Source organism: Pocillopora damicornis, chromosome 4, assembly GCF_964200805.1.
Source record: "Pocillopora damicornis chromosome 4, jaPocDami1.2, whole genome shotgun sequence".
In the NCBI taxonomy this organism is placed as follows: Eukaryota; Metazoa; Cnidaria; class Anthozoa; order Scleractinia; family Pocilloporidae; genus Pocillopora; species Pocillopora damicornis.
The window spans coordinates 419,317-693,324 of record NC_142673.1 but is presented as its reverse complement, the minus strand read 5'-3'; the positions used below and the strand labels follow the sequence as shown (position 1 = coordinate 693,324).

Genomic DNA, 274,008 nt, shown 5'->3' with positions numbered 1-274,008 from the left:
ACAGTTCCCAAATATTTCCAAGGTTTCTTCCTTCACATGGACTACCCATTCTGTGCTGTGTAAATCTTGCACTGAACAGATTGCTGCTTAAATTTATTTTAAAATAACCACATTCCTGCTGTGTTTCCAAGTTATTCTTCTTGCTCTAAGCGGATGAACAATGTGAATGTAGCGATCAAATGCAATTCCAGCAAGAAGAGCAAATGTAACTGCCAAAGTGGTGTATTTACCGAAGTCCATCAAGAAGGACTTTAGTTTATGACCTCTAGCCATACGCTTCATGAAAAAGGCCAAAGTTAAAAAAAGAGAGAATTCACGTGTATGAAAAATTATTTTAAAATGTTTACAATTTCTGATTATTTATTTTCGGATCCTGCTCTTCAAACTGACGCACAAAATGTCATCATACTGAAAGCGGTAATATTTTTGCGTTAATTTACCTGCTGATAATCAGAGAAATGAGATGATTTAGGGCTTGGAAAAGAAGCGTCAGGATAAATACTCGTAATTTTTGCAGAATAAAGTAAATTATATTTGTCATACGATTATTAGGGTATTTACCCGTGAGGATGCGGAAAACTGACGGAGCGAAAATGACTGCTCTAATGAAATACACCTGTCACGTACATCTTTTTTTTAATTCAAGGAAGAGATTATCCAATCGACGAGATTAATCATCTTATCTCTGTTTACAAAAAGCACATTAGGTATCTTTTGAAAAAGAAGAAGTTCAGTCTTGAAAGTTTGTGATATTAAAAGAGTATTAAAAAAGCAAAGTGGGAATATTTGATGAAATGCAGCACTCGTTTTATTTCCATTTGTGTCAAGTTCACATCGCCTGCAGTGTCCCGCAGTGATTTACACCTGTGTCATTTGACAAAACTATTACAAGTTGCTGTAAGAAAGCTTTTCCTCAAAATATGACTATTATTTAACGCTTACAGTGTCCACAAACAGAAACTTACGTATCACGACGGTTCATATCCACGCCTTACTTTTTTCTATTTTCGTCGCGTGTTTACCCAAAAAAAAAATCACCATATATTATAATCTATATGTCGTGACGTTTCCTTTTGTACTTAGTTAACAGAGAAAAGTTAATATGTAGCAGGTTCTATAATTGTGCACAGCGCAATACCAGCGAAATGCGGTTAACATTATCTATCTCGGCTTTTAAATTAGTAAATTGTCTTCTAACAGTTACGTGTGGTGGATATAAAACACGAGGTTCTGAAAAGTAAGACGCACAAGAGCAGAGGCAAGGATACAACGAAATAAAGATCAACAAAGAAATGGGGCGGAATTTCTCAGAGGGGCAAAATTTCAGCAACGAAAATGCACCTTTTTTGTCAGAGAACGATGAGAACTTTGGTGCCCTCTTTGTGATACGTTGGATTTTAGTGATTTGTGGATTAGTCGAGAATGCTATAGTCTGCTGTATTTTGATCCGTAAGAGGAAATGTTTCAAGAGCTTTTCGAATTTTCACTTACTGAATTTAGTAATTACAGATATTCTCTTTCGAGCTGTTTCCATCCCAGATTTGTTACCAATGGAACTCAGTGGCAGTAACTTTACATGTAAATTGATCGACTTTGGTAAATACACCACTTTGGCAGTTACATTTGCTCTTCTTGCTGGAATTGCGTTTGATCGCTACATTCACATTGTTCATCCGTTTAGAGCAAGAAGAATAACTTGGAAACACAGCAGAAATGTGGTTATTTTAAAATGGATTTACGCAGCAATCTGCTCAGCGCCAGTTTTACACAGCACAGAGTGGGTAGTCCATGTGAACGAAGAAACCTTGGAAACATCTGGGAACTGTGAAGATAAACATGGCCTGCCATTTCAGATTTCCGTAACTGTTTTCTTCGCATGTTCGTTTATAATTCCTCTGATTTTTATGGGAGTTGTTTACGGCAGAATAGTAAGTGTGTTGTGGAGTCGAGCGCGCAACAAAATTATCAACAAAAACATGGCAAAAGTAAAAATACGAGTTGTCAAAATGATGGTTTTGATTGTTATTACTTATTTCATAACATGGGGTCCAAGACTGATCCTAAAGACCATGGAAACCTTTCTTTCTACAAGCTATGTCTCTGAAGAAGATGAAAATGAAGGCTCCACAAGAAGTATGGAGTTGGACTCTGCAGTCGTCATTTTTTTGCTTCTTGAGCCCATATCTATAACATTTTCTTTAGCGAGTTCAATTTTGAATCCTCTAATATTTGCTTATTACAACAAGGCTTTTCGTGAAGATTTACAGGCTATTTTCTGTGGAAAATCGAAGATTGCCTGCTGTACAGAAAATAATTGCAAAGAAGCCCCTTCTTTAGTAATTATTAATGTTTCAGCTGGAGTTGATATGACCAATTTATCAGGGGAGTACGACACAAAGTTATAAACCTTTTCTTTTTAGGGAGAAAATTATACATTATACTAAAAACCTGTGTAAATTGAAAGGAACAATTAATTTTGTGATTTCAGAAAAGTTTTATTGGAGTGTAATCAGCAATAGCTCGCGTTATTCGCACTGTGTCGCTATTAAGTCTTGCTGGTCTCTTTACAAAGTTATGCAGCTTATGATGGTCATAAAATGGTTGCTTTCTTTTTTAGGAATCAGCCTCCACAAGAAGCCTTTACGAGATACAATGAATAATTTTAATAAAGATAAATGTCAATTTTGCAAGCACAGCTTTGAACTCGTGGACAACAATTAAAAGTTCTCGGAGTTAGCACGTAATCATAACATCATGTATGACATCAAATTTTGCTTTTTCCGCTTTTGTATAAATACCATTTTACCGAGTAAAATTGTCGACCTCTCCGTGAAATACTCAACTTAAATCACTTTTAGGAAATACTTTATTAATGTCAAGTAAGTGATAATTCTTATCTTAGATGCGGTCGTCAAAGCAATCATACAGTCATTTGTTATTGTTTATTTTACCCAGAGCTGACAGAAATTGTCATTATACTTGCATAATTAAAATGCATCGAATATATTGGACAAGACTGTTTTGTAGTAAGGTAATTCCCGTTTTTCCGTGAACTTTACATAGCTACTTTTCATTAAAGAACCGCTTCTTTTCATTAGTTGTGAATCCCATCCATCCTAATGACCTCCCCGTTTTGGCTCGGTCTAACCTGGACCCCATTGTAGACCATGACGCAATGTTGACGTCAAGTAGAGAGATTCGCCTTGCTCTTCCAATAATACAAAGCTTTGCGCAAACGGAAACTAGAGAGAGAGCCAAGTAACTAGGCTGTGCGCCATCTTTTTTTAGCCATATAATGCAATTACTGGACTTCCGCTAGCTTCACTAAGTTTCCAAGTTTACAATAATTTGATATCATAATAATGCTACCAATAAAACTGACTACTTCTAAGGAAAATAAGAGCCTCTTTAAATATATTTTACAGTTTTGTGTTATGCCACATTTTATGTGTTCACAAACTTTTGAAGTTTCATCTCCAAAAGGGTCAGTAAATCGGACTTTCTTCTGCATGCTTAACGAATAAGTTTTCCTCTCTAAAACTGGACAGTAGACGGTAGACATGCTTGCTGATTCATCGTCATCGTGATCACTTGAATTGTAGTCCGCAGATGTCCATTTCTCAAGGCTTTGATTTGACTCGTAATACTTTCAGAAAAGCCATTCGGAACTCTTTCGTCCGAATTGTATAGATCCACGGATTGAAAAACGAGCTAGTGAATGACAGAAATGCCGCCCAAAACCACAAGTAGTCAATGCACTGTCTTTCCAAAGGATCCGCGACCGAAATATGCCACAAGGACAGTGCGAGACTCGGGAGCCATAACAAAGCAAAAAGACCGATCACTATGCACAGCGTACAGGCAGCTTTCTTGTTTTTCAAAACTTCTTTGCAGAGACTGTTATCGGCCGCTATGCGTATGCATTGTGATCGGGCAGCCTTGAAGATGTAAACGTAACAATACGAAATGAAAAAAAAAGGAAGAAATACAGTCAATATTGTTGTGCAAATCCACAGTGATGGAAGATCCTCATCGCCGTGAAATAAAAACCTTTGAGAAGCATACAGAATGGAGAAAATCCATATCGATGCAATGCCATAAATACAGCGATTAAGTGTAACAATCTCGGTATAGCGGAAGCACTTTGTAACAGCGATATGGCGCTCAATGGATACAGCCGTTAGAGTAAAAGTTGACACTACAGTGGTTTGAAGCCACAACCAGTGCTCTGTGACTCTCAGTGGATGATTATTCTCCGTTGCATTTACGATAAAGATGGAGGCATAAACTGGATTCATTAGCACTCCAACTGATATATCAGCCACAGCAAGGGAAGCAATGAAAAAGTTCGACACTGTCCTCAAAGCAGAAAACTTGGAAATAGCCGTTAACTGACTAACAGATTACTGCTCACAGCTAAAACGCCAGAGATAATGTTTAACAAGGCCAGTATCGTCGATGAAATACTTTCAAATGACAAATCCATCTTCCAGCAAAGTCGAGATGAATTTTGCATTTTCAGTTTCAATTTTTCAGCGGAAAAAAAAGATTCTTCCCGTTTTCTAAAAATTTAGGCCCTAAACAGCCCCCAAAACTTGCAGATAAAGGCAATTACTGAACTCACCTTGACAAAACCGCGTTATTATATGTATTGTTTATTCTTGACTTGATTTTTTTCTTTCACTATCGACAGGCTGTCAAATTATACTTTAAGGGAAAGATCTCATTTTAAGCCTTGAAATGTATCCCTTTTGAGTTATTCGTTGTTTGTCTTAATTAGTTTTTCTCAGCTGCCCAAACATTTATTTTTCATAAACGCGATAAACTTCCAATAAGCTGGAACAAAAGTTTTTTTCGTCGCTGTTATGATTTGTTTACACAATATTTGGTTTATTTTCACAAACTTCCGATCGAAGGCAATGAAACAGCTTACTTCATTAGTTGATGTAATGTATATTTCTTACCTGCACGATATTGCGTGACTTTGTAATTTTGATTTTTGTTCTCGGTAATTTGTAATAATTCGTCTTGCCAGCTTATACTCTGTAACAGTTTTCTTTTTCTTTTTCATTCATACATGTTTCTTCTCACTTTTTTCTCGTGTTCTCGTATTCTCACTATTTTCTTCCAATTATCAGAGTTGTAAGCTTGATTGAGGTGTGAGATATTAGTATTTCTCGCCTTTGTTATTTCGAGCTCTTAACATTCTGTGGTAAATTAATACAGCAGCATGACGAAGGCGACAACGATCCCTCCAACCCATCACATAATGAACCGTCAAATGGCAACACGCAGAAATGATTGAAGACGTTTAGTCAAGAGAAAATCAAGCTATAATTAAAGCTTTATCTTTCTTTGGTTCATTGCAGTGCTTCAAATAGCCTTAAATTGTCAAACTGAGGTTCAAAATTGGATAGAAAAAGAAATAGGAAAAGAAGCTGTAGTTGGTAGTTTTTTTTTGCCCTTATTAGACGCAAAAAAAAAATGGCATAATTGGTTTAAGTTTAAAAGAATTTTAGATTAAATTTCAAGATTATCTCAGTGGTGATTAAATCGACACGAAAAATCCTCCTACTTTGTCGGGCAAAGAATGAGGGGGAGGGGGGGAAAGGTGTAAGTGTTCCCCCCTCTCTCTCTGGCCTAGGCGAGATTTTGAGAATCTGGATGGACCAAAATGTATTCTAGAAATTTCCCATTATGTAAAATCCTGTTCGAGCGTAAAATTTGGCGGTCTTGATGTTCATGTTTACCTTTTTGGATTGAATGACGAAAGAAATATATCTCAACAAGATTTGGCACAATAGCTTGTTGACCCCTTAGGGTACCAAACCTCTCACTTACGTCTGAAACGCAATCGAGTTTGACACAGGAAGTTGAACTGGTTCATAGCTTTTCCAGCTGATGGCAAACCCTTTCAAAACTATTTCTGACTCAAAGTTCTTAAATCTAGCAGATGCATATATAAATCAATGGCTTATCAATGTCTACAAACTCAAAACAATTTATCAGATACACAAGGTTGTTATTCAAATTAGGCAAAGGTCGTTTAACTTAGGGTCAAGCTTCCTCGGCTCTGTATGTTTCAAAGTCATCTGTACTTTCAGAATGGAAAATAAAGCGGAAACTTCATTCATAAAGGTTTACAAGATTATCGAATCTAAAAGTTTTCTAACTTAAGGAACTCTCTTCCTTTATAGTTTTACGAACTTATGCGTAACATGAGTTAATTATCCACCGTTGAAATGTGCTTGTCTACTGTCTATTGCCAGTGGCAGCTGTTTCTCGTTTCTAGCTTTTAAAGTCTTTTGTAAGACTACTGGAATTCAGGGACTGAAACACGTTATTTAAAAATTAGAATTAACTTCTCTCTTCCTGATCTTGTGATGTGTACGAAACAAAGTGTAAAACCATTGTAAGTAGTCCTTTGTTTACATCTCCCAACAAAAGGCGTCCCTCCGTTGTCGAATCCACTGATCACAATTCTTGATGTCTTTAACTTGATCATAAAACGCATGAGATGGAAGTCCATTTATTCCTTGATCGCCAAGTTGCATTCGCTTCCCACAGTGAGGGCAAATAACAGAATTTTCGACCAGGAATTTCTTGAGACATGCTTCACAAAATTCGTGTAGACAGCCAAGTAGTTTGACGTTGTTGTTCAGTTCTGCGCTGCGGCAAAGTTTACAAGTTGGATGATTGCTATTTTCCCTTGGAATGACAAAAGAGCTAATAGCAGAAGCCATTGCGGTGTAATTAACGTGATATCGAAACTAGCCCTTGGTGCGAATGCAAATTTTGAAGCTACTTGTAACCCGCAGTTGCGATCTTATCTCACTGGAATTTATTACTCATATTTCCGCTCGGCCGCGTAACAAAATCTTACCCTCTTTGTTATTGAACTGCAGAACTTGACACAAGTAAATATTACCAGTGACCCAGTGGTGCCTCTAAACCCTTCGTAATTTCGAGGATTAAGATAAGATAAAAAAGGATAGAGCTGGTAATCTGTCAGATTCATAGGAAAAAAAAACTGAATTATACTCTTTAAGTGTTTGACGTTTGGAATTTTGTAATTTATTATTCCGTCAATTGGGTTGTCACGGTCATGACCCAGATATTCCGCGCGAGAAACGATACGGTTAGGGGAGAAGTTGGTAACTAATGACAAATGGGTCTGGGGTGGATGGGAAAGGGGGAGAAATGAAAGGTTAAAGGATATAAGTATTATGAAAACTTCGGTTTTTGCTCAGACCGATGGAGAAGTAGAAATGACGTCTCTTTGGCCGGTAGATAAAACGGAAAAATAAGCTTACTCAGTTGATGAAAGAGGAACTTGATATTGACTGTGATATTAATTATTCGAGGACCCAAGTGGTTTGACATGAGTCGAGTCCCTCGGTACAAAATACGGGCTATTTTCATCTTCCCCTACCACATTGACGCCTAGTTCTCTCTTTTTTATTTCAAGTTTTTCCTAACACACGATATAAAGGACAAACAACAGATGAAGGATGTAGGAAAAACGAGGATACGATAAAATATGTTTAGCGATAATGATGATTCTACAAGGTCACAGATCAACAGTGCGTATTATTCTAATGCGGTAGTTGATCAGCGCAATATCGCGAGAAACCAAAAAAATTACAATCTACAATCCGATGGGGTCGCTACATTGAATCTGTTTCATAATTCATCTTTAAGGAGATCTCCGTAGCTAGTTACTCGACTTCCAGCAAAAATATCATAGTGCTTTATAAGTTCATCTTCTGTCAAGAAAGTATCCTGCAAAACAAACAAAACAAAACAGTTAAATGTTGTATTTTAATACAGGTCAGATTAAAGACAATAAAACATCATAGGTTGACAAAGTACTGTTTACACATTTTCTGTTTGTTTGTCTCCAAGTATGACACTTAAAGCTTTTAAAGACTGAAAAACTTATCCTAACAGCAGTGCACATGTCAGATCTGAACCTGCCAAGCTGTCGCCAAGCTGCTGACGTCACCTTCATTTCCTCAGATGGATTGAACAACGCTCCTAATTGAAGCAATATAATGTTAAGAGTGACAGGTCTCAATCAAATCATTACCTTGTCGTCATCGCCTGCCTTCATAAGATGTTTTGCCTCGACTAATATAGGATCCTCATGCGTGCCGGGAAAGATCCATTCTCGAATCTCGTTCTGCAGGTATACAAAGAAGAAAAGCGATAAATACCCTCCATCATGCCTTTCACCTAGGTGAACTACGTCGAGGCTAATATATCTTTAAAAAGTAAGCCTTATTTTTGTTATAGTTCGTCGTTTGCAATCCTAAACTATTCTTGTTACCAAATGATATTTTCTTGCTTTTTTGAGGTTGCATTTTTTTTATCTCAGCCAGCTCGAAAATGTGGCAAACGAGCCCCCTAGTCTCTATAAAATGATCTGATTCGTCTTCTATGAAAGAACAGAAAATACCCATTCGCACCTCCTATATTGAGAAAAGACGTACCCTGTCAAGAAATCCATCCTTGTTCAAGTCTAGTTCTTTATTAAAACTTTTTTTCAGCACATCCAGCATTGACTTAGAAAGCCTGTTCACTTCATCCCCTGTTGTGATAAATCAGTAAAAAAGAAGCAATCATTTTACTCTCCATGTTTAATCTTATCCCCTCCCTCTACTCCCCCTCTCGTTAAATTATCAGGCAAACACCTGAAATAGCTAAGCATAATGATCTTGATGTCAGCAGGCTAAAAAAAGAACAATTGATTCTGAGTTCGTTCCAAGGCTATGGCTCAAAACCAAGCAACACGAAAACTAATTGATTCCAAACATGTAGCCGTACATAACGCGCACAAATTGTATGTTCTATGCCTTATCTAATATGGGGAGAAACACATTCCTTTGCACGGGAAAAAATTAGATTCAGGAAGACCTTCCATCACATGGATATGCAGATGTCCTCAGAGAATAGCGAAATGAACACGTTAATTTACATACCAAGGTATTCGTCAACGGATATTTTTCCGTCCTTGTCTGTGTCAAAGATGTCCAAACTTTCCTGACATGGCGAAAAAAAAATAGAAAATGTTAAATTGTTTGAGTACGATGACGTATTCTACGACCTAATAGACAGTTTTCCTCAGCATTTGTACGAATCACGTGACACTTACCTCAATGAAGTACGAAGTCATCCTTTTGGACTCCTCGGGATGGAGGAGAAATGACAGTTCTTCACGAGACAGTACTTTATCGTTGTCTGTGTCAGCAAAATCAAATCGCTTCTTTTCACGTGAGACTAATATCTTGAATTCCCCAAGACCTTTCTCTTTGAGGCCTTCAATAGATACAACGAAGACTTGTTCAATTCCATGTGAGTGGAATTCGGGACCTCAGGAAGACGTCCGGTTTAGACGCAAATTGTTTATTTTTTCACCAGGAACTTCAAACCAATTAATGAACGATAAAGGGATTTCATGTTTCTTCCCAAAGGGACAGATATTTCCTCAAGGAAATAAAATTTTAAACTGGTTAGAATGTGAACGTATGGAACAGAATTTCTCACCTTTTTCTGTGGACGAAGGGTACTGGGTCTCCCTGTACTCTTCCCATGATACCTTGCCGTCCTTGTTCGAATCCATATCCTGCATTTTTAGATCAGCCTGGCGCAACACATGTTTTTTCATGTGCTGTTCAATCCATCCATACAGCTCAGGAATTGAGATTTTCTTGTCGCTATCGACATCTATTTTGGGGAACAGTTCCCTGTTATCGAGAGATGAAGAAAAACGTCTTTTACTTTAGAATACCGGAAAGCGTTGATGAAAATTTTATCAATGATTTTGAAAATAAATTGAAATGGAATGAAATGCAAATTTCCTAAGGATGAGGTTATGGCATTATCACATAGCTGGTTCCAAGAGTCACCACGATGAAGCGTTCGATCTAAATGTTCGCTTTGACCACTCAGACCGAAAAAAAGTCCTGTTAACCAGTTTAACCACTTTGTAACTTTTGATGCGAAAAATATTCTGTTACGAGAAGAATCCTTTGAGAGCAATGGAACACTTTTATGTCTTTAGCGCTGAAAGAAAACAACGAGTTTCGTAATTTCTTTTCAAATCCTTGGCACGATTAATTGCAATATTATAAATCCTTGAAAGACACACGCTTGCGTGGTCTCGAAGGCGGAAAATTTGCGTTTGTTCAGCATCTTTTCAAATGATCTTAATCGTTCAAGCTTGGCTTAGGTCCGAGACATATTGACTTGTTCAGTTGTCATGGTAACGTCTATGAAAAGCAATCTCACAGTAGGTCAGAAATGAACCACAAATAGTTATGACGTTAAGATCATTGATTTACGTCATTTTTAAACCGTGTCTCTGGCAATTTTGTGGTTTAACACACAAAGCTGTTGACATCAAACGACTGGAAAAAATTGATCTACATCGTGAGTAAGCATTACAGAAAGTTGAGGAGCAAAATGATAGAATATTATCCCTTCTCAAAAGTCTGCTAAAATTAGGTTCATAGCTAAACACAATCGCTGTATTTTGAGTGCCTTTCCCGGCAATATTAGCCATTTTTAAAAATGAAGGAGTTCTAGAAGTTATAAAAGTGACGATTCACTTGATTTTGTCCATCTAAATGTTCCATTAAAATGAAATGTAACCTCTTCTATGGGACAACAGTCAATCAAAAGAACTTGAACTTAAAATAATGTTTCCATAACCTTAATCTACAACGCACCATTGAAGGGACGTTTATTCTAAGAGCGAGAGCGCCCCCTCACAACGTGCTCTACAGTACCGAGAATTCTTTGTGTTCTCCTCATACTGGTGGTGTAATTTTGCGACAGTAGGAAAAACAAACTTATTAATTGAGTAAACGACGGAGTAACAGAGCAACAAAGCTACTTACGAAAGTTTTTCCATCACTTCGTCAGCAGGTAGTTTGCTCCATTCCGAAGATAGTGCTCGGCCGAGAAAAGCTTCATGGTCGTATTCAAGATTATGTTCCCCCTTTTTGTAATGGTCTTCATCCGATACTTTGGCTAATGGCGGGTAAAACAGTTTAGTGGCCGACACACTCAGGGCGCATACACAGAGCGAAACGAAACCCGCAATGCTGAGACCTCGGAGCATTTTCAATCGCACGAACGCAACAAAATTACACGAGCTGAACTGACAGACGGACCAACAAACGATAAATTTTTTCTGAGAGTTCTTGAATTTAAAGGCACCTGATATCGTTTCGTGTAAAGCCACGTTTCTTAGAATATTGGACGATGCGCATCCTTCCGTTATGTCGGCTGTCAGTCAAACATATTAGTGCCCCAGTACAAGCCGTATGACAAAAGTACTTCAAACAGTTTTAACTCCCTCATAATGCCCTTGAAACACGAAATAACTTTATCCAGAAATATTTATACCGCGAACTTAAAAATCAAATCTTACAATGCTCTTCGAGAATTACATCAGAATTGGATTTATAACTGCATGTTTTTCATCTCTCACAGTTTCTTATCGAGTTTAAAATCTAGTGGATATCTTAACATAAACGAAAAAAAAATGTTCACCGAGTCATCTAAGACCAAACAACCATTCTGATATCAATGTATTATACTCTGACACAAAGGGTCTTGAATTAGCGAGGCAGTCTAGCGTGTAATCTAAATTCAAGCTAAACTGATATTTGATTGTTTGTCTTTAGACCAAAGTACTTGAATGTGAGCTTAACCGGTGTCGGCGGCTAAGCATTGTCTCTGGCTGTTCAGACAAAGATCTTAAAATGCATGCCATAGCCGATCAAAAACTCGTAAAAAAAAGGAAACATCTTGTATGAAGAGAGTTTTTTAAAATCCAGTTTTCAAATACTGGATTTAAAAAAAACTTACTCTGTTTGTCTTCAATTTACATGTGTTTTTGCTCTCAGTGTATTGAATCATTTCTAATCATTCATTCAAGATGATTCACTTGTGAACTTTGGTTTAAAAGATTGCGCAAGGAAAATACTTAACAGGAATTACTCGCGAAGAGGAGACCGAGGGGGAGTGGGAAGGGGAAGAGGTAGAGGAATACTATCAGATTACTCGCGGACAGAAGGGATACAGAATTCTGTTTAATGTAACGCAAGTCTTAAAAAGCTGATTGTTTGACTGTGAAGTTTGATTGTGCAACAATTCTTCGCAGACTTTTTTAACACCTAATGCACTGTACATTTTGGTGTATTTGGAACATATATGAAACTGATGATTCTCTATTTATTTTTATCAACATTTTTCTTTAAAATGATAAATAAATTATTCAACGTGATCGAAGTGTAATCAGTTTTATAATTATTTTATTTTATTTTGTCTGAGGAACTTCATAGACATACACTTGTTTAGTATCAAAGAGAAAAAAGACTAACAAAAAATCTCGCTGTTTCTAAAGTTCAACCTTAGCCTTTTCAGTCTTTTCAGCCTCTTCGGCCTTTCTCTTCTCATTTTCCAGAACTGCTCTAACTGAAGTGAAAAGATCGATATTCTTGAGAATTTCGCTATCAGTGATAGCACCATCCTAGAAAAATAAAGAGATATTACATTATGAGAATGCAAAATACTCTATTTTCTCAGATAAGCGCCCACGCTCTAATAAACGCCCTCTTCCAAATTAGTGCCAACCCCCCTTGGCCAATATATCAAACAAGCACCCCCCTCGAGTAAGGGCCCCCCCCTCCTCCCCCTCTTAAATACTATTCTTAAATAGCAGGGACACAAGTGAAACCTGTTTCTTTTGCCACTTCATATATATTTTTTAGGCTTCAATTACAGTTGAATCGGTAAAAAAAAGAAAGTTTCTTTCCTATTCTAGTTATTTCTATCTCCATTTGCTTGAATAATTCCTTTCTCTGCGATATCTGTTCTTTTGATTTTTGTCCCACTGCTGCGCCATCTTAATAAGCGCCGCCCTCGATTAAGCGCCCTCCTTCGAATAAGCGCCCCTCCCTTCATTCAGCTACAGCTTTCCTTCAAGAGCCCTGACACGGAACTGGAGACAGAAAACGAGGGTGTGGCCTCGTGATAGCCACAACGGCTAACCTTATTATCGTCTGCCCTTTCAAGAACTTGCTTTGCTTGTCTCTTAGCCAAAGACGAAGTACCAATTGACCTTAACCACTCTTTTATTTCCTCCTGGAAGAAAGAACATCGATAAATAATCAAACTTTATTTCAACTGAAACCAAGGCTCAGCCACGAAGCCTCTCTTTGGTGCGATACTAGAGCACACCCGACCTCAGCGGATACTTTCCGAAGAATCCCGACGATTTGGCGAAAACCTATGGACATATGAATCAAAATTTACGATTCTTCGCTGATTACTTTGACAGTTACTCATAACACAAAAAGCCTTAATGAAGGGACCAGCCATTATTCATCATCATCGGTTGTCACGTGCACGATACAATTTATCTGATCCCCCCCGCCAAGATTCTGTAATATTCCTACGAACCTCCTCCCCTCCCCCCCTTTTATTGGCAGGTAAGTGCCATTCAATTTTCTATATTCTCTCTTTACACTCCGTTTACCCTGGAAGCCATGTTATCCCCAAAACCCTCCTCCCATCTTCCACCCCCATCCCCTCCCCCGAGCTATAAAATAATGACTAATCCCTTAAATCAATGCTCAGTTAAAAAGAAATGAAAAATAAATAACTTACCCTGTCGAAACTTCCATCTCCGTTTTTATCTTGTTCTCCGTAGAATTTATCAGCAGCTTCCAGATTTTCTTTAGTTCCTTTGAACATTTTTTCTGAAAGAAATTGTCTCGTTTGTAAGTAAAATCCAAATCACGTTCCTCGACTAATTCATTCAGCTCCTGAAGTAGTTAAAAAAAATACTAATTACCTTTGTACTCCTCTAGCGAAAGAAGTCCATCACCGTTTATGTCTCCTACTTCCATGTATTCCTATATGGTGGAATAAAGGTTATTTAGCAAACTTTTCGATTGACTATCGTGACACTAACACCAAAAAATTACGTTGGCCGATCAGAGAAAAGGAAACTTCACAAGGAGCCAACCAAAGAGAACTTGAAGTAAAAAACAAAAAAATCTACCAACGATTTCCGGCGGGAAATCGTAAGTGACCGAGTCGTGCTTGCCGAGTTTTTAATTTGCATCCCATTGGTTGAGAGGAGGCGCAAATCTTTTTGACCAACTGTTGTACATGCCGAGTCCTTGCAAGGCAAGGGCTGAAGCATAATCTGAAGGGAAAAAAAAGAATCTTACGTCAATAATCACTTCGAACATGTGAGGTCTCTCCTCTGGGTGAAACATGGAAGTGACTTCATCAGTGTTCAGGAGGCCATCTTTGTCGGCATCTGCAACATTGAATCTTTTTCGCTTTTGTTCTTCTGTAGCGACTGTAGCAAATAAGTATTGAATAATAATAAAAATAATAATAATAATTAATAGAAAAATAGACAAAGAATATACTTACAATAAAAAAACAAACAAAAAAAAACAAAAAGCAAAAACAAACAAACAAATTAAATAACGATTAAATAACAAGGGAAATATATAACCGATTTACGTACAAGCTTATCTTTAGATGCAGTTTTGGGTGACTCTGTTTAAAAGGAGCGTCAAAAAAAAAGCTTCTATATGGAAGATGAGAGTTTGTGTAGCAAACAGACTCACAATTAAATTGCAAACTTCAAGAGCTATGCAATTACCTCCAATGTCTTCATCGGTTTTGAGAAGTTCTTCGAAAGAAAGTTTGTCATCTTTGTCGGTATCCAATTCACTCATAATTTGCCCAGAATCCTCTTTGTAATTTTTCCTCAAAGTTTTCCTAAGCCAGGCAGTCATTTCCTCTTCATTTACTTTTCCATCTTTGTCCATATCCATGACTTCAAGAAGTAAACTGCAATTAACGCGGAAAGAGAAATAAATTAGAATATGTAAGTACAAGAATCCTATAGGGTGTGCTTTATTGCAGTTATATCGCTTTTCATTCAAAATATCACAGAATTCTCCTTCTGTTAATTTTTTTTTTCAAAGCTTCGAAGGAATTCAACAGACAGCGGTTTTGCTCATTATGCTAATTTTAACATCATGTCACGGTCATTGAACATTGATCAGTTAAGGGACAGAGGTCTAGTTTACGTTTGAAATGTTGCTTTTTTGGAGTCTGGTCCAAAAAGGAAAAATTCCAAATCAAAGAAGCGGCAAAAAAGTACAAACACTTGGCCTTTCGCTTCCTAATTGACTTGCATACAAACAAATGAACCAACAAACAAATTCCATCTCGTTCGGCTTTCAAATACCCCTAAACTGACGCCAATTTGAAATATTCTACAACAACAAACAACCCCAATTCCCAACATCTTCTTGAATACTACATAGCTACACGTGTGTTTTATTACTTACGTGACAGTATTGTTGACTTTCTTTTCGGTATCTTCTTTGGAAACTTTCTTTGTATCCTTTTGCGATGAGAAAGCGGACGCATACAAAATGCAACCACAACACAACACAAGACAATACGAACTCCAAACTCGAAACATTGTGAAACTAAGGTTCGTGTGCTTTACTTAAAGAGCGCTTTGTACTATCTTATGACAAGTTTAACTAAACCGGCATATATTGTATCGGTGATCCAAGATTTTGTCAAGTATAGTACACGTTGTATGCTTCGTGTGAAGCCACGTAGCTTATGGTATCGGCTGATGCGCAATCTACCGTGCCGAAAATAATGTCGTCAAACATCTAACAAAAGGGTCTCTATAAACTATGCCACTTAACGTAGAAAGTGAGCCGAGGGGGGAGAGTGTGGAGCAACACGGAATACAAGTCTTTTGTGTCAAATGTCCGGTGAATCATGAAACAGCCAAAAATCCTTTAAAGTGCACTACACTTTTCTTTGTAGTTACCAAAATTACAAGCATAGTCAGCATATCAATTTTTTCCGCATCCCACCTTTCGTCAGAGCCTCCCGCTGGCTACGTAATAGGAAATGGTAAATTCTAAATAAAAACCCAAGGAAACATCACAATATCAATTTCTAATGCATGCATGCAATACACAAGCCTTTTTAACGCGTATTCCTTACCACTTTACAAAAGCCAACTGTGATATTTCAGTTTTGTCTAATGTTACAAACTATGGTCCTCCTAGACAAGTATTTCGATTACTCTAGCGAACTGATAGGTCGCTTATCAAAACTATTGCACTGATTTCGCCTGCAGAGCTTTTTAGCTTCATTTTTTTCAAGGTTATTTATAAGGTATTGTGGTAAAAATTTCGGGGATTAATAGACAAACTTGTTGAACCAGAACAGCATGAAAATAAGCCATTAGTATCAATTTCATTCAAAAACATGTATAAATAAGATTTTAAACAAACAAATGACTTAGCACCATCGTGAAACATTGTGTTTTTTTCAACCAATGATAATGGTATTCCAAGTTTACCTACAATAGTATAATTTCACTCAATCACATCACAGATCTTGAGCCCAGGGCGATCTCGTCTTCTTGTCAGCGTGTGGTCGTTCTTGGAGACCATACCGCTGACAATAAGCCAAAATAATCGTGGGCTTGTGGTTGTCATATCACGCGATTCCCAAGTTTGGTTTCAATAAGCCACTGGTCTAAAAGAGTGCGTACTTATATGAGATCTTCGTGATCCCAAGTTTCTTACAAAAAAACACCAATCAATGTTCAAAACGTAGAGTGACCGTTGTATTTTCGTTTTAAGTTACTTCCCTTATTGTTATCTCGTCCTCTCTGTTTCCTTTTCTCTTCAATTCAGTGTTGGCATCTTTGGAAGATGAACAGAGGGACCAGAGAAGAGTATTTTATACTAAGTGTCTTCACAATTCGTCTTTAACTTTTTGCCTTGTTTGGAATCCTTCAGGCCCGGCGGTGAAAATCTCCATATGGTTCATGATTTCTTTTTCGCTTAAAACACCATCCTGTGTGTATTTACAGATGAAAAAATGATCTCCTGAAGACGATAAGCCTCTCTAAAAATAAGTCTGTGAATCTCCAAGGGATATGGGACATAGGCGCATGCGCAGTCCCTTCCTTTTGCGTTTCAGTGTGGAAATTATTAGAAACGCACTACATTACATATTCTCGTGATCTTTCGAAAAATCTTTTCATCGCGCTTGACAAAATAAATTGGAACAACTATCGACTTCTTTATTGCCACAAGTTGGTTCCAGTCACACTGGACACAGTTAAGATTACATAAAAGTTTTGCTTGTGCTAACGAACAAGTTGAAAGACATTCAAGGAAATTTTGATAGAAGCATGGGCTCGGCCTAATTTGCGGTGACGCCCCTTCTTTTTAACCCACTATTTAAAACGTTCCACCACCTCTTCCAGAAGTGGTACTATCCAAAAGACGAAGGTATGTAGAAAATAGACGGGAATTTGGGGCACACCCTCCGGTTACACTCAACTATCACGCATCTTTCATCATCTGAAAATAGATTACCTTGTTATCGTCGGCTAATTTAACTTGTCTTTGTGCTTGATTATTTGCTTGGGCCGAGGTGTTTACTGCTGCTAACCACAGCTTCATCTCCTCCTTAGGACAGGAAAGAAGGTAAAATCAGCTGAGATAGAAGCTACGATTAAATTGCTCCCAACGTTTCCTTACTTCCCAGTTCAGTTTTTTTTTTCAGATTAAGCCCAAGGCTCTGTTTTTGTTGCATGTTTTCAAACTCCTTCATCTGATCCTTTAGTAGAGCCCGCCTGAGAAATTTTTCAGCAATGAACTACATATCTTGACTAGCCCAAAAATTCTTAATTATGAATTGGTCGGTTTTCTGAACAATTCAAAGTTAAAATATCCCTTATATGCTATGCATACTTTGTTAAGTTTTCCATCACTGTCTTTATCCAGTCTCTTAAAGGATTCTTTCGCTGAGTGTTCATCCGCGTTTCCAGTATCTGCTGTTTTCCCTACATGGAAATAAACAGTGCGTGAACTAATCAGCATAATTTCAAACTTATCATCAGCATCTCAGAGGAATTCAAAAGTATTTGTAAACTCTTTCAGTAAACTTATAGGTAAGGTCAGACCTAACATGGAACACAAATTCAAATGAAAGAGGTTTACCTTTGTACTCTTTAAATGATAGAAAACCGTCATTGTCGCTATCAATGTATTCCATGAACTCCTAAAAACAATCACCTTCAGTTTTAGCTTTTGGCTCAGAATGGAATAAAGTTGACATAAAAGTTGATGATTTGTTTTAATCAATTGAGACGATAATGTTAATTAGCCACCGGAAAGGGTTTAAAAGCTGACGTTTCGAGCGTTAGCCCTTCAAACGCTCAAAACTTCAGCTTTTATTATTACGGTGGCCAGTTTACATTATCAACTCAGTTGATAAAATCCAGTTATCTTGCTGTACTCCCCCACCGACACAGAGCACCACAGTTTCTTTAGAAACTCACCCCTTTTAACATAAATTTTGCTTTCGGTTTGTAATTATGTAGAAAATAATGTCATGCGTATCAGCATATAGGTCAAAAAATAACTCATATCAGGACTTTTCAAGCACAGCTCCTTACCTCAACTATTACTCCAAACATATTTGCGCTTTCTTCGGGGTGGAATAAGGAAATCAGTTCATCGCGTGACAGCAAACTGTCTCTGTTTGCATCGGCGTGTTCAAATCTTCTCCTATCACGCCTTTTTTGCTTTTCTGTAAAACCTGCAAGTTGATATAAGTAGGAATAAAACCATCGTGCAGTTTCAAGTTGTCAAATAATGATCCATTAGAATGTCACACACTTTAAACGTAAAGTTTCAGCCGCAAAAGTGTTGAAGAATAATTCTCACTACCACAGCAGTCGCAAACAGGAGTCTAGTAATGGGCTCCTGTCGCAAACCGAGAATTAATTCGATAGATGGGAGGGTAGAAAGGAAGGGTCCTTAAAAAGAGTGAAAATTGGGAAATACTGTGAAATCAAAACATTGCGTCATCATTTTTGTAAGGGGACAGGGGGGCTTAGGGCGGGTAAGAGGTGTCACAATATTTACCGTTTTCGTTTTCAGCACCCTTGACATACTCTACCCAGGAAACCTTGCTGTCTTTGTTAGAGTCCAGTGAACTCAGTCTACCGTCGGCCTCTTGTCTGTAAAAAGTTCTCATGCTCTTTTGAGTCCAAGCAGAGAGTTCTTTGACTGAAATTTCACTGTCACCGTTTCGATCAATCAATAATAAAACTGACCTACAATGCAAGGAGAAAAAACAGTTTTGTTAAGCAACTTATGATTTCATGAACAGAAGAATTTGAAAGTGGTCCTCACCTTACCAGTTGCTACTTCAAAGTATACAAAACTGAATAATGCAACCTAGGCACGGCATCCGCCCTGGAACCCTAGAAAGTTCTCCTACAAAACTTGAGATGATAGCTTTTACCAAAATCTTAGTTTCTTTTTAGCCATCTGAAAGCTCCTTTGAAACATTGAGTGACGAGTGTAGAACAGTCAGTGTTTAATCGTCACGCAACACATTTGTAACGGTACAGATTTCCGTGAATTACGGAGAATTCTGTTCAATATTTTTCAACACACACGTATATAAAGAAACATTTCTTCTAGGGGAAAAATTAACAAATCTGTACTGTTTCAGAAATTCAATAATTCTCTTAAAGTAGACCCAAGCCTTTCATCGTCACACGTCATAATAATAAAAATATCTTAGTTTATGTATACTTTACGTTAACGAGAAGTTCAACGGCAGGCAGTTGAAGATAGAAACTTAACTTTTTTTTTTAACCAGGTATAGTCTAAAGAGAGCTTAGAGTATTCACGATAAATAGCAAACCTTAGTTTGGCCTTTTCTTTGTCATCGCTGCCGTCATCTTTGGGATTGCTTTGGGTGTCAGGTCCCTGAAACTCAGCTGATATTCTCGCAAATAACACGTAAGTGACAAGAATTAACAGCGACGAGGCCATGTTCACCAAGCCCACGATTGAAAACTAAAGATTATTAGAGAATCGTCCAAATGGTAAGCTTAAGCCACAAAACTACATTCCCTTATCTCGGAAGCTGACCGCATCACAAAGCTACGCGAGATATCCGGTGACAAACCAAAGACAAGGGACATTGAAAATTACTTCGCGTGACAAGTGCTTACGTGACATTGACACCAGGTCGCTATGATTGAAAGTCTCGCACAGTTAACCTCTTTATTTTTGACATCGTTTAAGTGAAATAATTTGGAATAGTCACATATCAGTGAAAAATTTCGCACCTACTCGCCAAATAATCATCCAAGTCACGATTTTGGAAAGTTACTTGAGTTACAGTGTCATCGCGTGATATTTCCCTCCCAGTGAATACTTTAAACAAATAGCCAGAGCAAAAAATTCAAAAGTTGTTTAATACTATTTAGCAACCTCGGGTGACTTCATCACCAGCAGGTGTTACTATCACCACATAAATATACATCTTCAATTAAAATACGTATATAACATTCCGAGTTGTTTAGCATGTCTGAATTAATTTCTAATGGATATCTATCTTTTAAAATACAAACCTTCTCATTCAATTTTAAAGAACCTTATTAAAAAAGACATCAGAGAAATTGATAAAACAGAAAAACAAGTCACCTCTAGAAACAAGCAATTGTCTTCTACAGTACTACAAACCGTAATACTTTACTTATTTCACGGAAACATCACAAGCATTGTTATTCGACGCTATCATCAAGTTTTCTCTCACTTGAGAGGGCATTTTTTTAATTCTAAGGGGCTCTGTATTTAAAGCTCTAAGTGAAAGGGAATTTGGCGAGTCGTGTTATTGGTGGATCAAACGTCACTAAACGGAACATTTTCAGTTCATCTTGATTTCAAAACAGTTGCACCTTTTTTTCACTTGCCTTTTAAACAAGCGTTTTCTCTTTGGAGAGTTTTTAAATTCTTCCTTAACATGAACGAGAATCTAACAATGAAAGACGAGTCAAAGTCAAATGCTGTATACGATTCAGCCATTTTTGGCAAATCCAAAAGTCGTTAAATGTCCATATTTCCTTCATCATAGACCAATCAGATGCTTGATATCTCGGACTCGAGCCCGCCTCCTCTCTTCCTGGCTCTGCCTCTGTACACCGAAGGCCTGGCTCATCAGCGTTCTCTTCTGTTCTTGCAATGTAAGCATGCGTTCTTCCACGGAATTCATCACAATGTACTGAAAGATAAGCTCACAGTCAACGACACTGCGCAACGCCGCCCAGTTAAGATTCAGAACTATCTTCAACACCAACCTTAGTAATAATTACTTCTTTCGTTTGACCCAGTCGATGGCTACGATCAAAACACTGTTCTTCAATGGCTGGATTCCAAGCCTAAAACATCAATTCACCACAGAGAAGTATAAGTATGTCTCGTTACAAGTCTGTCGCAGCATCGTTTTCCTTTAAATATGCGAGGAGTTTACGGAGTCCAGACCTTCTTCAAATGAATACTAGGTAGACCTGATGCTATTCATGCAATGTTTACAACGGAAAGTGTTGGAACATACCGGATCCATGAGAAAAACTCGTGTGGCAGCTGTCAGATTCAGGCCCACGCCACCAGCTGTCAGTGACAACAGAAACACTGTTGGTGAACTGGAACTAGTGTCGGCAAAGCTCTCTATAGCTCGGGCCCGGGCCTCTTGCATCATCCTCCCGTCCAACCTGACAAAAGTGAAGCCTTCTTTGTGAAGCGCCTCTTCGATGAGATCCAAAAATGACGTGAACTGAGAAACTACAAGGCTCTTTGTAGAGGGATCCTTATCTTGGATGGCACATAACGCTCCCATCAAGGCATTCAACTAAAAACACAGAGATCTCGATTAAATCTTGTAGGTGACAAAATCAATAAAATCAGGCGACTTCCATATGAGTATCGAACAAAAAATTCTAAAAATTATAAATTTGCTTCGCTCTGTGATTGAACTAGAAAACTCAAACCACCCTCTCGACCAATCACATGGCAAAATAAGACCAATGGCGGCTTGGTCGCTAGCGTTTTCCTGCGCTTTAGTCAGTTTGGTTTTCACAGCTACACAACGAAACGCTGCCTATAAGAACACTTTCAGACCTTAGAACTTTTCTCTTTTCCTTCCGGTTCCTCGCTAGTTTTCTCTGCAGGCGGTGATTTTTGTTTCTTCTTCTCGGGAACTTTAATCAGTTCGTTCTCATTAAGGGGCGCACGACACAGAGGGCAGTGCGGAGCAAGATTCTCTGATGTTATCACATCCATGATGCACTGCTGGCAGAAGGCATGCGCACAACGAGTGATGACTGGTTCGACCAGGGAGTCGAGGCATACCGAACATTCCTCGTCGCTTCCCGAATACAGAGTCGCGAGTAGATCTTTGATAAGTCGTTGGTTATTATAGTCCATATCGAGGTCATCATCATCAGAGTCTTCAAGTCCTGGAATTAAAAAAAGCGACCATTTGTAATAAAGAAAAGATTAGATATACTGTACATCTGACCTGGTCATTGCAATATGAACATCGCGACAAGTGAAAACAACCCACACCTGCGCCAAATGTTCGATATCTTTTATTTAAAGATCCAAAAATCTGTTATTTTTCTCACTCTCTTACCACACCGGACGCTTTCATCGTTTATGATCTTACCAGCATGCAGGACGCTTCTCACATATGAAGCTTATCCGGCCTAGCTAGATACCGATTTTCGGTGGCACAGTTTTAAGAGCAACCGATTCCGACCCGACCGCAAATGGTAACTGGCTCGGTTTGAAAACTGATTTGAGAATTTATTTTCTTTGTTATAGCAGCGTGACAAATGTTAAAAAATATTTCTTAACACCCCCTAAGGTAGCTTCACCATACAAAGCAGATATCATGTTTTCAAAAAATATCATTCCACATATAAGATCAATTATAGATACCTTGCAATAAATCCTGAGCACGCTGCAACGACTGACATTCCTCCTCACAGAGTTTTGGATGCAAACAAAGTTGGCGAAGACGCATGAGAATTGCAAAGCAGTGCGCATACTTGGCGAGGACTGTTCCATTCTGAATATATCTGTTACGGAATAAAAGTTTCGGATCAAGTTCTCTGGAGATAGCAACAGTCGTAATTTCAGGGCTAACAAACATTCCCTCGAAAATCAAGCGATTGTTAACAAATAGTGGAAAAACTCGTTCCATTTTTTCCCAAACTTTTTCCAGCTACGAAAAGTAGTTTGCAACTATCCAATTTTTAGTCTTATTCTCAGCCGTTCAATGATCTAGTCTGCAAGACGCTCCCCCACCCCTCCCCCACCCGTACTAGCAGCTTCTTCCGCTGGAGCCGTTACACGGCCAGATCAAAGAACGGCTTTGAAGGAGGCTATGCGGCAAAGCTAAAGGAATAAAGAGGCTAAGTTTCTAAAGAAACTGTGGTGCTGCGTCGGTGGGAGAGTATAACAGGATAATTTGGCTTTATCAACCGAGTTGTTGGCGTAAATTTGCCACCGTGAAAAGTTTCAAAGCTGACATTTCGAGCGTCAGCCCTTGGTAATTCGCACGAAGCTGACGCTCGAGAAGTCAGCTTTCAAACTCTTCATGGTGGCCAATAATTAGCTTCATCAACTCACTTGATAATACCAAATTACCCTGTTATCTGACTCTAAGCTTTACCAGGAGTTTTAGACTCTGTATGAACCCAAACCAGATAGATAACGGAACAGACAGTGCCTCAAAAAGTCTCACCCTGTGATGATCAGTTGTCCGTGTTTCTGCATGGAGTCATATAATGTTCGTTCTTCTTCCGACAGTTCCACTTCTTGAATGACCACAGTTCGGGGAGGCAATTTAACCAGTGGTCTTCCATCATCCTGATCTGTTTTCAGCCTTCTGATTGAGATGTGCTTGAGGAGTTTCTGTAAGCGACTGGAAGTTCAAGATGACGGGTCATGAGATAAGAAGTGTGCTCTTATAGAAAAAGCAAATCTTAAGTAAATGACAATTGCACTCAGCAACATCTGTCAATTTCCAAATAAACCTCAGAAAATTGACAAGCACATACAAAGCATGAAAAATTCAAAGAAATAACACTTCCATGCCAAATATTACAAAGCTTACTTGACTGCCTGTTCATCTCCTCTCCTCACGCTGGATGCCAAGGCAGCATTCCACCATTTTTTATCATTAAATGGCTCCAGACGCAAAAATTTGATTACAGACCACAGGTCATCCAACCTGTTCTGTATTGGGGTTCCTGTGAGAACCCATTGGCGCTTTGCCACCAAGTCAATCATTGCTTTGGTCAAAGAAGTCTGAGGATTCCGTATGGTGTGACCTTCATCTAAAATGACACGAAGCCACTTGATCCTATGAAGTGGAGAGTCAAGCTGAATGGCAAATAGAAATATTGAATTGCAATTTGTTTCAAATCTGTGTCTTTCAAAGGCTCTGTCTCACAATTATATAAAAAATTGGTGTGAAAACAAAAACACACCGATAAGCTCTTGGAAGTAATCCCTTAGAAAACAAATGCACTACACATGCCATGGGTGCATTGTTTATCTGTGTATGTGTAGCTCAACATGGTATATTAAAACTGTAACACTGTAACACATGTTGATGAATACATGTCTTAGATGATTATTCTTCCACTTTTGATTTATAATGACTGGAAAATTGTCACATAATATAAGCAGGGTTCATTTTACAGCCCAGCTTTAAGGGATTTCTGAAAGTAAAAAAAAAAAAAGCTGCATAGAATTTGCATCTTGCATCAAATAGGGCACAAAAAATTGTGCCCATGAATAAGCACTATTTTTTCGATATATACAGGCAAACATAATGAACAAAAACGTTGATATGACAGTGACTTTGTAAAACTCCCTTCATACTTTACAGTCTCTTAGAGCTGGCAATTTACTTGAGATCTAACCTAAACTGTGGTTTTATGCAAGCAGTGGGCGTCAGGTATTCTCTTTGAGAGGGTTGATTTAATGAAATAAAAGTTATTTTCAATGTTAGCTTTCGGCCCTGTTGACACCATTAACAAACATAAATTTTCAGGTTTTAGGTTCAGCTAATTTGAAGACAGTTTAGAGCATGGTTTTGTTGAACAGCAGCTAAACTTTGTTTAATTAATCAGCCCTTACAGTCTCAATTTCTTTGTTTTCTCAGTGTTTACACTAATACAAATAGGTTCAAACACCTTTATGGGTACCCCTATTTTGGGCTCCTTTAAAATCAAGGAAATGGGCCCACATGGCCCTTTTGGGCCAGTTTCTAGAACAACCCAGTATAAGGAAATATATTTGACCACATATGTACTTCTTACCCGCCTGTAATCATTTGTCAGTGTTGGATAAGTTGTTAACACAATGTCTTGCTGTCTGAGGAAATTCACATCTCTCAAACGCTCTGCACCATAATACATGTACACTTGCAAACTGACATCTGTATGGATGTGGCTGCATATCTGATCCTACATATCCGAAAAAAATTAGGAAGGAAAAGGAAAAGTCTTGTTTTCAATTACATGCTGGAGAGGCCACTGTGAAATTGTTTTGAGATGTTTATCATCTTTTGTAATGTCACAGCAAGAACTGAAAAAATTATATCTTAGGATCCCCTTGGCATGACTCACTGATTCAATTGGTAAAATGCTACAAAGTGAATGCCTGTGTTATTTAATAGAGGTGATTCATAACAATAATTAACAGTATATCAAGAGAATAACTAGGAAACCTAAAAATTTTAGAAGGGGTAAGAAAAGGATGTAAATTGGGAAGAGGAGGTTAAGAATTATAGGAAAGACTAAGAGGGAAATGATTACATTCTTCGTTTCAAGCTCCAAGGTTGTACAATAAGTTGTGCTAAGAAGAGATGAAAGGGTGTTTAAGTACTCACTGTCCAGTTACTGAGCACAGATAATGGACACACAATAAGCGTGGCACTGTGCTCATCATCTGGTAGGGGTTTGCCACTGCCACTGCCACTTCCACAAATACTGCCACTGCCTGTAGAATGCCATGACTCAGCTGCCACATCAGTGTTAAAATCACTGTCAATGCTGACTGGTTGCATCAGTTCCTTTGTTACTTTGTGTTTTTCCTTCTTTGGTGATTTGCTGTAGGCATAATTAATAACAAGAGACAGTTAAGATTACAAATGTTTATTACCTAGCTAGCTCAATGACAAGTTCTTCATAGCTCTATAGTTTGTAAGGTTTCTGACCACGAAATTCCAAAATCTCAGATTTGAATTGCCATGAACCTCAAGATATCTTTTTCTGTCCCATATTTGGGTCAAATTTTAAAATCATTTGTCAAATGTCATGATGCATAATGGCAAAGTGTCACATTGAAAGTCAAAAGTTGGGAGTCCAAAATGAAAAGTTGTTTCCAGTGATTGACATTACCGGTACCTGATATAACACTGTAACTAAAATACCACACATACTATTTCCAAAGGTAGTAAAAATGGGCTCACATGTCTGGGAAAAAAATCATCAAACAAAAAGAATGTCTGCACAAAAATACCTGGACAACTTGGAAAGATACATTTGCCTGAATTTAAAGCCAGGCTCTTTTAACATCTTACTGTCAGCCAACCTGAAATATCATGAAGCATGAGCATGTTAATTTAGAAAACATTGTAAAGATGTTAACTGAATTAAATAAACTCAAAAATACACTCACCTCTTCTTTTTAGTTGTAACATTCTTCCGCTTCTTTATGCTTATTTTTTTAACTTCCCCTTTCATATCCATAGGATCATCTTCATCAATTCTTTCCCTGTGTGCCATCTTCTCTTCTGGTTCATGTTTACATTCTCCATCTTGGCCTGAACTTGATGCCTTCCGCTATGACACAAATATTAAAAATCACAACTTGCTATGTAGTGTCGTCATTCAGACATAGAGAGGCTATTCCTTCTTCATTGCCAAAGGCTCACTGAACTTTATTGATAAACACGTTACACATATACAAGTATAAGAGTTTACTGACTTATAGTAATTTTACAGCATGCAGGTATTTCCAGTACAGTAGGATTACTGCGAGTAGTACATTTACTGAATTAAGTACAAAGTGCTCACCTTAGAACCCATACTAAGGTTGTTGTCAATAATTAAGATAGGTACATGTATAATCAATACACTACATGCTACATGAGCATCAAAAACATACCATCAAATTGGTCACTTATGCCCAAAATTAAAAGCCAAAAATTTTTTCAGTCAAAATGGCAACCAAAACATTCACATTCTGAAATGCTATAAAATTTGCTGAATCATAATTACCATTCTCACCCTAACACCAGTATACACATTGTCCATTCTGCTCTCTATACATTTCCAATGGTACTTACCAGGAGAATTAACAATCAAGAGCTTCTTGAGTTTGCGATCATTGCCTTTATTCTTACAACCTTCATGTTTGATTAAGGGGCGATACTGTTAGGAGAATTAAATGCTTATCACTCTTGGGAGTCAAAGGGTGAAGCCGCAAAGAAACAAACCTTGTTAGACGACCTTGCAAACATTGGCTTGCCATTAAGATGATTAGCCATAATCAGGCTGATAACAACAAGAGTTTTACCCAGACCCATATCATCTGCCAATATGCCACCCTTGGGAGAATGTGGCTTTCTGTCAGTGGACTTGTTGGTTCCCTTGTTAAACCATGTGCTGTTGTTAACTTTGTTCCAGAATGGTGCTAGATCAGTGTTGTTTTCTCTTGTTATCATCCAGTTTAGAGCTTGCAGCTGGTACGGGAAGAGTCTTGTGGTAATTGCCTTTTAGTAAAATAAAGACTGTATTTTGTTAAGAAGAAGCATAAAGTCAGCAATTTAGTGCAGTTACTACAACTCCACAGAACTACTAAGTGATGAATGATAACAGGATTTGAAGCACATGTAATTAATTAAATAAACATAGTTTAGGTGAAGGAGAGATCAATTTGTGAGCCTGTTTAAAACAGCCCCTCAGCTTATCTTAGTTTTGGTAACATAAGATTTCTGAGAATTTCTTCCCCTTTTTCTTCTCCCTTTGTCAAAGGTTACACTCCACCCTCTGTCCACCAGGATTTTGTCAGATTTCCCTAACATTTAACTGATACTTATTTAAAGCTCTGGGGATTGAGGTACTGTGAGCATCTTGCTCAAGAAAAAATAATACAGATGACCCAAGACACGAGACCAATTTTACACTTACAATACTGTACATATTTTTACCTCTGGCTGTTCAGCTTTGATAATCTTGTCATATTCAATCAAACCATCAAAGAGCTGATCCAAGCGATCCAAAGGCTGAGGATAAAATAAAACCTTGTTTCTTAAGCTGTATTTGGAGATTGATGTAAAATTAATGAGAATAAGAGTCTTAAGTATGAAATCAGTTTTACATGTCAAGTCATGGCAACAAGGAAATTAAGGAAAAAACTCTCATTATCAAACTGTGTGCTTGGGCAAGGCAGGGTCTAGTATTATAATACAATGTGCTACTAGTGTAACACTGTCCAGAAGATCTAAAAAACACAACAACAGCAATGATTTGTCCCCTTCTTTCAAATCTTACCATAATAGGAGTAGGAAATTCTTGAGGTTTCACATCTTTTTCAAATGGTTTCAAATCTTCTTTCTTATCCACTTCCATCTTTTCACAAGTACAAGGACCTTGACAGGAAGCTTGACATGTTGGAAGAACACTGCCATTATCCCCTTCAATACCGGATGGTCCAAGGCAGGAACAGACAAGAATGGAATTACATTTGATGCACGGTGTAAAGTTTGAAAAAATGGTTGGAATATCAGGAAGACTACTTGAACTGTTACAAACAGATGCTGGATCATTGTTTTCAGCACAAGAATTTGCACCTGTTTGGATGTTGTTTATAGTGGCTGTTCCATCATCCGGGATTGGAACTCCGGGAGCGAAATTTTTTGACACTTCTGAGGTCGTGGTGAACACCACAGAACTACTTGAATTTACCAGAGATGAAACGCTTGACCCAGTTAAGACTGTCGCTGATATTGAGTTGGACTGAGCTATTAAATTTGGATTTTCTGCAACAGCATTTGGATTACCTGGTGTTACAGCAGTGGTTGAAACACCTTCTGGCAAAGAAATAAGCGTTTGGGTTAAACTCTGAGGAATTACAGTTTGAGGTGGTGATGAATTTGTACCAGCACAGTCACGCTCTTGAATCAACATCTGGGCTGAAGATACAGGGGTAGGCATCATCCCTAAAACTACTGGTTCGGGAATAGTGGGCAAAACGTTAGTAGTGGGCGAGGTATCTTTTTCAGCTGGTGTAGAGATTGTTGTTGATCTTGTGAAATAAAGAGGTTTTGTGTCATTGTTGGCCACCGTTGAGGTGTTCGTGATTAAACCTGTACCATGTGGATCTGCAGTTGATGTATCTGGTAAAGTAATAGCTGGTGCTGTTTCCATCTGTTCTGCAAATCCCGATCTACCAGAACAGTGATAAACTGGAGTGAGACTTGAGGTATTTAACGAAATTTGAGTGTCACACCAGAGATTTTCACTCTGAAATGGTTCATTCGCACATGAGTTAGTATATTCTCCATTTCTCTGATCTGGTCCTCTGGGACATGCCGTCTTGTTGTTGAAATTTACATCACGTTTTTCACCCAAAACATCGTTATTCTCAACAGTCACTGAAATGTGCTCGCAAGGATCATTTCCAGTACGAAATTCGACGTTCTGCTCGTGGATCTGAGTTGTATTCTGCGTTACTTTATTTGTAGTAGTAAACATACCCACTTCCGCCATGATGTATATTCGAACGGTTGGAAGTATTCACAAGTTTTGACACTTTTTAACGGTAAAGAGCCATTCTCTGAGAGGAGAGAAAGTTTTATATTCTCCTTGTTTATGGATATGAAATTCGGGTGCCCTACACTGAAATCGGCCGCATGAGTTGTTCATGTGGGTCTCCTTGAAGATTAAAAACTTTCGTTCTTTGGCGCGCAGTATTCATAACTCTACTTTGCCTTGTCCTTGCAGTCCATATTTGGAAGACTCCCAAAGGAGCAAATATCCAGTACTCTGATTGGCTATTTCAACCAAGCTGAAAATGAGATGTAACCAAGGCACCCGAGAACAAGAGATCTTCACAGCTGACGTGAGTTGAAAAAGTTATTGTAAACATTGTTATTTGTGTTTGCGGAGGACTCACGGCAATTGAGCAGACATTTGCTGTAGCCTTTGGTTGGGGATAAACATACACTTCTTGCCAGAATTTATGACTGTTTCATGAGGAACGAACTTGTTTATGCTTGCAGAACAAGGTAAAGTGTCCCTTTTGCGGATGTTCAGAGTGAAAGATTTGTCATAACCCTGCGGGAGATAATAATCTTAGATTAGCCGAAAAACCTTACGAAAATCTAATGGAGAATTTAGACTCACTTTCGGAGGAGCAACTTGATGACTTACTTCGGGAGGCTGTCGAAATAAACCAAAGATTGAAGTCCTTTGAGAGAAAACAGACTTTGAGAGCTCATGGCGGGAGCAACTTGCACGTGGGTGATCACCGAGGGAAAATTTACGAACAATCTGGATGTCAACCGCAGAGACCTCACTTTTTACCTCCCATTCAACAGACAAAGACAACTCTAGTTTCTCAAGCCAGTGTAACGAAAGAAGTTCTGACTTAAGGAATCGATGGATAAATTAACTTAACTGTAGTCTGACTAAAAATGGGCAAATTGATATTCACTTGTTGTTTTTTTAAAACTAAGTACAAATGCGAAGTAAAACATATGTTTAATAACATTGATAAGGAATGATGAAACTAATTTTATTGGTAAATTCAGATCATTTTGCTGGGAAGTTTATTTTCTTCTTGCTTGTGCAATAAATGCCCTCCACAAGTATAATCCACCCTTTAAAGACTATCGATACCTGGAACCGCCAGCTTTTGTCTTGAATAACTCGTTGCTGAGTCAGTCAAATTGAAAAGCAAAACCCATATCTCTGCATAGCCTCTGCTTTTTTTTTTAAGGGAAAAAGTTTGACATTTACTGTTGAGAAATACAAACAAAAACTTGTACAATTTTTAGATTAGGTTAAATACAAGTTAGAAGCAAAAGTTCTATGACACACAACCCAAGTGTATTCACTTCTGTCTTTTATTGACACAAGAAATTAAGTTAAAATCATTGTCAGTAGGTTCCCTGAGCACAGTCTTAAGATGGTTAAGAATAAACGAAAAAATTTATTAGTTTTTCTTTCTACTAACAAAACTGAGAGATACAGCTGAAAACAATCATGTGCACACAATGTCCTCATTAAATTTGATACTTAGGTAACCAGTTAAAGTAAGGTCAAATAAATACTAAGGGATTGCTGTCTGCAAAATTATTTTATTGAAAGTTTTTCCAAAATAAAGTTCTGTAACAAGTTTGTGGTAAAGAACAGAGTTCTATACACAATATTACAACATTGTTAGTGTCTTCTGTCTGGAAGGATACTTGGCTCATTAATTTTTTTTCATTTTTGTTTTTCTTATAGAAAATTTTGTAACTTCACTGTTAATTTCCATTCATTCCCTGTATTAGATCTGTCTCTCTCCTACAAAATGTTGTACTTAAACAATCAATGAAAAATTACTGATAATTATTGTTAACCCTTTAGCTCCCAAGATCTCTTTAGTAATTCTCCTTACTGTCTGCCAAATGATTCTCATTATGTTAGTTTGGAGGATTTGGTATCAGATCAAGTAGTAATCCCATAATTGATACTTTTCTTTATTCTCATCACTTGCTTACATGATATTGTATCAGTGTTCTACCCTATTTTAAGCATGACAGGTAAAATAAATTTTCAAACTAGTAAAGCAATCCTTTTACCTGTTGAATTTTCAAGAATTCCAAGAAATTTTAAATGGTAATAAGAGGTACTACAGGCCATAAATGTTACTGGTTACTGCCTGAAAAGGAGAACACTATTGTATACTAAAATAAGGAGAATTTTTTTCTTAGTCACTCACAGGAGTAAAAGGGTTAAACTTCTAATTCATCTTTTACCTATGATTATCATGAGTAAGCTTTCTTTTATTCTACACAAAAGCTAAATAATAATTTCTCCTTGCACCATCAGCAAATTCTTTACCAGGCCGGTGCAATCAAACAATAAAAGATGAATAGGAATTAACATTCCTAAATTCCTGAGATCAGTCTAGTCTTTTTTTCTGCATTAAAGCTTGGTGACAATGGCCACACTGTCAGTAATTATTTTTATCATCAAATGAATATGTATTCTAGGATTTTACGTATTCTAAAATGTATAATGCAGTATACAAACTGCCAGCAGGATGAAGAATATAAATTGCCTTTCATCCCTCCAACTATACTCACTGCATAAACCAGTACCAGGTGTTTGACAGGCTTATCTTTACACAAAAAAATTAAAATGTATCTTTTGTCACAGATTAGGTATACCTTCCTCATCACTGATTGACAAGGATGTTAATGAAAAAAATATAGAAATTTACTATGAGTATACATCATGCTGAGAATGAAAACAGTGACATGAAACAACTGTACTGTGCTGGTGTAATGCTGATGTGAAAATGTCCTTTCACATAATTATTATTTACTAGCTAATGAGTTTTATCTCCTCTTGCTGCATTAAAAAAAACTTTTATCAAGTTATCTCAATCAGAATCTTCTTCTTCACCATAATCGTCTGCACTGGGGGCTTCTGAGACATAAAGGACACTTTCTAATTGGTATTGTTTAGTTTGATCATCATAAAATGCAAGTCAAGAGCAAAATGAAGCAGCATCTGTTATGCACTAACTTAAATTAAACTGTAACACTCATTGGACATTAATTTTAACTCTCTTAGTAAAGCAAAAAATATGCAATTTTTCATTGACCTCACAATTAGTAGAGAAAATAATCTTACTTACCAACAGCCCCTCGTAACAGTCTACCAACATCTGGATCTCTTGCTAGGTCAGCAGGAGTTTGTTTTTCATTGTTCTGTATGTCTGTTCTTGCCCCTATTTTTTCATTAAAAGTATCAGTTAATCAGAGTTTAACCCTTTCAATTTCCTTATCACTCCCTATCCTATACTTAAGATTGTAATGTTCAGTACCTCGCTCTAGCAGTAACTCCACAATGTCTGGATGACCCTTCCATGAAGCTGAATGCAAAGGGGTGTCTCCCAGCTTGTTCTGCAAGAAAATTAGTATCAAGTTCACCTTAATTAATAACTCCCATAAAAATGAAATCAAATTTGCAAGTTGCATCAAGTCAGCTTAATTTAACAAGCCAAATGAAAGAACATACCTGAACTGATATCTGAATTCTTGGCTGGGCAAGTAATATCTTTACACATTCTGTTTTGAATTATAAAAGTACATTACATTCATCAAAAAACTACTACCTGAGTCCCAATCAGTCATGAAGTAAAAACCATTAGTTGTCACACTATGCTCTATAAAATTAAAACCATTCTGTTCATATCAGCAACATGCAGACAAAGAAGTTGGAAATGTATCATTGAATATTCAGTTTATGTTACTGTCAATCATGCTTTGAACCTCACAAGAAATGTGTTATTTCAGAGATAAAAGGTCATAGTCTGAGTCATGATTAAAGGAATTTGCTAAATTTTGCCTAGAGTAACTGTAAACTATAGTGAGAGATGAAATCACGAGTTTGCCCCTTAGCCATAGAACTTCTATAACATTGAAAAGGATAGATATATACCTGTGTGTCCACCTTGTGCTGCCCAGTGAAGAGGGGTGGATCCCGCCTTGTCAAGGCCATTGACTGATACCTGTTGAGCAAACAAAAGTTAATTAAAAAAATAAATAAAAAAAATGACATCATAAGAAAATTATTCCTTTGCAGGGTTTTCAAAAGGATTTCTAGTTTAACCACACTGTGATACAAGACAAGTGGCACAATGTCACACCTCCATGCTGAAAACCTTACCTCAAGCATTCAGAATAGCTGGCACATTTTTCTGCATAGAGATTGTTAGCAATTGCAAGAGTTGATGGCTTATTTTGTAACCTTGTCAGTGCTTTGTTACTTAATATGAGCTCCTCTAAGAACTCATTTTCTAAACAGTTCTGGTCGTAAGTAAATCTAGTGAAAAAACAAATGCAATGATCTTACTTTGTTTTGAAGGCATTCCTGAAGAAAGCCGATGTTGCCTAGAAATAATTGAATAAGACCTAAATGTTCAGTAGTCCCAGCCTCTTTGCCTTTTAAACAGTGACCAGAACAGAATGATGCTTGTTATCATCTTGATTTTGTAAAATAGTTACTCATAAGATCTTGATATTTAGAATTCTTTCTTAATCTTTTGATCCCTAAAAATGACAAACATCTAATTTCTTCTTAACATATCATCACTGAATCGCAAATTAAGGACAGAATAGTAACAGAAATGATCACTTAAGAAGCTTTCGATTGTTATACAGATTCTCCTGGTCAACACTATAGGAAATGTATAGAGAACAGTATGGAGAATATGTATGCTGATGTTATGACCTAACGGGTTGTATGATTTGCTATTGAAAGAAAGCATCAGACTTAATCCTAGCAAGAAGCTAACTGCTGATGCATGATGCTTAACAGCATGGTGTAGTGCATGCTAAAACACTTCTGACTATCAGGCTGCTGATTATATACAAGAAGTAAACATACAATCCTAACAACTGAAAATGTCTAACTCCTTCTTCTTCCTGACTAACCTGACTAGAACTCAACTACAACACACTTCATGTGGATCAGACAAAATTACTGGCTGAGAAGATAGAAGTAAGGAGTATTTAGTTGGCTTTATAGCTGGAAATAAATGGATTCATTATCTAAAAACCTCATCTGTATTCATTCTTAATTCACAAATACTATAAATCAATTTAATACAGACATGTATTGGCAAGTAGGAATGGTTATACATACAAGCACTTGTCAATCTTTTTGTGTATCGAGCAATACACTTAAAATTCTTTAATATTCACTGCATATAAAAGTTATGGATACACAGATATTACTACCTCTTTTTGCTGCTTCATGTAGAGGATTTTCTACTGATTCAGTGTGCTCACCAACTGAAACATGATAATCCCAAAAGGATAAATTTATGCAAACAGGCTCCTAACATCATACAACATAAAAAAATACACCCCATTGTACTGAAAGTTGATAAGAAAGTTCTGAAAGGTAACTCTAATGATTAGAATGTAAACATGATTAATTCTTGTTATAATAAAAAAATACACCCCATTGTACTGAAAGTTGATAAGAAAGTTCTGAAAGGTAACTCTAATGATTAGAATGTAAACATGATTAATTCTTGTTATAATGTATCTGACTGAAAGTATGAGCCCTCACCATAATTAGATGGTATCAATCCTGTCTTGCCCCCAACTTTTGCTTTCCACCATGGACCAGTGCCCTATTTTGATGAAGGTGTCAGAATCAAGAGTTGACAAAGGGAATATATAAGATCTTTTAACATGAATAATCTTGTTACAGACATGTAATCAAGATTTCATGCCAAAATTAAATTAAGTGTAACAAAACAGACATTACCCCTAAGAGTGACCAGCATCTAATATCTCTTTCCAATATCACCCCTGAGTGAAGCATTAAGGTCACAAGAATAAATGAAATGATCACCAACTGAAGAAGCCATTGGTTGTTAAACAAGTTCTCCATATCAGCACCACAGGAAATGTTCAAAGGACTGTATGGGAAGTATGGATACCCATTTTTGGGTGCAAAGGATCAACTGCTACAAGGCTGTAGCGGATTAACTTCCTAAAGTCTCTTCCACAGAACCTTGTGCTGAAGCATATGGTTCCATGGTAAATCTTAAAACATCAAAATCTAGCAACTTAGAAAGTTCAGTTTTTGTTTGAAATTGTTGTACTTGAAGTGATATTAAGATCTGCACGGTCAATGGAATAATGTACATTCCTGTACACCACTAAGCTGCTCAGAAACGATACAGGTCGTTAACAAAGTTCTACTCAATTCCACGCTAATAAAAGCTAGCTGAAGGCATAGATTCGATTTCCAGCCGATTCAAAATCTAAAGTATAAAATAAAACCCCTAAAATCAAGGCTAAGTGGTAATGGAAATCTTGGGTGCGCCCTTCTTCAACAATATGAGACTTTGTAATACAAAACAGGCGATACATTTTAAATAAACATATGAATACCGGGAACTATGTCCATACCCTGTCGATTATGTACAAAATATCTCCTTCTTCGAAGCTGATTTCATCTGGCTACAAAAGAACACAAGACAGTATTAAAATAACAACTAATTTACGGATCATTTTCTAAAACTACATTATTCAAAGCGGTTGTTTACGGCAAACTTTCGAAAGCTTTCAAGTATTGAATTTTTTTTTACACGATCCTTACCTGTTGAGCTGTGTAATTGTACAAAGCTCTTACGACTTGAACGTGACCTGTAAATTAAACAGAAAAGCAACATGAATAATTCGCGAAATGAGCTAAAATCAGTGTATTTTAGCACATACCTGGTTTTGGTATGGGAGGAGGTGGTCTGCGCGGACCGGACATTTTGTACGCAAAATATTAAAGTGCTGTAACAGGAAGTATATACCGCGCATGTGTTCTTTCTTATGAGCCAGCAGTCGATCAGAAAGCGAGAAAGTGAAAGAGCGGTTGCCCTGTTTACAGCGTGTAAGGATAAATGATTGTGACAGTAATATGGTGGACGGTTGTGCGTGAGCTGTTGTTTCTCTTGAAATGATTTCCTTATAGGTAAATAGAAGGTTATGGATAAACTAGAAGGGCTATATTTTAAAGCTTTCACTTACAATTGCTTCAAGGAGATGTGTGCGAAAGAAATTTGGAGGTCACTTGTAAACTGGCTACAAATCTCTGAAATCTTCACGATAAATCATGCAATGGTGGATAATTTACTACTGGCTCTAACTGTAGTTCAGAAGCTTTATCAGAGGTTTGAAACTATTAATTGCCCATATTTGAAAGTCATAACAGATGATCTTGTTTCCAAATACGACTTACTAGACTGTCTCTTAAAACTTCTGGGCGATAGCAACCAACATGTTGTGTTCTCTGCAACTAAAGCAATTGTGTTGGTTTTTCAAGTGGTTTCTAAGCAAACTATAAGAGGCGAGTGGTTTCTGAAACTCTTTGACTTCGGGAAAGAAACTGAGCATCCTTGGAAAAAGCTTTATGTCATGGAAATGTTACAAAATATTCTCAAAAACGCACGAGAGACACCAAAGAGTCCTAGGAATTATCAGCAACGTATAGAAGGCACAGTCGGTCACACCTGCTCCTGCACTACTCCTGAAAATAATTTAACAGATACTAGTCTTTCAAGAAATGAATTAGTAGAGGTACTTTTGGGGAGTGTTAATTTAAGACATATTTTTTTTCTATATGTTCCTTTAATTGTGCGACCCAATGGAATGTATTCTTTTATGAAGAACTGTCAACATACAGGGCTAGCTGAAGACTTCATTGTACTTTGGGCTAGTCTGAAATTAGGAGATGCCATCCATGAACAAGAAAATGTGAAGAAAGAAGCCATTTTTGGGGCAAAAGAGAATAACCTACTTGCCTTCCTTCATTTTATGGAAGAAATTGCAAAATACATGAATTTCAACTTTGAAGCATGTCTAAATAAGGAAGTAACTGATTTGAAAAGCTGCATTGGAGAACAATATTCTTTCCTGGGACCCCAAGAATTTGGTTCAACCGATGGTAGCAGACACATAGCAGCCAAACTGTATGAATGGGACTCCAGTAGTATCTTTGCAACAAGAATGATAAGTACTGATACAATAGATGATACTGTCAATCAGTTTTGCATTGTTACAGCTATGTTGACCCAGTACCTTCACCACCCAAGACTTCCACCGCTGATTTTTAAAAAGATTTTGGAGATTTTGTACAATGTCTTATTTATTCCAAGCTCAGTATTGTTTACACATGAAAATAAAGACAGTAAATTACATAAAATCTTAAGGAGCCCTTCAGTCTCTTTCCTGAGTGTTGTTGAGTGTTGTCTCCTCGCCAGAATACCCAGGAACCCCTCAGGAATTGTGGGATTCAGTGGAACAGAAATAAAAAGTCATCCAGGACTTACTGGGCAGACAGAAAGGACTGACTTACTAGCTCTGAGGAAAGCTTCACTGATGGTTTTCAAATCTGCTTTCATTGTGCTAAAATCAGCTGTTCAGCAGGAGGGTATGTACAGGTTTGAGTGGCAAACTGCATTACTTTTAACCCTTTGACCTCTAAGAGTGACAAGAATCTAATTTCTCTCTACATTATCAACCCTGAATCACACATTAAGGTCATGAGAATAAAGGAAATGATCACCAACTACACAAATTCTCCATTTCAGCACCTTAGGAACTGCCTATGGAGCAAGGGAATATCCATAATGTTGTCAGGGTGTTGAGGGTAGAGATGATTAAGGCTCAGAGAAGCAAGACTATTGATGGTAATATTTATTTATTTCATGTGTCTTTTCAGGTTCATTTTTATTCCAGAAGCTGTCTTTATCTTGTGTGAACCTGTGTTGCAGGGATGTTCTTTCTCTTGCTTGTGGTAATCCTTTCAACAGCAAGTCATCTGCACAGAATTCCATTGAAACAGAACTCTCCACCAGTCTCATAGCACTGTTTGTTGACCAGGATGATGAACTTGTTGAGTTGATGTTAGCTCTCCTATTGCTTTTTCAAGAACTCCACAAGTGAGAGTTTTGAAATCTTGTTTAAAATGTGTATTTAATAAGTAAACCCCTTCGGGTATTGTTACAAAAATTGCAAGGGAAAATATCTGGCGGTCTTTTAGTGAGCCCTTGTTCCTAGGAGGATGTTATGTCTTTTAAAGTCAGCTGTGGTTTGCAGTTGTTGGCAACTTTCACTTCCTTGCGTATGGACGAGGGTTGGAGATTCAACAGTCCTTGGAGTGAAACTTACCCTAAGGGCAACGTTAAGGCTTTGCATCCCACTCTTCCAGTTGTTATATTGTAGAAAATCAGTGTCAATCAACTTAGCAGCTTGAAAAGTGTTGATTAGAGCTGCACTGTTCACAGCCTTATTGTTCAAGCGACAAATCCGGCAGGGGAAGCGAAGGTAACAATGACGTAAAACTGCAAGAGAAATACTTGGTATCATATAAATTATATAAATTTATTCAGTAAGTATACGTTTACTTCAAATTTTGTTTTAATGACTATGAATACATGGAAATCATATATGTGACCTGCAGATCAAGAAATGAATATGAAAGCGATCTTCGTAGTAATGAACACTACTTAAACAATAAAAGCTAACTTCTTCGTTTGTCTCAAGATGTAGTCACGTGTGATGTAGATCGCGACGTTTCGATTGCATACTACTAGTCTTCTTCAGGCGATGAGATCGACTGGTCATGCGTGATCTTATGAAGCATGATGCTCTGCTGTGCTTTTTTTACTACTTAAACAGTAGTGAAAAATAAGGCCTGAAAATATTTAGGCCTGTACAGGATCAATTTCATATACATTTCTTAATGCGCAGCTCACTTAAATATGATTTTCATATTCACAGTCATTGATTCACCACTTCACAGGTTTATTACGAACCAACGTAATGACCAGCTCAGTTGATAGAGCGCTGCACCAGTATCGCAGAGATCATGGGTTCAAATCCCGTACAGGCCTGAATATTTTCAGGCCTTATTTTCACTACTGTTTAAGTAGTGTTCATTACTGCGAAGATCGATTTCACATTCGAATTTTGTGTCCTTAAGGGATTATTTAAAGTGACTTTTTCTTTTCAACAGTCCACGGGTGGAAATAAAACATTATTCTCTTCCTCTGTTTCACCAGTCTATTTACTTTTTACTTCCAATTGTGTAAAACGTTGTATATTTTTCTTCTAACATTTTCTTTGCCAAATTTATTTTCAGGAATTTTCCAAGCGATGAAATTTCCATGAAAATTTTACAACAGCTGAACCCGCACTGGTTGTTTGCTGCTTTCACCGAATCAGTTGGGTTTGATCCCTCGTTACTTCTCGATCTTCTTATTTCATCAGAGACGCGATTTCTGGAGTATCTGACAAAATATTTACGCTTTGTTGTCAGTGATTGGAAAGAATTCACCCAATCGTTGGCGACTTACAGACAAATTGATGAAGAAGAGGACAAAGCGATACACGGCGATTTAGAAACGTGCAGTGAAAGGCGAAGAAAAAATGAATGCGGAAAGCTTGAACAGGATGTTGAGTCTTCGCAGGAAGGTTCTGGAGCGCAGATGTTAAAAACGTTTCCTCCTTCTCAAAAGGGCAAACAACCTTACAACCATATTTGCATTGACAGAATTTCAAAGAACAGTTCAGAAATTCGTTCTACGGATCATCGCTTGGGAAGAAATGACAGTGATTACCTTGGTGGCTTGAAAAGCATTCTTGAGTCGTACTATTCAAGCGACGAATCCGACATGGAAATCGAAAGTGAAAGTGAAAATTCAGAGACAACGATTGACTGTGTTTTTGAGGGCTCCCACAGCTGCGAACTACATTCGATGACCTTTGATAACAACAGCGTGGGAACATTTGACTCGTCTGTCGCAAACGCGAGTCATATTGTTTGTGTTGCAGACAAGTCATGCAAGGTTTTAGATAAAGTTATGACGATGCTAATTCGAGTGCGAATGTCAGTAAGGAGGCTGTTATCCGGGGGACATTTTCCGTATAATGCTGTACCTCTTATCGCACTTATGGAAAATGTCGAGAAGTTTTACGATGGTTGTTGACTCGTTGAAGTTATAGCTCTTTCAAGTGCATCAAAACATGCACAAAATATGGATTTCATGGAGAAACGTTGAATTCTATCCAAATAAGTCTAAAAGCCATTATTTTTAGTCATCCACTGCATTAATCCTTTTAACCGCCTGCAAAATGCCGGGTTTCCACGTTTTGTGGGCGTTTTCTTAAAGAGGCGCGTCCAGGGTACAGCTCACACAAAGCAAAATGACGAAAAATAACTAGCTAAAACGTGCTCTTTGTTTGAAATCAAACGTAAGAAAAGCAGCATCGTTTTTTCTTCATGCCTTGCCCTAAAATAGGCATCAACAAGGTTTCCGCGGAATTTCCTTTTGTTCTCTTCACACGACTCGCCTCGACTGGCCTAGGGTCTGAACTTCATTTGTAACTGTAAAAATAAAGAGGTTTCGTTTCAATAGAATAAAACAAGCCTGAATCCTAGTGTTGCAGGTGGGGAGGAAATGGCAACCCCAACCCCCCCTTCCATTTTCTTTAACCCCTCTTCCCCCCCCCCCCCTACATCGCCCCTTGTACATGTCTGTGTTGCTGATAATAGCTCTTGATCCGGTTTTAGCACTTGGTTTATGAAACGGTTTCGTTTGCTTCCTTTTGTGTCTTTAATTTCTTTAATTTAGAGTTGCTGAGTCAATATACATTCATTTTGGATTCGCTCCTTTAATTTCAAAGAACCAATGTAAACTAGAGCCCGAATTCAACTGTGTGCCATTTTCCACATTTCTGCAAACACAGCTCCATTTGACACTGAATTCTGAACCATAACAGCCGTCTGGGTATTGAATGAACAATTGCGTCCTCAGTTTGTTTGCTTGGAAACTGATAGAAAGCCTGCCATGGATACGGTCTTATTCTTGACGTGATGGTGACGTCAAAGAGGCATCTCGTCTCGCCCACGCTACCTTCACAACTTTTATCCTCTATATCCTGTCCAAGCTGTGCTTTCTTATTTTGTTCCCTCGCTGAGCCATCTTTACTAAACCTGCGTTGGAGAAGCTATTTTTGGCGTCGTTCTAAGGTATCTACAATTAAATTTTAATTTGTATGGTATAAAATTGATCTACACCATTGAGTTTGATGACGTCTTTTTAGATAAACCTAAATCAATGGCAATTTATCCACAATTCCGAATCTACCATAAGCGACAGCGGGACTCGATTTAAACTAGGGCATTTCCGTGGATGTAAAGTTAGGTTTGAGTGTATTTGGCAAAGTTTCATGGCTATTTAGAGCTAAATTTAGAATTTTTGTGTGTTACATATTTCAAAGAGCGTATTTCCATGTTGATTTAAAGAGATGGTCTGAAAAAACCTAATATTGACAACGGGTGGGATTTTTTCCTTTAGGTGAGGGGAGGTATTTAGTATTGTTCTTTGCTACTCATAGCTCTTAATAAACTTTGTTGCCGCTATTTTTGATTCAGTAGTTCTGCTGTGGTTGTTAATTTACAGTTGCTAGAAATCTTAAATGGCGCCGATAAAATACATCGGTTAGTTGAATAAATTGATCTTCATCCCACGCAAAAGAACTCAACAAATTCTGCATATCGTATGTTTGATGTAGTTGAACTTGGTCTTTTTTGATATGTCAGACGCTTTACAAGTAGATTACTACCTTAAATGGTTTGATTTTAGATCTATAATCAATCATAATTTTGTATGATCGCATGAACTGAGATCGATCATAAACTGTTCGAATAGAAAGAGGTCTTGAGTAGACGATGAGATAAATTTTGCGAATGTTCCTCTTCACTTGCGTATCTATAATTCAGTTTGTTTTTATCCTTATAATATTTATGTTCACTTTACCTTTCCAGAAATATTTTCGGTTTGTTTGTTTATCCGATAAGTATCATTGATCAAAGTACAGCTAAATACGACTTCAAACCTGGTTACTTCTAACTGAGTTATTTCCACTAACTTGAATCAATGTATATTGGTTCGGCTTCCAAAAGTTAATTTTTTTTCGACCGTCGAGATCTATTTTGACATTAATGTCGTCAGTAAGGGATTGAAACAGCGAAATCAAACTAGCGGCAGTTAAAAGCCCCTAATTCCTTGTTCTCAATTTTCTTCAAGCGACATTTTTTGTCAATGAATTCATTGGATATTTTTTGTCTTCCGGCTTCGTTTTCGTTTGATTTGCATGATCTTTGAATGAGTACTGATACTAAAAAGGCTTCACACGTCGCAAATGTCTTCCGTTCGTCTACTTCCGTATTTCCATCTGATAATATAAACCTAGTCTGGCTTCAAAACCATCTTTTGTGATAATATTAAAATGACTTTCGTCGAACCTGTTCGTGGAAAGGAAACTTGCTTTCCTCATCGCATCGAATTTCTGTGAACAGAGAAGCTACTACAATAGAAAGGTAAATGTAACTAACTAAATTGATCCGCGACAACCTGGAACACTTCCTATCGCAGAGAAAACTTCGCTTGCGCTTTAAGTCTATAAAGCGCTTTTCTTATTTATTAAACAAAGGATGGCGAAAAAAGTGTTATATGGAAATAGGGTTAATGCTTGTGTCTTTCTCTCTGTTTTTATTTATTTTTTTATTCATTTATTTTTGGGGCTTTTGATTGTACTCCAGAAACGGAAGTCTAAAGCGAATTCAAGGTTAGCATTACTTTGGTGCAAAAAAAAATTTAAAAAATGGAATTATCATTATTGTGTATGCTTTGTAGAGTGAAAGCTTGTCAGAAATATCCAGAGCTCTCTTAATATGAACGTGGTAAACCAGACTTATTCTTCTCCCTTTGTTTCCGAAACTACGCATAATGAATGTTTCCCTTTATATCTATTATTATTTGTGGACATCACTCGACATTTCTGAACAAACATCTGATAGTTTCAAGAAGTTTTAAAGAATTTTTTTAATGGAGATTCTTTGAGAATTGCCCGGCTGCTCGGCATACAGCCACACCGTAATGGTAGATACTGATAAATTCCTCTGTAGCATTTATTTGGCCACATGAAAGAAAAAAGCATCTCGTCAGGGATTTCTCCATTTGATGTGTGCGCAGGATGGGAGAGAGGAACGCGGCAGGGTTACTGAGTTCCTTTTAAAATGGCTCTGTTTATAAACGAATTTCTTTGCTAATTTGAGGACAAATTCCGGTACTCCTTAGAATCTCAGTTGACGTTAGTGGTAAATTTCTTTTAGCGCTATTCAATGAAGGTGATTAAAAAAACAACATGTTTTTGCAAGCACATGCTTCCTTTAAGTTAGAGGTTGCAAAACATCTCTAATCCCTTTTACTCCCACCCCCTAAAACCGCTGCGAAAATAGGCCCACGTATCCTAACTCTGCATAAGCTTAAGCCTGATACCGATAATATTTCCTCTGCTATGCTTTGAGACTCATACAGTTGTTATGTAAGGTGAGTGTATCGCCACCCATTGCTTTTCGCTGAGCCTTGTTGTAAACCTTGACTGCCAATGCCAAAGTCAGGCTTAAACTACTTTTAAACTACCTTGCTTCCGTTGCTGTGCTATATCTAAAACGGGGATTAACACTAGAGCTTATTTATTGACAGTGCTGTGACATTTGACGCCCCTTTTCTAAATTGGGCACTCTCAGTATTGGAAAACAAGTTCTCCTACTCGATATTGGAAAACACGTTCTCTCTTGTACTTGGTGGATCGAACCTTTAGATTTTTCTCAGCTGAGAAAAGTGAATGGATACAATAGTGCATGATATTCAGAAATATAGAGTGAAGAAACCGAAAGGAAACTGAAAATATATTGAAGTTCCCCAGAGCATTTCAGATTAAAAAATTGAAAATAAATCTTCAATCCTAAACGTATATAAAATGTCGTAGATCGCATGGGCTTCCCTTTAAGATTTGTATCTCAAAATAGTTCAGGCTAACATATTAGTTACGATACAATTTTTAGAGGAGTTAGGAGAAACGTTAGAGTTTTTTAAAGGGTATGGATCATCCAATTTCAGTTTTAACAGTTACAGATCAGAGTTGACTTACACCTCGTAATAGCCGGGTTAAAAACTGTCAGGCCTCAGCGAGGCATAACAAAAGTTAGGAGCGGTTGAATGGGAAAAGTTTAAGAACACAGCAGTGGATGGCGTTCATTTATTTGATTAAAGCATGCTGAAAATTAAGTCTGGTTATGTTCAGAATTAACCAAAATAAACCAAATTTCCGAAAATACCGTGACACTTTTCCTAAAAAGACCTCCGGTTATTGTATCTTTTCGTGGAGTGCTAAACGAGCGAATTGATAAAGCGATCTGATTAACTCTTGCGGAGTCAGTAAGAGCCGACGTTATCAACAAAACGTTGAAGAGGATATGTGATAGAGGCTGACCGAAAAATTTTAAGCTTTCCCTGATAGATGTACAGTCCACCTGACTTGCAGCTTTAATTCGCTTGACCAGGGTCCACTTTAATCCGGATTCGGATATACGTCACGCCCACAAAACGGATATAGTCTTTCTGTCCGCAACCAAGGTGTCCATATCTCTTTCATTTATACTTCCGTCAACAGCTCCAGTCCGCTGGATATTAGATTTCGAAACATAAATTAAATCAACGACACCCTTTTCGGTGCTTTGCAAAGGAGCATAATCACTTAATCACGAGAGTCCGATTGAAATCGTAGGGTAAGTTTCTTTTCGTCTTTCATTCTTAACTTTGAGCAATGTTTAGCGTGATACGCATGTTATACAGAGACGAGAAGACCACGCGTTTTAAACTGGAACTGACAAACCGATCATATATTCTTTTTTGAAAAGCAGCCACCGTCTCGAAGGTACAGAAGTGCTGGTCGAAAAGATTAACAGGAAATGAAACATATTTAAGTGTCTACACCTTGAGTAATACACCGTACACCTTGAGTAATACACCGTACCAACTTGTAATAGGATAAATGAATACAGGGGGTAAGTTTCGAAAGAAACTGTGGTGCTGGGTCGGTGGGAGAGTATAACTGGGTAATTAAGTATTATCAACTGAGTTGATAACGTAAATTGGGCACCGTAAAGAGTTTAAAATTAAAGCTAACCGGCGCTTCGAGCGTTTCGTCAGAGCGATTGTAAAAGGATACGGCCCTATGGACAAGTCTTTTACGATGTTGACTAGGAAATACTTTCACAATATCTTTAATCCAATTCTATTTTTTTTCCACTTGCTACGCCCCCTTTACGAATGACTTTACAATTTCAAAGGCCTTTTTATCACAAATATGTCAGTATTGGTATGCTAGATTAAATTACATTATATCAAAGCTTAGCACAAAGCCATGCACAATGCTGCAACGAGAAAGTCTCTTTCAGCTCAGCACAAAAAGGGGCTTGTTCTCGAAACAAAACATGTTCGGTTCTCATCAATAACGCTATTTTTTTCTCTTCTAATCGAAGTGAGAATGGTCTAAAAGTACAAAGATAATTTTATCCTTTTGTAATGTCCAAGAAATTCAATTTCTTGCTTTCGATGCTCGTGGAACCACGCCAGGGACGACATAATATTATATTGCTTGAGAATCATTTGCATGGAAATGTAACAGATTCCCACTCCATGCAGAAATCGAAAAAGGGGAAAAAAAGAGCAAAATAACAACGAAAAGACAGTTGTGAAGACCTATGAGGGCTGGCTCGACAAATTTGATACGTTAAATAATTTATGTCCTCTTGCTCTTCGGCCGGACTACATTCAGTTTGAGGATTTGTTTTTTTCCAAAATCGTTAAAGTCACTTAATCCGCGTCGCTTTCCTAATCACTGATTACTGCTCTGTTGCTGTACTACAATTACTGACTACTTCTGCGCATTCTTCAGTTAAATACTGCAAAAACTTTGAATTCAAATTAAAAGGGATGGGATTGGAACCAAATTTTTCATTGGCGACTGTTTTATCTTCTTCATCAGTAACCAACCTATACATGTAACAAAAATATCAGACATTGCAAGTTAGAACTGAAATGACTTGTGTTTTAGATCACCTCTTTAAACGCAGGGTAAAAGACAAAAAAATTTTCCACCTTCTTGGAGTGAACCTCGTTTAAACTGAAACTCAAACACCTAGAATAAACAACGAATCTTAGGCGAACCATCTCCTTTCAATCCCCGCTGAGAACTGCATCAAAACTAGATAGGTTCAGTAGCTTAAGTAACCTAACTCTTTCTCTGTGTCAATATTCTCTTTCCTAAACTTTCCTCATTCTCTCTTTGCCTATTATGGCCTTTTTGGTATCTTATGTCCGGCCCACCATCTTTGTTTTTTTGCGGTTCACTTCTGTCTGGCGAAATTATTTGTTTTTCTGCATGCAAAAGGAAGCGAAATATCACAACCTACGCTCTTTGAAACGATAACTTTTCGCCAGGCAAGCTTAAAGTAATAAAACGCTTACTGAAAATGTTGGATGATTTATTAGGACCCTAACAATTATCAGTTGGAATTAGATGACTATAATGGTACTTTAAATAAGTTTGATTCCTTTGATGAGCAAATTAGCTTGTAGAGTCTTCGTAAATAGTAATTTCATTGCTGGGAAAAAAGAGAAAAACTTCAGTGCATCTCGTTACCCACGCAGTGGGTTTCTCAGGCTATTTCTGTGTATCACACGTGCACGAGTCGGGCTAAAAATGAACCTTTCAAGTGTGAGTGGGTACGCCAACATAAACACGCACTCATCTACGAGCGTTTCTCTGGAAACAAATGAAATCTATTGCTTTTAATCGAGCCGCGGTATTATTAAATCAGTATTGACTGAGGCGGTCGCCATTGCTGTGATGACGTCAACTACCGAAATATTGTGAGGCTGTCTCAGTGACTTCTGGTACCTTGCACTGAATAAAAAGATTTGATATAGGACGGAATTTTGTTGGCTTTCATCAGTAATTCAGTGGGTTTACGTTTGAGGAAATATGAAATCTGGGGGAGGCTAAAAACGGGGTCTTTCCCTTGTATAATTTTTCTCTTGCCCCGAGGGTTTTGAACTTACAACAGGAATTTTTTTTCTTATATCGTGATTCGGATAGTTGCGTTTTCCTCGACAGTTATCATTCAAATTTTCTGATCCTTGTGGCAGCATGCAATTGACGTAATCACATTCCTCAAGATCGATATCTACATTGTTTTTCAATCGTTTCATAAAACGTGTCTTCCTGTGAGCTAACTAAACGTAGCCGATATCAGCATCTAGACCAACGAAATTAGGAGATAGTCTTTGTTATTTGGTCATGATAAAACTTCATTTTAGGATATCCACATTAGATTCATTGCTTCGGTTGACTAATTTTTTGGGTGCGCCTTTGGTAACTCTGTTCATGATTAGAATATCATATAAGTGTGCAATATCTCTTTCCTCCTATTTCGCAGCCCTGACGGATCTTTGTTGACGAAGGCATACTCGAGTATGTTCCATGCATTTGCTTGTGCGACGTCACTAACTCACGCCGCGTTTTTCTGTTGTGTATATGTGATTACAACGCACCAAACCTATAGCTTTTAATTTGGTCAACTTATAATTCCGTTCAATTTCGCTTCTCAAAATCTGTACAATTTTTATGACATACAGCTGTTTCTTTCGCTAATTGCTGCGGACATCTCATTGGCAGTTTTATCATTTAGCTCTTCTAGATTCTAGAAAGGCATCGCTCAATTGATCATTTATTCATAATGAATTTGTTCTTCCCAGCCACAAAGTTTTCTTGGGCCATAATGCACCACACAGCTTATTACGTCGTCGGTATAGCTCCTTCCATCATGGTTGGTGCGAGCGCTGCTGTAAACGTTTGCAAATACGAAGTCGGTTATTGTTATTTTTCAAATCTTTTATTTATTTTCATTGAATACATACGATCAATACCTCTGCAGCCTATAAATATCAGTGTCAACAACAACTTTTAAAATGTAAATAAGAAGAAGGTAGATTGTGGACTAGATTAAGATATCGTTCGTTTAGTCATAGTTGTACGACAAAGAAAAAACTGCCATGTTCCCACGAGGTTTGGAACTTCGGACTTTTTTGCACTGCGATGTCTTACAACGAACTTAATTAAACGGCAACTCTTCGATTAGCTAAGAAATTCGTTCTAGACACACAGAACAGGAAAATCAATCTATAAGTTTTTTCTCTATACTTTTTGCAACGGGTTACTGCAAATGACATCTGAATCATATGAAAATGAATTAACACTTTCACTACGGTATTCTAAGTTGACAAAAGATATATCACTGAACTGTGAAAGCAGGTAATATTTCTTATCACGTATATGCATCATTCAGTACATACCAAATATCAGGCATTTTGATGTATTTGGTTGAAATGAGGGGTAGCTTTGATCCCAGTGCGAGGAAACAGGGAACAGCGAAGAGGTCGTTAAAACTGACATCTTGACTTTAGTTAATTAAGTTGTCTTGAGACCGGCCCAAGGTTCACAAGAACCATTGTATATTTGACTGTCTTGGTGTGGAGAAATTACGGAAACCGCGCGTGTACTGAGTTTGTACAATGAACAAATTTTGAAAAAAATATGCCTTAATTAAAGGACCAATTTCTCCTGTAATATTGTGCCAGAGGACTAAGAGGAACATGTTCATGTTACTGTAAGATTTAATCTCCTAAGAGGGAGATCGTATACGAATCAGGATTAGATCTGAAGGATATTCCTTTCAGGGTTTATGCCTCTTTTGCTTTAAACGTCGATGAATTTAGCTGTAAAGTCCATCACTGGTAATCGGTTATGCAAGCAATACCTTACAAATTTCTCCGTGAATGTGAACGATATAAAAGCCTGCAGGGGAGGTTTTTTAAATTCATGATTGTGTTGTTAATGAATGTTTTAACCGTTCCTGATATTTTGCTGAATTTAACTTCGAAATTTATTGATACCCTAAGTAAATAGGACACAAAACCATTGATAAAGACCTAGGTATTTTTATCTCCCTCGCAGATTAGGGCATTTTTTTCTGATCTGATTACTTATTTACAGGAAGTGATGAATTAGCTTGAGTTCATCGGTCAGAAATGCGTCTCAAATGCGCATTAGTGGAATTATCTGATCTGGTGTTGACAAACAGAACTTTATGTCGATCGGGGCTACCTTAATTTGTCAGAAAAATTTACACCAATATCGTCAGTACTCGTTTGACCAAGTATGGCACTTACAGTATTGAATATAATTCGATGTTCATTCGAGCGAGTGACTTTTTAGGTAGTTTTTTGACCAAGAGGAATGTTTTAACAGACGAAACCATTTCCGTTGAATGTCGTGACGTTACTTCCCGTAGGCCACCAACTGACCGCAACCGCCAATCATTTAATTTCAACCAATGAGTCAGCGTCATTTGTAAATGACCAAATGTCTCGTGCAAATGCAAATATGGGCCCATCAAGTGCTGCCACTCAACCATTGTTTTGTTGACATAAGTGCGTTTATATAAAGTCAAGCGGCTTTTTAGTGACATCAGTGCTATACTGGTCGACATTAGTGTCCTTAGCACATTTTTATGCTCCGAATTTCCTCTTCATTGAAGCTCATCAAGTTGTCCTTTCACTTCAACGATCTGAGTCCGGATTACTTCACAGACACAGTGCTGCCTCTTCGAAATCTCGAAAGGATTATTTCTGATTAAACCGTAAGTCCTCAATTTTTTAATTTTGCGTTTATTTTTAAATAACGTCGGTCTACGTAAATTTATCTTAATCTTTGTATGCGGACGGAGTAAAAGTTTCGAATCTAAAATTAGCTCAAGTTTATTTTACAAATTGCGGGTGTATGTAAAGCGGTAAGAAGAGATTGAACAGGGCAAAAATAGAATTTCCTCTTCGCATTTAACAAAAACTATTATTTATTTTATCAAAAAAATTGCCGTAGAAATAAATTTTATAGTGAATCATAAAATGAGGTAGAAATTTCATCTTATCTGTTTTAACTGGTATGTGATCGCGGCATGTATATTCAGAACCAGAATAACAATTTTTACTGATTGGAAAACAGTTTTCTAACTGTTAATTGAAAACGGTTTTATCAGAAGATTAAGTCCTATTCCAAATTATCTTCTTGTCTTTACCCTGTCGCGTGACAAACGAGACTTGTAAAAGCACAGTCATGTTATATATAGGCCCATAAAAATATCTTAAGTACCAAAGGCTATTTTCAGAACGCGATTTTTTCCACTTACATTCCCGTTAATTTACTGCTCTTAATTAATAACAAGATTTGTCTCAAGCTCTTTCCACCTATAATCTGTAAAACATATCTCTGCTAGAGGATCAAATCGCCCTTCAGCTTGTGTCTAGTGTTACATCTAATGAGACTAGCCATATTAATTCAGCTTATCTTGTATAAATTATCCCCTGCACAAGCAATATACGGCCTCATTTAACCGTCACCGGAACTGGTCTTAATATTGTCCATGTGTGTGTTATTTGTATGTTTGACTTGAAGTTTTAGAGGAAAGAAAAAACGCGCGAAATTAAGACTCAACCGAGAAGTGTTGATGTAACTTTAAAACCCTATTCAGTCAGATTTACTGTAATCGCTGTTTCCCGTTTCCCTTGAGTTAAAGTCAAAAAATCAGGCCAGCCCTATCTAACATTTTTTGTTTTAAAGTGACAGTACTATTAAAAGGTTTCACTGATATCACAGGTAATTGAGAGAAGATAAGGCTAACGTTTTCTTAACAAATTTTCTGCCTTCAATAGACCAGTAATAAATCAAAGTCAAAAGCATTCCTGGAATTTTCACCAAGTGTTAAATGGTGGAACAAATCGTGTCCTTTACATCTCACGCGCTGGGAAATTTCCAGCTTTCATCTTCCAAGTCTTCAGTTCAAAAATTTACTTTAAATGGCTTCCAGCAATGAAAGCGACCAAATTTTTTGTTGGAAAAGTTCTTGAATACTGATTGATAAATCATGATAGATATACGCTGTACACTTCCACATGTCATGGAGATTGTTTTCCACTTTCCGCCAGTGGATGTTTAATAGTCCTCATCTATACACCTCTGTTGGTTTCAATGACCAGCAGGTCCCTAAACCTGTAATACCTAGCGTCAGTTTCAACCACTCTTGGCAATTTTTAGCGGTGGTAAAAATATAGGCTTCGATCTGTTACAGTAAAAACTATTGATTGCGGCAACCAATATAACTTTTTTCTGGTTCAAAAATTTTAGAATGCTTAGTAGGAAATGGAAGGAACAAAAGGAAGGTGTACAGCGCATTAATACCGTAATCTTCAATTCGAAGAAAACCAAACCATGTCCGGAGTAGAAGACAACTGTCGCCATTTAAATTGGCTAATTTCTGTCTAATCCCATCCACTCTTTAAGAGAGTGGAGATGACGCAAATCTAAGAACTGTCTAAACAATCTTTTCAAAGCGCAATTGTTCTATTTTTAGACCGATATTAGGACCGTATACCACAGATATTCTTACATGGACTTAAAGAAACTGCGTGATGAAATGCTATCAAATATATTTTGTCAATTAATGAACATTTTTTACCTTTCTCACGACAGTTAAAATGTTCGAAAAATTTATTTCGGCATCTTCTACTAAATAATATTACGTCCGTCTTTTAATGAAAAAATTCAGCGTATTTGTTTCGACTACAAATCTTTTGGTTTTTTTCTCTGATCCCCTTTTCATAATTCAGAATTGCAAAGCAGGTAACACCGTCTTTCAAAGCTCTGATCTCGGACCGCCCTGAAAAAAAAGTCTAAAAAGATTTGGATGAACGTTGGTATGTTACGATGAATTGTAAAATACATCAAAGTTAAAAATAGTCACTCAATCTTTGTGTGCTCTTAAAAATTGCCCAGTCACGGTTAGGCTCCCGTGACGGTTCAAGTGATAAATTAAGTTAATGTGCCTTTGGTATTCTGTAGTGTACCAAATCGACTTCGATTTTTCATGTCTCGTGAATCTTACTTATCTCCCAGAATTCCATATCATTCTCAGGTACAGCAGAGCTTCATTGCTAGAATTTGGAAGTTGTTGTAATGTAGCTCCTACGTAGCCCATCTCTCTGGCGTTCCAGGTTGTTGACTCAATCCATAAATTTGAGAAGTGATTTAACTTGAATTTTATCTGAGAGAACTTTCAGGTTATATATATAGTTTTATACCAGTTTGCGACGGAGTTTGCCGGTATATGGGACTTGAAAAAAGATATAAAATTATTTTTCTGGCATTCGCCCATGAAATCGCCAAAATTGACTGATTACACACCACAAATTTGTCTCAACGCCGTCATTAGTTTCGCATGATGATGAAATTTACTGACTGAAGGCGTGACGATTCACATGATTTTCAGGTGAGAGGAATTACTCTTGAATAGCTCACTGTGATGAATTTACGACTCACGGGTTATTTACTCCTATTACAACCTTGATGGCTGTGGCCTCCATAATATATCAAACTTCTGAAGTGTGATCATCCAAACATGGCAGCTCTTCGTAAACTCATTCAGGGTTTGAATTTGTGGTTTAATTCGTTAGCAGTAATTGATTTCAACACGAGCACCTAGACAATTTGCGGTTCTTGTGTCTGCGAAAGACGAAGCTCCCCCCTCTTAATCGCAGGAACTACTTGTCTGCTTGATAAGCAGTTGACGACATTTTCTGTTTCAGCTTTGTCAATGAAAATGTCGCGTTAGCTCTTTTTTAAATCTAATAAAAAAAAAGCCCATTGAAATAAAAGCTTTTAAAGGTTATACTTCAAGTTTTACTCGAAAGCTGTGAGTCAGAGCCTCTGAGTATATGCAGAGTATATTTCATCTTCTTCCAGTGGTGCATCTTCTGAAGCAAACAGCATTGTTACATTTTGAGTTGATCGTCATCTTGGGAACATGTCTTTTCCGAATACAAACTCTCATGGAATATTTTCGGTAGTAAATACAACCTTATCCGAAGTCTGTGATGAGAAATTCTCTCGCTCTGGTTTTCTTTCAGCCCAAAAACGATGGCAAAGGTATAAGACGAATCAGAGCGTCTTCGTTGTTTACCTTGCCCGACACTTATGTGAAATATAAATGCTTAGAAACACTTCATCTCGGGAGAAGTTTTCTTATTTAAGTTTCGAATCCCCCCGAACCTTTTTGTTGTGTTTTAAAAGTGATAATAAAATTTTGAGCACATCTTGGTTGAAATCTAAATTTAGCCCGTTGCTACCTGAAGTATATTTTAAGCTATTTTTGAAAGCGTATCGCAGATTAGTTTAATGTCAATCTACAGCTACCGAGAAAGCTCTTAGACTGTGCGTTCTTTGACCCGTATCAGGCTGATTCTCTTCCCATTTCTTTACACAGTTCATGGCCTTCTTAACTGACAGATAAAAGTTTTGAAAATAAATGTCGCTTGTTTATTTGCTGTGCTGGTTGACGTACTTGTGAACGAAATCAAGGGCACACCCTCTCGGCGAATATCAGCTGATGCGCGATTTCAAAACAGCCTCGCCCTATTTACATACCCTTGCAATGGGTAACCGTTTTCTTCTGAAGGAAGCAGAATCTTGCGTTTTGTGAATGCGCAACATTGCTTAACCGATTTCTGTAACAGTCAGGATGCATTGTAGTTTGGCATTATTCGGATTCATCTTCTTTTGTATCAGCTAGACTGTGGAGGGATTCCTGTGTTCCTCCTTGACCTTTAGCAAACCACGACAGCGACGGCAACGAGGACGTGGCAAAGCAAAAGATCTAATGAGCAGAACAATAGCTCAGCACGTGCATTTTAAAATTGTGTACATTTCTTAGCCGTCCTCTGCAAAATAAAAACGTGGAATCTTCAGCATTTGCGTGGTCCGAGAAAGGAAAGCCCGACGGCAGATTATTTAAGTTTCCATTGGGAACTCAACGCCGCTCTCATACGTTATGCTGAGGTTAACTTGCGGCGTCATAAGAGATGGTAAGCACATCCAGTCATTCGGGAAAATTCGAATTAACATATGTATTCAGTTTTTAAGTCGTCGTCTTCCTTGACTTTGCCTTCCTAACTACTAAAGGTCCCCTAGTAGTACTTTCGATCCAACGGCGAAGCTATTATTACATTTCTTACATTTTCCGTTGGTCATGGATTGTGTAGCCACAGATAATTAGAAACGTAATGTATTTGAACTGAGCCATCGGTCGAGCATCTTGCAGCCAACTTTATTGAATCTCGACTGTGCTGAAGAATGCAGTGTTCCTACTGATACGAAAAAGACAAGTAAAGATCTTTACCCAGGCTGTCAGCCTTGTAGTCGGATTAATGCAACCAGCATATTTCATAAAAAAGACACCTGTTGCGTCGAGGAGAAAAACGAAGGAGCATGATCTCAAAAGTTCATTCATCGTAAGCTTTCACTTGTCTCAGAGTTAGACAGTATTTAAATGATGAAATAGTTTACTCTTACCATTGATCCATTTTACTAAATCGACTCCCGACTGAGAGCGCTCAAGGTTCAAACTTAAGTTTCAGACGCAAGAAAAACACTAATCAGGCACACATGCTGTTCGACAGCTCGTACAACGACGCATTGAATTATTTAAAGCTTATTATTGGTCACAGGAATTCAGTCTGCTTGTAGGGCCTCTGAAACTGCGCTTTCAGAGGCGCTGATCAGAAGATTCCGGATGTCATACCAGATCATAATTCATAAGATCTTATACGTGCTGAAGATTACCGTAGTTTTAGCAGCGAAATGACAAATGAGACGCTATAGCTTGGATCGGCTTCCTTTTGCCTACATGCGTATGCAAAAATTGGTGTTTTTACAGTGTAATGATGGCAAATTTCACCCACAAATGTGATTCAAAATTTCCCAGTCGATACTAAATTAAATCTTCCACAAACTCCTCCGAGCGTAGATTACTGAGTTCTTGTCTCCCCTGAAATTGAATCAGCCGCCAATAAACATTAAAATACTAAATAGTAACATAATAAGATATAAACATTATGGAACAATTTGAAACAACCGACTGATATGATATTCCAAAGGCCGTTTTTCGATCCCTTCAGAGAAAAAATGATTACGGACATAGACGTGGAACATCTTTGAAATGAAGAGGTGATTTTTTTAAACCATGGAACCTAGTTTTGGCACCTCTAAGTAAAAAATGATTCCTCTCTAAATATTAGAGAATTGCCGTCAGCATGAAATGCTCTTTTTGATTGACAAAATCACGTGATCCAAAAGCTGCGTCAACAGCCAGACCCGAGTCAGGCAAATTACATTTAGAGATCGCAAGTCTGAGGAATATCGAAAATTTTCTTATTTTCTGATAGAAAACCACAAAATATTTTAAAATAGCACATCAGCTGAATAAACCTTTTCAAATCGAAAAATCCTCAGAAAATTATTTTGTTTGGTTGAAACAAACTTCAATTTGGGAACGTGACTGTTGCTGTCTGCTGACGATGTCGGCGGTTTGCGAAAGAAAATGAAATTTTATGTAAATGCCGGTGGTTTCATTTGAAATTCACGTTGAGGTTTTTTCCCCATTGCAACGGAAGATTTGACAAAAAATTTGGAAGGCAAATGCAAGAGGCGGAAAGAAAATCAATCACTGATCGCAGGAGAAACTGAAATGCTATTGACAGATCTGAACATAGATTTGACGGTTTTGCCTGCGTTTCGAAAAGGAGGAAAGGGGAAGAATTAAATGGCTTTGAGTTCGAAAGTTACAAGGAATGACAACCTTACTCGTGTTCTTCCGGTTACCAGAGCGAAATATTTCGATTTTGTTTTATTTTTTAATAACCTTTCTGGGAATTTTTCCTTTTACCGTGGCACTAACAAATTGGAACTTTAAAATGTACGGAAGCCGAGCCCATTAGCAAAGCATTCTTCTTCGATTTCTGGGGAAAAAAGTGATTTTTGTTCCGCATGTAAATTGGAAAGGGAAAGAAAACAGGAAGCTTTAGAATGACGTCAGCGACAACTATAGTAACCAAACATTAGAACTGGGAGAATTTTATCCTTGACCGCGCAGCTTGCTGTTAAGTTTTCTCTGACATTTCGAGGTGTCTGAAGCACTATTTTACAAAAATTCGTCACATTTTTTCAGGTAAGAAATTAGCTTGATGTTAACATTTGTCTGTTGTTTCCCAAATATTCTAATCGTGACCCGATAAACAATTAAGTGTCAGCTGTGTGCCCATTTGGGTAGGCGAGTCTACGGTTACATTTTGGCGCTCATGTTTCTTAACTGTAAATTTTTTCTGATAGTTTTTAAAAATAAGACTCTTTGTTCCGTTTTAACCCACGCATCGCTATTTCAATCTCTTAAGTCTTTGTTTATAAATTTTGAAAGAGAAATATCGTTGCAAGACTAGGCTTTGGGAAGCATTCTGCTGTTGGTTGATGCGTTAGATCACACGGCAAATTCTCTCTAAGGTGCAATGACATCACTGTGACATCATGTCCCTCCCAAAATGCAAATTCCCGAAGCACTTTTCTCACTCGAGGTTGTTCCACAAATAGATCAAATCGTATACACATTGTCAGAGCAGCTGTTGTGAAAAGGCGTATCTACTGGTGGGTAAAAATAGATCTTTGAATTTTTATTTCCGTCTACAGTGAGGTATAAACAGCCAAAGAAATAGCCTTACGATTCCGAAAGGTTATTCCATTCACCCTTAGTTTTTAATGGTCGTTTAGAGGGCATCAAATTCTTGTTTTGACTTATTGGAGGGCTGATAATTACGTAGCCTTTCGCTTGCAGTTGATGCAATCCTGTGCAGAGCAGTGACTGTTGCTAGTTACACTGTCGTTTGTTCGAAGTTTCAGTCCCTGGTCTGCCACAATCTATCAATGAATTAGGTAAAATTAATGGTATCTTGTCACTATTTGATGCATGGAAATCTACGACTTCGCTTACGCCATGTCTAATCGGTAACTGCGAATTTTCTATCGTCAGGAGATTTATAGTTTTCCCTGATGTTTTGCTACATCGATCTACTTGTAGCATCTTTCATTTTCTTCGATCGATGCTTGCTTGTAATTGTTGCTTAGTTTAACGGCAGAAATAAGAAGGTTGATGTTATCTTGCAAGCCCAACTGATTCGAATCGAATGTCGCTCGTGGTTTCAGGTCCCAACAGGCAAAGATATATATACCGAAAATTTTCCTCGCCATCTTCAGCTGCAGTCTTTGGTAGGTTATGTTGCGACTACATTCTAAAGAAGATAAAACGTTCGATACTGTTGGTGGAAAATTGGTGTCGTCCATTCCACTTAAACGAATTTTCAAATCATGTGCGCGCGGCGATAACAGTGCGTGGTTGTTTATTCCTCGAAGGTAGTTGTATCGTGTAAGTTTCGCGGGAACTGGACTCATCGAACACATACGGCTAAATTTATCTGTCGATTGAACTTAGTTGCTGTTATCTTTTGTTTAGTCGAGCCATTTTATCTCCAATCTTGCCAACCTAAATCCAGTGTAAAATATTTTTGGCGAAGTGAAGTAAGATGGCGTAGATGGTGCTGTAAGATCGTCTGCTTTACATAAACAAAGTCCAGTTTCAACGCGAGCGGACCTCGATCGTTGGACATAGTTCAAGATAACACAAATTGAGCAACGTTTCCGGCCTTAGTTTTCGAGTTCTGTGAAGAGAAGGACGTGGCTTTCGACGAGAACCTCACTGCTTTCGAATACAGTAGTCTGTTCCGTGTTCGCAGCGTGGAAGTATCGTGAGGAATGCTTCCTGAGTGAGATCATTCGCGCTAAGATCCCCGGCGAAAATCACTGATTGTAAACGGCATGACATCATTTCACGCAATGAAAGATCGCTTCGAAAGCGGAGGAAGAAGTGCCCTTTCTCTCTAAGATCATCTTGAAGTGCAATTTACGGACGAGAACGAAGATCGAACTCCGCCATCATTACGAACCGCAAATTGTACGAGTTAAAAATCTTGAGAAAACGTGGTTGATAACTTAGCAGACTTTGTCGACAGTGGCGAGACTTCTAGCTGGTACTTGTTAATCATTTAATGAACTCACTTTGTTGTTTCAATCTGTTCATTTCTACAGATCAACCGCGCTCGACGCCTCAAACGATCGGACTCACTGTAGTTCAACTCTGGCAAGGAGCCCCCCTTCAAAACTAGAAATTACCGACAGCCCGAAGAAAGCAAAACACAAGATGGGAAGAAAGAAGATCCAGATTTCAAGAATCGGTGACGAGAGAAATCGTCAGGTAACAAGCAAATATGGTACTTATTCACCCAAAGCGCACTTTTTTTTATTACTCCAGACACAAATAGCAAGTTTGTGGCTTTTTTAGTCCGCGCGGGCGGCTTAGAGATGCTAAATATTGCACTCCGAGGTCCAAAATAGAAAGAGCGGTTTGGGGTTAAAATTTCATTATGGGCCGATATTTTTAGCTTTCGTGGGTCAATTGGGTTAGTTTAAGGAAATGTCGTGTGGTGTTTTGTTAGTGGAAGATTAATGGCATCGAAGTCAAAGTTTTCGCAGTAATGAAGAGACTGCTGCGATAGGCAGTGATGTGCGAAGTCTTGAGCAAATAGTTTACGACAAAATTCCGGGTACCTGCAAAACGCAGATCTCGGCCAGTGGAACAAATAGAGATGGATATTTTTTTACTCACAATCAGCCTGAACGATGCTACACATTTTGATGAAAAAATCGATATGTCAGAGCAAGATCTTGATCGAATTTCGGTTTTTTCGTTGCTCGGGACTGTTATCATCAACCAAGGTTTGATATGGATGAATCTTAATTAGGTGTACAGTCAAAGCCAAGGGTTCGCGTGTTGTGAGATATTTTTGGCTCTTTGTTTGTCTTTCTAATTTCTTGGAGATCATTTTAAACACACTATTAGCATTTATCAGTAACGTTTACCTCCATGCGTTTTTGTTGACAAAAGTCGTACATTTTAGAGACGTTTGAATAAATCTATCGTGTGCAGTTGTACATTCGTTGAAACAATTGTTTTGGGCGCTTTTCACCGTTTCCTTTCTACATTGCTTATCCATTGGCCTCTGAACAAAATAACTGATATAAATTTTGACTTCCATCAACCGTGAAACACGGATAAAATTCCACAGCAGTCCAGACATCCAGCTACATGTGCCATCCTTGACCTAAAGATAATCTTTTCAGGGTTTCTCAATACATTTGATCCCTTGTCAACTCGTTTCGTACATATGCAATTTTCTCACGACTTCTGATCTGTTTTCCTTTTTTTTTTTTTGGTTTGTAAAGCGAGAACATAGATATCCGCGTAATTTTCGTTGCCTTCATTTAAATGAGTTGTTGTCAATGGATAGCTTTATCTTTCCTGAGGGCATTGTGTCTAGGGCTTTCTAGAAACATTCCTTAAATAGCCATGTCTCAACACCTGCTGAGAAAGAAAGGAAGAGGGTGCATTCTTTGAAAAAAACACAAGTTGAAGCAGTGTGACTTGTCTACCTATAGTATTGTTATGTAACCATCTGTCTCTTTTTTTTCTGCTTGTGGAAAATTGAAGTTTCAGTAAATTTTTTGGTCATAATGAGTAAGAGAGAAAGTTATCAGTTCCATCTGCAATTGCCTCAAATATAAAAGACATTTGAATTTCAAAGTCCTTGTATTTATGCCTTTTTGACATTTTCATCTGATTAATTGCTGCATTTGTCCTTGGGGCAATTTTATAATGTGATGTTGCTGCTTATATTGAAGAGTTAGTGTATATTTTTTGAGACAAAAGTGAGTCATTCAAGTGCACTGTGTATCACCCAGATAACTATGTTTGGAATCTTAAATTGGAAGAAATCTGCTTGTCATGGACAGAGGAATGTACAGGATTGGTTTTCATGAAGGTGTCTCTTTCAATACCCCTTAAAAATATTTAGCATTTTTTGTTAAACCCAGTTTCAATCATTAAAAAATTTGAATTCAACAGAAAAAAAAGAATGATAAATATTCACATCTGTTATAGGGGAAAAACTGGGTAACTCAATAAAAAAAAATAGAGAAAAAACTTGAACCATAATTTAACACCAGAAAGACATTTTAGCATGCATAGGAGCAATACTTGACCTAAAGACGAAGTAACCTGGATGCTTATGAAATGTCAGCTTGTGAATTCCACATGCCATGCTAGCTATTGCTGTCAGACATACATGAAGCTCTGAGCTAGGGTGTTGACAGGTCAAGGGATAAGATTTAATATATTGTGTTTCAATAGATGCCTAATAATAGCCTACAGAAGCAGTGGTCTACAATTATTCTGAAGAGCAGAAATAAAATAATTGCCTCATCTTACTTTGTGTGAAATCTGTGCTTTTGTTTTGGCTCCCTCTTATTAATAACTTTTTCTAATATTGTGGCTTCCCTTGCTTTTGATACAACTTCCTGTGTTGGAAGCAGTTCTTTAAACATCTTCAAGTTTTGCCTGGAAATTGCAAATTGTTCTTTTGTGTGAATTTTTTTCTGTCAATTTTGTTATTAGGAAATAATCTACATGTATTTAAGAGGCACATAAGGCAAAAATTAAAAGTAAATGTGCTAGTGATATAAGCTTGTCAAGGGGGAAAAAATCTAACTCTTATCTTTCCCACCTGGCTAGGTTACTTTCACAAAACGAAAGTTTGGTTTGATGAAGAAAGCTTATGAACTGAGCATTTTGTGTGACTGCGAGATTGCTCTCATCATCTTCAACTCTGGGAACAAATTGTTCCAGTACGCTAGCACAGACATGGACAAGATCCTCCTAAAATATACAGAATACAATGAACCACATGAGAGCAGGACAAACACAGATATTGTTGAGGTAAAGTAATGGATGTTGAGCAGGAATTTTTGTTCTTCATGTAGAGCTTACTTCCCCTGGCAAGTGAATACAACAAAAGAGCAACGGCAGGAATCAAAAAGGAATTAGTGGGAAAAGTCTACCAGGAGTGAAATTTTTCAATATCATTTTATCGGCCATGGATTAGTATTTTGCATTCTTGTTTGTTTTCTGATGGAATAAGTCAATAGAAATTTAAATTTCATTATATGAATTTAAATGTTAAAATTGTTGTGTTTTTTTTTCTTGTTCCATTCAAAGACAATTTCAAAGAAGGAGAATAAGGCTTTGCCATCCCCTGACGACACAGATAAGGTGGGTTAAGGTCTTTTAAAAAATATCAAGCAAATGTGTGCATCGAAGTTGCTTGCATGTTGAATACAGTAATGTGCAATTGTATTTTTGTCCTGTTTTTTGTGTATAGTTCATTTCCTTTCTTGATGCCTCACTAATGGAAGATGACCATTTAATTTAACACAAATTGTGCAAACAATGTGTCATTGAACACATCATATTGACCATTTCAGCTGCATTAGGCTCCCATGAAGAATTACCTCATTACATTTTTAAAAATATTGTATTTTGCAAATTAACTATTTTCTAATTTCTTAGTTTCTTGCCACAGAGGATGATTTTTTTTTGTAGTTCAATTGTATTGCCAATGGAAACTTATTAATTACAGTATGTGTATTTTATTAAACTGAATAGACAGACGGAAGGAATTCAGGTTGCAGTTTCTGTATTTTGGTATGACTTGAGATCCTTTGTCCTTTTTTGTTTTACAGCAATTTGTGTTGACCCCAAGAACAGAAGAAAAGTACAACAAAATTAATCAAGAATTTGATCAGATGATGAAAAAGAATCTTCTACAGCCAGTAAGTTTAACAAGAATTTTTATTTTTTTCTCCTTTTGTTGAGATGTCTTTATGAAAATTTTGATTAGCAAGTGAGGACTGACAATGATTGGGTGACATGTAACTAATGAAAATAATTGTCTGTACATGTTAACGTAAAGTTAGGTTATGAGAATTGTTATCAGAATGAGGCGTAATATTTTGAACATGATCAAATCACTGAAAAGGTTGAGTGGTAATACCACTAACTTTTTTTTAAATTTTTTTTTTTTTTAACCCAATTGGTCATGTTTTACCTTGTGGATGTTATTATACAACTGGATGTGCTGAATAGGCAAAGGTCTTGCTTTACATCATGCAGTTACCCTGTTAGTCATGACGGAGTTTAACCATTTTCCAACCATGTCTAGCCTGATCTTTCTCAGCCTGTAAGCATTTTACTACATGACTGATGCTCTTTCCCCCTCATCCTGTGATCTTTCTGCTTTCTTCTTGAAAGGCCTTATGCAGGGCTGTGTAGCATTTTTTGTCCCAGCTGTTACTATCTTTTACTTCTGTCATTAAGGGATTGACATAGGATGTTTTTGATGAAAATGTTGAGCAAGTTATTTGATAATATATGTTAATCATTGTTGATTAACAATCAATTGCTTCAATTTTTCAGCATCAGTCTGATGATGGTTATCATCAGTTGCCTGTCTCTATCCCAGTGTCCTCCAACAATGGCTCAGAAGATAGTTATGGCAGCAGGCCTAGTAGTGCTGATGCACCTGGAATGAGTTCTGGTCTTCCGGTGAGCTCTAGTGGCCGAATCAATCCTGAACACATGAATGGAAACTTCCCGCGGGGGAATGCTTCTGCTGCTGCTGCTATATCAGGTACTTAAGCTTTATGAAATAATTTTTTTTAATTCTTTATAGAACAAGGCTGGGTTGTTCAAAGCTGGTTTAAGATAATTCAGGATAAGTGTGAAATGTGATTTCAAAGTGAAAATGGGGTATTTTCCTTTTTGTCTGGAATTTGATTATTGGATGCTGTAAAAAATAATTGAGAAAATTACCTGGAAAAGGCTTTTGAACAAAGAAATAAGGAAAATTGGTGTAAAACTTAACCCTGGCTTAGTGCTAATCAGTCACTAGTCGACTACTTAAAATCATAAATGGTCACCAGCCATAAAATTTTAACCTCAAAAAAAAAAAAAAAGTGTATATATATATATATGTATATAAAGTCTGAATAATCGTATGTAATATCAAAGGACTTCAAATTCTAAGTACATGTAAGAACATAAAATAGCTTGGTACAAGACTGTTGAACACAGTTTGCAAATTTAGTGACCATTGCTGCAAATTTAGTTTCCAAGATTTTTCTTACATGAGAACAGTCACAACCTGCAGTACTGCAGAACAGAACTGAAATGTTACCTCTATTATATCTTCTTTATGATTGTATCTCAATAAGGGGTTTTTTTCCATTTGTAAACATATATAAACTGTAGCCAGAGCAATATGACCAGATTAATAAACCTGAAAAATTCAAAGCACACATGAAACACATGTATTTCTGGAATAAAATGTAAAGTGGAAAACTGAATATTTCTTTAGGAGATAGAAAATAGGAGAGCTGCCAGGTATGTCCTCAAAGATAAGCATTTGAAAAAGAAGAGTGCCAAGAGCTTGAGCTACCTTGCATTGTGTGAAAAATATGCATTTGATAGTGTGTGTAAAGTAAATCTGACATGGCAGTATTAGTGAAATAGGAAGTGCCTAAACTAAACAGTGATGATGGAGCAGTCTTTTTTCTTGAATATCAGTTATGAGCGATACATAGTACATCTTGTTAGCAATTAAATGGCTTCATCATCATCCTGAAGTCAGTTTGTGAATTTTAGTATCTTGAGCAGGTAGGCATGGATATTTTTTTTCAATTTTTTATAATTTCTGAAGCCCAGAGTCTAGACTTATTGAGAAATTTGTCATGTCCATAGTTGTTTCCCAAACTGAATTTATAAAGACAGAAATATATTTTTTTATATATTCAAAAGAAAACTGATTGCTACTGACTGTGAAGGTGTCAAATTTTTCTTATCTGAAGATCATCTCTTGCATTTGAAACTTATGTGAATATTTACAAAATGATTGAACTAATCAGAGTGTTCTTACATTTCAGACCAATTGTACCCATCAAACTCCCAAAGCTGATAAAAGGAAATGTGAACCCATTGCTGTTGCCCCCATCAAAATTTATCTCTTTGAAAAATTTTGTCACAGAATATACAGATCCATCACAAAATCCATAGTAATGTAGAGAATGCCTTAATTTTTTTCTTTCATGAAGTTGACACTACAGTTAAAAGGAATCAATTTGTTCAATCTGATTTCGGTGTGAATAGCAAGATAGTAACAGTATTCTGCATAAGCTTGAGAAATAAGTCAGTAAATGTATTTACCACAATGATATTTGATATTTTACTACAATTACTGTAAGTTTAAACAATTTTTTTTTTCAAATAGTGACATCTAAAACCCATTTTTTTTAATCAACCACAGTGAAGATTTTCAAATCATTCATTTTGTACTTTGAAAATATGTACTGGCAATTTTGTTTAATTTACTTATAGTTTTTTCAATTAAGGAACTGAAATAGGCAGTGAATCTTTCAAGTACATGTACTATTAGAAGTTTCAGAGAGACCAATATTGTACAAACCTGTCATTACTCTTAGCTTATCTAACTGACATATTGATATCAATTATGGAATCAGTTATAATTAATAGAGAATGTTAAGATACTAAACAAAATCTAAACAATCATTTTACATAATTATAAACTTTTATAATTGATGGTTAAATTTTTGTTTCTTTCTTACAATTTACATTAATAACCAATACTTAAACGTAAAGAAGTAATCCAATCCTTGATAAATATAAAAAAGGCAAATGAAATAAACAAGTAAGAAAAAGGAATAAAAAATTTGTAGAAAGTTCTTAAGATAAAAGTGCAATGTAGTTGATATATAAGTCAATTAGTGGCAAAGTTTCAATTCATGGTATATGGTAACTTCTATTTCAATTTTCCAAGTACTAATTTTAAAAGTTTCAATTTTGTAGCTTAAATTCATTCAGGAATGGTTAACATGTCTTACTCTATATTTTAATATACTCTCATGAGGTCTAATTTTTTGTTAACTGTGTAAAAATGTCAAAGAAAAAACTGTGTAATTTATTTGTTCTAAAATATCTCGTAATTATTTCAATGTATAATTTTAACGCACAATGTGTGAATGAATGGAAATCATAAGATATGTGACAATTTTAAAAGTGAGGTTTAAAATGGTATTATTATGGCATGCATGCATTTGAAATTAAATGTTAAAATTTATCATCATTGTATTTGCTGTAATCATTAAACTTGAATTAAATGATAACTGTTCCTTTTTATTTTTCATATTTAGCCATTTAGTAATATGATCATAACTTAGGGGCATCCCCATTTTTTTTTTCATCAGAACTCGCAATTTTGTGTCGCTCTCAAATTTTGAGCAGAAAGATAAATTGAAAAGAGATGAAAGTTTGCTGAAGACAATGTAATTTAAATATTCACTTTTCTTAGAATGTTGTTGATGCTAGAATCGTATAATTCAAGAAGTCAACATGACATTTTAACTAAGAGAGAAAATTAAAGTGCCAAGGTGGTTTAAACTTTTTTGCTAGCCTTTGACAACTCAGTGTCTGCGAAGGCAAAATTTTACAGGATAAGAAGAAAAATCCTAAAACACCTTGACAATTTGTTTTGAGAAGCATAAAAGCCCTTTTGAGCTGTTTGTAGGAATTTTTCAATTTCAATCAAATGTTTTGTGCCCAAACTAATAGTAATATAAAATCTGCTTCATGGAAATCAATTTAATTTGTTTTCTTCAGGAAATACACAGAACATGTCTGATTTGGTGGCTGCAGCAGAGTACAACAGAAGAAGTGTCACTCCAGGATCTGTTCAGGGCAATGATGGCTCATTTGTCACACCCTCCTCTGGAGTGACTGGTGGACGAAATTCTGTGTCGCCACATCCACAGGCTGTCACTCCTCCACCAAATCCCAGCAGGCCTTCGTTAAAGATTAGCATCCCTAATAGAAGCTCAGCTGCGGGACAGATGGTAAGTGATGTGACCTAAAAAATCAGTTGTGCAGGTGTGTTTGTGATTAAATTTTGTCATCAATATGAAGAAGGAAAGCTCAGTGTCTCATCACCAGTAGACTTTCAACTTTTTTAATTGGATTTTTTTACCAACTGAGCCACAGAGTGCTTATTGGTGAGTCAGACCATATTTTTTCTTCATAGACAATTGGCAATCTTCCCACAAACTGCTAGGATCTTCTTTGTTGAAAGCATCGTGTGTGTAGATCCCAGTGTTGATTGAAGATTAAATTAAAATTGTTACTTACATCACCAGTGAAGGATGAAAAAGAACAACCTTTAGTTTAGATAAAATGATTTATGAAGCTTACTCTTTATAGTAGTGCTATTGTGTGATTGTGAGCAGTGAGGTTTTCTTGTTTTGCTGATTGGTGTTGCCAATACTAGATTGTTATTGTAGATTATCAGTTTGAAGAAGTTAAGTTGTGTTGACCTTCATACTTATTGTAGTAGAGTCTTATTTGCATTTTTATTTGTTTTTACCTTAATTTTGTGTTTTCTGTATCAGCAGCATAACCGGCATGGCATTGTAGCTTCAGCTCAGGACCAACCCTTATCCACCCCAGTCATATCATTGAACAACTTACCAATGCAGACACCAGGTGACAATCACTCCCTTTCCACACCTATCTTTTCCATGGCCACACCTAACATAGCTGGGGCACCGCCGTCATTTTCTTCAGCTCTGCCCTCTGGGTTCCCAGCTGATTTCTCAATGGATAACAACACAGAATCCCTGGCTCACAAAATAGCACAGTACCAAGGTGTTCCCGCTGCTGCCCTGCCTCTGATACAGCAACAAGCCTTACTTCAGCAGCAGCTGCAGCTAAATAACATGATACAAGCAGGGTAAGGGGTTGTTTACAATTCTTATTTGATACAAAAAGGTCTCTCAACCAAACATCAATATGCATATTCTCATACATTTCCTGAGGTGCTGACAAAGAGAATAGGCCATTTTACAGTTGTGTACTCAATTGCCAAGCCTTTGATTTAGAGTGAGGCTGAAGGTGACCTTGTTGTGATAGAGACTAGCATCAAGTTAGCATGATAACAAAGTAAATTACATTTGAAAAGCAGCAAGGTTTGTATCATAACAAGGTCACCCTTATCCTCACTCCAGTTCAAAGGCTTGGCAACCAAGCATGCAACTGTAAAATGGACTATTTGTCGAACAAACAAGAGCTTTCCTAGTTACTGATCATTTCCTTTATTCTCGTGACCCTAATGTGTGATTCATGATTGATATTGCAAGGAGAAATTAGATGCTACAGTATTTACTCTGAGGGTCAAATAGTTAAATTAAATGGGAGAGTTGGGTGGGTTGATATCCTTAACCAAAAGGTTAGACAAGGCATTAAAGAGGACTTATATTGAGGTGGAGGCATAATTTGAAAGCATGGTCCCAAAAAGTCTAATCAGTTTGGAAGTTTATTTTATTGAACGAAAAGATCCAATACTAAATATAACTTTGTTTCCTAGGAATTTACTGGGAAATCGCTTAACTGTTCCTGGTCAAGGCATGTCCGCGGTGAACATCAAGGCTGAGCCCGCGGACAGGGATACAGCGTCACCAAACTCGCGCTCGTCAATATCCCCCACCTCACCCTACCAGGTACAGAGGAGGATAGCGGCCGGCAGAGATGACCGTGACATGGATAAAGACCCCGGGTCCAAGCGCCCACGCCTGGATCCAACTATCTCTGCTGCTGCGAACGGCTGGGGGCGTTGAGAAAGCAGGATGAAAATTTTATATACAGGAAATAGATGATTTTAGGTTTATTTGTGTTTTCTTGGCAAAAAAGAAGTAATATTAATAATGTGATGCAGGCATCATGTCTTTACCAAGGCTGTTATCAATATTATATTTTACTGGAAGCTTTTTTTTTTTCCAAGCTTCCTTTTTACTATTTTATAATCGATTTGGTAAAATAGGCAGGACCTGACCCTTAGAGAGCATAGAAAATTGTAATTATTTCCTGAGGGGGGGAAAAGTGAAGACGCGTGTGAAAATATTAGCTAGTGCAGAACAGCGTATGGCCCATGTTTGTCATTTCATGAGGTGTCGCCCCATGACCTCTGCCCAAAATATTGTTAAATTGCATTCTTGAAAGTGCAACCTCAGCTGTCATGAAGATAAGCGAAGTTGCCTGCGTACCGTAGGATCTAGGACTTAGGACTTTTTCAGCTCAACTTCAATACTGCACTAGTTACTGAGTAAGAGAAAAAAGTAAAATCAGGTGTATCGTCAAATAAGCTACGGAGTTTTTATTAGAGATGTAGTTGTACGAAGGCTTAAAACCCGACATCAAAATTGGTATTTATTGCAAGTACACCCTACAACTGATTAATTGATAACATTTGAGTATTTTGCTGTACTTTATGGTATTCATTTGGCTGTTTCGTTTCTGATAATTATCGAAAGGTATCAAAGCGATTTTATTATTTTGTCGACAATGTAGGAGTGTAAAATGAGGAACCTCTTTTTTCTTGTGAAAGTGTCTTTCTATAGCAGCCTTGGATTATATGTACATTTTTGTCATTTGGTATTACGATTTTTTTCGTGTAAATATTACTAAAAAAACATATATTCAATAGAGTTAATTCATACTCCCCCCCCCCTCAAACCCTTGAGAAAAATGTAATAATAGATACATGCAACTAGAACGGCGTGGCTTTACATAGCACGAAAAAGTTAATGTAACGTTAATTTTGACTACGATGTAGTTTTGTATTTTCATTTAAACAAGTTGTTTGCCAAAGGCAGTTTTATAATGTAGTAACTAAATTCGCTTTGCAGGGCCAAGGGCACTTTTGAAACTGATTTTGGTTAAGACAGTTTCCGGTTCTATTGGCTGGAAATCTAGATATTGTGGTATATTTTCACATGTTTAAAGTATGTGTGAGACATAACCTGGGATTTTTTTTAAGGATAGATTATAGCGCCCTATATATTAGCGATTGATATATTCTTAAGTGTGCAATTAAGTAAAGTTATATTAGAGATAAATGAAACTCTGTAAGAGTGAAGTTAATTGGTGGTGAATATTTACTTAATTTTTAATTCCTGAAACTGGCGAGAAAATTTAACTGGACTTGTCTTGCATCTTAACTGTAAGGAAGCACTCGAAGCCAGAAATTAAATGGGAACGTCTGATTGGTCAAGTTTTTTTTTTGGCAAGTTGTACTTAAGCGCCTGTTGTTTCTACATTTGTGTGCTGTTTTGTTTTCTACTATGACGCGACGGCAGACGTCAACATTGAGATCTTTTTACTGCTTTCAATCTAGAGATTTAATTGTAGGGAGGTCAGTTCCTTGAAATTGCGGCCTCACTTTTCCTTTTCAGTCAAATGCTAAGATAGAGTGCTATCGGATATGCAACTGTAGCTTTTAGATTGAGATGTAGTGAAGCTTCGCCCAAATTCCTGATAGATCGTAGGAAGGGAAAAAACGGGTTTTCTTTTAAGAAAAAGAAAAACTACATTTAGAATCGCACAGAATAGTTATATTTGAATTAGAGCACGAGTGATTCCAATCGGCTTTGTTAGATAAATCCAGTTTTTTACCCTCGTCAACCACCGATAGAAATCTGGAGGTCGTCCCTGGAACATGAAGGGGGGTGAGTCTCTCAGGTGCGCAAAGTCGGGCGGGACCCTGGCGTTAGATTTGTTTGCTTTTAGTTGCTTATCATTCACTCTAGGGATTTGCGACATTGCGCCGCAGCCAGTTTTAAAATCAATGTATTCCGAATTGTAATTAAAATGAAAAAAGGTCGATGCAGTTAGATGACCATTTAAAAGTAAGATATATAACGCTGAAGCGTGGTTGTGTTTCTTGAAAGAACAAAATACTTAAAATAATAGACTTGTCATGTACTTTATAGCAACGAATATTGGTAATGGAAATTTTGTTTTCATAAAGGTTATCGTTTTACTTCTGCATACATTTACGCTCCAGAAATAAACTAACATAAGAGTGACACTTTGATTGTCTTTTGGCAGCATGGTGGGGGGGGGGAGGAAGGGGGTAATGTAGTAATGAGATTTCGCTTCCGCTTTTCTTTAAAACGAGACACTTGTCACAATATTCTAGATTACAAGCAGTCCTTTCTTTTTTACCTGTGTGACGGATTTTTCCGAAAAGGAGGGATTGGTCGTAGTCAAATACTCAGAGTACAGCAATATAGCGTGTCAGTCTGGTAAATTACTTGTGGAAGTTCCCAGAGATATTTATTTAAGTTACGGTCACTCTCTGCAACTAATCACCGTGAATTAAGTTGGCTTTTAATTGCGAAAGATTCCTCTCTGTGGTACAAACAATGTATCAAGTTATAAAAAAGTGTTTAATCTGACCAATCTTCTTCATCATCGTCATCAAAGTCGTCGTCTTCATCGTCGTCATCATCTTCGTCTGTGGAAAACATGAAAAAATCCAAGAATATGTATACGGAAGTCCATGCAAATATCGTATTAACCGATTAGCGATCGAGTTAACAAGAAACTGATTCAATTACCAGCCGCTGTGCAAGAATAGAGCTCATACTCCTCTCCTTTCGTATCCGAGGATACGGAGGTTATCGAGCTCAACAAGACACTCGTAGATGGCCGTTTGCAGGCGATTATGCGCTTAAGACTACCTCGGTGGTTGTTCGTAACCTATTTTGTGAGTTTGGAGATTTCAGTTACTAAAAGGATTACTCGCCGGAAAGCTGTTCAGTTACCACCAGTATTTCGTCAATTTTCCCAGAGTGCAACGGCAAACACTTAAGGGAGGACATGTGAAAGTGTGGAACCCAGACCTCTGGATAGGTCGTTCAGCGCGCTAATATGATAATCAGGTTACCATTTCTCACACACAATACATGGTACTGATTGCAAGCATCTCAAGATATCGCCGCTGAAACCACGACACAAACGAAGGATTTGGAACGGATCCATTGTAGATTTGTAAGACTAAAAAGGAACAATGTCTAGTCACGTTACCTGAAGAATGCATCACTTTATGCCTTTCATCCAATGCACGAGCTAAGTTTCCCAACATACCCGTAAATTCTTCTTTAGATTTTGGTTGAGGGAGAGATGATGCATCAACCTGAAAGCGCCAGTAGAAAGATAAGCAAGTCTGTTGAATAACAAACAGGCACTGCAAAGTTAACAAAGGATAAGTGACTGATTGAAGGAATTTATAAACCAAGGAACGAACGAACAAACAAACGAGCGAAGGAAAGAGAAAGCAAAGGGGCGAAGGAAAGTATAAGGAAGGAAAAGGTAACGAAGAAGGAACGAGGAAGGAACAAGGAGGAACGAAGAAGGAACGAAGAAGGAACGAAGAAGGAACGAAGAAGGAACGAAGAAGGAACGAAGAAGGAACGAAGAAGGAACGAAGAAGGAACGAAGAAGGAACGAAGAAGGAACGAAGGAGAAACTAGGGAGGAACGAAGTAGGTACAAAGAGGAGCAAACAAGGAACGAAGAGGCAACGAAGGAACTTGATCGACCAAACGAACAAATGAACAAACGCGAACAGGAAAACGAATCGACGGACAAGTAGACATATACACGGAAGACAGATAAATTAATGAAATTGCAAAGCTTAGTTTAAACCCGCGAAAGCAATGGATGATTCCCTTACGGAGATTTGGTCAGCAAAATTTACGGGTCATATATGTGCAGTATATTTATCTTATTAGACGTTTTGGTGTGTAGTATCGCTGAATGTTTTTACGAGTTGTGCCGTGTTTTGACGAGCCCTATTGTAGTTTGTATTTTGACGAGCCTTACGGGCTCGTCAAAATACGGCACAACCCGTAAAAATACTCAGCCATACTACACACCAAAACGTCTAATAAGATATTTGTAATTTATACTTATAATATTAGTATTGAGATGGTAACGTTGTCTAATTTGTTACGTAAAGAAATTGAACCTTACCTGTATAATCTAATACTCAAAACCTGCCGTTTAACTGTAACCCTTGGCCGTGGAAGGTCTGGGTACAAGACTATTACCTGTATTCTAGAAAACGGAAACAAACACTCTACCGACCTTTTTAAGTTGTGGTCCTGCTAGTATGCTGTCTAAAAAAGAAGCTGGTTCATCACCTCCCGCTCCGACTGGTTTCTCCAAGTTTTGCATTGTATTAGACATTTGAAAATCCATCGAGGGAGGGGGTGGTGGCGGTGGCGGTGGCGGTGGCGGTGGCGGTGGCGGTGGTGGTGGTCGAGCAATTGATTCAACACCAGCCTCAGCTGGTGCTTCTGCTTGTGTCAAGGCAGGGGCTGGTGCTTCTGCTTGTGTCAAGGCAGGGGTCGGAGCTGTGACCCTTGGCGGGGCCTTTCCAGACGAATCAGGTGCGGGAGGTGGAGGGGGCGAAGCTGCAGGGGCAGGCGTGGCCGGTGGTGCTAATTGCTGCGAGGGGGCAGGCTCTGTAAAATACCAAACCAGAGTATATTATTAGTTGATTTAAATCCTCTCATTGGCCAAATTGTACTCACAGTCTACCATAACATCTACTTGGATGCTATATCAAAAGGGGCAGCCCAGCTCTTGATGAAAATCGGTTGTAAATACTTACTGCATGAGTCTCTCAACGCAACTCCCCTTTATTTCAGCATTATTTACTAGCTTAAACACTTACAGCACCTATGACTATAGCTCAGGATTTCGAATTTTAAACTTATTTTTCAGATAGTTTTAAAATACACTCATAGGAAAGAGAGAGAGCACAACGTTTGAAGAGCTTAACCATGTCTCAAGTCGCTCTTGTTTCCTTGTCGTCCAACAATGAATGACAACTGAGGTTTGCACATGTTAACTTCTATCATCCTACGATATGGAGTAGCATTAAAGTTTGCATCAATCGCAATTTTTAAGGTAGAGACAACATTTACCTTGTGACGGACCTCGGTCTTTTTTAGTATCTTTCTCATTTGGCTTTTCCTCAGAATCTTTCAAAGGTTTTTTGAAAAGGCCTCCAAAGAAACCTGTTATGATAGATATGCTTGTTTTGGATTGTTGCAGTAGGTATTTCGTAGAAAAAAACCATTTTTTAACCATGACTTGGTTTAATGGTGCAGTTTTATCTAATCTGTACCTTTCTTTTCTTTCTTGTCTTTCTTTGATTTCTTATCCATGTCTGTTTCGGTTGCAGTAACCTCCTGCTGAGTTCCAGTGGCATTGGCTTCGACTTCTGCAACGCAAAGAGAACAATTTAATCAGAGGAAGAAGAAGAAGAAGAAGTTTATTCAAAGAGGCCAGATTTGATAGCGCTAGTTAAATATCCCAAATTCTACATTTTGCCATCACCAACCACTTGCTTGGCGAGTTTTGGGCAAGTCCCCGTAAATCGGTTCTTCTCCGTGCTTCTGTATCGGCTTTGCTGATGCCGCTCTCTCAGGTCTTTGATTAACTGAATCTACCAAAAGAATTGAGATGTTGGGAACTCGATGTTACTTTTATTGCATAGACACATTATATGAGTCTTGGTATTTCGATGACTTGAAGCATGGAAGTAGATTCTCCCGGAAGCGAACAATCAAAATGGAGATCTTTGTAACTAAAGATCGTTTACTTTGTCAGTGTCGTTGTAGGCTGTTTCAAGTAGATGGTCAAGTTAATAGTATAGGTACGTTTGAAGTTTTACTATACCCTTAGGCGGAGCCTGGGACGGTGGTCTTCTTTGCATATTGTTTTCTACATTCCTTCTCGTTTGAGGCGCATTGGAATACATTGGCTGATTGGGAGGCTGGGGAGAGGTGGGTCTAGCTGGTCCCATTCCTCTTGGCACTCCCCGACGCATTTGCATTGGTGCCTGAGAAGGCTGTGGTCGTATAGGTACTGGTTGCCTAGAATGAGCTGCAGTTTTAGAGAACAATGCTTACCTTAAGTATCCCTTGAAAGAGAATTTAATTCAAAGCACCACTTAGAGATGCGACTGGGGGTCTGGGGCCGATCTAACGTAGTTAAAAGAGTCTCAGTTCATCCAGCAATGCAATCATGTTCGTCCTATACGTGTTAGAAGTGGAATTCATAGACAGGAAGACAGGAACAAAAAGTGTGCTGTGTAAAACCCACTTGCTTTTTAATCGTTGCATTGATCTGAGAGTAATTTTCTGTCTTGCAAGGACTCCAGGGAGCCCTTCGGAAATCCTGTTCTCGGAGTTTTGAAATTTCACAATGGCTAATTCTACAAAAAATCATTCCATAAGTCGACTGAACAACTAAGAAAAAAAATGGATGTCACTTGGGCAATAAATGGGGCGAGGGTCATCAATATGATAGAAATATGTGTCTTACGGGCCATCATCTGGGGTGCCTGTGGTCTCATCATAAGTCTTGGCTGAGCAAACGAGCTGTGAGGTTGAAGAGTCTGGTATCGAACCATTTGGACGCCTCGGCCCATTGGTCCTGCAACCATTGCTTGCATTTGTTGCATTTGCTGCATTTTCTGCATCTGTTGCAGCTGATGCATTTGCTGCATCTGTTGCATCTGTTGCATTTGTTGGAACTGCATTTGTTGTTGAGCCATAGCTTTCCTTTGGCGAGCCTCTAAGAAACAAGAATTCTGGTTGACGAATAAAAATTGCAATGTGATCACATGGGAACAGTCGAATCTGCATTTAGCGGTCATCGACGGGGAATGGTGGGGTTGCCGCCTAATACAAGTTTCATAGAAGCGGGTTATTAGAAAACCGATAAAAACACCATTTAATGCCATAATTGACCACCTGATGTACAAAAACTAGCTCAAAAATATGATTTATATTGATTTCGGGAGATGGCCATGAATTGAATCTTACTTGAGAGATTACTCTCAGTTTTAATTTACTTGAGTGGTTCCGCTTTAACCGACCATTCAATACAGGTGGGAGACAGTACAAATAGGCCGTTTGGACTCAGTAAAGTGTAGCCCCTGACCGCTTACTAAGGTGCCTGCTTAATAGGGGTAAAAATTACAGTGATTAACGGGAGCATTCAGGACTTTGGAAACCAACCGCTTAATACAGGGTGACTGCTGAATACGGTGCCACTTAATACAGGTTCGACTGTAATACCATGTACTTTCCAGCTCGTGCCTAATCAAATGTTGACTCCCACGAGCCATCAAACGGTCAATTCTCTCAAGAATTTTTACACACTGTCAAGCGGACAGATAATGAGAAAGAGGATAACGATCAGCCAGGAGATATTGCCCTCGCAGGTGTTGTTGATGAGAAATTCTATTGTTTTAAGATAATTAACTTGCGGAACTTGAGGGCGTAAAGATCAATCACAACAGTGGCATTTTTCGCAAAACAATAATAATAACAAAGACTTAAAAAGCAATGGCAGTGAGATATTAGTATCAGCCATCGTTATTTTAAGTTTTCCTGCTCACTCATAGTTACAATCATTGGTATCATAGATATTCGTTAAAAGGAAACGGCGAACGGTAAACTTTTTATTCGACACTTTGAAAAATGGATTTAACCTTGTCTTTTTCGTCTAAAATCTTTGATCCGTTCCTTGATCGCTGCCTTAAAGGCACCTGCCTCTAGCTCATCACAGAAATTCAATCCTGCTCGACAATCCTGCCAAAGTAAAATAAACCTCTTGAGATTGAAATGAAAAGTAACCTAACTACTGTCAAATGGATTCTACAAGATATATATGTATATAATGAAATTAAAGTTTTATCAGTCACATGAAAAAAAATTGGGAGTTTTTCTACCTAAATTTCCCGTAACCCGATAACCCTTAATAGGGCCTCAGTATTTATCAAATTCACTCGACTCACATGTGCGTTGAAGGTATGGAACTTTGCAGTAGCGGCTCTGTATTTGAACTGTTTATACAACTCTTGTTCCCATGGAATCTCTTTGCTCTGTGATTAGTGCGGAAAAAAAACTTAAAAAATGTATAAGAAGTAAACCGTTATTCAATTTTTTAAAAAAAATATTGAGATACAACATCACGAATTTCAATATACCATATAATATTTCCAGATGTCTATTGTTAAACAAAAAGTTTTAACGGAGGAGGGTTTTTAGGAAAGAAACCTCTTGTATTCTTTGAACGCCCTTTTTAACTACAAACAATTCAACGACCACAATATTATATATTTAAGCTATTTTTACTCGTTGAATAATCCCAGATAGTGGTGTCAAATCATGATATCCTCTAAAAGCCTTTCATTCGGGAGAAGAGTCTGGGGTTGAACGTTTACTTACAACAGTTTTCTCCTGAAGCAAATCTCTTTCGTTTTCAAATTTCAAGTAGCAATTCTTTTCTTCCTCACCCCGCTTTGTATTCTTTTTGTATTCACGCGCGGCGCGCGTGATTTCACAAATTAGCCAATCACGTCAAAGAACTCTAAACTTAAAATTGGAAAACTGACCTGGACACTTTTTGTTTTTTTTCGCGGATTTTTTCGTTAGTTGTCTTTGAGCTTTCGTTGGCGCAAATGTGTTTCCCCTTCGAATTTTAAGAAGTTTCGCAGTTTTTATTTTAGCCAATTTGTTCGTTTAACAAGGTTAATACATATTTTCTACGGAGTTCAGACTCTAATCTCTATTTTCGTAAATTGATTTTTACAGCCTCAATTTTCCCATTACTTCTATCGTTTAATTCGCATTTGGTCATGGTGCACTAGGAAAAGAATCGAAATTCTTTTTTTGAAACTTTCATTCAGATAATATGTGTTAACGGAGAGTACTCACCGTAAGGTCCAGAACTCTGATGTAATACACTTAGAAAAGAGTCGAAATCCTAGTTTTGAAACTTTACTTCGGATAATATGTGTCAATGGAGAGTACTCACCGTAATGTCCAGAACTCTGATGTAATACGATTTTAAGGTGCCATCTTTCACAAGGCATGCTACTCCTGTCACGATATGACTCCATCGTGTTCGATCCTTTGGAAGGGCGAGGTACAACTGCACAATGCCTGTTGCTAATGACTGAAAAGTGGATGAATGAATGAACAGCATATTATGAATTAGCGTACGAACGAACTCATAAACAAATGAATTAATGAATGCATAGGTGAGTTAAGAATTTGCAAAACGTGAACGGCCTTGGAGTACAAGAGAGCAAGGGAGTGCTTTTCAATTGAGGATCGTTAAAAAAAACCATAGAGAGTACAATGGCTTATTAGAGTACCATCAAAAGGAGCTTATTTTACGACTAGAAAACTTGAATGATCACGTTGTGAGGGTGGTGAGAGTTTTCTAACCAATCAGTTATGAAGGTTGAAACACATCAATCCACATTCTGGATTACTTTCGGCACTAAACGGAAAGTTGCTTCAATAGCCTCTGCTGGAGCTAATGAAAGGGGAAGTTCCTTCTTGTTTTAATTTCAAAATCCCTTTTTCCTCATATATGTCTATCTACATATTTAAACAGACACCGATATCTATAAACAACTTTCGCCGCGTAAAAGCTCATACAAACAATTTAAAAAGTACTTCAGTGTTGAGCACTCACATATTTCTTTTGTCCTAACATATCACGAATCGTTTCATTCTCTTCGTCGGTGAGTAAAACGGACGGAGCGTGTTTGTTTTTAGTGGGCATTTTAAACTATAGCCCTTGAACGACGAGGTAATGTTTTACATTCGTTGAGACGTATGTAAAGATGCTAGAATATTGCGTTTGTTGACGTCAATATAATTTCAAAGAACCTATAGCGCGTGCGCGGATGGCCTTCTTTTAGGATGCCTTCGAGTACTTTTGGCAACTTGGTTCTAGCTAGAAATTGCCTTCGGAAGAGAGGCAAGCTTTTCATTTTTCTGAAACTTGACTATATCGGTAATACTGGCCTTTTTGCCTAAGTCAAAACTGCGACAAGGAGCAAGCATGTGAATGCACGGCTTTAGTTTACCAGGGATAGTCCTGATTCATTTTGAGAGGGAAGTTTCGGTTAAGAAAAAGAAGCTTACATGGAAAGCAAAGAACGTGCATCACTTCTTTTTTTGTTTTCGCCGTGCAGCTGATTTATTTTTAATATTACCATAGGTTACGCCTTTTTTCGCCCTTCATGTCTCAACAAAGGTCTCATTGCAAACTTTGTAAAGATTTAATTACTCACCAACGGAAAGCGTTGGTTACTATTATTCATTTATATAAACTGCTTTGAGGCAATTCCTCGCAAGGAAAACACCTTTCTTGCCAGTATTGCATCTAAGATCATAATGAGAAAAGTGAACAAAGGACCGGTTATTGCAAAATGTCTAGATAATAATATCATCGAACAGGCGAAATTAAATTCCAGGCTGCCTTTTCAGTTTCAAGTGTCAGTTTCATTTCTATTGCTTGCTAAGTCGATGAGTTTTTTTGTTGCTGAAATCTTAACTAAAATCATCATTTGCAGCTGTCTCACTTTGCTGCGTTTAGAGTGTCCCACCTTGTCATGATGTAAGGAAAACACCAGTCTTCTCTGATCTTGTTAAAAAAAAAAATTAACTTTCAGTGCTATGGAAGAGCGAAAGTCAAACCAGGGAATCTAGTGTTCCACCTTTCCTGGGCTGGTTTTGAGTATATCACGAAAACCTGCACCAAGAAGGCCTGAAATTAACCGATACCTCAACGAAAATTTTTAATCTTGGAGCAAAATGTTTAACGATACAACTCCATTTGTGATAAACGCCGCTATCAACTTTCCATTCTGTGTTCTAGCCATTGTGGGTAATCTGTTGATTCTCGCGTCATTTGCACGTACTCCATCATTGGTATCGCCTTCAAATGTGTTACTGATCGGTCTCGCACTGACCGACCTCTGCGTTGGATTAATTGTACAGCCTGCGTACATCGCGTGGAAAATTCACCAACACTTTCAACAAGATCCAACACTTGTCGGATTCCTTGGAAGAGCAACCAGATTTGCTTCTAGTTTGTTATGTGGTGTATCATACATTATTGTGTCGTCTTTAAGTGTGGACCGATTCATGGCTGTTCATCTTCACTTAAGATATCACGAGATTGTCACCGTACGCAGAGTTGCCTTCTTCTGCGCTTTTGCATGGTTTCCTTGTTCAGCGGCTTCTTCTCTTGGCGCTTGGAAGTATGGATATTTTGAGCTTTTTTCGGCTCCATTCGTCGGCATTTGCCTTCTCCTGAATGCAGTTCTGTATTCCAAAATTTATCGAGTAGTTCGGCGCCATCAGCTTCAAGTTTGGAATCAGGTGACTGTCTTTCAATCCACAGCGCAAATTAAAATATCAACTGGACTCAAGAACTCTTTTATCAACATTTTCTACCTGTATATAATCTGTTTGATTTGTTATGTTCCATATATGACAACTGCATTTATTTCTATTCTTCATTTTCAACAACGTGGTGACATGCACACACCTGTATCGGTTACTCTTGCTTTTGAAGTCTCCTGGACGATTACATTCATCAACTCTTCATTCAACCCGCTACTATTTTCCTGGAGGTTGAAGAATATTCGAGCCGCAGTTAAAAGAACTCTGAAGGATCTTTTATGTTAGTTGTTTCAGCTATTCAAGAAGTCATATTTAATGCTGTTCACTGATTCTAATGTGACGGTTCCTCTGGGATTATCCACGGGCTAAAATGAAATATGTGCAGGTTTGACAAACGTTTCTAGATACGAGAGAACAAGAATACCCGCGTGATTTTCTTTCTTGCTCCTTTAATTTGCAATCAGTCTCGTCACCAGAGCCTTCGTTACCCTTACTTAGCGGAAGAAAACTTTGACTCTTAAATAGGTGGTACAACTTACATATCGTGTTCCTAGCAACCTTATTATATCAACCGTCGTGTTACCGAGGGCTTTAGATCTGGAAACGAAATCACTTTATGACTCATTTCTTCCAGTTCTAAGCCCTAAGTGAACCATCGTAGGATATGAAAGTGTTTGTATCTACCAAAGATCTCGTATCGTGAGTATTTTGAATGTGATTTGAAGAAAGTCGAAGTGATCAAATTTCCTCCTCCTACCTGTTGCGGTTCTCTATTCTTTTACTAGAAACCACGCTTAAAACATTTTATAAAACTGTCAGCCACGCGGTGATCGGTTTTCCATGTACGGGTTCAATAAAATACCTTTCAAAATTGGTCCTGAAATAAGCAGTTATGTTACTTTCCTAATATTTCAGTGTTTTGCGTCAGTGAAAGTTTAGCAATATAGATTCTATAGAGAATGATACAGTTATCTTTGATTCTATTGTTCATACATTGTGTAGTCAAAACACTTTACACAACCCGACCAAAATAATATCTTCACAGAATGGGGCAAACAAACATGCCACCTGACTCAAACACACATTAAATTTCAAAAGAAAATCACAACAAAGAATATTACAAGTCAGCTACACGTCTCACTTTAGACTTCACTTAACCAACCGCACGCGTGGCTGGGGTTTTACATATATTAGTCAATTTGAAATAACACACACAGAATTCATTTCCCTTTTTAACAGCTTATTGACATTAAACAACTATATAATTTTTTTGGCTTTCAACAGCTACTAAATAAAATCTTTATGATCGTTCAGATAAACAGAATCTTCACAGTTCACCAGATCCAATCACAGGGACCAAAACAAGACAAAATAATTTGAATGCAACCAGCGAAGAGAGGAAAATCACAAGTTGTAATAACTTAAATTTATGTCTTAGGTAGTATAAAGTTTCTAACATGACATATCAATCAAATCTCTTTTGAAAACAAGCCGCCCACAGAATCTAATTCAATTTACTTACAACCTCCCAAATTGCTTGAAGCGATTAAATATTCAAGTACCAGTATTTTACCTTCTATCTGCAGGGCCCAAAAAGAAAAAAAATTGTTTTCATGATTTTAGTAAATAGAAAAAAATAAAAAAGGTCTAAGAAATTCATAGAGGTTATAGGACCTCTTCAAAATTCCAGCCTTTTCCTCCAATAACAAATGATATTAGACATATTTTTTGGCACAATTTTTTGCAGGCAATTTTGTTGGCCTTTGGTCCGAAGCAGTTGACTTTTAGCACTTTACATATACCTAGTTTAGTACTAAAATAATTCCATCTTGACTTCGGGGTTGAATATGCTGAACAAAATTTGTACAGTTTAAGTAGAATTGTATTCATCGCTTATTTCAACCAGGTTTTGAAAACGCCTTTCTGTCACAATTCAGTTTGAAATAAAAGAAATTGTCTTGTACTGAGCTAAATCTTATCAAGTACTATTTTCAAATGTATTGATCACAAATCAAGCAGAGAAAAATATTACTTTTGGAATAGATTTATCCATTGCCTTGAAAAGTTTTCTGAAAGTTTCACTTTATTTTTATTTAATCTACATCTTTTTAGGCTACAGCTGATTTCAACCCCCGCAAACCAGAAGCTTTGTCAGTTTAACTGGTACCTTAATCAATATTACATAATAATGACACAGGCGACTAATTGGCTTTGTTCTTGTGTCGCTGATTTCTCTTCATGGTCAAACAATAGTTATTCATGTTTGTCTTAACAGAGTCACCAACCCCTCCAGTTGGCGACTTGTTTAACCTTCAGTTCAAGTTTATTATGAACTCTTTCAACGATGAAGCGACATCGAACATAAACGTGGACATAAACGCCCTCACAAGCTTGTCACAACCGCAAAGCTCGTGCGTAGAATTTTCAAACACGGAAGCCGATTCACCGGTTCTTCTTGAAAGTGCGTTTTATTCACCCGGAGATTTTTCAGAGACCGAAGAAGGCTCTAGAACACCAAAACCTTCCATCGAATGTGTTGTTTGCGGAGATAAATCCTCTGGGAAGCATTACGGTGTTTTTACTTGCGAAGGCTGTAAAAGTTTTTTTAAGAGAAGCATTCGACGGAATCTCTCGTACACGTGTAGAGGATACAAGAATTGTCCAGTAGATATTCAACACAGGAATCACTGCCAGTATTGCAGACTCAAGAAGTGTATGAAAGTTGGAATGAGGAAAGACGGTAAGTTTGACCTTTGAACCATATATTTTAAGGTGTTTCTTCCCTCTAAGAAAGTTCTTAAAACAAATGTCCCGTGGAAGACAGGAAACACCAACCATGTTTCCTTAGTTTCGTTCCGGTGCGCTGCTGCGCTAGTGATGAGGTGTGCAATAAATAAACTCATAGAGTTCAAGGTGATATTTGCCAGCAATATTTCCCTCGAGAAGTTATCATGGGAATGATTCTGTCAAATATAAGAAGATTTTTGTTCTTATACAGTGTTTCATGTGTTTCATGGTATAAGCTCCGAGGTGCTCCCAAAAAAATTTAGCCCAAATTGGGGGGGGGGGGGGGGGGGAGGAAAAGGGGCGGGGTAGTGCAGTTATTGGAATGAAGGCACTCAAACGAAGGGCGCATCTATCTGGTGATCTTGTAATTTTTTGTCGGCTAAATTTACCTATTATGCCATGAAAAGACAACATTATCAAACTAAGAAGATGGAGGTAGCAATTTAATTGATTTCCCATATGTACTGGTGCCAGCTCAATGACGATTCCATTTCTGTATTACACAATGGCTGAACATTGTCGGGTTTAAGATCGAGCTTTCTTTAGCTCTTCATTCCTTATGGGTCGGCTGATCGCAAAGAAATTGATAAATTTTATTTTGAAGCCTTCATGGCAAGCCAATTAATTTTTATGCAACTTGCACTGCTGTTTTGCCAGTGTTCGCTATTAAGCCTAAAAATTTATTTCCACTGGTCAACAGCTGTCCAGAAAGGTCGCATCTCAACAACCCAATCAGATGTAAGCTGTCTACAAATGGGCCTTGGTGACATGCGCAATCCTCAGTCCTTTTACTCAAATTACATCACTCTCTTACTTCGAGCCGACACCATCGCGCGCTACCAGCAATCCCTCGGGATCTCCACAAATATTGCAGGATTGGAAAGCGCGTCTGAGCTTGCCACGAGACTGCTGGTTTCCATAACCGAATGGGCAAAGAATATTCCCTTTTTCTCAGAGTTGACTCTTCCTGATCAATCCATCTTGCTACGGTCGTGCTGGAGTGAACTGTTCATATTAAACGCTGCCCAGCACTGCTCGCCGTTTCACATGGCGCAGCCGCTCACCATTAGCGCGTTGACCTCTTCATCGAACACGGAGATGTTAACAGCAGGCAGTAATGGACCACTCGCAACTTTCGATTCTGCAGAAAATCTTAGATTATTCGAAGAACAGGTTGAAAAGCTTAAGAATTTACACATAGATTCTGCTGAGTTTTGCTGTCTTAAAGCTATTATTCTTTTTAATCCAGGTAAGTGGAGTAAATGTCTTTTACTTATTTCAGAGTATAAAAGGTCTACGTTTCCAGACGTGGAATTTCTTTATTATACAGTTCAACTCGTCTTTGCCGTGGAAAAAAAGTTATAGTCTCTCAAGGTAAATTGCTCATGAGAACACTTTCAGCAGGGAAAACTTCTTTTCATCATTTTTTAAAGGATGGAATGTACTCTGAAATTATTCTCTGTTAGAAGTACTTGGACTGTCTCACAAACACCATCGAAGCCAATTTAGTTATTATATGAATTAAATGTAAAAAAGATGACTTTTTGACCAGTATTTGTCTCATGACGTTTCATTTCTTCCTGGACACTTTCAGATTCTCAAGGACTCTCTAACTGTACTCACGTGGAAGGCCTCCAAGAGCGTACCCAGTGTGCACTGGAAGATTACATTCGCACCCAGTACCCAAACCAACCAACGCGCTTCGGAAAACTTCTCCTGAGGCTACCCTCCCTACGCTTAATTCGTCCTGGTACAGTGGAGGCATTGTTCTTTCCTCCAATCAATTTGGCAAGTACAGTGGAAAGTGCTTTGAATGAGATGTTGGTTATTACCAGCGTCGTGACAAGTTCATCCAACAACTGGGCTAATGCTGGGTTTCCTAATGGAAACATGAATTCCATGAACACCAATGGTACTACTGTGATGTGATTGGTGGCCTGTGGCATATCAACACGAGAGATGTTTACAATGCGTCGGTACAAATACGGAAAATTACCACCTTGTGATGCAAGATTGATTTATGTAGAGGACGTGAGTATTGAGAACTGTGCTGTGAGATCCAAAAAGTTAGGGTTACATCGGAGGTTCGTATTTCACCGTGCAAGTGAAGAATGGTTATAGAGAAACCATCTCTTGTATTTTAAACTTAAGAATATCCAAGCTTAACAATGACTGAATAGCACTTTATCCGAAAACCGTCTTCGGAGTATGCAAATCTGACGACATTCATAGAAAATCCTAACATGTGAAACTGAACAACGAATATTCTTCCCCAAGTTTGCAATATTTTTTCCAGAAAAAACTACAAAATTTATCCATAAAAAGTATGACTGCATGGCAAATACTTGTCAAAAATAAGAAGTGTCTCTCTTTTATTTAAATTACTGGCACTTAGAATAGTTCTTCTCAAAATTACTTGTTAGGTTATCAATTTTATCTAGACTTTGATAAGTAGTAATTATATAATTTAGTGGATTGTTTTGAGTAGACTTGGAGAATTACTTTTATAACAATGGAATAATGCTTTAGGACTTTTAATACACTATAAGCGAGATTTTTTTATAACACTTAAGTATTCGAATAATGAAACTTCGTAGTCTAGTTTTAAAATAGGCATTTTGAATAGATCACTTTGGTTGGACATTTTGATTACCAAGGAAAGTAAATTTTAGATTTTGATATTCAGGTTTGTTTGGTCATAGCTCTCAATTACCACTTTCCCCCGTTTCAAACCCTTTAAAGGATTTTGCGTGAAAATAAGCATTGACCTAACAAAGAACAAAACATACTGGTTAAGTTCAGCTCTCACTGTCTCTTTGAAATTTTCTCTGAAAACGTTTACAAAAGCCAAGCGTACATATTAGCTCTAAACACAATGCTGAGTCTCCAGGACTTGTCAGCGGTTTTTTCTGCCCTTACGCATGCAACAAATGTGTTTCTGTTACTCTCTTAAGAGGTGACGTGATCATATCATTCCACTGTCGTACTTCAGTGCCAAACGATTCCAAATCCAGCGTTATATGACCGATCCTCTCTGTTTTCAACACTGTATCCCCTCTATGCACTTCACAACTAATACTGGAACGTCGTAAGTCTTCTTCTCGTACATCGAAGACGAACGCTTCATTGAAAACAGGTGAAGTAGATTTCTTAACCACCTTGGTCTTCTTGCGCTCTATAACTTTTCCCTGAACGCTGTGAAGGACTTTCACGTAGGTATCTGATAAAGAAATGGTATATCAAACTAAATTTAATCAAGATAGGGTCAATGTCACCGACAACAATTCTTTTTCGGACCATTCTCATCTGAACGATCACAGTATACTACACCACACCACAACACAACACACGCATTGCACCGCGCCGTACTGTACCTTACTACACTGCACTACATTGCACCGCACCGTGCCGTACCGCACTGCACCGCACCGTACCTTACCGTACTTCACCGCACCGCACCGCACTGTAACGTACCGCAATGCACCGTACTGTACCGGACTATACTGCACCGCACTGCGATGCACCGCACCACGCAGCACTGCACCGCGCGCACTGCTCCGCACCATACCGTACCGCACTGCGTTGCACCGCCCTGCACCGCGCCGCACTGCACCGTACCGTACTACAATGTGGACTGACGTTGTTGATGTTATTGTTGTTTGAGTAGCTGACTACCGATCGCAAAAATAAAGACGACCGTGGCACAAGTCACAAATACAAGAATTCATTAATAGCGTTACAGGAGAAGAATTAAGCGTGTTATATTGAAAACCATTTACCACATCCTTCAGGAGCATCTGACTTGGGAAGAGGAAGTCCACTTGCTTTCATAACGATCACATGTAAGTGATTAGCAGTAGGTTGGTGACACACTGACAGTGTTATAGTACCTCGGTCAGCGGACTGAAAATAATGACAACAACAATAGGAAAGATGAAGTACGTATTGCAAATGTAACAAAGCTGGCCTTGCGAGTGAATTGTGCGAACCTAGGATGGGATGTTTTTGTCCGCACATTGTACTTACCTCATTGATGGTCTTGTAGTTCAGGTGGAGTGACAACGTGGTGCCTTCAGTTAAATCCACCTCGAGAAGCGACAACATTACCTCAGCCACAAATTCACTCCGAGAAAACTTGTCATAATCAAGGACGACAAACTTAAGGGTAGAACTGTAAAGGCACAAAAAGTAACAGCAACAACCACATTTACTGAGAAAGCGAGTATGAGGACCATGCGGCAATAAAGGGTAGGCTAAATATTGGAGTGATTTAGTTTAATCAACTGAGTAAATAACTTAAATTGGCCACCGTAAGGGGTTGAAAAGCTGACGTTTCGAGCGTTGCCCTTCCTCTATTGCTCTGATGAGGAGCAAAAAGAGCAAAACGCTCAAAACATCAGCTTTTTAACTCTTTACGGTGGCCAATTTACGCTATCGACTCGGTCGATAATACTAAATTACCCTGTTATGCTCGGCTCTCCCACCGTCGCAACACCACAATTTCTTTAGAAACTTACCCCCTTTAAATATTGGAGTGATTCTAAGACATAATCCGACGAACAAACGTAAAAGAGGGTTAAGTTTTCTGGATGATATCGGTTAAAGGCAAGAAAAAATGTCACTAGTAAACATTTAAAAAAAACACTTTAAAATCAAAAGGCTTTGCCTTTCGCTCGACAAACTGTGAAATCACTGTGAAATTCATTGGAAAATCGATTTGCGAGGGTTTTGTTAAGAGAGGAGAAATTGTTCTCTTAAACTGGGAAGCTGATCCTAATCTGTTTAATTGAAAAATGTACCTGTGTGCTTCTTCTAACGTCATCTGATCAAACATGCATTTTCGGTTCGTTCCAAGATTCAAGAAGTTTGACCTGGTATCTTTGTGACGCTGCCCTGATAACAGATGCACGCGGACGTACGGGGTAGAGATCCCAGAAAGGCGCACGTGAGGCAAATCAAAGGCGCCATTTACCTGCAAAGATACCGCAAATAAAGAACGTTATTGTAAGGGTCCTAGGCTGGAGTTTCAGTAGAAAAAAAAGTCAGTGTCTGCTTTTTGTAGTTTGAAAAGCTCGAGGGAAGCAAATGTAAATCCTACTAGCATGTGATGGAAATCTAGGGGGGTTATGCATCGAGGCGCTGTGGGTGGGTACGGTGGGGACCCTAAACTTACATGGTGGGGGGGGGGGAGGAATTTAGGTTATTTTTAGTATCATTATCTATCACTTTTCCCCAATGTCAGGTGCTAGGTCATGTGATATGCGTTCGTCCGTCATGAGCATCTTTTCGACGAAAGGAGCAACCTTGTAAAACTCTCGAGTCTCTTTCTTGTAGGGAGGCGTCAATGAGCAAAATGAAGTTTTAGGAAGGTATAGACCGCTGTCGATTAATATCAAATTAAAGTTGTTTTAAAACAAAGAGCCATGAAGGAATCTCATAAAAATAACAATAAATAGACAAACAGATAAAGAAAAATAAACATTTGTGTGAGATTATTCGTCAGAAAGTGAAATTCACAAAATATGCCAGGAAAACCCCGCTTTGTAGCCCACCTGTAAACAATTATAACTACTTAACAGCTGGTACATAAGTATTAACAAATACCTGCACAGAGAGCACTTTTTTAGCCGTTAGAAAATGCACGGAAACTTCCAGTTTACCGTACGGAGCGATGGAAATTTTTTTCACGGGTTCTCTCTTGATTTGAGTTGAGTAAGGTGCGTACTGAGAAACAGCTCTTCTGTATTGGGGGCGGTACTCCGCCGTTGCTATTCCGACCGCAGAAGCTCCGGTTTCCTCATGTCCTTCTGTTGTTTCTTGTTTTGAATTCCCTGACTGATCTGATGGTGGTGGCATTGAAATAGCTCGTCTGAAGGCCGGAGGCGTAAACTTTCCACCTATTTCGTCCGTTCTCAAGTCTCCAAAGTCGCTCAAAGTTTCTCCATCGCTTTCATCCGCAATCAGGGTATAGGGCGGAATGACGAATTCAGGCGGTTCTTTTGTCGAAATGTAGGTTCCTAGCTTTTGCGATGCTTTCGAGCCATTTATTTGCGTCAGATATTTCCTGAAATAAACGATTCCCACGATAGAAAGAAGCAGGATGAAAACTAAGACCCCAAGTCCGACTGATGCGGCGATGAATTGCGAAGATTCCATTTTTCCCGCCTTGATGTAGGTTGACCGTTAAAAGAAAAAAAATCCGAACCGCGCGCTAATTTTCAGAGCACTGCTCCTTGTTCGAGGTAAAATTACCACAAAAGTAACCGTTAACAGAACAGTAGAGAAGATTCTTTGGTTTTTCGAACTCTACAGAAACGAGACTCCATCGCAGCTCTATTCCAGGTTTTGAATAGAAATCTCGTAGGATGCTACTAGCGTGACGGCTCCTCTTCAATTTAGAGCACAAATTCGATCGACTCTCTCCACATGCAACACTGCTTACCAAACCAATCTGTTTTTCAGTAGATTCAAAGTTTCAGGTGGTTTTATGAGGAGCTGATCTATTCATAAAACCGTTTTCTTCGCACTTAAACTGTGTTTGGATTCAAGAGCCCTCGGACCAAACACGAAGTTTCATGTTCCGGTGATGTCATTTTTCCTGTGTAACACAATCTGTCATGCAAAATATCCTTAAACTTTTAAGTCAAGGGTAATGAAGAAAATATATCTTCTGCAACCGTCTGATTGCAAAATGAAACAAAATAAACTAGTAAGCAGGATGACAGACATAAGATTAATGTTTCAACCGATATAGTTGACGAGGAAAGCCGATCAAACGTGACTCAGTTATGACAGTTGGGTTGAGTGCTGACCGCTTGATTTAATATGCAACAAAGAAAACTAAGTCAATATTTGAATTGAAAAGCAACTTTTTTCCTCTTCACACGTTCTCCTCCTAACTGTCGTGGATGACCGCTTCCGGTTCTTTGTATTTTCCATGCTCAATACAAGTATCAAGAATTAAGTTTGCGGGGCAGAAAATATGTTTCCAAAGCGTTGATTGAAATTTGGCCTGGGAATTTTGTGAAATTCTGCGATCAGTATGTCTTCGGCGAATTTGAAGTGTTTCGGAAATCTTGCAAATTTCTTCACGACAAGCCCCTGCAATACAATACCCGGGGCCTCGTTCCAGTCTACACAAATTTTTTTTCCTCGCGAGTTAGTCTTTTTCATTTTAGACCAACAGCTTTTTCTCCTCAAAGCGACTTATCATTTTCACGATCATTCGCAAGTAAGCCCGAAAAAGAAAAGAAAAAAATTGGGAAGAATAGCAGAAGACTGATTCTTTTTCGAATAGATATTTTTTACTTTCCGCTCAAAATTGAGACGAAGCCTCTCCGACATTTTCATTTTACTTGATACTTCAAAACAGGAGAATTTTACGCGAGTGTTGGGTGGATTCGCTGTTAAACATATCCATCAGTCTCAATCAGTCTCCCTTTGTCACGAATTTACTATTAGCCTTTCCGATTCTGGCGGCTTAAAAAGCCTGTCAAATCCGGCCGCGAAATTTAAAGAAACAATTTGTGCGCGTACGAACATTCTAAGAACGTAGCAGACTCTAGAGGGAGTGTACGTTCTCTTCATAATACAAATTTGATGTTGTAAGTAATAATATCAACATGTTTTCATAAGGATTTTAAGCCGACAGATGTTCCTGATTGTTCGATTTGTATATCTTCGACAGATCGTAATTGACTGGCGGGACGCGGGCTTCAGAGATAAAGAAAAAAAAAATGGAATTTGGTCCATGGCCAGACACTCGCGAATTTCTTGGTAAGAGCGACATTGAGACAATCTTTGACTAAAACCAGATACTGTTGTGGGATAGCTGTTGATTCAGTCCCAATCCCTCCCTTCCACAAACATTTTTTCTTTTCTTCCCCATTTGCACTTTGATTTATCGTCTATTTGTCTCTTTCAGGTGCACATTTCATTAAGCCAGTTAAAAAATAAGCATCAAACGCTGCATTCCTATGACTACACCTCACGTACTCCGAAATGTTGTAGAGAATCCAAATGAATGGCTTCTTTTATCATGACGCATTTCACTTTCTCAGATTACTTGTAATCGGAGTGCATTGTAGCTCAAACGGAAATAGCTCGGAGAGCGCTCGATCAGTCACGTAATGATAGAAATAATGACCAACTGAGAATGCTGATCTTAGAGATTGTGAATTTGAGGGAATAATGTCCGTGTAGACGAATCACGTTTGCTTGACATCAATTTTGCTGCCCAAGGGCTACGTTTTTAACCACACTTTTGGAAATCTCGACCGTCGTGGATAAGGTTTAAGGAACTTGAAAAAGCACTGAAGCGCTAAGGGTCACTGTCGTCGAAAAGCACTTCTTTTCAAATAGGAAGAATTCCAAAGTCCTTAGCAGAGATGCACCATCCATTTTCTAGTTATGACATTTGAAAGAGATCTGCTGAATAGTTTCTGGATGGCGTCGACAGTTTCATGAAGATGACAGGTTAGAGAAATAACCCGTAAATTTAGTCACATTTTGAGGGTTACAACTGTAGGAGCAAGTCTGTAATTCTAAGCCGCGTGGTATTCCAGACATCTTAAGCCTTGATGCCCTTATTCCTGTTGTTCTGTTCAGTTTACAATTTGAAATACATGTAAGCTATGTGTAACAAGTTAATCATAGATACGTTTTGCCGCCCATGGCAGAAGACGTGAAAATGAAAGGCTTAGATAATCTATTGGAGGTCTAAAGAAGGAAACAACTTCGAAAAACATATCCAAGATTTAGTGTGGAAAGCCTTTACTTTGATCAGAAAGACAAGAATCAAAATAAGACCATTGTTGTAATTTCCGTTCTAAAGAAAGATGGAAGGGAAATCAGCTGAGTGATATCGAAGTACACATTGAGTAAAATTCCTTTATTCATGTGTAAGTTACTTTGACTTCACGTTTGTTACCGTCATTACTGAGCATACTCCACATTTCGTAAAGTTCTTATTAAAAATTCTAGTTTAACAAAATTACTTTCTCGATAAACAGCTGCACAGCACATCAACCATGAGTTAGTTAACTCCGGTGATTGGCACGAATTTTCAAGCAAAGAAACGTTTCACAAAATGCCATGATCTAGAAAGGTTTTGAACAATTCAGGTTAATTAATCCTTTAACTCCCCAGATCTGATTGTTTATTCTCCTCTCTAGCTGCTGCACATTTCCTTGTAAATTAGTGACGAGAATTTGGCGTTAAATCATGATAACAACTTCTATCTGATAAGTTTGAGTATTCTTATCACCTGTTTGCTGAATAACGTATTAATATCTTAGGGAGAAGTTACAGGTTCATCAGTTTTGGGAGTTAAAGAGTCAATAATAGGAAAAGTTTTATTTGACTCAAGAGTCAAATGTAGCGAGCGAGCTGTAAAACTTCTCTTTCTTTTAAATCCCTTTTCAAAATGACTTTTGAATTTACATTACAGGAAGTAATGTAAATTTAAATGTCAAATGAAGTACACACCACACTGTTTGACTATTGTTGTACTGATTGAGCAACGCCATCGGTTCTCACGTTTCTTTAGTTAACGTGTGTGAACCCGTTTCAGCGCGTTAAGAACTAGGGCACTAAACACGCGGAAACGTGTGCGACTTTCCCGATAGCTACGGGAAATTAGTCTCTAAATAACCAGTTATAACAAGACATACTTAATTAACTAATTACTGTGGAAATTTCCACACTCTTTGCTCTCACAAATAAAAACATTACATGCATGACCTCTTCTTCTGGAAAAATGTCAGTTACGTGTAATGAAATTAATCCATAACTTCTGTTTTCTTGCATGTTGATTAGCACCAGAGTTTTAAGGTATTCTTGTTTCTGATTTATTCATCTCTTCTTCTTTACATGATTTTATTCGCTAGCAAATTAACAAATGATTGATGTGCATTATTCTCTTGCGCCTAAGCTTCTCGCCACGTATAGTGGAGCGATTTCCGAAAAATGTCTGTAGAGCTGAAACATCAACGTAAACTTTTCCGAGAATTGGAGCCAACTGTTGTTATAGCAGTCTCACATTTCACCAGTTAACTGCTTAGTCCTCGCTTCAGCAAATGCGACGAAAAATTGATCGATTTGTTCTGATTTATATGACAAAGAAAAATCTTTGACTTGCAGTTGCCTTCCTTGAAGCACGTATGCCCGCTTAAGATCTTTGACATTTATCTCCATTTTTTCTCATGTCTACAGAGACTTTAAGACTTCTCTTGCCCATTAGCGTGGTAGCAGCGACTCTTTCAGTCTTCATAGCCGTCCTTGTCATCCGATGTTATTTAAGATGGAAGAGGCAACGCAAGAAAGAGCAGATTTTTGCAGAAGGACCCGTACCTAAGTTGGTACTGTCTTCCCAGCCTGTGGATTTTCTAGTTCCGCTTTTAATTCAAGACAGATTGGAAGAGGAGGAAGAAGTAGATCAGTTTGATATTCACTACTCTGTTAGTGGAGCATCCAGCGAGGACATCGGTCACGAGCCCGAAAAGAGTCAAACTGGTGGTAAGGCATGATTAAGTTTATCACTTCCAAGATCGAAAAGGTCATTCTCCTCACATTTCCTTGTTAGCTAGAGCAGAGAATCTGGTATTTTATGGCAAGACTAAGGCCATAATTAGTAATTATCCTTATTCTCTTTACATGTCTGCTTCACAGTGTTTTTAAATCGCAAGGAGAATCTAAAAAGAGGTCACTCTTGGAGACAAATAGCGTAAGGACATGTAACAGTGGTTTCTCCATCAAAGATCTACCATGACCAAATGGTGTTAAATTCAAGTTTAACGGCTTTCCTTTGTAATCCGTTTCAATTTTCTCTCGCATCCTTCTCCACACACGTTGTGTTTTGGTTTATTCTAAACACTTTAATGCCTGCTCTATCTATTCTATTTATTCGATGTATTCACCGAAGCCGTTCCTTAAAGCATGGGTCATGCAAGTCAACTAGATGTCACGCATGTCTGTGTTGTGTGACAAAACATAGAATGCTGCCAAGGATACTAACATAGAGTTAACTAATGATTACGTTTTATGCTGTTCTATTTTTTCAACGAAAAGTTATATAATTTGGAAGTTAGAATATTGGCGGTGACCAAGATACTTCGCGAGTGGGTGAATGGATGTTCCTCCCTTTTTTCCATTACATCGTGATTTAATCTTTACAACCCACAACAACAGTCATCGCTGAGGTTGTCAGTGTAAGAAAAAGACCTTTGGAAAAAGAAAACAGCACTGCAAAAACTGAGTTGCAATTCAGACCCGTGATTATAAAAGGGATTTTATTATGAGACCCTTCTGTTCAACACCATGCTCATAACATGTTGTATTCTCAGCTTGGATATCTGGCATTTTCATTAATAAGCTCTGTTCTAGAGAAAACCATCTTAAGCCCTATTTCCTCCTTTAGAGCGCAAAGTCCGTCCTCTGCTTGCGAGATTACACTCTGAGGCCAGTGTTTTGGACAGAAATGGTCAGCGGGTTAACTTGCGCTGTCATGCACCTCGCAGCACTAAGAGAGGAGAATCCCTTTTCTTCGACGATGGCGCAGAGAGTTTTCATTCAAGTGGTAAGAAACCCAAGGCTTTAATAGCGAACAAATATCTAGCTGTTTCAAAATACCCCACATTTCTGAGTTGCTTTTATTTTAATTTGCAACAAATGGATTATCTCCTCTATCAATACCATCTAGATCTGAATCAATAATTATCTTTACTCTTGCATAATAAATTGATAATTTTCGTTGGGCCCTCAATAGAAGGATAGCTCGAGGAATGTAGTGACATATTCTGATGTTTTCCTTCCACAGATGAATCATTGCTGCCGAGGTGTTCCTCCACCGGCCCTCAACCCAGACCTCTTCGTAGAGGATCTCGCGCAGATAGCCTCAAAAGTTTATCTCGAGAATCACTTTCAGAGGAGTCATCGTTACCAGATCCCACTCCGCACATGCTCAAATCATTGGTGTCTTCTATAAATACTACTTTACCCAAGTCAAAGCTGACAAAGCAAAGGAGGAAAAGCGCGAATGAAGTCTCTTACACCGGCAGCAGGCGATCTAGGAGAAATTCTCAAGTATCGCGAAAACGCGGCAAGATCACCTTAAAAATGACATTTGCTGAAGATCTTCGCAGTCTCGAAGTTCATTTAATTAACGCCACAGAGCTACCACTCAGACATGGCCGCATGTTGGATGTCTTTGCGCGGCTTTCACTCAAGACGCCGTCAAAACGCCGCGGCGAACGACTTCAAAGCAAATTACTTAAGAAGACCTGTAACCCTATATTCGATGAACGATTCGTCTTCAAAAATCTTCATTTGGCCGAGTTGAAGAAAGGACGTTTGAAGATCAGGCTCTTTGATCGCCATGGCGTCTCGAGATACGAACCGATCGGAGAAACAGTATTTTCTTTATGCGACGAAAGTATCATGCGCGGAGACAAGTTGTGTCGAGACCTGTCGCCTCAGGTAAGTGTGGTCCGCAATGTGTGCTAAGAATCATTATCCAAGATATGTACCGCAACTGGAATTGGTGACAGTAGATTATATGAATCCAATTTAGCTACAAATAGTACTGTTATGAATCTGAGTAGCAGCTTAAAGAATAACAGAGAGTGTCAATCTTAGCCTGCTCATTTCCAGTAACGCGAAAATACTTAGAATTTACCCAATGTGCAGTATCACAATCAGGGACCTCTTCACATCGATTAACTTAAGGAACTATAAGGTATGTGGTAATTGTAGAAAGGTGGCCGTCATAGAGAGCTTAGGTGAATACAAGTACGGTCCGCCGGGATTAAAATAAATGGCAGTGGCCATTGAGTGGAGTTATCCAATAGTATATTAGTTTCTTCTTTCAAAAGTGAAAATATTTTCTTTTGTTGCTTTCAGTTCGTTGGTGAGCTCCAGTTCTCTCTCTGCCATGAAGCCACATCTTCTCATCTGAAGGTCGTCATAATGAGGTTGAAAGATCTTCCAAAGTCCGTGAAAAGTGAGAAAGTATTTAAAACCATACAGTGCTCTTATACCATTAGCGCAATATTGCTCTTTGGGGTGTGGCTGACATTCCATACAAGGCAACAAGCTCAAGCAGAAACAGAAGGAACACATTGGCACAAGCGATGAAAAATTAACCATTCTAGTCGTATATAATACAAAATCATTATTTAAGAGATACATGATCAATGCGTCACAGCTTCGATGTATGTTGTTTGCGCTTCTGCTTTTGTCTCACGCATCAATCAACTCTTCAAGTGTAGGGTAGTTGATGATGATGAGCTTACTATTGGCTCATTGAAATGCAGATACAATGGTGCTGATTTGAGCGTCGGCTTAAGTTATTTGGGGGCATAGGGTCTCTTTTCATCCGTATTTACGAACGATTTCCGGTCCATCTAGATTCACAAGTAAACTGACTAAGATTAAGCACGGTTAATTTGAAGGGATAACAAAGCGAATACGGATACTCCGAAATAATTTTTTACTACAAAAATTAGTCTAGAAACTCTAACGTGATGACATTCTTGATAAGTTTTTACACATAACAGAGGGACAAACCTGTAGAGATTGTACTTCTCTAATATCAGTTTCTTTTCTCTTTCTTAAAGATCCTTCCGTCGCTGTGGAACTCACGCACAATCGCAAAGAGGAAGTCATTCAGAAACATCAGACTAAAGCTGGGAAGAAAGACCTAACCATTAACGAAGAATTCAGTTTTGAAGTTGCTACTAATAGCTCTTGCACTCTTGAAAACTTTGGCGTTCAGTTCACTGTTTTTCAACACGAATTTATGCACAGGAACGAGGTCATTGGTCACGTGCGGCTGGGTCTGGACGCGCCATTTCCGTCTGAGATAAACCATTGGAAAGCAGTCACGCTATCTCCTCATAAACCCATACAAGGCTGGCATAAGCTTCATGGACCTCTATGAATGATAAATTGCTTAGGGATAATCATAATAATTTGTAATGAAAACTGACTTTGTACCAGGGAAGGATCCAGGAATTTCTGTAAGAGGTTCCCAATGGGGTAATAGCTTTTACGGCTAACGGTTACAATTTTGGCCATTTTACGGCTAACGGTTCATTCCTTTCGATCGTGATCAAAATAATAAATTTTTACAGTTATTTTTTACGCCTAACTGCTAAATATTTTTTTCCGCTTTACGGTTAATCACTTTGAGACCCTCTCCCAAGCGGGGGGCAAAAATCTTTAATTCAGAAAACACAGAATATTTCTATGGGGGGGGGGGGGGAGGTCTGAACCCCTTACACCCTTACTGTGGATTGGCTGCTGTATATGGGTGAAAAAATTACCAGGAACCTGGGTAGTTCTTATTGCGACCCGCAGAGTATAAAAACACTGACGATCAGTCCGGCATGGAGTGGTTCTGAAAATTTCTTACTAGTAGGAGGGTAACTAGTAAACTATGTACAAAGTGCAGCCGAGGTGTTTTAAAAACCCGGGCCACCGACTGGCAGGGCGGAGGGCTTGAATCCGCAGGCCAGCATTTAGGGGGGAGGGGTGAGTCAAAAGAAAGAGAAACGATAATTCTAACGTATAAGTTAAAAGAGAGATTTATGGAAAAACATTTTAAATGTATCAAATAAAAGATCGGCGACAACAAGTGTCGTTTCTACGATATCTACAAAACTGAAAAGTATGAGCCAACTTTTTCTTAAGGTAAAGATTCCTGTGGGAATTTTTCAGTTGTCGAGGAAACAGTAGTGGTGAGTTAAACTGTCGTCCAAGTGAAAGGCAGACAGACGAAAAATGCAACAGCGATTCGAGCCTTCATTGGTTCGGTTTTCCGCCTCTCATTTTAAGCGAATTGTCTAGGAAAGCTTTTAGTTGTTATTTTTTTTAATGTTTTAATTTACCAAGATGCGGAGAGCATAGACGTAATAGCCCCTAAAAAAAGCTAGACACTTTTAAAAAGAAACCATGCTTAATTTATTCATGAAGATTACCTATTAGTGTGATGCGCAAGTCTTGACATGCAAATAGAAAGCAATGTCAGCGAAAAAATAATTATGCTGACACACACAAAAAAGCCTTAAAAGAAACAAATGCACAAGTTTTACTTCTTGTAAAAAGCGAGAGGGTAGGACATTGATACCGAATGCGAATCTTTCTTTCCGATATCTACCAATTAATTGCTCTAATGAAGGAACCTTCTTCAAAAACGATAAGATTGGGAAAATATGAATAACTGATCTTTCAAATTATCTTGCGGTTTGATTGATTTCCTGAGAAATGTTTTTCCTTACTCCGCCTCTACTTATACTCTCACACAAACAGTCTGAACTTTGTGAAGCATATTGGCAATGAAAGGAATCAACAAACCTATTTTGCCAAATAGTTAACCAAATTTCAAAACTCAAAATTCATGTTTACCAATTTTTTTTTTTTAACGATGTCACATATTTTTTCGCTTTAAAATATTTCTCATTAGCATCTTGAGTCTAAGGTGACATTCACCTGAAAACCCTATCAGCTTTAAATATCAAAATATTTCGGCACCGTCCGAATACACTTGAGCAGAGGTCGAACGTGATTCAAAGGAGAGAGTATTTGATTGACGTTGAGCGGCACTTGGTTGGGTTACCAGTCCAAAAAATATATCTGTTAGTGATTAAAATTTAAAGACGAATGTTTTAAAACACATTTCCCGACATTCAATAAGCTGTAAAATAAAAATAGAGGTCGCACCAAAAACAATTAGGCTGAACAGAAAAGTGAATAATCTATTTCAATCTCTCGCCCACGAACAAGAAAAAACCTAATGTTTTCTTCATTAGAGCTGACAAAGGTTAATTCAGTGTTCAAGAAAGATCTGATTTTAAATTCTCTTTCAATTTACAACGTGGCTCGCCAATTTGGGCGGTTGCACCGGGAGTTGACCCAGATATGAAATGAAGAATAAAAATACGATCTGCCCATCTGAAATCGTTTAAAAATTTAACTGTAATTCGTCTTCAAGACGAGCGCAGATCTAATAACAATGTTTACAGTTCTTATATCGTCATAGTAATTTAGGAAACAAGAAAAATATTTTTCATCGAGCCATTTCCCTATGCAAACATTTCTGTTTTATTTCCGTTAATATTTGTACGAACATTACTTCGCAGCAAGAACTGCTCGCAAACTGGCCTAAGAAAAATCTTTTCGAAATTTATAGAACTATACTCACCGACGAGTTATAAAAATTTAATAAGGAAAAAACTCGTTTTACTATCGATACAAACTTCATCAATTTTAAATGCGTAATTTATCGTGAAATCTATCGGCCAGCCAAACAGATTTTCCCCTATGCTAATGTTGTGGTGTTTTCGGTCTTCTATACGCCTTACACGCATAAATAGCGAAGCATTTCTCCAATTGTTTCACTGGCATGTTTTTATTCATCCGCAGAAAACAATGGCTTGAAATTTCCCGAGGTTCAGTGTAGCCCCCGGAGCAGGTGCAACCGTAGAATCACGCCGATGCTTTCTTCAGCATGACAATACAATCTTAGCTCGTTAGGATAAACTCCGTTGAAGGAGAAAGCTGCTTTGTATGAAGAAAGTGGTTAACTCAGTGATAGCATTCTTGAAAAAGAAAAAAGAAGATTTTTCGCTGTTACGGGACTCAGCGCCTGTCGATGTTGGTGTAAGTCTTGATCGGGTCGAAGCTGAAAAGGAAGATGAGTTTGCAGTTATTAGGTTATGCAGACGATGTGTTATGGTTTACGAATACAAAACATGCAACAAATGGATGCTGCAACGTATATCACGACAGTGCGACATCGGTTTCGATGAGGACACAGCGGAACTTGTTCCACCAGTGGAAAACACTGACCAATCTTTCGACCCTTTTCACGAAAATTCTTTTCGAAGCTTTACTCATGTAAACCGCAATCGAATTTCAATGGCGCTAACCTTGATTTCTGACCACGTTATGCAACGCACAAGCAACAGCGACAGATTAAAATTTGGACCTCATTATCCGGTCTTCATTTGGTTACGAAACTGCGAAAGATCGAATGCCTTTCGAAATATCTACCAAGACGAAGATAATATATTGATAAAAGTGCGGTTAGATATGCTATCGTTGGCTAATTTTCCACGTCCAGTTTCGGAGATTTTCGAGGGAACAACTTTGGAAGTTTGGGTTCTAGCCCAAAAATTTTCTAAGCCGATAATTACACTGGAAATCGATGAAGATTTAATCATTGGGTACATAGCTGATCTTTTCCACGTTGCTTTTTTCAATATTCCATTCTCCGTCAAAGAAAGGCAAGCTAAGATTGAAGGAATTTTCCGAGCTATTGACGAGATTCTCGACATCAGCGCTCATATTATGATGGTCAGCGGTGAATCCTCGGAGAATGCAATAACTGTCAAGGAAGTCATCACTGAGACAGCCATCGTAGTAACGTCAACAGCCGCCGAAAGCACGGCTACCGTTGGCATAGAAACGGCTGCGATGGCCCTGGGGCAGGCTGCGGCAGGTATAGCAATATCAGTTTTGGTCGACATCGCTCTAACCGCCGGAAGTGTGACGCGTTCGAAAATGCAGCGTGATAAAGGCTTGATAACAAACTCGCAGTTTAAGTCTACTGTAAGACGGAAGTTGTGTGACTCGGGTTGCCAGTTTATCGGAGGAACTACTGGAACCATTGTAGGGCAAGTACTCATTCCGGTGCCCGTAGTAGGGGCCATGGTAGGCGGTTTCTTTGGGAGTTTAATTGGAGTTGGAGTCAGTAAAGGAATCATAAAGACCTCAGAACTCATTGCCAAGGCTCATAATGCCAGAGCAAAAGCTATTACCGATTAACATGGCAGTTTTGAATTGACAACCAAAGTAATCCCAGCGACCAATCAGAACAAAGATTTAAATTGGAATTAGCCAATGAGAAATCAAAGTGAAAACGAGCAAATTGTTTGAAGCGCGGGAAAACGCAAATGACTAAGTCGCGATTGTTTTTAGTTATACATCTGATTGGTTAAAGGGATGGTCGAGTTTTCAGGACCATTCACAGTGAAAGGTTAAGTGAAACCCAAGCAAACCTAGATTACTTTGGACACTGAATTGCAAATTGCTGAAGTATGAACGCTAACGGGTCGCGCCTGAGGAAATACGTTTGCTTTTACACTGACAACAGTCCTGGTCAAACGGACTGCTTTTGAACTGTGCTCGGGTATTGGTTATCGACAAGCTAGTGTAAACAAGGCTTATCTTGTTCGCTTTCAGGGATTTGACAGGGGGTAAATATTGAATAAGTTATAATTTTGCTAAAATAAAACGCTCTAAATAAACACAAAACAAATAAGAAAGCTGTGTAACTAGAAGTAATAAAAAAATGTAAGCATGTTAAAGTATTCTTCAGTTTTATTTACAGAAAAATTCTGCCTAGGGGTAAAGAAGAGCTAAAAAAGGCATAAGAGTGGCCACGTTTTGGTGAACGCAGTGCGACAGTTTTGGGTTCAGTGATAACCATGTGCACAAAGAGATACTTAAATAAAAAGGGACAAAGTTTTGCTAGTGCATGCTACATTATCATATCCTGTACTGAAATCTTGTAGCGCACCATGAACAAAGCACATGAACAAAGTGACGGGGGCTCACGCTCAAACCCTTAGCTTTAGAAACTCTTTACGAAGGCCAAGCTACTTTATAAACTAAGTTGATGAAAACAAATTATCTTAAAAACATATGAACAGTCAGATTCACGAAACTGTTTCCACAAAGCAAATGAGTTAGGACTCCGAAGTTTTCCCGTGTCTCCCTCTTCTTATCTTGGACAAATTCTGTAAACCGGTATCCAAACCAGAAGCTCTGCGATAGCCCCAGTTAGGTAAAATGAAGGTTAAAAAGGAAGGTAAAAACCCACGCTAAATAGCCAATCACGAGTTTCTCCTTGGACGCTATTCTTATATCTTGTCATCTTTCCTTTTCACTCAATCCACCCATTTTCTTTCTATGACTTCGTTCTTGTCTTTTACTGAAAAAGGATTTCAAAGAGAAAAAGTAAGATGCAAATCGATTTCCACGCTATATTTTCACAAGAATAACATCGGGAAACGAAATAAATTGTCAGTTTGATGTTAAAACAAGTTTCACTTCTTCATCACAAGATTTTTCACTTACGCTCTTAACATGATTTCGTCTTCATTTTCCTTATTGAAATGTACCACAGCACCATGCTCCAACTGTATTTTACACAATGCCCTCAAAGGTCGAATTAAAGTCTGAGGAAAAAAAACCACAGGAATTGTTCGTTTTCAACCGTAAGCTGAGAGTATCTTACAGACATTACGCTGCAAACTAGAAACATTCAACGCTGTAGTTAGTAAAATCAGAAAGACGGTAAAGTTATAAGCTCGGAAATGAAATGAAGAGAGATGTCTTTTCGTCTTATCACGGGCGTAGGACAGAGAAAAAATTCTGAGTTCTTATGAGTAATCGAACCTCAGATCTTCAGCTTAGGCGCTCCGATGCTCTATCACTGAGCAACAGAGACTTCACGGTAAGCTGGATCATTAGTAGGTTCAGAGCTGAAGTTGTTGCACCTATTTTTTAATAATCAAATCTTAACCTATTACACCCTAACATCATCATGTCATCATGCACATTTTCCATTCTGTTCTCTTTACATTACCTCAGTAGCTAACAAAGAGAATTTGTGAAAGAATCAAGGGCTTCTTTGGTTGGTGATCATTTCCTTTATTCTCATGACCTTGAAATTTGATTCAGGGGGTGATATTGTAAGGAGAAATCAGATGTTAGTCACTCTTGGGGATCAAAGGGTTCAACGTTCCATGGTTGAAACAATCTGGCTGTTGCCTCAGTCTTAAAGTATGTTTGTTTCTTAGGGACAATAGATCAATATCAGTATCTGGGTAACTGCCCACCTACCCCTCCCCTCACCCTACAACAGTCAATTGATAGCAAGTTAGGGTTATTGTTGGGCTAGGGGAGGGGTAGGTGGACAGTTGCCCAGATACTGATATTGATCCTGGACAACTTAGGAAGACAATGTTTGATGTATTCTAACAATTTGCTACTACTTACATCAACTTAATAGCACAACAATAATAATAGCACAACAATAATAATAGCACAACAATAATAATAGCACAACAATAATAATAGCACAACAATAATAATAGCACAACAATAAGACTATGTCAGGTCCTTTGGTCATAAAACAGTGAAGTTAATTAATGCATCATGCCTCACCTCTGCAATTTCCTCATTTTTCTCCAGAATAGATAGTGACAAAGCAATGGCTTCAACTGTACATAAACTTTTACTGTTAGGCTGGGTTCTGATCACGTATTCACTGATGTGGTCATGCTCTAATTGCACCTTGAATTAATTCAAGAACACCACAAATATTACATCTAATTTGCAGTACTTTAATTTACAATATCAAAATTCAAAAGGCATATTGACACTTATGAACATACCTGTCTAGCTTGACATAAAAATGGATTGTTATGAAAAATATCCTTGGCTTGTCTCCATGTTCCATCAAGGACAATAATATCATAATTTTCTCCTAAGGGAGGTTCACCCAGTGTTTTTATATTTTCAGCTGAAAGTAAAGAGATATGGTCAGTTTGATGAAAATTCAAAACAAAAATGTGGTCAAGCTATATAATATAAAGGATGAGGTGAGCCTGGTATCCAGTGTGTAATACAGTGTGTCAATGCCAGTTTATTCTCCTGAGTGGAGAGGGACCCTGTAAGACTACAGTGTCTTGTCCATCAACACAATAACATGACCCTGTACTTAAAGCTAACTTTGATCATTTGATCTGCAGTCCAAGGCCACTGCTTCCTACACAAGAGAGGGATACAACAAAGTAATTAACTCTTTCCCTTCTGTCAGTGACCAAAAAGAGTCTTCTCCCATCAATAGCAAGTTTCGTGTAGTGTGATCGTCCGGGTGAGTGTAGTTCTGAAAAGAACTGTTGTTGGTGACTGATGTTTCGACTATCTGTGCAATAGTCATCTTCAGAGTCATCTTCAAGTGAGGAGTAGTTGTCAGTCGATGATGTTATAAAGTCTGGTCTGTTGAACGTGATTGGTCTGTTTAGCGGTGATGTGATTGGCTGGAAGACTCGTGTAGAGTTTGTTAACAGTCATTGGTCGGTTTCGATCCGTCTGTTGTTTGTTGGTCTGTTTGTCAGTTTGTTCACGTCATTAATGAGTCGTTTGTAAGGTGCTGGTAATTGTTGACATCTGTTGAGAGGCGTCTGTTCTAAGTTAGTGAACCAGCTTTCCAGAGTCAGTCGTTGAAAATAGTTTGTACTGTAGGTTAAGCATTTAGCAGAGTCCCAGTCGATTCTGTGATTAGTTTGTCGGTGATGTTCAGAAATGTGATTGTTTACATCGCCATTTCTAGTTGCTCGTTTGTGTTCAGTTAGTCGCGTGTTAAGGTTTCTACCAGTCTCACCAATGTAGGAGGCCTGGCAGTCGGAGCATTCAATCTTATAAATCGCTCCCTGTCTGTTGTTGGGTTCGTCTTTGTCTTTAACGTTGGTCAGCAAATGTCGTAAAGTAGTAATAGGCCTATGAGCTACGCGAATGTTGTAAGGTTGTAGGATCCGCGCGATAGCCTCAGAAGTGCCTTTGATGTAGGGTATAGCAGCTGTAGTCGTGATAGATGTGGAGTCCCTGTTAGTTTCTGTAGTGTCGGTCACCCTGTGAGTGTTTCGTCTATTGAAGTCAGTGTTGTAGTTGTTTTTGTCAAAAACACGGTCAAGGTACTTGTTTTCGTCAGATGTCAACAATTACCAGCACCTTACAAACGACTCATTAACGACGTGAACAAACCGACAAACAGACCGGCAAACAACAGACAGATCGAAACCGACCAATGACTGTTAACAAACTCTACACGAGTCTTCCAGCCAATCACATCACCGCTAAACAGACCAATCACGTTCAACAGACCAGACTTTATAACATCATCGACTGACAACTACTCCTCACTTGAAGATGACTCTGAAGATGACTATCGCACAGATAGTCGAAACGTCAGTCACCAACAACAGTTCTTTTCAGAACAACACTCACCCGGACGATCACACTACACGAACTACTGATACTCCTGGGTTCAAACCATTTACTTTACTAATAGCAAGTTTGTTGAGTAGGCGGAAAGGTGATGAGAAAAAAAAACAGCACAGAGATAGGGTTTGATTTTACCACAAAGTGTACAGCAGACAATGCAGAAAATTGACATATTGATTTTGGGTGCAAAAGGTTTAATTATAAGATAATTGTGCCAACCTGTAGGTCCTGGATATAAAAGGAGTGTAGTCGGTTTGTTGAGTAATTCATGGAGATCTGGCCAGTCATTTTTGTGGAATCTTCTCCCACGTCTGATGACAATTTTATCTGGAGGCAAACAAGCCTCCAGGAGTGGGACAGTTGTCAAAAGCCTGGATTCCTAGAGAGAGGAGTTTCCTTTATTCAATCATCATAGCAGCAAGTTAGGAAACCATGCATAGTATCATTTTTGACACCTCCTTCCCCTGTATTTCTGTTGATGCACATTCTGATGTTCTGCTTCAGACCATTTGTCTAAAGCCTGTGCTATAGGATCATGATGTTCATGTTCAAATAGCATCATTTTAAGTAATAGTAACCTGGTGACAACTATGACTCCCAGTAAGGATGATTCTGATTAGGGCTTTCAAGGGGGGCCATAACCTGAAACATTTGTTATGACTGAGCTCACCACATGTAAATGCTACTGGTGAGGATGTTGATTGCTACGACTCTGTTACACTGTTAACAGTGACAGCCCCTATGATGATAATGATAATAATGAGGATGGCAATTTTTAAACTGCATCACATGTCAAGGTAACATTTTAAAAATACCCATTTTCTTAATTTTCTGGAGGCGCATTTCTAAGGGTTTCATTAATTTTGCTTATGGAGTGGCCACTGATCATGGAATAAGAAGCTATGAATATGAATAAGCCATACAAATTTGACTAAAAAATATTAACAGTGGTGTAAGATCGTTGGTAAGCAGCCGTTTTACTCACCCCCTCCTTCCCCAAATAACTCTGGATAACAAAGAGACATTTACAATATAAATCTAATAGAACAAACCTCACGAGGATGTTGCAACACGTGAATCGTAGTCGATATTTGAAGAAAATGAGAAGGAAAATGAGCGCATAGGCACACTGCAAGTGGTCTCCTATAAAACGAAAGAGAATTTTTAAGAATCCAAGGAAATCATGTATTTAACCTGTATGACATCTTACAAAAACAAAATTAATTTATATATATACATATATAAATAGAAGGTAATATTGTTACTTATATATATATATATATATATATACATATATATATATATATATATATATATATATATATATATATATATGTGGGTGTGTGCGTGTGTGTGTATGTATATGCTGGACATTTGTACACAGTCTTAACTCATCTATCTGCTTTATTAGAACGTCAATCTTCATAGCAATGAGAGCGGAAATAACAAAAAGTAAACATGACCAAAGTTTACTTACTTACACCTCGAACACATATCTCTTTTCTCCGGAGGATTCAAGGGAACATCGGCAAAACTGCGGAAAAAATCGTTTCCGTCTTCACCATCAAACAAGTCCGCCATTTTATTTTCCCTAATGGGATTAACCACTGACCAGCAACGTGACTCTGCAATGATCAACCAGCGGATTTCTCGATACTAGTTGAGACAAATTCACGTCAAGTAATGGCGGCGTTTTCTTTGTTGCGAACTAGAGTTTTTGTCGTTCTCTTTCCAAAACATGATCATGATTCTATCTTTTGATAATGAAACTTCATCAGGTATTGACAGGGGCGACGAATACATTCGACGACAAGGCTGCAATCGCCGTTGGCAGTGTAGATGATCACCCTTTCACGGTACAGTTCGAGCTGAATAATTTAATTACTGGTTTACGGTTTTGATCAGAAAATAATGAATTCAGATGAAGGCAAATGTCAACATATCAATAATGGTACCACTATGAATGAATGACAATGTTTATTTCGCCTTCAATCATAAGAAATACCTCGTAAATTGGCTTATAAATTGATTTTTAGCCCAGTAACTAAATGACTCTAGAGATCGATATATATCATTTTAAAACTTTTCTTTTTGTTACAGTAAGCTTTGAAAATGCTATCAGGTCTTAAACTATATTGTAGAAATTCAGGCTAATCACAGAAGCCTAAAGCAAATTTTTTTATGCTCTTTATCGACGTGAAATATATTCCAGAAATATATTCCATGAACACTGAATTGAGATTATAGTCTGACATACGTTTGTTTGCTTTGTATTTGGTATTCTTTGTTTTCCAAGGCCTATGCATCTGGCTGTGATGTTGTTATCCTGTTGAGTGGCTTCACTCGAGTGCAGATTATTCCTGGTTCACTGTATGGTTATAAAGAAGTTAGCTGTATTGACTGCTGTGATTCTGATGGAAAGGTACATTTGTGCAATGAAATCAAAGCAGTGTTACAGTAGAGTGCTTTTCAAATGAGTGTTGTGAAACAAAAATCAAAGAAATTACAACAGCCAATCATAGCCTTGCATCAGCATGCCCTGGAGATATGAAGCATGCAAAAAGTTAGGAGAGCATGAAAGAAGCTCTATTTAGGCTTGGGGAGGCTTAGCAGAGAGTAACTCTAGCTTTATCAGTGGTATAAGTGTTGTTTAAAGAGAATTTTTTTCTATGACACTTTAAGGAGTGCACACACTTGATTTATGAGCACTATAGGAATATGAAGGATATCTGCACAATTAAATCTGAGACAAATTATCATTATTTTTTAACAGATTGCAGCATCTTATGGAAAACAGGTTATCATATTTGATGCCAAATCAGCAACAGCTGGTAACAACCATGTATGTCAGTATATATACTTACTGTATTTCTTAAGTTTGATTTAATCATTTAAGGATGAAGTTTTTCAGACTATGAATTTGCACTTTTGCTTGTTTTTTAGGGCTTTCCTTTTCATTGGGAAAAATCTGCAGAACTTTGCCTAAACTTTAGGATTACTTGTTTGTCGTGGAACAGAGAAGGTATTTCAACTCTGTTTGGATATTATAGTCATTATTATTATTATTATTACTATTAATCTTAAGAATGACATCAAGCAAGGGCTGCAAGAATCATTCTGAAGGAAAGTAGTCTCAGTTGCCATTAACCGTTATGGCAACTAAGTTGGAAGTCCCTTAAGGGGTGTTCTACTATGCACAATTTAACTTTTGTTTTTAAGTGTTTCCATCACATTGCTCCAGATCTTTTTAAGAGTTATTTTATCAAGTCTTTGCATGTTTATTCCACTTGGTGTAATGGTTTAGATATTTTAATTCCTAAAGTCCATACATAATCTGCCAAGAAAGGAACATTTTATACTGGAGCCCAGACTTTCAATAACTTGCCACTGCATCATAAGGAAGTTGACTCTATAGTGATTTTTAAAACACAGCTTAATGATATTTTTTTTCAGAGTTCTGGAAAATCTTTTGGATTTTTTTGATATAGTTATATAATTCTTGGTTTTTATCCAAAGACATTGTAAATAGTTTTTACATTTTTCTGTTGGTTCATGTGTTACAGGTATTTTTTCTTTAATTGTTAATTTTTTAGTCTCCCAGGGCACCCATTTATAACAGTTTCAGCTGAAGGGTTTACCCTGGTTGAACATGTTATTATTATAATTATTATTATGTCATTGTTATTTAAGCCATCAAGTATTCCTTGTTATTAGTGCTTCTGGACAAGTGCTAGTCTGGTGCTAATACTCATTTTTACCAGTAGTGCCAGATCTTTAGCAGTCCTTTTGCTGGCTAACTTACCTCTAGTACTCAGACTTTCTCATGGGCCAAGAAATGCTCATGTTGCAGTGGTAATAATAAGAGTTTGCAAGGAGGCTGGTGTTGTTTTTATTTATTTATTGACATTATAGTTCACAGGTTTTTTTTCCTATAGAAATGGAAAAACATTAACCTTGTGTAAAGATTGAACTTTTGTCAACAATGTCAAGGTTGGAACACTCATTGCTCTGTTTTTTTTCCAGGAAAACGACTACTTGTGGGAGGGGATTTTATTCAGCTGTGGAGCTGTGAAGACTACCATGAACAGAGAAACTTATTAGAGGAGAATGTGTTTTGGACATGTATTTGGACGTGCAAGTATGTAGTATGTTATATTAGCTCTTAGTTTTCAAATATGTTTCTGTGCATTGGTTGTTTCATATCTGTACAAACAAATTTCTTTTTCATATGAACTTTGTAACAGACCTCGCCCACCATGGAGTCTCTGTGGCTCAGTGGTAGAGCATTGGGGTGTGGAATCCAAAGGTCTGAGGGGCGATTCCTCTTGGGGACTCAGAATTTTTTTTTTTGTCCCACACTCGTGACAAGACAAAACAAACATAATTCTCTATTTCTTTACTGACCTCAAAACTTATCATCTCTCTTATTTCTATCTACAAACATTACATTATTGACATTGCTGATGTCATTAATTCATCTGTTTTCACACAAACATTCTCTCTGTTTGATAAAAATGTAATCTTTGTGCCTTCTTGATTTAGGCCTTCTGTTCCAGTTCACCTTCTGCAGTTTTCTCCTGATGGCCAGTATTTCTGTTCAGTTGGAAAGGTAAACCTCAAAGATATGCTGTGTGTCTATGTCGAAGTTTGTCAAGACCTTACAGATGTTGATATGTGTGTCTTAAATTGTCTTTTTTCTTCCAGTTCAGGTCTTTTCCTGTTTTAATGTAATTTACATGAAATTTTGTGACAATAAAGACCCTAAAACCATTCACTCACAAGATCTCAATATTAGGTCTTTGTGCAGTTTTTCATGTATTTCCTTTAAGTTTAGTCCTGAGAATTTGGTTTTGAATCAGACAACATTCTGAAATTGATATCTTTGCCATCACTTCTCATCACCTTTCAGCTTTGAAATGTGTTGATATTTGTAAAGAGGAGCTGTCTTTTAGTAACTCCCAGATGAACAATGGTTAAAAGGCCAGAAGAGTTAAATGAAAAAAGCTTTTAGAACTAAATCTCTCTTTGAATTTTGCTTTAAATTTTTTTTTGTAGCATGATCGTCTTATCAAAGTGTGGTTTGACAACAACCAAGGTCAGTGTGTGTCATGAGGTGCAGCCAAGTTTGTTCTGATGCCTGTTCTGTTTTGGAAATTATGTTAATTGTGAAATGAAACAGGTCTATGAAGCTAACCACTCCATGTATCTTGTTTCCAAAACAAGATACTGCTGCAGCTTATTCTCTTACTACATCCAGTCAGCAAATGTGTGTGGCACTATTTAATCTTCTACATTTTTGAACTTTGCAGTCAATCCACAATATGAGACTGAAGAGCTGCAAGAAAGAGGACAGTTTCTGAACAGTGGTGTTTTAGATTACACTTTTGTGTATCTGGCTCATCCTGGACCAGTGACAGGAATTTCTTGGAGAAAAACCAGCAAATATATACCTGTGTATGTAAACATTCTTTACTTCTTACCCCCAACAAGTTCTTGAGTGTGTGAGATTTTGATATATTACCCTTAGACTCTTGAGATCCAATTGATAACTTGCCTTAATTACAGTTTTTATATACCTCCCTGTAACTTGTTTATGGTTAAGAGAATTTGGTGTCAAACTGCACTGACCTTCCTGGTTGGTAATTCTATTCTCATCGCTATTAGCAAATGCTGGTTGGTATAATGGTGTTGGTAAAGGAAGAAAAGGGTTAATATTTTCAAATTTTAAACAATGTTTTTCAGTTTTATATTTGAAATTATTATTCCACATTCCATTCCATATTAATTTTATGCATTACTTGGTCTTTCACCTTGTGTGTTACTTTCCTGGTCTTGGACAGACATTTTTAGGTCAATATTTAAGGGTATGAAATTCAAATTACCAGAAACTTACCTCACTGAAGAATTGCAAAGTCTAAATATCAACAAATTTGTTTCCTTATGGTCTTATCATCTTTTAGCTCGACTGTAGCCAACTGTCTTCTTACTTCATGCACTGACAATGTCTGCCGCATCTGGTGTGAGTCCATCAAGCAAGGTGACCACAATGTCTCACCCTCCCATCCCACAAAGAATCATCACAGGTGCATGTGGCATTTATCACAGCAACCGAAAAAGCCTGCAGCCAAGGATGACACAGCAGAAGATCCTCTACTGAGATACCAACTGCCATCAGCCTTGCAATTTCACATCGCTGTTGCGGTGAATGCTCTGAATGATATTCCAATCCTGTCCTCGCTTGATTCCATCTCAAGCAGTAATCACAGTAGTTTTGTTCTTCACTGGTTGAACAACAAAGAAATTCAGTTTACCATGGCGGCTGAGTCATGTCTTGGCGCACCAGTTCTCGCTCTTGAAGTGGAGAGTATAGACATCAGCGATGACTCTTCCAACAGTGACAGTGAGGCAGAGCTCTTGGTGCCGAGTGACGAGGAATTTCCAGAATCTTACAAACGTAAGAATCAGCTAGATAACACTTTAGGTAGAGTTGCCATAATCTCCATAAGGCGTGAACTCCCTAGCGACCTTTTCACAGAAAAAGGCTCCACGCAGAGGATCCGATTTCAATGTATTAGCATTTTTTGTTTACAGTGCAGTTTGAGTTCTGTTGGTTGTCGAAATAGACTAGTCCATTTCTTGCCATAAAATGTTCAAAAAGATGAAGAGATATATGCTTAAAAGCCAGAGCAGAGCCAGTGCCCCAAAAGGTGCTAACCTATTGAATTTTCTGATAGAACAGAAAAGACTTCTCCTAGAGTCACAAGGAATCGAGTTTTGCCTAACCTTAGCAAAGCGACGCGCGTTCTAATTCTTTTCAGGAAGGCATCTGCAAAGGTTTGGGGTAAATATGAAATTCTTTTACAGCTGTGGGTATTTTTATCTTTTCAATAGCTGTCAAGAAAGAAATCCCTGCACCAGAGATGGCGAAAGAAATCAAGATCCCTTCCACACCAAGACCAAGAACTCCATTAGATTACTTAAAACACATCCAAGATGACACACTTAGTGACGTTGAGGAATCAAGTACTTACGCCGCAGTAGTATCCTCATGTATTGGTAATCTTCTCCACGAGTGGTACAACAGCCCTGACACACTTCTCGCTGTTCATCCCGTAGATGGTTCACTTCTGGTGTGGCTTGTGGAATGGCTTGACGTACAGAATGGTGTACCATACAGACAGCCTCAAGTTAGCTTTTTATCACGCATCCCCAATGTTCTTCCCCCTGCAGATGCGAACTCGTTATTGAACAAGCTCATTGTTTATTGTCCTAGGGAGGATAAAGTCCGAGCTCTGAGGAACGTGATGGTCAACAAGAGTGACGTAGTCTTAGCAGGTCAGCGGACGGCTACAAAAGCCAACGGAACGGGACTCAACATTTCCCGTTCAAGTTTTGGTAATTTAACAGGAGGGACGCATCCTACGGCTATCATGATTTCAACGCACAGAGACGGTGCTCTGAACCTCTGGCAACTTGCATTTGCTGACAACTCATCATTTTCTACTGTTGTTAGTGTTTCTCATCATGCCCGCAGATGTGGCCATAGATATCCCATCACTAACATCTTAGCTCATCCAGAGCTGCCCCTGATGCTTTCCACGTCAAGTCACGAAATGGAAGCGAGAAAGGGCGAAGACAATTTGAACAATGTGGAGTTACTAAGTATGATAGATGACAAAAGCAAAACTCGAAAGCTACATTGCAACGAACTCATTGTGTGGAAGGTGGAGAGCGTGTCACCATTACGGCAGAGTGGTGGAGTCATGGAGCTCACGCGTGTAAACTCCTCTCGCCCAAATGCTTTTCTGAACATAGCTTGGGTTCCAACCCTTTTCTCTCACTCCCTGATCTCATTCGACAGCAGTACATCGATTCCGCCCCATGCTGTCGCTCCTTGTGCGTGTTTTTTGGCCTTAGATGGGACTTGTTACAGATTTTATCAAGTGATCTTGGATGCCAGAACTTTACAAGGTTATATATCAAGCAACAAGACCAGAACACGTTCAACTCTGTATTCAAGTGGTAGTGAAGGGAGTTTAGACTCATTAGATTTTGAAAGCCCCAGCAGTTCAGTTCCTGTTGAGTGCTTCATTGAGTCAATAGTCAGTAGACAATCTGGCGCAACACCTGGCTGTATTCTGAAGCTTTGTTCGTTAGCTGACTCTAAGGATGTCCTACGAGAGCCATTATTACTGCACGTTTTCACAGAGAGCTCCGTAAAGTCCTCTTGTTTCTTTTCCTCTAACGAGAAACCGAGTAGTGGGAATGAGGAAGATCATCAACAAAGTTCGCACAGATCTGAAGACTCTTTTTACGTGGTCGGTGTAGAGAACATCACCGATGAGCAAAGTGATACTGTGTCTATAATTTACATGTGGCAGGTCACTGTCACTGCTACCAAACCAGAAACGAGTCTGAAAGGATCAGGCTTGGAGTCGCTATCGACCTACCCAGAGGTTATACAGCCTTTAAGTAGAAGCAGCAGTAGCGCTTCCAACAGGAGTGCGAGTCCCCTAAACTTGCCCCAATCAGGGCACGTGACTAGTAGTATCGTATCAAGGTGTGTTTGTCGTCAGAAGCTTCCGCTTCCTAGTGGAACGACAATTAAAACAGCTACCAGAGCTGCTGATAAGATGTCGTCCTCTGCGGTAAATCCGACTTGTCCAGCGCGGTATTTGTTCACGTCGTCGTGTTCAGATGGGAAGGTAAGGTTTTGGTCATGCAGGGAAATTGTTTCAGAGGGTCGGTTCACGTGGGAAGAGACTTCATGGCTGTCAGATGGCAGGAAATGTGCTCATTCCACGGAGCATTCAGACAGCCGTGTGTTAGGACTGGATGCACCTGGGGAGGTGTTATCGCTCAGTTGTGCCTACACAGGGAGGATTGCCACGCTCTGCAGGAACACTGAAGAGCAGGAAAAAGAAAAGCTTGACTATTCAGTGTGTATCTGGGAGAATGAATCGTCAGGAGGAATGGACTGGATTCTGGAGGACACACTGAAACTCGACTGCAAGTTTCTCACCGATAATTCACAGATTCGTCTAGAATGGACTTCCGCCGAGGATAGTACGTACATTCTAACTGTTTGTATCGGCAATGAAGCCTTTATTTTGGGGTGTGCGTCAAGAATAGCCAATACAACTGTGAGAGGGGAGAGTACGTCCACTGGCAAGGAAACATGGCTGCTTCTTCACAGTGTTCATTTGACATCAGAGAACAAATGGCAGCTGCTAACAAGAGCACTCTCGTGGATACGCAATGGAGTCCTTGTGGTAGGCCTGGGCACCGAAATGCAGGTGTATTCACAATGGAGAGTAATGAAGGACGGCACCATCTCCCCCTCGGACACCATGACCTTTGCTCCTACCGTAACCTTGCAGAAGGTCAGCGAAGTGTCCAGGGGAGGGTCAGGAAAGCTTGTCCCCTTGTCACTAACGCCAGGGGGTGGAATTGGTTTGTTTGAGGGAGCCGGAACTATAGCTCCTGTTTTACCTCAGTTTCATCCCAAGCATCTCATGGAACTCATGAACTTTGGCAAATTAAGGAGAGTCCGGGCGATATTACATCACTTGGTATGATTTATATTAAATAGTGTGTTACTGTAGTTCAGCATGAAATCTAAGGAGACACCGCCAACCCCACTAGTTAGAGTCCGCCAAAAATTTTCCTGTAACTACGCTAAGAACTTTAACTACTTCAACTGAATTAAACAATTTCTTCCGCATCAGCATTAAGGTAAACCACCTTGTTTAAAATAATCAGTACCTACTATATACCAAATAATAATTCAATGTTGTGGCACAAACGTTTTTAAAGGTACAAAATAAATTTTCTCGCCCATCAAGAAATTGAGAGTTCCTATTTTGGCATGGTGATCTTGAATTTGTGGCAAAAAAAAAAATGGATGACTTTTGCCAACGATGAGATTGGTGCCCTTTGTGATCTGGTCAAGCCCCTGTTCAGTGAATCACAGCTGCTTTCCTCTATCGTAGGTGTACTGTGTTGCTGGCCGTGAGGCCATGGAAGCCGCCACTAAAGCTGTCGTCCAATCAGCGCACAGCAGGCCACGTCTTAGCAGCATGAGTAGCATGAAGAGCATTGGAAACGTGTCAAGCTCAAGCGAACCAGACCTAGAGGGACTGGTGCCCGACGAAAAAGAACGAGCACTTTGTGTTCCGCCATTACCAATGTATGCTCTGCTTGCAGCTGATAAAGACACTAGTGGCAGTGGATCGGCTACAGCAGGTATTCCTATTAGTTTGGCATGTCACGTAATATCGATTTTCTTCGAATGTCAAGCAGTCCTGTCACAGGAATTACATTTGATCGCATGAGTGATGATAATTTCACTTTATCAGTTTTAAGGGATTAGTTTACATACCTTTATCCAATATCAGCATTGGTTCTTTTTGTTGATCTGTACTTTATGTTAACGGATGTTAACTGTTTAGACTTAGGACAACTCAAACTGAATAAATGGGTGAAATCAGAGAAAATGAGAATGGAGTATACTTTAAGTTTGGAAATCAGCGGCCTGACAATTGTCCTTTGCAATGCTCGGACATCACTGTTGCTTGTCTTGTAGTTCTAAGTATTTCCAGGAAAAGTTTTTTCAAAATTTCATATTTACGAAATTAATCATAACTTGGTTCTGTAAGAGTTTGGCTTTCAACTACTGGCGTACCCATGGATTTGAATGCTTTTATGTTTAGTTTCGTAAAAATACAGTTCTGTCTGTTCCCCTAGCTGATTCAGTCGATGGAACACAAGGAACATCCGCTGATGAAACAGACTACAGTGCCCTGTTTGAGTTATCGCGTTATGGCTCCAGTTTTGAATCCGACGATGAAGACAACAGATTCTTAGAGAAAAAGAGAGCCAAGAGCAGCCCAACTCATGTGGCACAGGCTGGTAGTCCGGTGCACTTCGGCTTGGCACAGGTCGGTAACTACTAGGTTTTCCGTCGCAGAGCAGTAGAGATTTCGCAGTAACGTAGGGAGATCCCAACAGCAGCGCGTGTAGAAGGTTGACAACATCGTCACGCCTTTCGATTGTCTCAACACCAGTTCGCGCGCCGAAAGTGGATTTGATTCCTCGCCTTTCCGTCTTGTTGCATGAATTGGTATTGTGTTTTTTAAATCCACCGAGTAAGGTTTGCATGATACATCGAGCCTTGTAAAACAGATTGTTTCAGTCAAATGAACATATATGGTAGCTTAAGTAGCCTCGTAAACCCTATGTTAATACTTTTTAATTAAAGAGAGAATGTATTTTTTAAATTACGTATGGCAGTAGTGAAGGTCCTCAATCAGGCGCCTTAAAGGAGTTGTAGTAAATATTAATTGGAAGTAATTTGTGACGTCTCCTTGGAGGATGAAAATGGTTTTACGTCTTCTCCGTCGATGATTTCCGGGAAAAACACCATAGAGTGTAAATGGTATACAACCCTTTACATTTCCACGGTCCAATGATTCGTATATTTGATGTAGCATTTCTTAGCTCATGTTTCAGTGTACTTTGAATTCGTCTTTTCCAGGCTCAGTTGCTTTCCCATCAGCTAAGCAGGAAACCTCTTCCCGGCTTGACCAGCATTGAACAACTGGAACTGTTGGCTCTGGCAGATACCTTTGCCTCAACAAAGCTCGACTTGGAGGAAAGTCCTGGTTCAATTGAAAGAGGAGTGAAGTTTGCGAAGAAAGAGGGTACCTCAAAATGTTTTATTGTCGAATTCTTGTTGAAATATAGCCACAACATTACTTTGTGAGCCGGTTTTAAACGACAACAATTCAAGTACTTTCGAGGATCAGAGAGTATCGTCTTAAATGCTTCTACACCCTCTGTATGCATATTCTCCATACTGTCCTGATTATACTCTCTAAGGCGCTGACAAGGAGTATTTGTTAAACAATCAAGAACTTCTTTAGTTGGTGATCAAGTTTTTTATTCCTTTGACCTTAATGTGTGATTCGGAGAATATATTGTGAGGAGAAATTAGAAGCTAGTTAGGGTCAAATAGCGTAAAACCACAGATAAAGGAGTGAGTTGACAAACAGAAAAGGGCTAAGAATAGTTCCAGGACGATTGAACAAGGATTGAAAAAGAGTAGGAAAAGACGATCTTGAAATTGTAGTCTCAATTCTTTAAGGTCTACAAACCGTGTTGTAGCCTGTTACTAAAGTTTATTTTTCTTTGCAGAGGAAAGTTACAGCAGCGTAGGTGGTCTGATGGGAGGTCCCGGTGGAGGCGGAGGTGGATACGCTACAACAGGAAGCATTGGAGCAACAGCAGGAAGTGGCGGAGATGCTGTGGATGAGTGTGGGTTGCGCTTTTTACTTGCCATGAGACATCATACCTGCCTGATGAGGTCACTGCCTCCTAAACACAGGGCAGTGCTGGAGGAAAGGGTAAAGTTTATTGTTTATCTTACAGTCCAACTGGCTTATGGGACATGTCTTTCTCTGGCAGAAATGCACCTTCTCCGAGTGGATGATCACTTCCCAAATCAGAGAAAAACGTCACCTCTTGACATTCTCCTCCCTTGTGCAGTCACCCCACCCTTTTTGCAAATATTCCCGTTTCCTATGAACGCATTCACTTGGCCTCCTTATGCTGTGCCGACGTTTACCTTTTATCTTCAGACAGTCAACACTCCTGTTTCATCTTTGTAGGCACTCACCTCTCTCATGCCGACAGCAATCTCTTTCGTCATACTTGATTTCCCTATTTCTCTCGTCGTTGTTTCATCAGACTAATTTTAATTTCAAGACTTTATTGTGTTACCCTCGAGTGGGGAGGGAAATTCTCAAGTTTCCTCGTGGGTGGGTTTAGGGTCAGGGTTAAGGCTGCGATTAATGTTCCACTACGAACTACCTTCTTAAATACGTTTAATTGCTATGAATTGTCGAAGACTTCCTTTGTTAAGAGAGTATGTCAAGAGTGAAATTCTTGCAGGGCTTGTCATCATCATATTACGGATGGGCGTTTCATTCTGAATCCGAGGAGGAATTATTAGCCATGGTTCCTCCCGTGCTGAGAGGTGAGGCCACTTGGTCGGAACTGAGACGTTACGGCATTGGGTGGTGGGTGAGGAGCAATGATACGCTGAGAAGGCTGATAGAGAAGGTAACAAAAAAACTACTACACTATAGAGAAGGTTACAGCAGGGAGTGGTGGAGATGTGGTGAAATCTTTGATGTGGTTAACGATTCAATTTGTGTAACCAATCTTTTCCCCCGCAGACTGCTAAAGCACAGTTTTCAAAGAACCAAGATCCCATTGACTGTGCTCTGTTTTACCTGGCCATGAAGAAAAAGAATGTAATCTGTGGGTTGTACAGGTTTGTTCTCGCCTATTGTTGGAATTTATGAGTGGTTTGTCCGTTTGTGTATCAGGTTTCGTGCAGGTTGTTTAAATTTCCGGTCATCTAAACGCAATGTTTATTTCAAAACTACCTTTCTAAATTTCATCACAAAATACAGAACATGGAGATCTTTCCAGGCCTGACTGATTGATCTTAAGTTAATCCAATATTTCCCGTTAATCTCAAAGGTCATGACTTCGATTGCATATCGGTAATTTAGATTTTAATTTTCTCCCACTTTCGCTGCTAATGAACTTCTTTTTTGAACGTGGACTTTTTCCTTTTTTGATCAACATAGCTGAAGTTTTTAAAACAAACTTGAACCTTTTCTTTTACCTTTTTTTAATTTTTCAGAACTGTAAGAGACACGAAGATGTCGCAGTTTTTTGCTCGGGATTTTACACAAGACAGATGGCGCAAGGCAGCTCTCAAGAATGCTTATTCTTTGTTAGGAAAGCAGAGATTTGATCACGCCGCGGCGTTCTTCCTTTTGGCTGGCTCTTTGTGGGATGCGATACAGGTACTTTGTAGAAATTCAGTCGTGTGGAGATGTAACTTTCATTCTCACTGAATAAATAATCCCAGTTTTTCACGAAGGCTTTGTCAGAGACTCAGAAGAAAACGATTAGATGCGTCATTTATATCTTTTTCTTTATATCTTTTTGTTTTTCATTCGGTGAAGGAAAAGTGAATCTTTGAACAGACAACACAACACATCAACAATATCAGCGTGGATTAAGCAGTGTTACTAAAACAGGCGTTCCTTTCAAGCCGTTCTTGAGGCATTAAGCTATGTTTAAATTGCTTCTGCTCCCACTTTTCAGGTTTGCATCAGTCGATTGCAAGACGTTCAACTAGCCATGGTCCTCGCTCGGCTGTATGAGGAAGACACTTCAGGGGGGGCCCTCTACACTCGCATCTTAAAGGAGTGTTTGCTAGGTCAAAGTGGTAGTGCGCATGAGCCAACTCAGGGTAAGCGAAATCTTTCATGGTGGTTAATTACCGTGGTGTGGATGACTTAAAAAAAAATTTTAAAAAACCTAAATTTAGGCTTTTTCTTATGGAAGTGATAGCTACAAGGTTTCAAGTACTAACCTTGAAGGGGTCTTAAGCCCCCCGCTCCCCCCCCCCTCTCTTCTTTCTCTCGTCTGAAGCGATTGTTGGTTTACAGTATAACCTGAGATCGCTTGCTCTTTTTTTGTGAACATTTCAGACCCATTCCTCAGAAGCATCGCTTACTGGATCTTGAAAGACTACAACCAAGCATTGGAAACATTGATATTTGAACCAACAGGACACAAGTCCCAGGAGAAAAAATGCAATTCTTTAGCCGCCAGCGGTAATCCTGATGTCTTCAATTTTTATCTCTACCTGCGCAAACATCCCCTGATTAAAAGAAGACGATTCATGTATGAACACGACAACAAGATCAAAATGAAATCAGGTGTGAGAAACCTTTATCTCAGACAGGGAAGCATCCGCAAAGAGGAAATACTTGACGAACCTTTGACGCCCATGGAGAGGCAACTGTTTTTCAAGACTGCTCACGCGCATTTGAATTCTGGATGTCCCGCTTTAGCGCTGCAGGTATTGATGGAGCTTCCAGCTACTGACATATCTGCGGGAGATGCCAGCACTGTTGCGGAAGGTGATTCACCCCTGGAGGACACTAGCAACATGGCAGACGATGTGACAGGTGATATGATCAGCACAGGAACACTCGGCGATTTTTCCTTCGGTGGCGCTGATACAGCCGTGAATGGGAGAGCTGATGACTTCGATTGGAGTAAGCCAGTCTCGTCCAAGCTTGGTGGCGATTCAGCGGCTGATTTTGACTGGAGTCAGCCTTTAGCGCCTGATCTAGGAGGTGGAAGTGTCGACGATTTTGATTGGTCAAAACCTGTGTCGTCTAAATTGAGTGGTGAGGGTCTTGACGACCTTTCAAATGGATTTGATTGGAGTCAACCTGTGTCCGAGAAGCTGGGTGGACTGGGGCTAGATGGTGTAAACGGCTTAGAATCCAACCAATCATCTTACCCCAACAATAGTTACGAAACTAATGAAGACTCTGAGTATAACAAAGACAACACCGCAAGTGATTCTAAGGTACATAATGATGAACTTCCCTCCAAGCCTAAGGAGACGCGACATTTGGACGTAGTTGCACAACAGATGAAGTTTTCTGCAATTATTAAACTCTTAATCAACGAACTACACGGTTTGCCATCAAGTTGCGAGATTGCTGATGAAGATTTGCGACCGTTTTTCATCAAGTGGTTAGAAAAAGAGCTCGGAGTGCTACACAAGATGTCTGACTATGGTATTGTTGCAGAGGAAAGTGAAGATGAGGAGGAAGACACTGTTGAAATTAACATTCAATCAGGTATGAAACGCTTTTATTTTCTGCGATAGAGTTGTGTTGTCTCCTATACCTTTACGTATTATACAGAGGATGGACGGTGGTCGGATCGTGAGTTGATATCTTGTAGACAGGTTTGAACAGGAAACGAGTTTGGATCTACCGTCCTGTATGAAGAAGAAAAAAGTCAACTTGTGACTAATTATGCCATGGTGTGCTATTTGATAACTGTGATGATAACAAATTGGTATAATTTGAAATAAAACAGTCTTTAAGATCAGATTATCCATGTGTATTGTTATATTACATGAGTACAAAATGTTTACTATGTGTGTACCTTGTACTGTATTGAACGACGATGGTGTGCCTGAAAGATTCTTCTTGTCACAGTTGCGTGCCTATTTGTAGGGAGTTTGATGCATGCAAAGGAAGAGTTCAAGATACCAAATTACTTCTTATCCTACTAATCATTAGTGATATTTTGTTTGAACAGCAGATGAATCACAAGAGGGAAGTGCGGTAGATAAAAATTACATTGCGTTAAAAATCGATCGCTCAGCCAAGCATATTCAGTGGCTGAAAAAGAACCAGAAACTTCTCACAATCTTACTGAACTATTGTTCGCTTCACGGAGCTAGCGGCGGAGATCTAGCAGGTAACATATTTTCATAATGTTAAACTTAAACGTTTGGCAACAGACCCCTGTAAAAAGCAGGGAGACGCTAAGCGTTTTGATTTTGGGCAGACTTATCTAGAATCAAAGAAGCTGCTCATTTCGTTTTAATGGCTTCAACTGTAAAGTATGATCAAGAAAACTAAATATTTTATCAGCTTTAGTCCAATAAGGCTGAAATTAGACCTACGTTGTGGTGGCACAAAAAAACACCAGGTTACTGAAGAGTTAACGTAGTTTATCGCGTTTGTCGTAAAGCTCCAAACTGTGTTTTGTTGACGAAAGATGAGCACAATTCAATCAGACATTATTGCCAAATTTAATGGAATGGGAGGTGTTCAAAGATGTGTGTTGTTCTTTTCTATTTAGCAATGAATATGGAACTTCTACTTCTCCTTCATGAGGTGGAGCAGATGCATTCCTTGGTATCTCCCCTGCGCGTACCATCAGCAGGACCTTCTGTTCCACCTCTCATCCTGGCCTCAGTATCTGCTTCCTCGTTTCTGGCCAGCCCTCTAGGATTCTTACAATCTCTCACGCAGGATATACTTCGATTTGTGTTCAGGTGATATTGATTTGTGTTCATAATTCCTTTTGTTTCACTTCAAGTCACGGCCTGTCATTTCATGTCACTTCACGTCATTTCATGTCTCATTGTGCTTCCGGTAATATCATGTCATCTCGTGCCCCTTCATACGTACGTTGACGAACCTATCTAAGGAATCTTATGCTGAAACAATCTGTTATTTCATCCTCAACACTTTGTTTTGCACAGTTTGCCTGGTCCACCATCCCCCAGCCATCCGATTCGCTTGGCAAATGTGCTGCATAACCTAACAGGAACCTTGTCAGACTGCATCTATCAAAGTTTAACTGGCATGACTCAGGAAGAGAATTCTTCGAGTGGGTCAAAGCCTGCCACAGGTACTGGTTGTGATATACTCACGATATCTTAGAAACACCTCATCATTTTCTAAATACTTTAATGGTGGTTCTTTGCAGAGAAAAGCAGCTCATCGGATGCAAACAAACCAGCAGCACTTACCGGTGCTCCTTCCAAGTGGCCAGGTGTTCGCTTGCTCCTCTCGCTGCTGGCTACTGAACAGAAAGATAACAGCACCAAGCTGCGGATTCTGTTGGCAGAGTCGTGTGTTGCCGTATACTTGAGTCTGCTTGCTCTTGCATGGTCCAATTCTCAACCCAATCAACTCTATCGATTGGTTGTAAATTCACTCAAGTCGGGCATGTGGGGTTTGGTGTTCGGTGGAGGCCTGAGGACCGCTGTTCAACAATCTGCTGGTGGGTTTCAAACTTATATGTGGCGAAAACAGAAGAACTTGTTGCATGCAATCGTGTTACATTTAGATGCGCGATCACGAATTAATGGGCTGTTTGCGGTAACGTGACATGTACAGCAGTCTGATTTCAAATGCCAGTCGATGAGCGCGTGCTTTTTATTGCGAATACTTTATTCTCTCCTCTTGAAGGTGTAAATGAGCCAGGGGCTCACACAGATTTTCACGGGCAGAGTTAGTTTCGATGAACAAGCGGGCAATCAAGAGTGGAGTCCGGCTTGTTAAGCTAGTTTGACCAGAAGACAGATCATCACCTTAACGGACGAAATGTAAAGAAGGGAAAGTATGCGAGCACCCAAATGCATTCAAAGCTCACAAAAATGGTTAAGAAAGCACGGTTTATTTTCCCCCTTATTTTTTTGCTCGTGTTAACCCAGTCACGGTTTCGATCGTTCATCGCATTCGGTTTACGTAAAGGAGGAAATCCACATTAGGTAATTTTATCTTGTAAGGCGTTGGGACTGATGTCAAAAAGAAGCAAAGAACTTCAGCGGTTGTCAATCCTAATGGACGAGGAAGAGGTGACAAGTATTGGCAAGGTGCTCGGCAAAGATGGAACTTCAAGCTGTTAGGCCAGAGTCTGACAGAAACCATGTCTCAGTGGCTGTCAACTGATGTGAAACCTGTTTACGTTGAGCAGTTCATTCCACCAAGAAGTACTCTTATGGAATACTTTATCAGCAAGGTACGGTGTGCGCCATGATTTTTTGCTACATCGTTAAGTTTGAATTGGTCTGTTAAGTGAACCCACAATAAGTAATTTGCAAATAATTGTTTAACCTGTTTCCACGTATTGTATTTCGTTATTAATAATTTTGTGTACCAACCCTTCGCCAAACCCAACAGAAACCTCAACTTGTTATCAGTTGACTGTTGTTGGGTTAATTAGGGGAGGGGTAGGTGCGCAGTTCCTTAGATGACATTGTTTTGAAGTTTTCCATTAACAAAGTCGTTAGTTGTTTGAAAGTTCACGGATAAAATTCCTCAAGAGCTATTCGAATTTACAAAGTAACTAGACATGCATTATTCAATTAGCCTTGTGGTATACTTTTGTTAATATTTCAGCCCCCACTAATTGGAGAGAAAGGCGTGAAACATTACGATTCTGAAGATGATGCAAGCGACTCGGAAGATGATGACTTGTTTGAAAGTGACGCTGAAAGTGATCTTGAGTATTTCTCAACCAAACGAAGGAAGAAAACTGAAGCACGTGATCACCTAGATCCTGAATCTTATGGCTGGTGTCTCATGAATTACACGATTGGCAAACTGGTGCTCACTAATTTACAATCTTTTCTGCCAGATGTGGGATTTGAACTAACTGGTAAGATTAAGACTATGTTCTGAAATTCTCTGTAGAATGTTAACACTTTAGTTGTATTAGTTTATTTTTGCTCTATGGTGGTCACCGACATATTTCAAGCTTTGGTTTCGGCTTCTTTCCTCAGATTTACCCTCTCTATCACCTCAGTTACATGCGGCTCTGAAGACGGTGGAGCGCTGGACCCAAACTTTCCTCGACAAACTCGAGACTTTCCAGGGACCTCCCCCTGACTTCATCTCACAGTTCCCTGTAAGCCAAGATGGATTTCCAAGAGGTGGACGAGCTTTAATGAGATACAAGGCTCTGATGGATCCACAAAATACTCCTTTTAGGTAAAACCAATATCAGTGATGTCGTGGCTTCCGTGCCACACCTCTCTAGCCTGTAGCTGTATAACCAAACATGGCTCTAACTGTATTAATAAAGAATATTGAATCAGGGGCGGTCTCAAAGGAACGACCCAATGACCCCACAGACAAATAAACGGACGACTGAGTAAACCGACCGACTGAAAACTGACCAACTGACCGAACCATGGACCGCCCAAACGAACGAACAAACGAAACAATACCGATCAAACAAACGAAGACCGACAAACATCCTGCCACTTTTGTAACTGGATATATTTCTCTCCTGTAGATCCACTCGTAACTCTGCAGAGCCTGTTAAACGGTTATGGCGAACTTTGGTACATCAAGAAGCTATACAGGAGATATTCATACAGAATATCTTCAAGAATGACATGACGACGATGGAAGAGGTATACTCCTCGAACCTTTTTTCTCGAGTTATAAGAAGACGGTTCATCCCTTCTGTGCGTCTGTTTGAAAATGTCGAGAAAATGTTTGGACTCATAATATCCAAACTGAGATTTTTCTGTTCTGGACAAAATTGTCTCGACCGAGTGGAAAGTTTGTAAGCTTTATTGCTAAATAGGACTTGAACAAAGTTGAAGTTCAAGCCAGTACTGCGGTTACTTTTCCTTTTTCTTTATAAATCATATTTTCGCTGTTGTCTTCTATGTACTAGTTTGATCACGTGGATGTTGTATCAGACGCAAAGCCTGTGAAAGTTTTATATAAAGACCCAGAGGGTATCAACACGTTTTGCATCAACAAGGTATCACTGTACTTTATAGTTTTGGGATCCTCTTTTACATCATGGAGGTTCAATTGCCATATGACCGCTCTTAGGAAGGCAACCGAACTAATGTTGCACGTGCGATTAGCCTGTTCACGTTCAGACGTTAACTTATTTATAAGCTCGCTACCGAGTGGTGCGTATAATTATCGCGTGTGTGTGTGGTAGTGTTTTCTTCAAAGATGTTTAGGTGTATATTCATGCTCGAACAGCATAAGATCACTTCGTCTGATGCTTTATTCACGCTATGGACAAATTTATTTACTGTCTACTTTGTCTACAATATATATATATATATATAGCCATCTACTATGTTAATACAGCTACCTACGTTGTCTGTGGTAGATACAGTCTCATCTATCAGCTTAGATACAGCCTCAGTAACCCAAGATGTCGGCCTTAAATGTAATCCTTTAACTTTGTGTTGTAGGCAAATCCAAACTGCATCGCTGTAGGGAGTCTCAAGGACGTAGAAGAAGTGGATATTTCTCACGTGTTAAGTCCTGAACCTCTGCTGTGGGCTGAAGATGAAGTTGAACGCGAACAGAGTGACGCTCAGCGAAGAAGGTATTTTCTTTAAACTAGGCAGTCTTGTTAAGTTTTTGAAAGGTTATGTAGCAGTACTGATTTAATGCTGATTGCAAGGAGGTGTTGTAAACGCCTTCGAGAGAAGTTGGAAATCTCAGCTAACGTATTTACATAAAGATGTTGTAGCTCAATATCGCTTGTGACTGTGTCGGATGGGTGTGGTGGAAAAGCAGTCATTTCTTAACTGGATCTGAAGGCTTTCTTCAGTTCATTGTTGCCTTAAAAAGCTGCAAGTTATTAATTCCAGATGTTTCAATAATGTTCTTTGCGTTGTTTGAGTACATTAATGCTAACCCAAGCACGCACATTCTTATGCGGTCACTGTAGTGAAAGCTCAGACAATGATACTCCAATATACCCCTTTGCTTGCTACTTACTGCAATTCTTACGAATTTTTTCTCGAACATATTGTACAGTTAAGCCCGTTTTCACATATTATTACAGTACCTCCTGACCGTTGGAATCTTTTTAATCGTTTACTTCATTTTTTTTTTCCATTGATTCATTTAGTGATGAGTCCGATTTTAATCAAACTGGAAATATCAGCCCTCAGAAGAGTACGCCAGGTGGACAGTCTCTTCACTCAGGCACAGTGGTTAGTGCTGTCTCTTTCATCGATCCTGCTGAGTGTTCTGTCAGAGATTTTGCTCCGCTGTTGATACAAGTTACGAATAGCGAGAAGAGAGGGCGACGTATTTAAAAAACAATAGAAGTGTAACAATGTTGTTCCAACATGTAGTAGAATAACATAACCTGTTTGCTACTTTAAATCGGTGGGGAGGAGAAGTGATGTTCTAAGCGGCTGGAACTCCTAACGTTAAAATGCCTCGAAGTTCAGGAAAAATGCAATCAGAGAGAAAGTTCTAATTTTGTGTCAAGAATCGCTGAAAACTATATACGTGTTTCTCATTTTTGCAGCTATTCAGGAGAACTGTGCATGGTGTCAAACGGATGGATTCTCACCCTCATCTCCCTTACTGTGAGTTTAAACAGAAGCTGCGATCATTTTCTGTTACTGTCTCATAATTTGAACCTGACATGTGTTTGATCTTTTTTCGTCGCATAGACATCTCCGGCTCTCAGGACGGTAGCATTCGTATGTGGGAGTTTGGTCATGCGCAGGAGATCACATCCCATCGTACATCTGGTTCGTATCAAAGAGTGACGAGAGCACGGTTCAGTCCGCATGGAAACAAGGTATATTCAGGATCTGTTTCGTAATTCTCCCTTCGAGCTGCAACACATTTCCTGGTAGATAAGTTGAGAGAATTACCTGTTATATTAAATGAACACCTTGCCGGCAAAATTATCTCATCTCATCACCAATTCACTTTGAGGAATTTTGGAAGTTGAAGGTTTTGATGGTCTGGCTTTTGGCCGCTTTTTGTTATAGTTTGCTTAGTTCATGGGCTAGGCTGGATAAATACCAATATTTTACCTCGCGGAATGTTGAATATTTTGATCATTACTGCAGGTAATGATTACCTGCAGTTTTTTCAGGCTTTATAATTTTACGTGAGAGGTTCACCATTTGAATGATACACTCAGTGATAAACATCCATGAAAATTTTAAAAGCAAATTGACTTACCATCTTTGATGAGACATTGAAAACTTTCATGAAATCTTTCACGGTCGTCCCACTTACAGACTTGTTGTTACCACTCTGTTGTCTGCATGTTTTACAGGTCGGAATTTCAGATGCCAGTGGTCAGTTGCTTTTATGGCAAGTTAGTAGTACATCCACATCTGCTGATCCTTTTCTGGTAAGACTTTTATGTTAACATCTCTACCTGCTGCTCTACATGCGACTCAAAAAACATGAACATTAACCGTCGATAGCTAATCTCAATTTTCTCGAATTATTCCAGACTCTAAAGTGTCACAATAAACAGACCAATGACTTTGCGTTTGTTGGCTCCTCGAGCTTTATAGCAACGGCAGGACACTCCTCGGATGGAAGGTAAGCTTCACAATTACGTTGGTTTTGGCAGTTTTGTTGTTACTATTGAAGCTTCGTATAAACACGTTTCAGTTCGCTGTACCCTGGCATCGATAGGGTTTTCTAGAATTTCCTTTCCAGCTTACAGATTGCTTTAGCTTATTTACGGAATTGTTTTTCTTCCTCTCAGCAATGTTTGCCTTTGGGATACTTTAGTCCCTCAGCACAGTTCACTTGTTCATGGTAAGACTCATTTAATATTAATTTTTTGAGAATAAGTATCTTTTTTCGCATTTGTGAGCAGTACAAGATCAATACACGATCAGTAATTTGGTAAAAAAAACAAACAAACAAAACAGAAACCCAAAAAAGAAAAAAATATATTGCCGCGAACGTCACAGCCAATCACAACCTGCTGGTCACTCCAAGTGTGACTAGCCTGGTTACAAGTGTTTTCGTGCGCACGCGTGACGAGACCAAACAGCATTTCCGATGGAGACTGGGATGCTTACATGAAAATTAACACCACAGTTGCAGTTTTTGATTAATCGGAGCGTTTGATAAAGTTTTCCTCTTTTCATCCTTGTTCGACAGCATTCATTTGTCATGAAAATGGAGCGCCCTGTCTTGCGCACGTTCCTGGTCAGCAACTACTCATTTCGGGAGGACGTAAAGGAAATATTTGTATCCTTAAGTAACTCGCGAAAAACGTTAAAGCTACTACGGATGGCAAAGTTGGCTTTGTATCGTTTGGAAGAGGTGACTGTTATTTAAAAGTTCAACTGTTGACTTCCTTTCATCGCCGGCTCAGCCTTCTCCATAGAGATGGGTTGGGTGAGAGCGAGATCATCACTTCAGTGAACTTCTACAGAGAAGCTGTCAGATCAGGCAATCTGAGCCGTGATTCACTCAGACTTAAACTGAGCAAATGGTGGTGTTTCGTAGAAAAGGAATGTTATATTTAAAATTTAATGGTTCGGTAGTTTTTTCCTCTACCGCTATACTTTGTTCCTGCTTTTTGTCCATATCCTCTCTTTGTGTTTTCCTCATGAATGTCTTATGAAAGGTTTCGAAAACTAAAATGAGCGTCCTTAACAGTTGTAAGGTATATTTGATCTACGACAACGTCAACTGCGACACACATTTTTAGCTCATGATGCGCCAGTGAAGAGCATAGTTGTGGATGAAAATGAAGAATTCTTCATTTCAGGCTCTGAAGATGGCGATATTAAGGTATCCGTAAACGGAATAACTTGGTTTGAGTACAATCGTGTTTTAATGAGACAAGCGCACGGGAAAAATGTTTACTTTTGAAATCAATTTGTTCTTGTTACAGCCTCTAGCTTACTTTTTACCCGTCGCGGCGAAAGACATTTAGAATTATCATTGTGTAGTCATCATTAGCTTATGATTAGACCTTAGATTGGTTGTTACCAGTATCCCTTTTTGCTCGTTTTGATACAGTTCGCGTCCATCGGAGCAGCTATGCGCGCGCACAATTTTGAAGAACCAGACAATCATTGTAATTGGTTGGTTGTGGAAATTATCTTGATCTTAATTGGAACAGAAAGTTCAGGTCTCTGTAAATAACTCACGGGGATTGCTTGTTTTCGTTCTTAGTCACTTCTGTACCGTTACTTTATAGCACTGCTTTCACATTTCAGGTCTGGGGTTTGTCAGTACACGAAGAGTTAGAGTGTTACCCAAAAGAACATGGCAAAGGGGCTTATCTTCTCAAGTATGGGACTCAGGGTGTGGCTCTTATGAACCTCCATAATGGACAGTTGTTCTCTTGTGGGGGAGATGGTACAGTGAAATGGAGGCAGCTCTCAGTTAGAGAAACTATTGTCAATAGCAAACTGCTTTGAGATGGATTCTTGATCTCACAATATTCGTTTTGTGAGAATTGGGGTGACAAAGAAACCTTCAAGGAATAAATTAATGGCAAGCAGTTTCAACTGCTGCAGTTGCATTGACAGAAGCGGATTCTCAGCTATCTTTTGGTTGTTGTTTGTTGCCGAAACTTTTTTTTGTACTGCTTCAAATGACTGACAATGTATTCATGTCGAGAAGGTTGATATTGAAAAGCGATAATGGTCATTTTAAATGGTTTAAAATGCAATGAGCACTGTTGCAAATAAAGAATAATAGAGAATTCTAATCTCTAACTATACAATAAGTATAGGTTGAAGATAACTTTTATCACAATAGTCACTGCCGAGTTGAGTAGGAGATTTGAGGAAAACTAGGATTTACCTTTATATTTCCTTATAACAGTTTTCATTTGTTATTTCTTCACACAAATTGTGTTTGTTTGGTATGATAAATACATTGATATTCTAAAAGCAGGTGTAGAAACAATTATATAATTAATCTGATGAACTTATTTATGACATTTTATAGCAAAAACATTGTGCAATGAGTTTAAAAATTTTTCCAATTAGGATAAAACATATTTGAGTTTCAAGCTGATTGTAAAGTTTAATGTAAATAGAAGTTCAAAGATCACTCATCTTTATATATTCAAATTGAGATTTGACATTTATGGATGTGCAATCATTTCTAGGTGAAGGTGTTCACTTCAAAGGAGTGCTTCCCCAATGTGCTCCAAAGCACAATACTGGTTTAAAAAGAATTGCTTTTTCTGGACATTGAGCTTTTCATTCTTCATATTCGGGGCTCTGTAACATTTGGCATGTCCCTCTGCTGAGACAGCATTTCCCTAAGCTTGTGTCATTGTGAGGAACAGGAATTTAACAAGAATTAACATAGTGCTGGAAAAAGAAATTATGGAAAGTTGATTTCATTAGGTTTTCATATATTTTTTTTAACCTTCACAACAGGCCATCAAGTTCAAAGCAAAATAGTATAGAAAATATATTAGTGTTCACAACAGATGTTTTTCACTGTCATCAGCTTTTTTGTTCTTACTCTGGCCTATCATTTGAAATTGAAAATACAACTACCAACATGTATTTATTATAAGTAATTCTTGATTCCCCAGACATCTCAGGAAGATTGGCCAATTCTTAAGGGTAAAAAAGAATAAATCAGTAATTTCTTCAAGTCACTGACCATCTCATCAGAAAAATTATTTCAGCTACATGATAGAGTTGTGCTGCTAGGCATGGGTCACTTCAAACAAATTCTGTATTCACTAATATTAATGGCACAAATTAAATTATATATATCAAAATACAGCGGTATAGAGTATAATGACAACTGTTTCCTTAAGAAAGGTTGCCTCTCTAACACTGCAACTAAATGCACTACACTCACTGATAACAGTGTAATAGCACAAAAAATTCCCCCTTGATAAAATTAAGAGTTCTATAGTGTAGCCAGTTGTCAGCCTTGATCACAAGTACACTACATCAAATCATCCAATTGCATCTCTAAGAAGGTTTCAATTTCATGTTAGGATTCCAAACAGGTATTGCACCTGCAATTGATGAAATTAATCCCAGTAACCCAGCCAAACCAACATTCAACTCAATTACACCCATAACATTGAAAGGCAACAAGAAATCAGCTGAATTCTTGACTGTGTCAAGAAAAAGTTGGGGACGGGTCATCAGCCGGGATGTAACAGAACTTCCTTGCGAATTGCTTTCTTCTCCACTATCATGTTTCTTAATTGGAACAAAAATTAGGTTCAAGATCTCATACAGGTTTCTGAGAAGGCCAAACACAAGGGCAATGGCCCAGAATTTTGCCTGAAACTTGGACCAATCCTTTGGGGTAGCTTTATAGAGTCCCAATCTTGCAGCCCAAGTTATGTGATCAATGATATAATACAGGGCTAATGTAGCTCGTCGGCAGATGATCAGGACCTTCAGAATGTTGTCATGATGGATGTCCTTAGCTCTAATTGCACCAATTATCATGTCCAAACTCTTTCCCAACCTAAATACTGAAAAAGAAATTGTACAAGTGACATCAGTGTTTTTCTGATTTTCAAAGTCATGGTAAACAGGAAAAACTATATGACTTAAAAAATTTTTAAATTTTGGCTACTAATTGGCATTATTTGCTGTCTGTGAATCTTTTTGTAATAATGATCAAAATGAAAATTTCCTTGTTTTAAAGGATATTATGAAAGAAATGGATGTTGAATGGATTGCTGCCCATGTTCTCTGCCAGTTCAAATTTTCTCTTTTGCTACTAAATTTGAAAAGGAAAGCCCCCTGTAGACCTGTACAAAGTTCAAGCAGTCTCTGGTTGACTAAAGCCCTAATATTAATTAATCTCATCTTAAAAATCTCCTTACATTTCCTTGAGGTGCTTGTCTGTTTATCTAGTGTTTTTGCCCTATTCACCCAATCAACACTTGCACCACCTTGTTGAAGAATATAACTGGACAGCCTTGAGGCATACTGGATGATCCTAATGACAAGAAATTCACAAGTATTGATCAAAATGATTTTGGTTTCTCTAACACATTTGGCAAGAATTAACATTTTTTTAATTAAAAGCAACATCTGAACTTAAAACAAAAATAAAGAATGAGAACTAACACATTTATTTCTAAAACAAAATGGTAATCCTGGTGACAACAACCAAAAAGTAAAATGATATAGAAATCAAATATTTTATTGACTATTTATGCAAAATAAGGGGTTCAATTGTGTTTTTCGTGGATATATGGACTTTGACTTGTGGTGGGCTGTGGTGGTTACCAATCACTTTCACCTATGATGTATTTTCTTGGATACGTGTTCATGACAACCTCATAATATTACCAAATATTAATACTGCATAATTAATCTAAATCCACGTGTGGCATTGCACAATAGTTAGAAAGGCAGAAGAAAACATCAGAATGCTCGACAGATAATCAGAAAATAGAATAGGACGCTTGTTAAAGAGTTATCTGGCTGCACACAAAAAAACATAACTATAATAACTGCGATGCGATGCCTAAGAAAACTTTACTTCTTGTACAATTTACACAAAGAATGGTCAGCCATATATCTTATATCTGTCAATGCCTGTACACATTATGTGATCTTTTGAAATCGCCAAGAATTTTATTGAAGAAATCAAATTCTACTTATCGCTAGTATTCGCTTTGAAGGAGAGCAAATTCAGAGTCAAATGTTGCTGTCATGCTCTAATGACATAAAGATTGCATGACTTTGAATAACGCGACCCCCTCAATGCTCGTTCTCATCAACACATGATTGTTCAAAACAAACAGATTATTATCCCATGACAGGCATACGTAAATGAAACACTAGAATTTATCTCGTGCATGGGTGGTATAAAAAACTATGCAAGAAAATTGCTCCACCGTGAAATAAGTGCCAACATTTGTACGTATGTTTGACGTCAGTACAATGACACTGCTTCAAATTATACCACGTGTTTATTAATGGCCATAGCGATGGCAAATAATCTCCCCTATGTACTAAGGCTTACCAAAAGACAGATTTACTGAATTCATTAAAAATTTAATATACCGATATAATTCGACATTTCTAAATACCAAAATTCGTTTCAATCTACGACGAAGAAAATATTTTATCGATAAAAAACACCAAAATTGTATAATTTATTGTTCCATACGTAACTGGTACAAGTAAAGTAGTTACAACTTCGCTTGATTTTCACTTACCGACACAGTTTATCCCTTCCTAACGTTTGTTGATTGTACTTTACCACTGCAGCGACTACATCCATGTTTTCCCCGACAGTTGAAAAATTGCCTTGCCTCAAGCTGAAAAGTTCGATCAATGACTCACGTACTACTACGTGTCCTCAGTACTTGTCCTGTCTCGCGTACCTTTGACCATCCACGAAAAAGGTCGCGGCCCAGTCTCTCACGAGATCAATTATTGATCTCGTGAGAGACTGGGCAATTTTTCGTTGTCAAGGAAAACCAAGATGGCGGATAAACAAGATCTTGGAAAGGCTTTCATGTCTTACAAACAACCACGTTGCTGAGAAAAGTAGTAAAACATTTGAATTATAAGACTTTTAAAAATGCGTGTTAAGAAACCGAAGCGACCAACAACACCTCCTTCGGAAGATGAAGTCGATGACAATTTTGTTGTGGATCCAGATCAAATTTTCGATGAATTGCCTCAACCATTCCGACTTGTTGACAAAACTTTGAGGCAAATTTTCGACGCTGCTTGGGAGCGTATTGAATGCATTGAAGAACGAAAGGCATTGAAGCGCTCCAAAGCGGTATTGCCACTGTTTGACCTTGCAAAACAGCTGTCTGAGTACAACGGGACGACTTGCATTTGCGCGGCCGCCGAAGGAAATTACTTGTTTATTTCTAATACTAATAGATTCTTAGTGGTAGACAGTTTGTTAGACACTGTAGTTGCTTCCTACGAAGAATTAGAAGATAACACTGTACAAATGTCAGCCTGCTGTCTACAGGAAGGATGTTTTCTGATTTCAACCTTGGATGATGTAGGTATGAAGCTTCTGTTACCTTGCATGTGCATGTACATTGTCCTTAATCATGATAAGCTTGAAAATGTTTTTTTTTTTCAGATGAAACGCATACTATAAGAAAAGTTCAAATATACATATATAATAACTGTAATATCCCAAAAAACAGAAGAGAGTCATGTCATATAATTCTTCTTTCAACTTAGTTACTTTTCATAAAATAGTGAGCTTTTAGTGCAGTCTAGTCAAGTGTATTGACTTCATTTCGTATACTTAGGATGTGCCAAGCTCTTCTGTTTCACTGGAGATAAGGTTCATCTCATAAGAACATTCAGTGAGCCGGTATGTGACTGTGTATTGTACAGAGTTCTCTTTTTCAGGCAGTAACCACTAACATTTACCGCCTGTAGTACCTCTTATTACCATTTAAAATTGCTTGGAATTCTTGAAAATTCATCTTGTAAAAGGATTGCTTTACTCGTTTGAAAATTTCTTTTACCTGTCATGCTTAAAATAATTGAGAACACTGTTGTAGCCAACTAGATTCTTCATCATAATGACATTAATTACTCTTTTGAATTTTATAGTTGAACAGTTACACTTTAATTTACCACTAAATGACAAGTGAAAACTTTTAAGTTTAAGTTTTTAAGTTTTTTAAAAAACCACAATTGCAAAAAATAAAAACTTTCAAAATGCCAGTAGATTCAATAGTATTTCTGCTTTTTAATAGGTGAACAAATAATTTTGAGTTCTTAGGTAAGGTAATGACTTTGTATTATAAATTACTTTTATGTCAATCCTCTTTAGGAAGGTATAAGCAAGCAGGCCATAGTAACCCTTGTTGACATAAGTCAAGATGGGGGATACATTGGAGTTGGGTGGAAAGGTAACTCAACAAAAAATGATAAAAATTCAGTTAAAACTAGGAAAAGACCTTATTGAGGGGTTTTTATAATTAAAGAGAAGCTTTGAAAAATTGTAAGTGGCAATTTCTCATCATGGGACATGTTCTTTCTCAGGATCCCTTGAACATTTTTGAAATATGCTAACATGTGCTGAAAAAACTGTAATTTAACCCAAACACTGAGGTCATTTTTGTCTTGGCAGAGCTACAGAATGAAAAAATATTGAAAGAGTTTGCAAGTGTGGTGTTTGACTGAGAACTTACATGTACATAAAATTATTATGTTTCTTCATGTTCATTTATGGTGCAGTTCCAATGAAAGAGAGTTGGGTGGAAATCTATAAAATTCCCAGAGAGACATGGATCAAGGAATTGGAAACAGCCATGGCAGCTGCAGTTCACTCAAGGAAACCAACATTAGCAGAATCATCCGCACCAGTGAGTCTTAAGGATGTTTTCTTGAAAAAATTTTTTCCTTCTCATGCTCATGTGAAGCAAATTTCAGCTGGACATTGAAAGTAATATTTTTAGTGCATGGTGACACTTTTGCTTCTCCTTACTTTGTGATAATTATTATGATTTCTTGCCAAACAATCATTAACTATCTGGCAGAGAGTTGTGGTTTAAATATGACAGAAGAGGGTGCATAACTGGCCATTTCAAAGAATGCATTAGTTCTTGAACAGTACTTCAAATAATGTAGTCTTAAGCACCCTTTCTTCCTGAGGAAATCTCCAACTCTCAGTTCTGACTCTGTTAGATACATATACATGTATGTTTAAGAATCCTGTTGCTGCTAAAATTATGAATTACCCAGGGGAGTATGCTATTCATGGCCCTGATTATTTTCATTTCAGGATTTGGAGGAAATTGCTGCAGCAGAACAGCTCCTTAAATCCACTGAGGATCAAGAACCTCCTGAAGGAACGGTTAGTGTACATTTGATATGAGACTGCTCATCTTAAAGTTTTTTCAGTACATTCCATTTACTCTGCTAAATTTAGTGAGCAATTACCTACACTGTATTTGTTGTCAATAGAACCCTCTCTATACAGTTGGTTTTTTACGGTAGAAACAAGGATTGACATGCATCTTTCCAGGTTTTTGTGACTAACCTCTTTACTCTGATAGTCACCTTCAGGGTCAAGACCAAGCTCAGCTCAGGCAGGACAGCATCAACCTGGCCTGTCAGTTATCTCCTTCACCAAACCAGCAGCTGTATTACGAGTGCGACCGCCTGCTCCAGTGGGCCCTTGTGCAGCCACTAACTGTTCAGCAGCCTTGAAAGCTACTGATGCAGAGGGTAATGTCATTGGTACTGGTTCAAGCCATGTGCTAATGACACAGTTTTTTGAGAATTATGACAAAGCATTCCAGCAGCTTCACAAGGAGGAGTTAAAATATCTGAACATTGATGACCAGGATTTGACAAGGTCTGAAATTTTTAATTAATTTAGTTATGAATAGTTCTTTATTAATTTCTGCATTGTTTGTTTGTTTTTTTTTCTGTGTCAAATGTGAACCATGATATTTCAGTTGAGCTAGGACATGTAATAATGTTGTGAGTAACATGTCCTCCCTCAGATAGTTGCCCCTTTGGCCTAAGTAATCATGAAAACTATGTAAGTTTGAAATTTGTATATAGATAGTTCATGCATTAGGACACCATAATCTTACAAAGTATGATGTCAATCAAACTCAATCACAGCAGATGAATGGAGCTGTCTATATCATATAACTAGGAACTGTCAGCCATTTATTCATCTCAGTACTTGTTTTGCCATTGAAGGAGTCAAACTTGGGTGTGGTTGCTGTAATTGTTACAATTAAAAAAGGTGTCTTTATATTGATTGTAGCTTCCCAAGATTACACTTCTTGGCACCTAGCAGGTTAATTCCTTCAGGATTGGAGTCTGCACCTAGTAAGCTAATGATGTTTTTGTATTGATGAACATACCTTGCTTAAGAGTCTCCAATGTTTTTTAGATCATTAAGATCATAGCAAAGTACACTGAAATTATTTAGTTTATGCTCATTGTCTTTTTTGAAGGTAAAGTTAACTCCTTAGCAGTGTGGTGGTCAGGAGGTACTCAGTTATATATGTATTCACTTGTCAAGAATGCTAAAGGTAAGGGTCTTATTGTTACAGCCTTTTTTAAGTCAAATCTTCAGTGTAGCAGACATTCCTTGAATGTAAAGCACTATCCAGGTTACAGTGGCTTTATAATGGTTGCCAATACACACTCTATTGTATTTACAGATATCTTAATGTGGGAAAACTCAAAAGCTTGTGAGAAAATGCAATGAGAAAAGTAGCCTGCAGCATTTATATTGTTTCTGCAGTGCAGATATTGGAAGTTTTCATTCTTAAGATATGTTAAATGAGTTTAAATGTTAAAGCAAGTTTGTTGTCTTCCCAAGATCTTGAACACAAGCCAGACATAGTATGGCCTCACTCAGAAAAGATTATCACTAGTGCAGTCAGTGAATGTGGCTGCTTTATGGCTTTGGGTCTCAACACAGGAACTGTTGTTGTTTGGGATGTCTATAGAGGTGAGAAAAAAGGCATACTACTGCTAGTGAAGTAGTGCTGATAATAGAGAGATTTTTGCAAATTATATAACGTCAGATTTTCATTTGTTCGTTCTGCAATAGCAGACTACTGAAACAGAAGCATCCTTTAAATTTTAAGACAACATGAATCCAGTCATCCAAGATCTTAGGTCGCTGGCTATTCACCATTACTTGGTTATTCAAAGGGGAAACCATGGTATCCCCTGGATAAATCTCTGTCCAATGGAGAGTGTAGTGGATTGTTCGTTTTGTTAAAACGTATCCGCTGGAAAGCAATTTATTCTTTGGATAGCGTTATCCGCCCTTTGACTCACTGGGCCAATATTGCTTATGTAACCGGCATTTTAGGAAAGTTTGTAGTGGCTTACAAAACGTTTACATCACACTTCAGAGGTTTGGAATGCTATGGAATGTCAACAGTGTCCATTTTGTTTGTGCTGTAGGCACTCTGTTGAGGGTCTGTCCCATCACTGAGAAAGGAAGAATACTTGTCCTGTGCTTTTTGACAAGCAATGAAGGCCTCATCACAACTCAGGGTAATGATTTATCGCCATCATCAGCATCATCTTGTGCCAATCTCATTGTAAGCTGTGATGATGGGACATTCTGTCTCCTGCAATGTGGAGTTGCTCTGTCACACTCAGCTAAACCCCTCGAGGACAGGTACGTTCACAAGATTTTATTTTCAAACACGTTTCTACGAAACGCATTTTACTGCCAAAATTATCTGAATAGTCATTGTGTAGGTCACGAATAGTCATGAAATTTTGTAAGCTCATTAAAAAATAACAAAACTTGATAATGGAATTTGGGACATAATGGATATGTAATTGAAGATGTTTCAGCTGCATGAACGAATCAGACGTACATAGTGTAAGTTCAAGAATTGACTTTAGATATTTCTTTCATTAACTGAACCAAATGGATGAAAACAGGATTTGCTTGCCGTCTTCTTTCAGATCTGCAGTAGACAAGGAGGTCATTACCAATGTTGTCAATATGTCTCAGACACCACAAGTGGTAAGGAAACAACTCAAACGTAGTGGTTTTTTAAGGTTGTAGGTGACGTTTCTCCTTTGTGCGGTGACGTCCCAAGTTCCGTCAACCCAGGTGAAGTTCCATCGCCTCGAAGTTTGGTTGCGTCGCCGTCAACTTTTTCTTTAGTTTCATTAAGGATTTAGACATATTTTGACATAAGTTTCAAAGCTTTGAGGTTCAACGGCCTGATTATCAAAACCTTCAATCAACGGTCGTGTCCAAAAAGCTAACAATATGAAGTCGCTCTAAGTTAGGAACTTAGCAATTGCAACATTGCGACCGTTGACCACACTTCGGGGCTACGTAACTTCTCTCGGGGGCGAAGGGACTTGGAGCGACCGTGTAAGGGGGCGACATTACCTGTTACCGTATTCACAGTGCTTAGGATGGTTGGGTCTTTTGGTGATGCAGCTCGAAACAGTCATGTTTCACGGAACGCTTTTTTTTTAGGTTGCTGCTGTTGTAATGAGTGGACGAATTACTATGTACGATGTTTGTAGCTGTACAGCAATATGTCATGTTGGGCTGCCCGAGTCTTATCTGCTCTCACCACAGCTGCCATGTATCTGTGCTAACGGCAAGGTCTTAATTTTGATTGGTGCGCAAAGTAATGGAGAGAATCAAGAAGCGTTGGACAGAGAGGTGAGTGTATGATCCAAAACAGTCACATGATCGGCTGTACCTTGTGTGCTCACTTTCTGTCCTTACCACATTTTGACGTCATGGGACCCATTAGTGAAGAGATACAGGACAACATAGATAGAATCTCCTTGTTTAACATGCACTGGGCAATTATCGAACGTTCTTGTCTGACTGTGCCTCCAAATTGATGATGCTGTCACAGTCCAAAAAAACATTGCCTAGCACCTTTTAATGATGAATATTTTTCACTCATTTCACTGTCAGCCGAATTAAAACTCTAAATCGTAATGTTTACAGAAACCTTACCTGAAGGTTGAAATCTTTGTCTTTTCGCTAGTGAAACTGTCATGACGCTGAAGAGCAACATTTTTTGTTCGTTTTTCAGACAACAGTGCCGTTTTCTTACAATCTGCAACTCTTCCCTACCCTGAAAAAATACTGGAGAGAAGATGTAACCTCTGAGGTGTCGCCTCCAAAGCAAACTGATACTATCGAAGCAAGGCTACATTCTCTCATCCAGGGAAGGTGTGTTACCTTTAGTTCCTTCTACTCAGGAGAAACGATGATACATTTGATAAACGCAATTTTCGGAGTCCTCATTAATTTGAATTAATAGTTACGGTGATCATCTCAGCACAGGACTTGCTGACTGATTGTCGTGAAAGCCAAGAAGCACTTCAAGGAGGCAATGAGAACGCAGAGTAAAAACACAATTGGTTTTGGATTTTGCTCTATTTTGGCTAAGAAATGTTTTGAGCTAATCAGGGAGCGTGGTTAACCATATAGGCAAATGTTATTACAAAGTATTTCAAAGCCTGTTATTTCTCTTCTTTGCGCGCAAGCGCAGAAAATTTTGAAGCCATCATTCCAGAATAAATTCCAGTTAATTTCATATTTTATGAAAATAAATAGGAGTGAAATAAACACAACTGTTAGGCATATACTATCCTGAGGGAAGCTCTTGCAAAACATTGTGCCTTACCCGAAAATGTCAGTGCGCTAAATGGAATCCCTTTCAGTTTTATTCGTCATCAGAGTTAAAAGTTTTTAGCTTAAATATTTCCTCTCTCCTCTCATGAAGACTTGTTAGCCAAGAAGACAGGCAGATGAGACTTCAACAGCGATGGGCTCAGTATCAAACTGAGCTGAAGAATATCCATAACAACAAGACGAGGAGAAATTACTCCACATGGCTGACGGCAAAATCTGTGAGTGTTACATGAGGACATCACGTGAGGACATTACATGAGGACATTACATGAGGACGTTATCAGGGGAATAGATAGCTTTTGCAATCTTGATCGTTGTCACAGTACCGTGACATTCTCAGAAATTTCACTTGTGTGCGAATTGCAGTGTAAGCTGGCCAACAGAATTTTATATCTCTGACAGAAAGGAATTTGAGAAAGTTCCATGACAAAACTATGCACAGTAAGTGCGAGAAAAATAGATAAATACTCAGGACGCAAAATTTATGCAGGACAATGTGAGAAGTGTTTACTAGAATATAGTAGTTACTTATTTCTGTTCCACCACACAAACTTTCATGACATATATATATATATATATATATATATATATATATATATATATATATATATATATATATATATATATATATATATATAAATTAAAAACTGTGTACCACATTCTTTTAGCTTTGTTTCGAAGATTGCAAGGTCATGGAATAACATTGGTCTCATTTGAACTTTCGTAGAATGTGTTCACTCTGTGATGTTACAGGGTAAATTTATTACGCGGATGGTTTCGACCAAATAAACATGATAACTCTACAGTTTGACGAAAGAATGTTTTAAATTTCGAACTTGATGTTTTAACCAGATATTTGAAGAGAGGAAACTGGAGTCAAACAGGAAATGTTCTGCTGCAATTTATTCCGACGGATGTAACGAACCATTATTTAATCCGGTGCACATTTTCAGAACACAGCAGCTTAACTTAGGTAAAGATACAATTGAAAATGTGTGATTCAAACATCGTTTTGTTGATTTATGATAACTCTTACGTTCTATTTCTGTCGAGATAATATCATTGATGAAGTTAGGGACCTTCGTATTGCGTCAGAGCCTGCGTCGGACTTCAGACCCGTTTGTTGCTCCATACTGGAAAATGTATTATGTTAGACAGTTGTTCAAAACAGTTAGGGATCGAGAAGTTAATTAACTGGTGGTGTAATTAAAAAAAATTGTTATAATTTTTTTTCTCTAATATGAGTATTTAGGAATTTAACATGCTGATTTCTTGTATGTCTGTGAACAATTCAGTACCACACATGCCACGCTGGCAATAAAATTGTCTGTTTTTTTTTTTTTTTTTCGGATAACATAGTGTAGAACCCGTTGGCGTAATTGCGAGTCTTGGATCTTAAACGGCATCTTTTTTTTATCTTTGACTTGTAATGGAGACCTAACGAAACAGATCCATCGTGTATCTGGATGTGGAGTGTAACAAATTAAAATGCATACGTAGGCTCCAGATTAAGTTTTCCATCATTAACAATGAAAGCGTAACATGACAAATTTGAGAAAGATGTTCAAACGGAAGTTTGCATCCGGCGTAATTCACCAGATAGGCTTCGAGCTGGTTTCACCCGCATCGTAAATGAATGAAAGATACATCATGCTAGGAAAGGAGCAACTTTACTCCCAATTTGTTAACGGTTAAGGAAAATTAAAACTGTTTAACACAAAATATAAAAGTATTCAAAAGCAAACTTTTCAAGAAGGAGCTGTATTGCACTGATTACCGTTCTCCTTTGTTCATATTTCCGTTTGATGTTGTTACTTTAAAGCCTTGGGGCATTAAGTTAATTTCTTTTCTTTCTAAAGACCAAACTTGCGTCAGAAGAGTCATTGTCAGCGTATAAAATGGCTTACACATGGCACAAGACTCGTCTATCTACAAATTGCTGGAAAACTGAGGCATCTGCTACCGTCGAGAGACTTTTAGCTGCATCTAATCCGAAATATGTACAACGTATCGGAAAAGAACACAAGCCAAAGCAACAGTTTTTATTATGTGCCAGCAATTTTACCTTCCCAGGCAGCTGGCATCGCATTTTGCGTCGCATTTTTCTGCGTTTTAATCTTCATTGTAGTCGGAAACGGTACCACCATTGTGCTTTTTGCATTTAACAAGACACAACGCAAGAAAACTTTGCTTCTGGTCGTTAACCTGGCTATTGCTGATTTCATGTTAGGGGCTGTATCTTTACCTCTGTTCATTACTTACTTCGTTGGGAATTATTATCAACTATGGTTGGTCCAGTTCGGGAATCTGCGAGTAGTCTTTTTCTATATATTCGTCGATTTAGCTCTCTCGCAAGCCTCGTTCCTCGCGGTGATTTTCGTATCTTGTGAGAGATTTTACGCCGTAAACTTTCCATTTAGGCACCGAACGTTGTCCTCGCGAGCATACTGGTTAGTCATTTTAACGGTGTGGATACTGGCCTTCCTAATTGCAGCGATAGGGACATTATTGAGTTACTTTGTTTCATTCAGAGCCACGGTGACTTTTTGGGTTTGTGTTGCTCTGACTCAGATACTCATCGTATGCGTTTGTACTATCGGTACGTGGAGAAAGTCTCACGAAAAAAATGTCGCATCGCAACAGCAAAACAGAGCCGCGAAAAACAAACGCTTAACAAAAACGTTGCTGTTTGTATCATTTGTTGAACTGCTAACCTGGTTGCCGTTGATTACACTCGACTGTTTAACCCTCTCAGGTATTGGTCAAGCATATTTCGACTACCGAACTTTTCAATTCGTCGCAAACGTTCTTAATTTCTCGGGATCCTTTGTCAACCCCATCGTCTATGTATTAAGGATTCCGGAAATAAGACAAGCGCTGAGTTTGTGCTTCAACAGAAGGGAAAACGTATCTAGCAGGAAACGGACTGAAACGACAAGTAGCGAGATGTCAGTTTCGACGCCAGTAAAAGAGTTTGGAATATTACCAAGCTATCCTAGTCGACTTCAAGTTTTTGATACGCGATTTTAATTATGTGCAGCATAAGAGCTATTACTGATGTTGATCAACCGGCGTGCGTATTTACATAAAATTATATAACAATTATTTTCTCAAGAATTACCCAGCAGAATTGCAACAATCAATAAATGTGTGAACTAAAATGTACTTTAAACATTTCGTTTGGAGTCAATCCCGTTTCAATTTACGACAGTGACATTTTTGAAAGAGACTTGGTAAAGTAAGGTGGTTGGACTTAACTTTCTGCAGTCTTTATCATTGCAGATCAAAATAACAGCCACTGAGTCTCACCCTATTGTACATGGGTATTGTACAGCCCATGAAATTTTCTTGCCGTAAATGTAATATATCAAAATATCAGAAAAGTATTGTTATTGTAAAACGGGCTTTTTGCGATCACTCTAAATTTTTGCACCACTATAGGTCTTGGGCTACGGGAAATTTGAGGATTTTGTGATCTTATTTTGCGTGGGACGGCCCGAAGACGAACAAAGGTTAAAAACACAAATGAAGAACTATTCGTCTATTCATTTTCTCTTTTTTTGTTACATTCTCGTTGCCGCTGCCGTCATGGTTTTCTTAAATTCCCAAGTATAGCTGGCGGCTGACACACTTGACTTCATCCCCGTAGGCATGCGCATTACAAGTGTCTAATTATCCAAACAAAAATACCAAAAAGCATGCAATGACGTCAATAGTTTGAAAAGCTCTGTTTTCGGTGAGCGTTTTACCTATATTAGTGAGAACAGTAGAATCCACCCAAAAGGATAAACTCGCTTTTTCATATCTCTCCGGCGTGGTGTGAACGGGCTCTTAGGTTGATCCTCCAGCTTGTCTGTATTTTTCTTTAGTCCTGAGGTACTTTGAAGATTGTTATATCTTTGACTCTCAAAGTTGTTAGGACTGTGTCGTTTTAACCACATATCTCCTCAGCGTGTTCCTGATAGGATTTTTTTTTCTGAGATGAATTAAAAATCGTTCGCTGATTCGAACTGTTAAATAATCTCTCAAACAACCCTTCCAAAGCTGCTCACTAATGACCAACGACACTTCTAAGTTAAGTCATAATTCTGATTAAATCATTTGCATAAGTTTAGCCTAAATTTTCCTAATTTACCTAAAAACTTGAGAGATCTGAGTTTTACTCAGTTGTCATCCTCTTACTGCTTTTCCGTTGTTGTTAAAAAATTGATCTTAATAGTTTGCCACATTCAGTGAGATTAAAATTGAAGTTCTCGGTAATTGTAGTTCTGGTTAATCAGCTGCTTCCTTTGTGCCTGAAAATATAAAAAGCACTCGCGCTACGTAAACAGAAACCCACGACAGAATATTGTGGGCAGGAAATGGTTATAAATGTCATAATAGTTATAAATATTTATTTCAGCTCATCCCAAAGGAAGCCTTTGGAGTGACAATGTTACTATGTGGTAGGAGATGAACTTAATTCGTTTGTCTTCGTTTGTCTCACGATAGAGTCACTTACTTTGATGTTGACAATAGAGTCACTTACTTTGATGTTGATGTTGAATCGACCTCATCGCCTGATGAAGACTAGCAGTATCGCAGTCGAAACGTCGCGATCGACATCAAAAGTGTCTCTATCGTAAAACAAACGAATAAAGTTCATTTCCTATCTTACACCACGATGAACAATACACTATGTGGTGTTTTGAAATTGTGTTTATCTTGAACTTGGAGAAATCAATTATCAAAAATAATCTACAGAGAAAAACTTCAAATTAGTGTGATATCTAATGAAAAGTCCGGCACGTGTGTTAAGACCAATTCCAATTCGGTTGCCTTAGGCTGGGTAATCAACATGACTGATAACCCCCTCAACACCTGTGTCTGCAGAGAAAAAACCAACAAAAAGCTTCTACTCCATTATCAGAGCCATGTTGACAATAGATATAAACGATCGCTAATAACAACTATGCTTGATCGCGCCAACCGCTTGTAATCCTCACCGGATCTTTTCTCGGATCTGAAAACAATGTTTCTGAAACTAAAACACTCTGAGAAATTTATTGATTCTAATTTTAAGAGATTCCACGCTTCCCAAGACCAGAACCAAAATCGAATTGAGCTAATCTGGTTGTAGTGCACGGTCGATTTTCTTTCCACGGTCGCTTTAGATAGCTTTATCCAGCTATTCAGAACTTTGTTTAAAAAATCCTGGTAGGGAAGCAGTTTTTGTCAGCAAGTCTAGCTCGCTGTTAAATAACAGCCAATGAAAGAGAATGGATCTTTCTCTAATCTGTGTTATTCCTTAACGTCTAGCGCGTAAGTAATTATATATTCGTTAAAGCCAAGATTCTTTGGAAAACTTGAGTAGGCGAATAAGCTCTTGATATGAATGTAAAATGAGTACAGAACGGAAATATAAAAGAGCCCTGAACGCGAGAGAATTATTTCTACCGTTTTTTCTGTCAAACGTTCCAAAATGGACTTTCGTTGTTCAAATCGCCTCTGTCCGTTCCTCCTTTCAGGACATGAAAGTAATAGCACTATCAGGTTTCATCGCAACTTCGATTCCCGACATTAAAGTATTCTACTTGTGTTTTCCAAACATAATTTTCATTTTCACAGGGTTTCTTTTTTTCATGGAAAAGATAAAAATTATGCTAAACTGTCGTTGTGTACAATTTGGTATGCATCGGATCTCGTTGACGAGATGTCATTTCATGTCTGTAATGAGTCATTGAGTGCCGAAGCCTATACTTTCTTCTCTTATTAAGCAGATTATTCATAGCTGGTTGTCCTCGGAAACAAGAACGTTTCAGAGCCTGCCGAAACTCAGCAATTCTTAATACATAAACCACTGGATTGATAAAAGAATTGGAGTAGTTGAAAAGGTTTAGCAAATGATAAACAGTTTGTCGTAGATGAAAAAACCAGAACTGTACTGCGTTAGCAATAATCAAGGGCAACCACGCCATCAAAGCCAGGCAAGATACAAATAACAAGGTCTTTGTTAAGCGCTTATTTCTGTTTGTTTCTGAGTCTCTGTTTAGTTGCGGTGGTGAGGCACCCTCTCCATGAAACTTTATCAAAATGCCAATGTTGCAACCACATATTATACACATGAGAATAAAAGCGTATGGCACCCAAAAATACATAACATACTCGTGCAGCTGCAAGACATACGTTCCAGCCGAGATCGCAGAAACAAGGAGAGCGACAATCCATGCTGTACAAATAAAAATGCCGTATACTCGCGTTGAAAATGTTCCGGGTTTAAACGGCCAGATTATGGCGTGAAATCTCTCATAGGATATGAAAGCTGCAGAAATAAGTGAGGCTTGTGAGAAAGTAGTATCAAGAATCATGCGAAAAATAGAGAGAGACATGTTGGTGTCTAAATCCCCAATCCGGCTGGTCCACAGCTGGAAACTGAAGCCAACATGATAAATGTATATTGGTAAAGTTACAGCTCCTAACAACAGGTCAGCAATCGCCATGTTGATGGGTAGAAACAGATGTTTCTTGCGTAAACTTCTGTTCATCGCAAAAAGAATGATGGTGATGGAGTTTCCCGCGACAGCGAAAACAAATGTCAAAATAAAAGCACTGCACAATGCGATGCCTTCTGCTTTGTAGGGAGCATCCCTCGACAAACTTAGATCATTTGCTCGGCCGACGTTAGTAGCAGATGTATTTGTTATCATGTTCACTTTGGGAGTTTATGCTTCCACTCGATAATACTGAGATGGTATCGAGAGCTCTGAAGTGCTGGATGTCAAGTAGCAGAATTGGAAAAAATTTTGTGTTCTCCTAACCTCCATTTCGAGTGCAAGCAGTTCATAGAGATATTCTCAACGTTTAGTTTACATGCAAACAGTCGTTAAAGCCGGGGATCCTTTGGAACATGCGCGTGAATAAGCCCGTGATATGAATATGAAATGAGTTCAGAATGGAAATATGAAGGAGCCCAGAACGCGAGGGAATGATTTCCACTGTGACTGTAAAGACAAAGAAATTACATTAGGTTTTAGACAGTAGGTGTCTCTCACAATGCCATCTGACGATGTTCGTGTGTTTTTTCTCTGTTAAACGTTACAAAATGAACTTTAGTCGTTCAGAATCGCCTCTGTCCGTCCCTCCTTTCCGACCTTGAAAAGCGTTCCTAGTCAAGGTTTTATAGCTATATTGCTCGTGTGTCCCTGGCATACCGAAATTTACACATCAAAATCGTTCTTTTATTGAAAAAGCATATATTATGCATCACATCAGCATTATGGAAATCCAAGGTCCCAAATAAGAATACCAAACGATAACTTCGATGTAACTGCACAGCGGATCTGAGTAAGACAGTCCGTTAGAAGTGAAGGCTCAGAAATAGACTGAAAATTCTCTTCGCATTTCAAATTTGGAGAAACGCTTATTAATAAGAATCTCTGGCTTCTTGTCATACTGTATTAGCTTCTGATGAACCCATTTCGTAATCGCTCCCTTCGGGAAGTCTTTATTCAGTATAATAGATCAGGTTCATCTGTCCCACTTGGTCTCATAGACGGACTCTTTATCATGCAAATTAATAAAGATGATTTCTTCCGATGTCAAACATCCTTTTTTAATAAGAAATTACAAGTCCTCTCGTATCGTCAAGTCTTTCTCCGTGTTATTCAGGAATCAATGAAAGAAATTGGAATATCCCTACAAAATATTCTCCAATTTAAAAATCTCAAGAAAAGCAGTACGACATGTCTTCAAATAATGAAAAGAGAACGCCATTAAATATAAGGCTCAATGAGAGGATCAGTGGTCAAATGCCTTTTGTTACCAAATTTTATTTATTTTTGAGCCCGTTAACTCCGGAAAAAATAGCCATTATCCATGACTATATCGTGTATTTCAATTTTGAGAAAATGGACCCAATAATTGTCGTCTTTCCTACAATAATCATAAAGCCTTACAATCGCGTGCTTTGCGGAGGAAAGTGCTAAAAATCTAACCGGCAATGATTATACTATTTCTAAAACACAATTATTGACTTAATATTGACTGCCGCGGTCTGTTTGTTTATATTTTTTTGAATCCCACATCAGCCGCCTGGGTCAAGTTTGACATACATATACCTTCATTATCTATTCTGTTTGTTGTTATCTTTAAGAGTTAACCTGATGTAGCCATAGAATATGCTAATTTACTGTTAAATAAACTTCATAAAGTTAGATAGTTATTAAGTAACTCCAAGCTGTAACTATTATACAATAGGTGTAGTTATATAACAGTTGTGATTATCCTGCGTCCTATATTGAATTATAACTAAAACTAAACTGCTGGTTTAACTGATCTCATTTGCAATTTGTTATCCATTACATCTAGTTCAAACCCCATTCGTGACTGAAATAATTTTTACTTTCCAGTCATTACTAATTTTTTAGTAAGCTTCGTGTTCATAGCTGCATGGCTCAGTCTCTTCCGAAACAACGTGAATTCCATAGCCTGTCGAAACTTAGCGATTCTTAATGCATTAAAAAAAAATGGATTGTAACAGATATTGTGTTTCCCTATACATCAACTGATTAGAAATTCATTAGGTCCACCGTGAGTTTTGTTTTGTTTTCATTTTTCTTCTTGTTTTTTCTTGCATGACCGAACGATCTTTTTTTCATCAGAGGAGTGGTATAGGGAAACTGACGCAGTTCTAAGGATGGTCTTGTTTGGAACCTTACGTCGTCGTAATTTCAGCGAATTTATATACCTTTTGCTCTGACGATTGGTTAACACCCGAAACGTAAGCTTCGGGTGAAACCCTTTTCGGTGGCCAATGTACTAATTATCAACTCCGATATAATCTATTTATCTGATGAGTCTTCAGATAATGTGAGCGATCTTCTTTCCACTTTTGAACTTGGTGCTTTTCGATATGTACACAAGTCCACTAAAAGGAAGTCTTCGTTTGAGTAGTTAGCACATCTGTCGCCTTCCTTTGGCCAATAGGTTTTCTTCCGATGTCAATTACCTGTTTAAGTTTACTTTTGATGTGAGATAGCCATTTCCATGTTCCGTGTTCATAAACTTATCTTAAAATAAGCTCCAAAATTAAATTGCTGGGCAATGTGACATTGCCTCCACAGCGCCGTTTTGTCTTTTTTTGTACAATTTGGAATCCATTGGATCTCGTTGACGAGATGTCATTTCATGTCTGTAATGGCGGATTGTTCATAGCTGGTTGTCTTCGGAAATAAGAAATTGTCAGAGCCTGACGAAACTCGGCAATTCTTAATACATAAACCACTGGATTGATAAAAGAATTGGAGTAGTTGAAAAGGTTTAGCCAATGATAAACGGTTTGTTGTAGATGAAAAAACCAGAACTGTACTGCGTTAGCAATAATCAAGGGCAACCACGCCATCAAAGCCAGGCAAGATACAAATAACAAGGTCTTTGTTAAGCGCTTATTTCTGTTTGTTTCTGAGTCTCTGTTTAGTTGCGGTGGTGAGGCACCCTCTCCATGAAACTTTATCAAAATGCCAATGTTGCAACCACATATTATACACATGAGAATGAAAGCGTATGGCACCCAAAAATACATAACATACTCGTGCAGCTGCAAGACATACGTTCCAGCCGAGATCGCAGAAACAAGGAGAGCGACTATCCATGCTGTACAAATAACAATGCCGTATACTCGCGTTGAAAATGTTCCGGGTTTAAACGGCCAGATTATGGCGTGAAATCTCTCATAGGATATGAAAGCTGCAGAAATAAGTGAGGCTTGTGAGAAAGTAGTATCAAGAATCATGCGAAAAATAGAGAGAGACATGTTGGTGTCTAAATCCCCAATCCGGCTGGTCCACAGCTGGAAACTGAAGCCAACTTGATAAATGTATATTGGTAAAGTTACAGCTCCTAACAAAAGGTCAGCAACCGCCATGTTGATGGGTAGAAACAGATGTTTCTTGCGTAAACTTCTGTTCATCGCAAAAAGAATGATGGTGATGGAGTTTCCCGCGACAACGAAAACAAATGTCAAAATAAAAGCACTGCACAATGCGATGCCTTCTGCCTTGTAGGGAGCATCCCTCGACAAACTTAGATCATTTGCTCGGCCGACATTAGTAGCAGATGTATTTGTTATCATGTTCATTTTGGGAGTTTAGGCTTCCACTCGATAATACTGAGATGGTATAGAGCTCTGAAGTGCTGGATCGGTCAAGTAAAAGAATTGATGCAAATTTTGTTTTCTTCCTCAGTTTTCTTATTTGCCGACCAATTAGGATCGCATGAATGCTACTGTCAACTGTCAAAAATTTGTCAAGTAGTAATAACAGTACTGTGTTTCTTGTCAGTCTCCAATTAAGCTTGAGGCAGCTGATAGCCTGATAGTCTCTTCTCCCATTAAACAGCGTGGCCGTCTTTAAGAAGGTCTAGTCAAGTAAAATCACTTTGAAAATTTTTCAAAAAGTGGTTGCCACAAGACTTATTTTAATCGAAATCCTTTATCCTCTACATCAGACCGCAGACGTTTAGGGTTTAGGGTTTAGAGCGAACGCACACATTTCGGATCATTTTTTGACCTCAAACTCACCTGTTCATTTTTATGTTATTATTTCTTTTCTTTATTTATTTGAATATATTTACCGACATAACGGCCTTCTTTTGAAGGTCTCACTTTGGTCAACCGTTGGCCGTCAAATGGCCAAAATTTTAACCGTTAGCCTTAAAAGACACCATCTATTGAGACCCTCGCTTTATGTAAGGGAAAACGAAACGTTATATTGGAACCTTTTAACTTTCCTAGGCTTAGTTCCACATTTCCATCCTAAAGAAACCCTTCGGTCCGTCCATTTAACTCTTTCTTTAGATTATCTTTCATTAATTTTAAAGCATTTAATTAAATTCTGTTTGGTGAGATATTACAAATCCTCTGTTGTCAGAATTGTTTGTCAGCAAGTTTTTCCTTGTTTTTAATGCGATCACCGGTTATTAAAAAAAACTGAAGCAACCTTACCCCAAGATATTCCTTAAGTAAAAGTAATGGCTCAAAGTCAAATGAAGACCCCAATAGAATAAGAGAAACAGAGAAAAATGTCTTTTCGTCCCGTCACGAGCATGGGAAAAAGAAAAAAATCTGAGTCCCCATGAGGAATCTCAGACCTTCAGATTCCGAGCATCGGAGCGCGGAATCTGAAGGTCTGAGGTTCCGTTCGTCATGGGGACTCAGAATTTTTTCTTTGTCCCATGCTCGTGAAAGAACGAAAAAGCATCTTTCTCAAAGACAGCAATGTCTGAAAAACGTAAACAAAACCCGGAATTTGAATATGAAATATGCCCAAAACAAAAATACGAAAAAATCCAGAATGTGACGAAAATTTCTATTGTGATTACCGAATAAAAAATATACAAGCGCGGTACACAAATAGCCTTGGTTTTACGAATGTTGCTCGTAAGGGATTTTTTGCACATTGGAAGTATTAAATATTCATACAGGCACCCATGTTTAACTCAAAAAAAGCCAAGATAAATTCATGGGTAATGGTTCCCACTTGTCACTTCGTCGGTAATGAACACCCACACATCTTCACTTTAGAAGAATAAAGAGGAATCAAAAACGACGATATTTTTTGCTTTGTGGAACCACTATTTCATCGAGGAAATTAAAAAAGGTAAGCGGTCAATTATAGCTTTTCTAGACGAATAGATAAACGAAATGGCAACCAAAACAAATTTTCAATTTTCCAGAGAGGTGAAGAGCTGCATATTTGAATAGTAAATGGTAGTGGGTGGACATTTTCTTCAGTCAGACTCAATTTCATCACTTTTTGAGGTTTTATTCAAGAATTGGCCCACACTTGTGTGGAGATGGGTTGTCGAACCTTTGGGCGATTTAGCTCGATCAAGAGTAAGGGAAATAGGAAAAGCTTGCTTGCAAGTTTTGTTAATTAACTGTAAGGAAGGTTAGACCATTATTGAAAGCGTGAAAGAATGTCATTATGACCAACACTGATGGGTCCCGATGTGTTCTGAGCAGCCGTTCTATAGGAAGCTTTCTCTTGTGGTGAAGTCTTTTAGGATAAATTGGATTTACTGCTTACTCTCCAAAGATTAACAACTGCAAGTCTGGTTTTTATTCAGAACCGCCTCTGATTCTTTTTCATCCCAAACAGCTCCTGTTCAACAATTATGTAAATGATACAGAATTACTCTTTATCATCTGTATATTCAAAGGCGTAGGATGAGCTTTTTCTAACAAAAACATCTTTGTAGTTGAGAAATTAAAATTTCTCATCAAACATTGTATATCAGCAAATATCTATCTCTGTTACAGCAATTATTGCAAGAAACCGGCCTATCCTTTCATTAGGTTCTTCAATTTAAAAAATCTTGAGTGAAAGGGAAGACTTCCTATAAAATCTTCCAGGATGTGTCAAAAATGAGGGAAAATCACTAAGTTTAGTTGTTCTGTAACCGAGCGTTAGCTCTTCGCTCTGACAAAGGGCTAAAGCTATAAACAATTTACATGATGAACTAAGTTGATGGAACCATATTGTCTTGACGTTATTTACAATTTGGTATCCATTACATCTTGTTTAAACATCGGTTCATGGCTAAAATCGGTTTTTCCTTTCCTTTCATTCCTACTCTTAGCGAGGGTTGCGTTTATAGCTGGCTCTCCTCTGAAACAACAATGAGCCAATGTTCGTCGACGAAACTCGGGAATTCTTAATCCATAAAGTACTGGATTGACAATTGTTAATCATGTAATAAAATTTCATTCGTACGCGAAAAAAACAGACAATTATCGAGAAGTTTAATGTGACTAAAGGCAGCCATACAAATAACAGTACTATTGTCTTTGACAGTACTATTGTCTTTGTCAAGCTTGTTTTGCAAGTCTCTGTTTTGCTGATGTAAAGCGGCGACACTTCTACTTTCAAACTTTTTCCAAATACCAATGTGACATCCACGTGTCATCAAAATGAGAATCAAAGTATATGGCCCCCGAATTAGCGTGGTGTATTTGTATGAAAGAAGGAGGTTTGATCCAGTGCATATCGCAGAGATAAGAAGGGCGAGCATCCATGCTGTAAAAATAACAATACGGTATACTTGCGTTGATTATGTTCGATGCTTAAACGGCTAGTGTACGGCGTTAAATCTCTCACAGGGTATGAAGGCTGCGAGTAAAAAGTATCAACGATCATGTGGGAAATATGGAGAGGTATGTTGCTCTCAAAGCTTTTCGTTAATGTCCATAACTGGAGATTTAATCCAGCTTGGTAAGTGTACATATAGGTAAACCCACAGCCCCCAACAACAGGTCAGAAAATGCCATGTCAAAGGGCCACGAAACAAATGTTTCCTGCAAATATTGACGTTCTTCGCAAAAAGAATAATCACGTGTAGGTTTCCGGCGACAACTACAACTAATGTTAACATAAAAAACATCACAGAATGCTATGCCGTGTGCCTGTGAGGGAGCATCCTTTGATGAATTAAGATCTTCTCTGATACTCATATCAGCAGCAGATGCATTAACGGCTGTGAATATATGAAAGTCATATATTTGAACTGCGGATTAAGACGTGAATATGAAAGTTATCTTCGCAGTAATAAACACTACTTGAATAGCAGTGAAGATAAGGCCTAAAAAAATTCAGGCTGGTACGAAATTTGTACTGTATCGTTCAAATTTGCAGGATATATACCGCAAATTTATATATTTGCGGGATTTGAACTGTATTGTTCATATTTGCGGGAATATGCCAAGAAGAGGATACTCAGTTAGTGAGGAGGACAGTACCGTTCTGAATGGATGGTAGAAACCGATGATGAGTAGATACTGGCGGAGTAAAAGCAGATGTTGTTTCCCTATACTGATCACCGACCGATTAGGAATACATTAGCTGCATTGTGACTTTTTTTTTTCTCCTTCGCGGCACATCTGCTCAACCATATGTTGAGGACCGACTCTTCCCAAAACGTCTACAATGAATTTATTTTCCAACGTGTCTTAGCTGAAATGGCGAATGAATCAAGCGTCACTGAGTATGTTTGCACTGAAATAAAATCATCATTCCCGTTATCATAATCATAATGGTGGTAGTAACACCAGGTTCTCATTAAAATTTCCTGAGCTAAAGAAATTTTAGACCGTGTTTTGCGCAAGACCACATGTCTTCCCGGTTTCAAAGGATTCTTAGTGTCCTCAGTAAAAAAAAAAGGAAAAATAAAGAAAAGAAATTATTGGACATAATTATATAATATCTGGTTGTTCAGACGCTAGTTCCGTTCCTTTTGTTCCTGATGGTAGGAAGCGCTGTGTTCAAAGCTGGCTCTCTTCCGAGACGACAAGAAGTCAGAGCCCGTCGAAACTCGGCAACTCTCAATGCATAAACAACCGGATTGACAAGAGAGTTAGAGTAGTTGAAAAGATTTACCATGGGATAAAATTTCCAATCTACAGGTAAAAATCCTAAAATTATTAAGAAGTTTGTTATGACTAAAGGCAGCCAAGCCAGTAAAGTAAAGCCAGACACAAATAACAATGTCTTTGTTAAGCGCTTGTTTTGCAAGTCTCCGTTTTGCTGATGTGAAGCAGAGGCAATTCCACTTTTAAATTTTCTCCAGATACCAATATAACAGCCACATATGATAAAGATGAGAATAAAAATATATGGCCCCCAAATTATCCCGGTGTGTTTGTTTGAAAGAAGGAGGTTTGATCCAATCAATAACGCAGAAATAAGGAGAGCAAGGAGCCACAATACAAAAATAACATTGCAGTATGTTCGCGTTGACAATGTTTTATGCTTAAACGGCCGATATATGGCATGGAATCTCTCACAGGATATAAAGGCTGCAGAAATAAGTGAGGCTTGCGAGAGGAAAGTATCAACAGTCTGGAAGAGAATATGGAGCCACCTAAGGGTGCTAAAGCTTTCCGTTAGGGTCCACAGTCCGAAATTGAAGCCGACATAGCAACTGTATATAGGTAAGCTCACAGCTCCTAACAGCAGGTCAGCAGACGCTAAGTTGACAGCTAGAAAGAAATGCTTCTTGCGAATATTTCTTTTCATCGCAAAAAGAACAATCGTTAGCATGTTTCCTGCGACAGTTAAAACAGAAGTCAATATGAATGCACTGAAGAATACGATGCCTTCTGTCTTGGAGGTAGCATCCTTTGATGAACTTTGATCGTTTGTTTGGCTGACATTAGCTGCAGATGTATTGTTCATTTTGCCAGTTTATACTTAAACTCGATAAAAAGGAAAAGAACCGCAGTATATATTGCATAGGAAGTAATTAAGTTACAGCAATCGTCGTGTTTTCCTTCAATTTTCCTTTCGCCGAACAATTAGGGATGTGCTGTAAGCTGGACTTCAGCTGCAGTGAATGGTAGAGATCATTTAAATTCAAATTGAATTCTAATTGTCAAACTTTAATAACTGTGCTTCTTGATAGTCTCTAATAAACCTTTAGACAGCTGGTAGCCTCTTCATTCGAAAAGCCGCCAATGTATGCGTATTATTTAAGGTAACTGGTAGAGAAGGGAAGATACTCCTCATCTTGTTGCTATCTAAGTTCCCGATCCGTCTGGTCCACAGCTGAAAATCGAAGCCGCCGACATCTTAAATGAAAAAAGGTAATTCGTGGCCGACATCTTAAATGAAAAAAGATAAACTCGTGGCTCTCAACAACAGGTCAGCAATTAAATGGGTAGAAACAAATGTTTCTTGCAAAAACGTTTTTCTTCGTAAAAAAAAAAAGAATTATTATGTTCGTAATACTTTACTTAGAAACCACTGGTAATGGCGTGGAAATTAAACTCCTCTTAAATTTATCGCCGGTGCGTTGGTTATACTCTTTATCATATATATGTAAAACGTCCATGTTGAGTTTCTTTCCAGTGTCAAACATTGTTATTTATCAATTCCTCACCAAACATTGTGTATCATCAAATCTCACTCACGGTTACCTCGACCATAACTAGAAACCGGCGTATCCCTGCGTGATATGTCTTCGTATAAAATGTTTCAAGGAGCGTCAAAAATAAGGGAATATCACAATATTCTGGAACTTTGCTCATAACAGTGGCCGTTTGAATTAGCATAAACACACCATAAAAATTATTATTATATTTTGCGTTTTTCTGAGACTGCCAAAACCGATTCCACGGATCATTTTCTGTCTCCTCTTGAGTCAAACTCTGCAGTCACACGTTCAGCTGAAAAAGGTTCAGGCTGCTTCATCCCCAAGACAACAAATCTAACCGGTAACGATTGGCGAATCTGTTTTTAAAGACACAGTCCCTTGCCTGCTATTGATTGCCGATTTGTTAGCTTATTTTCCCTGCATCACACGAATTGGAAACACATCTGAATACCATGACTCATGAACCGTTCAGTTCATAGGCATAACCGCCAACGTCCCAAAAGTGCACCGATAAACTATACTAATTTATTGAGACGTATAACAATATACATATGAAAAGGTGTTAAGAAGCTTCCAGATGACAATCATAAAACTTTATAGCGGTTAGTTTGGAACATTATTTTTATTTACACTTTACTACAATAAACCCAACCGTTTTTATCATCAAATTAAATGTTAATCGAGATAAATAGAAACATGAAACCATACGCATGTATAGAATATTTTTACTTCGATTTCTAACAACTGAAATCGAGGATGATCCAAGGCAATCGTCACTAAGAAAGTGAATTATTTTTGGAGGGCTATTGGAGACATTGGATTGTTCTATTGGAAATGGATTCATCACCATCATCATTATCATCATCATTCAAAGTATTACTAGGCTTTCGACAAAAATTCCCGACAAGATAAATTTACTTGTGTTTCGCGTAAGACTTCAATGTATTTTCAACTGTATTGCAAAAAAAAAAAAAGAAAAAAAAAAGAGAAAAATTTCAAAGATAAAAAAAAAACATCAGCGCTAAACATAACTGACGTGATTTACAATGCGGTATCCATCTCATTTTGATGTTTAAGCGCCAGTTCATGGCTGATATCAGTAGTTCCTGTCCTCTCATTCGTAATTTTCTCAAGCGTCGTTTTTAGAGCTGGCTGTTTACCAAAACAACATGAATGAAGAGCTTGTCGAAACTCGGGAATTCTTAATGCATAAACAACTGGATTGATAAAAGAGTTGAAGTAGTTGAAAAGGTTTACCATGTGATAAAGTTTCCAATGAACAGGTATCGACCAAACAAAGATCAGAAAGTTCAATATCATTACAGGCAGCCAAGCCAGCAAAGTAAGGCCAGATACAAATAGCAACGTCTTTGTTAAGCGCTTGTTTTGCAAGTCTCTGTTTTGCTGATGTGAAGCGGAGACACTTCCATTTTGAAACTTTCTCCAAATAGCAAAGTTACATCCACACATGATTAAAATGAGAATCAAAACATATGGCGCCAAAAAAGTCGTAGCCGGTGAGAAAGTAAATACGAAGGTTAAGACTGTCCAGATCGCAGAAGCAAGGAGAGCGAGTATCCACACAACAAAAATGATAATGCCGTACGCTCGCTTTGATAAAGTTCGGTGCTTAAACGGCCAATATACGGCGTAAAATCTCTCGCAGGATATGAAGGCGGCAGAGATAAGTGACGCTTGCGCGAAGGCTGTATCAACTATCATGAAGAAAATGTCGAGAGGCTTCTTGCTCATAAAACTTTCCGTTATGGTCCACAGGTGGAAAGTAAAGCCGACATGGTAAATATATAGAGGTAAAGCTACAGCTCCTAACATCAGGTCAGCAAATGCCATGTTGACAGGTAGAAACACATGTTTCTTACGATTACTTTTGCTCTTCGTAAAAATAATAATCGTGAGTAAGTTTCCCGCGACAGTTAAAACAAATGTCAATATAAATGCAGTACACCATGCAATGCCTTCTGCCTTGGAGGGAGCATTTTCGGATAATCTATGGTCGTTTGTTCGGCTGACATTAGCAGCAGATGTGTTGTTCATTTTAAGACTTTATGTTAAAGCTCGGTGATATTGAGATAGCAAGGAGAGTACACCAGTATTAAATGAATAGAAACAAATTTGCAGCAAGTGTTGATTCAATGTGACTGCTTATCAATAACAAAGACCGCTTGAATTTACCTTGGCTCGAACTGTCAAATAGTAGCACTGATCTGCCTCTATTGACATTCTCAAATCATTCTACGAGCAGCTGATTACCTTTTCATTTGAGAAGCTGCCAATAGATTCTTAGTATTTATCATAACCGGTATAGAAAGGAAATTACTCTTATCAAATCATATTTTGTTTAGACGTGGTCGAACAGTTTAATCGAATCCTCATAAAACGATTCTTTCCCTAAATGCCGCCGACGGAGCAATAATTTTAGAAAAAATAGTAGTGTTCAAAGGTAAAAAAAAGTAAATCTATTTGAATAGAGTGTAATGGAAGCAAGGGAAGGCAATAAGGGTATTTTGAGGTAATCCCAAAAAAAAAAAAAAACCAATAACAATAGAAATAAAAAAAATTAATTAAATGATAATTTCAAATGCATAACAAAATAAGAGTAATCTAAAAGGAAGGAGGTAACTCCAAGTGTTTTAACTAAGTCTTCAGAGTCAGATTCTCCCATTCTATATACATGGCCAGTTTTATCTTAATTTGAAACATCGAGGCGGTTGAATCTGAAATCGTGAAAGATTTTGAAAAGTATTAGCATAAGCTATGACAAGCATTGTAAAAATATGGCGAGTGGTCTCATTAACGTAGCAGGCATTATTGCAAGCACAGGCGAATTTGTTAATTAAACGGCCTGAAAGAAGACCCTGCGGAAAGTTTGCGGCACTGAATCTTTACGCTTAACATATTCTAATTTAAAAGCTGAAAAAAAAACACAACATTCAAACCAGCTTTGCAATAGCGGTTGAACAATTGTCATAATTAGTTTTTTTAATAGCAGGTTACGCAGGTAAGCTTTATTTCAAATAGGACCCGTTTTAACTTCTATATCGCATACACTCATGGTTAAAGCTATTTCTTGAACTCAGGCTATCTTTGATTATTTTTATAAAAGTATTTCTCGAAAGGGAGAAGATGGGAAACGAAACGTTAGCCGTGTGATTAGGCCTTTGGACCTCCCAAGTTTAGGCCAGTCCACTCTCCCGACCCACAGGAAGTCTTTATTGTCTGAACAGTTCACGCATCTGTCATTCCCAGTTCAATTTGGATTGCTTTTTTTCTGTCGTTGAGTAACCAACTGTTCAAATTTTGCATGTTTGGTGGGAAATTAGGAATCCTCATACGTTACTTGAATGGATCTTCGTTGTTCAGAATCGCCATTTTCTGTCGCTCCCTCCTTTCCGAACTTAGAAAGCCTTCTCAAGGGAGATTTCATACGTTTATTGCAAGTGTGTCCTTGGCATGCCGAGATTTACATTCTGACTCAAATGAGATTCCTCTCTATTTTTGGAAAAGCATGGACTATGTGATCTAAAAAGACCTTACAATTACTCTTTCAAAGGAAAATACCAAACTTGAAGAATTCGTTAGTTTAAGGTAGCAATGTTCCAGGTACAGCTTTTTATCAGTTCTGCGTGAACGCATATAAGTTTTAGATGACCATGACCACTTTTGTCAGCCATATGCATCACAGCGGCATTCTCGTTATTTCACTGCCTCATTGTTATTTCTTGTCACTTGTTTTCTGAAAGAGCACATAAACAGCCTTAGACGAAACTCAGGAATTCGAAATGCATATACAACTGGATTGACAAAAGAATTTGAATAATTCAAAATGTTTACTGCGTGATAGGCCTTTCTTGTCACTGGGACATGACCCACAACGATTAAAAAATTGGTAATGATTAAAGGCAACCACGACATCAAAGCAAACGCTGATACAAATAGCAGTGTCTTTGTTAATCTTTTGTTTAGGGAGTGCCTGTGTTGATTCCGCGAAGCAACACCTCCACGCTGGAACTTTCGCCAAATGCTGAAATTGCAGCCACATACAATTAAGGTAAGCATCAATATGTATGGCGTCCAAATATAAAACGCGTGTTTGTACGAGATCAGTTTACTTAATCCAGTCCATTGTACCGCAGATATGATAGCAGCGAGGATCCACACCATAAAAATGGTAACTCGGTAGGCTATGGACGAAAGAGCTCTATGTTTTAAGGGTCTATATATGGCGTAAAATCTCTCACAGGATATAATAACGGCGGAAATAAGTGAAGCCTGAGAGAAAACTGTATCCACGATTATATGTAAATTAGAGAAAGACTCATTTTTCCACAATTCTCCTGCATGTTCCGACCAAAGATGAAAATTGCCTCCTACTAAATAAGTATATACAGGTAAAGTCACACCTCCTAACATCAAGTCCGCAAAAGCCATATTGATGACAAGAAAGAAAGTCTTCTTGTGCAGTCTTTTGTTGAACGCAAAGAGGACGATAGTCATTAAGTTTCCAAGCACGATGAGGATACAAACAGATACCAAGGCAACACACAAGGCAATACCTACCATCCTAGAGCTATCAATCGCTGAAGAACCACAAGTAGTCCTCAAAAGGTCCGTGTCAGCTGCCAATGTGTTGTTCATTTTTGCAAGTTTTTTTTCCTTTTTCTTTACCTAACAATAAACTGTTGTTTTCATTTCATACAGAGCGTTACGAATACATTGAACCAACACCTGTCGCCGCAGCAATGTTTAACAGGTTATAACAAGGATTAAGTCAAAAAAGGGTTAATATTTCTCAGCTTTACTAGCCAATAGGCGTTGCACAATATCCAACACTTTTAATTAATGTTAATATACTAAACCCCTGTTAAATTCTGAGATCGCGGTGCCGACTAAGCCTACAAAGCGATCAAAAGCGGAACGTTTTATGCCGGCTTCGAGTGCTTAAGGACTATTGATAGGGAAATAAGGACACCAAGTCTTAATTAGTCACAATTCTAAGTACTCGTGTGTAATTTTGGATAATTACATGTAACACAGCATAATTTAAGTAACTCTAGATCTATAGGCCTCATTGCAGCCAGATAATCACATGAACTCGCTTCATTTATCGGTACGAATTTTTTGTAATCATTGTCAGTAAAGAAATCAACAACTAAAGCAACAGTGATATTTAAATAAATCCTTGAAAATCATCTTTCGGTTGGTAGTATTTTCGTTAACCTTCTTTTTTTTTTTTTTTTTCAATTCAGCCCTCCTCTTCCGACTTTATAAAGCAGGTGTTATTGAAATAACCAAAGAAAATGCCGCTGATCAACTTAAGATGCCGGGACATCAGTTATAACTGCGTATCGATTACTTCTTGTTCAAACGCCAATTCGTGAATAAAGGTAGCTGCCGAGTGCAAATCCGCACTTCTCATTAAATCGTTTGCGTGCTGCCTGTAATTTCTTTCCCTGCAGATACAAAAGCGAGCCATCGCGTGTCGAAACTCTGCAATTCTTAGTACGTAGACCACTGGATTGACAAAAGAGTTGAAGTAGTTGAAAAGGTTTACCACGAGGTAGAATTTCTGCTGCACAGGAAATAACCAGACGTACCTCAAGAAGTTTAATATAACTAAAGGCAACCAAGCCAGCAAAGTAAGACCAGATACAAATAACAATGTCTTTGTTAAGCGCTTGTTTTGTAAGTCTCTGTTTTGCCGATGTGAAACGGCGACACATCCCCTTTGAAACTTTTTCCAAATACAAATGTTACAGCCACAAGTAGTTAACGTGAGAACCAGTGTATATGGCCCCCAAATTAACATCGTGTGTTTGGACGAAAATAGAATATTTGATCCTGTCCATACTGCAGAGATAAGGAGAGCGAGCATCCATGCTGTAAAAATAACAATATGGTATACTCGCGCCGATAATGTCCGATACTTAAACGGCCAGTATATTGCGTAAAATCTCTCACACGATATGAAGGCTGCGGAAATAAGCGAGGCTTGTGAGAAGACTGTATCAACGATCATGAAGGAAACAGTTAACGGCCTGTTGCTCCACAGTCCCCAAGTCCCGTCCGTCCACAACCGGAAATAGATGCCCACATCGTAAATGAAAATAGGCAAACTCACAGCTCCTACAAGCAGATCAGCATATGCCATATTGATGACCAAAAAAAGACTTTTCTTGCGAATGTTCTTGTTCATAACAAAGAGAACAATTGTAAGAATGTTTCCTGAGACTACTAAGACAAAGGTGACTATAAAGGCAGTGCTCCAGGCGATTCCCTCTGCCCTGAAGTGACCATTCATTGATAAATTTGGTTGGTTACTTTTCATATGAAAATTACCAAGGGAAATATTGTTCATCCTGAAATTTTATGTAAAGATAATCGTATGATACTGAGAGAGCAAAGAGAGCAACGCTGTAGTGGATGGATCGGGATGGATACATGGAGGACCAGTGATGCACAATTTACTGATTACAGCGAATGTTTTTTTGATTTCCCGCAAGTTGATCAATTTAGCATGACCCCTCACTGAGATAGCTTTTAAATTAAAGCTGAGAGCTTATTTTTATGTCAAGAGTTTTTAGCAACTTTATTTTTGCAGCTACTTTTTTATAATTTTTTTCAAGCCGCCTGTTTGTAAATTGAAGATAAATTTGTTAACACTCGAAGCGACGCTAGTAGAACAAATGGTAGAATCGATGTGGGTTTAAAATTATTTCTGAAAAAAGGTGAATAAAAGCTTTAGCCATGCATGAAATGTAAGAAATTCTTTATAAAACTGGATGTAACGAAAAATAATACAAAAGAATAACGATGAACTGAAAACCGAGGATTTGATAAGACTCGTTTAACTAAAATCTCTGTCATTAAAAGTAAACTTTTTGCAATTAAAGTCTACCACGGCGTTTACTGTCGCAAATTGGATGAAAGTAATTATGTTTTTAAAATTAACAATTTTCCATGTTGCAAATAATCACATTTTTTGGCGACAAGATCTTTCTCGATGAATTTTACTCTCATTAGTAGTTAACAGAAACTGATGCTCGTTCATCACATTACTACGCATGCGACAATTCTGACTCAACCAGTTTCTAGTCTTTTGACCCAACTAAATCTTCCACAGATCTGCGCTACTTTTAGCTTACGTGACTGGAGGGTTTGTGTGAATTTAAAAAGCGATGGGTGCAAACCCGTTTGACGCCTCTGGTCAGCACTCCTAATGAAGAGGCTTCTTAGCACAAAAACGTATGTTAGCGCTTTTTCAGATTTTCCTGTTTGTTTTCACCAGCCAGTCATTTTATTAACAAATATTTTGGATTTGACAAGACCCTCCGCCAAGCGTTCCGCTGGACAAGGAAAACGAAGACTCTAGAAACAAGATATTGCCGGATCGTGCTTTTCGGTCAATGACTCTGCGTACTGACATAAAACACAATCTTTCATCGAAGTCTAGTCATAAACATTGAAAACTATATTTAACTGCAAATTGAACGTCAGACAAGATCGATATCAACCGGTTTCAGTGCTGTACGTCGATTTGAGGTTTCGTAACAATCGTATTCTCTTTGCGAAATTCATCACTTATTCATAAGGCATTAGACCATCCAAGTGTCTCTTAATTTCTCGCGAGTTTTAGAAAATACAGGAAGATACATTTCAAAATTTCGCCACACTCAGCGTCAACTCAAGAATGTGATGATTTTTTTTCTATTTAAAGAAGGATTTAAGCGTCTTACGCTCAGACTGCGAACAATACAATAAAACACCTCGTAAAATTTAATTAGTTTAATCTCAAGAGATCTGTTGTACTCTGCCAAAATCAAATAGACATTGTATTTTTTAATGACTTTATCCAAAAAAAACCTCATTGTGGTTTTTGCTGTCGGACATTTTTGGTTGCAGATAAGAGAGTTCCCTTCTTAAATTGCAATTGTGTCAAACCAATCCTTGATATGACTTCTACGTTTGCTAATCGCATTTTACTTAATAATTTCGCCGGAAACATCATAATTAAGCCAACCGCACTCTGAGCAGCCATAGGAAAAAAGCCAGCTGAAAACATTCGAGCGATTCAAACTGAAAAACCTGCTAAAAACGCCCAAATACGGCCATGTTGCTCTAGATTTGCCATCAGCCCGTAGACCAGCGGTATATCCAGAAATAGTTTTGCAGCATTTCGTTTAGTAGAAACCTGCATAAAATGGTGAACAATACATCGTGCTCAGCACTCAACACTAGTTCAAAGATATCTCCTTCCAAGGCAGAGGGCATTGCACTGTGCAGTGCTTTCATTCTGACATCCGTTTTCAGTGTTGCAGGAAACTCTCTCACCCTTTTTCTCTTTGCAGTCAACAAGAAACTTCGTAAAAAGAGTTTATTCCTAGTCATGAACATGGCGTTTGCTGACTTTATGGTAGGAATATTGTGTTTACCCATTTACATTTATTTTGTTGGGGATTATTTCCAGCTTTGGACGAATCAATGGGAGGAAATCCATTCATCTGGGTACTACACGTTTATTGACAACACGTTTACCCAGGCTTCCATAATTTCTGCAGCTTTCATATCTTGTGAAAGATTTTACGCAGTGTACTGGCCTCTTAAGCACCGAACATTAATGCGGGCACATCGTATTGCTGTAATCCTTGCTTGGATCTTAGCTTTTGTTATTTCTGGGCTCTTGAGTGGACTTTGGCTCTCAGTTTCAACTCCCAAATATTCAATATTTCTTTGGGCGCCGTATATCTTGATTTTAACTTTTGTCATCTGCTCCGGTAACCTATGCATCTGGAGGAAACTTCGACGGGGAATTCTCGCTTCGCAGCGGAACAAATCAGCGCCCAACAAACGCTTGACAAAGACTTTACTTTTTGTATCAATTATTTCTTTATTTTCGTGGCTACCTTTAGTTTTTACGAACATTTGGATGATGTTAACTAGCTTCACTTCGATATCATTAGAAATATATTTCATGGTAAATGTTATCAATTATTCCAACGCATTTATCAATCCAGTTGTATATGTATTGAGGATTCCTGAGTTCAGACAAGCGCTAGGTATGTGCTCTTTAAGGAGGGGAAGAGCTAAGATGGAACGTAAAGACAGAGGAAATAACATGACAGGAGTTTTGACGCCATCGTCGGAACTGAAAACGTTTAGAAAAGATTCAAGGAACCAACAGGGCGTGCAATTCACTACAAGGGAAGACATTGCAGAGGACGTTTTGGATACCGAGCTGTGATCGTGGCTTGAAAACTCGAAGTTGCTAATTATTCTTCCTTTTTCAAATGTCATAAACAAAAACTTTGGTCACTTGATTTTAGCCTTAAAGACGCCAAAACTGCTGACGAACAATATGCTGCAATCTTTAATCTCAATTGCCTGCAGCGTTATGACGGATTTCGATGATCTGGATGGAAAAATATATGTACAACGGATGTTTGCAAAACAAAAACAATCTTAAAAACTATGGCTGGCGAAAGCTTTTACTTTCTTTCAAAAAATCTTCAATCTGATAATGGTCAGGTTCCACTTTTAGTTTCAGATATAACCTCGAGTAATAAGTAAAATTAGCTTCACGTTCCCTATAGGACGGAATTTCAATGAGTATATTGCTTCTTGAGGGGAACTGAGGGACCGACAAAGATTGATAAATTGTGCAATATTCGCCGTTCGTTTAAGATATTAAAATTGTTTTACCACAAATTTACCAGCCGATCTGTTGCGACAAATCGTTTCTGGCTACGAATTTCAGGATGCTGATAGCATTTAAAAAACTCTCCTAAAAGGCATCGTAAATAATTTTTTCGAATTTTAAATTGAAGTGTTTATTCAAGGGAGAAAGAGACTTTAACTTATTTTACTAAAATATTGATGAGGTAATGATGAATAAAGATGAAAAAAAACAGATTTTAATGACTGCTAAAAGTGCCGATAGCCCAATGTGTCGGCGGTTTAATTTGCAAACCATAGAATTTATGTCGGCTATGAATAAATATAGCCTGAGGCTTTGACTTCCATGCAATCATTGGAGATATTTATGCAAATGAGATCCAAAACTGAAAACCCATTTCGACTTTCATGTGCTCGACAGTGATAAAATTCCTGGATCGCATTTATTCGATACTTCATTAGCTTCCTGCTTGTCTGGTTCCCAGGCCTTTACATTTAGCGTGGTCTTTCGTGTTGTTTAGCCCGCGGTTACGTCCCGCCCGAGATGGATTGACCGCGAAGGCCTAAGATGAAAAGCCGTACGTAGGTAAAATTTCTATCAAATGGACACATGCTTCAAATTTCCCCAAGGCGAAAACGTCAACTTGTTTAAATCAAATGAATTCGGATTGGTTGGAAGTTATAATAATTCGATAGAGTGCGTACAACAAGCCTTAGGCCACCAGCTGTTTCTTGCCACTGAAACCGGGATAAGCAAGCCCTGAAATCTAAAGTCGAGTGTCAAAATCCGCACCAACCGCAAGGCTTTTTCTCAACAGCGCCCCTATAACAGGATTAGAAAACCTTCTCAAACAATTACATGTTGGCCAAAACCAACTACAACTCGTTCACTCGTGCTTTCCCGCGCTCGTGCACTTTATTACGAATTTCAATTCTCAATGATTGGTTTCCCGTGGTATATTTCTTTCCTCTTATTGTTTATGAGTATTTTAGTGGAAGTTTTACTGCTCGAAAAGGGAAATCATTTTACTAAGAAACTCAGCCTGCCCTACACTCAAGCCTTCAAGACCGATGTCATTTTTACTTTAACTAAACGCCCCCCAGAAAAAAACGTCTCACAAGGCTTCAGTTCATCATATTTATTACGAAAAGAGACCGTGGTATTTTCTTTAATGTAGTTGCATCACGTTGAGGAACATAAATTGTTACATTTAATGAGTCAAGACTTAATTTTTTGTTTTTTAGAGGCAATCAAGTATCCAAATGCAATATTCTTCTTTATATCCCTTTCTGGATGAATAAAAAAAAGGGATGTTGGATTTCCCTATAGGAAGATTATTTGGGGCTACTACCGTCAAATTCTACAGAACTACAGCATGATTCAGTGTGCAGCACCAATAATGAATGTATCCACCATTGTAGCAAGCCATATTGTCGTCTGCACTTTGTACAATGTCAAATAAAGTCTTCACCAGGGTCTATATTCCTTGTTAACTCTCATGTATCTCCTTTCTTGGTTACCCTACTTGTGTCTAGTGTCTTATCAGTGTCACTTATGTCTGGTTTCTCTGTTCTACTGCTTAAATTCAGACTCTTACTTATTGTGCCTGTATCCTTGTTCCCTTTAACTTCAAAGTCAATGGTGTCTTTTGCCCCCGTCAAATCAGGCAAGTCCACTGTGCCTCCTGCATTACTTTCTTTGAATTCTTGAGCACCTAATGCTCTTCCAAACAACCCACTCTGACTATAAGGTGTTTCAGTGACTGTCCTCTCTGTATCAACTGTTTTATCTTTTAATCCAGGACAATTTTCCTGACTACTCTTTGCCTCTGCATTTATAGATGCCACAGGCAGAATTGAGTTTCTAACTGATTTATCATCAGTACATTGGTCTTTAATGCTTTCCTCTCCCAGAAGTTTATAGGACATTGATTGACTTGTGCCACCTTGACATGTGCCTTCTTCAGCACTTTGGTGAATATTTTTTTCTCCAGATGCCTGTTCTTGGTTTGAAGGCTGATTGTCTGATTTAAACTCCTGGCTTTCTGTCAATGTGTGAACTGAAGAAGCATCTTCATTCTCAATACTAGCACCAAGTTCTTCCTCCAGTTTTTGTATACCAGCTGAGACAGCTGACAAATGGAGGAAATAAAACAACCCTTGATTAATGGTAATGAGAAATTACGAAGCATGGCAGTCATAGCATACAGAGACTCCAATTTCCAAATGATAAAACCCTAGTGTTTTCCTTTAAAACCACAACAGTGTTCTGGTCTTCTGGTTGAGCAGTTAGCAGTTGAGCACCCAAAAGAGTGATTGTCACTAAATTTCTCCTAACAGTTTCGCCTCTAATTTCATAAAAAAGGTTGTGGTTATTCATCATGGTGAATAAAATAAAAGCTAAGCTTTTTCGTTTGTCTCACGATGTATTCACATGTGATGTAGATCACGACGTTTCAATTGCATACTGCTAGTCTTCCTAAGGTGACGAAGTTGACTGGTCATGCATGATCTTATAAAGCATGATGCTCTGCTGTGATTAGTTGGTTTTTTTCAACAATCAGAGCTGTTGAAAAACAACTAATCACAGCAGAGCTTCATGCTTTATAAGATCACGCATGACCAGTCAACCTCACCGCCTTAAGAAGACTAGCAGTGTGCAGTTGAAATGTCACAATCTACATCACACGTGACTACATAGTGAGACAAACGAAAAAAACTTAGCTTTTATAGTTTCACCTCTGAATCAAACATAAAGTGCTTTGAATAAGGAAATGAACACTAACTTAAGAGGTTCTTGATTGTTTGACAAATTCTCTTTGTTAATACTATGTGATAAGAGAATATGCTTCTGATATAAGGGTGCAAAGAGTAAAGGCAAATATTCATGTCATCATATGTTACAAGCGTAGACTTTGGGTAATGAGCTGGGAGAAGCTTCAGTACTTACCTTCAAAAGCAGATCCATACTGCTTTGTCAGTTTAGTCTTTAATGTTCTAATAGAAAAAAAAAACAATCACACAGGCAATCAATAATTTATCTTTGACTGTGTTATCAGAAACTCATTTCAGGATATGACTCATTTCTCAAGAGCACAGAATTACATCAAGTGTAGTGTAATAACAACATAAAAATACCAAACTGTTACATAAAGGACAATGAAAAGGGATTTTGCAAAGTTAAACATGACATTAATAACATGAAATCAATTTGTTCAAATCAAAGGCTCTACATTTTTCACCTTATTCTTCTAAAGATTGAATCCAAATCTTTTTTCATGTCTAATAACATCTTAGTATGACCCTTCAGTTGATTGTTTAAGTTCAGGAATCTGGCTGCAGACAAATCATTGAATTTTCCAAATTTGGCATTTGTCTTCTCAAAGTTTGCTAGCCTGTCAAACAGTAATAGGAATATCAGAGATTACAGCAATAGTGTTTAAATTTGGCATTCATCTTCTCAAAGTCTGAGAACCTATCAAACAGTGATAGGAATATCTAAGATTACAACAATGGTGTTAATTTTCAACAAGTGAAGGAAGGCAAGGAAGAAAAAGCCAGGCTCTTATTTTTCCATTACTACATGTTTATGCCACTGTATAGAAAATATCAAATTGCTGGCCAAAATGCGGCAGAATTTTGTACATCAAATATTTTCTGTGTTAATGTACAACGAACACCCAACTGACAATAGCTGTCCAACAGCTGTAAAGAAATCGCACACGTTTACTTAAACAATAATAGCAACAACATCGGCCAGAATTTTATAAAATTTGAAGGATCGTGGAATTTTCAAAACAATAATACAAAATACGGTAAAATTTTCGCACAGCCTCATCCTACATTATGCATTCAGTTCTTGGATAGAGAAAACAATGACAAAAACAGTACATTGCCATTGGGAAAACAGATTTGTTTTACATTAGTATGGGGCTGTGCGGAAATTTTACCCAAAATACTAACGTTTTCCTCTGTTGCTTAAGAATTGCTTCGACGTCCCCCTTCTTTATCATCCCTTCCATTCTGTGGTAGAAGCTGTCAGATGCCATGAACTGATCGGTTCTTCTCTCTGATTCGCGTTCCACATGTGATGCCGTGGATGGCGATACTTTCCCATCGTTACCACCTTCTCTTTTTCCTGAGTGTCTGGCAGTATCACCAATTCTTGAAGTAGAGCTGTGCGCCATCGCAGTGGAAGATAAACCCCTAAAACCGTGCACGAACTTGCTCGAACAGGTTATCCGCCAGCAAAAATTTTTTTTGGGATCACTTTCTGAAGGAGCTTAGAAACCAGGCTCAACTCAGTAGCCAAGCCTACTGAATTTGTGCCCAGGCCTTTGCTTGCTTGCGTGACCTTTTTTGCCACTAGCTTATGTCGTCACATTGGAGTATACAAGAAACATCGGCTTGTAGTAAACACAAACTCAAATTTTTACAGCAGTATAGTGAAAAACGTTTTGAGACCGAAGGTAAGTAAGTATTTTAGTGTTTTTCAACCTAAATTTAGTGTTTTGCTTTGTAATTTTACAACGTACAGTGAATTGTCAAATTAATAACTCGAAAAACCTTCAGCCAAAATTAAACTCTTTATTAATAACCTTATACTTTCTTGATCTGATATCCCAATTAGCGATAACACCAGAAATTATTTGCTTTTGTGATATGAAATATATATATATATACCTAACTTGGTAAAGTACGTTGTCATAAAATAATGCACCTAGCAGTAATTAATCTGAATACGCAAAACTGTACTTATTTAACGTTTAAATTGTTCCCTGGACAGCCTGGACATCTGAGGCAACTGATAATACATTTTGGGAGTGGTGGGGATGTTTGCTTCATACTGGCTATGGCTGTACCTTTCCTTGAATCTGCCCTGTTGTTTGTGATAGTTTTTCCATACATTGTAAGTTATTTTTTTCAGAAAATTTAAGTCTGCTAGAAGAAAAATTTTTTACAGAAGAATCATTTTCCTATAACGTGTACAACTGTTGCTGAAATTTGCAGTATTACTGATATTTTTATGATAACAGAATTGTCACAAAAATTATTTGACATTAAGGTGGTGTTGAAAACTGCATTGAGGTCTACTGAATATAGTTAAAGTACTGAATTTCACTCTATGACTTACAACTACAGAACATGGAGCTTTTTTATGATCATGTACCTGAAAAAAAAAAAGCTCTCTTGGCTCATTTGCATCAAGCTACCATATATAATGCAATCAATGTCTTGTTTTTTATATCCTGAGTCAGTGCAGAGTTAGAATCAATATTTGAATGTTAATTATAATCATATAAATCCAGCTGAATGTATTTCTTTCATTACCTTTCCACTGACTGCCAAACCAGCAAGCCTCGAGGCATTAAACATTGAGGACTTTTTAAAAGGCCCTGTATTGTATACATGTAGCTGCTTTGGGGAAGAGAAGTGGTAAAGTTTGAAACACAATAATAATAATGATAATAGTGATAAGAATGATAAGAATGATAACAATGATAATGATGATAATAATTATTTATAATAATTAATTTTTCCCATCCTTTGCTGCAAAGAATATTGAAAAATTTGCAATGAAACTACTCCAACTTCTCTGAGTATTCATGTGCTGGCATTGATTAGATAAAAATCAGTTCAGATGAAAGCAGCAACTGTTATTGCTTCAATAATTTTAGACAGCTGTTAGAAAAAATGGTTGTGTCCAATGGGGTATTGCTAAGTTCTTTCCATTTTTATAGCTCTGTAAAAATGGATTCAGAACTCATTCCAATGATTGCTCTATCTTTTAGGCCCAGCATTTGGTAAGTTCTTTCTAACATTGTGTGAAAGATTCCTTCTTCTTTTCTGATTGTTGAATTTTTTACGAACTTTCATGTTGGCTTCTCTCTGATAATATATGATCCATGCAGTACTGGGCACAGAATCATGTCTGCTGCTGAAATGTTCTCATAAAGCAAGTCATACTTATGCTTCAAGAAAATATTCATTAAGAATTGTGCCATGTTGTTATAAACATCGGAGTTGACAGTAAAAACTTTCTTGTTACTGGCTTGAGACTGACTTTCTATCAGTAGAAAAATATAGTCTATCACAAAATTGGAAAGTTTGCCGTCACTTATCTTGTGTTTAGCTGGAAGGAGCTTTTCAACATCAGTTGGCTCCCATGCTTTAATTCTAGGATTCCCTGAGATTTGGACCCCAGCCATGGCAATTCCCTCTGCTTTGCTAATACTGATGCTACATCCAGTGTAGAATATTTCCAGGGTATACTTCCAGTAGCTGTCTTGAAAATGCCAGGTTTTTCAGCCTTTAATGCATAGTAACCAGGTGGAAGACAAAACTTGACAGGAAACTTCTTCCTTTTTAGAGGCATACTGGGCATCTGTGGTAGACAGTTTTGGACCTTAACAGACAGAGAAGAAATATGTGTAACCTCTTGCATGTCTTCAACCTCATCTTTTTCATAGAAGAGGAGATATGCTTCCTGGCTTGTAGCTTCAAGATGTGAAGACTGTCGAACTGTGGTATCACTTGAAAAATACCGCCTCTCTTCTCTTTTTAGGTAACACACATAATGACCAGAAGAAATGGTGGTACCCTCATGGACAATAACACTTTCTCTTTGTAATCTATTAAGTTGTGAAGTTTTTTTCCATCATTTTGAAATCTTACCATTTGAATGCAAAATGACAGAGGTGCCTGGCATGTGACTAGCCTCTTCCATGCATCAGTACTCTGGGAGCAACTGATGTAGTAAAAATGAAAGAATGTATAATTTAATATTTGTGCAATTCATTATATATAGACAGGAATCAGCAAGGGGAGGGGGGCAGGGGGCTACTAGTTTTTCAAGTAACTAGACAGCATGGAATGAGGCATTACACATACTGTTGCTTCTTCATCTTCTAGTTACTGGAGGTCACCCAGTCAGTCTCCTATACCACTAACCATGATCCTTGACATCACCATCACCATCATTACCATCATCATCCTTGTTGTCATCATTATCTCTTTATTTGTTAAATGATGTTGTATTGAAGGCAGCAAATAAGCTAATGTGGACTTATTGCATTTTGTATTTGTATGAATTTTTATTTCATTATTTGCCTTTTCTCAATTGATTACAGGAATGAATTGTATTCTTCACAACACACAGACACAGAGACCAGACCACAGCAACAGGGACTGCATCTCCTACTCTTTTCAATCCATGCATAAGAACTTGAATTTGTACAATTGTAGTAGCTTTGACATTCCTAATTTCTTGCACTGGAAGAAAATAGTCTGCTTTGTGCATTGTAGTTTATAGTGTTAAGCACTGTAGCAGTTATCAAAAAAATAGTTGTATTTGTGTGTCCTTTTGGTGTTAGGTTTAATGCTATTAAAATTTGTTACCTGCTACAGTAATAAGATGATTCCAGCTCCACTGGGTTAGAATAGTCCTTCAGGAAGCTCTGTATAGTACAACCCTTAAGAATGAATAGACAAACACCACTAATGGAACAGGATAAATGTTTGAATAATACTGACTAATAAAGTGTGTGATTGGGTATAAGAAATACTATGGTAGCTTGTCTTTGTGATGAGTATTTGACTTTTCTTGTAGTTATTGGCTAAACTAAAAATGTAAATGTTGAGTGCAAATAGAACTGTTGTCATTGTTGTCAATGTCAATGTTTATTCTCCCACATGCAAAAGAAAAATGTAAGGGTGGAGGTGATTATTATAGAGATCATTTTGACCACAAAATTCACTTTTTGTAAGAAAGAATGTCTAGTAAAGGTGTAGTTCTAGAAAGAATTGAAAGATCAACACACTCCCACCCCAAGTAGGATCATTGAAAATTCCAGGGGAGAGGGGGTCCAAAAGTGCCAAAATTTTTTAAGGAAATGCTTGACATGAAATGAATTTTTCAAAGGGGAGGGGGGGTTGAACTCTACCCCCCCTCAGAAAAAAAAAAGAAACCAAAAACAAAAATTTCCATGTGGCAGGGACACCATTCCTGGATTTAATTTTGCTGTCTACAGGTTTGTGATTGTAATTAATTTAATCCACAGGAAATTGGCATAGTCAATTTAGGAGTTACCAAGATTATCAAGTCAATATGGTCCAGAAACTACTCATTTGTCCAGAGGGTGGGGCTGGGGGAGGGGGATGGGGAGGGGTCGAAAGTGTTAGGTTTGCGTACCGTTTTCACTCTTTGCACTCCTAGTACTCGTACACGCACATTTTAGATGAACGCGCAACACAACAGTGTCAAAAAATAATCGAGCAAAGAACTACGACTTGCAAAGCTTCCAGGACTAATATAAATTTACCGCCATAAACAGTGAAAAGGCCTTAAACATTTTACTCGTAGCTCCGTACAAGGTACAACTTCCTGTGACGTTCTAACAAGATTATCCAGTTGTCAAATACGTATTTTAATATACGTATTTTAATTGTTTCATAAAGTCGAAATAAGCTTAATGTCAAGAATAACTAAGCGGATTACCACACTGATGACGAATTTTGTGGTTCATCAAAAAAGTACTTGGTTCAATTACACAGTTCACCGATGGGTTGATGTTGTTTGCCTGCTGGGATTTTATGTCTTCCACTCCAATATCAATGTTATTTTGACGTGCTAAAATAATATTGAATACATTTTCAAGACCTGTTTTAGATGAGGTGCACTTCTTGTGATTGTGCTGCAATCCAGTGAGCCCTTCGGAAAAACATGTCACTGAGAGCAGAGCTTGCAAGACACTATTCAGAAAGCAAGTATTTCCAAGGTTTGAAATTCCCTTTGGATCCATTTGACCGTGAGTAATATTTAGAATTAACGAAGAAAGTGTATTATAACCAAAGGCAGAAGATTCGTATATGTACGGAGCGGAGCGAGATAAGGTAATATTATTTCCCGCGAAAATTACACAAAAAAAGGTAATAGATAACTTCCCATTTGTTTTTTCTGGAAAATTACAACAACAAAAAAAAGGTAATAGATAACTTCTCATTTGTTTTTTTCCCGCGCAAGTAGCAAAAATGTTTCCTTCCCTGTCCCCCTCCAACTACACTTCAACCAGTCGGGGGTGGTGAGTGAAAAGTTGTATACGTCATCAAAAGGCTTGGTTCCCTAGTTGAGCCTGGTGTCTAAGCTCCTTCAGAAAGTGATCCCAAAAAAAATTTTTGCTATCCGCCATGTTTTTACCTTGAGAGGTCTCCTGGGAACTGGTTACAAGCAGGCCTCGTTTCTGCTTCATTGTGTCGACCGCTGCCCTATTATCATAAATTTCAAAATGGCAGAAGGCAGTGAGAAGGCGGGAACTTTGTTCTATTTATTTCTACTGCAATTTTCGGCATCTTCTTTGGAGGATATCAAGCTTTTTAGCTGACAAACTTTCTCATCAAAGTGTAATGCCTCACGAATCTTGTCTTAGACACGTCTACTTATTCCAAGTGATACAACTGTATAAAGTAGTGTACGTGGTCACGATATTTGAGCCATTTATTTTTCATGAATCGAAAAAGGACGAGGCTGTCTCTCTCCCGGAGAAAGAAGACAAAAATCAGTAGAGTGGAAGACATGAAGAGTGAGTTGTGCGCCCGAGATGGAAACTCTGAAATTGTAGTTTTTCCTCCAGATGAAAATCCAGTTATTGAATCAAAGCAGAACCACACTGAGGCAAAAGATTCTCAAAGCAACAAAAAAATCAAGTTATCAGGCAAAACAAAAGAAACAACAGGAGTTAATTGCATGGGTAACAATAATGGGAACCCAGAAAATAAGAGAACAGTGACATGGTTTCTGAAACCATGCAGTCCAAAATCAGTTTCTTGTCCATTGTGTGGAAAACTTGCAATTCTTTCCAAGATAAACCAACATTTAGACAGCAACTGTAAACTGCACTTAGCTTTACTTATAGCTGAAGACTGTACAGCTAATGAACTTGCTGGAGCACACAGTTGTTCTCCATGCAGTTCAGACTACTCAGCAAAAGAGGTACTAAAGCCAAGTTACCAGAATGCAGACAGGAAAGAAAATAGTTCAGAATGTTACAAACCCTGTGTGAAAAGTCCAGAATCAAGGGATGAAAATTTAGCCCTTGAGGGTGTTTCTTCCATCTCAAAGCCTGCAAATGAAAGAAACGATTTTATCCTCTTGAAGAAAATGTCACGGAAGATGGATAGTAAGAAACAAAGTCCTTTTGAAATGGATGAAGAAAGCTGCATTGAATCCACTAGTGATTGTGATCAAGGTACTGCATGTCAGGAACCATGTGATACATTTGCAACTTTTTCTAGGGAAGGAAAATCAATTCACAATGATGGCAATGATCCAAATCAAGTTCAAGCATCTAACATAAACTTAACAGAAGATGTTTCTGAAAATTCCAAGGAGAAAGAAGACAAAGACCATGAACCGTACTATTTAGCTAATTTTAAGCTTGTAGTGAACAATGTCTTGTCAAACAAGGATGACAGGCAGTTGTTCAATGAAGAAGATAATGGTATAATTGATGCTTTCAATGTCATGTCTTCAGAGGAGCAGAAGCTGTATATCCGTCTTTTCCAGCGTAAACATGGATGGTTTAGGTGCAGCAAACTGGAATATCCGAGGATCAGTAACAATCTGACACCAATATTAAAGTCTCTTGCAGAGAAAGGTTAAATCTCTTATTTTAAATGTTTTTGTGAAGTCAGAATAACATGGTGAATGGCAGGAGTATGAGGCCTGGGTGGAATGGGGGGTGTTGCAGAAAAGTGTCAATTGGGATTAGAGTGGGAAGAGAGGCTGACAAACAAACACAAGACCTCAGGGTACATGTATGCTTTTATGGTAAAAGTTGTCCCCAAGGGGCTTCAGTGTTGACATTGGCCTCAATTTGGATTAGCTCCCTTCCATGGTACCTCTTAGTTATGCTGTAGGGTCCATTGACTTACTCATTACCCTTTCCAGCAAAATGTTAACCACAAGCTCACAAAATTGTGGTATGCATCTGGAAAACCTCTGTCCAAATCAGGCACCTACATGTAACTTATAGATACTTTCATTCATGGGAACAAGTATGATCCCTTTGTCCTGTTATCCACTATTGTTACCCACTCTGTAACATTACTGAGTACAGATTCCAATAAGCTCTTTTCAGTCCCATTAATTGAAATAAAATAATGAGTTCAAAAGAAACATGACTTGTAGAGAATTACCATCCCCCTTTTTCCTTATAGGTTTTTTAGAAGACGAAAGTCATCTCAGAGATCTCTGGGAGGCATTAAATCTTTCAGCAGCTCCAGACTTAAAACTTTTGGTCAAAACTCTTCATATTTCATCAAAATCTGTTGGCCAGAAGGGGGGAACCAAGGAAGACACAATAGAAATGATTGTTAACCATGCTGAGAACCAAAAGACACTCTTTGGAAGTTTTAGAGCTGTTGTTTTGAAGAGGTAAGAATTTGATTTTCAAATGAGAATTCATTTAATAGTAGTTTGAACATTTACATTTTTGTGTAGTTTGCCCAGGAGGTGTAGAGATGGCTAAGTGATCAATTTTTAGTAGCAAGCAGTGTGTTTCTGTCCATCATTTTATTTGACTGTCCAATGATCTGATTGGTAATCACTCATGATAAATTACAGGTACTGGTGTGCAGCAATAAAAGCCAAAGTATGTTTACTCTATATGTAGTCTTTTTTTGAAGTTTTGTTTTGTCATTCATTTATTTTCTGTAGGGTTAAGCAAGCCCTTGGTTGTTGTGTGAGACTGGCAGCTTATCCCAAAGATGTTTTCAGCAGACTTCTTTTGCTGTTTACTATGAATGTTATCCCAGATGATGAAGACTCCTCAAACAATGGACAGGCGCAGCAATTGTAAGAATCTTTCACTATCTGATACCAGTTTTTGAGATTCATGAAGAAAATGGTGAGAGCTTGAAAAAGCTTTGCAATTTTATTACACAAAAATTTCACAGTTTTTACTCACTGTAACTGATCTAACTGATCTATACAGGGCCTTATTTAAATAACAAATCTTCATGCCACACAAACCTGAGTATACATGAATGTCACCAGTATTTATCAGTTGTGGCTCATTTTGATTACTTGCTGTTTTCCAATGCTCTACAATGTAAATGTACATCTGATTTTCAGGTCAACACTCTACCTTGCTAATATTGGTAAAGTTGTCTACCCAGCATATGTGATTGACAGACCAACACCAGTTTTCCACTCTCGAGATAGCCTCATCCAATTCTCAGAAGCATATCAGCATAAGTATGAGATGCTTGTAGCACTTGAAAATAAGAGCTTTGAACAAGCCTATATTTACTATCCAGATGCTTCAAAGAAATTTGATGATATTCTGGCCAAGCTGAAAAATTGTTCAGAAATCTCTACTGCACTCCTCCCAGGCCACTTGCGATGCTTCGCTGCTGAGTGGGCCATCACTAAGATGTGTTATTATGGAGTGGAAGTGTTACAGAAATGGCGAAAGTATGATGAGGCTGTCAATCAACTTGAAAGTCTGCTTCAACAAGACATATTTTGCTTTGATTCACGTGGACGGTGGTATGATAGACTGGCACTGAATTTGCATCAGCACTTAAAACAACCTGAAAAGGTGAGTCCTCGTTAATTTTTTTCTTAAGTTTTGAAAGATTAAAGAAAGAAAAGTGAACTATGGCCAAAGACAATGTTTTTAATATATGATATAAATTTAAGGGTTGCATATCCATGGATGTGCCACCTGTTCATTTATCCAGGCTGATCTGTGACTTACCTTGAGACCCTTTACACTTTGATATCAGTACCTATATTCTCCACACTGTTCTCTATACATTTCTTACAGTACTAATGAAGAGAATGTGCTTAATAATCAAAAGCTCCCTGACCTGACAATCCTTTCATAATGTTTGATTCAGCAGTTTTACTGTGAGAAGAAATACATGTAGATGCTAGTCACTCGATGGGGTCAAAGGCTAATATCAGAGTTTTGCTATTTTACTCAAAGGCTATGCAGGTCATCCGGGAAGCCCTTCAAGACCCACATGTTCGGTTTGGGCGTCGTCTTGCCCTGATACAGAGAGCCAAGCGCATCCTCTCTTCCCCAGCATTTACCAAAGGGAAGAAGAAAAAATGTGAAGACTATGTAGACCTGGAGTTAATAGAACCAGACTCATCTAAGAGTGTAAGTCTTAGTTGTTACTTTGATTTTGTTGATGGTTTTGATATTTAAAAATAAAATGGACTTGAGTTTGAGGTGGCTTGTTTAACAGTAGAATAGTTTATCTGTATTTCTTTTAACTCATCCCTGCAGATCACTATATCTGGGACAAGATGTGCAGAACTTGGAGTCTTCATTGCTCCTGAGATTGATCAAGATGGCCAAGTAATTGATGGTACAACAACCTTCTGTGCAGTGGAGGAATATGCCTTGTCATATTATCGCCAGAAGGGATTTGACCAAGGAATCCATGGAGAAGGATCCACTTTCTCATCACTTTACATCTTATACATGTGGGACATCATATTTGCAAGTGGAATTCCAGATGTTTTTCGAAGTCCATTCCAAGTATGAAACTTGCTGACTTTAAAATGTCCTGTGGTCATTTTCTGACATTTTATCTGTACAGTGTAAAGCACTTTTAGTGATATTCACCACCATATTTTTACCAGGAAGAAAAGTCTGGAACAATTCCTTTAACATTATTATTTGCGAGGTTTTTATTTGCTCTGATTAGTGATTAATTAGTATCTGTTTGGTTTTTTTTGAGGCTGCTCCCCTTGACTTCTGCTATGATGCATTTTACGAAAGTCGCAAAGAAATTATTGACAAGAGGCTGGAGGAAATCTCAATAACGTCAGTTGAGGTAAATGTGTATTGATAATGCATGAAATCTTTCTTTGTGTTGTCTACATGTACACAAAACGTAATGATTATTATGTTACGTGATCAATCAAATATGGTCAGTTTAAGGCAAAAGATTTATTTACACCAAGTCTTTCGATATATGAATATTTTGTGACAGAAACTTCAGGACATTCTGTCCAAAGCTTGGAATGATTACGAAGGGCAGGTTTGTGCAGGAATAAGCTGGGATCGATTCACAAGTGTGGAGCAAGCAAAAGTAAGTGGGTGGTTATGAGAAGTTTCGCATGTGAAATTACTTGTGTATTCCTTTTTAAGAATTTTTAGTTGTTTAATTTGTTGTTGGGTGTTGGTTGGTCACATATGTGAATGGGAATACCTTCAAGTTGAACTAACGTTACGTCAGGTCCAGGGCATAAATGTTTGACGATAAACATTTTAAAAATACACAACTTGTGGTTTTTCTTTCTGTAGCAACTCGTAGCCTGCCTGGGTGGTCAGATAATGTCTGGGATCTTCACTCGGTTTGCTCAAGGATACCGCTATTGTCGCGCTGGTATGCCTGATCTGGTCGTATGGAATTCATCCACTCTTGATTACATGGTAACTTAGTTCGTCTTTCTAATAAACTGCTTTTGTTTGAGTATTGGAAGACCAGAAACAAAACCTGATTACACCGGCTCGGGTGAACGTAGGAGAACGTCACAGGATACCCAATAAGGACACGAAAACGATTTCAAGCGTGACGAATGTTGCGAATAAAAGCGACAATAACAGAGAAAGACGTCTTTCGTCTTGTCACGAGCGTGGAACAAAAAAAATTTTGAGTCCCCATGAATGAGGAATCGAACCTCAGACCTTCAGATTCATCTCTACCACTGAGCTACAGAGACTCCACGGTGAGCTAGGTCTATTACGAAGTTCATATGACACACGTCCTGCATACTGATAGGATCAGCAATGTCGATAGCGTCATGACGCATCGCAGCGCGGAATCCGAAGGTCTGAGGTTCGATTCCTTATGGGGACTCAGAATTTTTTCTTTGTCCCACGCTCATAACAAGACGATGGCCGATTTACGTTATCAACTCAGTTGATAACACTAAATTACCCTGTTATACTCTCCCACCGATGCAGCTCCACAGTTTCTTTAGAAACTTACCCTCTTTAATCACTTAGTTATGTTTGTTTGTAGCTCATGAATATGATTTGCTGAGAAGGTGGTACTATATCTCTGTACCAATCACAGAGCGTAGTAAAGCAAAACCAAAACAATGACGAATCGCTTTCTTACAGAATAACAGCTATGGTGGTGATTTTTGTAAATTCTGTAAAGTTCATCTTGTCTCCAACTTACCCTAAGTGAGCGGAGATTATTTTTTTCCTTTGTCTTAACGTCAGATTTCTGAAGTTAAGGGTCCAGGGGACAAGCTTTCTACCAAGCAATTAATCTGGCTGGATGTTTTACAGTCCCTTGGAGCTAATGTCGAAGTCTGCTATGTGACTGGTATGTCTGTGCTTCCAAAACGATTTACATGAAGTCAAGTTATATGACAAATGACTGTCAAGCCAGAGGATTACCATCCCATGAGTAACTTTCGAGCAAAAGAATTGTCTTGATATTACGAAATCACACAATTTCATGCAAACTCGTTTATCGTGGCTCACAGATAAGCTAGAAAATAATTAATCAGTATACAACGGTCTCGAGAAATCATAGCACTGCAGACGGGGTAACTTGTTCAGAGTGGGAATTTAGAACTCCGACTGAGAACGGTCCCTGTTTCAATAATTACAAATGACGCTGCTGTCTTGTTGAGTCAGAAATGTGCTGGTTGTAAATTTTTTTAGAGCTCCATCACTTTTCCCGCTCCAAGACTCGGTTGTGGGCATCCATCTTCATTCCATGGATATGGGTCTCCATTCCATATTGATAGTAATACACAGTTCACCAAACATGTTGAAATACTCAACTTTCGTTTTCCTTTCAGATGTTGGCGCTAAGCGCCTTAAAGTGTCAAAATAGATGTCCTCCACGAGTCAGCTGGGGATGGAAATTCGACCTTCGCTTTGAAATAATATTTCAAATATTATATGAATTACTTCGTTACTTACTACAGAGTAGAGGAATAAATCGACAAGTGAATATTTTATCCTCGTGTTAATTGATTATTCTTATTTTTGTTCCTGTTCGTGTTTTTTTTTGTTTTTGTTTTTGTTTCGGCTTCTTTGGACTTTGTAGAAAGTTTTCTTTTGACAATCACCTTTGCGTACTTAATCATAATTCTCCTCCATCACTTTTTTTATATTATGGTCGGTCCCTTAGTTTTAGCCGTGAAAAAGATTTTCTGTTTCGCAAATTATAATCCAGTCATCTTTGCAAACGTGTACGTCCTCCAAAGCGCGCGCGCTCGTCTATGGCTGTCATGGTTACTAAACTATTGTTACGTAACGTTCTTGGCTGCATCAAGTGCACGATTTGTGCGCTTCACATAACACCGCGAAGTAGCCACAATGTCGTCTGGTAATCACAGTCCAGCGATACTCCCAGTATCATGCTCATTAAGCTCCATTTCGTTGGGAGAAGGTGAACCGATTTGTAGAATTTGCCACAATACTAGCGGAAAGGACCAAGGTCGAGAACCTTTACAAAAAGTTTGCTGGTGTAAAGGAACCATGGGAAAGGTGCATAAATCCTGCTTGGAGTTGTGGTTAAATTCAGCCCACAACCGAACGTGTCCAATTTGTCGCTACCGTTTTCGCACAAGAAGAGTTTATAAGCCTATCAGAAAGGTATTTTATAAAAAATAGTATTCCATTTTTTAGCGTTCTTGTGACCAAATCTCGAAACATTTCCCAGACTGAATACCAAAATTAATGACCCGTAATGAATTCGTTTCAGCATGCGAGGCAAAATGAAATTAGAGTCACGTTTCATTAAGTTCTTTGTTGGTTACAGTATGACCTTTACTTTCGATTCGTATTAGAAATCCCATTTTGACTAGTTAACAACTATTCACCGAAGTGGAGGCGGCGAAGCAGCGATGTAAGTATCCATCGCTAGCCACCGACACAGGTGAACAGTATTTTTAGTGTATACCAAAACAGTGAGATAATATAGCACAAAAAGGTGATTTACACTTGTAATATTTCCGAGTGCAAGTCCCGCGCGCAAATGCTCGGAGGTGAATAGCAATGGTACCCGAAATTTAAGTAGCCAATCAGAGCGCGCTATCGACGCTATCATCTATTTTAGTATATAAATATACTAATTTGGGTTACTTGGGGTAGTGCAGAATTGCCTTAATGATAACAATGACATTTACTGGTCTTTGCTGATTGTTTCATTTCGGTTGATGTTAGATGTGAGTCGAGATTGCAAGATATCACAAAATTGTGCATACTTTACCTTCCCTTGTCCTTGAATTATTAGAGAAACTACATTCGCTGCTATGTAAAATATCATTTCATCTCATGCTCTCTGTGTTTGCAGTGGCGATGCCTTCCAATGCAAGCAAACGACATTGCCATGCTGATATTCAATGTTTTGTTTCTTGGGATGGTGTGTGTTCAAGTTTCCGGTATTGGCTTCCTTCTCAATCGTTACAGCAAACAATCAGAATGCAACGCCGCACTGAGTTTAGGAATTGCAGGAATCGCATCTGGACTTCCATTTTTCTTGTCTTTTTGGATAGGATCGATGGTGAATATCTATACTTCTAATTATTGGGCTATGTGGCGTCGAAAAAACAAACACGTGGTAGTGATCATCGAAAACTTCAGTGACACAGAAGTTGTTTAGTTTGTTTTCCTGAAATTATTTTCAGTGTGGCACTTGTAGTTATTGAATAACCTGTTTGTTGTTTTTTGTCAAGTTAAAAACTACTGGCACTTAATAAAGAAAGAATCTAACTTCTACCGCACTGATGATTTCATAGAGGTTCCAACATCCATTTTCTGAGCGTATTTGGTTAAACAAAAACAAACAAGTAATCCGCTGAGAAAGAAAAAACTTTCCATTCTTAGAAGAACACACACGAAATGCCGAAAATACGAGCTTTACGTGGAAAGATAAAGCCATAGTCTTCTCGAAAACCAGTGAAAACACGATGTGGATAAATCAGCTAGGAATTGATTTCCAGAAAGAAAGACAAAATCGTGTCGCCGTCGAAAGATCGTCTGTTGGAACGGTAAGCTAGATATCTCCGTCTAATTTCGAAACCAGATTTCGGAAAGTTCCTTGTGATTTCGAATGCTTCAGTCCGATTTCGGATGCTTTCGCCCTATTTCGCTTCTTTTCGGAAACTATTGTTCGAACTCGGACGCTTTCATGAGACATTTCGAAGCTTCTCTCCAATTTCGGATGCCATCGTTCCTTTTCGGATTCTTCTGTCCCATTTCTGACGTCATCGCTTCATTGACACACTGTCCTCCTATTTCAGACGCTGTCGTTTGTTTTGCCTGATTTCGGACATTTTCCTTCTGAGATTAAAGGACAGCTTTGTTGAAGTAGCTTAAAAATAGAAGCCATGATAAAAATGGATTCGCATTTCATGAGCTTTTTCGTCTCGAAACTTTTTAAAATTTCCCAGAAAACGAAGTAGTCCGTGTAAAAACGAAGTAGATTTACTGAGATAAATCCATTAAATTTCTTGAAAACCTGACATGAATTTTTGTGAGTGGGAAAGTACAAAAACGTGCTACGAGTGCAGGGAAGGGCGCAATACAGTTGCAAAACAACAATGTTGACAAATCTCTTGAGTCAACTCAAACTAACAGTCTCCATGACAAAAGAGACTGCAATAGACAAAACAATATCGAGCATAATACAATGCGATAAATCTGAATTAACAATTCCTGATGTTTCTATGTAATTAGCCGTAAAAGAAAGCAAAAGAGTGTTAGTGAGGCTGCCAAGGTTACGATCTCTTCTACGATGAACTCGGAGTTTTCATTATTTTACGTTTTGCTTGAATCTGTCACGTAATCCTGGTTTAATGCCCAATAACAAATATTCATCATTGCTGGTGGTTAATATTTCACTCAGTGAATTGTTGTGCGGATGACAGTATGATCGTCGAAGCGCTGTCATAAAAGCCATCCGTCAAGTGGAGGTGAAATTCAGTTGCATTTACGGAACTTTAAAAGGAGAAAAGATTGCTGTTTGTTTCGTGGACTCAAAGCAAAACGTATCGACACGATGAAGTCTTCCACGTGTCCATTTACTGTGACTGCGGCTTCTTGTTTATTCCTATGTATTACTGTTTCTCTTTCCATGTTATGCATTTCACTTTGGCTCACAAGTCAAGGACTTACAAATTATGCAGAGTCCATGAAGTATAACCTCCAGAAAGAAGGTCAAATTGGCAAGCGTGGGTCTGCGCACACAACGGTGGGAACTTCATTTCGCAGACGAAGCGATCGAGACAAAACGGGCTCTGTTGACAGTCACTTAATCGATGATGCATTCTCCGACTCTTGGCTTGAAGTACGTAAACATCGTACCCGTCTTCTAACACGAACAAAGTGTTTACAGGACTTGTTCCTCATAATAATCGTCTCTAGCTCTCCTGAAGCAAATAAAAATCGAATGGTTATTCGACATACTTGGGGAACGGATAACGCACTTCACCGGAAATGGAAGACGGTGTTTCTTATCGGCGAAGCTAGCAGTGTTGACATTTCGTATCGCATCTCGCGCGAAGCGCAGATATTTGGCGACATAATTCAAGGTGACTACCCTGAAACGTTTACAAATAAAGTGTTTAAGATTGAGTCTGGATTTGAATGGGCAGCAAAGTACTGTAGCTTCAAATACTTGCTTAAGACAGATGATGACGTGTTCGTCAATACTCGCGGTCTCATCGAATTCCTCACCCAAACTGGCACGGCAAATACAGACTTTTATTTTGGACATTTAATGCATGGAAACCCTGTTCTTCGTCATGGTTTCTATGGTGTTTCAGAAGAAGATCATCCTGAGAATACTTATAAAGACTACATTTCTGGAGGCGGCTACGTGTTGTCAAGGGATCTGGTCTTGAAATTAATTCCAATGTTTGATGTTGTGAAACCGCTTAAAGTTGATGATGCATATATCGGAATCCTAGCGGCCGATTTGGGTGTTCAGCCAATCTCTAGTACAACGTTTTTGATGTATAACGATAAAAAATCATGCAAGGATGACCCCAATATTTTGCTCATTAGGCCAATTGATCACGATTGCATGGTCAAACTTTTCGACGATACACAGATGAAACTACTCTCTCAGAGTACTACAAATTAGAGATCAAATATGTAAATGATAATAATTAATGCAAGTGTGGCTCAATAGTCCTAGAACAAAAATTTTTGAAAGTGATGTATGCTTTAAAAATATTTTTATTACAGGCAAATAAAATTTGATTTTAATCACTGCCATAGTCGCTGAGTTATTCAAAACTCTGTGAGGGTTCACAGCTGGTTAACTTCATAGGATATTTTTGTTGATTTCGTTTCGGATTTTGCGACTCAACGCATTATATGACATGACACTTTTGACTGAGGCGTTATTTATATATATATATATATATATATATATATATATATATATATATATTTTATATATTATATATATTTTCGATTGACTTTTTCTTCCATATTAATATTATTAAATTATTTTGCTGTCGTCACGTAACTGTCCACCCCTTGCACGTTGTCAGTAGCGTGACATTGCGTGACAACAATAGCAGCGAAGTCATCTTAAAATGGCGTCCACAACAAAAAAGGTAAGAGATTAAATACGCAACATGTCTCAACTTCTGCTCGTTAAATGTTTATTTTCTGTCTCCAAACGATGTTTTTGACAAAGAATACATGTTCAAAACACCGAGGGTCCATTCCCTTACTGTCGTGAAAACACTGAAATGAGCAAGGTTACAACGTAGAGATTGTGCAACCGTCTGGTGTTCTAGTTAAGCATCTGAAGAAAAAAGTGGTATTAGGCTTGTGTTGGAAATTTTAAAACTAAGACTAAAAAATATCTTGATGATTTTAAACGACAAACACTTTCTCAACCCTGATGGCCGAGGTAACTTGACCTGAGGGAAGGATATTTATGTCTGCTGGGCATTTGTCCGCTAGAAGGCTAGCAGTAAGCTAGCTGAAGAAGTTATTTATAATTTGTGATAGTTGTCTGACACATAGCTAGAATATGGAAATCTGCTTTACTCGACTCATACTTCCTTTAGGAACGTTGAGAATTTCAGGGCTGCTCTTATTGCATAACTGTGGCGGAATTTGCATGACTAGTTGCAAAGCCTGTGTGCGTGACAGAAATAAGTTTCTTTTTATTTTGCATAAATTTAATACGAACTACCCCTCAGTTCCTATTCAAATGTCAAAAGCCAGAGGTAAAAGGATTATCAAGATTTATTACCGGCCCTGTGGGATCACAGGTTGTCTAGTGAACTTTTTCTGACGTCAAGTAAAATGAGTCGTAAATCTAGCGGCCGTGGGAACAGGAACTACTAAGCAGGTATATAACTGATCGCAGCCTTTCGCGATATATTTAAAAATCTATGATAGGAAGATATTTTCACATGTTTCTTGTACATCAGAACAGCCACTTTTTTTCATGAGTTTATTTGCTAATTATTTACAAAATACAGGAATATTTGTCATATTTCTGCTGTAATCGTCAAGCAAATGCTAGAGGGCTTGCCTTCCAAAAAGTCTCTACTGGTTTTCCATGAGTGCATGTGCAGCAAAGCCAGGACGTTTAGTGCAATAAAGAATATCCTTTGTTTTATTTTTTTTCCTCTCTTTTAAAAAAAAGGAATTCTAACTTTGTGCTTTTTGCGTTGTTAATTTACTTGATTAATGAAACTTGTTGAATTGATCAGCCAAGGGGAATTCTTGAGAGACTTGACACAGGAGAAGTCGTGATCGGTGATGGCGGATTCCTCTATGCTCTTGAAAGGCGAGGCTATGTAACAGCTGGTCCATACACACGCACCTGAATGTACAGTAGAGCATCCTGAGGCAGGTGAGTACATGTCGATTGAGGAGTGTGGTCGAGGGATAGTTTCGTAAAAAGAGGCTCTTACACGTATAATGTAACCCTCGGGGGACAACATCGTTACCAATGAGGGTCATTCTCAGAACGGAAAGGACAAGTGAAAGAATTACAAGGGAATATTGCTCAGTCTCAGTTGAGATCGATATCGAAGTCCCTTGAATGAAATTGTTTCCTGAATAGCGACACACCTAGGGGAAGGTTCTGCTAAAGTTTCGTGGGCGTGGCTAGGAACCCAAAGCAATTCCCCAATTTTTTAGTGGGAAGTGGTTACGGTACGGTAGGGTAGGGTTGGGTTGGGAGATGTCATCACGTGGGCGCCAGGGTTGTTCCAGTGTTTTTTACCTAAATGTAAAACCTCGGATTATTCTAGATACTTGTTTTCATTGATTAGACCTGAGGCTTGTGAATATTTTTGAGGAAGTCTGTTTTTTGCGTAAAATTACACAATTTAGAGCCTTAGGCTTGAACATTTCACTAGAAAATTCATTTGATAGCAATTGCTGAAAATCCTTTTAATGCTGCAATGCTGTTTTAGTGCGACAACTTCACAGAGAATTCCTTAGGGCTGGAGCAGACGTCATGCAAGCGTTTACATTTAATGGAACACAAGAATCCATCGTCAGCCGCGGAGTGAGGATTAAGGTATTCCCCGGAAACAAGTATTTTCATTGACACTAGTCAAAGTAGACAATTACGGATGAATAGAAGAAAGGAAACCAGCAAAATTAGAATTTCAGCCTCACAGCGTTACTCTTTACAAGCTCACTTTGGATTAGACTGTTCGCCCTTCCTGTGTTCTTTGCGGTCTATTCCTCTCGGCTATGTTACGGTATTTTCTTCAATCTATAAAATGCAACTGAAATCAAAAACCCCTACAAGTGATTAATTTGAGTTGTTGTTTTCTGATATAGGCTGACGACATCAACCAAGCTGCGTGTAGGATCGCGCGTGAAGTCGCCAACGAGGGTGACGCCCTGATGGCGGGAGGAGTGTCTTACACCCAGAGCTATCGAGAAGGGCGTGGTAAGCATGCAGTTCAGGAGGAGTACTTGAAACAAGTTGAAGTACTTATCAAGAATGATGTAGATTTTCTTATTGGTGAGGTAGGTGTCCATCAATGGTCACGTGTGCATCCAGATGTATCAAATCAATAACGAAAAAAAATGAAGCTCATCCCTTGCGAGTGCTGGTGCGCGCTCTAAGAACCAGATGAATTTAGAGGGAATAGAATAGGAATGCCACAGTGTGATATATGTCTCGGAGAATCTTGATAATGATAACGATACATTAATAGAGCTCATTCTCCATATCAATATACTCCAATGCGCTTTACAACACTTTGCGCGGGACTTTGGCCAGACTTCGCATGCATTGACTAGTTTGCAGTTTTTAAAAGGAAATTTTACCGGTTCCCCTAATGTATTGATTTTTTGGAGACAAGGCCAGAATCATAGCAGAATCAAGGAACCGATTCAGATCTTCTGTACAGACACAAATAATATGTCTTAAGCCTCAGCAAAAGTTTAAATCGAATCCGATCAATTTACTTAAGTTCATTACTTTATTTAGTAGCTTCCATCTGTGACTTTTCAGTATCTGATGAACATTGATGAAGCTGAATGGGCGACAGAAACTTTGAAATCTACCGGCAAACCTGTCGCCGTTACAATGCCCATTAGCCCCCAGGGGGGACGTTCTAGGGAAAGTTAACCCTGGGGAAGCAGCTGTCAGGCTTGCTAAAATGGGTAAGGTTGGTATGCATGGATCATCCATCCATTCATCAGTCAGTCAGTCGCAGTCAGTTAGTCAGACAATTAGACAGTCGGCCAGTCAGTCAGTCAGACAGTCAGTTGGTCAGACAGTCATTTAGTGAGACAGTCAGTTAGGTAGTCTGTTTGTCAGTCATTGGGAGAGCCATGGCCAGATAATAGGAAGTGTGGCAGTCAGTAAGTCAGTCACTCTGTCGCCGGTCATTCATCCGGTCACTTTCTTGGTCGGTCGGTCGGTCAATCAATCAGTTAGGCAAGCAACTAATGAGTCATTTATCAACTCTGAATGCCCTAACTACCTCAACTTAATTCTTGTCTTTAAAATTTTGTCTTTAAGGCGCTGATATTATTGGCGTAAACTGTCTTTTTGATCCGGACAGCTGCTTGCAAACTGTGCAAATGATGAAAGATGCTTTGAACGCCTCAGGAATGCTTCGTCCGCTTATGGTCCAGCCTGTAGCTTATAAAACCACGGATGCTGACAGAAGAGGAATTCTCTCGTTACCAGAGAATCCTTTCGGTAAGAAGAAATTCTAATAAGGTGTTTGAACGCTGACAATATTTACCATGACTTGTCACGGTGATCTTGGCCAGTTTTTCATTTGCTTTCACAGTGAACATGGTTTCAATGCATCCTACCCATTTGGACAATTTGTGTCATATTTGCTTTTAGAGATGTAAATCATTCTTACCCGTCGTTTTCTCCCTGGCTTGTTGCGGACGACATTGAAACTTTTACTCTCTAATGAAATTTAATGAGTTTTTTTTTTGTTATTTCTGTGCAGCAATGGAAAGTCGTGTGATGACGAGATGGGACATGCAGAAGTACGCACGCGCAGCTTACGACATAGGCATTCGTTATATTGGTGGATGCTGTGGTTTTGAGCCATATCACATCCGGGCGCTTGCAGAAGAGGTACGATTAGATGCTACGTAATGTACCACGTTGAGTTCGTTTTTGGACATGCAAAACTCATTGCAAGATAATGTTGCCATTTTAGTACTTCAGCACAATATGACATACAAAATAACCGGATAGCGCTTTGTTTGAGGTGCGTTTAATATCTTGATATGAGAAATAGCTAAAACGTGATATCTTGAGCTGCTAAATTGGGAAGTCAACGTTACAACGTTTTCTGCTGCTAATTTAGTAGCTTTTCTCTCGGTCTCGACGTAAAAGGCATCAGATTTCCCCACAAAAGCAAACACAGTTCAATAAGGCATGAGCAAACATTACAAGAAACGTATTTTAAGTTATATATATTATAGCTGTCAAATGAACGAGGAAAGCTTCCACCAGCAAGTTCGAAGCACGGATTTTGGGGAGAAGCGTTAAAGTATTCTTCCAGTGCCTCCCATAAGTAAGTAAAGTCTTATTACTTTATTTCCACTAAACAATTTATTTTTAAGAAAAATGTTTTTTCGTCGAACCTCAGACCTTCGGATTTGCGCTCTGATGCTCTTGTTTGTTTGTTTTTTTTGTTTTGTTTATTTTTTTCTCGTGGAGACGAGAAAGAGAGGGCAGGCAGTTTGACGACCGGGCTGACAAACGACAGCCCCTTTAATTAAGGAGCGAACGGAGTTTTGCCTTTAATTGTTTTATTACACTGTCATTTCTTTCTCTGACAGAATTGGAAGGCAATACTGGGAAAATCTTAAACCAGCCTCGGGACGACCTGACTGCCCGGCAATGTCCGGACCTTTATCCAACAATCAGAGGGTTTGACTGAAATTTTGTTTGACACCTGCCTAGAACAAGGACTACCTGTGGGGCGCCTTGATTGATGGAGAATGTGATTGAAAATTTTAGAAATAATAGATAATTAAGACTCAACTCTTTAGTTAGCTGTTATCTGTGGTGATATACCCAGCAGTCCCTCTCCAATTTTAGGCAACATAGGAGACCATATTACTCTGGAATAATAAGCTTTAATTTATTTACAATCCGCCTATCTTAAGAACCAATCGTTGGAAAATTATTTAAAAATTAATAATGACCATCAACGACGCGAAAGAAAAAAGGAATAACAAAATTGAGTGTAAATGTATTTTAATTTGACGACGAAAATAAAAATTTATGAATGAGAAAATTGCTAAATGGATAAAGGAGAAGAGAAGTTTTGATGGATAGCGGGGGTTTGGCCGCAGGACCTCTATTTTTCAAATCAAACGGTGCCGTTCTCGTCGTTTTTTTTTCTTCGTTTCTTGTTATGGTTTTCGTTGTTATCATTGTAGCTTTGGTTTTTGTTCTTTTCCTCTTTTAATTAAACTCTCCTCTAACGCGTACGATTGCATATAATTTAACAATTACTTTTTTTATATATAAATAACTGGAAGGCATCTTAGGCAATTATTAGCAATCTGACACTTGAAACAAGTTTTCTTTTAAATAGTTGTTAGATTGATCATATACTTTGCTCTATTTAATCCAGCTATTAAATTATCATTAACTCATAACTATGTTATTCCACCAAGCGTCTTTGATGACTTCTCAAACAACGCCTTTTCCTTTGCCATGAAATGAAGATGATCGTATTTTTCCGTTTAACTTTCTTCGAAATTTCCTAAATAGCGCGTAACCGATCAATAGCAACAATTCCAGGACTTCCGCAAACGATAGAACAGACATTCCAATCCACAAACCAAGGGACCCTCCGAGATCAGACACAAAATTGGCCAGCTGTGGATAAAACAGGACACTGGTCAGCAAACTGGCTTGAAAAGATGTTGATGACTACGTGTTCAGTATTAGTGCAAAATCCTCAAAGAAATGTAAGCATACCTCATAAGATCTTTCCTCTGTAATGGTTTCATAATTTAGTTCCTCGTAGAATATGTTTAGCTTCAAAACATTGGAGCGAAGATTACTGGAAATAAACCATTTGTGGAGTCCATGTGTTAATCTTATATGTAGTCCATGGTACTAATTATGCTCTAGCACGTGCATCACTTAGTTTCATTCGGTGTAGCGGTGTTGTTTTTATCTTTTATGAGACTCTCTCAGTACAAGTGTCCGCAGACATGCAAGGAAAAATTGGATATGGATGATGGAAAGAACGAAAAATCCCATTTTTCCTCGACTGTTTTCCTTTCCTCTTGAATATGACGCTCTATGGTTACAAGCAGTGGAAGATCGATATTATATATATTTTTTGCCCCAATACTCTACATTGTGAACACAATTGAGCACAGACCAATAGAGATGCTCTGTTTAAATTTGGTTGAAAGTAATTTTGGGAAATAAATAAAAAAAGAGGATAATTACCTTGAATTTGAATTAACATCGAGGTTATGAGATTTGTCCTGCGAGTTGAGCTTGTCAATATAGAAAGGCTGAAACCGAAGAAATTAGGACAAAACAAAATTTAGATATCCAAAAAGACACATTTTTTAAGGAGTGTGTCAGGCGCTTCCAATTGTGGCTGCTATAAGCTCAAATTACCAAACTGGAAGGTATACGTCACATGAACATTATCTCCACTTAGTCATAGAATTTTAAGAACTGTTTACAAACCTTGTAACCACTGGAAGGCCAGGCTGAGAATGATGATGTGAGCTGAAATATACTCTCCCTACGAAAAACCATGCAAGAATACGCCTATGATTACTTTCACAATCGCTTACCCAGTGACGAATTGACAGACAGACTGAACACGCGATGGACTGACTGACTGACTGAATGACTGACTGGCGACTGAGCAACTGGCGAACAGACAGACAGACAGTGAGTGAGAGTATGACTCACCGACCAACTGACTGACATACGGAGAGACTGTGGATTGATTAGCTTACTGTGTGACTGAATAACTGACCCTCCGACTGACTGACTTAGTGTCTGATTGTCTGACTAACTGACTTAGTGTCTGATTGTCTGACTAACTGACTGATTGACTGCCTTAATTAATGACTGACTAACACTCTGGCTGACGAACTGACCGACTGACTGACTCTGACTGAGAGAATGGTTGACTGACAAATTGACTGACGCTTTGTCTAGGAATCTCTCATCTCTTACCTGCAGGGTGGTGGACATGACAATGTACAGTTCAATTCATTTCGTTTAAATGCCTTCTGTACTTTGCTGAGACAGTCAACTACGACAAAACAATTGAACAAATCGGCCATTAACCTTGTTATAAAAAAAACTACGTCATCATTCCTATCAATGGTTTCTTCCTATTCCTCTCTCTGGTAACCTATGTATACCTCCTACATCCCAGAACTCACCTGTTGTAAATTTTGGATGCACAGAGATATCACTGTCTTAAATTAAGAACTTATAGATGGCTCCAATCTCCGCCACTGATTCCAGTTTGAGGAATTTTGAGATCCTTTTGTAACTATAACGTTATATTTCCATGAAAATGTTTGTTTACATTGTTAGGTTGTTAAACCCTCGTCAAACATCTTTCCCCAAAGGCTAGATGATTACCTTCAAAGAGGATTCCCCTCTCCGCCTGCCACAAATTTGCCTTTACGATAACGTGATTGATCTTGCCTGACACATGACTTTAGCCGAAGAATCTTAGAGAAATCATTAAGTTTGGCATTCTATCTTACTGCCTCAAAGTGAATGTCTCAAAGGCTTAGTTCATCGATACTTACCGACTGTTTTATTTAGGATGTCGCAAACTGGGGTTTTATCATTAGGAAGAGGAAATCTGTACTCCATACATTTGCATTCTTTTCTCTGATTATAAGCGAGACATGATTCCTTGCATGCCTGTGTGGGACGAATGATCCGAAATTAGTGAATAGATGGTCATGAATCAAACTTTGCCAAGCTGTAATAAGTCTGAGATCAGGACATGCCAGCCAGAAATGTATGTTGTCGTTTTATGTTGTTTTTGCTAAACTGATTGCTGTTGATCTGCTCAAGTACTTAAATTTTTTTTTCAACCAAAGTTCTCTTTTAGCGAGGTGAGAGGTTAAAAAACTTGATGGTATGAGTAATGATAATGACCATGATTAAAATGAGATTGATGAAGATGATAATGGTAATGACGACGATGATGACGTCAAGCTAGCAGCCATCATTTTGTTACCCTGGCTGCTTTGTATACAAAAAGTGACGGGAATTCAAAATGTAATCGAATTGACAGGGGTACGATACACGATGGTTATTTTCTATATTTTCAGTAATGATCTGAATGCGTCCTGAGGAATACGATTTGTGAGAGCGCAGTCTTGGTCACACATAGGTACTAATTTAAGGGTTTATTGTACTTAGTAAAAATTTACTGTTCCACCTTATCTATGTTCTATTTTTTTTTTCTCACCGTGGCTGAATAGTTTACTTGAAAGTTATGTTTGTAGAGGTTTGCGTCGCTTAGACTCGAGCTGTTTTGGCATCGTTTTTTGGTGAATGGATCCTTTCTGTGGATTTCTACCTATAATGAAAAATTTTAAAAAGTTACTCTTAATGAAATTATGACTTCGATAGCAGGTAACGACGGTCAGGTTGATAATTAATCTGATAAAAAAGAGTAAGCACAAAAAGCCGTGTGGCCCTTACCGCCGGAGGTCTTAAAACCAACGTAATTTACCTTCCCCCCCCCCCCCGCCTGCCCCAGCCCTCTCAATTTATCGTCCAGCCTATCTTAAAGACGGCAGATACCAATTTATACTCTTTGGTGGAAGCACAGATAAAGTAAAGTGCCTTTTTCAAGAAACATAACACAATGACCAAGCCAAACTCCTACGACCTGTGCTGTTGGAACTGAACTCAAGCGCGCGCACCATCCACCAGGCAGCCGCGGGCGAAAACTCGTTGAACGAGTTTTGCCTGAAAACGAGCCCAAAAGCCCTTGCAAATTCTCTGAGATAATCGATATCACAATACTTGATTACAAATTTAGATGAGAGTTTCCCACCTTCCGTATTCCTATTGACGTGGCAAATCCTGGAGCTGCACTGAGTCCTTTCTCGCGAGGAAACGACATTTCTCCTTGATTCGATATATCTATCCTAACCCCAGCTTCCTCTGTGAAGGCTCCAATGTATTCGTCTTGCTCAATATTTAGCTCGAGGTTTAGTCCTGAAAGAAGAAGCTGTTCCATTTAAGCCATTAAGCCACTTAGTTTCTTAAGTCAACTTCTTTTCAATTGACGTTTTTTAGGAAATGAAATTGTAAACTTCTCCAGTACAGATTATAACGGATTATTTTCATGCCATAGACAGTTATAACTATATGTGCTTAATTGGATATAATGACTAATTCAATATTTTTAAAATTCGCGTGATCGTTATCTTGAGTCTGCTGGCATTTGGCTTCCTGGTCAGTGCAATTAGAGCCGAGAAATGTCGTTCGTTCTTGGTCACATTGCTTAGCGAAATTACAGCCATGATGCATCTGGGATCGTGTCTGGGCTCTGTTTCTAGAGATTTCTCTCGGACCAGTCTTTAGAAATGCTCCCTAGTGCATTTTACTCACGCGTAAGTAAAGGAATCGGAGCTCAGAGTTTTTCTGCCTTAAAATAATCAATATAAATTCAGTTAAACAGCTATCTTACCATGCGATGGGCCGGGCTTGTTAGACTTCAACACTGTAGCACTGTTTCCTGATTTATCTTTACCAGCGTTAAAAACATAACAGTTTCCGTACGTATAATGCCAATAGCTTGTCCAATAGGAACTCGCGAAATTTCTAGAAAACAAATACTCCGATAACAATGCAGATCAAGAAAATACGCTTTTTATTTGCTGCAGTGTGAATTGTTTAATTTGTCAATTTGAGTTAATTTGTTAATTTGAGGTAATCTGTTAATTTGAGATACAATACAGCTAATATAACGCTCCAAAGGTCATTTTGTCATTTTCAGGTGATGCATTCGAACTGAATTTTAAGAATTCAGCCTTAGCCAGACAAGAGAGCAAAGAGAAACTAGTCATAGTAGCTTTTTGGGCAGATTTGTCCCACGAACCCGTACGGACAAAACGTGACTTTGAACAATTTGAATAAGAAAAGTTCTTCTTATTCTTCATTTGCAAATTTAATGGGAGACTTTAAACTTACCCACACGAGATTCCGCGGTATCTGCACGACAAGAAAAACTCTTTAAACTGGTGACCAAGGGGTTTCAGTGCTTCAACACCAGCCTCAGCCATTATCATTATCATTTGCTCCCTATTCTTAAAATCCTCATCCAGATCATCCGGGTTCTCAATTCCTTCCTCTTCCTCTTCGGAGAAGTCAAGGTTACTTGGACTATTGGACGAGGAGGGTTGGTTTACTGCTCTCTTCCCTCGTGTCGGTGGGTTAGAGCCTATAATGTTGATAATAATACTGATGATAATGATAATGAGATCGCAAAATACATCAAACAAGAAGGGTTTAGAAATCAATATGAAAATACTAAACTTAAAATCGAAGCTTAAAAATTCGAGACGGAGCCCCGTTTACCATGAAGGTGGAACAGCGCAAAATGAGCGATGTCTGTTTATGCCTCAAATTGCCATCCTGCGAACGATGCCCTCTATAATCTACACTTGTTGTAGGTGATTAGTTCAGGGCGCTGTAAAGTGATGTTATTATTAGTTTAGGGCACATATTTCTTACTGGTAGTCTCTGCTTGAATATCTTTCTTCAGCTCCTCAGGGAAATTTTCAATGTTACCAATTTTCACAGCATTGAAGTTGCAAATTGTAATCACAGGAAAGTCAAGACTCTGGAAACATAGCAAGAAGATATTAAAAAATAGTGAACTTGGTGAAAAAGCGGTGCTAAAACGTTCAACACGTCGATTAAGTGAGCACCTCTCCAATATTAATCAACTAAAAATTGCAAAACAGAATGAAAAACTTTAAGTGCTAATCCTAAATATTTTGTGAGTTTTTCATAACAGTTATGGTCTCCATTTTTACTCCTGACTTACTGTGAGTGAGAGTTTTGCCCCAAGAATACAACTCAATGATATGATAAGTGCATGAAGTTAGGCTTGCTCTCAATGATCACAAAGTCACTGCTTGCGTCTTCCGTGGAATTAAAAATTTAGAGCCCGGGTAAGCAAGAGATATACACACCGTTTCATGTTTTATCGAGACATGAGTGCTCAGCGGTCTTGCCTTATACGTATTAAACAGAGTGTTTATTTGCCATGAAGACATCGCCAATGCTGCAAGAAATAACAACGTCCAAAATATTTTTCTTATTGTTTGTTTTGAGGCGATGATGCGCGGTGGACCGTGGCCAGACGTGTATTCACAATAGTCCAGAATCAAATGTCGTATAGAATACGTTTTGTCCTCATCATCTGTTATATCTTGGCTGACGTCTTCACCAGCTGCTTTGATTCCTCCTCTGACGGACATCTCAAAATCGTTTTGCCGTTGAAAAGGGTTTGTATTTTCCATGCCAAGCACTATTTCGGCGTCACTGGTTTATCCTCTGAGCATGGATCAAAGCAAGACCAACGAGCTCTGGAATATTATGAAAATTCATAAAGGTAAATTGATGCCCAAAAAATTAGATGTCTGCACCGCCTGCGCGAGAGGCGCATCTACATATCCCTGCAGGTCTTTAAAAAGTTATTCCCAGTCTCAGTCGTCTTTCAGCGTTTAGATCTCGTAATGTAGGATGAAGAATCTTATGTTAATGTTTTAAACGCTAACAATAAGCAGATGACTCTTATTTGAAAGTGCAGGCTCAATACATTTAGAGTCAATTTGCATATGATGAAAAGAAATGAAGCTTTTATGCAATTAATTTGTTTCTCGTATTTAGCAGTGATGATTATTCAAGTAACCAGGTCTTAATCACCTACAGTTGTCATTGTTTTATCAAAACAGTTTTCATCAATACGCTCTCAAAATTATTTTAATTGGAGGATATTATCGTCTTCATGGCTATGTTTTCACCTGTGAATCATAAATTTAAAATTTCTTTTTATCGAATGCAGTAACTCTCTGATCCTACAAATTCCCCTTGAAATGATAGCAACTTTTTCTTAATACTATATGAAATCGAATTTTGAAACCGAATAAGCTACAAATTCGTTAATACAGAGAATTGTAGCAAGGAGCTAGGTATACGTGTTAGATGTGGTCGACCTGCAATAAAAGAAGATTTCCTTTTAGTTTTTCTATTCATTTCGAAAAATAATTTCTTACTTGTTACAAAAAAGAAGTCATGTAATTATATCATGCTGTTGAAGAGAATTCTACTTTTGTGTTACATGTGTAGATTTACCAAAAACTATTATAAAATAGCACAATAATGTATTTTACAAATGCAAATGACTACAAACTAATACGAGTTTTTAATCTTAAACCTATAACAAAGTGATAAAATTTGGAACCTGTAAAGGAGCTTGAAAGCGTACCTCTCCTTTTTCGTTGTTGTTGCTTCAGGGAAGAATTCTTGTGAGCGAATTCTGCCGATGTACATTTATTTTAATAAGCCTTCAGTTTTTTGCAAAGGTACAGGCTGTTTCTTTTTATACATGTAGAGATTATATTTGCAAAGAGTCCCCAAACAGCTATAGGCCAATTATGTGTACTAGAGGTTTCCACGATTGTAGCATTAAAATATAATGATATTAATCGGTCGAACCTGAAACCACAAGTATGTTTGAATGGTGCAACTATGAAAACCAGTCGAATCGCAAACGGTAAGCGTGTTACACCGTAACCAGAGTGAACACTTGTTCTCTTGATAGTTTTTTAAGGCAAAATCCTCTCAGCTAAGAAATTCTTGGAAGTACTCTAGTAACAAATGTAGGAGACATTGCTTCGACCCTTGGTGAGCATTTAGCCGGACACACCGAAAAACAGAACGTTTTGTACCAGCGACAAACGATGATAAAAAGCCAGACATTGCTTACTCTTCCTCTAATCCTTAAACCAGACCAAGAAAACCACTGGACAGTTGAAACATTGAACCAAAAAAAAAATATACTATTTATGATTAATGAAGGTAATCAAGTACACTAAGTGCAAATTACTGATGGCAGATAGTAAAAATAAAAAGTCTAGTTTGGGCAGTAACATCATTCTAAAGTGTCTGACGCTCACCAAACCAGCATAGCGTCAATATTTTTATACTTTTTGTTGGTGATCAGTAAGCTAGTCTCCAATGAACCCGAATTGGATTGTCTTACAATCTAAACTGAACAAAGTTCTCAGCATGTACACCAACTCACTGCTTTTCAGCGCTCTAATAATAATTAAGTTCTCCGTGATTAATTGCTGACACAAAGAATGAGTTGAGATCCCCTTTTTTTATTCAATATCAACCCAACTTTTCCTTTTTGCGCTATATTAATGATAAGGAAGAGTATTTTAAACTATTAATCTGCTAAGAATAGCCTTCAATCTTTGACTAATACATTCAGATGCAGCTCAATACGTTATGGCCCATCCAGATCCTATGGTGCAAAGATGATGGTGCAAAGCAAAGACAGTATCAGATCAATAGCTTTACGACCCATGCTTTTCTGATACGATCAAACGGAAAAAAAATCGCGTATTAAAGAAGTGAAACACATAACAATTCAACAGTGGTACATGTGGGTAATGCATCTTCATTATCTTGATTCTCGGCCGAATAGCGTGCTTTCTGCGAATTAGAATTTTAAGTGTTGATATACAAGCTTGTACAAAATTATCACATGGTGGGAAATGATATTGAAAAGGAAATTAAGGAGGAGGGCTTGACTAAATCAAACAAAGGTTACAGCATACTTATGATAATGTAGTCCATTATATACGAACATTTCACTTCCATTAAGGAAGAGCTGAAGCCGAGAGGATTGACCCTTATCTCCCATCACTAGTTGATTAACACTGCAAAATTAAATGTTTTCCATTGATGCTAAAAGGAATTGTCAGATTCCTGCGAAATTTGCTTTGGGACAGTCAGTTTTCATGCTAACTCAACTGCAAAAGCCTTCTAAAGTTACTAACGAGCTTGATAATTCAGGTGACCATTGATAGTTTTGAACTCTCGCACGATAAGGAGAACACTTTGAACATGTGAGGGAGATAAGATTTACAATTACTTGAAAACTGAACCCAACTCCGTAAACCACACATTTCATTTCAGTTTAAAGGTTTTTCTGCATTTTAAAAAAAATTTGAATCTCAAAACCAATAAATTTTTTTCACATTAATTACCGAGAGTACTATTTAAATCTGTCAAGCGAGTTTTCTAGCTCGTAAGCATATTGGCCCTTCGTATTTGTCCGTCGCCTGTGTTGACATTAGCCTTGAAAAGAAATTGATCAGGAAAAATTAATTTTTTAAAATAATTGTTCATAATTTTCTAATGAATGTGTCAAAATTACGGGTGTCATTTGGTGATGGTGAAAATACAATGATTTCCGTTTTTTCGGTTATACATTTACAGACACCCCATATTTCCCTTGGATATTCAGGACAAGATGTTACAAAGTGTAATTGGTCATCTAAAGTCAGGTACTCTCGCGTCAGTCAAGGGAAAATTCTTGGCTTGGTGAGAATTTTTTCAAATTCTTGTTATTGTTGCTTTTAAAGCACAAGTTGAGTCGACATTTTTTGTCAAGGAGTTTGCTCTCCACTCAAAATGTAAAATGAGATCTGTGAAACCTCAGGCTGTTAATTCATTCAAGCATGAACAACTGACAGCATCTTATAGCGCTTACAGTTTGCTCCTCAGTAGTATAGAAGATATTGAAATAAAATGATGTGTTCCGCAGGTGAACAAAGAACATGCAGCCAATCGGAAATACAAAACCAACAACAGATTATTTAGCGATGGGATTAATCGGCAGTTCATTGTTCACTGCTCGCTTTGAACTGACTAATTGGAAATGTTCGAGAGCAGCGACCCACTCCACAACAACATTCGATTTAACAAACAAGTGTATGTACAGATGGCGGTTAAAAGACTGTGGATGGCACGGTTGTTGGTAAAATAACACAATAACAAAATGCAATAAATTCAAGCTTGGTTACCTGAGAACCTTTTCCTCTTGGCGTGCGAGTGGAGTAAATTTTCTGATTGATTACAGCTACGGTGTATATCGGCTCCTTGGTGATTTACGTCGTGATGAAGAACTCTTTTTCAACGAGCATAGGTGAGCGATTGGTGTTCGGTGGGCTTCTCCTACAGTGGTCCGTCGTTCGTTTATCGTGTAGTGATCTAATCTTCGGGCCAATGCGCGCAATCAAGGGCAAGAAAACACTCTGACGTCAAAACATTCCGCATCCATTTCTATGCTAAACATGTCGTTGCATATATTACTAACCCTCGTTATTGACCTTGTTTTGCATAACAAAAACCGCACATGTAGAAACAGTAAAATTAAAATTGCTATGTTTACTACAACGCCTCACAAATGTTGAGGGGTAAATAGTTTTTGTCTGAGCAGCATAATTAGCGATTTTATTTGAACAGCCTGACAAGTGAATTCGCAGTGGAAATATAGGTTGTGAACAATAGTAAATAGTTTTTGTCTGAACTACATAATTAGCTCTTTTATTTGCACAGCCTGAAAAGTGAATTCGCAGTGGAAATACAGGTTGTGTACAATTTTATGCCAGCTAAAATAGATTATTGACCAGTTTCCATTTCTGATTGCTACTTAAATCAAAAGTATCTATGAAGTAATCGCGTGTTTCAGTTTCCAGACCTGTGTATAAAAAGTTTACTTGACGTCATGGGACAGTAATCAATAACTGTTCGTATGAAGTGTTATCCGATAAAAGCTATGACTGTTTTTTAAGATTCTTCAATTAAGAGTGAAAACAAAATTATCACAGTGAAGCAATAACAAGTGACAAACTTCTAAATGTTAGACAATGTTACAGGCAGCCATTGTTAACGTGCAGGGAAACATGGTCGGTGAGACTAGACCTCATCGTGAAAATCAACTTGGTCAAAAAGCAACAACGTCTAATCGCTACTGGAAGAAGAATTACATAGAGAAAATTGAATATCCTACAATTTTATTCCGTTATTTCAACAGACCTGGATGTGCTTTTCGATTCAGTTACGAGGTTTCTTTCCTCAAATAATGAAGTTTCAGAGAATTGGAGAAATCATTTTTGTTCTAATTGATAGGACGTCGTTAACAAAGAAAGGAGCCTGTTTGATCAAGACAAGCTGGCAGTCTACCTGCTTACTCGCGCTTTTCTCCGAACCCCTAACTAATCAGGTGGTAAGGATTTACGTGAGAATATTTCTCCGGAAGTGTGGTCGAACGAGCATATCTGCGTCACGGAAGAACCACCCACGCACGTGTTGTTTTTCTGTTTTTGTTAATCCCATTTGTTTGTGACTGCTCTGTAGCTAGGCAACATCTATGATCTCGGCACTTGATCAAATTGATCAAAACTGATTCATCGGTTCGGTTTGATCGATGTTCGACTGGCTGGGATCAATGAAGACATGTGCAGGGAGGTCCTTGCGGATGAAACTCACATGTAAATAAAAACATCAACTTAACTTGATATCAAACTGAAAGATGGTTTTTTTATTCAAAACAATTGAATGAGAATGTGGGTTGTGTAGCAATGAAAGTCATCACTTTTTAACAAAACTGACCTGTTATTAAATAGAGCGATATCAGTGACTAAGTTAAAATTATCAAGCGACCTATATTTTGTTATTTCCTGGTTTAATATTTGTAGCACAGCACTCAGTGAGAGACCTTCAAGTCGCATTGAAGGAGGAAGACATGGTTCTGTAATTCTAAGTATGATAGATGCTTCAGTATGCAATAAGAAACTATGGGGTTGTAGCAGGCAAGACCGAACTGAAAGGAACTGAAAATAGCTACAGCCTGATACCTTCACATACCGAAAAAGCTTTGCACAGTGCCTCGTGTGGCGATTAATCGGTAACGGAAACTATATTCTTTTGTGTGAAAAAGACACTTTCTCTCTTCTATTTTTAAGTTAAATATATGAGTGAAACTGTTGCATTGAATACGTTTAAAAAATCCGAAAATCAACACAGAAATACAAAACGGAACGAAAAAAAAGTCAAGCAACGATGCTATCGTTTCACAACACAAAGTGAATTAATTATTATAGAATGCTCTCCCCTGACACCTTGTCGTAACCAATAACAAGAGTTTTTCTCTTTTTAAACCATAAAATAAGGATAAGGAAGTCTTGTTTCACATCACGTAATCAAGCGTTCCACACCATCGTGGCAAAGAAGTACACCCGTGGAAATGTGGTTTTGAATTGGTAATTATCAGGCTAGGGGAATTCCACAGCTTTGTCTGTTTAGGCCACGATATCCTGATGGATGTGGTTTGACTTTTGCGTCTTCTTGGCCCCGCAGTTCTTGAAGACTGCGTGAAATATGAGCATGAACAGCTCTAAGAACTCAGCTGCAGTCAGCACGGAGAAACCAATCCACAGACCCAACTGACCGCCAATGTCTGATACAAAATCTTCAATCTGTTAAAGGACAGAAACACTCGTTATCAATTTTCCAGGTTCGTCAACCTCAACGTTAAAAAAAAAAAAGACTGGCATGTTTTATTAAGATTACCACATGACTGCCTTTGACGACTGCTGTCAGAAGTAAGAATTCCTTATTTCGTCTAATTCATTAACATGCATACCTCATACGACCGCCGTTCAGTTATCACTTCCAAGTTGAGTTCTTCGTAAAAGACTTGTAACTTGCAAACATTTTTTCTGTTTGATTTAAAAGAAAAGTTAAAAAAGACTACAACTATTTTAGAACTCATCAAAATAAATAAATTTTGACTGGATTTTAAGATTATTAAATACGTTTAAATCATTCTGTAAAGAACCCCCTATCTCAACAGTTACTTCGTTAAAGTGGCTATCCTGGAGGAGCTTCGGTTATCGTTTGATATGAATATTATTTACCTGTGAGATGATCCTCTCTTGGTGAACAAAATTTTATATTCCTTCTGCAGAGCCTTCTCGTAGATTGGCTATAAGTGGATCATAGCAAACTTATTAAGGGCTGAAGAACGTTAGATGAAAATGATCAGTAAACATGAGCTGTACCTCATACTTCTCCGATGGCCAAAGAGCAAACGAAGAACTCATTTTGTAACCTTCTTCTCTGAAAAAAAATTGAAGATCAGAGTATCAGGATATTTACATCAACAATTTCAAGTTCTATGCGTTATAAACACAACTTTCGCTGTGTTTCTTTTATCGGGCAGCCAAGGTATTAGGCGGGCGAAACATCTAAGAAGAGTACATCGTCAAACTCAACAATGGGAAATGTTAAGATGACGGTATTTTTACTGTTGATAGTGTTCTCAGAGAAAGGAGGAAGAACGGAGAGGGGAGGCACCTCCTCCTTCTCTCTCAGTCCAGTGCAAAAAATGGGACACAAAACGATCGAGAAGCGCATTCTATAGCATTCTTTTTCCAATAGTGTCAGAAACGATAATTGCATTAAATTTTTTGTTTCAACTTGCCTTTTACGTTGTAGTTATAAGCAATAACTTTGTGCAGTAATTTGTCCCAAAAGAAAATTGTAACTCCTAAAGATGTAAAATATCCTGAATTTTATGACTTGCTTTGGACATTTCTTGTAATTTTAGTTGTCTTTACCTGCAAGGTGGCGGACAGGATGTGGTACAATTCAAGTTGTTCTCTTTAAACATCTTCTGGACGTTGCTGAGACATTTGACTTTGGACAAAGGACAAAATTTTGTTTGAAGTTAATAAGAGGTATTTGGAAAAACTACCAAAAAAAAAAAAACTTAAAAAATTTGTGTGAAGTCTTACGTGTTGATTTGTCGATGACGCTACAGATACCATACTTGGAACTTCCTGGAAATTGGTATTGCATACATCGACACTTTCTGAGCTGATTGTACGCCAAGCAGGATTTTCTACATGCCTGGATGAATTTTAAGACAACGAATAGGATTAGAGGATTTTGGTGCTTAAACGAAAGAACGACAGACATATAGCGACAATATAATAACGTAGACAACAGCAATGTACCGTTGAAGAGTATACTGCTCCAAAATGCTTTGTATACAAGTTAGTATCATCTTTGGTGACCTCCTTCAAACATCGCTTGCTCTGAAATGGATCCTCTCTCTTTATCACCTCCTATTAATAACAGAATAATTTTTTTACACAATTTTAGTTGGGTAAATTTCACTGATTTTAATTGTAATCAGGTCTCTTATCGGAAACGAAAAACGCACTATAATGCCTCACTCTTAACGTGCGGCTTCGTTGCTCAGTTGGTTGGAATACCCTCGGGTTCGTATCCTATCGAGATCTGAAAATTTTCAGGCGTCTTATCTGTATTTGCTTGAACTACACTTTACACGTGAGGATCATTTCTTCACTTGATATTTCATTTATGTTTTAAATAACATTAAAAAACTAAGCTAAGACCGATGTACTTAGTTTCCCCAAATTCATTTTCGTGGGCGTGTGCTGTCCTTGAGATCATTGCCAACCGCAAAGATCCTTCATTCCGACTTTGTTTACCAATGTTATTGCTGGCCTATCGGGCTGCTGAATTCCTTTACCTTCCTCATTCCAATCATGGTAGCGTATCCTGGAGCAAGACTCAGGCCCCTTTCCAGTGGAAATGGCATCTCACCATGAGGAGAGATATCAAGTTTAATTCCTGCCTCTGGACTCATTTGTCCCAAGTATTCTTCCTGTTCTATGTTAAGTTCCAAGATGAGTCCTAAAAAGTAGCATAAACATTCTTATCATTATTTGGAAATAATAGGCTGGTGAAATGATGCAAGTTCTGCAACACCTGTCAGCGAGTTTTACAGGAGCTCGTAAATGTAAAGATATACACCATTCTTTAGCAAGACACTTCTTTATTCTCTGGTGGCACTTATAAACATTCGCGCCCGCTAATATGGTCGCCATCTTCACGTGCGCAGTCTGCAAATCAAGGATATTTGAAAGTACTTAAAAATTCACCAATGTCGTTAAGGCATTCATGAGAGAAAATGATAGTCAATCAATTTTTAAGGTTCCCTCAAATAATTCGTTTTCACTCCTCGCTTCCGTGCTGTCTTCGTGAATCAAATATGACAGCTTTAATCCTCCTCAGTTGGTTTACTTCTTGCGTAAATGTACAGGTTGGAACCAGATGGTACCACATAGATAAGGAGATAAGGAAATCATTGAATTGACGTTACCATGAGATGGTCCTGGTTTGTTGGATTTTAGGATGGGTGCGTCCTTCCCTGATTTCGTTTTTCCACTGTTAAATACGAAACAGTTGCCATACTTATAATGCCAAAACTTATTCCAAAAAACAGAAGAGAAATTCCTGAAACAAAAGGGGTAATGTAAATCTTATTTGGTCAGAGTGCAAACTGCGTTTTGCCTTCTCTGCCTATTAGTTTTGCTCTGAGGATTGGTAAAATCATTTTTGCCTTGAAGAACTTAACTGAAACAAATTTTCTGAAGTTCGAAATGTAGGTAGAAGAATATGCGTAATAGTTCTAGGCTAAATATCTTTTTGAAGTTCTCGAACGTTTTGCCAATATCAAAGTCTTCTATTACGAAAATGATATTAGGGCAATTTTCAGTTGACTGTCGAAAAACAAAAACCAAATTGAACACAACTACCTCTCAGAACAAAGGTCGAAGTCATCATTTACCAATGGTGACCTGCTAGAGGCGCGGGAAAAAGTAAGCGGTCAAGTTGGGACTGGTATTAGCTTTGTATTTGATTATCTTGATTGGTTAAGATAGTGGCGTCAATTTTCTAGACCAATCACGGAGCGAAGTGAAGTAAACTGAACCAGCAATCCAGGATGGCTTTCGAAACTCAATTGCAAATTGCTCTTTAACGTAAGCGAAAACAGCTAACGTACAACTTACTTGCATGGAACACCCCTGTAAGTGCAGGACAAAACCATATCGTCAAATTGGTGACCTATCATGCTTAAAAGTCTAAGATCTTCCTTAGCCATAAGAACCGCTAGCTGCTCATTTTTTAAAAAGGTTGGGTCTTTCTTAAACGGATCTTGAAACTCTTCGTCGTCATCCCAAGAAAGGTTCCCGTCATCATCGTCATCAGAATCATAACTTGAACCTTCCTGATCAGCGAGGCTTTCTAGAGTTGGAGCAGGATCATTTGATCGTCGTCTTCTCTGGCTACTTGAGATGTTTTTAGCTGAATCAGCGGCAGATAAACACGATAAAAAACATCAGTCAGAAATGTATACCCATTTCCGCCAATAATGTCTCTACGTCGTTTATTATGTTACAATGCGATTAATTCAACATGTGTTAAACTACAAGTCGGAAACAAACATACTCCGGTAGAATTCAGAAAATCAGTAGATTCTCGTGACCGAGTTATTCAAAAAGTAGACTTTGGTAGTAGATTTGTGCCTGCTTATCTGCGGAACTATAACTTCCTAAACAATTATATTATCTGTCAGCATTACCAAGTTCACTTGTGAAGAGGTTTTTGAAAATATCCATTCCATCTGCTTTAGCAGCTTGTAGAGAATCATTTTTGAGAGCATTGAAGTTGCAGAACGTAACAACTGGAAATGGGAGGCTCTGCAAAATATGAAATTAATTGCGGGAAAGTTGAGACATGTTTTAATAATCAATATGAGACCGTAAACTGATAACGCGAACGTAGGCGAGAGCATATTTTAAAAAAGATTTATGAACACTACAGAGGAAGAGGCGATATTTTGATAACCTTGGTACCGAGGGGAAGCGCTTTAAAGAGGTCTTGGCAAAAAGACAATCACTTTTTTTCGCCAGAGCGGTTTTTTGTTGAAAGAGAAACGTTTGCATTCCCGCCTCTTTCACTATGAAATAAAATGGAAGATATAGTATTGAGGGTGCTGTCTATGTTTAGACTTCTGATCCTCCGAGCGTGGAACCATAGTGGTTCGTATTTTATCGTATTTCGTGCATGCTTGATATAATTTTAACGATTCTGTTCCAGTGTCCCTTTGAGGTCCCATTCTTACATTTAATGAAACAATATTAAAAATTTCGTAAAATAGATTGAAAATGGTATACCGAGGCTGTTTCAACTGTGACCAAGGTAGTCAGAGGCCGGCTTTGGTATTTTTGGTACAAAACGTTCACTTGAATCGTCATAATCGTCATCGCAACTAAGAGGAGCATGATCCAGAGTACTTTTCGCACCCAGTGTGTCGCCGCCATTATCCTCCCCAGGCCATGCGCAGATGTGTAGTCACAAAAGTCCTTGATGAGGGAGCAGAACATGTTTTTTGCGTTTCGCTCATGTTCGATTTCTGATTCATCATGGCTTCCTAATTCTTGCATTTCCATCTCCGGATATGATCACCAATGCATCCGAATGATATAGAGCCTTATCAAATAAAAAAGTGTCATGAAAGATTTACCCGACCTTTGGCTCAGTTTTTCTGTTAAACTGAAGTAATCAGAAATTCAAAAGTCCTCACCTTGACTGAATTATGAATAAGAAACAAAGATTAGCTTTTTTCCACTACAGTAAGGGGCGTTGTAAAACCTTTTTTCCGAAGTGAAACGTTTTACTTCACTTACCGCTACTCAGCGTAAAGTTCTGTTTCACGATAAACGCAATGCACTTTGTTTGAGAATAGTGGTCATGCCCAGAAACAAAAGTTATGGTCTCCTTGTAAAATATCGGAACTCTTCCAAGTCTTGTGTCAGTTTTTTCTCATTCTGTGCAGTCAAATAAGAGTCATCTAGAGTCATTTCTTATGAATTATTCAAGAGGCAGCTCAACAGGGTAAATTTTCTGTTGCCGAAAAACTTAGCATACCCGCTTCACCATCTCCGAGGACAAGAAAAGCGGTGATGCAGCAGAAGAAGAGTCTACCAGACTTTAAACAAAATATTGTTTGTAAATTATTGGTAAGAAAAAAAATTCGTGAAAAAAATTTCTCATTACGAGTTTACCACATGAAAACAAATACACAGGCCTAGAACTCATTAAAAATTTAACGAAAAAGAAGAATTCTACCGTAACCACCATGACAGGACGGAAAATGCGTGCACTGTAAGTACCTCCCGTTCTCCTATACAAAGCCTTAGTCAAATCAATGTTTGGATTCCTGACAACACTTCACTCAATATAGTCATACAGAAAATATTTTAAACTATTCAATGGATTTGCCATTACAGTTTTCAACCTTCTTTATAAATTAAATAGCACCGCAATTAATTTGCGTAATTTTCCTGAATATTTACAAAGCTTCCATGTTGTCTCGCATTTTCGCGTGGCGTTTCGGAAGGAAAAAGCTTGCAAAATCATTTTCTTTATATTGCCGATTTGGTCTACGAAACCTCTAAAATTGATGTCCTCTCGCTCTGAAAGGGGGTTTGTGTCTGATTGGCGTTCAAAGAGAAGTAGGAACACAGTTCTCGATTTCTCTATATAAACAATGGTAATTTATTCATCGCAGTTTATATAGAGAAATCGAGAAGTTCTCGATTTCTCTATATAAACTGCGATGAATAAATTACCGTTGTTTATATAGAGAAATCGAGAACATGACATGACGGAAAATGCGTGCACTGTAAGTACCTAGTAGAAAAGTAGAAAACTTTTCTAAGGCTTTGTATGGGACAACGGGAGGTACTTACAGTGCACGCGTTTTCCGTCCTGTCATGCTCAAGATAACCTTAGCAAAGTTAAGGACTTTTCCGCTAAAAATGCCACCGTGAGGAAAACCTCCCTGACCTGATAGTCAATTCAACAATCTTGATTTACAACCGAATGAAACTGAAACATCCATCCAGTTTAAGATTATCTGAAATTCAACACACTAAACATTCTCAACGCATCAGCTTGCTTACTGAGTCCCAAATCATATTTCTTTTGTAAAAAAAAAGTACCATACCTTTTTCTTACTGCAATATCGTCTTCGCTCTCGATTCAAGCAATTCCTCTGACATCTGCCTCTTTTACAATTTGTCCACACTAACAGCTATCACTCTTCATTGGAGACTTTTTTAAATAGAGAATAGATTTTAATTTTGATAAAAATATGCAGGTGCTGTCCTTCATTAATGCAGCAAAGTAAAATGAATACTTTCTTTTTCTCACACCGTACCGAACCGATAGAATTAACATACTTTAATCATCACCTGCCGTAAAAACGTTAGGTGTGGTGAAGCATAACTCGTTTATAAAACCTTAAATAATTGTAAACGGAGGTAAATGTCTATACTCATATGCCGAATGCATGCATGTTAATAGATAGGTTCAAGTTGGGAAAGAAAATAAATAAGCTATCCTTTTCTCAGACTAGAGTCGATTGTGAAAACGATCTCACTAACTCTTCATGAAAGCGAAGGATGTAAAAGTGAATAAGTTATTTATCACAATCTTTCGTGATAAAAAACCAGAGATGTAAATTTGAAGGGCGTAGATGAATTTGTTCGCACGAAAAAAAGGGTTCCTAAAAGGGACCAAAACATTTTTATTAAGAAAAGACGCGTTTTTCTCAGTTTGCTACAAACAGACATAAATTGGACATCAGAACTTAAGAGCCCCCGCGTGGCCCAGTCTTAGGGTATTTTATTCGGTTTACATCTTTACAGACAACATCTAACTGAGTCGGTCACACGCAACGGTATTTTGATTCATATTCTTTTCAAACATATAGGATATTGTTAGTTCCGTTGAAAGTTAATCTATCGAGTTGCAGTACATAGTGACACGCTGATCGAGGTTCTATGCTGTTATATACTTTTGTCGTCCAAAGGACACAGCCTTCAATTTCTCCTCTTTTATAGGCAGAAATTAAGAGGTGTGAATATTTCATTTACATATTTTGGGTAAGCTCATCCATTATTGATTTAGTCACAGAATCAATGTTAAAATAATTTTTAAAAGTTGTAAATGTATAGTTCACCTTTTTATCTTTCAAAGATTTCGTTTACTACGAGGTGAATCAGGCGCAAACACTTCGGGAGAATTTACTCTGATAGATAAGTTTCAAATCTTCTTGTAATGTAAATGAAATTGTGAATCTTCGCCCTCACTTATTCTTTAATTTTAATTTATAAAACATAGAATGGATTTAAAGATAAGCGTTGTTGTAAAAATAATATCACTACATGTTAGTTTTTTCATGTTTTGTAGATTTTTTTAATCCATTGCTGAAAGAAACTTTTCAAAACGGAATAATTTTTTGCCTTACCTGTTTCTAATTCTCTTAACACTAATTTAGTGACTAAAATTAATCAATGGCCTAAAAGAGAGAGAAATTTCATATGTCATCATGAAAGTTCAAAGACAAGCTGGTGCTGAGGCACTTACCAGTTGAGACTGTTCTGAGATGGTTGCTGAGTTACTGCTTAATCAAATTCTTTATAACCGCCATACACGTTTTGACATAAACGTTTTTCAGCTATCTTTTATAATTAGTTCGTATGAATTCTCAGTCTGTCATGGAATAAATTCCGTTCTTGAATTGGCCTGAATTTAAACCGAAGGCAGTATTAAGCTTCGAAGATTTATCTTTTTCCTGCCGAAATTTTACCCATCAAGGCAGAAGGGCTGATCAAATGCTACTCGGTACATTGGACAACTGTCGTTTATAGTTGAGTCTGTGGATTATGTGGGAAGGGGGTTATTTTACAATACAAACTGTACACAATTTATGCTTGCATCATCTTGAATTAGTTTAGGAATGTGTTTAAGACACGAAATGCAACTTCTACTTCGTATTTCAGTTTTGGCCGAACTTAAGACTCTCATCACACAGAGATCTTGACTTTACTGAACTGATGCTGTTATGAATTACGCTTCTATGTGAGGTTCTTCGTCTTACTCAACGTCGTTCACTTCTAGCGTATTATTCTTTTAAAACTTACAATATGAGTTCATTCGACGAATCAAACGTTTGAAAAATAGACCGACAATCATAAAATCGCTCAGCACGACAAAATCTTTGTTTCGAGTTCCGATTGTTCTTGCTTTCAAGCTATTTTGCTTTGATGCATGTACAAAGAGTTTGCTAAAAATCGGTTAACTGAATGTGAAATACTGGTGACAGAATCACCCCTGTTAAAAGTGTATTCTGGGAAATTACGTTTGAACTAATTTAGTAGGAACAGATCGAAGCCCTCTCGTGGAAACAAAAAGAAACATCATTTGCAAAAATAACATCTGCCGGTTGCAGTTATTAGCTGTGGTTCAGGAATATGTAACTCTTTATTTTATACATTACCTAAATTAATCGCAAGTTCAAAGTTAGAGGAATACACGCCTTCCGAAAAACTACTTCTTAAAAAAATGCATTCAGCCGTGACAAACAGTTGTAACCAAAGTATCTACTAAATATGTTATTAAAGACCCCAAATATAGCATCAGCGGGTTGAGTTAAAAGCTTCCAGAAGCTAATAGTAACTCTGTTAATTATTTGGCCAAGAAGTAATAACGCAACGACATTGAAATGCAGCAAGCCAGCATTGTAGAGTGTCGATAAACACATTGGCTTACGGTATCTAATTACTTACCCACTACAATAATATTATTCTCTAAGGGAAGTTGTCTTTGCATTGATGTGAGGATGGTCACTGAAGTACGGAATATATTTTGTTATTGAAGTTTTCGCACCCGTGAAAATGTGGTTTAATGGCGATACCAGTCTTACTTGGACCGATTAACTCAAAAATTACCGTAACGCCGTATGTAACATTTACGGCGATATAGAGCCGCGTTTTTGGATTTAGAGCTAGCTACTGAGTTTATATCACCTTTGCCTTATCACGGAAAGCAAGTTGATATTCCATCTACATAATTCTGCTCATTGAAAGTCGGTAGACATTAATTTAAAAAGATTTGCCGTAATTTAGAATAAAAATTATTCTCATATTAATAATAATAAATTATAGTTGAAGTTTAATCCTCTTTCAGAACACTTGCCATTACAAGACTTGCTCTTCAACTGATATTGAAAGAATCAAAAAATGAAAATACTTGTGTCAAGTACATTACAAGAGTGTTGAAATAAAATTACAAGAGGGTAAAAACTTCTATTTTCATTGCGTTAGTTTTATCCTATTTTGCTCTACACGGTTCCCGACTGAATTTTGATTATGTCATGAGAGCTTGAACCGTTCTTTAAATATCTACAATGTTTCTTATAAAGTCCAAAATTTATTCTACCACAAATGCTACAAGTTTCCTACTCGTGGATAAAAGAAAAAGTGAAGTACCAGACGTATTTCAAAACGTGCATAATATGCTTCTCTTAACTTTCTCGAGGGCTTACACGTGGCGAGATCTGCGAAACCGTGCTAACAGAATTTATACCCTTTCAGAGCAGAAGCCGAACGTTGATAAAGATTATTGTTTACAAGAAAGGTTAATTAATCTAAGTCTCAAAAGCTACCGATTTGAATGAAAGGAAATTAGCTTGTAAAGAAATATCTACCAATTACACGTAACTGATTTGCTTATCTAGTACATATTACCTTACATGTGAGTCCTCCTTACCGAAAGAGACACAGCTGATGATCACTGATCCAAGAAGACTGAGGACTGTTAATTACCTCATGTTAATCGTGAAATTCAGAAGCTGAACATGATGAGTGCTTCGCTTATTACTTTTTAACTTATCGATGACTCAGTAATGAGAATGGAGTCATTGATTTGATGACGGTATTCAGGAAATCAATGATCGATTCCGTAAGATATATGCTGACTTTTAAAAATAAATTTAATCCGCTCTTTCTCTGAGGTGATCAACATCAAATTGCTCGTCATCAAAAGTGACACGCGACGCGAATAGAGATATGTGCCGCAAATGAATTCTCGGCTGATGGTGTCATGCTCAAAAATGCACCGTAATTACCGTCTGTTGTAAACTTATTTATATCTGGAATAAAACTGCCATAAACGAAACCCTTCGTAATAATAGATATAATCATTTTGGCTGTGTTAGAGTTATCATGCCAACTAATTATGTGCTATATAATACAACGAGAAAAGGCAACGGGTCGAAGTTGAATGAACAGGGCAGTAGAGGGCGTATTAAATCCAGTTTCACATTGACAAAAAAATTATTTTCTCTGTGGATTGATGATTTGTTTAGTCATATTCTATAAAAAAAATCTTAATTAATCAGGTAGGGGAGACTCAAAGTGGGAAATTCCATTCATGGATTAAAGCCAATATTTCATCACTTTAAATGCTGCCCATGAAAGTTCGCGTATAAAAATGATTGTTCCGCTTCTGTCTTTCTGAAAATAGTCTCGTCATTGAAATTAAAAATTTCAATGTAAAAATCATTTCATGTATAACAAGACGCAAACATCAACGATGAAAGAGAGGAAATTGAGAGAGATTTAAAGTGTGTTATTAAGCATTTAATAAAATCCTTCGCCTTTCATAATCCATTCAGCCTTAATTCGGAAGATAACTCTCAGACGTGCCATTCTTCTTGAAGCATTTCTTGACAGCCAGATGACACAGTAGCATAATAAGCTCTAAGAACTCAGCCAGAGTCAGCACAGAGAACCCAATCCATAGGCCAAGTTGACCACCGATGTCTGACACAAAGTTGACCAGCTGAGGTAAAAAATAAACAGCTGTTAGAAAAGTTTCTTGGCCAGAAAATTTACAGCAAAAATAATGAGTATCAAAACAAATATCCGTACGATTCCATTTGATATTTATGCGTAAAGTATCTTATCTATGATTACAAGTGGTACATTTATATTTGAGTTTTGCTTAAGCAATTAAGTTCTTTCATAAAGTATTGCCCGATAATTCTTGCAGTGGACGATATCGGCTCTGGAGCGTTAGTCTTAATTAAGCAACTTAAAAACAAAAGCTTATGTTTCCAAGACATGGTTTTTCTTTCCCTGGTGCAAAGAGTTCGTCTTTCTATTTGGTATCGTGAGTTAAACTTGAATGGAGTTAAATTCCCTCTTTCACTGCGAACAAACAACGAAAAAAAGCGTTTCTTACTTCGCACTAGATGGTGGCGCTACTGAGCTTTACATAATGTCTAAAAGCAGAGTTAATGATATCCTAATATCTGTTAAGAAAAAAATTTTTGTTCTTTGTTTCGAATGCCGGGGAAAAGCAAAAGACACCACTTGAGGAGGGCAAGTTTGGGTTTCTGGTCTTTTTTATTCGGTAGCTTCAACAAAGACAAGAAACTCTATGGTTGATTTCCCCTTTTCTTTTTTTATTATAAAAATTTAAGGCCTCTGTAATATAAATTACGAGTGATAACACCAAAAAACTCTCTTGAGAAAGACTGGCAGTGTGCAGGCGAAACGTCACGATCCACATCGGAAATAAATATATATCACTCAATGACTTCATATGTTTTCACATTTCCAACATCAGTTGAAACAATAGCCAGTTATCTTTTAATTAAAGAACCCCTCAACGAAGGCCTATCTCTCTTGAAAAACGAAAAGACGCATTTTAAAGAGCTATAAGATGTGTCTGAAACAAAAGGAATGTCCGGTATTGCTTCCTTTCTGCAAATATTTGATTTCTGTTCATCCGCACCGAAATAAAAGAAATGTTATTATTAGACATGTGAGCTACTCACTTCATATGAACGTTGCTCTGAAACGACCTCCACGTCAAGATCTTCGAAGAAAACTTGCAGTTTCAAAACATTTTTTCTGCGTTCATGAAAATAGATCACCACAAGATATATTAAAATTTCTAGTAATTACCAGCTTATGAGAGTATCTTCAACCTGACTTTTAATTTTTCATTATTTTCGTCAACGGACTATGACTGAACAAGTTCCTTACCTGTGGGATCCAGATTTGGTGATGAGTAATCTGTTGTAATTTTCTAGCACTATCTCTTGATAATACTTCTGTGAAAAGAAGAACGAAATGCAACAAAATGAAAGAAACAAAATACCAGATAGAAATTATCATTCGTTTGAAAGATTCTTACGTAAAAACATATACACGCAGTAAGGGCATAAATGCAGTTGGGGTTGGTATATTTCGTTTCTGGCCATGATATTGGGTGCATGATTCTCACCTATTTATGAAAAAGTATCAATGATTATGAAATAACTATAGATAATCACATGATTTCGAGTGCAATTTGGAATAGAAAAGCAGGAGTAAATCTTTTCAAAGACCACAAACGGCTTATTCATTCCAAATTGCGCGAGAAAAATCATTAGACTACGTCATGATAATATACATGAAAAAAACCAGATAATCATAATTATGCAGAAGAAAAGTGCGCGCTTCAAGTGCAAAAATAATTTATTCAAACTATGCAAGTGACATTGTGCGTTCGGTCAAAACAACCACGTACGATCGAAAATGATATACAATGATATTTTCACATCTTTAAGGCGCAAAAAAGTTCAGATTCCGGCTAAACAGTTCAAGGAATTGTTCAGTCTGGTTTGTTACTACTTTGCACTGAATTAACCCTCTTCTGCCTTGAATAACCTGAAAATTTATCTTAACCAATCAGAGCTGAGTAATTTTTTCATTTGATTTATTAATAGGAAAATATCAGTACCAATGCAGATCCACCTCCACACTTCACCCATCCTTTACTAGAAAATTCCTTTTACCATTCCGGAACTTAATTGATCACGGGAAAAATCCACGAATTTCCCTTTTTAGAACATTTCATTGAAAATGTATTTTGATGAAAATTATTGTGATCTAGAGTGTATGTGGCTAAATGTTTTTTACCTCATAGTTTTGCGAAGGCCAGGTAGCGAATGAAGAACTTATTTTGAACTCTTCCAGCCTGTGGAAAGAAAGTTAACAAATATTGGATTTAAAAGCTACTTAAAATGTGTAGAAAAAGGCAATTTTTGTAACAGATAATGAACAGAAATGATTCTTTAATTTAGATTTCATGATGCCGGTCCATTAGTATTTCTGGAGAGAGATGCAATGATCTGGCTGCACCATCAATCTAACCACTTTACCAGGCCTGCAAGAGAAAAGACACAGCTACTGGGATATGAAAATCAACATGATGTTGATTTCATTTACATGCATGGAGGTGGACACGACTGAGTGCAGTTCAATCTGCTGTTTTTATAGAGGTTTTGAACTCTGCTGAGGCACTTCACTATAAAACAAAAGTTATGTCAGAAATTCAAAAAAGATTTTACTTTAAAAGTAAGCATAAATCTACATTAAGGCAAATGTATTTTCAATCCTTACGTGTTTTAATGTTGGTGACACTGCAAATGTTGAATAGTCCCTCGGCTGGAAATCTGTATTCCACGCAACCACAAATCTCGAATTGATTGTAAGCCAGACATGATTCTCTGCAAGCCTAGAAATAGACATAAACTCTAATATTTTCTGAGACTAAACTTAATATTAATGAAAAGGTTGCAGAACCGAAAAAAGCACAACATAAATGATCTTTGTTCTACGTTTCCGATTATTCTTTAAATCAAAATTCCACGCTCGAAAACCACAAAAGAGCAGAATAACAGAATGGAGAATGTGCTGGTATAAGCAACATTTGTTTTAATCGAGGAAGACTGCTTCACAATCAAAGTTAGCACTTCTAGCCTAAGATATGGCTTGCACATCATCCATCGATCATTCAGCGAAAGAGAAAACGGTAAAGAAAGTGCCTTAAACCTAAGTTGTAGGTACGGAATTTTTATTCCTCAATTTTGTTATTCAAAATAAACTTTTCAAAATGATTTTAATTAAACTTATTTATTTATACTTTACCGTAGACGAGTAGGTTACGTTAAAAATGCGAGTGTATAGGTTATTGTCATCTCGATCAACTGAATTCAGGCAACGCTTTGTGTTGAAAGGGTCTTTTCTTTCTTTGATTATCTGTGGAGAGATGAACCAGATTTAAGTTCCAGTTAGCGCTTCATGCTAATAGGAGAGGAAACTTTGCAAAAAGCCAAACACTGCTGGCATGCGATAGCTTGCCACAAAAAATACCTTGAACGCAAAGAGGTCAATCCAAACCATTAATCTGCTATTCATAATTTGTGTGATACTACGATTAAAAAATGCTATCGCCCATCCAGATAATAATCAATAACTAATTCCACATATTTAACAGTGGCAATTACAGTATGTATGCCACTGCTGCTGGGTTCTATGGCAACGGTAGATGTAAATATACCTCCAGTAATTCTAGAATTATACTACAAATCTCTTCATGTTCAGTCGGCACCAAAGAATTACAGCAGACTATACCTTTCTAAGTCCAAGCATTGTAGCGTACCCTGGAGCCAAACTCACTCCTTTTTCCAAAGGGAATGGCATTTCTCCCGGTTTGGAGATATCCACTCTTATTCCTGCCTGTGGAGTCAGTTGGCCGATGTATTCTTCTTGATCAATATTAATTTCAAGATTGAGACCTTTGAATCGAAGTAGACAAAAGTAAGCTACACTTTTGATACCAAGAAAGCATGCGTATTTGAAAGCCCTAACACAGGGAAGAAAGAGATGGCATACGTTTCAAAAGAAATTGTGTTGCTGTTACTTTATCAACTGAGTTGATTTAGTAAATTGGCCACCGTAAGGAGTTTCTAAAGCTGATGTTTCGAGCGTTAGCCCTCCATCCATTATCAACTCAGTTGATAAAACCAAACCATCAAGAAAGAGACTAGCCTTTCTTGCATAAGGAGTTAAAGTCCTCAAACAAATTTGCTTTCCCTCAAGGCATTCCTGCTTCATGCTCAAAGAGGTAAATGGAGCGTGATCAGTTATGAGTGATAGTCAAATGAAGGTCTGATCAAACAAGACAGTTAGTATACACCTTCAGAAGGGCCGCGATTGTTCGATCTCAAAATGTCCACTGGAACTCCATTCACTTGGCCACCGTTAAATACAAAACAGTTTCCGTACTTGTAATGCCAGAATGATGTCCAGTTCCATGTTGTGTAGTTTCTAAAACAAGCGAAGAATAAGAACAAGTTGATCTCAAATAACACAACCTGATTGCATGATACTCCTGTTCTTGCGATACCTGTTTCTTTGAATTTGTGATCATCCAAAACAACCCCCTCGACTGTAATGATTATTGGAAAATTAGATAATGTCAGATTGCCTTAAATCCTGAAGTTTTCAAGGCATTATCAAGGTTATCCGTTGAAGTTAGACAAAGTTCCTCACCTGCATGACATTCCTCTAAATGTGCAAGACAGGACCATATCACTAAACTGATGTCCCAGTAAAGTAAGAATCTGCAAGTCCTCTTTCGCCAAAAACACTGACATTTCCTTTCCTCTTTGATATCTCGTATCAAGATCTTCTGGGTCTTGGAAGTCTTCTTGGCTCCACTCGATGTCTTCTGTGTTGCTGCTTTCAGATACTGCTTCGGAAGTATCGTTATCCGGCACTTTTGACGAATCTGCAAATAAGACCCAGTTCTCAAATTTTCAATTCTTACATTTCAGTCCTGAATGCTGTCGAAAGCAGAGGAAATCTCCCTGACAAAACTTTGACTTCGATCTCTGACTCTTTCTGCTTTAAAATTTCCGAGTCTAATTAATGCCTTACTTTGTGCTTGCAGTTGATGAACAATCTCCGTCAGCTCCTTATCGCCACTTTGAATTGTGAAGTTCTTCATGGCGTTGAAGTTACAAAATGTTACTGCAGGAAATTCCAGACTCTGTAATCATGATACAGATGAATTCTGATTAGAGATGCAAGTTCATCAACACTCCTGGAAATATCTTGCCATTTTTTTTTTCCAAACATGAATGAACTTCAACCTTGACACAGAAAGTCAATTTATCTAAGGTAAAGTAGCTATTGTGATGTTAACTTCGAAATAGTATCTTCACTATTTATGTCATAAAGAACATGAAGGTCTACTCGGACTCACCGTCTCTGTTTTTACTGTGACTAAAGTTGTCAGCGGTCGCTTTCGATATTTGTCGAACAAAGTGTGTACTTGAATACAAAGCATTGTGACAGCGCCAATAAACAATAAGCTCCAGAACACTTTCCTGATCCAATGATTAACAAAATGTATCCTCCCCAGACCGTGCGCTGTTGTGTTGTCACAAAACTCCCGGATGACTGAACTGAACTTGATCTCGGTTCCACCTGTCGTATTCTCTTCGTGTTTTGCCTTTGGAGTTTCCATGGTAACCCTCATGAAGTGATAGCGACTTTTTCACGAGTCATGAATCAATGCAACAAAGTAAATAAAAAGATGAAAACAATATGTAACAGACTTCCGTATCTTGTTAGTTCTACGAGTATTCAGAAATTAATAACGGTTCCCTTCGGTCGGTTTGCTCCCTTGTCAGTATACATGGCTGGTCGTCAAGAATTTTAATGCGTAGGAGCCTTTTAAAGTTTATTCAACTCTACACTTTTCTTGGTTACCTCGCGTAGTGTGGAATCGATTGATTGAAGTTCGATGGAAGTTCCATTGAACTTCAATAAATCGAAGAAATTTTAAAGAAACCTCCTTTTTTCCGAGCAAGTTAATCACTCTTTCACCTAAACATTTGGACTTTTTGAAAACAAAAAATGTTCATTAGGACATTTTGCTATCACCTTATTAGCCTAAACTTTCTTCAGTAGACTTTTTTTGCATTAATTACTTGGGTATCTTCTAAGCCTACTTTTTTACTTTTATCCTCTCCAAAAAATAAACGTTTAGAAACATTCATGGAAAAATTTCAGAGGCCCAACTTACCTCAGCCTTAAGCCACCTTAGCTGATGTCCCAATGACTCAATTATGTAAGGTCAAATCGCTTATCAAATTAGTAATTACTCAACAGGGGTTATCCACTTTTGCGTTTGTCGTCTTTAAGTCTAGATAGTTTTCTAAAGAATTTCCATTTTTGAAACTGTAAATAGAAGCGGATTAAAACAAGGACCGTTTGCTTCACTTCCCAAAACATGATTACATAACATTGTTATGAACTATTATTCGGTGCGCACCTCCATCCTAAAGGAAAATTACAATATACTGGGCTTTAATTCCACAAATAAGTTTGCGTGGATCTGTTTGTATTTCTATTTATTCTTTGTTTCTAAACCACATACTCTTCTGCTGTATTAGAGTGAGTTATGTAAGCTGAAAAGACCTTAATTAAAAATTGCAAACAATAGAAAATACTTTATTCAACCCAGGCCTCATTGATCCTCATAGTAGATAACTTTATTAGCTTCACACCATGACTAAGTAAGTTATCTGAATAGATAAAAATGTAAACAAATTGGTTTCAGCAGGAACTGTAATCAGAATGGAGTGTTCTTTGGCCTGCCTCCTAAGGAAACCGTATGAATTTGATCTCAATAACAACAATCCGCAAGCCTCGGATACAAATGTTGTCCAAGCTTAGTTATAAATGTAAATTTTCTCGTGAATTTCAGTTTCAAGCAAACTTTATGTAGAAAATGATCCTAACGATGATCCCTTGTAAACGTGTTGCGATAAAAATATTTTATTTTCTGCCTCATGGTTTGGAAACTTATTTAACATTTTGTTCAGACGTGCATTATTAATGGTTTTAAAACGAAATCGTTGTCAAATTCATGCATCTCTTAAATCGTCTTCAGAACTATAGTTGAATTGGTTACAGACACTTCCTATTTACATTTTGGACTTAGTGAACAAAATATAAAAAGTGAATGCCATCTTTGCAAAGTTTCCTCGAAAAAACCCAACGTAGGATGGACCACATTTTCGCCTAAGTTGAAGGAGTTGCAATAATAACTTGATTTCTTTTTGTATATATCTTGAATGCAAAGCGGCTGAGCGTTGTTATCAACTCCAGAAATTCAACCTGAGGCAGAACAGAAACTCCAACCCAAAGTCCCAATTGACCACCAACGCCTGAAATAAACGCATCCATCTAAAAAAGGAAAGTAAGGACATACAGATTATTAAAACATGTTGGCAAAGAGGTGAACAGCTACAGTCGATTGAACATGGTGGGTACAAGCATGAGGGCCACTCCGTTAAAATAGCTATTTCTTATTCACAACGAAACTTGCCTTCTCACAAAGAGAGTCTGGTAAGAAAGACTTTGTCACTCTCAAATTGTGCACCGGCATATCCTTATCGTGTGTTCTTTCTGCGACATTGAGATGATGCTTCCATTATTTTATATTACTTCCCAGTTCCATCCAAACGTTTAAAACAGTTATAACTGTTCAAATACATTTGTATCGACTACTGCTACTTACCGTGTACGACATTACCTCCTTAATTACTTCTCTTTCAAGTTCTTGATAAAAAACGTGCAGCCTCAGGTTATTTTTTCTAATAATCCCATTAAAAAATGTAAGGTAAATTAACTATTTTTGAGGGGATTATAAAATCTGTTGAACTTGAACTGATAATTAGTATTGATTTCATTGGTACTCTCCTACACAAAATGGGTTGAGTATCAAATTTGACGTCATGACAGAAAAAAGTATATTTGAAGAATTAAGAGTTCCACGTATAAATTAATTCCGAAAAGTATAGAAAAAATGCAATACTTACGAACCAAAATCCTCATCGCTGAATTTTAATTGACCACCTGCCTCCTAAAGATATATGTATGAAAAGATTTGACTTATGACCTCATATTTAAGACCTGAAAGCTGAACTGTCAAGTTAATACAACACCGTGCTATATATCTCGATGACAGAAAATGGCCTTAAACCAGGGTTTTTCTAAAAGTTTTTATCTACCATTCCTTGAACTTGGCCACGTAATGATATTATTATTGAAGAAAATGTAGGATTTATCACAAGTGTACAGTTTCATAATTCATTTGTATTCTTACCATGGGGTTTTATTATTACGAATGTATGCTATGTCTGATTGTGTTTTGTAACTGTTTTTGTTGTTCTTGTTGTTATTGTTTATTTATTTTTTTGGTTCTCTTGACAGGTTTTGTTTGAATCATAAAGCTATGCACATCAAAATATTAATAGTTATCGATCAAGAGTCATCATCAAAGGTAAGGATATTGAGCTAAAAAAAAACTCGATTGACATTTACAAAAACGCGGCCCCTTTCCACGCACATAGCGTTCCTGATCATTGAAATACCTTGTATTTCTCAGATTGCCAAACTTCAAAAGATGCACTCTTTTGGAAAAACACCGACCTACAAAATCCGGATTTCCGTCGGTTACCAGATTGAAAAAAACACAAACAAACAAACAAACAAAAATTGTATTTACTTTGTTAAAGCGATATTGATTATTTGAAGTATGTATGCCGAAAAGATCCTAAAAAGAACCTACACTTGTACCTGCAAGGTGGAACACAAGATTCTGTACACTCATGATCGTATAGGATATAACATGTACAGACATAAATGGATTGCTGGTTATATGGTTGAATCGACGAATGGATATGTTGATAGATAAAAAATTGGATTGACCGTCGTCATCGAGTAAGAGGTGTTCAAAATTTCCGTGCATAAATTTTTCCGGGTGAATTTGTCTCCTTCTCTACAACGCTTATCATCCTTAGCGGGATCAGTTCGTCCAAAGACAGTCTGTAATGGAGAATGCAAAAAAAAAGAATAATAACTCACTATGCTAAAGGATTGGTATCTAGATTCGCCTCTTGGTGTCTTTGATTTGAGATATCCACTCTTACTCCTGCTCCTGCTGTGGTATCAAGGAACTCTTGTTTCTGAATATTCATCTCCAGTGTTAACCCTTTAAAGCAAGCAAAGTAGAACACATGTAATGATTGAATAAGCTCACTCAGTCAAACTATCAGCTATATCCACGACATTCCTGTTCCTTGCAAGCCATCGAATGACGCGTGATCACATTTGGACAGTCCACGTAACAACAGCTGCAGATGTTATCATTACAGTAGGTGATTGGTGAAATTATCAGCTTGAGTTGCCATCTGAATTATAGAGTTCGTTAATGAAACTCCACAAAAAAATGATGTAAAAACCTTTAATGCCAAAGTACCTACCTCGGTATGTTACTTGAACTTCCAGTATTACCTTGTGATATTCCAGGTTTAGTTGAGCGAAGAACTGAAGTCCTTTGTATTCCACCTATGTTAAATACGAAGGAATTTCCAAATGTGAAATGCAAGAAGTGTATCCACAACGAGGCGTTTTCCCTAAAAATACCACAGATGCTCCTAAACTCTTCGAAAGAAGAATTTTTTCAAATCAATATTTTCTCATTATGGTCAAACATCGAGGAATCTTTCTGAAAATGAAAACTTTCCTCATTTTTTAATTTGCCTGTTTCAACATTCATCCTTGTGTTTTTGTTATTCAGATATTAATCAAGTGGGTTTTTTTTTTCAAAACATTGTAACTCAGCTTACTAACCCTTCAGTTGTTCAAATAAATCTTTGTGTTGAGCTGGTAAGTAGAGTTAAGAAAAAAAAAATGCCAAAAAATAAACCTTATCATAATTGTGTTATAGCTGGTGTTTTTTTCTCTCAGCCCTTGGTTTGTTCCGGTGTAAACTTGAGAGTTTTGAGAAGACATTGAAACCATAAGCTTATAGTAGTGCAAAACAGACAATATCACAAACTTCAGGAAATAAAACTCGAGTCGTTCCCATTTTTTCAAGGCTTTCCAGTGGGAACAAACATAAAAATAGACATGTCAGCATAAATAGAAGCTTGTTAGCACTTTTTAATACGCTTTTTTGCCTATAACCTTCAACAGATAAAGAATTTGTTTATTTGTACAAAAGGGAAGCTAAGTGTAGCGTTTCTATTACACGTAGTGTTTTTCCTTTTAGTATGTCTGCGTAGGTTTACCTTATAATAACCTCTCATAATTTTTAACCTAGAAGCTAAGGCATTTTTACATATTCGTGTCAAAAAAATTGGGTCACTCAAATTTGCATATTTGGTCGGAAACCGTCCATTAAATTTTCACGATGTCGTGTGAATCCAATAATCATATGGCTTTTCAAAAGTTAATTCGTAGCTAGGCGTTCCAGAGTGGGGTAACGTTCTGTTGACATAACGTCAAAAGAGAAACAAAATTAAAAGATAACAAAATACGGAGACTCTACTGAAATTGATTACCTTGCATCCAAACAGATGTACTCATCGAACTTTCAATGCAAAAAAAGTTAAAACATACCACAACACTTCTTTAATCAGCATTTACTGTGAAAATGCGATCCTTGTTATGTGATACAAATTTCATTTTTATATAGAAAGCGTTAAGATTGTTTAGCGCGTGCCATCGCCTGTGGCTATAATTAAGCTTTTGGGCTAGTTTCAATCCACAGGCTGAAATAATGCAAGTCATATGACAATCATATATTCAAAACTGATAATAATCAAATGTAAAATCCTTTGTTGTTAATATCTGAGGATCAACTGATAAATCTGAAGGAAGTTTATGACCAGGAGAGAGCAATGCCACGAATAAAAATGCTGTATGGTTTAAACGAAAAGGCAGTTTGGGGCAACTAAATGATATCAAAGTTAAATAAAGTACATGTGTTGATAAATAAACTTTATTTACAATAAATATAATTGACTTTTGTTGACAATATAGTTAATTGACATCAAGTGTCTTGCTCTAATTTGAAGTTAAATGCCTCCGTTAATAAAAAATTACACCTGCTGTTTCATGATAAGACATCTCTAGTAAACATTGAACGCTCTTAAATTTAATTAACACGTACAGTGCGTGACTAGGAGTTCCCTTCTAATTTTGTAGGAGCTCCCATAGCCTCGAGTTCAAACAAAATTTTATTAACTAACGGGTGGGCCTATCGACAGCTTATAGACGACTATCAATAAACAACTTCGCATTTTAACATGGCCAGTCCAGGTTGAAAAAGCGATGGTCAAACCGAGGTTCTAAACATCTTTGCACCTTGCCGAAAAAAGGTTAAAACTTTACACCTTTCAATACGGTAGACTGATCGATTCAATCTGGTAAGATTTTTTGTCGAACTCTTCGAGTCTTTTATAACTGAATAACCATTAGTCATTGCGTCGCAAATCTCCCTTCAGTGATGTATAGCTAACAATTTTACTCGGTGCTTGGTCGTAATTCGCAGAAATGGAGACCAAAAACGACCGACCTTCTGTAACGTTACTGCTGTCCGATTTTTTCCAACACACCTCAATGCATGGAGCTGAAAGGATTGTAACTTCTCACGAATGGATCCGAAAAATCCTGTGGATAATTTTGATGTTAGGTGCGTTAGGTGTTTCATCATGGCAGATACACCAACTATACAGTCTTTACCACAAGCGACCCCTCGCCACTCATGTTGCCATCGAGCGTGACTCGGTAATAAAACTGTTTTCCTCTCTTGCATAGAGGATCTAATTGTTCCAGAAATAAGTTAATCATTTTTTCGATCTTTTTATGCTTTTTTGCTTTCCTTTTGTGTGTTTGTTTTGTATGTGTCGTGTTTCCCCTTCTTCCCTCCTTCCTTTTGAAGCATAATTTACAATAACATTGCAATTCCAGATTGTTGGTAGGTCTGTAAAAACTTTGATTATCTCAGGTCTTGAAAGATGACTTGCATCGGTCAGTATCACAAGTATTCTTTGTGGTGAGAATTCCGGCCGTTCATCGACAGGATTCGAAAACTGTGGGGTAGATTTGGTTGCCAGGGTAAACGTTGATGACACCATCAAAATATTAGTCAAGTTTTCATTGAATTGCCAGAGTTCTAATATCGTCCGCAAAGTTACATGAAGCAAATTTACCAGAGAAGAAAATAAAGGTTTTACATACCCCCTTCCCCCTTTGAGCTACGAGAAATATGTGTGGCTTGTACGTTCGAGGACTTAACGAAGGAATTCTGCGTGAGATGGATGGAGTTACATAACGGGTTTTTACCTGATCTTTTTTATTAAAATTAAACATAGGATTTGACGTTCCCTGCCATAACAGTTTGTGACTTGAACTCTTTGAGAATCGATCAAGTGAAAGGGGAATCGGCAGCAGCCAAAGCACTTAGAAGAGAGTTGAAAGGAGTAAATTGGTTGAAAAGTAAGTACAAAATCAGCGCAGCTGGAGATTTACTAAACTATTTTACAAGTAAATATTTAAATTGTCCGCATGATTCAAATAACTCTTTACAATGGAAAGACTTGAATGTTTTCATTTTTTCAGGAAACGACGAAGATGACGAGGAGGAAGACCAACATGATGCAGAAGAGGAAGACCAACGTGATGCAGAAGAGGAAGTGGAAGAGGATCCACAATTTATAGCGAAGGAAAAACTTATGACCAAAATAGCTAAAACAAATGCTCGTCATGATCTCACAGAGTTAGGCCATCAGTTTGAAGATTTTATAAGTTATTGCACCTTTCGCGGAATCAACTGCGCGTATGTAAATCTTTTAAATCGTAATATTTAACATGCCTCTTCGTTGTCGACGAATGAATTATCAGAAAAAGTATTTTAATTTCTATCTTAATGTGATAACACTTAAATTTGTACATGTAAAAACCAGACAGCTTACGGAATTTCTTTCAAATGTTTTTTCGCATGTGATAATGATATTACAACTTGGAGAGGAAAATATGAAAGGTCATAATTCGCCTCGGTCAAACGTTTTTATAAAAATGTTGTAAATTCCTTTTGATTTAGGAATTACTCCAGTACACACTGGACTCGTTTCTGGCATTTTGCTTACGGGAACTGCTACGTTTTCAATGGAGGGTACAGTGACCAAGGAGAAAGAACCATTTTGTGGAAGTCAAGTGAAACAGGCCCCTTGTTCGGTTTGTCAGTGTTTGATTTTTCGACCTCATTAAGATACTCTGGATGTAATTTCCAAAAGGTCTTCAGGACTTTTCAAACACCTAGACACGAAAAAACTAGAAAGAGAAGATTGTAAATTGTTTTTTTAGCTGGGTGATTGTTAGCAAAAGAAGATTATTACTTTTTCAGTCAGTGGAAAAAAGCTTTCTACGGAAAGAGGTTCCCATAAGTTTCCAAGAGCTCATCGGTAAAGCATTCAAAGCACCAATGTGAATGAAGATTGCTTGTTTCGCAGGCGGAAATGAAAACCTTTACTTTGACGTTTGGTGCTTTTGGTGCCTTGTGTATTTCAGATGTATATATTAACATTAGAACTTTAATGGCAATGATATTTACTTTTTTCGTTTTATTAAGGGCTTAGTCTGGAGCTGAACATCGAACAAGATCAGTACATCGGATCCCTGACACAAGAAGCAGGAGTGAGAATTGACATCTCAGATCAAGGAGAAATGCCTTTTCCTCTCGATAAAGGACTGAGTCTTGCACCAGGATATGCCATATCTGTTGGAATGAGGAAGGTTTCATCTGTTGAGCATTTGTGGAAGTTCTTGAATAGAACTTGCGATCAAAAGTATCACAATACGATCCAACCTGAAAGAGAAGAAAATTTTTTTTCCAAATGATTTATCTCAAAGTTTTTTCCTTTTTTCTGGCAAATAACTCCTCAGTACCTCCCACATCATCATCGGCACTTTATTTGTTTAGCATCTTGTTTGTTTGTTTCCTTGTTTTTCCTCTTTTACTTTTGCTTTTATCTCATTGCGGCAAGCCATGAATCTTTCGTTGCTGTAATCAAATGATGTTCTTAATAAAATTAACATTCACCAATCGAAATGCAAGGGATAAATCCGGCCAATCGGATATCATGGAGAGCTTTTTTCCTCTTCGGATTGATCGTCATATTGAATGTTTATATTTTTCTTTCAAGGTTGTTATGAAACGATCGGATCCTTTTCGGAACAGCTCCTGCATGAAAAACTCTGCCCCTGACAGCATGAACCTTTTCAAGGATACGATGAAAGCGGATTATTCAACAGCTGTATGTGTTACTGAGTATCTTAATTTTTTTTTACTTTGTTTGTCGTTTTATATGGGTTTGGTTCTGTTATTTTGCTATTTAAAATATTTTAATAGTAATCCCTGAGTCTTTGTCGGATATGAGGTGGTAAATATCCAATGAGCTTGTGCGGACTCAGAGTTGAAAGTTTAGTAATAATCTACACTCATTATCTTTAAGACTGCCTAACATCAACTGATTTTAGAGTCCTCAATAATATACACAAAGCTACACAATACTTAATTTGCAATCACATCGTCCCCCTTCCTGACCAGTTTATTTGCTATCCTTTCTCACCTTTTAACCTTATTTGTTAGGCATGCAAAAAGAGCTGCTGGGCACGAAAGCAACAAGAAAAGTGTGGATGCGTTGAATACAAATATCCAAGGCCGAAGTCTACTCGTTTCTGTGAAACCTCAAACAAAACAGACAGTAAGCACTTCCCTGAGATAACTCGTAATAGATTTAGAAAGCTATCACTATGCCCCCTCTGCCTCTCTCTTCTGCAACAATCCCTGTTCTCTGTCCCATCCCGCCTTACCTCTTCTCTCAAGAAAGGTTCGCCATGTTGGCATAGATATAAATTCCTGGGCACTAGTAGTTTTTTGAAGGTAACAATTTCTAAATATAAAACTTAACCTTTTGCGTGAAATACATGTACATCTATATAAAGCTGACGTGATATTATAACATCTTTTTCTAGGAGCTTGTGTCAGAAAAGTGAAAGACTATTTTATCCAGGGAGTACTGAACTGTTCCCAATCATGTCCTCCACCTTGCAAGTAAGAAAAATTATTTACCTTTTTTTTACGTACGCAGACGCTCAATTTGAGTCCTGAAAGTAAACCCAGATTGCTCAAAGTAATGTAGATTAAAAAGACCTTTGTATTCTGTTAATTTATTTTTAAGACGTATTGTTTTTGACGTTTCGGTAACATAATCAATATTCAGTTACAGGTACACAGTTCCTGGTCTCATTTTGAATTTAAATTTATTTCAGGGAGAGCACATTCAAATTCACTACATCTTACTCGTTGTGGCCGACCACAAGTTCGGAGGTCGGTATACATTCATGGAGCTTACATATATTTAAAGAAGTAACTTCTATTTTTTTATTTTTCAATATTTTTCCAAATGTATCATTCCAACCTTGAACAAAGTTTTCACTTTATTTATATTTTTCACTCGTTTTTCGGAATATCGAGAACCCAAAACCGCACGGGACGTTTTAATTAGTAAATTTACTTAAATTACTCACATCAAATGAAAGGTTTGTCAGGTCTCAAATACACCTTTGTGATATCATACCAGAAAATTAACTTCATATCCTTCCAACCCATTGCAAGGTCATTTCAATTTTCTAAAATGAAAATCTGTGATCATATCTTTTGATAACTACAAGCGCTGTGATTGATACTTTAAGTAAGTGTTGTGGTGTAAGTTATGTATCCTTGCTTCTTCCTGTTTGATTTATGTTTGGGGAAACGCATGATCCGTAACTTACAGTTCGAAGTGTTTATCTTCTTTTCAATCCACGGCACTAGAAATTCTATAGAGCGAAATTGAAGGCCAGGAATAAGGAGGTGGACGGAGAATCCGACGACTTTAGGTAACATTATAATTAGATTGTACTTATAACTGTTGTACAACTCTTTCTAATTGGGATTCATTTGCAGGCGAAGCCACTGGCAATAAAGAGAAACGAAAATCAAATTAAATTTATGATGTCATAAATCTTATTCTAAACTTGATAACATCATGAGACTGCCAAAGCTTTTAATTGTTGCTTTTTAGGAAACACATTCTCAAAGTAAATGTATTCTTTGAAGAACTGAATTACGAAGTTATTTCGGAGGATCTGGCGTATGAGGTAAGTGATGAAATCTGAGGATCAATATCAGTATCTAAGCAAATGCATACCTACCCCTCCCCCTTAACCAACGTTAACCCTATGTTATCACTTGGTTATTGTTGGGCATGGGGATGGGTAGGTCCACGGTTCCTAAGATACTGACATTAATAAAAATTTACTTATGGATCTATAATTGGCATGATTACTGGAAATTTGCCATCGACGATAACCTGACCATTCAACTCGCCAATCGGAAAGGGATCTAACGAATCATATATTTTTGATTAGTTCAGACATTTTAGCTTGACATACATAATTACTTCAAGTGGCATTAAACGCAAAATTTGATTTGTTTGCAGCTGCCAAGTTTTATGTCAGACCTCGGAGGATCACTTGGTCTTTGGATAGGAATGTCCGTTTTGACGTTTGCCGAAATCTTGGAGCTGATTTTACTCGTCTGTTATACTTTGGCTCGAAAGCTGAAAAATAGAGTGGATGCCAGGTCATCAACTGTCGCTGTTGAAATGTTCCAACCAGAGTAATGATACCTAGTGGTCGAAAAGTGATTCCTAACTGTAATTTCATGTCGGCAGTTTTTGGCGATTAACTTAGTCTAGTTCGAATGATTTACGGGTAACAAAGCACAGTTGCCTAAACAGGACGTAGTTTACGCTTTTATTTCAGTAGATGGACAGTTGTTATTTCTCTAAAACATAATATGTATGTAGTTAGCCGTCGCCGACGACCGAAGATCTATAGAAAGCCAGTAAATATAGTTGAACAAGAAGAAGAGCTACACCTTGTAAATACGAAGTAGAGTGGTTTCGTTTCAATATGCTTTTTTCTTTAATTAAACATTCACGACTAACATGAGAATAAAGCTAAATTGAATAACTAGTAAAGTATGCAGAATAGGTTACCAGTGAAAAATCAGTAACAAGCCGCATGCATCTCAGCCTCATTTTGTATATTATTGACTGCTTTAAGCCTAGCGATAACACTTTAATCTCTGATTAAGTATGTTGTCATTTAAATTAATATAAGGTTTATTTTCCCCTTAAAATTTCAAAATCGAACCAGCTTCGGCCCTTTCAATATCTATTTGATTTATATATGGTAGGGTTACGGATAAAATATATTGTTTTCTAAAGATGCAAATATACCTGTTTCAGTTTATTCGTATAGGTAATCACATGATTTCGAGTGTAATTTGGAATAAATAAGCATGAGTTAATTTTTTTAAAAATTTTGTTAAAAATTAACAAGTGCTTGTGTATTCCAAATTGCACGAGAAAAATCATGTGATTACGTGTTAATAATATACATGGAAAAATACGAGATGGCTTATCATAATTAAACATAAGCAAAGCGCGCGCATCAAGTGCAAAAATAATGTATTCAAACCGTGCGTTCGGTCAAAACAACCGCGTACGATCAAAACAATAATATGCAATGATATCTTCACATCTTTAAGGTGCAAAAACGTTCAAAGTCCGGCTAAACAGTTCAAGGAATTGTCCAGCCTGTGTCCGAATCACTTTCGATGAAATGGAATCGTCGTTTCCGAGGTTTTACCATGTTTGTTTTTAATTTCGGCTTTGGATCGCTCGAGCAAAGTGTTAAGCTGGGTCGGCTCGTAATTTTCGATTGCCTCGGCAATTCCCTTCCCTAAACACCCCTTTTTCCAAACCGACAACCAAAAACCCCCAGTGCTTTTTACAGTGTTTTCGTTGTTTAAGCTGTTTATCAGCTGCGGTGGCGAAAGAAAGCCTACTTAAAACGCCGGCCATTGTTTCGCTCGCAAATTTTCGAATTTTCAAATTTTGTTGCGACATCCAAGGCTCGCATTTGATTGGCTATCTGTGAGTTTCTTTGATTATTGACCAATCAGAATTTCTGATTTTCTTCTTTTTTTGCACTGAATTAACCCTCTTCTACACTGAATAACTCTCTTCTGCACTGAATTACCTGAAAACTGCATTTATCTTAACCAATCAGAACTGAGTAATTTTTCCATGTATATTATTAAAAGAAAAATATTATTTTTCTTTACGCTTAAGTAGTTATTCTAAAGCCCCTCGTCCTTAATTTGATTTGATTTTTGGCAGTTTTGAAGCCAGATATTAGCATGTTCTGCATCCCAGCATATGAAACTCTTTGACGCATGTGTTAAAATATGGCGAGAGTATCTTAAACTAGCACATGCTTGGTATCTTTATTGCTCTACAATTAAGTCTCCTTCAATTCCAATGAGGCTGACTTCACTTTTCCCCGCGATGTGCATTTTTTGACAAGATGAGCAAACAGCAACATAAAAAATTCAATGAACTCGGCTATTGTCAGCACAGAAAATCCGATCCATAAACCGAGCTGGCCACCAATGTCGGACGCGAAATCTGCAATCTGTTTAAACAAGGGGAAAAAATGGACTTTTCAATAAGAGCAATCTTTGATCTCGGGTAAGCTATCGGTGTCGCTATCAAGGTCTTCAATCGCCTCTGTGCAGAAAATTGTCTCTTTCGATTGCATTTAACACCGACGGTATTTTAGTGCGTGACTTTTTGTTAGGCGACATGACTTGCATATAGAGAGAGTTGGTTTTAATGAGTCACTACAATAGAGATAACTTAAATTATTTTTAAATTTGCGAACCTAAGGCTCGATGCACTCATCGAGAGTCATGTCTTACCGGAGGTACACCAATGGAGATCAGTCTTACTGGTGCACATTTACACTATTCACTCCCCCAATGCAGCGAACTTTTCATTCTAATTATTTCTCGATCAGTTACGAGCTTTTCCGCATTGTTTCGGAAAAAGTTCCTCAGCACTGCCCATACGAAAAGGACTTTTGTTTGATGCTTAATGGGAAAGTTGAGCAGGGACAATGGATCATTTCTTGATACGATGAACATTGCATACCAAACCAAACGTCAAAAATATGAATAAATGAGAAAATAAAAGTATACTCACTCCGTATGATTTTTGTTCTTTTATCATTTCAACGTTAAGTTCTTCGAAGAAAATTTGTACCTTCAGTACATTTTTCCTGTAGAATTAATGCAGAAATATTGAATGTCAGAAAATTTGCATCAATGTCTATAATCGTCTCGCCGTACCTAACATGCAATTTGAAGAACATTATAAACCAGGCTGCTATCTTACAGGAACTTTTGCGGGAGACTATTCCTCACCTGAGAGAGTCAAAATCTGACCAAACGAATTTCCCGCGCTTCTCGAGCTCATCTTGGTAGAATACCTGGAAAAACAAATCAATTTAGTTTGTTTACCTCTAATAAATTTTGGTCCGGCCACTTTTTAAACACCTAAAATCACAAACTGCAATTAGCAACCTCGTAATTTTCCGAAGGCCAAACAGCAAGCGATGTACTTATCTTGAACTCTTCCTGGCTGTAAGAAAATTAATAATGAATATTTCAAAGTTAATTTCTCAGAAAAATTTACCATCGCATTTAAAAAAGTGACAAGTGAAAATGATAAGCTAACGAAAATTACGACAGATTTAATTTTCACAGAATAGATTTCATTATACCTGCATGGAGGGGGACAAGAGCTGCTGCAATTTAGTTTGTTGTCCCGGTACTGCTTCTGTAACTTGTTGAGACAGCCAACTGCAGATGAAAAAATGGCAACACTGTGAAACAAAGCCGGAAAGATTGCTCTTTTTCTACCTGCTTCAGTTTCAAGTATAGTTTAATGTTCTAATTCCTTCGCAGATGATTGTGCTGCTGGAAAAGATCAAGTGATTGTAGAAGACATAATGAAAAAAAAACTTAAAAGGGAAACTGAATTAAAACGTTATTATTGTGTAACAGACCATCAGAAGTGTGAACTTACTAGTGGTTTTATTGGTAATATCACAAACTGGATTTTTGTCCACAGGAAATCTGTACTCCATACATCCACACTGTAAAAACTGACTGTCGGCTAAGCATGACTCCTTACAGGCCTGAGATTGAAAAAGGGAGATCACTTTATTCCATGACAAAGTAACATTAACTCTCTCACCCCCATGTGTGACCAAGACAGAATTTGTCCTCAAAAAGTCAATACAAAATCGAGCAGAAAGGATTTGAGAATCAAGAAACAAATAAGTTAGGTGATTATTGATTGATCCAATACCAAATTCTTCGAACCAACATCGTTAGAATAGCATGGCACACTGGGCCAGGAAAGAGTTAAGTCTTTGAATTAAGTGAAAACCTTAAGACAAAATTATGCTCTCAATCAAGGATTGATTCAACCTGTAATGATTCTTCCTCTAAAGCTGTCACAATTGGTCTGGCTTATTACTTTTCTGATTTGTTTCAGCTGTAGATGATGATTGGTCATTTTATCTCGTTTTCTGAAGAGGAATTGAATATCGTCTTCAGAAAGGACAAATATTAATAGCACCCCCCCCCCCCCCCCCACGTCATGGCCCAGTCCAAATTCCCACATTGACGAGATGTGCCTGATTTCACATTTGCGCCACGAATGATATACTGAACTCAAGCGGTCCACTGTTGGCAAGCTCAAAAACCAAAAGTAGAAATTAACTGAGAGGGAAGGACACCAATTGATATCAGCTCTCACTTACGGTTGATGAGTATGTGGCGTTAAACATTCTGGTGTACAAGTTCGACTTGTCAATTGAGGAGTTTTTATGACATCGATTGTTATTGAATGGATCCTGTCTTTCGATCATGACCTAGCACATAGAAAAAAGGTTTTAGAAAACAGCACATAGAAAGAAGTTTTAAGAGACGAACAAACAAACGCCAATTAACAAACCCGTTGTAATTTTTTTGTATTGACAAGAAAATGCCTGACAAAGTCTCATCGCTTAGCATCTACGTCACATTCACTTTGCGAAAATAAGAGAGAAAAGGCATCTTCCGCTAATAACCTTACACCGATACATCTTGGAGCAACGACTCAGAAATGTCTTCTCTATCGTAGAATTAGTTTACCTTTCTCAAACCAATTGACGTGGCGAACCCTACAGGTATGCTTAAGCCTCTCTCCATTGGAAATGGCATATATCCCTGACTTGAAATATCAAGTCTGATACCAGCTTCTGGTGTTAATTGATTGAGGTACTGGTCTTGTTCCACGTTTATCTCAAGATTTAGCCCTAAATTAAGAGAAAATATGGTTACAAATTGTAGCTTGGTAACTGAGCCATATCAATGGCTTCGTGATTTGGTCCGATGAATAAAGGAGGAAGAAACCGTGATGCTTCGTCGGTGGGAAGTGTATAACAAGGCAGTTTGATTTTATTAACAGATTTGGTAAAATAAATTGACCGCCCTATGGAAATTCTAAAGCTGGCATTTCGAGCGTTCGTCCTTTGTAATTAGCTCTAACGAAGGGCTAGTGCTTGAAACGTCTGCTTTGGAATTTCTTTACGACGGCCAATTTACATTATCAACTTAGTCGATATAACCAAATTATCTAATTTTAACAGAGGTTATACTCTAAGTACTGATAGACTAAGAAAGTGCTTTATCGACTGACTCACTAACTCACTGACGCGTCAGTGACTGACTTAAGAATGGGACGGCCGACTGACTGAGTGACGCACGGACAAAGCAACTACTTGTCTGCTCCAAAGATCACGAATCTTGAGCACACTGGAAAAAGGAGTCACTTACCATGTGTGGGCCCAGCTTTGTTGGACTTAATCACGGGGCTGTTAGATCCCGAGCTTGTTAAGCCGCTGTTAAAAAGGAAGCAATTGCCGTACTTGTAGTGCCAAAATTTGGTCCAGAAATTTCCTGTGAAATTGCTAAGGGGAGAGACAATAAAAAAGACTTACATCATATCATTTCAAAGCTGGGTGTAAAGTGTACAAGTTAATCCAGTTAGAGGTGCATTTTCCTCTGGGACTTGAGTCGCCTTCAACAATTTACGCAACATTCAGATTTAAGAATTCTCATGTGAGAACACAGCTGAGCCATGAAAGTCTCGTTAGATCACAAATTTCTGAGCAGTCTAAGGTTTTACTTACATAATTCACGTGGCATGCTACAATTACCTGCAAGAAACACCACGATAAGTGCAGGACAAAATCATGTCTTCGAACTGATGACCCAAATTTGAAAGATAATCTTCGTCTTTTCCAGCCAACAAAAGAGAAACTTTTTCACTTGCGAAATATTCTTCATCAAGATTTTCTGGATCTTCCACGTCGTCGTCTCCCCAGTAATCAAAATCTTCATCGTAATCTGAGTAAAAGTCTGTTGGGGTTGGACCGTACGTGGTTGGCACTGTATCATCGTTTCCTCGAAAGGAAGTGGAGTTCGACGACGAATCTAAACATCAATAGGAGGCATGAGTTAGTGTTTCATAAGAGAATGGAAAAACTCACCGTCCCTTCACGCCAAAATGTGAGAGAAAAGAATTTCAAAGAAAGGCTTCTTACACAAGGGAAAGCGATTACAGAATATGTATCTTTGCCAGGCATTACACCAACTAGAGGTATACTCCTTTCAGTTGCCGGACAGGAACCTTTCAGTTGCCGGTCAGGAACCTTTCTGGGTTGTCTGCAAACTCCTCATAATTACCAGCAAACCACTATGAGATGTTGCAAAACTCTTCTAAATTGTCGAAAAACTACTCTAAATTGTTGTCAAACCTCTACGAGTTGTTATCGAACTCCTTTGAGTTGTCGGTTAAATCCTCAGAGTTGTTGGAAAACTCCTATGAGATGTCAACAAACTTCTTAGAGTTGTTAGCAAACTACAAAGAACTGTTGAAAATCTCCTCTGATTTGTCGGCAAGCACGTCAGAGTTTTCGGAGGAGAAATCGTTTTCCCTTGTACTTGTGGATATATATGACCAAGTTAAACTATATTTCATCTTTCTTTTCCTTGATATGAAACTCTATGTATTAATTGACTTAAAGCATTACTTTGCTTTTTAATGGTGTCGAGGAGGTCAGTGAAGTTGCTTTCCTCAAGTGCGTCGTACTTTATAGCATTGAAGTTGCATAATGTGACAGTGGGGAATGGAAGGCTCTGGAAAAAAATTAGTTTTAAAATAATGAACATCAAATTTTGCAAAACTTAGAGCATTGAAAAAAGGCACGGGTTATATTAGAGTAACGGAACTTTCTTTTGATCCCTTGCTAAATTCTTTTCGCTCTTCCGCTGAATTCCTGGAGCTGGTGTATCGTTTTTAATTAGGAATTATATAAACATGATATCAATGATAAACAACCGAAGCTAGTCCACGGAATACCAATGAAAGCTGAAAATGGAATAATGAGACGGAAGATAACAATGTAGGAACATTTCAAGTTGACATATTCCATGATCATAAATTCTCAGCTTGAGAATGACTGCGCACGACAAGACTGTTTGCTACTATCGCTTAAGTTGAAATCGTTTTATGTCTCCACCAATTCTTATTCTTGTAACTTAATATCCACTTAGCTCTTAATCCTTACCGTGTCAGATTGCAGTGACACGAGTGTGACCAGCGGTCTACTCTGGTATTTCTCAAAAAGTGTCAAAACCTGAAAGCACAGCACCACGATGGCTGCAATAAACAACAAACTCCAGAACGCCTTGCGAATCCACTGTTTTGAGGACATGATCCTCTCAAAGCCATGCGCGGATGTATAACCACAGAAGTCTTTGGTCAGAGACGTGAAAGTATCCACACTCTTCTGCTCCTCTTTCGTTTTCACCCACCCCTGCTGATCCATGCCTGCTTTAGGTTGTTTCATTCCCTTCTTCTGAAAACAAGTTTATTCAAGGTTACACTGAAGAAAATACTGTTTTCAAGAGGATATTTCGAGTCAGCTATACCGAGGTCTTTGATGATACCCTGCAAGATCACTCTTTTGTCGAAAGTAATTCGTGCAATCATTTAATTCTACTCTGACGACGAATGGCCTGTTTCGCTCTTATAAGTGTTGTATACGTTTCTTATTTTCAAGTCTGTGAAGCAGAAATTTCTTTTTTTCTGCTACGTTTTTCCTAATTTGAATGCTGCTACCATCTGAGGACATATGCACCGACTGCCTCTCGAGACACTTTTGTTCCTTGATTTCTAAATGCTCTTGACAAAATATTGATCCAGCAACAGTACCATGGTCAGCAACGATGGGCAGCGTGCAGTCCAACCCACAATTACAGTTATTAACATAACACTAACAACTAACAGTCAGTGAGGTCAGGATAAATAAATAATCGTAACTCAAAGGCAGAAATACAAAAAAAACAAAGAAATTATGTTTAGTTGAATGCTCTGTAGATAAGAAATACGATGCGAACGCGGATAATTAGAGTTGAAGACAAAACTATCCAGACCGTAAAACGACATTCAAACGGATTCCCAGCCTTCCTTTTTCAATGCCGCAAATGGAGACCCTAGCTAATTCCCGCCTAACCTTTCGTCTACTACCTTGGGCAGATCTTTAATCGGTTACATGTAATACGAAAGACAAAAAACGGTGATGTCTATTTGCAAAGCGAGAATAGTTGATAATATTTGTGAAGTCACAAATCAGGATATAGTTGTTTATCAATCTGTGCATTTTAAGTTATTTCCATAGGGGGTTTTGTATAAAGACAGGTTGCCTAGAAATAAAAATGCTCTTGTAACAATGCTCGGTAATTTCTTTCTTATTCAGAGTATTTGATGTTTTGATACCAATGTTATTATACATAAGTCACTCCATCATCTTATCATTAAACCTAATCAGTTACTGACCCACAACATGCATTTATAGCCTATTTGAAATAATTGTAGCAGTTGTTCAGCGATTCAATGAGCAATGTTGAAGTTGCCTTGATGCACGAGGTACTTAACATATGTACTGACCAAAGTATATACGTAAGCGGTAATTTTAAATTATGTCAAAGTTTAAAGTAGTCAAAATGGCCTTCATCGTGTGTACAAGTCACCAAACATGCTTGCCATTTCGGTTTTACTTGACAAAACATCGTTAAAATGTCTACTATGTTGTCTGGAGAAGACATTACCATCTTACGCAATTTACGAACATAATGCAGTTGGCAAAGCCAGATCAACAAAACATGAATTCCGACAAGATAGAAATATGATTTTTATTTGTGAAATGACTCTCGTGCACAATTTCACAATCACTGAAAGGCGCTTGATGGTGCAATTAATCTGAGCTGCATGTGTTGACGCACAGTGATGATAATCTGTAAGATGAACAATTCAACTTTGCACGAATCGGTAAAACCAAATTAAAGCCTCTCTTCAGAGGTTACTAAAATACTCAAGCCAGATCACCAACAGCCATTCGAATGGCATGAAGCATTTCTCTGAGAAACCGAAATTGTTGCGAGCTGATCTTTTATGACTTATTAACCGCTAAAAGAGCAAGTCTTAGAGTAACACAAATTAACGAACAGTTAAGTGCCTTGTGTAATCCTTCAATAGTGATGAATCTTTACTTACATCTGTCTAAGAAGGATTAAACTAAATATTTACCATTCGTTGTCTAACGTGAACCCAGCTTTTACACCATCACGACTTTTTAAGCGCTTTGCATCTGTATGAAGGACCTTCACTCGCGGCGATTTTTGATCATCAGATGTTTAGACTGTTTCTTCAATAAGGACGGTTCACGCTTCTTGACAACAATGTTGTTATTTGCACTTTTGAATCACTGAAGCAAAGCCGCCTCAAAAGATTCAATGGATGGCATACAAATGACTTTATTATTAACAGTGTTATAATGAGCCTGGTCAGAATAATAATGAATTAATTGTATTCAGTGACATTTGGCCCCAAAATTTCTGTTGATTCATTGAGCTTTTTGTCCTTGCACTTTTCTGCGTACTCCATCTCTTCAGTTCCCTTTGAAAAATTAGGCCTAGAAATAAACATTTCTGATAGAAAGAAACCGGATCGTCCCCTTCCGTATATTTCAATTACATTTTGCTGAGCATTGTTAACTTTGTTTTCGTATTTCAGTGAAAACAGCTGCCTTTTTTAATAAACACAGGGCTATTTTTAACGAGATTCACAACAATTAATATACGTGTTTCCTTTTTCCTGGTTCACAGAATAGTGCCCTTCCCTCCAACGTTCGCTAAAAAAAGGATTTATCGCTATTTCAACGTTCACAGAACTTGTTGATAGTAGTGGTCATTAGAAATATAGCGAGAGTTCTTCAATTATTTAGTAGTTTCACGAAAAAACATTTACGTATGACTATTCAGAAGGTAAAAGTCGTCAAAAACAAAAATAAATTGATACTATGGTTGATGGTTCTGTTTATAATACACACTTCAACCTTCCGACCAGTTTAGTGTCACGAATAAGGCCGTGAAATCAGTTTTAGTCATTATTTTCAGCTTACACATTTCGCAATATTCCTAGTTGAAATTTTGGTGAAATTGACAAGAATTTCTCTCTAAATACATAAGTATTTTGTTATAAACTCAATTGCAGTTCTTCGAGTCGAAAGGTGATAATGAATATTTAAAACGAAGTTCGGTGAGATATAAAAGAATATTTACTCACGCGTAATTATCTTCTCAGAAGCTGTTTTGATCTTTCAGATGGTTTGATATTCTTAAAACTTTCTTCTTTTCAGTGTTTAACTCATTACGTAAAACACTGAAAAGAAGAAAGTGTCTTTGCTGCGTGGATTTATTTTTTGACAGGAAATGTATCTAAAAGTGTTTCTATTAAACTACAAGAAATCTCAATTTTCCTCGTCAATTTTACTCTACAAAACAGCTATTCTTCGTCATAAAGTAAATACGTAAAGACAGCTGAGATCATCGTTAATTTTCTCTCCTAATGTACGTATTACAGAAAGGTAATGAAGCATCATTCTGAAGAAATCGTGGGAAGATCATAAGTTGGACGTACGAGAGTTATTTACTAAAAACACCAACAGCAGAAAAAAAACGTCGCAAAGATAGAGAGCGGCCCGACAATTGCTGCTAATGTTGAAAAACTGAGCCATAAGATAATTGGCCAATAACTTGTTTGCAATAGCAAAATGATGTTTTTGTACCCTATCAGACGTCCACTTGAAGTCCTTTCTGGAGGAAACCTTGAAATAGTTTTGTATCCTTCTTCGTAATGTAAAATAAAGAGTTTAAATCTAAACGAATCTTTAAATTGTTTGCAAATGATGACGATGATGGGAAATGTCAAATGCACGTCTTACCAGACGACCAAACACAAAATTTCTTAGATTTCCATTTTACCAATATAAACAACAATTTCAAGTAGGATGTTTTTGACCCGCTTCCAATTATTTATAGGGCCTTGAGGTGATTTGTCTCGGGAATTTACCAGCTTGGGCGGAGTCTTTTCTTCCGGTCATACTTTTGCTAGGCAACTGTCACGATTAAGCAACATCTTGATCGTTAATATGGGTTCGCTTTAGGCGAATTGATTAGGTACTTAAGAGCGTACCTTATGTGATACAACATCACTGATGAAAATTTTAGAGATCGGATTAGGCCAGAAAAAAAATATTGATACGGAACTATGCGGAATTATCTCATAAGGAAAGTTACTGTGCAAGGCAACCTTTCACCGTGTCTTCATTATCATATTCGTGTTCATCTAGAACTGAAGTCTTTTTCGCTTAAAACGTAATATGCTTCTCATAATATGTAAAAATAAGAGGGAACGTAGGATACGATCCGTAGCTGTTCACAAAGATGTAAATGATAGTGAGTTCTGAGGAAATATGTCAAAATTATGAAATAATGTTTAGCATGGTGATGATGTAATAAGTGTTCGTGATAACCAGAGTAGGCCTCAGAAGCTTTAAAACAGGATTCAAAATCAGACCACAAGCTACACAACTCACAAATAATGATGTCGAGGGTTATGTAACGACAATTTAATGGGCTGAGGAAATTTAAAGTTTGGACTGCAAAGTCACCAACGAATATGTCGATGAAAAAGGATAATAACACGAAGGCCTGATATGTTTTCTCTAAAGCATAATAGCAAAATTTTAAGAGTATTATTTTAAACAGGCACCTGTGGTGAACAATTGTGACCCGAGGGTGGTATACAAACATCACGAATGAATTGAGTCACCCTGCTATGTTACAAAAAAAAAAACATGGCAAAACAAAAATAGGATGATTTGACGCAAAGCTCCAGCATCTCAGTAATGTTTTAATTGCATCTTACTCTGCAATCTTAATCAGTTAATCTAGAGGATTGAACGCACCTAAACATCATTTGTCGCATAATAATGAACGTTGATGTAAACAAAAACTTCTAGAATTTGTGTTATAGTTATGTTAAGGACGGTAATTTCTCGATAGCTTTGCATCGTCAAGGATTGTCCCACAGGGAAACTGAAAAGTTTTGGCACAAACTGATATGATGATGTAAATTTCATTAACCACCAAAATGAGTGATAACTGAATAGGAGAAACCTTCTAGAAATTAGCACGCTCCATAACAGTTACATTTAACCATCTCAAAACTTGATAATTTGTTGGCTAAAAGAAAGAAAAGCATTCTGTGCAATTCAACAAATATGATGCGCAGTTTATAAAACATTACCTTGAAAAAAAAAGTCACCACCTCCTACGCATCCAACGTCTATTTTGTATCGAAAAATGTTTTTACCTCAATGTGATGTGAATTACTTGATAAAATATAATTTTAGTTGCTGTAAACGTACGTTACGTGATATCACCCACCACTTCATTGAAAGGCGTCATTTCCCTTTTTATAATAATTTGACCGATCCGTGTCGCAACCCACTTGCCATCTCCAAATGCAAAGTACTATGGGCGACGTTTAATAATCGCAATCAAGTGGCAAAGAAACACAATTTGATGTTATTTAGAGTCATTCAGCGATAATCTAATAGTGACATTTCTGGTTTTAATTTCAAGTAAGCCTAATATTCAAATTTATAAGGGGACGAAGTTGGACAAAAAAAGTCGTTAAAAGATTTTCTTTTTCTTCCTTGCCTGCTAACAATTTCATTTCAAAATGAACTGTATGATCAAACGAGTGTAATAATCACCAAATATACTTGTTCTTAGAAAGAAGCTTAATCTTATCTCCACAACCTAATTAAACTAACGAAAAATTGATAATGAATGATGACATTACGAACTTCTGTAAGCCTAAGCGCTGTTCATAATTTAGGACTGAACATCATAATACAAAAGTAAAAAACAGCATTATTTGAAAAGTCAAAATGTTTTGGTGAAATGGTCTTAAATCCTTCAAAAAAAAAATTATTTTAATTCGCGGTATGTTTTTCTTTTCAGTTGATATTAATTTTATGTGATTATTTTTCAAAATAGCTGGTATGATTGTCGCGACTCTCTTTTAGTTTTAGAGTACATCCAGTAAATACAGTACATACAGCGCTGTTTTTTAAAGTAGAAAGTCATTTTGTAAAGAGTAAACATTGCGAATGTATCTTCTCAGTATGCGAACTCCGCTCTGAGTAGTTTAGCGTCATTCGCTAATTAAGCATGACGAAGGTTAGAGATTTACAGCTCTGTAAGCGTCACCTTTATAAGCGGTGACCCACACTTTCCTAGAGGAGGGGGGCATTGGGGCCCATTAGAAACCGCAAAACTGTAGAAAGAATAATCCCAAACCGAAAAACCGACAAAAATTCGATCAAAACCGAAAACCACATGCAAAACTGTCAAAACCAATACATTTTCACATCCCAGTTATTGAAACCCTGATCGATCCGATACTGAGTGGTGACAAGTGGAGCGTACAGAGTAAACTGCACTAATTTCATGACAGGATTTATGAATACCATGGACTTGGCATTCGTATCTTCTAGTACCTGCTTAAATTAACAGCTGCTTTCTCGAGGACCTCGAGCGTGGTCTCTGCGGACTCAGCAGCTGGTAATGGAGCCCAATTAAATTAAGGAAATTCGCACAGTCGCAAAAAGCTATAGCTCTAGAAAGTTTCATCGAAAATCCCTAATCCAACATTTTCATTTGCGAACTAAGACTTGAAAGTTTGGAGATTCTATTGGAATGTTGAATCAATCAATCACATGTGGCCTGCAACTTGGTCACCAACTTCGGGGTGGCGTTGATAAAGAAACTCTGGCAATGATCCATGCTTAGCCGTACCCTTCGTGTAGCCGTACCCTCTCCTCTCCCCCCCCCCCCCCATCTTAGGGGAGGGGGAGAGTACGGCTACACATAGGATACCTAGGAATCCCTGCGATATTTCAATTGGTTTGTCACGCATTCCTCTCGATAACATTTGCGTTTAGCTGCTATCCGAGATCAGTGGAGACGCGTAATTGCCGCTCAGATTTTGGGACAAAAACCAAAAAACCGATCTAAAAAATAGCCAAAACCGCAAAACCGAAAATCCTAATGCCCCCCTCCTAGAGAGACCAGAGTTAGTCTCCGTTGTATTAACTTGCGTAACAAAAGAGAGAATAAAAGAAATAGTCAACTGAACGACGAGTGTTACTTACAACAAAACGTAAATGTAGCGGAAACATGAAGCTCTAAGTTTCTGTCACATTTAAGAAATACGGAAACGTGAGATTTCGTCCTGTGCGATCTCCAGTAGATGACAAGAAGGAAATCGAAGTAAGAAAAGAATAGCGAATAAAGAAAACATGTTTTTTGTTTTGTTTTGTTTTTCATTATAGCACTTGAGAGAAGAAACCTCAATTCAGATGTACTTTTCCTGTATTGCGCTTACGAATTTACTTACAGCGTAAAGTGTATTATAATCAGAATGCTACAAGCAGTTGACCATTTACAGATTTAAAAAGCTGTCATAAACATAAAACTGTAACTTTTGTTGATTATTGTCCTTACCGGTTCCTTTCTGTCATAAATGTGTACAACTTGAAAACCACGAAAAACACGTTCCATAATTTGGTATCAGTGAATAAATGCTTTTGATTGTCCTACACAATGACCAGCGATATCTCACTGGGATCGGGCCAGTTGTCATCAGTTTTCCATTTAGCAGCCATGTCAAACTTAAGTAAAGGCTTGCATTGATCGGTGAAGCTCAAGTCAAAGAAACGTTATTATTTGAGATATTTGGACACCGTAATTTGGATGAAACGGGCTTACTTTAAACGTTCATTTTTAGAATTGCTGCATAAATAACGTTTCCGACTAAATAATCAACACCGTTGCACAGTATGGCACTTCTGTACTCCGCCTCATACTGGACGATTTAGGGCTCTCTTTTTCTTGCGCCTATTTAATAGTATCTACCGTGGTTAGGTTTTTGTCAGCATATGGCTTTTCAATTAATTTCTCACTGCATGGGTCCAAAATACAATTATCAACCTAAACGCTGGTATCGTTAAAATGCATGTGATACTACCTTACATTTAATAATTTATTGATACAACCGGCTCTTTATTTTTGTGTGAATTTTCTTCGGGTCTTTATTTTTCGCTGTCATCATGGAAACTAACGAACGTTTGCAAGTGTTCTAGGTAAGGTCGGATTCATTTTTCATGCCTGCTAAAATAACAAAAGTGAATTAGATTTTCAAACAAAGTTACTGAAGATTCATGAATTTTCACTTATTTTCCACCGTTAATATGTTTATTTTTTGTATTTGTTTTTCTTGACTTTAGTTTCGCTATCGCACAACATAGCAATATCTTTCATTTGTGTTTAGAGCAGATTTTCAAAACACTATTTCGTAAAAATGGTTTTAAAGGATGCATGTAGTCGAATCACAAAGCCAAGTTATGCCGTGATTCTACATATGGATGCCTCATTTAACTTTGGATTGGTTGGTTAATTACCGAAATTCTAGTGATAACTCTAAATTAATTTTTGTCAAATCCAATTACAAATCGTTACCGCAATTTAAGCAAAAGTCGAAACTAGCACCATGAAAACTCGTTGAGAAACAAATACTTGGCATGGGAAAGACGATAAAAAATAGTCGGTAGCTATGGTGCTTCGAAAAAAATTGGAAATAGCTTGCTGGAAACTTGCCTCGAAAACAAATGATAAAATATTGTACGGGAGAATCACCTAACTATTCGTGGTAATTGCTAAAATCATTGCTGGAGTTAACCATCGATACGTTATAAAATGAAAGCTATTTTTTTTTAAGGAAAGATGCAATTTTGGTTTTACTTGTTTTTAGCTTAAACGTCTTGCTTTCTACATTGACAGTTACATGGGAACTGATAACACGACTATAGAGTTATGTAACATATTTACCTAGATAGACATACGTCATACGTACCACGCAAAAATATTTTTCATGGGATAATTTGGTTTGTCAACTAAGTTTGATAATTTAAATTGGCCACCGCGAAGAGTTTAAAAGATGAAGTAGCTAGTGTTAACCCTTTGTAGGAGTTAAGGACTAACGAAGAGCCGACTGAAGGCTAATGCTCGAAACGTCAGTTTTTAAACTCTTTACGGTGTTAAGAGTCTCACCAGTTTTCCTTTAACTTCATCTTATTTCATCAGCTATAGTATGTACCGGACGAAAGACTTTCAGCTGAATTCTGAATACATGAAAGACTGAGCTCTCCAGCTCGACGGCAATTTGGGTAAATATAAATTAAAAAAAAAAAAACGGCGGTGACTGTGACGTCACAATCCTTATCGACGCCATATAATTCTTCACAGAAAGTTTCTCAAAAGGAATAAAATACAAGAGAGATTTTTTCTGTATGATTTCACTATCTGGAGGAAAATGTTCTCAGTGGAGGCAGAAATTATTCTTTCATTTCCTTGACGATTAATAATAAAATTGTAGTAGAACTGACATGTTGTACAAAATGTTACTCAAAGACAAAGATAGAATCAGGAGATATAACGAACGAACAAAAAATTTTTTTTGTGGTGCATCGTGTCCACTCATAAGTCGTTTGCCAAGAGAGATGAGTGGTTTGGCCAGTTTCCATTGGCTTCTTTGCCAGCCCAGTGATGTGCTGTAACGTTTCAGTATTCCCTCACCACGTTTATTATTTACCACGTCTAACATAATTCTAGGCCACAGCTTACACCTATCTTAAGTTAGACATTGTACCGCTCATGATCCGTCAGTTTTTCTCAAAATCAAGTTTTCAATTTGCGAATACTACTAATACTGAATTTTGTGATCACTGTTATTCATATTTGTGCGAAAAAGGAACAACGTTTTGTTACCAATGGACAAGTTGAATTCTTCGAACGAGGGAAATACAGCTAAAGTTAAGAGCAGAATATTGGCCTGCTTTAGCTACACCACTGCCCATGGATTCGGACGAGTCGCCACAGCCATTGGTGAATCACGATTGAGAAAATGGTTCTGGTTGTTGGCTTGTGCCGCCGCATACGGCGTGTTTACTTATCAGCTCATGGACTTAGCATCTCAGTATTTGTCCAAACCATTAAAAACGAGGGCAAGCATCGCACATGAACAGGTGAGCTGAGTAACAAACTTTTCTTTAACCGGCGTTGAAATCCTCGCTCGAAATGCGCATTGATATCTCTTTTTCTTATTTATAGTTTTGAACCTCTCGTATAATGATTCCGATATACTCTAAAAGCCTCCGAATTAGAAAAACACTGGAATTATATATCATATGCAATGATCCAGCAGACCACCGAATGTTGACAGGTGTCCAAAATTTTTTACACAAGCAAACGAACGAGTCATAGTCCCTGTAGCATATTGTTCTTAACAAAAATCTTGGTTTGTGTGGTTGCTATTTTTCCTTTGAACACGCGTTTGGCACAGAACCAAGACATGTACCGACCTTGAACTCCTGGGCCAGTTCAGACAAAAAACTAAATAGAAAGTTGATTTAGCATCAGGGTGCATTCTTTGGTTTTGACTCCTGTTTCCACTTCGAAGCTTGCAAAATACAGGAGGTCTATGGAAATGATTTCAAAATGGGAATTAAGATTAAAGGCGGAAAGCCCTACTTTTTACCACATTAATGCACAATTATAACAATAATGATGGACATACGAGTACGGTGCAACGTGCCATCAAATTATCAAAATTCCCAGTGGTAGAATTTAATAAAAACAATACAGCTGTTGCCTAAAATGAAATAGCTGACTCTCTAGCGGTAAGTGGTCATAAATGGAAACACTAGAGCATTTTTTACATTAGAAGTTATAGAATAAACAATATTTCGTTAGGTGATGATTTATTGACCTTTCTACGTTTTTATAGAAATTGGAATTTCCTCAAGTTACTATCTGCAACCTCAATAAGATCCGGAAGTCAAAACTACCGCAGCAAATTATTGACGAATTTCCAGAAATTCTCAACTTTGACATCGGAGAATGTAAGAAATTTCCATTTTATTTCTCATTTGTAGCACATGTGATTTGATAATGATAATGATACAATTTTATATATTTTGAAATCTAGCTGAAACACGCAACATTACTGCCACACCATCACAACCCGATCAAAATGATTTTCCAGCGGTAATGAATCTAGGTGATCTTCCACTTTTTGTACAAGTAGTGGAAAAGACTCACCAACGACTGGCAGAGTATCCAGAGGCCGAGCTGGAACAGTTAGGACATCAACTGGAAGACATGATACTCGCCTGCTGGTTCAATACTATGGAATGCCTGTAAGTAACCAGAGGCCAAGGTAGGCTGCCATTTACTTTTTAGGCCAGCTATACCTATTTCGCAGACTGGTAACAGCCCTTTCTTAGCTGGTCTCTCAGTAGCTTATTCTCCATCACTGGGACATTTATGTTGATGTTAAGATAGTTCGAGACCGATATAACGCGGTGTTTCGTTTAGACCAAGAGAATCATCAGGTACTTTTCGGGATTGTCAATCAATCTCGTTGAGGATCTCTCTTGAAGTCCCGTTGGCGAAATTCAAATACTTGACAAGTTTTTACGAGTATTTGACAACGTATAGGTTTTAAGAAAACCTCAATGATATAAGGAATAGCGAGACAAAGCAGAGAAAAAGCTATTTTAAAGTCATTCTTGATCTCTCTTTCTCGTGCCATTCTAAACAGAAGTCATGTCAGTTTTCACTGTTATAAACAGAACGACTTTCACCCGAGAATACTTGGATATGACGTTGAGATACTCTTCATTGCAAAAGTTTTGATATAAAACTATGATAATTACTGTTTTAGTTTTAACAAACAGCATTTATGGATCCAATTTTGGCATCACAAGTATGGTAACTGTTATACATTTAACCGAGGCACGAACGAGCACAATGAAAGAACGGAAGTAATGACGTCATCTCTTCCTGGTCATGAAGGTGGTAAGTAGTTGATAAAATGATCCAAACATATCTAAATATTCGATATACCATATTCGATATCCAAACCAAACACGCCTGGTGGAATTGACTTTTAACTCTCCGTCAATTCCCATGTTTCATTCGTTTTGTACAAGAGCCTCTGGCTCGGCTGATGTAGGAGCAACCTCATTCTACGTCATGAAATTAATTAATTAATCGATTGGTTGATTGATTGATTGATTGATTGATTGATTGCAGGTCTCACGTTAGATATCAACATTGAGCAGTATGAATATATAGACTTGTTATCTCAAGAAGCTGGTGTTCGAATATTCGTTGCTTCACAGAACGACATGCCTTTTCCTCACGAACTGGGCCACAGTGCACCACCTGGTTATGCTACAGCCATTCAGCTTAGAAAGGTGCTTAAAATTTCTTTAACACAACCAAAATCTACTTATCTATTGAATCATAGTTCAGTTTTTGTGTCTATTGAGGTGCACCAAGGGTTACACAGACAGAAAAACAGATGAGAAGATAAATGGACAGAGATGACCAAATAGATGCATAATTAGGTGACAAACTCGTTCAGAGTTGATATATCTAAATCTAACATTTTGCCATTTTTTAATTTTACTGAGGGTTAAACTTTAAACTACTGATATCCACTGACGCGGATGGCATCATCTATTTCATAACAATCTCAACTAAGAACACATTAAGACAGCTTTTTCAGTGGCAAACGTAAATTGGTTGCAGGTAGTGGTCGGGAGATTGGATCCCTTTCACAATCAAAGTTGTAAACCGGGAAAAGATATCAGTAACGATAACATATTTCGTCGCTTTAATGTCTCATACGGCGATTTGGTGAGTAACTAATTGTAATAACCTACGCAATTCCAATTAGGAAAGAAATTTATTTAATTTTTTCTTTACTTATTCATCATTCTCTAGTATAGTTCTTTTGTCTGTCGCAGGTAGCCAAAGGACCCATACGATTGTATACAGAAATCGATTTACATTTCATAGAGTGATTTGTTAAAATTTTCCAAGAGATTAAATGGCAAATGACCGTTTAACATCTGTTTTGTACGCTATAATTTGATAGACAATCAGATCTTATGAAAATGATCATTTTTTCAGACTTGCAAGTTCTCATGTTTGGCTGTGATGATGTACAACATGTGTGGTTGTGTAATGTATGCATTAAAATATTCAGAACATCACACGAATGTTTGCGATGGCTCAGACAAGGATGCAGGTAGAGTAATAAACCAACGTTTTGGGTAAATATCGAGAATGAGTTGATTGATATTTTAACCAGCGTAATGAAGGAGATTTGGAAATTTTTACCACACACTGAATTGCATTCGGTGAGCCACCCTACCACTAGCTCTTTACAGAGTTCGCACTGCTGGTTTGAGCCAAACTATGACAACGGTGATCCTTTTTTAAATTTCAGTTGCTTGTGTTAACTCTGCATTTGATAAATACCACCAAGGAGCATGTGAGAAAGGTTGTCAAGAAAAATGCTGGTAAGCAAACCCAAAATAGATTGTTATCATGGCTAAACGTGGCAAACAAACCGCTTAGTAAAGAACATTTTATTCACGCCATGCAATTATTCTCTCTAAATTTCGTCCATCCCACAGTTTATACAGCAAACAGTTTACTCAAGACCAGCGTAAAGTTCGTTACCATGAACTCCTATTTTCTGTTCATTTCTTCTTTTTCCAGATTCCGTTTAAAATAGTGTTGATCTTGATCGATTCATGGAAGTGTCGTTCAGTCGTCGCTAATTTGACAAATAGTCGAGAAGCAAACATCATTGAAACCAAGCCCCAGTCTCCCAGGTTGAGCAATGGTTCAGCCACTCAGTAAACTTTTCTATCGATCTTCATCTTTGATGTATTTTAGATTTTCTTCTTTGGTCACGCCAGCTTCTTTTTCATCTCTTATATGATAACCTCTATTTTATTTTTTCAAGGGAGGACCTCTTTAAGACGACATTATCTCTTTCAAAATGGCCTTCTCGGCATTTTGAGGTATTACACATAACGCTTATTAAAGAGCCAAGTTAAAATTACATGAGCAGACAGGAGTTTCCACACAATGATTGATTCAACGAAGGGCTTCTGTTCCAATATCGAGTAAATTTACATGATAAACTTAACCAAACATCGTGGAACATGGCAACAAATGCTACCATGTTATCGAGAATAGACATTCAATGATGTATTTTTTCTGTTTTTTACAAAATATATTTAGAATATACTTGTGAGGTCACTAGACGAGAAAGATCTTAAGAATTATTCCACTGACCTAAGGTATGGTTAAGTTTGTAAAACTTTTAGGTAACCAGCAAATCTTTTAGAGAGAAAATTGATCATCAGCAAAATTTTTCTGTCCTTTAAAATGACCGCCAGTGAGGGACGTGGAGGCCTGGCCGTCAGAAAAACCATGCCATAGGTGTGTCATTATGGTGTATTCAGATGCGAAGCTCTTGACCCTGAGTGCCCTTCTCTATCCAGGAGTGTAAATGCGTACCTGCAAACTGCCAGAGAAACCCTTGCAAATGCTAAGGATAACCCCAGATGAACTGACATTCCAACCAAGGAGGGGGAGGGGTGGGGAAGCATTATTCTTACTCTCTGGAAGACTGGGGAAAGTTTAGGCAGTAATAAAATGAGCTACTTCCACCATAAGACGTGACCGTAGATTTGCTCTGATGGTATCTTTCCAATAATCTCTCTTTATTAGTGACAATTTCTTGAGGTTGAAAATTTATTACGGAGAACTAAACTATGAAGTAATTGCAGAAGAGCTTGCTTACACAGTGAGTATACAACAGAAAAAACTTTGTTTTTTTATTTATTCAGGACGTTTGATTTTAAACTAAGCACTTGCATCAAGGGTTAACAACTTGAAATAGACAGAGGTCCTTAAAGTAATAGAGAAACTGTAACTCAAATCTTTGTTGTCCTTGTAAAAGCCAGAAAAAGTCAACTTTGTTCTGGTTAGCTCACAAATCAAAAATTTTGGAAAAAATGGAGATGATTGGGGCGTGTTCCACTTCGCATATATGAAAAATACTGCCAGTGCGTTTTTGTGTGTATATAATCAGAAACTGATGAGATAAAATCGATGATCTTGATTAAATGACAACGTGGAGATGATGAAGCCGCTTTTTTTTTAATCCATGTATATAATTTTCTGGTAAATACCTTGGAATGCAAAACTTTATTCGTTTTAAATTGCTGTCTTCAACAGTCAGCCAGATTCCTGTCTGATATCGGAGGCATTATGGGAATGTGGATTGGAATCTCCGCTCTGACGTGTGTGGAAGCTCTAGAGCTGATGGCTTCCCTGTGTTCTATGATCCTGAGAAAAGTCAAACAGAAACGGACTGATGTGATTGAAGTGCAGCCGAATGATAATTCCGCATAGGAAATCAAATTTAATGCAGAAAATTCACACTAAAATATAAATACATTGAGACGAAATCTGTACAAATAAGGCACCATGTTATTATTGGTTATATGTCTCTGTTTCATGGTAACTAAGCTTCTTTTTTTTCTTTTGTCTTTTTTTTTGTTTGTTTGTTTGTTTTTTTTTTTGCTTTCATGACATCTTGCCTGAATATTTTAAAACTTAAGCAGAGTGGATCGTTGGAATTATAAAATTTCTTCGCGAATTGTCCCTAGTAATAAATATGGGTTCTCCACGGGATGTCGATATAAGCTACAAACAAGAAAGTACGAAACAATCATAGAATAGCTCATGTGACGTACTTCAGTAAAATATCAACCACGAAATTTCCTGATATTTGACGTCCATAGCTTGATATATTCGAACTTCAACGGAATAAAAAAAAATTTTTAATTAACATTGTAAGTTACAGTTCAATCAATAAATAAGACTTGAGAACCCAAAACTATCTGTGTCTATTTTTGAGCGCAGCATGACTCAAAAGTGATTATGAACCTCTGAATACAGCCATAACAAAAATAATCCACGCAAGTACATTTTACAAGAACATTTTCAGATGTAAATTATTAACTTGCATCCCTCCCGTCTCGTCAACTTTCCACTTAAATTGATTTTGGAGGAAACAGAATATTAGCAACGGTAAGTTTGAAGAACATTTTTACAAATATTTCTGATTAATGAAGACTCTTTTAGATTACTGATTTACTTCATGATTTAACCAAGCGAAAATGAAATCGATTATGTCGTTTATTGATAGCTTCTGCCGCAGATAAACAAAAAAACTTGCTCAAACTTCTATTTTTTCTAAACTGCCGGAAGGATTTATTAGAATAAAAAGCGATAAGTACTGAAGTTGTGTTGTAATCCAAACGTACAGATTCGTCTTATACGGGCATTTTTTAACGTATCTTTAATTCAAAATTGCTGCCCAGCACTTATTAAACAGGTAATTTTTAGACATTGCTCACAGTTATTAAGAACGATTTTATGAAATTTTAAGATAACTCACATCTTCTAAAAAAAATTAAGAAAATATTGTGGTACGTATGTACAGCTTTATGATCAACCGCATTAACGAATGAGAAAACTTAAGTGAATGTTTGTACCTGACGTTGCAGAATAACTGACTTCATCCTTAAAAATCGCTGATATATCCACAACGAGTTAGGTTCTACTCTGCCATTTTTCTATATTTTAGCGTTTTCCATCTTTTAAATTATTGTTTGGGTTTCCCCAACTCGTTGACTTGTAAAGTTCAAGTTGATATACAGTAACTCCAGGATATTTCCAAGTACTTCTCAAAACAAGTACAAAAAAGCAGCTGCACCTACGCTGCTAGAATTTTCTTTGGCAGACTGGCGTGTTATCTATTTTCCACCTCTGAGAATGAAGGAAAGTAAATGCGTCGCAGCAAAACAGCGCAACTTCAGTAAGTTATGAACGTAATTCTTATGTTAGAAACTGATCACTAATCCATTTAAATAATTCAAAAAATGCTTTTTGTTAAGCGGGTAACCAATTACAGTGAATTCGCGGTTGAAAACTTTTATGGTTGATTGCCTGAACTGCATTTCATAAGGATCACTATGGAACTCTCATATATCACTCTCCTTATAATGAAATTTCTCTCTTTCAACCTGTTTACATGTATAAGGAATGTTCTGGTTAAACCTTGAAAGCTACTTATGGCTTAGTGAAACAAAATTATTTACAACTATTTCCTAGCAGTAATCCATTTTTTAAATGATTCTCGATAAGAATTTAATCATGGGAAAGAGTTACTGGTCTGAAGTATCTACAGCGATAGACGCGCATCTTCAATTAAGTTCCATGGTTAGTTAGTTCAAACCCAGCCAATAATCGCAAATTAAAGTTCACGCAATCCACTTGCTAAGCTTACCATCCTAAGACTGAGACTAGACTAGCATATTTTTCTCAAGTCAATCTTTTTTGCCGTGCGATGTGAGTACTTTGTATTTGCCGACATAGAAAAGCGCTTTTTGCAACAAATTATTCTTATGTGTAAGAATACCTGGCTTTATGACGGGAGTCCATTACGTAATGGATTCCTGTTTATGCCCATAGCTTGCGTGTATCGAGCTTTTAAAATATGAATGTGGTGAATGTTGAGAGCACTCAAGAAGTCGGAGTTTCGTTGGGCTAGAACTCGATATTTGCTTAAGAGATATCAATCTTTTCGAGAATCTTAACTGAATAGTGCATAAATGTTATCTCCAAATGCAAAAGAGGCAACCCTGAATTGCTTGGTATCATATCTAATTCATTACACGAAAGCTTAATGGGTATGATATAAGGCTAATCCCAGATAAAGATAGAACTGCGGTAAACTGATCCTTCCGATCGACAGGAACAGCTAATAATAAGTCTAGATGAAATATTAGAAAACTCATAACGTTTTTCAGTCAGTTGAACGTTTCTGACGGAAGGAGATCGCCACAATCAGCGCACACCATAACAAGTATCCCTTTTAAAAATCCAGTTTTTTTCGCTTGTTAAACACTCTACCTTATCTACACCGAGAAAGAGAGGAAAAAAGTCATGCGGTGTGTCCCTGTTAAATTAATTTGTTGTGCTAATAGGAAAAGTTTGATTTCTTTCTACCACTCAACCCGTAATTTTGTCTGTGAATAATGACATTAAAACATTACATTTTCCAATAAGTCACAAAATTTTTCATTATAAATTAAACCTGCTCAGGTTGTTTATTTATTTATTTATTTATAGTTCCAGATTGATATTTCTCATCTTTAGAGATATAGAACTAGATGAGATAAATATAAAAACCAAACAACAGAAATGTCTTCACTTCCGAGCAAACCGAGTCAAAAAAATGGTTTACTTTTCAAGTTAAAAGCAAAACTGCTGGCGTGTTTCGGTGACACAACCGCACACGGCTATGGACGAGTGGCTAACGCAGATTCCCGACCTTTAAGGTGGTTCTGGATTTTGGTTTGTGCAGCCGCAGTCGCAGCTTTTTTTCAGCAGCTCTGTGGTATAACAAAACAATACATGTCAAGGCCTCTAAAAGTTAGAGCAAGCATTGGACACGAGGAGGTAAAAACATGTCATGTTTATTCATAAACAAAGTGATTTTTATTTTCATGGAGACAAAGAATCTGTTTTGTAAACTGAGTTCTTCATCCATTTACGTCTTATCTCATAAACATCAACTGTATTTTTTTATACATCCGTAGTCATACCACAAAAAATTACAACTAGCCGCCATAATGGAAATATCATTACTTCAGCCCAGTCCCTAAGCTCTCCCTGTAATGTGAAACGCTATTTTGAGCTGTTATGTAACCTAGAGGCACTCGCCAAATATGCAGTCTCTCGCCAACCCCTTTCAGACCTCTTAGCATGGACAACCAAACAAGAAAGAGGCCTTAGTATTAGTTTGGGACCCTACTTGTTATTGTTGTCGTTTTGTTTTTTTCTTCTTCTTCATATTTATTAAAAGCCAATACCAATACGTCACTAACATTGGACACCTTTTAGATTTGATAAGATTAGTACTGACCGTATGCGCTGAAATTTTTCTTCTCTAGAAACTCACGTTTCCCCAAGTCACCATTTGCAATTTAAACATGATTCGTCGATCACATATTCCAGTGGATATTGTGACAGAGTTTCCTCAGATATTGGACGGACGTAAGGCTCAGCTCAATGTTAAAAAAATGCCATAGATCTTTTTTAATTTAGCTTAACCTGGCTACTTGTCTTTTTCGTCTCTCGTACTATAATTGACAGTAGCTTATTACCATGGTTTTCAGCGTTACATCCTGAGCATGAGTTTCTATTAATTAATTAAACATAATGCATATCGTTTCACATAAAGGCCGTGTGAGGTAGATATGATTTTTATCTCCATACTAAATACAAATGTTTGTAAATCATTTTGTTAAAGGAATCATCAAAAAAAATTCTTCATCAGCTATAAACAAGACATCCTTTGATTCCAGTGAAGGAAATACGGTGCCTAACTATTCTGAACTTCCGGAGGAAGAGAAAATCATTCAAAGTGTTCTGCAAAAGTTGGCTGATAGACCGGAAGAGAAGCTTATGAAGTATGGCCATCAAATAGAAGACATGATACTCAGCTGCAAGTTTCATGGACGTGAATGTCTGTAAGTTGAATGAGGGCCTCCTACCACTATGAATGATGATCAATGTCCAAAATATCGTCCTCCCAGAACATTTTTGGCGACGGTTCTAAATCTGATTCACGGGTGAAATCAACGAGTGCCAAATTATGCCAGATCTTCACAGAGATTGATGAAGGGCTAACCCTCAAAACGTCAGTCTTTCTACTCTTTTCGGTGGCCAATTCACGTTTTCGACTCAGTTGTTAACACTGAATTACTAATTATAAATTGTAATTAACTATAATCTCCCACCGACGCAACAGCACAGTTTCTTTGAAAACTTACACCCTTTATGCTCTAAATAATTAATGCAAAATATGCCATTACTAATGTTTATGTCCCCTTGAAAACCGTGTCGAATACCCAGTAGTTGTTAATCTCACAATTGTAGTCCAATCCTCGAATTGGTAAAGCTGGCTCATTACGAGTTATGCTGGAAACCTTGATGGTACAATTTTCGTTACATGTGTTTCTGGTTTAAGGGACAAACATGCAGATATGCGCAAATACTGGACACAGTTCTGGCACACACGTTATGGAAATTGTTATTCCTTCAACAAAGGAATGGACAAGAATGGGACATATACACCTCTAATGACATCAGCACAGACCGGCATAGGTCAGTACCGAAGTATACCTCATTTACTTGCACTCGATGCATACATAGAAGTTTGCCTCATCTAAATTTAAAATCTTTTCATTGTAAATTCATTTCTTTGATAAAAGAAGATGACGAACAGTGGGAGGAGGATTAGTGCCGAAGAAATGATTTACATCATGTATATTCTCTGTCAGGTTTGACCCTAGAGATAGACATCGAACAAGATCAGTATATAAGTCAACTTTCCCAAGAGTCTGGCGTCCGAGTTTCCATTGGAGGACAGGAAGAGATGCCTTTTCCTTATGAACAAGGAATAAGTGCGTCTCCTGGATATTCTACAGCCATTCAGCTTCGTAAGGTAAGATACTGAACTACAATGTCTTTTTCGCAACATCTCAGTCAAGAGCGTGTATGTCATTGAGGATAGAAGTGCTTTCAAAGGCAAATCGCGGTGAGATGTGTAGTATTAATTCCCAAGGGTAAATCAATAAATTCTATGTGGTGTTAGTACCCAATGACGACGAATTAATTTGTATAACTTTTCTACCTTTCCCATGGATGAAGGAAATTAATTCTAACGTTGCCATAAAGCGGTCAAAATCCTTTCAACTGTTACCAAACCTAAACAAAAATGCGAATAAAAAACAATGAAATCCACAACGAAGTAAAACTTAGGTTAGAACATATTTCAGTGAAAAGGTAGTCAACTTCCAGTTATCTCACAGGTACTGAGCAATTATTGGCCGATATGAGATAGTATTCTGCAGCTGTGGTTTTTTTTTGTAGGTGATGATTAAAAGACTTGATCCATTCCGTAACAAAAGCTGTGAGAGCAGAAACGATCGATTCCAGGAAAGCATATTTGGACGATATAATGTGACTTATACTACCACTGTGAGATTCTTATTTATATCACGTATAATTAGTTTCAAATCTCATTGGATTTACAGCAGAGTCCGCCGTCAAGTTCGTTGTAATCGATCTTGCTTACGTTTTGTATTCTGAGAAGGTTTCGTAAAGACTCGATCCATGGTGTTGCTATGACTGATATCTCAAGAAAGAGTTGTGTTCTGTTTTCAGGCTTGCAAGATATCTTGTTTGGTCCAAGCGATGACATCCAACTGTGGTTGTGTCATCTATGAGCTGAAATACAATAACATGTCTGTTTGTTACATGGAAAACACAAAAATAGGTATGCGGTATCTCTTAGGTTCCATGCTCTGCTTGTTGCAAAGGAGAGATTTTGTCATAATATAAAAACAACGAATAACCTAAATAAAAGCTCTAGCCAAACACAACACATCGCGAGCTGCGTATGATGAACTCACCTTAGCATGGAATTTATCTTTCTATTTCTTATTTTCAGTCAAATGTATTAACAAGGTTTACAAGAGCTTTGACAATGGAAATTGTTCCAAATGCCAAGAAAGGTGCAGGTAATGTTATACGGCACTGGTCTTACCACTTCAACGCATTTTATCATGCTCGTGTTGTCAATGCATACCAACTGTAATCATTTGATTGCTTTCTTTTCCAGGGAAGACATATTCAAGACAACAGTATCCCTTGCAAAATGGCCGTCAATACAATATCGCGTAAGTAGAATTGGATTTTTAGTTGATTTTCTTCGACGCTGTAACATCTCAAATTAAATTTAATTCACACACCATCAGAATTTTTTGTCAGTGATATGTTTTCTTTCACGTGTAGGACACTCTTATTGCAAAAATACATGAAGAACATCATCGCAATCACTCAGGAGAGACAAGGTAAATACACATTTCTCGTCGTTAGAAGTGATCAGGATTTGTCCCCTTGGAGTAGTACTGGGCGAAGAGAGATCGATACCTAAGTCATTGGTTTGACGGATAAATATCAGTATCTGGGCAACTGCCCACCTACCCCTCCCCTAACCCAACATTAACCTCAACTTGTTGTCAATTGACTGTTGTTGAGTTAGGGGAAGGGTAGGTGGGCAGTTGCCCAGATACTGATATTGATCCGGTTTGACAAGGGAATGAGAGCTCACATATTCTGGCTTGGCCTGAAAAAAAAGTTGGACACAAGCTTAAGTACGCTGGGTTAGCAAAGTGAAACTCTGCTCACTGAGTCTTTATGTTCTTCTGCAGTGATCACTTTCTGAAGCTGAAGATCTACTATGGAGAACTTGACTTTGAAGTCATTGAAGAGGAAGAAGCTTACACGGTATGTAGACAAATTTATGATTATTCTCCTTGTTCGCCACAAGGCATAACTCTTTCTCATAACTGTCAAGAGACGGATAAACGGATCTGCAAACTGGGTCCTGACAGGTGCAGGCATGAGTAAACAGGCTGACTTCACTTAATTGAAAAAGATACTAATCAGTCAATGTCGCTTGTCATCTCATTTTCTTTACTTCTTTTGTAATTCGTGCTGCTGGGTTTTGGATCGCAGGCACTGTATATCTTACTCTATCGTTGTCGACACAGTAGCCATGGCAATGCTTTTTAAGATTGTTTTTTTTTTTACTTTTCTTTTTTCTTCTTTCGGCTATTGCCTTCGCCTTTGCTTCAGTTTGGAGAATTTTTTGCATTTGCCTTTTATTTGCGCGTTATATCCATTAATTTTATCTTGTATGAAGGTAAGTTTGACTGCATCTAATGCAAATAATATCATTATTTTCCAACAGATGCCAAGTTTTCTGTCTGATATTGGTGGTCTGATGGGAATGTGGATCGGGATTTCAGTGTTAACTATTGTGGAGTTATTAGAACTTATTGCAGTTTTGTTTATCACAGTGTTTAAGATGTACTCCAAGAAGGCGAACAGAGTGAGAGATATAAACGATAACAGTGTAGAGGGTCGTTAAAGTAAGGGAGAACACTGAATACTTTATTAAAGGTTTCAGTCAAACAAATAATTGAGGAAACTCAACTGATATCAGCCCGAGGGTCTTTGTTGACTACAATTTCCACTTGAGTTTTTTTAAAAGGCCAACAATTGTTGGAGAACTTTTAGAGAAACACTGAAAAACCCAAAGTTAGATTAAAAGAGTTTGCGCTCTGACTGATATCAAAAAAATGTTGGCCTATTTTCTTAACTTTTCTCAATCGATTTGAATAAGATTTTCGAATTCGTGATTCCCGTTGGAATAATAATACCGTTTTTTACGTCTGGGAGCGACAGACATCCACCTACAACGTACCGACCTAGCATGATTTCACTTTGAATGCTAGCTTTCGCTTTCCTAAGATACCGGGTTCACGTCACAAATAGCTAGTGCTCAATCTCTTAACTGTTCCTGTTAACACGGCGGGAGCTTTCGTCCTCAGTTTTAGCGGCCGATAAAAAAGTGATGAATCCAGAGTATTAATTATTTTGTTTGCAAGATATAAAAAAAATTCAAAATTCGGTCATATTCGGAAAGTTGGCAATACAACAATCACATTGTTGTAGAAACACTAATCTTACTAACCTCTGCTGATACTAGTCAGTGTAGCTAAGGAAACTGACGGAGGGGGTGGGGGTAGGTTAAGGAAATCCCTTGTAATTACTTTGTGTCGTCTGGCAACACCGTAAGAAGAAAAATGTGAAAATGGGAAGAGACCAGGCCTTAGAATTCAGGTACTTGAAAATTTCTCGAGAAAAAAACATGTTGTAAATTCACCGCACAGGGATCTCCTTACACAGGACTGAAAGTCATCTCTCCTTCACATTCAATTCACCCTCTCTTTATATGCAGACATAATTGCATATTGGTTTTATTTCCTACAGGGAGTAATAAACAAATGTATGTTCTAGCGAGGAAATGATGTGTTTATGTAGAATGTGTGAATACTCAAAAAAGCTTCCCGTAATAAATTGAAACTTCTTGTGCCCTTATTTCATTGAATGCTTTGTAATATCCCATTCAATAACTGAAAAAAACAGCTGTATTTATATTACCTTTGCGACCAACTTTGAAATGAATAAAAGCCAGTGATACAGACTTCTTATGCTAGTGGTGAACATGCCATGACAACAGTAATACTGCCTTTCGGACCACATATCTGCATAAAACTATTTACCTAGAACAATTTTAATTCTGGGTATATTTGTTTCAGCAGAAAATTCGGCGTAATTTTATACCAGTAGCTAATTGAGACAGTATGAAAATTACATTAATAAATATGCATATACACATTGTCTCTTTTTTTATCATTGTTTTGTCTCTCATTCCCCTCTGATCTCCATATTAACAACAGCTTCGCTGCAGCTGTTTCACAGATAAGATTCTATATATGTTTTAAAAATAGAAGCGGTTCATTCCTCTGCCATCGTCTTCGGCAAAAAGTAAGTCCAGTTGTCCATGTCGCTAAAGTAACTAGGTTGTTAACCTTGGAATAGACTTCTGCGAAAATTTGGAGCATATACCAAGCGAATCATTACAACAAAAGATACATGATATTGCTGAAACAAAATTTGCAAAAGCAGTTTTGATAATGTGATGTATGTGTAGGTTAGACATGGTTTGACGCTACTCTGTTTTAAAGATTTAATGAACTATGATGTAACCGAGAAGTTACAATTCATAGACCCAACGTTTCGACACTCCCGTCTGATGCCTTCATAAAGGCACTAGACAGGAGTGTCGTCACGTTGGGTCTGTGAATTGTAACTTCTCGGTTACATTCATTAAATATTTAAACCAGAGTAGCATCAAATCATGTCTGATTGTCCACCTGGTTGCTTTGTGAACTTTAATACATGTTTAGTTTGGTTTGAGGTCGAATGACACGCTACCAATAACATATCACTCTTTAACGAAGTCAAACTAAAGAGCTCAGAAATATGATCTTAGGAAATGAGGAAAGGGGATAATACAATGTATAGGGGTTTCTATTTTTGTCTGGTGGTTTTTTGCGAGATGTCTATCACGAAATGCCTCTAGCATAACTTAAAGCTTAACAACTGAAAAGGTTTTAAGTTGTCAATTTTTGACTCGTAAACACTATTCTCGACATTGTTATCGCAAAAATGTGCTGAATTGGTTAGTTCAGATGATTTTGACGAACGTAAATGTTGAAAATGGTCAATAACTCTACGACATCAGCCTTTAATTCGTGATCAAATGTAATTTGATACATGTTTGCGAATTTTTTTCATTTTCTTGCCAACGCAAAAGTCGACCACGAAAGATTTTCATCATACATTACGCTCACTTGATAATCAATATATGGCGTCAAATTAAAAGCCAGTGGGATATGACGTCACACGTATTTGTTGAAGAAAATTTGCAAGAAAATTTTATCGAGTAATGAACGAATATTTTTTACTCTAAAACTGTTGACTCTCTTTCAATTCTCAGAAAGATTGTGCGTTTTGGGGAATATGAAGCGCTCTCTTTAACAATATCATTAACATATAGAAGTAGTCCTAATGCTCTGAGCTTAGGGTAACACTGGCGCCATTACTGCCTTGTTTGTCTGTAAGATACTCAAAGCCAAAGTCTTTTTCGCTCTATGCTAATCAATGCCTCACAAGTTTGCGGAAAAAAATTAATTACAACACGCCTTGAAGTTTGGTTTTTAAAATTACATGGCTGAACACGTCATTAATATCAGCTTCACACGCCAGACAATATAAGGCAACTATTAAACAAGTAGTGTAATATAGTATAATGTAACTATTAAACAAATAGTCTTCGCTGTTTTCTGACTTAGCCCTTCTTAGACTAGGTATAATTTTCCAAATCAAACTAGCCAATCAGATAAAGCAATGCTGTCATGGTCTTGTAGAAGTAAACATGTATGTCAATTACAAGTGAATATCATTTCGCGACGTAAAAGATTCGCTCAATTTCCTCGTATCAAACCTAGCTAGCATGCTACAGATTCTGTTCCACTTATGCTAAGAAAGCTTTGCATGAGTCAGTACCATAAGGCTATGTGGATTCTATCTGAATCGCAAAATGAAACCATCTAACAAAACTTGCACGCAACTTGTAAAAGCAAGAACTTTATTGAGGTAAGGATCTGCATTTCACTTTAAATCATGTAGAGTTCTCAAAGTTGATCGGAACGTATGAGATAAAAGTACAATGAATTATACCCACAGATTATGCACAGATTAACTTCGTATTTATTCATTTTTTTTTTTTCAGAACCGTTTAGAAAAATGTGATACCGCAAACGTATTTTTCTCCGTAAAAAATATTTTGTATTCAGTTTCGTGTCGTGCTATGTCTGGCTATTGTTATTCAGTGTTTCAACTAATTCTTCCTCAAAATTCAGCTATCTATTAATTAATCCCCATCCAAAATGTATCTCTCACCTCGATCAGGACATACACGCGCAGTCACCATCTATGTCTGACGAGCTGTAAAAAGCCATGAGGTTCTCCTTTTAAATATTCTGTAAGCAAAACATTTTAAGTGTGCGTTACGTAACTACAACTTCCAGTTGTTAAGTGACTCTTCATTTATCTCAAGAACCAAGGGAAAAATTCCTGGGTTTGGGTTAGGGTAAGGGCTTTGGGTTAGGGTTCCATAGATAAATTGTAGCATTCATACTCAAGTTTTTGTGATGCAAATAATAAAAGTGTTATATATCTCTTGACCACTTTCTGTGCGATTTGCATGATAATAATGCGTTAAAAGAATAAATTAGTAGCGTAATTATTTATCAAACTCAGAAATTTCTAACCATCTCAATAAGTCACCAAACATTTCCAATGATAGACTCTTTATGTCAAAAATGGTCTTTGGAAACAGATGTCCTGATATGGCAATACATTTAGTACATGATGTTTTTAAATTTCTAGCAACGAAATGTAAATGTGTTTTGCCTGTAACTGTCACGAAAACAATACCATAATCTTTAAAGTTACACCACTTATCATCCCACCAACAAGTAAGATGCCTTACATTATGTCTCACATTTGCAGAAGTCGCCTTGTTTAAAATTTGCCGATTCTCATTATAATTTTTTTGTTTTTGTAATTTAAATGAATAATCAGGGGAAATTAAAAAGCTCTAAGCTAACATACACATGTCGGTTTCCCGGTGAAAATAATTTCATTTATTGAAATTTGGGTAAAGCATGATAAGTTTCTGTGTTCTGGGGTTGTACATAAATCATATTTATTAGACCGGAAATAGAAATAAATAACTGAACGATTCCATGAAAAAGCGTTGTCCCTTAAGTTTCAAAGTTCATAATGAAAAATACAATGACTCTCAAGTAATTTTATTTTAAAAATAACTACTGTTACTATATTGTTTTGTTTTTTCTGGGGCTCATAGTTGATATTGTAAGCTTTCGTGGTCTTGTTTCCAGTTTGAGGCCACAATAGTAATTCTTGGATAGCGTAAAAATCGTGTTGTTCCTGATCCCCTTCAGAAAACCTCTGTCAAACTAATCAATCTAAAGCATTGTCAGTGGAATTGAACAATAAAAAGAAAGCTTCCCCCCTGACGATTATCACGCGTGTCTTCTCACGCGCATTAGCCTGGCGCGTGCAAGTCGACCAAATGCCGGATGCGCGCATGTATGGCAGCATACATTCTCCATGCAAATGAGCAATGAAAAATAATGTGGTACTGACATAATATATGAGCTAAAAACGTGTATTTAATAACATAGTTATGACAGTTAAATTAACTGCATGATTATTATTTCTTGTCGGTAGTTGCATTAAGGGTAAAATGAAAATAGGAAGAAGGAAGTTCATTTCCGCTGAAATTATTTTCTTACTTTTTGTCAAATTCTAAGCCTTTCACTGTTGGAATAAAACAACAATTGCCAGTGTCACTGTTGGAACACTGCATTGAAATTAAAATCACCTCATTAGGAACTGCAAAATGATACAAAATAAACTTGAGATGACTATGTAAGGAACTTACATTATTAAACATCTTCACTTTGTTTTGCAGCAGTACGTGTCTGTGTTAACGAACTCAGGACGAACAGTATTTTGAGGCCGTAAGGTGAGTAAAAGGCGCGTGGGTTTTCATTAAAATCAGCGTGAAAAATGAAACTGTCTTATTCTAAAAACCTACTAAATTGGCTGAATATATACCCCATTTTGAAGAAAACGAAAAAGCGAAAAAAGCAGATGCGTGTGTTTAAATAATGTGATTTACGTAGTGAAAATTTTAATTTTTATGCTGGATGGCAACGAGTTGAACTTTAATCCCAAAATATTTTTCAGCCAAAAGAAAGAAAGAACTAGATCTCTATTTTAAAACAGCGTGGTTGAGAGACTGCGTAACTCGAAACCGTTAAGATCGCTCATCAAACTCGATTCGAATACGCCTTGGGTTGAGGATATGTATGTTTATACACATTTCTAATATCATATTTCACAAGTAGCTTTTTTTCACTCTATACAAGGTCTACGCGTGTAAACCACGCCAAAAACGTGAGAACTGTGAAACGCTATGTTCTTCTTAAGTATCTGAGGTCAAGGGCAGATCTGCAATCGCATAATGCGTTGTTAACCAAGCTTGTATGCATGATCTAAAGTGTTAAAGGCGCAGTTGAACTCGCATGCAAAATACTATAATTCTCTAAAAGTATAATCTATAAGAGCCTCCTTCGAGCCAATGAGAAGCTCTGATTTAAAGTGCTTCTTCTACTGGCTGATGGATTGCGCAAAATATAAGTTCTGACTCATAAATAAGGGATTTAAAACCCTGATATGTTATCAACAAAATCAATAGCAGAAATTTTACGTTAAAAAGAATATCATCCTGAAAAAGCTCGCGCAAGATAATGAAAACAGCGGTGAAATCCTTGCATTTGACAACAAAGTCACAAAAAAATCTAAATATCTCTGGAGAGCAAAGTTTTACACAACAAAATTTTTGTTTTTCGATCAACTCGAACACATGAAGACAATATGCAAATACTACAAAATCATCGACCAAACTGCTTTTATTTCAATCATTTTTCGACACAGGAGACAATTCGTAAAGTGACACTATAAACGTGCGGCCAAGAAACGGCAATTAACGATCTGCATACACTTCTTATGATGCACTTTATTTTCCATTCATTCTTCGCGGATGAAAATATTCTGTGAGTTATTTTATGTCGCTTGTACCTTACACCGAGTTCAGAATTCGTCCGTCTTTCTAGAACTGACAAAAGTCAATCACAAAAGGAAGCGGCAAAGTGTTTCACACAAGAGAACAAAAAAGACTTGAAGAAAAAGGATGACAGGTGACTGATAACTTCTCAAATAGTCTCTAATTGTCATTTTTGTCTTCATAAGAACAGAAAGGAAAATTCCATTTGATTCTATCCACTCTGGCTCGTCCAACTTCACAAGAGGACTTTCCATCAATTGGCATAAAAAAGTCCAAGAAATTATGTTAAGTTGACTACGAAAACTCCAGCCGACACCCTGACAGATGCAAAAGTGAGAAAGACTCTCAGGAGATAAGAGTGTTGTATTTACCCAGCTGTCGGATCACATTTAAACGCACTTCTACAACACAGAGGCCCTAATTTGAATATACGCGGTTCTTTCAACAAATCAAACTTACAGCGCAAAGTACAGAACCTGAAGCAACAGTCCATGAAATTCGACACAGGATAATACTATGGGCAACGATACAGAACATAACCACAAATCTTGGGACGAAAAGAAAGCGGAATTACATGTGATACTCCTTTGCTCCGTGGTTTTAATTCTGGCCGCTATAATTGTAGCCGGAAATTCTCTGGTGATTGCTTCAGTTATTTCCAACAGAAGACTTCAGAGTAAGACAAGCGCGTTCATCACAAGTCTCGCGGTTTGTGATCTCATCATAGGTCTGGTGTTAATGCCACTTATTGTGGTCTCAAACACTCTAGGCCCTGCTGTACAAAACGGGTTGGATTACTGTCATGTAACTATCTCTGTAGCCATAATGCTTATGTTTAACTCGGTGGCAAATCTCGGTGCAGTGACCTTCGATCGCTTCTTGGCCGTGGTGGTTCCTTTACGCTACAAATCAATTATGACGAAAAGGGTTATAGTACCAATCATCGCCTTTGTATGGATTTTTTCGACAGTTTTTGGATTCATACCTTTCATGGGTTGGCGTACTGTTGTGAAACCTAAGCCAGGCTCGGGGCTTTTTTGTCAAGTTCCACTGAATCTTGCGCCTGGTTATATCATTACAGTTTGTGTCGTAGGATTTCTTCCTTCCATCTTCGTACTAGTAGCGTATCTCAAAATCTTTCAGACTGCTTACCTTCACGAAGTAAGGATTGCAGCAGCTATTAACAGCGTTCTTCGCAACCAAACCGAACTCAAACTAAATATGATTAAGGAGATGAAGGCTGCTAAAATGGTAGCGCTCGTTCTTGGCGCGTTCATAATTTCGTGGGCTCCTCTGTATATTATCATGATTGTTGACATCGCCATGAAAAATGCTGTGAACTCGTATATTTACGCGGGAGGAGTAATTTTCGCTACGCTAAACTCAGCACTGAATCCTGTTATTTATGCATCTATGAATTCTGAATTTCGAGACACATTTAGAGCGTTAATTCAATGCCAGAATGTGAATGCGAACAGAATTGCTCCAGGGCCAAGTTAAGATTGCAGAGTAAACATCCAAAACCTCACAATTTTTAGCTTCGGTTACTTTACATTCTAATGATGAACTTCCTATCTCTGGTTAATCATTTTTTGTCAGTATGCATGACCACAGAAATAGGGATAAAGAACTATTCGCATCAAAATTTTTTTAAACAGAGTAGAAGTATTTTCAATTTTCCCATGCATTTTATGCAATACGAATTTCAACTTTTATTTTAAGACCAACTTAATAAATGAAATCTGTTGATCCCTGCCGAGATAGGGAGCGGCTTGTTATGAATAAAATTATTATATAAATTAGTGAGTTTTTTAAAGAAACTCCCCCAGATTTCCAGCGGAGGAAAATAGCTCACCGAACTTTTTAAATTTAACGAGTAAATGATGAAGAAAAGAAATAGAGCAAACGGGATGTAGTCATTTCTGTTCGGCCAGAAATGTTTATTTCCAAAACCACTTGAATTAAGTTTTAAGAATTAGAATGCAGATTGTTTTCTAAATTTCGACCAACTCTTTGTTTGTTTCTGAACCTACAATGAGCTCATTTGGAAATAAAAAGGATTTATCCTTGCAATGTGCTCCTTTTGGAATTTTTGCCTGCACTTGAAAGTGAATTTTAGCTGATTTTAAAACCGGCTTCACTTTCTTTCACTTTCGGTCAAATCATCTGTTTTAGTTGTGTTTAGAGAATTTCATGATACAAGATGCTAAATTTACCTCAAGACGATAAACACTAAGAACTTTTCCCTTATTTGCAATTATACAACATTTTATTTTTATCAAAGATAACATGTTAAATTTGTACTCGGGTGGGTTAGTTTTTTGTCGCTGATACCGTCTCACATAGGCTCTTTGGGAAACATTTTCCTCAAAATAGTGTTTTTTTTCTCTAGTATAACCTCAGTAAACAAGAAATCTTTGTGTATAAATCTCAGCACAGCTTGAGAGCAAAATTCAATTAATTTGTAGTATCCCGTGGCAAGCGAATCACCTTTATTGACACCATTGTCAACGCCTTGAGTCACAGACCTCTTTTAATTAGTCAAATCGTTCAACTAAAGAAAAAAGGCACTTGATACTTTTCAAGAACAGGAAAAGACTAACATAAATTGGATATTATAAACTTCAAGTCTTTATTCTTATTTGTCTTCATTTTTTGAAAATGGTTACTGACAATAATCCCGGTACCAAGCTTATTCACTCTGTGTGTTCTTTTATTTATTGGTTATCATCCATGCTTTCTTTGTCTTTCAAAGTTGAAAATTGTAGCCTCCAAAGTTTTGATCCTCTGAGACTGGAGGCTGGTGTGGATTTTAATTCACAGAGAAAATGAAATATCATTAATCATTAAAACGAGGAGTGGAAGCAACTTTTAACTGAGTGATTGTTGACCTTAAGACGACGAGTCCACGAATCCTGCCTTGCCGGCTTCTACCACTTGTAGGTTGTAAAAACCGATGGCTTTTCACACGAATGTTAACTGCAGACCAGGCAAGAGACAATTTCGTTGATACGTTACTCAATAATAATAACATACATTTATCCATCTTAAGAATTGGTATCGAATTTTCGGAAATTTCGCTGCCAGTCAATACTGCCTTTCAATTAATCCATCTCCCTTATCTTTTATAAATCGAGCGAGAACAATTTTACATGCACCTTTTGGTGTAGCTATCTTTGGTGGATCATCATTATTAATATTATTTAAATAGTTCCTTTCATCTCGTTCAGTTCGCCGACGAAGTATGCCCCTCTTTGTCGAAATTTTTCTTTCAAAAAGTTCCATGACTAAACGATACTTTTCTCCTAATTAATGTTTTTTTCCATTTCCTTGGCTTCCCTAAACAAAGTCATTAGGGTTTCTTTGACCTTAATCGAAGTAAAGGGACGCTTCTGAATACGAGAATCACTTTTCCATAAATCTTACTTCCTTGTAAGATACCTATCAGATTTCTTCTTCTGAGTAAACAGTGTACCTGTATCACTAAAAAAAATTGACTTGCTTGTCATCGATGATGTGTGGGGTGAATTTCCTTCCTCAGTTTTTATTGGAAAAAACCCTCATGACACGTTTGAGGCTCAAGGCTCAACCAGAAATTGAACTCGATTAACCAACATCGTGTGTCATTTCTTCAGCTTATCAATTGATCTTTCTGCTGATATTTTTCTCCTGTCTTCTGTTCATGCTTTGACGGGGCAAAATCTCGATGGTTTAAAAGCACAAATTGGAAAATAAAACGAACCATAAGAACCAAAAGAAGTGCATCAGGGATGATCGTCATCAAATTCCAACTTAGAATTAGGGTGAAAGTAAAGGCTGGTTTAAACGTCTGTTGTGTGGTGTAGGCAGACTGGCAGGTCCTGCATGTTCTTCGAATGTGTCAGACTGGGGTTTTTACCTTGCTCTTGGGGTTCGTTCTTGTTTTTTATCATATTCGACGATAAAAGAAAAGTTTTTTTTGTGTGGTTTTCCCGCGCGCGCCAGTCTATCGCGTCCTATTTAAGTGAAAACAAACTTTTCGAATTTTTCAAAACTTAGTCAGTAGTCGTATGATAAATTGCTTATTGACTGAGTTAGGTCGGGCCGGAAAATATGTGGCTCTCATTTCATGACCTTGAAACGAACAGAAATGTCCTAAAATCGCACGGAGCAAAAATGTTCAAAAAAAAGGCAAAGATGTTTCATCCACACACTATACTCTCTCATTCATTAGAATTAAAGATAGCGGTCGTTAAAGATAGCGTTTAGTCCTGCAATTTCGTCTGCTCTTAATTTCTCTTTAAAACATTGCGTCCTTTGAAGGAAAACAAAATAATTTTCTCACTAAGTTACAACCTGAAAATTAGCCATACAGTAAATACAAGCCAGAATAATTTGTCGGAGTCTAAAAGAAGTTTTTCCTCCAAGACAGAAAGCATCGCACTTTGTAGCGCCCTCGTTTTATCGTCTGTTCTGATCGTCGCGGGAAACTTGCTCACTACTGTCCTCTTTGCGCGTACCAAAGCTCTTCGCAAAAAAAAGTTTCTTTCTAGTTATGAATATGGCGTTTGCTGATTTGATGTTGGAAGGCTACTCTCTACCTTTTTATCTTAACCATGTCGGAGTTCACTATCAACTTTGGACAAAATCTACGTTTTTCATCATTTGTCCTTTGACATATTTTTCATCGGCGTGGATACTATTTTTCAACTCGCTCTGCTATCTGCAGCCGTTATATCCTGCGAAAGATCTTGCGCAATTTATTTTCCGTCTAAGCACTGACCACTGTCAACATGGGATTATTACATCTGCATCTCCATATTGTGGACGCTCGACGTCTTGTTCACTGCAAGAATAATGTTTTTACTTTTTCAAGCTCAGTTAAATCTGCTACGTATGTAGCAGTTCCCTTTTCTCTAAATCTGTGTTTGCAACATCGGTATCTGGAGACTATTTCAACGTGGAGGGCGCGCTTCACAACAGCAAAACAGAACCTCACAGGCCAAACGCTTCACAAAGACTGTACTCTTTCTGTTTACTTTGGCTTTACTATGTTGGTTTCCTTTAATTATTATGGACATTTTAAGACATTTGCGTGAGTTTCCAATACCGCCTAAGTTTTCTAATGTTGTTGATGTTCCTAATTTCTCGAACTCTTTTGTCAATCCAGTTGCGTATGAATTTAGAATTTCTGAGTTTAAACGCGCGCTTATCATGCGTTGCACTAGGAGGGAAAAAGCCGCGAACACGAAACGACCTGAAACAGGGAATTGTGCTCTTACAGTTTTTTTTCGAAGGCAGAGCGAGATATAGTACGAAACACTGATATTCGCCTTCAAAAAGCATTTGAACAAGAAGCTATGGATACTAAACTTTAATCAGCTGGGACAAGAGAACTTAATCAGCGTTGAAGCTAAGTAACAGAATACTTTCTGGTAGAAGAGCTGAGCATCGTCTACTTGCAAACCACGCTATTGACTGGGACACTGCGCATTACCTAACCTACAGCACCAACTCTTGTCAACGAATGACTATGAAAAGCTAGGGTATACTTACGTAAAACAGACACTCCCCAACAGGTGTCAATGACTACCGGCAGCATACAACAACTTATTCAGTCACGAAATTTACACCACATAAGAACCAAACGTAACGCCCTAATATTACCGACCGATCGAAACTAAATAAACACGACCGATTTACATTCTCTTGACTCACATTCGTTCGGACGAAGGGCTAATGCTCGAAACGTTAGCTTTTAAACTCTTAACGGCGGCCAATTTACGTTATTAATTCAGTTTAAAATACTAAATTATCCTGTTATACTCTCCCATCCGACGCAGCACCACAGTTTCTTTACAGACTTACCCCCTTTATTCATTTACACCAGTTGAGTATTATAGCCAATAGCTTTATGGCTCAACTGACCAATCAGTTTACAAGAACCGGACTCATAACTCTCCACTTTGTATTACCTGTAGAAGGTGGATAAGGATGAATTAAGATATTGTATAAAGTCAATATTGAGAAGTGCTCAGTTTTTATTGGTGAACTATGAGGAGATCAAATGGATCAACTGTTTCATTGAGCATCATTCGACTCTAAAGCGACAGACCGTCAGATATATGAGTCGTATATAAAACATTTCTTTAAAATAAATTTTTTTTTGTCCGACTATTAACTAAAGTGAGAAGAAGTATAATGAATTTGGAATATGAAGGCAGCAAATTTCAATTAAAAGCGATCAAATTTTCCGTGAAATACAGAATAAAAACTACGCCTTTCAGTTCCATATTTGACTTTAAGTTAGTTCTCTCCACCAATGAAATTGTGACATCTTGTCACCTGCACAGTGCTTATCTTCTTTAGAAAATGTACTGCCACTTACGATGTTAGTACTCAGTGTTGGCAGACCTGCGCTCGTTTTCTTTGGATCACCTCGCTTTCTTTTTTAAAATTCCGTTGATTGCAGACCTCTGCATAACTTTTTTTTCTTACGCCAAGAAAATGAGCAACACTTCGTTTTCCAAGGCAGAAGGTGTCGTGTTTTGCAGCGCCTTCTTTTTGACGTCTGTTCTGATCGTCGCGGGAAACTTGCTTTCTCTTGTCCTCTGTGCCCGTACCAAAGCACTTAGGAAGAAAAGTTTCATTCTTATCATCAACATGACGATTGCAGATTTGATGCTTGGAGGTTTGACTCTTCCTATTTACACATACATTGCAGGAGCCACGCTCTATCCGCTTTGGACATTTAATTATGTTTTTGATTACAAGGCCGCCACGTTTTTCTACTTAATCGCTGATACCCTGTTTGTGTTCGCCTCTT

General features: G+C 37.8%; 37 protein-coding genes, 6 long non-coding RNA genes and 1 pseudogene across 99 annotated transcripts in view; 20 read left to right on the top strand and 24 right to left on the bottom strand.

The window, feature by feature from the left end:
- The window catches only part of LOC149046368 (neuromedin U receptor homolog nmur-2-like), a 749-nt gene extending 476 nt beyond the window's left edge, over window positions 1–273 (bottom strand). Inside the window, 1 exon segment of the mRNA XM_089202449.1 lies at window positions 1–273. This exon segment is cut by the window's left edge and continues 476 nt beyond it. Within this exon segment, the coding sequence (XP_089058575.1) occupies window positions 1–273 (273 nt within the window).
- Window positions 274–1,153: 880 nt separating this feature from the next.
- On the top strand, window positions 1,154–2,538 carry LOC149046367 (neuropeptide FF receptor 2-like). The gene has a single exon (XM_089203106.1). The coding sequence runs from the start codon at window positions 1,293–1,295 to the stop codon at window positions 2,403–2,405; it is 1,113 nt and encodes a 370-aa protein (XP_089059232.1). The 5' UTR covers window positions 1,154–1,292; the 3' UTR covers window positions 2,406–2,538.
- A 942-nt stretch (window positions 2,539–3,480) lies between these two features.
- LOC149046366 (beta-2 adrenergic receptor-like) lies at window positions 3,481–4,649 on the bottom strand (annotated as a pseudogene).
- A 2,787-nt stretch (window positions 4,650–7,436) lies between these two features.
- LOC113672589 (calumenin-B) lies at window positions 7,437–11,261 on the bottom strand. The gene is made up of 7 exons (XM_027188891.2): window positions 10,902–11,261; window positions 9,547–9,746; window positions 9,155–9,318; window positions 8,982–9,042; window positions 8,493–8,590; window positions 8,090–8,182; window positions 7,437–7,782 (listed from the first exon to the last, which is right to left on the bottom strand). The coding sequence occupies exons 1-7, from the start codon at window positions 11,123–11,125 to the stop codon at window positions 7,684–7,686; spliced, it is 939 nt and encodes a 312-aa protein (XP_027044692.2). The 5' UTR covers window positions 11,126–11,261; the 3' UTR covers window positions 7,437–7,683.
- A 1,045-nt stretch (window positions 11,262–12,306) lies between these two features.
- Window positions 12,307–16,896, bottom strand: LOC113672591 (calumenin-A). The gene is made up of 7 exons (XM_027188892.2): window positions 15,393–16,896; window positions 14,696–14,886; window positions 14,250–14,383; window positions 13,868–13,928; window positions 13,681–13,772; window positions 13,063–13,155; window positions 12,307–12,541 (listed from the first exon to the last, which is right to left on the bottom strand). Exons 1-7 carry the CDS (start codon window positions 15,527–15,529, stop codon window positions 12,410–12,412), a joined length of 840 nt encoding a protein of 279 aa, XP_027044693.2. The 5' UTR covers window positions 15,530–16,896; the 3' UTR covers window positions 12,307–12,409.
- On the bottom strand, window positions 16,313–20,108 carry LOC113672592 (calumenin-like). The gene is made up of 7 exons (XM_027188893.2): window positions 19,813–20,108; window positions 19,023–19,213; window positions 18,551–18,693; window positions 18,093–18,153; window positions 17,844–17,935; window positions 17,466–17,558; window positions 16,313–16,938 (listed from the first exon to the last, which is right to left on the bottom strand). The coding sequence occupies exons 1-7, from the start codon at window positions 19,941–19,943 to the stop codon at window positions 16,837–16,839; spliced, it is 813 nt and encodes a 270-aa protein (XP_027044694.2). The 5' UTR covers window positions 19,944–20,108; the 3' UTR covers window positions 16,313–16,836.
- A 235-nt stretch (window positions 20,109–20,343) lies between these two features.
- Window positions 20,344–29,976, bottom strand: LOC113672713 (DNA-dependent ATPase/E3 ubiquitin-protein ligase HLTF). The gene is made up of 14 exons (XM_027189043.2): window positions 28,529–29,976; window positions 28,186–28,260; window positions 27,472–27,747; window positions 26,652–26,815; window positions 26,493–26,564; window positions 25,861–26,080; window positions 25,289–25,435; window positions 24,076–24,344; window positions 23,704–23,883; window positions 22,896–23,035; window positions 22,074–22,411; window positions 21,511–21,804; window positions 21,254–21,334; window positions 20,344–21,177 (listed from the first exon to the last, which is right to left on the bottom strand). Exons 1-14 carry the CDS (start codon window positions 29,744–29,746, stop codon window positions 21,025–21,027), a joined length of 3,627 nt encoding a protein of 1,208 aa, XP_027044844.2. The 5' UTR covers window positions 29,747–29,976; the 3' UTR covers window positions 20,344–21,024.
- A 1,110-nt stretch (window positions 29,977–31,086) lies between these two features.
- Window positions 31,087–36,544, bottom strand: LOC113672630 (osteoclast-stimulating factor 1). The gene is made up of 11 exons (XM_027188938.2): window positions 36,493–36,544; window positions 36,374–36,420; window positions 36,184–36,234; window positions 35,333–35,396; window positions 34,996–35,049; window positions 34,109–34,146; window positions 33,695–33,764; window positions 33,272–33,321; window positions 33,078–33,156; window positions 32,889–32,981; window positions 31,087–32,677 (listed from the first exon to the last, which is right to left on the bottom strand). The coding sequence occupies exons 1-11, from the start codon at window positions 36,533–36,535 to the stop codon at window positions 32,631–32,633; spliced, it is 636 nt and encodes a 211-aa protein (XP_027044739.1). The 5' UTR covers window positions 36,536–36,544; the 3' UTR covers window positions 31,087–32,630.
- Window positions 36,545–36,630: 86 nt separating this feature from the next.
- Window positions 36,631–41,206, top strand: LOC113672748 (uncharacterized). The gene is made up of 3 exons (XM_027189089.2): window positions 36,631–38,197; window positions 38,489–38,708; window positions 39,911–41,206. Exons 1-3 carry the CDS (start codon window positions 36,754–36,756, stop codon window positions 40,755–40,757), a joined length of 2,511 nt encoding a protein of 836 aa, XP_027044890.2. The 5' UTR covers window positions 36,631–36,753; the 3' UTR covers window positions 40,758–41,206.
- On the bottom strand, window positions 38,449–40,547 carry LOC149046365 (uncharacterized). Its single transcript, XR_016185667.1, has 2 exons — window positions 40,389–40,547; window positions 38,449–39,110 (listed from the first exon to the last, which is right to left on the bottom strand). It is a non-coding gene; the product is annotated as an uncharacterized LOC149046365 (long non-coding RNA).
- A 462-nt stretch (window positions 41,207–41,668) lies between the features above and the next one.
- Window positions 41,669–69,734, top strand: LOC113672767 (myocyte-specific enhancer factor 2A). Of its 24 annotated transcripts, none has more exons than XM_089203089.1 (11): window positions 41,728–41,800; window positions 50,282–50,383; window positions 57,823–57,885; window positions 58,762–58,927; window positions 61,301–61,504; window positions 61,784–61,837; window positions 62,308–62,397; window positions 63,041–63,254; window positions 66,296–66,528; window positions 67,078–67,418; window positions 68,052–69,734. In XM_089203089.1, exons 4-11 carry the CDS (start codon window positions 58,874–58,876, stop codon window positions 68,299–68,301), a joined length of 1,440 nt encoding a protein of 479 aa, XP_089059215.1. In that variant the 5' UTR covers window positions 41,728–41,800; window positions 50,282–50,383; window positions 57,823–57,885; window positions 58,762–58,873; the 3' UTR covers window positions 68,302–69,734. The 24 variants fall into 24 exon arrangements, with proteins under 24 accessions (XP_027044907.2, XP_089059224.1, XP_089059215.1 ...); XM_089203090.1 differs by lacking the exon at window positions 41,728–41,800 and adding an exon at window positions 45,373–45,406; XM_027189106.2 differs by lacking the exon at window positions 57,823–57,885 and having other exon boundaries at window positions 41,669–41,800.
- Window positions 53,505–55,276, bottom strand: LOC149046364 (uncharacterized). The gene is made up of 2 exons (XR_016185668.1): window positions 55,144–55,276; window positions 53,505–54,938 (listed from the first exon to the last, which is right to left on the bottom strand). It is a non-coding gene; the product is annotated as an uncharacterized LOC149046364 (long non-coding RNA).
- Window positions 69,735–70,756: 1,022 nt separating the features above from the next.
- Window positions 70,757–78,196, bottom strand: LOC113672631 (uncharacterized). Of its 2 annotated transcripts, XM_027188939.2 has the most exons (12): window positions 78,034–78,196; window positions 77,365–77,505; window positions 76,343–76,429; window positions 76,037–76,136; window positions 74,863–75,114; window positions 74,215–74,421; window positions 73,877–73,981; window positions 73,661–73,756; window positions 73,458–73,550; window positions 72,613–72,992; window positions 71,552–71,660; window positions 70,757–70,979 (listed from the first exon to the last, which is right to left on the bottom strand). In XM_027188939.2, the coding sequence occupies exons 1-12, from the start codon at window positions 78,121–78,123 to the stop codon at window positions 70,912–70,914; spliced, it is 1,728 nt and encodes a 575-aa protein (XP_027044740.2). In that variant the 5' UTR covers window positions 78,124–78,196; the 3' UTR covers window positions 70,757–70,911. The 2 variants fall into 2 exon arrangements, with proteins under 2 accessions (XP_027044740.2, XP_089059210.1); XM_089203084.1 differs by lacking the exon at window positions 70,757–70,979 and having other exon boundaries at window positions 71,266–71,660; window positions 78,034–78,186.
- A 3,696-nt stretch (window positions 78,197–81,892) lies between these two features.
- On the top strand, window positions 81,893–85,222 carry LOC113672736 (nuclear receptor subfamily 2 group F member 1-B). Its single transcript, XM_027189077.2, has 3 exons — window positions 81,893–82,494; window positions 83,242–83,790; window positions 84,136–85,222. The coding sequence occupies exons 1-3, from the start codon at window positions 82,014–82,016 to the stop codon at window positions 84,468–84,470; spliced, it is 1,365 nt and encodes a 454-aa protein (XP_027044878.2). The 5' UTR covers window positions 81,893–82,013; the 3' UTR covers window positions 84,471–85,222.
- Window positions 84,887–89,314, bottom strand: LOC113672735 (synaptotagmin-7). The gene is made up of 5 exons (XM_027189075.2): window positions 88,146–89,314; window positions 87,341–87,513; window positions 86,568–86,712; window positions 86,321–86,444; window positions 84,887–85,761 (listed from the first exon to the last, which is right to left on the bottom strand). Exons 1-5 carry the CDS (start codon window positions 88,695–88,697, stop codon window positions 85,457–85,459), a joined length of 1,299 nt encoding a protein of 432 aa, XP_027044876.2. The 5' UTR covers window positions 88,698–89,314; the 3' UTR covers window positions 84,887–85,456.
- Window positions 89,315–90,665: 1,351 nt separating this feature from the next.
- Window positions 90,666–97,199, top strand: LOC113672577 (synaptotagmin-4). Of its 2 annotated transcripts, XM_027188879.2 has the most exons (6): window positions 90,666–91,016; window positions 92,754–93,056; window positions 93,958–94,116; window positions 94,357–95,015; window positions 95,439–95,538; window positions 96,155–97,199. In XM_027188879.2, exons 1-6 carry the CDS (start codon window positions 91,004–91,006, stop codon window positions 96,475–96,477), a joined length of 1,557 nt encoding a protein of 518 aa, XP_027044680.2. In that variant the 5' UTR covers window positions 90,666–91,003; the 3' UTR covers window positions 96,478–97,199. The 2 variants fall into 2 exon arrangements, with proteins under 2 accessions (XP_027044680.2, XP_089059208.1); XM_089203082.1 differs by lacking the exon at window positions 93,958–94,116.
- A 1,426-nt stretch (window positions 97,200–98,625) lies between these two features.
- LOC113672579 (uncharacterized) lies at window positions 98,626–100,906 on the top strand. Its single transcript, XM_027188882.2, has one exon. The coding sequence runs from the start codon at window positions 99,105–99,107 to the stop codon at window positions 100,362–100,364; it is 1,260 nt and encodes a 419-aa protein (XP_027044683.2). The 5' UTR covers window positions 98,626–99,104; the 3' UTR covers window positions 100,365–100,906.
- LOC113672581 (tRNA-uridine aminocarboxypropyltransferase 2) lies at window positions 100,902–106,243 on the bottom strand. Its single transcript, XM_027188883.2, has 7 exons — window positions 106,090–106,243; window positions 105,665–105,755; window positions 104,832–104,991; window positions 103,001–103,128; window positions 102,771–102,899; window positions 101,679–101,779; window positions 100,902–101,532 (listed from the first exon to the last, which is right to left on the bottom strand). Exons 1-7 carry the CDS (start codon window positions 106,191–106,193, stop codon window positions 101,472–101,474), a joined length of 774 nt encoding a protein of 257 aa, XP_027044684.2. The 5' UTR covers window positions 106,194–106,243; the 3' UTR covers window positions 100,902–101,471.
- Window positions 106,244–106,255: 12 nt separating this feature from the next.
- On the top strand, window positions 106,256–130,563 carry LOC113672578 (dmX-like protein 2). 2 transcript variants are annotated; one of them, XM_027188881.2, is made up of 38 exons: window positions 106,256–106,468; window positions 106,909–107,034; window positions 107,386–107,454; window positions 107,556–107,634; window positions 108,636–108,750; window positions 109,155–109,221; window positions 109,668–109,707; window positions 109,922–110,066; window positions 110,573–111,066; window positions 111,504–114,184; window positions 114,605–114,857; window positions 115,359–115,552; window positions 116,149–116,314; window positions 116,808–117,016; window positions 117,564–117,734; window positions 117,851–117,948; window positions 118,327–118,492; window positions 118,797–118,944; window positions 119,186–120,355; window positions 120,828–120,986; window positions 121,374–121,569; window positions 121,780–121,928; window positions 122,007–122,303; window positions 122,812–123,044; window positions 123,425–123,683; window positions 123,808–124,015; window positions 124,323–124,443; window positions 124,713–124,802; window positions 125,254–125,390; window positions 125,922–126,006; window positions 126,330–126,390; window positions 126,478–126,608; window positions 127,098–127,175; window positions 127,281–127,372; window positions 127,542–127,594; window positions 127,946–128,035; window positions 128,457–128,584; window positions 129,016–130,563. In XM_027188881.2, the coding sequence occupies exons 1-38, from the start codon at window positions 106,376–106,378 to the stop codon at window positions 129,217–129,219; spliced, it is 9,255 nt and encodes a 3,084-aa protein (XP_027044682.2). In that variant the 5' UTR covers window positions 106,256–106,375; the 3' UTR covers window positions 129,220–130,563. The 2 variants fall into 2 exon arrangements, with proteins under 2 accessions (XP_027044682.2, XP_027044681.2); XM_027188880.2 differs by having other exon boundaries at window positions 120,825–120,986.
- On the bottom strand, window positions 130,153–133,167 carry LOC113672582 (peroxisomal membrane protein 11A). The gene is made up of 3 exons (XM_027188884.2): window positions 132,969–133,167; window positions 131,622–131,737; window positions 130,153–131,264 (listed from the first exon to the last, which is right to left on the bottom strand). The coding sequence occupies exons 1-3, from the start codon at window positions 133,031–133,033 to the stop codon at window positions 130,747–130,749; spliced, it is 699 nt and encodes a 232-aa protein (XP_027044685.2). The 5' UTR covers window positions 133,034–133,167; the 3' UTR covers window positions 130,153–130,746.
- Window positions 133,168–133,203: 36 nt separating this feature from the next.
- Window positions 133,204–141,251, top strand: LOC113672583 (WD repeat-containing protein 93). The gene is made up of 14 exons (XM_027188885.2): window positions 133,204–133,781; window positions 134,037–134,101; window positions 134,570–134,648; window positions 134,977–135,104; window positions 135,524–135,595; window positions 135,798–136,099; window positions 136,523–136,587; window positions 136,716–136,793; window positions 137,087–137,218; window positions 137,683–137,902; window positions 138,199–138,259; window positions 138,728–138,919; window positions 139,305–139,444; window positions 140,001–141,251. Exons 1-14 carry the CDS (start codon window positions 133,337–133,339, stop codon window positions 140,140–140,142), a joined length of 2,121 nt encoding a protein of 706 aa, XP_027044686.2. The 5' UTR covers window positions 133,204–133,336; the 3' UTR covers window positions 140,143–141,251.
- Window positions 141,252–145,551: 4,300 nt separating this feature from the next.
- LOC149046363 (adenosine receptor A3-like) lies at window positions 145,552–146,595 on the bottom strand. Its single transcript, XM_089202448.1, has one exon. It carries the CDS (start codon window positions 146,593–146,595, stop codon window positions 145,552–145,554), a length of 1,044 nt encoding a protein of 347 aa, XP_089058574.1.
- Window positions 146,596–149,072: 2,477 nt separating this feature from the next.
- On the bottom strand, window positions 149,073–150,023 carry LOC149046362 (adenosine receptor A3-like). Its single transcript, XM_089202447.1, has one exon. The coding sequence runs from the start codon at window positions 150,021–150,023 to the stop codon at window positions 149,073–149,075; it is 951 nt and encodes a 316-aa protein (XP_089058573.1).
- Window positions 150,024–156,415: 6,392 nt separating this feature from the next.
- LOC113672633 (beta-2 adrenergic receptor-like) lies at window positions 156,416–157,914 on the bottom strand. The gene has a single exon (XM_027188941.2). The coding sequence runs from the start codon at window positions 157,865–157,867 to the stop codon at window positions 156,854–156,856; it is 1,014 nt and encodes a 337-aa protein (XP_027044742.2). The 5' UTR covers window positions 157,868–157,914; the 3' UTR covers window positions 156,416–156,853.
- Window positions 157,915–159,526: 1,612 nt separating this feature from the next.
- LOC113672634 (trace amine-associated receptor 1-like) lies at window positions 159,527–160,571 on the bottom strand. Its single transcript, XM_027188942.2, has one exon. The coding sequence runs from the start codon at window positions 160,466–160,468 to the stop codon at window positions 159,527–159,529; it is 942 nt and encodes a 313-aa protein (XP_027044743.2). The 5' UTR covers window positions 160,469–160,571.
- A 210-nt stretch (window positions 160,572–160,781) lies between these two features.
- Window positions 160,782–162,188, bottom strand: LOC113672635 (adenosine receptor A3-like). The gene has a single exon (XM_027188943.2). It carries the CDS (start codon window positions 162,186–162,188, stop codon window positions 161,166–161,168), a length of 1,023 nt encoding a protein of 340 aa, XP_027044744.2. The 3' UTR covers window positions 160,782–161,165.
- Window positions 162,189–163,689: 1,501 nt separating this feature from the next.
- On the top strand, window positions 163,690–165,739 carry LOC113672708 (adenosine receptor A3-like). The gene has a single exon (XM_027189039.2). It carries the CDS (start codon window positions 164,031–164,033, stop codon window positions 165,069–165,071), a length of 1,041 nt encoding a protein of 346 aa, XP_027044840.2. The 5' UTR covers window positions 163,690–164,030; the 3' UTR covers window positions 165,072–165,739.
- An 887-nt stretch (window positions 165,740–166,626) lies between these two features.
- LOC113672764 (uncharacterized) lies at window positions 166,627–169,743 on the bottom strand. Its single transcript, XM_027189103.2, has 4 exons — window positions 169,466–169,743; window positions 168,745–168,897; window positions 168,453–168,499; window positions 166,627–167,634 (listed from the first exon to the last, which is right to left on the bottom strand). The coding sequence occupies exons 1-4, from the start codon at window positions 169,687–169,689 to the stop codon at window positions 167,000–167,002; spliced, it is 1,059 nt and encodes a 352-aa protein (XP_027044904.2). The 5' UTR covers window positions 169,690–169,743; the 3' UTR covers window positions 166,627–166,999.
- Window positions 169,744–169,830: 87 nt separating this feature from the next.
- On the top strand, window positions 169,831–173,168 carry LOC149046361 (uncharacterized). Of its 13 annotated transcripts, XR_016185661.1 has the most exons (5): window positions 169,855–169,971; window positions 170,289–170,411; window positions 170,857–170,938; window positions 171,873–172,067; window positions 172,633–173,168. It is a non-coding gene; the product is annotated as an uncharacterized LOC149046361 (long non-coding RNA). The 13 variants fall into 13 exon arrangements; XR_016185663.1 differs by lacking the exons at window positions 170,289–170,411; window positions 170,857–170,938 and adding an exon at window positions 171,244–171,306 and having other exon boundaries at window positions 169,833–169,971; window positions 171,973–172,067; XR_016185656.1 differs by lacking the exons at window positions 170,289–170,411; window positions 170,857–170,938 and adding an exon at window positions 171,244–171,306 and having other exon boundaries at window positions 169,833–169,971.
- Window positions 173,169–174,749: 1,581 nt separating this feature from the next.
- Window positions 174,750–181,502, top strand: LOC113672762 (fanconi-associated nuclease 1-like). The gene is made up of 11 exons (XM_089203079.1): window positions 174,750–176,154; window positions 176,717–176,933; window positions 177,216–177,353; window positions 177,633–178,101; window positions 178,492–178,668; window positions 178,798–179,052; window positions 179,255–179,350; window positions 179,510–179,608; window positions 179,824–179,952; window positions 180,751–180,856; window positions 181,341–181,502. Exons 1-11 carry the CDS (start codon window positions 175,005–175,007, stop codon window positions 181,373–181,375), a joined length of 2,871 nt encoding a protein of 956 aa, XP_089059205.1. The 5' UTR covers window positions 174,750–175,004; the 3' UTR covers window positions 181,376–181,502.
- A 145-nt stretch (window positions 181,503–181,647) lies between these two features.
- On the top strand, window positions 181,648–183,263 carry LOC113672773 (E3 ubiquitin-protein ligase MARCHF8-like). Its single transcript, XM_027189119.2, has 2 exons — window positions 181,648–182,142; window positions 182,843–183,263. Exons 1-2 carry the CDS (start codon window positions 181,864–181,866, stop codon window positions 183,149–183,151), a joined length of 588 nt encoding a protein of 195 aa, XP_027044920.2. The 5' UTR covers window positions 181,648–181,863; the 3' UTR covers window positions 183,152–183,263.
- A 703-nt stretch (window positions 183,264–183,966) lies between these two features.
- Window positions 183,967–185,766, top strand: LOC113672772 (beta-1,3-galactosyltransferase 5). Its single transcript, XM_027189118.2, has one exon. It carries the CDS (start codon window positions 184,550–184,552, stop codon window positions 185,633–185,635), a length of 1,086 nt encoding a protein of 361 aa, XP_027044919.2. The 5' UTR covers window positions 183,967–184,549; the 3' UTR covers window positions 185,636–185,766.
- Window positions 185,767–186,075: 309 nt separating this feature from the next.
- Window positions 186,076–190,985, top strand: LOC113672660 (betaine--homocysteine S-methyltransferase 1). The gene is given in 9 exon segments (XM_089203072.1): window positions 186,076–186,116; window positions 187,233–187,375; window positions 187,944–188,050; window positions 188,320–188,511; window positions 189,002–189,109; window positions 189,111–189,153; window positions 189,515–189,697; window positions 189,963–190,093; window positions 190,807–190,985. Coding segments are annotated over 7 exon segments (750 nt in total). The 5' UTR covers window positions 186,076–186,116; window positions 187,233–187,375; window positions 187,944–187,987; the 3' UTR covers window positions 190,837–190,985.
- A 101-nt stretch (window positions 190,986–191,086) lies between these two features.
- Window positions 191,087–201,405, bottom strand: LOC113672659 (epithelial sodium channel subunit alpha). Of its 3 annotated transcripts, XM_027188972.2 has the most exons (13): window positions 201,109–201,405; window positions 197,200–197,595; window positions 196,736–196,844; window positions 196,193–196,442; window positions 195,690–195,823; window positions 195,051–195,214; window positions 194,457–194,567; window positions 193,783–193,900; window positions 193,193–193,271; window positions 192,692–192,749; window positions 192,443–192,510; window positions 191,960–192,044; window positions 191,087–191,857 (listed from the first exon to the last, which is right to left on the bottom strand). In XM_027188972.2, exons 2-13 carry the CDS (start codon window positions 197,527–197,529, stop codon window positions 191,669–191,671), a joined length of 1,695 nt encoding a protein of 564 aa, XP_027044773.2. In that variant the 5' UTR covers window positions 197,530–197,595; window positions 201,109–201,405; the 3' UTR covers window positions 191,087–191,668. The 3 variants fall into 3 exon arrangements, with proteins under 3 accessions (XP_027044773.2, XP_089059169.1, XP_089059170.1); XM_089203043.1 differs by lacking the exons at window positions 191,087–191,857; window positions 191,960–192,044; window positions 201,109–201,405 and adding an exon at window positions 192,051–192,287 and having other exon boundaries at window positions 197,200–197,566; XM_089203044.1 differs by lacking the exons at window positions 191,087–191,857; window positions 191,960–192,044; window positions 193,193–193,271; window positions 201,109–201,405 and adding an exon at window positions 192,051–192,287 and having other exon boundaries at window positions 197,200–197,567.
- Window positions 200,498–201,492, top strand: LOC149046360 (uncharacterized). The gene is made up of 2 exons (XR_016185651.1): window positions 200,498–200,626; window positions 200,850–201,492. It is a non-coding gene; the product is annotated as an uncharacterized LOC149046360 (long non-coding RNA).
- A 1,111-nt stretch (window positions 201,493–202,603) lies between these two features.
- Window positions 202,604–213,810, bottom strand: LOC113672732 (acid-sensing ion channel 2). Of its 7 annotated transcripts, none has more exons than XM_089203045.1 (14): window positions 213,562–213,810; window positions 209,976–210,082; window positions 208,141–208,456; window positions 207,546–207,663; window positions 206,974–207,268; window positions 206,283–206,416; window positions 205,650–205,813; window positions 205,108–205,218; window positions 204,886–205,000; window positions 204,709–204,787; window positions 204,151–204,208; window positions 204,007–204,074; window positions 203,733–203,808; window positions 202,604–203,565 (listed from the first exon to the last, which is right to left on the bottom strand). In XM_089203045.1, the coding sequence occupies exons 3-14, from the start codon at window positions 208,414–208,416 to the stop codon at window positions 203,389–203,391; spliced, it is 1,671 nt and encodes a 556-aa protein (XP_089059171.1). In that variant the 5' UTR covers window positions 208,417–208,456; window positions 209,976–210,082; window positions 213,562–213,810; the 3' UTR covers window positions 202,604–203,388. The 7 variants fall into 7 exon arrangements, 6 of the variants coding, with proteins under 6 accessions (XP_089059171.1, XP_027044869.2, XP_027044872.2 ...); XM_027189068.2 differs by having other exon boundaries at window positions 213,584–213,789; XM_027189071.2 differs by lacking the exon at window positions 213,562–213,810 and adding an exon at window positions 211,400–211,698.
- LOC113672711 (epithelial sodium channel subunit beta) lies at window positions 213,800–220,202 on the bottom strand. Its single transcript, XM_027189041.2, has 12 exons — window positions 219,920–220,202; window positions 219,592–219,703; window positions 219,205–219,442; window positions 218,849–218,979; window positions 218,284–218,447; window positions 217,798–217,908; window positions 217,270–217,384; window positions 217,096–217,174; window positions 216,787–216,844; window positions 215,869–215,936; window positions 215,658–215,733; window positions 213,800–214,657 (listed from the first exon to the last, which is right to left on the bottom strand). The coding sequence occupies exons 1-12, from the start codon at window positions 220,193–220,195 to the stop codon at window positions 214,493–214,495; spliced, it is 1,593 nt and encodes a 530-aa protein (XP_027044842.2). The 5' UTR covers window positions 220,196–220,202; the 3' UTR covers window positions 213,800–214,492.
- A 1,572-nt stretch (window positions 220,203–221,774) lies between these two features.
- Window positions 221,775–223,717, bottom strand: LOC149046359 (uncharacterized). Its single transcript, XR_016185652.1, has 3 exons — window positions 223,594–223,717; window positions 222,546–222,589; window positions 221,775–221,910 (listed from the first exon to the last, which is right to left on the bottom strand). It is a non-coding gene; the product is annotated as an uncharacterized LOC149046359 (long non-coding RNA).
- LOC149046358 (uncharacterized) lies at window positions 221,807–225,047 on the top strand. Its single transcript, XR_016185653.1, has 3 exons — window positions 221,807–221,989; window positions 222,940–223,009; window positions 223,115–225,047. It is a non-coding gene; the product is annotated as an uncharacterized LOC149046358 (long non-coding RNA).
- A 753-nt stretch (window positions 225,048–225,800) lies between these two features.
- LOC113672730 (epithelial sodium channel subunit alpha) lies at window positions 225,801–231,858 on the top strand. 2 transcript variants are annotated; one of them, XM_027189066.2, is made up of 13 exons: window positions 225,801–225,941; window positions 226,067–226,302; window positions 226,890–227,013; window positions 227,137–227,353; window positions 227,618–227,751; window positions 228,146–228,309; window positions 228,720–228,830; window positions 229,166–229,280; window positions 229,552–229,630; window positions 229,849–229,906; window positions 230,393–230,457; window positions 230,643–230,718; window positions 231,060–231,858. In XM_027189066.2, exons 2-13 carry the CDS (start codon window positions 226,069–226,071, stop codon window positions 231,240–231,242), a joined length of 1,560 nt encoding a protein of 519 aa, XP_027044867.2. In that variant the 5' UTR covers window positions 225,801–225,941; window positions 226,067–226,068; the 3' UTR covers window positions 231,243–231,858. The 2 variants fall into 2 exon arrangements, with proteins under 2 accessions (XP_027044867.2, XP_089059179.1); XM_089203053.1 differs by having other exon boundaries at window positions 225,812–226,302.
- On the bottom strand, window positions 231,523–241,934 carry LOC113672731 (epithelial sodium channel subunit alpha). Of its 4 annotated transcripts, none has more exons than XM_089203051.1 (13): window positions 241,714–241,934; window positions 238,153–238,440; window positions 237,616–237,721; window positions 236,740–237,016; window positions 236,357–236,490; window positions 235,673–235,836; window positions 235,300–235,410; window positions 234,558–234,669; window positions 234,253–234,331; window positions 234,053–234,110; window positions 233,894–233,958; window positions 233,673–233,748; window positions 231,523–233,103 (listed from the first exon to the last, which is right to left on the bottom strand). In XM_089203051.1, exons 2-13 carry the CDS (start codon window positions 238,432–238,434, stop codon window positions 232,930–232,932), a joined length of 1,638 nt encoding a protein of 545 aa, XP_089059177.1. In that variant the 5' UTR covers window positions 238,435–238,440; window positions 241,714–241,934; the 3' UTR covers window positions 231,523–232,929. The 4 variants fall into 4 exon arrangements, with proteins under 4 accessions (XP_089059177.1, XP_089059176.1, XP_089059175.1 ...); XM_089203050.1 differs by lacking the exon at window positions 241,714–241,934 and adding an exon at window positions 240,174–240,394 and having other exon boundaries at window positions 238,153–238,443; XM_089203049.1 differs by lacking the exon at window positions 241,714–241,934 and adding an exon at window positions 240,141–240,354 and having other exon boundaries at window positions 238,153–238,443.
- A 4,120-nt stretch (window positions 241,935–246,054) lies between these two features.
- Window positions 246,055–253,829, top strand: LOC113672587 (epithelial sodium channel subunit beta). 4 transcript variants are annotated; one of them, XM_027188890.2, is made up of 14 exons: window positions 246,055–246,141; window positions 247,142–247,224; window positions 247,809–248,082; window positions 248,844–248,958; window positions 249,045–249,255; window positions 249,783–249,916; window positions 250,154–250,317; window positions 250,655–250,762; window positions 251,039–251,156; window positions 251,358–251,430; window positions 251,883–251,940; window positions 252,164–252,222; window positions 252,656–252,731; window positions 253,166–253,829. In XM_027188890.2, exons 3-14 carry the CDS (start codon window positions 247,828–247,830, stop codon window positions 253,340–253,342), a joined length of 1,548 nt encoding a protein of 515 aa, XP_027044691.2. In that variant the 5' UTR covers window positions 246,055–246,141; window positions 247,142–247,224; window positions 247,809–247,827; the 3' UTR covers window positions 253,343–253,829. The 4 variants fall into 4 exon arrangements, with proteins under 4 accessions (XP_027044691.2, XP_089059183.1, XP_089059181.1 ...); XM_089203055.1 differs by lacking the exon at window positions 246,055–246,141 and adding an exon at window positions 246,332–246,446; XM_089203057.1 differs by lacking the exon at window positions 250,655–250,762 and having other exon boundaries at window positions 246,069–246,141.
- A 2,275-nt stretch (window positions 253,830–256,104) lies between these two features.
- Window positions 256,105–262,313, top strand: LOC113672722 (acid-sensing ion channel 1C). The gene is made up of 12 exons (XM_027189054.2): window positions 256,105–256,459; window positions 256,954–257,056; window positions 257,313–257,532; window positions 258,033–258,169; window positions 258,346–258,509; window positions 258,938–259,045; window positions 259,232–259,343; window positions 259,518–259,587; window positions 259,689–259,746; window positions 259,862–259,920; window positions 260,281–260,356; window positions 260,823–262,313. Exons 1-12 carry the CDS (start codon window positions 256,202–256,204, stop codon window positions 261,000–261,002), a joined length of 1,545 nt encoding a protein of 514 aa, XP_027044855.2. The 5' UTR covers window positions 256,105–256,201; the 3' UTR covers window positions 261,003–262,313.
- A 66-nt stretch (window positions 262,314–262,379) lies between these two features.
- LOC113672669 (histamine H2 receptor) lies at window positions 262,380–269,276 on the top strand. 4 transcript variants are annotated; one of them, XM_089203067.1, is made up of 3 exons: window positions 262,380–262,465; window positions 266,046–266,099; window positions 267,394–269,276. In XM_089203067.1, exon 3 carries the CDS (start codon window positions 267,720–267,722, stop codon window positions 268,701–268,703), a length of 984 nt encoding a protein of 327 aa, XP_089059193.1. In that variant the 5' UTR covers window positions 262,380–262,465; window positions 266,046–266,099; window positions 267,394–267,719; the 3' UTR covers window positions 268,704–269,276. The 4 variants fall into 4 exon arrangements, with proteins under 4 accessions (XP_089059193.1, XP_089059195.1, XP_089059194.1 ...); XM_089203069.1 differs by having other exon boundaries at window positions 262,383–262,465; window positions 267,389–269,276; XM_089203068.1 differs by lacking the exon at window positions 262,380–262,465 and adding an exon at window positions 263,970–264,139.
- The last annotated feature ends 4,732 nt before the right edge of the window (window positions 269,277–274,008 follow it).

What these genes read in the sequence shown, in the direction of transcription:
- LOC149046362 (XM_089202447.1), bottom strand. Translation starts at nt 150,023, where the DNA reads ATGAACATGATAACAAATACATCTGCTACTAATGTCGGCCGAGCAAAT.
- LOC113672773 (XM_027189119.2), top strand. Translation starts at nt 181,864, where the DNA reads ATGTCGTCTGGTAATCACAGTCCAGCGATACTCCCAGTATCATGCTCA. An exon ending in TTTATAAGCCTATCAGAAAG is followed by an intron (nt 182,143 to 182,842) that starts GTATTTTATAAA and finishes CTGTGTTTGCAG; the next exon opens with TGGCGATGCCTTCCAATGCA.
- LOC113672630 (XM_027188938.2), bottom strand. Translation starts at nt 36,535, where the DNA reads ATGTCCGGTCCGCGCAGACCACCTCCTCCCATACCAAAACCAG. An exon ending in TCCTCCCATACCAAAACCAG is followed by an intron (nt 36,421 to 36,492) that starts GTATGTGCTAAA and finishes TTTAATTTACAG; the next exon opens with GTCACGTTCAAGTCGTAAGA. An exon ending in AGCACAAGGTGGACACACAG is followed by an intron (nt 33,322 to 33,694) that starts GTATATATCTAT and finishes AATTCAAAACAG; the next exon opens with AATGTGTAAAGATATTACTT.
- LOC149046363 (XM_089202448.1), bottom strand. Translation starts at nt 146,595, where the DNA reads ATGATAACAAATACATCTGCTACTAACGTCGGCCGAGCAAATGATCTA.
- LOC113672731 (XM_089203050.1), bottom strand. An exon ending in ACGCCACATACTCATCAACC is followed by an intron (nt 234,670 to 235,299) that starts GTAAGTGAGAGC and finishes TTTCAATCTCAG; the next exon opens with GCCTGTAAGGAGTCATGCTT. An exon ending in TATTACCAATAAAACCACTA is followed by an intron (nt 234,332 to 234,557) that starts GTAAGTTCACAC and finishes TTTCATCTGCAG; the next exon opens with TTGGCTGTCTCAACAAGTTA.
- LOC113672772 (XM_027189118.2), top strand. Translation starts at nt 184,550, where the DNA reads ATGAAGTCTTCCACGTGTCCATTTACTGTGACTGCGGCTTCTTGTTTA.
- LOC113672589 (XM_027188891.2), bottom strand. Translation starts at nt 11,125, where the DNA reads ATGCTCCGAGGTCTCAGCATTGCGGGTTTCGTTTCGCTCTGTGTATGC. An exon ending in TGACTTCGTACTTCATTGAG is followed by an intron (nt 9,043 to 9,154) that starts GTAAGTGTCACG and finishes TCGCCATGTCAG; the next exon opens with GAAAGTTTGGACATCTTTGA. An exon ending in ATCCGTTGACGAATACCTTG is followed by an intron (nt 8,591 to 8,981) that starts GTATGTAAATTA and finishes TTATCACAACAG; the next exon opens with GGGATGAAGTGAACAGGCTT.
- LOC113672631 (XM_089203084.1), bottom strand. Translation starts at nt 78,123, where the DNA reads ATGCCCACTAAAAACAAACACGCTCCGTCCGTTTTACTCACCGACGAA. An exon ending in GTCCCAGGCTCCGCCTAAGG is followed by an intron (nt 73,982 to 74,214) that starts GTATAGTAAAAC and finishes TTCTTTTGGTAG; the next exon opens with ATTCAGTTAATCAAAGACCT. An exon ending in CAGGACCACAACTTAAAAAG is followed by an intron (nt 71,661 to 72,612) that starts GTCGGTAGAGTG and finishes TGGCGCTTTCAG; the next exon opens with GTTGATGCATCATCTCTCCC.
- LOC113672581 (XM_027188883.2), bottom strand. Translation starts at nt 106,193, where the DNA reads ATGGCGGACTTGTTTGATGGTGAAGACGGAAACGATTTTTTCCGCAGT. An exon ending in TGTTGCAACATCCTCGTGAG is followed by an intron (nt 104,992 to 105,664) that starts GTTTGTTCTATT and finishes TCCTCTCTCTAG; the next exon opens with GAATCCAGGCTTTTGACAAC. An exon ending in AAAATGAGGAAATTGCAGAG is followed by an intron (nt 101,780 to 102,770) that starts GTGAGGCATGAT and finishes TTTTTTCCTCAG; the next exon opens with ACTTTAATTCGACCTTTGAG.
- LOC113672730 (XM_027189066.2), top strand. Translation starts at nt 226,069, where the DNA reads ATGGAGACCAAAAACGACCGACCTTCTGTAACGTTACTGCTGTCCGAT. An exon ending in AGGAGTAAATTGGTTGAAAA is followed by an intron (nt 227,014 to 227,136) that starts GTAAGTACAAAA and finishes TCATTTTTTCAG; the next exon opens with GAAACGACGAAGATGACGAG. An exon ending in GGCCGACCACAAGTTCGGAG is followed by an intron (nt 229,907 to 230,392) that starts GTCGGTATACAT and finishes CCACGGCACTAG; the next exon opens with AAATTCTATAGAGCGAAATT.
- LOC113672591 (XM_027188892.2), bottom strand. Translation starts at nt 15,529, where the DNA reads ATGTTTCGAGTTTGGAGTTCGTATTGTCTTGTGTTGTGTTGTGGTTGC. An exon ending in AACCGATGAAGACATTGGAG is followed by an intron (nt 14,384 to 14,695) that starts GTAATTGCATAG and finishes TATTTGCTACAG; the next exon opens with TCGCTACAGAAGAACAAAAG. An exon ending in AAAGGGCAGACGATAATAAG is followed by an intron (nt 12,542 to 13,062) that starts GTTAGCCGTTGT and finishes TTATTTTTCTAG; the next exon opens with GATGGTGCTATCACTGATAG.
- LOC113672578 (XM_027188880.2), top strand. Translation starts at nt 106,376, where the DNA reads ATGAAACTTCATCAGGTATTGACAGGGGCGACGAATACATTCGACGAC. An exon ending in TTTGTCGTGGAACAGAGAAG is followed by an intron (nt 107,635 to 108,635) that starts GTATTTCAACTC and finishes TTTTTTTTCCAG; the next exon opens with GAAAACGACTACTTGTGGGA. An exon ending in TGAAATTAACATTCAATCAG is followed by an intron (nt 120,356 to 120,824) that starts GTATGAAACGCT and finishes TTGTTTGAACAG; the next exon opens with CAGATGAATCACAAGAGGGA.
- LOC113672634 (XM_027188942.2), bottom strand. Translation starts at nt 160,468, where the DNA reads ATGAACAACACATTGGCAGCTGACACGGACCTTTTGAGGACTACTTGT.
- LOC113672732 (XM_089203045.1), bottom strand. Translation starts at nt 208,416, where the DNA reads ATGGAAATGCAAGAATTAGGAAGCCATGATGAATCAGAAATCGAACAT. An exon ending in GAGCAGTATACTCTTCAACG is followed by an intron (nt 205,001 to 205,107) that starts GTACATTGCTGT and finishes AAATTCATCCAG; the next exon opens with GCATGTAGAAAATCCTGCTT. An exon ending in CTGAACGGCGGTCGTATGAG is followed by an intron (nt 203,566 to 203,732) that starts GTATGCATGTTA and finishes GTCCTTTAACAG; the next exon opens with ATTGAAGATTTTGTATCAGA.
- LOC113672587 (XM_027188890.2), top strand. Translation starts at nt 247,828, where the DNA reads ATGGACAAGTTGAATTCTTCGAACGAGGGAAATACAGCTAAAGTTAAG. An exon ending in TTCAATACTATGGAATGCCT is followed by an intron (nt 249,256 to 249,782) that starts GTAAGTAACCAG and finishes TTACTGTTTTAG; the next exon opens with TTTTAACAAACAGCATTTAT. An exon ending in TGGCTCAGACAAGGATGCAG is followed by an intron (nt 251,157 to 251,357) that starts GTAGAGTAATAA and finishes TTTAAATTTCAG; the next exon opens with TTGCTTGTGTTAACTCTGCA.
- LOC113672635 (XM_027188943.2), bottom strand. Translation starts at nt 162,188, where the DNA reads ATGAACAATATTTCCCTTGGTAATTTTCATATGAAAAGTAACCAACCA.
- LOC113672722 (XM_027189054.2), top strand. Translation starts at nt 256,202, where the DNA reads ATGTCTTCACTTCCGAGCAAACCGAGTCAAAAAAATGGTTTACTTTTC. An exon ending in TCCTCAGATATTGGACGGAC is followed by an intron (nt 257,057 to 257,312) that starts GTAAGGCTCAGC and finishes ATTTTGTTAAAG; the next exon opens with GAATCATCAAAAAAAATTCT. An exon ending in CATGGAAAACACAAAAATAG is followed by an intron (nt 259,344 to 259,517) that starts GTATGCGGTATC and finishes TCTTATTTTCAG; the next exon opens with TCAAATGTATTAACAAGGTT.
- LOC113672669 (XM_089203067.1), top strand. Translation starts at nt 267,720, where the DNA reads ATGGGCAACGATACAGAACATAACCACAAATCTTGGGACGAAAAGAAA.
- LOC113672577 (XM_027188879.2), top strand. An exon ending in CGAAAAGAGTCAAACTGGTG is followed by an intron (nt 93,057 to 93,957) that starts GTAAGGCATGAT and finishes TTCCTCCTTTAG; the next exon opens with AGCGCAAAGTCCGTCCTCTG. An exon ending in TCTTCCAAAGTCCGTGAAAA is followed by an intron (nt 95,539 to 96,154) that starts GTGAGAAAGTAT and finishes TCTTTCTTAAAG; the next exon opens with ATCCTTCCGTCGCTGTGGAA.
- LOC113672748 (XM_027189089.2), top strand. Translation starts at nt 36,754, where the DNA reads ATGGATAAACTAGAAGGGCTATATTTTAAAGCTTTCACTTACAATTGC. An exon ending in ATCAGCTGTTCAGCAGGAGG is followed by an intron (nt 38,198 to 38,488) that starts GTATGTACAGGT and finishes GTGTCTTTTCAG; the next exon opens with GTTCATTTTTATTCCAGAAG. An exon ending in CTTTTTCAAGAACTCCACAA is followed by an intron (nt 38,709 to 39,910) that starts GTGAGAGTTTTG and finishes ATTTATTTTCAG; the next exon opens with GAATTTTCCAAGCGATGAAA.
- LOC113672583 (XM_027188885.2), top strand. Translation starts at nt 133,337, where the DNA reads ATGCGTGTTAAGAAACCGAAGCGACCAACAACACCTCCTTCGGAAGAT. An exon ending in TGTCTCAGACACCACAAGTG is followed by an intron (nt 138,260 to 138,727) that starts GTAAGGAAACAA and finishes CTTTTTTTTTAG; the next exon opens with GTTGCTGCTGTTGTAATGAG. An exon ending in AAGAAGCGTTGGACAGAGAG is followed by an intron (nt 138,920 to 139,304) that starts GTGAGTGTATGA and finishes TTCGTTTTTCAG; the next exon opens with ACAACAGTGCCGTTTTCTTA.
- LOC113672767 (XM_027189106.2), top strand. Translation starts at nt 58,874, where the DNA reads ATGGGAAGAAAGAAGATCCAGATTTCAAGAATCGGTGACGAGAGAAAT. An exon ending in TGCTGCTGCTGCTATATCAG is followed by an intron (nt 63,255 to 66,295) that starts GTACTTAAGCTT and finishes TGTTTTCTTCAG; the next exon opens with GAAATACACAGAACATGTCT. An exon ending in GCTCAGCTGCGGGACAGATG is followed by an intron (nt 66,529 to 67,077) that starts GTAAGTGATGTG and finishes TTTCTGTATCAG; the next exon opens with CAGCATAACCGGCATGGCAT.
- LOC149046367 (XM_089203106.1), top strand. Translation starts at nt 1,293, where the DNA reads ATGGGGCGGAATTTCTCAGAGGGGCAAAATTTCAGCAACGAAAATGCA.
- LOC113672762 (XM_089203079.1), top strand. Translation starts at nt 175,005, where the DNA reads ATGAATCGAAAAAGGACGAGGCTGTCTCTCTCCCGGAGAAAGAAGACA. An exon ending in ACTTAAAACAACCTGAAAAG is followed by an intron (nt 178,102 to 178,491) that starts GTGAGTCCTCGT and finishes TTTTACTCAAAG; the next exon opens with GCTATGCAGGTCATCCGGGA. An exon ending in TCTCAATAACGTCAGTTGAG is followed by an intron (nt 179,351 to 179,509) that starts GTAAATGTGTAT and finishes ATTTTGTGACAG; the next exon opens with AAACTTCAGGACATTCTGTC.
- LOC113672592 (XM_027188893.2), bottom strand. Translation starts at nt 19,943, where the DNA reads ATGGCCTCGTCGCTGTTAATTCTTGTCACTTACGTGTTATTTGCGAGA. An exon ending in ATCATTTAAAGAGTACAAAG is followed by an intron (nt 17,936 to 18,092) that starts GTAAACCTCTTT and finishes ATTTCCATGTAG; the next exon opens with GGAAAACAGCAGATACTGGA. An exon ending in AATTAGCCGACGATAACAAG is followed by an intron (nt 16,939 to 17,465) that starts GTAATCTATTTT and finishes AAATACACACAG; the next exon opens with GATGGTGTTTTAAGCGAAAA.
- LOC113672582 (XM_027188884.2), bottom strand. Translation starts at nt 133,033, where the DNA reads ATGGATGTAGTCGCTGCAGTGGTAAAGTACAATCAACAAACGTTAGGA. An exon ending in GGAAGGGATAAACTGTGTCG is followed by an intron (nt 131,738 to 132,968) that starts GTAAGTGAAAAT and finishes TCTTGTCATTAG; the next exon opens with GATCATCCAGTATGCCTCAA. An exon ending in GACAAGCACCTCAAGGAAAT is followed by an intron (nt 131,265 to 131,621) that starts GTAAGGAGATTT and finishes TTTCTTTTTCAG; the next exon opens with TATTTAGGTTGGGAAAGAGT.
- LOC113672579 (XM_027188882.2), top strand. Translation starts at nt 99,105, where the DNA reads ATGAAGAAAGTGGTTAACTCAGTGATAGCATTCTTGAAAAAGAAAAAA.
- LOC113672764 (XM_027189103.2), bottom strand. Translation starts at nt 169,689, where the DNA reads ATGGCGCACAGCTCTACTTCAAGAATTGGTGATACTGCCAGACACTCA. An exon ending in CTTAAGCAACAGAGGAAAAC is followed by an intron (nt 168,898 to 169,465) that starts GTTAGTATTTTG and finishes ACTGTTTGACAG; the next exon opens with GCTAGCAAACTTTGAGAAGA. An exon ending in TCAATCTTTAGAAGAATAAG is followed by an intron (nt 168,500 to 168,744) that starts GTGAAAAATGTA and finishes TTTTTCTATTAG; the next exon opens with AACATTAAAGACTAAACTGA.
- LOC113672633 (XM_027188941.2), bottom strand. Translation starts at nt 157,867, where the DNA reads ATGAACAACACATCTGCTGCTAATGTCAGCCGAACAAACGACCATAGA.
- LOC113672736 (XM_027189077.2), top strand. Translation starts at nt 82,014, where the DNA reads ATGTTTGTCTTAACAGAGTCACCAACCCCTCCAGTTGGCGACTTGTTT. An exon ending in AGTTGGAATGAGGAAAGACG is followed by an intron (nt 82,495 to 83,241) that starts GTAAGTTTGACC and finishes ACTGGTCAACAG; the next exon opens with CTGTCCAGAAAGGTCGCATC. An exon ending in TATTATTCTTTTTAATCCAG is followed by an intron (nt 83,791 to 84,135) that starts GTAAGTGGAGTA and finishes GGACACTTTCAG; the next exon opens with ATTCTCAAGGACTCTCTAAC.
- LOC113672713 (XM_027189043.2), bottom strand. Translation starts at nt 29,746, where the DNA reads ATGGCGGAAGTGGGTATGTTTACTACTACAAATAAAGTAACGCAGAAT. An exon ending in CTGTGCTCAGTAACTGGACA is followed by an intron (nt 25,436 to 25,860) that starts GTGAGTACTTAA and finishes TCGGATATGTAG; the next exon opens with GATCAGATATGCAGCCACAT. An exon ending in GGAGATGAACAGGCAGTCAA is followed by an intron (nt 23,884 to 24,075) that starts GTAAGCTTTGTA and finishes TTGAACTTCCAG; the next exon opens with TCGCTTACAGAAACTCCTCA.
- LOC113672708 (XM_027189039.2), top strand. Translation starts at nt 164,031, where the DNA reads ATGGTGAACAATACATCGTGCTCAGCACTCAACACTAGTTCAAAGATA.
- LOC113672711 (XM_027189041.2), bottom strand. Translation starts at nt 220,195, where the DNA reads ATGAGGGTTACCATGGAAACTCCAAAGGCAAAACACGAAGAGAATACG. An exon ending in TCACAGTAAAAACAGAGACG is followed by an intron (nt 219,704 to 219,919) that starts GTGAGTCCGAGT and finishes TCATGATTACAG; the next exon opens with AGTCTGGAATTTCCTGCAGT. An exon ending in TTTAGAGGAATGTCATGCAG is followed by an intron (nt 218,980 to 219,204) that starts GTGAGGAACTTT and finishes CGCTTGTTTTAG; the next exon opens with AAACTACACAACATGGAACT.
- LOC113672735 (XM_027189075.2), bottom strand. Translation starts at nt 88,697, where the DNA reads ATGGAATCTTCGCAATTCATCGCCGCATCAGTCGGACTTGGGGTCTTA. An exon ending in AAAAAGTGCTCTCTGTGCAG is followed by an intron (nt 87,514 to 88,145) that starts GTATTTGTTAAT and finishes GTATCTTTGCAG; the next exon opens with GTAAATGGCGCCTTTGATTT. An exon ending in AGATGCTCCTGAAGGATGTG is followed by an intron (nt 85,762 to 86,320) that starts GTAAATGGTTTT and finishes TTTCTTTATCAG; the next exon opens with ATACCTACGTGAAAGTCCTT.
- LOC113672659 (XM_027188972.2), bottom strand. Translation starts at nt 197,529, where the DNA reads ATGGAAAATACAAACCCTTTTCAACGGCAAAACGATTTTGAGATGTCC. An exon ending in CGTCAATAGGAATACGGAAG is followed by an intron (nt 194,568 to 195,050) that starts GTGGGAAACTCT and finishes TTTTCATTATAG; the next exon opens with GTAGAAATCCACAGAAAGGA. An exon ending in CATCCTAAATAAAACAGTCG is followed by an intron (nt 193,272 to 193,782) that starts GTAAGTATCGAT and finishes GTTTTGTCGTAG; the next exon opens with TTGACTGTCTCAGCAAAGTA.